General features: G+C 39.2%; 2 protein-coding genes across 3 annotated transcripts in view; both read right to left on the bottom strand.

Annotated features, from left to right (window-relative positions):
* Window positions 1-3,293: 3,293 nt before the first annotated feature.
* Window positions 3,294-144,889, bottom strand: KIAA1549 (KIAA1549 ortholog). The gene is made up of 21 exons (XM_070947183.1): window positions 144,634-144,889; window positions 71,076-73,727; window positions 69,269-69,357; window positions 64,143-64,320; window positions 62,549-62,679; window positions 62,168-62,351; window positions 59,174-59,233; window positions 54,238-54,383; window positions 50,486-50,663; window positions 42,104-42,285; window positions 25,423-25,625; window positions 23,196-23,320; window positions 21,923-21,937; window positions 18,711-18,916; window positions 16,331-16,554; window positions 14,736-14,880; window positions 12,020-12,313; window positions 11,178-11,230; window positions 10,275-10,423; window positions 7,419-7,573; window positions 3,294-3,548 (listed from the first exon to the last, which is right to left on the bottom strand). The coding sequence occupies exons 1-21, from the start codon at window positions 144,887-144,889 to the stop codon at window positions 3,294-3,296; spliced, it is 5,880 nt and encodes a 1,959-aa protein (XP_070803284.1).
* Window positions 144,890-187,755: 42,866 nt separating this feature from the next.
* The window catches only part of HIPK2 (homeodomain interacting protein kinase 2), a 165,745-nt gene continuing 109,707 nt past the window's right edge, over window positions 187,756-243,793 (bottom strand). The window contains exons 3-15 of one of the 2 annotated variants that reach the window (XM_070947724.1): window positions 233,665-233,788; window positions 228,301-228,420; window positions 227,092-227,178; window positions 225,256-225,440; window positions 223,133-223,295; window positions 219,568-219,790; window positions 210,748-210,869; window positions 205,806-205,948; window positions 204,729-204,908; window positions 199,700-199,981; window positions 191,910-192,157; window positions 190,515-190,675; window positions 187,756-188,774 (exon numbers count right to left, since the gene is read on the bottom strand). In XM_070947724.1, coding sequence (XP_070803825.1) covers window positions 188,319-188,774; window positions 190,515-190,675; window positions 191,910-192,157; window positions 199,700-199,981; window positions 204,729-204,908; window positions 205,806-205,948; window positions 210,748-210,869; window positions 219,568-219,790; window positions 223,133-223,295; window positions 225,256-225,440; window positions 227,092-227,178; window positions 228,301-228,420; window positions 233,665-233,788 — 2,494 coding nt within the window. In that variant the 3' untranslated portion in view covers window positions 187,756-188,318. The remainder of the gene's footprint in view (window positions 188,775-190,514; window positions 190,676-191,909; window positions 192,158-199,699; window positions 199,982-204,728; window positions 204,909-205,805; window positions 205,949-210,747; window positions 210,870-219,567; window positions 219,791-223,132; window positions 223,296-225,255; window positions 225,441-227,091; window positions 227,179-228,300; window positions 228,421-233,664; window positions 233,789-243,793) is intronic. The other variant, XM_070947725.1, reaches the window with a different exon arrangement.

Raw genomic sequence — 243,793 nt, 5'->3', positions numbered from 1 at the left:
AGTATCTATAATCCCATTGAGGTTTATGGGAAGATGATCCTGACTAACTTAAATCCTGCTGGTAACAATGCTGATTCTACAGTGTTTGGAGAACATTCTTGGATGTGGGACAAACTGCATAACAGAAATGCAATTTCAAGGATCAGGTAGGCAAAATGTAACACCGTAAAACCATCCATTAGCATCCACAAGAATACAAATGCACTGATGTCACACTCCTACTCAGATGACACTTTATGCCACTGCTTTAGCTTTAATTTACTCTAAGAACAGAAGTAAAATACACTCCAACAAATAAAATAATTTAGTTAGAACTTTCACTCATATTACGTGGGTTATAATTAAAGCAATGTCCATGTGACAGTAAATTACATCTCACAACAAACAGTAAAATCAAAATCCTGTAAGAACTAGTGCCTGGATGGCCTGTACCACTCTATCAGTAGCAGCACATACAAACGCAGAGGCTGCTTCTAATGATGAAACTAAGCTTTTGTTATTCTAAAATAGAATTTTATCATTTTAATTTTGTTAGTTTCACTTCCGTTAAAATCCAAACAGAGTGTGGCTTATGGTGAACTACTGCTGGTGAAATGATACCACTCAGGCTGGCTTTCTGTTCATCTCAAACCATTAAGCCTCTTCCTATGTTATCCTTGTACAAAAAGCAGGTAGAATTCAGAGGTGGGTTTCAGCAGGTTCTGACCAGTTCTGGAGAACCAGTGGCGGAAATTTTGAGTAGTTTGGAGAACCAGTAGTAAAAATTCTGGCTGGACCCGCCCCCATCTATTCTCTGCCTCCCAAATCCCAACTAATCATGAGGAAATGGGGATTTTGCAGTAACTTTCCCCTGGATTGGGGAGGGAATGGAGATTTTACAGTATCCTTCCCCTGGAGTGGGAATGGAGATTTACAGTATCCTTCCCCTGCCACGCCCACCAAGCCACACCCACAGAACTGGTAGTAAAAATTTTTGAAACCCACCACTGGTAGCATTTCTACATTTATGACCTTTGGCAAATGAACAAATAGCTTAGCCATCCAAACTTTAGCCTCAATCTCAGATCCTAGAGGAACTTTCGCAAGTGATCTCAAGAGTACCTTCAAGCGCTATTACAAGGGACGCATTCAGTTGTGCACTGAATGTTTTCAAAGGGAATACCTAAAAACACGGGGTGCTGAAAATATTATGCTTTTTTAAAAAATGTAAAAAAAAATGCACAAATTCATAGGACCATATGTGCAGTACCAGGTATCCTACAGGTAAACCGCAAATGCCTTTTCAGCAGTTTTAGATTTGTTAGCATGCATTTTCTTTCTCAGCAAGAATGCCATTCCTTCTGTCTAATCTGGTAGAGTACACTCTAGGCATTCATTATAAAATTCAAGCGAGGATGCAACTGGAAAGTGAGTTTTACATTAACATCTGGTACCTAATTTGCTCACAATGACAAACCATTTTAAACTGCTATACCAGGAGTGTCAAACTCAAGGCCTGTGGGCCACATCCGGCCTGCGGGGTGCTTAGATCTGGCCTGCTGGGCCGCCCTGGAAGCAGCGAAGGATTGGCCTGCGGTGCATCTGCCAGCGAAAATGGAGCTCAGGAGGCTGTGATGTCCTCCTGCAACCCTCTGCCAGTGAAAATGGACCTTGGGTGGGCCATGAGCGGCCCTCCCGAGCTCTGTTTTCGCTGGCAGAGGGTTGCAGGAGGACATCACAGCCTCCTGAGCTCCATTTGCACTGGCAGAGCCCTTGGGCCACCACAAGCGCCCTCAACACAAGTGAAGTTGAGCTGGCCATACCCACCTTGCTACACCCACCCAGCCCCAAAAGGTCAAACACAACCCTGATGCAGCCCTTAATGAAACTTGAGTTTGACAACTCTGTGCTATAGCCTTCCTGAAAGTGAAGCCTCTATTTAAGCAAACATCTTTGGATGTGTGGGTCTATACCGATCTATTTGCAATCATTTTTCAAGAAAAGGAAATTTACTTCGTGGGAAGTAAATATAAGAAAACATTTCAGGATGAAATGTTCAAATATTTTGATCCAGGAAAGTACATAACTCCAGTGACCCTCTTTAAAATGACTACTAAGTCATACTCAGTTTTTTAGGCAGCATCAAGAAGCATTAAATCATTGATCATGTATGATTACAACCTTTCAGATTAGAAGCATCCACTTTCAAAGGAAGGGAAAAGACAAAAAAAAAACAACAAAAAAAAAAAACAAACAAACCTGGAGCTACCCACATGTCTGCTCAATATTATCTATGATAGATTTCCCACATGGATTTTGGGATCCCAAGGGAAAATAATTCATGTAGAGTAATGCCATCATCATGCACATTTAATGTTCTCTGCGTCACTTGTGAAATGGCCCTGGGTGTGTCTCTCCACTTATTGATCCATCTGCTACTTGTCCATCCATAACTTATTAGTGCCAAGTACAGTTTCTAAAAAGAGGATGAAATGGTTTCCCCAGCCTGAATAAATGATTATATCCTTCGTTTGTGTCTTCATACTGCTCTCTCTCTCTCTCTCTCTCTCTCTCTCTCTCTCTCTCTCTCTCTCTCTCTCTCTCTCTCTCTCTCTTTTACATTTGCAAACACCAGGATCAAGGGACACTTTGAAGCTTCAGCACCAGAAGAACAACAAGAAAAGTTCAACGATTGGCTCCGTTTGGAAGCAATATTAAGCAATGATTATTCTCTTGGTTTAGCAAGTTTCCCAAGTCCTTTCTTCAAGAAGTCTCGCTATGGTCTAATTAAAGTAATTGTTTGCACAGGAACAACACCACTTGCATTGTATGTGGAAAGAAACATGTCAGAAGTATATAACCCCCCCACACCCCACCAACAGCCAGAGATTTCCACTCAGGAACTACCACTAATCTGAGGTGCCTTTTTTTCCTTAATCAAGGGCTGGCATGTTCAAATGACTGTTGTTTGAGAGGGTAGTACTGCCTTCTTTGCAGCATATGAATTTCCAGATCAGAATTACGAAAGAACACTCCTAGTCAAAGTACAATTATAATGCCAAAATGCTTAAAAGTAGAAAGTTTAAAAGATGGTTGTCATTTGCTGAGTCTTCCCAACTTTTATCGTTCACAGGAATCTCTCTTGCCACTGCTGCAGCTGCTTGCCGAAGAGTTCTTTTCTCTTGCTTCATAAATCCCTGGTATTGTACATGTTTACTCCTCTGACAGAAGAACAGCAGGCTCTTGCTGATTTTCCTGCAAGTCGAGCTTCCACAGGAAGCAGATAATTGGCTAATTTGCAAGGACAGAACAAATCAGCTGTGGAAGTTCTGTACAATGGTCTGTTTCTGAGAGAGCCGGAGAAGCTCCTCTCGGATTGCTTTGATGAGGGAGGCAGATGAATGTCCTGTCTGGAGGTCCTCAGTGGAGCTGGTGTTGTAGCAAAGCCCTGGACCCTGCTGGTTGCTGGCTGGCAGATGAACAGGTGGAGCTGAAGGCTGTCGAGCCAAATTCCGCGGCATCTGGAAAACTGGTGAGGAGCAATATTCGTGATGTCCAGGTGTATGTGTCTAGAGAAAGGCACAGAACATTATTCCAGGTTCATCTTAAAGACAAAAATGCACAGAAGGAGAAAAACAGAAAAAGACGCAGTGACAGAGAAAGCAGAAAGTCTCCCTTTGATTTGAAATACAAAATTGGAAGAATGAACATTTTTTTAAGAGGAATATTTGATCTTGCTGGCCTCTTTCTAGAATTCCTCAAATGTTAGAAGATTATTGCCAAAAGCTTAGCTCTATTGCCATGAAAACAATGTCACACGGCATACATTTTTATGGGTTAGAATAAACTTTATGAAAGGAGTAAAAGGTTACAGGTAATCCTCATTTAGTGATTGCCTCATTCAGTGATTATTTGCAGTGATAAAATAGTAACTTTGTGACCACTCCTTGAAATTAAAGATCTATTAAGGTCTGTAAACCGAAGGAAAACTGAAGTAAGATCATAAATTAAAAATCATGATTTAATTTAACATCTACTTCAGCTTAACAATGGAGTTGCTGGTCCCGACTAAATCAGAATTACCTGTATTCTGAACTGACAGTTAGATACACTTATTTTACATACATATAAAGCTCAACTGGAAATGTTACAGATTGTATTTTTTTTAAAAAAAAGTCCAGTTTTCTGATTTTGTTGCTTTACATTTCTTCCTTTTATACTTATGTAAGTATATACTCTACTCATCAGCTTAAGAAAAGAGTTCATGAATCTGATGAAATGGATTTTAAAGTCTGCAAAAGTTATGCCACAATAGCTTAAAGACAATAGTCTTTAAGTGTCATAGTGCACAGTGGCTTCAAAAGTTAATCGTAGTGATGAAACAAGCACCACTTACTTTTATTAGCATCTAATCATATTTTGTATTCATGTGCATTTATGATTAAAAGAAAATACATACTTATTCAAACTAAAGGTATTTCATAACCTTGTGGACTATAGCAACTTTGTTCAACCTGATGTCTTTTAGATGTGTTCGGCTTTAATTCCCCTAATCCTCAGCTCATGGAAGTTGATCTAACACAGGGCTGTCAAACTCCCGGCCCGTGGGGCAAATGCGTCATGCACTGGCCACGCCCACGTCCAGTTTAGCAAAGGGGGGGGGAAAGTCCCAATACATCACATGACGATGTGAGTTTGACACCCCTGATCTAACATATCAGGAAGACAATTGGTTAAGAAGCCTCTTCTATAGGCACATTACAGTTTTCAGAATCAGTACCAACAAAACAATGCTGCATGTGCTTTCAAAAAGGAGACTTACCCCCTTGGAATCTATAAATCCATTAAAATGGTGAGACTTGAGCTGAATAAGTAAAGAAGGAAGGAAGGAAGGAAGGAAGGAAGGAAGGAAGGAAGGAAGGACTTGCAAAGAAACACTGAGGCCACAATTTTAACAATGGCAAATGGCATGCAGAAGAGACAGACTTGGCTAAGTGCTGCGATAGAGGAAAACAAGCACCCAAGAGTTTACTCCAGTGGGAATCTGCAGGTGAGAGGGAGGAATTCAACTCTATCTTTCAGAGCACTGTATAAATATATCAAGACTGGCCAGAGGCAGAAGCAGTGGTGGAAGCCAGGCAGTTCTTGATGCTTTTGTAGTGTTGTAGGCTAGAGCTACAGGGGCTGCGTTAATTTCTTAATTTGCTTGGCCTCCCTTAGGTGAAATGGAGAGTGAAACCCCTGTCACCAATACTGTAATAAAATTGAACAAACCATTAAGTCAGTTTCTGTGCGTAGAAAGGGGGGAATAATTCTATTTTGTTCACTGACTTAAGTTGCCAAGTACTTTGGCCCTGCTTCAGATCTGGCTCTACCAGTGTAGTAGGGATAAAACTGAAAACGTTACCTTACATTACTGAAAGAAAGAAGCTGCTGAGAGAACCACAGAAGAAAACATAACTTGCCAGGTTTAGAAAGGAAAGTAACAAGAGAAGGCCAAATGGATTTTGCTGATTAATCCAAAGATTCTGCACCAGCTAATTTCTTTCATTCTACACAAACTGAAAGAACAACTGACTTGGACTCTGCTTCTACACTGTCAATGAACCAAGTTTTGGTCTTTCTACTACATAAGACCTCTTATTTCCTCACTGTTTGTCAAGGCACATGCCTCACCAGCCTGGGCACCATTATTTACGAATTAATTTGGAAGATTTTTATTTTACAGTTATAGGACATAGCAGCCTAGAGCATGAAGTAAAGTGATGGGTCCAGAAAATTCAGGACCAATTTTACTAGTCTTACTTGTAGTCAGTTTTCTGCCCACACAAATTATGTTAAACAAAGCTGTATGTTTTTGCATGTAGCAGGCCTTGAAAATCCCCTTCCTACCCCTTCTTTGTATGACAGTATCATACAAGGTTGCACTGGATCAGTTAAATTCATATTACATAATACAAAATCGGCTAGAAGTTTACTTCAAAGCAGCAAAACTGGGAGCAACTGTTCTTCCTTACATTATATATGATTGACTGTCAGCAATATTGAGAATTTAAACTCTTCCTTTTGAAAATCTGGTCTAGGTTTTGTATTTTTATTTGAGTCTTGCTATTTCTTTGATTTCTTAGGAAATCAAAAAGTAAATTTTAACTCACAGATTGAACAGAAGGTACAAAAATACCACTATTGCTGACAGTAATATATTTCAGGATTACCTTCTTTTAGTGAGGGAAGAATAGACAATGAGATGTATAAAATCACTAACTTACTATGACAAATTCTGAAAAGAATTTATGAGAGAGAGAGAAACAATAGTTCTGCCTTTTATAAAGGACAGTGGCGTGACTGAAATTTCACTGCTCACAGTGTGTTTAATCCTAATATTATCCCTGAGTCAAGTAATTTTTGACAGTGCTTCAAATATATACTGCTCAAAAAAATAAAGGGAGCACAAGCAGAAGACATCCGAGATCTGAATGAATGAAATAGCCTTATTAAATACTTTGTTCTTTACATACAGTAGTTTATACACTGCTCAAACAACTAAAGGGAACACAAAACTACTGTATGTAATGAACAAAGTATTTAATAAGGCTATTTCATTCATTCAGATCTCGGATGTCTTCTGCTTGTGTTCCCTTTATTTTTTTGAGCAGTGTATATAAAACCTATTTGATTAGAGAAGACACCAGCTAAACAGAAAGGAGTACAAATACTAGCCACAATGCCTCCATCATAACACCTTTGATATGTTTGGAAACTATAGTCTGGGGTGGAGGTATAGTCTTTGACGCAGGGAAGAGCAAGCATGTAAGGAACATGAATGAAAGATACCCCTACCATATAGGGAGGGATAAAGAGGAACTCATGATAATTCAAACATGCATGTCAATAAGAAAGCCATGCTCTAAAAACAGGATTTTGCACCGATGGAATTAGCTTGCAAAAATAAAACATCACAGAAGAACACAACCAGACACGGCTTTTATTTTGTAATAGTAAAAACCTTTTCAGTCTCATCTGAAGTCTTTCCAAGGATAGAAAGTCACAATACTCTGTCACACCAACCAAGTGATTTTGATCTTTTTTCAGATGGGCATGAGGTTTGACAGAGCCAGTGGCTTCAGAAAGACATGTTCAGAGGAGCCATCTTCACTGAGAGCATAAGGAGAAATGGGGAACCTGAGGCTCCTTAGATGATGCAGTGCTGCTGGTGCTGATCAGGGCAAATAATAGGTTGCCTAACCTGGCATAAAGGAAGAGAGCTAAGACTGAGTAAGAGAAGGACAAAAAAAGCAGAGGTTTAAGGGCTGAAGTATGAAAAAGACAAAAGCAGCAGCTAAAAAAAAAAAAAAAACCAGAGAAGCAACTAAAAAAATTGAATTAAGGAAACACAAGACTGCTTCAGAAACTATTCAAACACGAAGCACAGTACTCACTGCTTCTCTCCTAGCAAATTCATCCTCTCCACGGTATGGGGGCCACCCTTGTTCCCCTGGCTGGCCATGCCCTGCTCTGCCTGAGGGGATCTCCATTGGTTGACCTCCGATCCTGCTAGCAATTCCCACCTGAGTGAGGTGCTGTATCTGAGAACCTTAAAAGCAAATATTGTTTTGTTTTCATCTTACCATGCAGCATCAGAAGAGTGAGGGGCAAACAATCTGAGAAACAGGGATTGGGGAGATAAGACATAACCAAAGAAATGGGGCTCACGGGGGGGGAGGGGGGATGATTCAATTAACTTTTTGGAAAGATTGACAAATTAGGATAAATAAAAAAAAACATCTGCTTACATGCAAATTTTTAAATGTGGGTTTTCCCCCCTCAAATGGAGGGTATTTTCTGTGTGATTTTTTTTTTAAAGGAACATGCTGAAGGCAAACGTGGTAGAGCAGAGAAGAGGGGAAGAGAAAGGGTCAGAAAAGCAACACTTCTGACCTATCAATATTTAATCATCATCAATGTGCAGTTTAGGAGAATTTACTTCATGCTAGCAATTTGCCTTCAATACAAGAAAATATTTGCTTAATTTAGGATACTCAGCTGCACAGTCAAAGCAGAATCCACTTTTTTGGAGAAGGGTTTTCATATCTATATTCTTATGTGAATGGAAGGTGAGGCTGAGATTCAATCAACCTTTACTCTTTAAACCCCACACAAATGAGGAAATAATGCCACTTAATATTTTGAGCAGCGCTGTTACAGTTTTAAATCTCTGCAAGAACTCACTTTTTAAAACTACCCCAAAAGCTCACCCCCCAAAAATCCCCCCCAAAACTAAAATGTTTGGCTTTACTTATTTTGAAGGAGCTCTGAGGGATGAAACTGGGCTGTCTGTGTGTGGCCAACCCTGTTAGAAGTGATTATTAAAACTCTTTTGGCTGCTTTTACTGATTGTCTCCTGGAATAAGGAATACTGACCTGAACGAAACTGAAGTCCTGAGTTGTTTCTAGTGCTAATTTTATACAAACGATACCCAGTGATATTAGTTAAGATAATGCACAGACATTTTGTCCTGTTTACCTTTTAAAACATACTCAGATCATAACTTGGGATGATTTTGTATATTCTTTTGTTTATTCTAAAGCAGTGTTTCTCAATTTTAGAAACTTTAAGGTGTATGGACTCAGATTACAGAAATTCCCCAGCCAACATGCTCAGGTTGAGAAACACGGCAAGTAGTCTTCAATTTATGACCACAATTGAGCCCAAAATTTACGTTGCTATGCGAGACATTTGCTAAGTGAGTTTTGCCCCATTTTACGACCTTTCTTGCCACAGTTGTTAAGCGAATCATTGCAGTTGTTAAGTTAGTAACATGGTTGCTAAGTGAATCTGGCTTCCCCATTGACTTTGCTTGTCTGAAAGTCACAAAAGGTGATCACGTGACCTCGGGATACAGCAACCGTCATAAATATGAACCAGTTGCCATGCATCCCAATTTTGATCAGGTAACCATGGGATGCTGCAATGGTCGTAAGTGTGAAAAACTGTGATTTTTTTAGTCACTTTTTTCAGTGATGTTGTATCTTTGGATGGTCACTAAACAAACTGTTGTAAGTCGAGGACTACCTGTATTTTGAAAGGGAAAAAAACAACCACCAAACAAGGGCTTACAGCCATGCACGCTGCTTTTCATATATATGATGCCATACATAACATTGTTTTTATATGTGCGTATAAAATATGCCCTCATCTGGAAAGGCAAATCTAACACTTTTCACTTGGTCTGGTTTCTGATAGATAAGAGAGAAGTCACCACTCTTCATCTGTTAGAAATAGCAGTTGAAGTAGTTAATTCCTGAGGCAACCTTTTCATCTCCTCATGTCATAAATCAAAACACATGCTGGAAGGCTGCACAAACTAACTCTATCTCTAAGTGCATGATAGGCATATTTCCTGGTGCTTCTGTGGCAAGGAAATATCATGGTTCTTATAAAATTCTACCATACTCTTTGCGTCCCCACCACCCAGCTAATGGTTGAATTCTTTTGTACCTTTTACAGATATCTTCATACTAAAAAGCCTCTTGGGGCAATATGGATGAAGGATATCTCGAACATTTGGAATTATGAAAGTTCTTGAATCTTTTATTGCTTTCTCTTCAACCTCATTGTTGTATGGAAACAAACTATAGGTCTATACACACGTTGGAACTGCACTACTGAGTTGGATTATGAAAAAGTACTCGGTTTTCTCAAATATGGGGCATGCAGAGGGTTTGGGAGGCCTGCAGAGTGCTCCTGGGGGCTGGGAAGGGCAAAAACACCCCCCTTTTTTGCAAAAAACGGGCCCATTTTTGGCCTCCCAAACCCCCTACGTGTCACGTTTTTGCCCTCCCCAGCCCCCAGGAGCACTTTGCAGGCCTCCCAAACCCTGTGCACGCCCTGTTTTTGCGAAAAACAGGCCTGTGTTTTGTGAAAACGGGACGCGCGGGGCAGGGTTTCTGGAGGCCAAAAATGGCTGTATTCGGTGTATAAGACACACCAACATTTCCACCCTCTTTTTTTTTGGGCGTCTTATATCAGAAAAGTATGGTAAATCCACCCCCCAAATATGGATGAGTTTCACACAGAGGCTTAGAGGAATTGTTTTGCTGGGGGTGCAACATTTGTGTATTTAGCCATCCAGATTCTCCCCAGTCCAGGACCACAAGTTACTAAGCTAAGATGAAGGGGACTAATCATGTCTCTTCTTTATAGTCTAAATTTAGGGTCTAACTTAGCCATCGAGTTGTGGCTAATTTGTAGCAGATAAGACTCCTTGTAATAATGATTTCTTAGAAATCGTTACCTGCAGTGCTTCCAACTGGTCGTGGCCGTGCCACTGATGGCATTTCTTCTGGGTAGATGCCTCGAGTGGAATATTGGACATCTGATGGCTGCGAGTCTGGGTGTATTAATTCAACAGGTGGAAGAAACCCCGATCCAAGGTTTTGCCTGCTAGTAAAAAAATAATGAAACACATTCCTTCATCCATCCATTCACTCATAAAGAAGACTTTTATAGTGCTTCAGTCTTACTGACTCTAAGTAGTTATCTATCCATGCATTTACAAGATGCATTTGTGTACATATGTCTCAGTTCACTGGCTGTCATCATTGGAAAGGTAAGGAAATGCATCAAAACACATATTAACTAGCAGAATGAGAAAGGATCAAATTATGTAGGTGGAGTTCTCTGAGAAAGGACCAAATTATGTAGGTGGAGTTCTCTGGCTTGTAACATTTACCAAGCTTGCAATTTGGTTCAAAATAAGGAAGAGGTATTCTTAGAAAACATAGGGATGTGGTGGCTCAGTGGCTAAGACACTGAGCTTGTCGATCAAAAGGTCGGCAGTTCAGTGGTTCGAATCCCTAGTGCCACAACCGGGTGAGCTCCCATTACTTGTCCCAGCTTCTGCCAACCTAGCAGTTCGAAAGCACATAAAAAATGCAAGTAGAAAAATAGGGACCACCTTTGGTGGGGAGGTAACAGCGTTCCGTGCGCCTTTGGCATTTAGTCATGCTGGCCACATGACTACGGAGACGTCTTCGGACAGCGCTGGCTCTTCGGCTTTGAAACTGAGATGAGTACCACCCGCTAGAGTCGGGAATGACTAGCACATACGTGCGAGGGGAACCTTTACCTTTACTTTATTCTTAGAAAAAGAAATAATTCTTCTGCAAATACACCGATCAAATAACTAGCAAAGTACCTCTGCAACAGGCCTGGAGCTGAGGGTGGAGTCATCCCAAAATCCATGTATCTCTGAAAAAAGACCATATGTCAGGGAAAAAAAGCCATGACAATATCTTCTAAAATAATCAGGGTATTGTGAAATAGAACTCAAAAGGAAAAGTTAAGAGTAAAATATTTCCAAATATTGAATACTTTAAGTTAAGAAAACGTTTATCAAATCAAAATACTGGTCGGCATATTATAGAAGCAAATCAAGGAACCTATTACAGCAAAGGTGGGGAACTATGGCCCCTTTATGATGTGTGGACTCCCAGAATTCCATGCTGGCTCAAATCATAATGGGGCCATAGTTCCTCATCCTGTAGTCATATTCAGAAAATGGCAATCTTAGCAAAAGAAAAGAAAGAAAGAAAATGTTATATAAATAAAATACAAGAAAACAATAATGGGTTAAAAAAAGAAAAGAAAGGATTTTGATAAGCATATTTTCAAAAATTTATATACTAATTAAATACTAATTAAAGCATAAATGCAGATGCCCTTGAATTCAATTCCTGATGTCCATGAGGACCTAATCATTCAATTTTCTGTTAATACTAAATAAGTAATGTTGCATCTTTTTTAACTTTCTAGTCTAACTTATAGCCTAACGATTTCCTGGATGTCTTCCATCCAGTTACTAATGAGACCCTATTTTATTTAACTTCCAAGCTCTGACACAATTGGACAGATGCTGAGAAGCAGAAAATGTAGGATACCTTTAAGAAGAAGAAGAAGGAAAAAAAATTCTTGAGGAGAGAAGGAACTATTCTTTCTCACAAGGAAGCTCTTGAGATGAGCATCAATGAGACTACTAACTGTGTGAGCCTGGCTGTAGGGTGACCCCCACTGACTGCTGGGGGTATCTCTTGGAGCCCGGACAGGAGTGCTTGTTGACTGTCCTCCTGACCCTCCAGGATGGGTGATGGATGCTTGAGTACTAGGAGCCACCAGAGCAAAGGCATCATCCAGGAGAGAATGCATTGTCTGCCGGGCCTCTTCAATAGATGGCTGAGGAGGGACATATTGGAGAGCATGGGAAGGCAGGCCTGAGTATTTTCCCAATTCAGTTGAAGAAGGTGTCTGGGGATCTGCAGGAAGGTCAGGATCAGACTGGGAAAAAGAAGATGGGGGAGCAAGAACAAACACATTATCTAAGTATTATATGGGTGTGATATAATTTGTCGTAACAACATCTATGTGTTACATTGTGCAAACTTTATTGCGCATATTCTGAGTATCATTAGCAGTATCTCCTTCTCCAGAGATGAGAGCTGATGACAGTGTACCCAAGAAACAGTGTACCCAAGATACCAATTGAAGAGTGTATGCTTGCCGTAACTACTCAACTACTCACAGATAATATTTTTACATTTTGCGCATTACACAAAGTATTATTAATAAGATTTGCAGATGACTGAAATGCATCAATAGCAATAGCACTTAGATTTATATACCACTTTACAGTGCTTTACAGCCCTCTCTAAGCAGTTTACAGAGTCAGCATATTGCCCGTAACAATGTGGGTCCTCATTTCACCGACCTCAGAAAGATGGAAGGCTGAGTCAACCTTGATCTTGATGAGATTTGAACTGCCAAATTGCAGGCAGCCGGCAGTCAGCAGAAGTAGCCTGTAGTACTGTACTCTAACCACTGCGCCATCATGGCTCTTCTCATACTATGTGAATACCACATAATATGAAAACCAAAGAAAGAATACGTGTTTTTTTCCGGTGAGACCAGTCTATCAGGGCAACCTGGTCTACCCAAATATGGGACGGAGCATACTGCTTCTGCTTTCGCCTTTCAGTCCCAATCCAGGAGCCTTCGCAGGCAGTCGCTTTCACGACAAACTACAGTATTTTTTGTTTTGAATTTATTTCTTTGTCGGTAAATATAAATTCAACACAAAGAATACTTCTAGTACAAGCAGGTTGAAGCTTTCTTCGCTGAGCAATGAGCCAACCATTTCTCCTAAGCTTCGCATGCAATTTATGGGGAAATAATGGTGATATAGCAGTTCTGGATTGCAAATATATATGGCCAGAACTGTTTTGGGATTGTGAATTTTTTAAAATATATGAGGAAGGTGAAGGAAGACTACAGCAAAGTGTTTTAAAAAGTTCCCTGTGACATTCTGATTAGCAAGCTCATTGCATATGGGCTGAATAACATGAGAAGGAAGTAGATACAGAAATGGTTTAAAAATCTTATTCAAGGAACACTCAGCTATGATTCCTTACCAAGTGAAGGGAAGTATCCAATGAAGTGTACATGGTAGTCATTTTTAGTAACAGTTCAAGTAACAAGGAAGAAGGAATAGTTATCAAATTTGCAGATGATTCAAAAATACCCTAGTTTACCAAAACAAAATTCAAAGCAACCTTCATAGATTAGAGAAATTGCTAAGAATAATGGAGCAAATACAAAGTTATATGCTAAGGAATCAGAATAAAAAATAAATTCCGAGTGCAGTATATCTGATCCAGAAACTCTAGTTTATTTTTATTTATTTTATTTATTTGTTGAGTACGTATTAGATAATATATATAAGTATAAGCATGAATTGAATACATAAAATGAATACAATTAAAGGGAACATTAGGACAGGGACGGTAGGCACGCTGGTGCTCTTATGCACGCCCCTTACAGACCTCTTAGGAATGGGGTGAGGTCAACAGTAACCAGTTTTAAGATTAAAATTTGGGGGGGGGGTTGGGATGAAAGAACATTTAAAAAGTCAATTGTAAACCAAGCATGAATCAGTGGAGTAGCAAATAACTTTTTTTAGGCTGAATCACAGTAGAATTTAAAATTTAAGGCTATATTTGTTCACTTTGTTCTGCAATGATTACACCTCACTTTGAATACTGTAGGAGGAAAGCCGTGTTGGTCAGTGGTAGGTAAAAATGGGAAGGATTCAGAAAAATTGGACTAGTTAAGAGAAGGGCAACAAGTAAGATTAGGGACTGATAAATTCTATTAAGGGAGATTAACGGCACTGGGAACTCTTAGCCTTGTGAAAAGATGAATGGGGAAGATATGACAGCACTCTTCAAATAGTTTGTCACCGAGAAGGCAGCCCAGACTTTATCACATGAGAGAATGGGACAGGTCAGGAATAATCGATTTAAGCTACAGATTCCAAAATGAAGAATTGAAAGCTGTTACCCAGGACTTCCCCTTCACTGGAAATAGCAGCCAGGCAGATGTTTTAATTAGAATTCTTGCACTGACCAAAGAGTTGGACATTGTGGCTTAGGCTTCCAAGTCTAAGTGGTACCACAGTGCATGAATCCCGTTTTTTTGAGGCCCTAGTTATGCCTTCCCTTCTAAGACAGAAAATAGATTTGAGACACGTCTATAAATCAGAGGTCTTCAAATATCTGTGAAAAAACCAATTTTACATTAACAATCTTCACCATACAGTCATGCAACATTTACAATCTTCACCATACAGTCATGCAACATTTACATGCAAGTTGAATGTTACGATATATTATCACGTATAGCTTTCCTAAAGATCTAAACATACAATGTAGGCTGAGTTGTTGACACCCGGAGGCCTTTTATACGTCCCATCACTGTCCGTTGTGATTAGCCTGTCCTTGTCTGCATCCATTGGGCTTCCATTCATCTGATGCCTCCGACGCTGCTTTGGGGATCGTTTTGCCCGTGAACTAAAGAACAAATAGTTTCTTTAAATGCCTTAAGATTTGCCAGCATTGTCTAAATTGTGTTCTTATTACCATGAAACATTACCTCAAAGTGTTTGTAGCATGTGAAACATCTTTTATCTAAGCCTCTAAAAATTTTAAGGCAATCTATCTAAGGACGGTTTGGCTTGGAATTTTTATTCCTATCACTACTTCCCGTTTTATAGGCTATTTTTTATTGCTTTTGTTTTTGCAACTGCAGCAAAAGTTTTGGCAGATGAGTGGACATGAATAATATAATGGAATAAACATAAAATAAATAGCTAGCTTAATTGTGATATGCTCTCATTTATCCAAATTCTCAAGGGAATCATCTTCATCATCTGAAATTTGAATAAATAAATCAGAACATTCATTTCGTTTTCCATTTGATAGACCTAGTTTAGATATTATTGTAAAATGAACCAAGTTTCTAAATATTGGCATGAATGCAGAACTGTTGGTGGCATCTTGGCAGGTGTTAACATTTTATCTACTTATTTTGTACGGGCCACTGATTTGAGAAAACATTAATAGAGTATTCATTTTAATCAGTTGATCCTGCCTCCTCACCAAGAGAGACTCCAAAGTAAGTATAGAATAAGAATAAACAAACAGCAAGCATAGTTAAGATATGTGGTATATATTCAAAACTAACTCATTAAAATACACAGAAAACTAGGCCAAGGAAACAAATCACAATAGACGGCCCTATCAAACAGAATAGCATTGATTTGTTTCCAAAAAACAAGAAGGTTCAGTAATCGATGTTATACCTTTAAGAGGGCCATGTTGGTAGTAAATGCCAGGTTTTATTCACCAGAAAGGAAGGCACCTGAAATAGATCTACCATTTGTACATCTTAATATTAACCAGGCAGAAGCCATGCTCAAGAAAACTGAAGACCCTGGCAGATCTGGGAGGCAAATTTCAAGAAAAGGAGCACACAGCTCCCTTTTTTTTTTTTTTAATTTGATTTATATGCCGCCCTTCTCCGGAGACTCAGGGCGGCTTACAATGTGTTAAGCAATAGCCTTCATACTTTTGTATATTTATACAAAGTCAGCTTATTGCCCCCACAAACTGGGTCCTCATTTAACCTACCTTAGAAAGGATGGAAGGCTGAGTCAACCTTGAGCCTGGTAAGATTCGAACCTGCAGAAATTGCAGGCAGCTGTGTTAATAACAGGGTGCATTAAACCACTGTACTACCAAGGCTCCTTTTATTGTCCAGTATATTCTGTTGCCTTGATTTCTTTTCTCCTTGTGTCTTCCCAAGTGAGAAATTTATAGATGAAGCATGACACAAAATATTTTAACATTCTTCGTATTTTAGGAATCTGACATAAAATATTTTAACATATTTTCTTAATCTTCTCAGGAATATACACATTTTCTAAATCAATGGGAATGAATTCCACTCTCTCCATCTTACCTCTTCCTGGGTTCTATGAAAACAGTTGGCATGTTGCCACTCGGGTCCAAGATTTTATCTATCTGCATCTGTGCCTTGCGGTACATCTGCTGCTGTTCTTTGGTATCGATGATAACCACGTCATCCACAATTGGGAATTCATAATGTCCTTTGCGCTTGGCACGTAGCCGGATCTTGTTACGGTGATGCTCAATCTCAGATTTATGCCTCAGAGCTGTTTGTATCTTTCAAGAAAATAAAATAGGGAGATGCATTAAACCTCTTCTGGAACATGGTGCTTTTCTTCTTGACATGATCAAAACGGATCAGACAGGAGAAGGAAAATATGAGAAGAAAACGTTGAATGCTTGCCAGTATATAACTTCAGGTGGAAAAAAAGAAATCATGCCCTGTATGATTCATACAGCAAGGACAATCAGAAGAGAGAGCACAGCATATTAATAACAAGAGCATGACAAACAGCATGCAAATTGCATCTCCTGAAACCTGTCGGAGAGGCATAGCAGCAAAGAAATCAGAGAGAATCCGGGCTATGGTAAAAGCTTATGTAAAAAAAGACTGTGCTTGTATAAAGCTAAGAATTATCCGTCTGATAAGAATGGTGCTTGGGATTATGTGTTTCTGTTCTGGATGTCTCTTCCGATTACAGGTAATTTTCCTGTACCGCTGTCTGAGGAGCCACTACAGCAAAACCTCACTGAGACAAGATAAAAGCGAAGTAGTTAATCGTATAGAGAAAACAACATTTATTTCTGTTGTTTCTTACTTTCATCCGCATTACTAAAATATTGATCTTGCTTCACAGAATCTGCTATTACAGGAATTGAAATCTACTTTCTCTCCCTCATTTAACAATTTTCTAATGCATTTGAATTAGGGGGCCATTTGAAGAAGAAATCATAATGATCTCCCTCAGTGAGAGGTAGAGCATGTGGTTATGTATTTATGGACTTGTAGATTTAACAAGTAAGTGTGACTATATGGTTTTTTTTTCAGTGTAGCAAAAACATACAGATATGGGAACTTGGATGTATCCCTAGGGCACAATATCCTAGAAAAATGGAGGCAATCTTATATAAGAAACTACAGCATCAAACTTTCGGCACATGGGAAATCTAAAAAGGGAAAAAACCCCACTATTTTTCAGCTTCATCCACAAGGCCAGGATTCATGCCTGGTTATTCTTTCAAAGAAGCCACTGATGTTGAGAACAGGAGACATTGTCCAAGTTATTTTTACATGTCTATGGAGATTCTCAGTCATCCAGGTCATGGTTGTCCCAAAGGTGCTTTTTCAAGAGGCAACCAGACTTTCTTTGTTTTTCCTTGAAGACATTTCGATTCTCATCTAAGAAGCTTCTTCAGCTCTGACAGAATGGTGGAGAATGGAAGGATTTATATTCCTTGCAATTCTCTACAATTCAGTCAGAACTGAAGAAGCTTCTTGGATGAGAATCAAAATGTCTTCAAGGAAAAACAAAGGAAGTCCAGTTGCCTCTTGAAAAAGCACCTTTGCGACAAATTATTTTTACCTTTACATTTTGGGCCCCTCCTCATTTCTTGAAGGAGCCACAGTCATACCTGGCATGAGGTTAACCTCATCAAGGTGAGGGTAACTTTACTTTACAGAGCAAAATTTTAAAAAGCCACAAGAGACACCGAAATAGATAGGCTTGACACAGGGTTGCCTAGGAGCACAGTACTAAATATACATCATGTAAAGGTATAGGTAAAGGTTCCCCTGGCACATATGTGCTAGTTGTTCCCGATTCTAGGGGGCGGTGCTCATCTCCGTTTCAAAGCCGAAGAGTCAGCACTGTCCGAAGATATCTCCGTGGTCATGTGGCCGGCATGACTCAATGCTAAAGGCGCACGGAACGCTGTTACCTTCCCACCAAAGTGGTCCCTATTTTTCTACTTGCATTTTTTACGTGCTTTCGAACTGCTAGGTTGGCAGAAGCTGGGACAAGTAATGGGAGCTCACTCTTACGTGGCACTAGGGATTCGAACTGCTGACCTTTCGATCGACAAGCTCAGCATCTTAGCCACTGAGCCACCACATCCCTACATCATGACTTTCAACCAAAGAATCCTGAGGTAAAAGTGGCAGAGGACTCACTGAAGGTCATTCTCTTCCTGTCAAGGGATGCAAGGCAGAGTAGATACAAAAAGAGAGTCCTCTCAGTTAGGGCCTCATTTATGAAATGTGTTCTCCAGAGAGCAGACCTGATGCCCACCTAATTTTTTTTTTTTTTATAATTCTAAACAAAGTATCTCCTTTCTTCCAAGTATTTCTATGATTTTGTGTTGGCTTCATTTTAAACAGACTCTTCTTGTGAGATGTATGCTATGAAAGGGGAGGCTATGAAAGAGGAGAGTACCTCCTTATTAATTTTGTTGGTTTCGGCAACTCGGTCAGAAAGGGGTTGGTTTTGTGCTGCAGGCACTGTGATAGGCTGCATAGCAATCAGTTGGATCTTGCTAGGGACTCTTCTACTGATTTCAGAGGATCGTGACATTCGGTCTACATGCTCAAAGATAGAGGCTGAAGATGGCTGCTCCGTTCCATTAGTGATCTGAGGAGGGCCTGGGTTATAAATAAAAAGAGAAAAAGAGAAAAATATATTGGTTTAATAAACATTATCTCAAATCCCAGGGCACGTGACATTTACAAAACATTCTGGGCCAAAAAGCAACAATCATAATTTGAATAGTACCATTGAAATTAGAAAAAAATAATGTAATGCTAGACAACCCGTGCCCCATTAGGTCACTGTTTCGTAGATATTTCCTTACCCAAACAGAAAAACAGTTTGGCCAGAAAACCTTTCGGTTGACAAGCTCAGCATCTTAGCCACCGCGTCCCTATAAAATTACTTCTAATAAAATTACTATAAAATTACTTCTACCCTAATAACCATGATACTATTTTTTTTGGAGAGGTCTTTGATGCTCTCTGAGCTTGCTTGTTTTCTTGCAGATATTTCTTTACCCTAACTAGTAACAACATCAGTGCTAGTAAGGAGTGCTGTTTGCTGTCAGTTTATATATTATTGTAAGTGAGATGTGCAATTAATATTGCAATGCATTGAATAACACTTCCCACAGGTATCTCTCTCTCTCTCCCTCCCTCCCCCCTCTCTTATATTATATAACAAAACAAATGCCAGAGGTGCTAGTTAATTTACAACATAAATATCAAGTTAATGTATCTGTACAAGTTTGATTAACTGTATTCAAAATGCCTCTCCAAGCCAAAATTTTATTGCTTTTCTAGAATTATAAGTGTTTGCCAGTAAAAGCCATGTGACTTTTCTAGTAATGCTTGGCCATGCTGAGAAGATGTCAAAAGAAGATTAAAAAGTATGAGAGAGCAAACCGACTATCTCAGCAAAATACTTGACCATGGCTTTACTATGAAAAGGAACATTCTACACAAGGCCTCTTTGAAATGGTCACAAAGCCAGAAACTTAACTTTTGCTTTTAACAAACTGCAGGAGCATGACATCTTAAGTTACATTTAATTAAAATAAACCTACTTGTTATTACTTTATGAAGCTGAATTATTTAAAAAAAAACAGAATTCAAACTAGCCACAGTTGAGGGTTCAACTCAGAGGTGGGTTTCAGCAGGTTCTGACCAGTTCTGGAGAACCGGTAGCAGAAATTTTGAGTAGTTCAGTGAACTGGTAGTAAAAATTCTGACTGGCCCTGCCCCCATCTATTCTCTGCCTCCCAAGTCCCAGCTGATCGGGAGGAAATGGGGATTTTGCAGTAACCTTCTCCTGGAGTGGGTGGGAATGGAGATTTTACAGTATCCTTCCCCTACCACGCCCACCACGCCACACCCACCAAGCCATGCCACGCCCAACAAGCCACACCCACAGAACCGGTGGTAAAAAATTTTGAAATCCACCACTGGTTCAACTGAATATAGAACCAAATATTTCCAATTTTTACTTTGCAGTTAAATCATGAAGGGGAGAAAAAAACCCTTTAAGTTATGGTTTAGCTTTACATCTGAAAGAAGGTTTTATGTACAACTCTTAAATGACTGGCTGAAGTAAAGCAATAAAGATTATTGTCAAGAGAGGAATATGATTTTAACAGTAATAAGAACATTGTAATTACAACGTGATGTACAAAGATTTAGGATTAAGTTTTTGTTTTCCATGATAATGGAAAGCTAGATCCTCTACAAACCTCAGTTTTACAAATAAAAACCTCTATTCAGACAACTATTATTCATAAATCTGTAGCCTCACAGAAGTCACCCAAAACTCTTCTAAGAATCTTTTAAAGTCCGCTGCATATAAAATGCGGGAGGAGAAAGCTTATGCACAGCCACCTGTTCGAGGTCAGACCATATGTGTGCACAAATAAAATCACAGCAAATACTTTTCTTTAGGAATATATTTTAAAATGTTGAGGACATGGATGGGCACTTTTTGGAAGGAGATTAAGCAAACAGATCAGAGCCTACAGTTGAGATCTTTTATATGTCTAGGTACGGCCTCAGTTAAGTGGGGCCACCTGTTCCCTCTTTCTGACTTTCCGCTTATCTTCTTTCAGACATGTTTTCTTTGATAATCTCTCTCTCTCTCTGTGTCTCTCCCCCTCTCTCCCTTTCCCTCTTGGGAAGCTGCCTCAGTTGTTGGTCTAAGGCCTACAGATAGCTTAATCCTCCTAAGGATTAAAAGAAATGACCTCTCCAGATACCTTGCATTTCTAAATTCCTCCTCCATTAGCAAAGCATCATGCAATAATATGCTGCAAAGATAAGTATCATATTTTTTGGAGGATAAGATGCACTCCCCCCCCCAACAGAGGCTGAAAATTTGGGTGCGTCTTATACGCTGAATGTAGCCCCGCCCACCCGCCGGCCCCCACCCTTCGGCCTCTGCACATCCTCTTCCTGCCTGCAGAGATTGCCACTGACAATGGCTTGTGTTTTTGGGCTCCGCGCATCACATTTTCAGCCTCCAAACGCTCCCTTTGAGAGCCCTACAAGGCTGTGCATTCAAAGTTTTTTTTCGGCCCTAATGAGGTGCTAGCGATCTTCTGAGCTTCGCCTGCTTTTCTCATTGCTGTTCCCTCCAACGATCAGCTGTGCTTTAGAAGCTGTTTTTAAGCCCCAACCAGGTGGGTGCGAGCTCAAAACCAGCGAACTAATGTGCTGAAGCTGACCAGGCTAAGGACACTAGCCAGATGAATACCTGATAGGCAGATTCCCAACCCCCCCATTTTCCTCCCCAAAAACTAAGGTGCGTCTTACACTCCAGTGCTTCTTATACTCCGAAAAATACGGTATATGGGTCAAGCATAGGTTTTACATGCACAAAATCCGAAATTCAATGTCAGTTAAGTAGCTAAGCATATGAAAGATCTGAACATAATCACGGAAAATTGTTAAGGATAGACAATTGTTTGCTGATGAGACAATAGACATATTTATTTAGAGTAAAGTTGTTTCATGTCAATATTCACAGTAAAGACACCTAAATGAAAATCTATTACATTTACTTCTATAAAGAACCTCTCATTCTATGTTTAAATCTGCTAGGTCCAGGTTCATATTCTTTTTTAAACTTACCCACTTTGTTTAATCCTGATAGCATCCAAAGGAAAAAAAAAAACAAAGGATATCATTACAATTCACCAAATCATGATAGGAAAGTCATATGTTACTGAGAAGTATTCTAAGATAGCAGTTAACACAAGGAAATTGTTTCTACAGTTTGACCAAGGACATACCATAACCCTTCTGAGATCATTTGGATGTACAGGCAGTCTTCAACTTACATCCATAATTGGGACCAGAATTTCCATTATTAAATAAGGCAGTTGTTAAGTGAGTTATGCCCAATTTTATGATCTTTTTACCAGGGTTAATTGAATCACGTAGTTTTTAGGTTAATCATGTGCCCATCAAGCAAATTTGGCTTTCTCCATCAACTTGCTTGTTGAAAGCCAGTTGGGAAAGTTGCAAATGGTGATCATATGACCCCATGACACTGCCGTCACCATAAGGGAATGTTGATTGTTAAGCGCTCAACTTTTGATCATGCAACCATAGGGATGTTGCGAAAGTTGTAATTATAAGTCCCAACTGTAAGTCATTTTTTTCAGTGTTGTTGTAACCCCCACAACTTTAACCTTAGACTGTCTACTGTTGACCTCACCCCATTCCTAACAGGTCTGTAAGGGGCGTGCATACGTGCCTACCATCCCTCTCCCACTGTCCCCATTTATTTGTATCCGTTTCATGTATTCATAAACACGTTCATACTTATATCTGTTATCTTATACATGCTTGACAAATTAAATAAATAAAAATAAATAAGTTAATAAGTGCCTTATATTCTAATGTGGTCTTGAAGGTCTACTGCATAACATTCTGGACAGAATAATATACACTTGTATAGTTACCATTACAATATTCTCATTTATTTGCATAAATAAATACAGGGCTTCTTAGTAGTCATTTGTTAACAAAATTAGCCAAGGAATAAAAAGGATTCAATTTTTCCAGAAAACTAGTATCTTTGATCTATTTGGTTCAGGTAGAACTATGGTTAAAATGAACTTGTATAGCATAGCTAGAACAGAAAAAAAAATTGGACAAAGTCAAATACATAAGCATCTTTTGAACACTTTGAGTGTTTACAATCAATGCAAACAACAAAACAAAACAAACAAAACAAAACAAAGAACAATCCAGGGATCTATCAATGTATTTTGCAAATGATGGTCAGGAGAAATATCAATCTGTTTCAGTATTTGTAGTATTTTATGATTTATGAATAGGTATTTATATTCCTGTAAATTATTTCAATGTTATATAAAAGTATAATCATGTAACTTACCAGGCTTGCTAACTCGATGAGATTTCACGTCATTGGCAGCTGTTTGAGATCTTGCATTCTCATCTCCTGTGTCTCGGCCACTCGAGTGCTCACTCACTGTGGAATCAGCATCAGAAGGGGAAACTCTGTATATACCAAAACAATATTATTATTATTATTATTATTATTATTATTATTATTATTATTATTATTATTATTATTATTATTAAATGGTACGTTTCATATTTATACTATATAATAAACAATAGAGTAGGATATAAATAAGGTTACTAAAGAGTGTGGATTTAATTAATGTTTCCTTTCACCCACAGTAATGCATTATTATACACTTTCAAATAAAGTCCATGAAAGAGAGGGACTTTAGAAAGAGAGAGAGATTTGGGCCTGTAGATTTTCTGGACAAGTCTCTGCAGTATTCTTGGAGAATTTGGGGAATGAATTGCTATTGGTTTTCCAAGGGCTGAGAGAGAATGACTGGCCCAAGGTTGCCCTGTTGAAGTCAGGCCTAAAACAGGGTTAGAATTACAGTTTTTTCCAGTTTCTAGCCTGATGGCTTACCCACTACACCAAATTAGCTTTCTCTTGAGTTAATTAAAGAGATATGTACAACTAATGTATTTCTTTCTCCTTTAAATAAGTCTCTTTTCTTCTACCTTCCACTGCATCCATTAACATGCATGATTCACTATACCAGTGGTGGGATTCAAATTTTTTAACTACTGGTTCTGTGGGCATGGCTTGGTGGGCGTGGCATGGCTTGGTGGGCATGGTATGGCATGGCATGGCTGGCGTGGCAGGGGAAGGATACTGTAAAATCTCCATTCCCTCCCCACTCCAGGGGAAGGATACTGCAAAATCCCCATTTCCTCCCGATCAGCTGGGACTGGGAGGCAGAGAATAGATGGCGGCGGGGCCAGTCAGAGGTAGTTCTCCAAACTACTCAAAATTTCCACCACTGGTTCTCCAGAACTGGTCAGAACCCGCTGAATTTCACCTCTGCACTATACGGATGGCAGTAGATTCCGGACAAACTAAGCATTGCACAAATCAGTTGAAAGGGAGATTCTGCAAAGCACAATGGTATGAATGAAGCAGTCCTCCTTAAAGTATTAAAGTACCTGTGTCTTTTAGAAGTCTTGACACAGCTGCTTTGGAAGCTTCCTTAGTCATGTGCACACATGCATGGATATGTATTTTGCTGGAACTCCCCAAGAACAAGGTTTAATGCTTTTTACAAAACCATTAAGGGCTTTGTCTGTCTCAATACACTTTCAAATGCCCCTTTCAAATGCTTTGAATGGCTTTGCAAAAAGTATCGCTCCATGTATGAGGATGAGATAGATTCATGGGATAAATAACTAATTGTCAATTACAGATGTAACAAGTAGAATATATCCATGCAAATGATATCTTCAGAAACCCGCAAACATCCAGTAAAGGCTTTGATTTTTGATAAACATTTTAATGTAGGTTGTGATATAATATGACTTTCACTGTTTGAATTTACAGTACATTTCTGTTCTTACCTTTTAAAAATTGATGTAATATTTGTTCTCCTTTCTTTTTTAACCAGTATGAATAATTGCATTTTGGGGTAATGATTGCTTTCAAGGTTCTTATTTTCATTTTTTAAGCTTCCATTTGAGGATATGTGTATAAAATAATTTACATAATGGATCCTCCATTTTCAGTGAAGGACAAACACCAAATGCAGGGTACTAAGCTTTCAAGCTCAAAGAACCAATTGCTAAAAGGATCTCCATATACAATACAGAGAAGTCAGCAGAACTAGTCATTAAGTAGTGGAATGAAGAACTGTGTACCCTTCCCTTTAATTATGTGAGAGTGTCTGTAGCAACCATGGCTATTTTGGATAATGATGGAATCTTTCTACATATTAGGAGCGAATCACATTGGAGAAGGTTGTTAAACCATCTGGAAATTTCAGAAAGTTTAGGTACATTATTACATCACATCAGAACTTGATGCCCCAAAGTCATGTCATTGGTGCATTCAACACGTGTAGCCTGGAAAAAAAAATCCACAAAATTTGGAACCCAGCAGATGAGCCTAGGAAACAAATCCTTGTGGGCTTATATATATAAAAAACCTTCTTGAGCAAAAAAACCTATTCAAACTGAGGAAAAAGCTTCAAAGAATAAAATAAATCCTTCACAGTTAATTAAGTTTAAAATGTGCTGAGCAATTTCTCATCCTCTGAACTGACCTCCCTCTATGTCGGACATTCTTGGAAGGCTTTGAAGATAACTTGGTCTTGGGGCTTGGCAGGTCACCATTTTCAGAAGGTGTGGTATCTTTAATTGGTCCTGGCAGAGGAGTTGGTTCATGGATGATCAGGATGTCATCCTTGTTATGCTGGCCTAAATGCTGCTTTGCAAAATCAAAGCCTTTTACGCTAGGAGCTTGTAGCTAAAAGTGGAAGGGGAAAAAAAAGGAAAGAAAAAAAAAATGAAGATTATTAAGACAAAAAAATTAGCACTCCTGAACTGACACTGTAAGTATGCAAGTTAAAATGAATCAAAAGGCCTGCAGAGTAATAGAACAATAAGTAAAATGAACAGAAATGTGGGCATTCCTGGGAAAGTGAAAGAATGATCTGAATAAGGAGAGTCTGAGACAGCCCAGTGATATGCTGAGTTTGAATTTAGGTCACAGAAAATTAAAAATTCACTATGACTGCTGCTCAATCGACAGCTTTTTGAGGATATTTAATTGTCCAGAAATATCCCTGGAAGCAAAGTCATTATAAAATGACATAAACTCGAGCGATCTGCCTGGTATGATCAAAGCTTTCCCCAGCTTGATACTTCCAGAGTTATGGTACTTTTCCTGGAAACTGTAGTTTAGAGCTTCTGCAGAGCATCAATTTTAGGAAAGTCTCATTTAAAGACATCTCATGGGGGGAAAAAGACTGAAATGAATGATCTTTACAGATCAAATTGTACTGAAAAGATGAAACAGGCTCAGTTTCAGTAAGATTCCCACTAAATGTGAATATTGTGCTCCTGAATGTAGATTTTCTTGTAGTAAATGACCAGGGTGAGCCCAAAAGAGGGGTCTAGCTCATCATCAGTCTCAAGTCCCTTTGAACCCACAAGAGATCTAAGTCTAGGCTGTCCAGCCCACCTTGAATTCCGCTGACTCTCATCTACCTCCAATTTGCTTTGACTGTTAGTAGTTCAGATTCTTGTAGAGAATGTTAACAAGCAATATGTAGTCTTTTGAATTTCATTGCTTCCTGATTTATTATGCCTAACACCTCTGCTATGGTTATTTCTTGCTTCTGTAGCCCTTTGTTTGTTTATACCATTTTTTCCTATATTAACAAAATCCACTTTTGTTCGAAGACAAATTAAGATCCCCAAAACATAGCAATGTAAATAAACACATAGAATGCTCAGTTTAAAGGTTCTATTTGTTTTTTTTTAAAAAAACCACACAATATTTATTTCTCAGCTAAGCACCAAAATGGCTCTTACTGAGTAAAGTATATCACCATAATCATCTTGTCACACAACCTCTCCCAACCTGACACTGGGGCTGCAATTTCCAGAATGCCTTTTGTGCATACTAGTAAATTACAATGTACCTGGAAGATGCTACCTTGAAGAAGATTATTAAAACTGGTCAAGTTGCAGAGCATTCTACTGACAAGTTTAAACCAGCAGATGGAGATAAAAAGCTTTGAAGGAAAAGGTACTTTCTACTTGCTGGTATATTACAAAACATTATGATTTTAGGATAATAGCATAGACAATAATACAATCCTGTGAAATATCTACATCTGTTGACAGTGGTGGTGTTTCTGGCTTTCCAATTAGGCAGCCTACTATATTTGAAAATCTATAAAAATTGCTAGTGTGCTATAGTTAAAATGCTGAACTTGAAACAGGGAGTCCCAGTTAAGCAATCCCTTTAGCAATAGCACTTAGAATTATATACCGCTTCACAGTGCTTTACAGCCCTCTCTAAGCAGTTTATAGAATCAGCCTATTGCCCCCAACAATTTGGGTCCTCATTTTACCCACCTCGGAAGGATGGGAGGCTGAGTCAACCTCGAGCCTGGTGGGATTTGAACTGCCAAATTGCAAGCAACTGGCAGTCAGCAGAAGTAGCCTGCAGTACTGCATTCTAACCACTGTGACTTTGCACCACTCCCCCACACATCATTCTCTCTGATAGAGGTTGTTGTAGGGAGACCCCATATATATTGCCTTGAGCTCTCAGAGAATAGATAAGATCTAAATGCAATACTAGACAATACATGCATGTACTATTATTACTATCCTGTTTCCACGAAAATAAGACATCCCCTGATAATAAGCCCAATCGGGCTTTTGAGCGCATGCACTAAAATAAGCCCTCCCCAAAAACATTTAAACGCAGAGCTGGAAATCAGGCAAGACGGCAAGAGGAGCCCCATCTTGCTCCATGTGCCCCCCAAAAATAAGACCTCCCTGAAAACAAGGCCAAGCGCTTATTTTGGGGTTCAAGAAAATATAAGACAGGGTCTTATTTTTGGGGGAACACGGTATTAATAATAAACAATGAACACATACTATGTTAAACTCTCCCATCAAAATGCTATCCAATCCAGGGACTTCAGCACTTCCCATGAGTGACCAAAAAGTTTGAGGTTGATGGGAGTTGTAGTCCAAAATATCTACATGGCAGTAAGTCAGAGAAGGCCATTGTAAAGCAAAACTATTCGCTTATCTCTCTTGTTTCCATTTTTCCTTTTTGATTCATATTGTGCATGATATTGGCGAGAAAGAAGGGATATCTCCCCCTGCTCATTTTTATTGGCTGCACTCAAAGGAAGATAGACAGTTGACTCCTCAAATTGTAACAATCTGTGGCCCTTCAAGCTTTGCCAAAATCAGTCATCTCAATCCATAAACACTTTGATCTTACTATGTATAATAAAAAAAGAATCCTTTTATATAGTCAGCTGAGTCCAGAGCAGCTGTTCATAGATATAGTTCTAAAACAAAGGACATGATCTCCTAAACAGCATTACTAAGATCTACAGGTAGACTTAGACATATGACAGATACATTTAGATAGGTTAAGGAAGTATTATGTATAAATATCCCAGCTCCAAGCCATTAAGGGCTTTGTAAATTAAATTGTAACTCAAAGTGCTGAAATGGCTCAAACAGAAACTGCAGTTCAATGAGATTACGGTACTGTATCTCAGTGACTGAAGATTACTGAGATGCCTTTTGTAGCAGCCTTCAGCAATGACATATCTTTCTTTCCCTAATCCCGTAACTGAGGCTACAGAGTCTGATAGAGGATTAACAATTCAGAATCATGTCTGATGAAAGAAATGCATTCACCTGTAAGTAATATAATACATGCAGAGAAATGGGCCTTCTGAAAGAGATGTGATAAAGGGCATGAGAGTCACGACTGGACATTGAATTAGATCTGCAGGTGTGGGGAAGGCAGAGAGGTGAGAGCCAATCAGTAGCACATAAGTCTCTTAACCGTTCCAAATAAATGCATAAATATACTTTCAGGTATTCGTGATTTCACAATTTTTACTGTATAATTTCTCTTTATGAGTGACCTTGAATGAGTCTTTCTTAAATCTTTGCACAATCTTGCTCAGGCTGACAGCCATAATTGAACTCAGAGCAGCCAAAAATGGCAGAGTCAGAACCAAAATGATATTAAAGAAACTTTTAATGAAATACCAGTATTATGATTAAAGCTGTCCGACTTTAGGGGACAGTGCTCATCTCTGTTTCTTAGCTGAGGGAGCCAGTGTTGTCCAAAGAGACTTCCATGGTCATATGGTCAGCATGGCCATACCCCAAGGTAACACTGTTACCTTCTCACTGAAGTGGTACCTATTTATCTACTCGCATATGCATGTTTTCAAACTGCTAGGTTTGCAGGAGCTGGGGAAAGCAATGGCATCAACCTGGGCTATCAGCTTTCCAGCTGATAACTCAGCATCTTTAACCACTGAGCCATCACACCCCTTTTACTATTATGATTATTTTCCACTTATTTACTAATAGTAATCTTCTCTCACATTAGGACGTGTAATTCACAGGCAATGTTTGGAAGGGGGTCTGAAGGTAGCCATCTTGATGCTTTCCTACTTTACATTAACCAACCCAGCCTCTGCTTAGTTTTCAGAAATTTGTTATCTCCAAAGGAATTTAGAATTCAGATGGCTATCAAAAGCCTTCAAAAACATTTGACTACCTCCATTTAAAATTAAATACAGAAGCTGGGTTAGGATGTAATTTTGCTTTTAGATAATCCTTGCCACACATGATCACAGATTACCAAAGAAGTTTCAGTTTACTTTATTGATTAGCCCTTGGGCCATATCAAAGTGCAGAGTTCCAGACACAAATTATTATTAAAATCTGATAAAAAGAATTTAAAATGGAATTAGAATAAAATATGATTTAAAATGAAATTGGAATATTTATTTATTTATTTATTGTATTTATATGCCGCCCTTCTCCCATAGGACTCGGGGCGGCTCACAAGATAAAACAACACGACAATAAAATGATATCAAAATAATCCAATTTAAAATCCCCAAGCAATTAAAACTCCCGGCAGATCAGGGAATTTGCTGAAAAAGCCATGTCTTCAGGTCACCGCGGAAAGTACAGAGGTTGGGGGCTGTCCGGAGCCCAGTGGGTAACTCATTCCAGAGGGTCTGTGTGACCACAGAGAATGCCCTCATCCTGGGCGCCACCAGCCAACATTGTCTGGCCGATGGCACCTGGAGGAGGGCAATCCTATGTGAGCGCACTGGGCGGTGGGAGGCCAGTAGGAGATGGTCCTGCAAGTACCCTGGGCCCATGACATGGGAATAAAATATGATTTAAAATGAAATTCGAATAAAATACAATAATTTAATATATAGATAAATAAAATATGATGAAATTACCATGTTTCGCCAAAAATAAGACCGGGTCTTATATTAATTTTTGCTCCAAAAGACACATTAGAGCTTATTTTCTGGTTAGGTCTTATTGTTGGGGAAATGCGGTACTAAATGCATCCATCTGGCTGACAATCTTAACTGGGGCTTATTTTGGGGATAGGCCTTATATTACAAGCATCCTGAAAAATCATGCTAAGACTTATTTTCCGGTTGGGTCCTATTTTCGTGGAAACAGGGTATATTTCGGTATCACCCCTACAATCTACCCCAATCAGTCCCACATATGCCGATCTCAACCGAACACCACTGTGTTAAATGTTATTTTCAGATTCTGGCCGCACATAAGGTAACTTGTTTTGATATGGGGAATCCCCAAGGGAAAACTAGTTTCATAATTTCTTGACAATACATAGTAATTTGGCATGGATTATATATATAATTATTATATATAATTATATAGAATTACCTATAAAAGCGTACCTTGATGTTTGTGTGTATGTTTTATCTACACACCATATATACACACAGTTACATAGAAAATGCCATTTACTCTATTTTGATACATATACTGATAAGAACACTGCCAGAGCAGGTTGCTTAATGAGAGAGCTTTTGTACGTTTGATCACAGGAATAGTAATATTTCAGCTCTGGCAGCTAATCTCTGAGCAGCTCTAGAGACCCAGTAAAATTGTCTTAGTGAATTTATGACCTGGCAAAAATGCTAGTATACACAGTTAAAGAAGACCGGTGTGCATGTTTGTGGGTGACAGAGAGATGTCAGGCAGGAATATTTTTTAAAAAGAGGAGGGAGGCTTTTAAGATGGAGCGGAGATGCTTTAACTCTTGATGTCCCTGGCCTAAATCTTCTCCTCTTTTTTTAAATGTAAATTTTAATTTGTTTTAAATTATGGGGTATTTTAAATTCAGCCAAATTTTTTAATTCATTTTTAATTTATTTTAAATTTTTGTATTTATGTGTTTTATCTTGTGGCTGTTCACTGCCCTGAGTCCTTTGGGAGAAGGGCGGTATAGAAATTTAATAAAATAAATAAATAAAATAAATCACATCCTCAGAAAATGAAAGCTTCCAAAGCAAAGTACTGGTTGTGAAATGATCAATGGAGAGTCACTAAATGATTCTTTATCCTAGTTTGAATATTGAACTCTATAATAATTGTGTTTACAGAGGAAGTATAGTGAATATTGATCTAGCTCCAAAAACAACTTGACATTCAGTACCCTTATTCCCTAGTCAACCCACCCAGTCAGAGTATCTTGCTGACGGGAGTCCCAAAGAAATTGTGACTTGAAACATAGCTGGCTAGAAAGAAGTGGTTGACTAGTGAGTTTCTTATCTAAATGTGATGTTAATAGCCATCCAGGAAACCTGGCTAACTGAAGAGGATGAATTAGTATAACTTCCGGGGTTTCAGGGATGGACTTCCCCCACCCAAAAAAAACCAAGAATAAGGGGTGACCCTCTGGTGGACTATGATTCTATATTAAGCAAGAATTGCAATGGCATAGGGGGGAAACTATATAATGAAGAGAAGTTCTCATACTTTCTAGTTGTAAAATTTGGATATCAGGAATTTGAATTAATATTGGTAAAGGTATGCATTCCTCCAAACACATCCCTGTATTATAACTCTGACTATTGGACATTAGAAGTAATACTAGATGATATATCCATATTGTATCCTCAAGCCATAATTATAATGCTTGGAGATTTTAATGCTAAATTAGTCTATCTTTGTATGAGTTTGCTCAAAAGAAAGGATTCCCAAAGGAATTTCTTGATAATCATCCTCCGTGGTTTTCTAGAGACAACAAAAGTAACACTGCTAGTCTGCTCCTAGTCTCTTTAATTTTCAAAGGTAATCTTCAAATCTTAGGAGTAAGGATAATATCTATATATACCCTTACACATACTACTCAGCTCACTCAAGTAGCCTGCTAGATCTCTTCTGTGTATCAAGAGATAAAGTTGACCTCTTTTCAGAGGTTTCCGTACATTTAGGTGATGCCTGCTGTTATTCTTCAAGGAAACAAAGAAAGAATGAAAAAACAAGATAATTACATGCATTCCTTAGTGACCTGAAAGGGTCTCTTTGCTAGGAAATGCAATGAGAATCTTTGAGCCAGATTCAGAAATCCTATGTAAGTTTAGTCAGAAGAAAACACAATGATTAGCCTGACTAGGTGGCTCAGTGGCTAAGACACTGAGCTTGTCGATCAGAAAGGTAGGCAGTCCGGCGGTTTGAATCCCTAGTACAGGTCTCCTGCTTGAGCAGTGGGTTGGACTAGATGACATCCAAGGTCCCTTCCAACTCTGTTACTGTTACTGGTCCCCCTCACCGTCCTTTTGCTCTAGAAAAGAATGAAGCTTTGGTTTATGTGATGTGTACACAACTTAAAACCTGAGATCATACTCACAAATCAATGATTATTTTATATAAAAGTTAGGATATGGTTTGAGCCTAACAGTTGTCCAGGCAATATAAGTGTACTGTAACTTTAATCTGTAAATGTATTATGTGACTTTAATGCTGAGTCATGCTGTAATTAGGTAATGACTGGTTGTGAGAGTATTTAAGCAAGGTACTGTAACGTATTCAGTTTGATGATGAAGCTGCTATGATAAGCTACCATTGAGAGGAGTTATCTGTAATCATCATTTGATGGATCTGCAACCATCGTGGTTTGTGAACCAGAGTGAGTTTGTTATTCTAACCAACTACTGTTTGTTGAGTAAGAAGATATCTGTAACTACTGGAGTGATTTACTGGCAAAGACTTGGAATTTGTTTAAAGACTATGAGACTGTTTTTCTACTATAAAGTAAGCTTTTGATAAACCAGTTTGCATATCTCTTATTCATTGCTCTCAGCAACGTTTCTCTGTGCAATCTACTCTGCTGGTTGGTAACACAACAACAATATCCTTAACATTGGTTATGGGCCCAGAGCCAACCAGAACTAACTAGGATTGTTAAGAGTTAAACTGAGAGTTAATGTGAATAGAACAAACTGTGTTTGTGATAAACAATCCAAGTGAAGATGGCACTAGAACAAGCAGCAAATTTTTCCATGATAACCCGGCTGGATGGAACAAACTATGTATCCTGGTCTGCAAAATGTAGTCTACTTCTGCGTAGAGAAGGACTGTGGGACATAGTTAATAATCCACCGGATGTAACATCATGGAATCCTGCTGATGAGGAAGATGAGAAGAAAACAGCCAAGTTTAACAGAGACGATGACCGAGCTCTTTGCATTATTGGACTAACACTGGGTGACCAGCAACTTGTCCATATTTGTGGAGAAGAGTCTGCTGCTAGGTGTTGGACCAAGTTGAAGAGACTATGTGTTCGTGACTCTGTGGATGCTCATATTTATCTCACACGGAGATTATTTAAACAACATCTTCTTAAAGGTGGAGATATGATGGCTCATTTGGAATCCATGACCAGAATTTTCCAGGAGCTGCATGAAAAGGAACTTGTTTTCTCAGAACTACAACAAGTTTATATAATTCTTTCTTCCTTGAACAATAGTTATGACGACTATGTTTCTTCGTTAGAGGTTTTGTCCAGAGATGAACTGACATTGGCTGGCATAACCGGTAGATTATTGGAAGAATCCAAAAGAAGACAAGAAAGGGATCAGTTGAGAGTGCAACAACCAAAAGAAGAAAAAATGTATTCAACTGCCTATTTTGTAAAACGTTGTTTTGCTTGTGGGGCTAAAGGGCATATAGCTAAGTATTGTAAGAATAAGAAAATGTCTGTTAGGTACAATACTAGACCCAAGAAGGGTTGTAATTTAGCGATATCCAGTTCAACTACTGATGTTAACCAGGATTGTTGGGTTGTTGACGGTGGTGCTTCTCAATCAATTTCTAGAAATAGAAATTTTTTTTTGTTAAAATGGAGAAAAGTAACCAACATGTTAAACTAGCAAATGGCTGGAAGGTTAAGGTAGCTGGAGAGGGTGTTGCTCGTTGGTCATTTAATAATGAACCATTGCCTATGTTATATATTCCTGGGTTAAAATTCAATTTATTATCTGTTAAATCATTACTGAATTTTGGGTTTACAGTAACATTTAAAAATGATAAGTGTTTTATCGAGAAAGATGGCAAAATTGTTACTGCAAGGTTAGAAAATGATTTATTCGTTTTAAAGGATAACCCAGTATTGATGGCTAAATCTAAGTCTGTTTATAAGAATGTTAAACCACATGATGAATGTATTCATCTGTTACACCAGAGACTTGGGCATTTAAATTTCAGGACGTTAAAGAAAACAGTTCAGTTATCTGAAGGGCTAAAACTACAAGCATGTAGTAAATATCTAAACTGCAATGCCTGTAGTCAGCAAAAGAGTAGGGTTACACCAGCAAACTGTGTTAATGGTTTTAAAACCAAAAATCCATTAGAGGTAGTTTTTGTAGACCTAATTGGACCCAAGAAACCTAGCATAGGAGGTGCCTGCTATATTCTGAGCATAGTAGACCATTATTCAAGATACGGATTCTGTTATCTTATGAAAACAAAAAGTGAAACATTCCAGCATATTAACAACTGGCTACGTTTTGTGGAAAGGAAACAGAAATTTAAGGTTAAATGCTTAGTGACTGATAATGGTACAGAATTTACCAACCAAAGGTTAGAAAAGTTTTTGCAGGATGCAGGGATCCAGCATAAACGGTCTGCGTCGTACAGACCACAGCTTAATTCCTATATCGAAAGAAGAGGTCAAACATTACAAGCCATGACTAGAACAATGTTGGCAGATTCTGTTTTGCCTAAAAATTTATGGGGTGAGGCTGTTATGTGTGCTAACCATGTGTTAAACAACATGGTTCATTCCTCTACAGGAGAAATACCATTCACCTTATGGCATGGGAGGAAACCAAATCTGTTACTTTCACACATTTGGAACCCCAGCTTGGGTATCCATCTAGTTTAAGGAGAAAGGATCAACAGAGAGCCAGAAAAATGTTTTTCGTTGGCTATGAATCGAATCATAGATCTTTTAGATTTTGGGCACAGGGAACTACTAGTGTGTATTGTAGTGCAAGTGCTAAATTTCTAGAGCACGAAGGATGGGATAAACTAGAGCGTGCAGATTATAGACATGATAATAATACTGTTAGTGTAAAGCATCATATTCCTGATGATATTCCTGGAGATTTAGATGATGTAAAATCCTCTATCAAGGAAGAAGAACAGGAGGTAGGTTTAGAGGAGGTAGTTTTAGGGGAGGAGTCAGATGAATCATCTGCAGTAAGTTCTGTATTACCTAGGAGATCTACTAGGGAAAGGCATCCACCTGATCGATATAAAGCAACCGTAGTTTGCCAGGTTAACATTGAACCTTCAAGTTATGAAGATATCAGGCTTTATCCTGAAAAGGAGCAGAATGCTTGGAAGGAGGCAATGAGTAAGGAAATTAATTCTTTAACTAAGTTAGGTGTTTACGAAACTGTGAAATTGCCACCTGGTGAAAAATTAATAGGTTGTAGATGGGTTTACAAAATTAAGAAAAGCATAGATGGGACAGTAACCCATAAAGCTCGCCTTGTAGCTCAAGGTTTTTCTCAGACCAAAAATGATTTCGATGAGGTTTTTGCTCCTAGTTTATGTGCTAGTACTTTAAGAACAATGCTAGTGTGGGCGGCTAAGCATAAATATAGTATTAACCATATAGACATAGAGACAGCATACTTGCATGCTCCATTGAGACACACCATCTATATGAGGAAGCCTTTAGGAGTTGAAACACAAAACCACACTGATTGTTGGAAGTTAAATAAAAGCCTTTATGGTTTGAGACAATCAGGGTTTGAGTGGAACCAATGTATAGTGAAAGAGCTAAATAAGATCGGTTTTCATGAAGGTGTAGCGGATAAGTGTCTCTTTAAAAGAGAAAATAATGGGTTAGTATCATTTTTGTTATTGTTTACAGATGATATAGCCATAATAACAAAAACTGACAATGAAGCCATAGATATTGTTAAACAGTTACAAACCAAATTTAAGATCAGAAATTTGGGAAATATTAGGCATTATTTAGGTTTAGATATCAATCAAACAGCTAGAGGTTATAAAATATCTCAATCTAGTAAAATAAGCCAAATGTTGAAACGTTATGGCATGGAGCTATGTAAGCCAGCTAAAACGCCTATGGCACAGGATTTTCAACAAGGAGAAATCCAAAGCCCTAAATTTAGTAAGGAGATCTACCAGTCTCTTATAGGTAGTCTATCTTATATAAGCAATTGGTCGAGACCTGATATTTCATTTGGAGTAAACCAATTAGCGAGATATAATGCAGAGCCAACTGATAGGCATTGGCAGGCTGCAAAGCGTATATTAAGGTATCTGAAAATGACGATGCATTATGCATTGTATCTAAAACCTAACAATGGTTTAGTATTGAGCGCATATGCTGATGCCGGTTTTGCTACTGATGTGACCACCAGAAAGTCCACATTGGGTATAGCTATCATATTAGACAATTGTTTGATTGGCTGGAAATCAATTCGTCAAAAACATATTAGTCTTTCGACTATGGAGGCGGAGTTCTCATGTTTGTCACTAGTTTGTACTGATTTAATTTATTACAAACAACTAATGATGGATATTGGTTTAAAGATGGATTATCCAATTGTAATACATGAGGACAACCAAGCTGCTATAAAAATGGCAACAAATTTAGCAGTTAAAACTAGATCTAAGTATACTGACATTAGGTATCTAAATGTTTGTCAGTGTATCCAAAGCAACATGATTAAGTTGGAATATTGTATGTCGGAAAACAATATTGCCGATAATTTTACCAAAGCCCAAGGTGCTATAAAACATAAAACATGTTGCAAAAGCTATGGATTAAGAATCTAAACTGTATATATTGACCTGTCCAAAGGGGAGCATGTTAGGATATGGTTTGAGCCTAACAGTTGTCCAGGCAATATAAGTGTATTGTAACTTTAATCTGTATCATCAGTTTGATGATGAAGCTGCTATGATAAGCTACCATTGAGAGGAGTTATCTGTAATCATCGTTTGATGGATCTGCAACCATCGTGGTTTGTGAACCAGAGTGAGTTTGTTATTCTAACCAACTACTGTTTGTTGAGTAAGAAGATATCTGTAATTACTGGACTGATTTACTGGCAAAGACTTGGAATTTGTTTAAAGACTATGAGACTGTTTTTCTACTATAAAGTAAGCTTTTGATAAACCAGTTTGCGTATCTCTTATTCATTGCTCTCAGCAACGTTTCTCTGTGCAATCTACTCTGCTGGTTGGTAACACAACAACAATATCCTTAACATAAGTAATAGTTACCAGTTCCAGATTTCTCTAATTATGTGCTTATTTTTAATTTGTTAATATTGTTAACAAATAGTTAATATTGTTAACCAAGTTAAACAAGTAGTTGGCACTGTTACCATTAAATGACAATTTAAAAGTATTTTTTCATATTGCTTAATTTATTGCCCCAATTGTGAGACTAATCAAGTTTAAGTTTAAGTTTAATGCAATTTATATGCCACCCTATCTCCAATGGACTCAGGGCGGCTTACAACAGTAAAATACACAATGACATTAATGCAATATAAAATTAAAAGTCCGAATTAAAACAGTTTAAAATCAGTTTAAAAACTATTAAGAAAACCCCCCCTCATCAGTCCAGGCTACAAAATAACCAGGTCTTCAAATCACGGCGAAACGAGCGAAGGTCAGGGGCCATCCGGAGCTCCAAAGGAAGTTGGTTCCAAAGGGTGGGTGTACCCACAGAGAAAGCTCTCCCCCTGGGGGTCGCCAGCCGAAATTGTCTGGCCAACGGCACCCTGAGGAGGCCCTGTCTGTGGGAACGCACCAGGCGATTGGGGATTGTTGCTGGCTGCAGGGGGTCCGACAAATATCCCGGACCTAAGCCATGAAGGGCTTTATAGGTGATAACCAGCACCTTGAACCTTACCCGAAGGGCAACCGGTAGCCAATGCAGGCCACGCAGGAGGGGTGTAACATGGGAGTGTCAGGACACTCCCATCACAACCTGCATGGCCGCATTCTGCACCAGTTGAAGCCTTTGAGTGGTTTTCATGGGCAGCCCTAGGTAGAGAGCATTGCAGTAGTCGAGTCAATCAATTGATAAAATTAAAAGAAACTGTTAGAGGAAGAAGGTCACAGTCCTAATCAACTTGAAGGTGGGACCTGGGGGAATAGATAGTTTAGCCTTGATATGTGTGACAACTGATTTCCAATGAAAGCTCATGAATTGAAAAAGAACCTTTGAAGTTAGGATTTTACGTAAGCTTGGATGTGTACACGCACAGCCAGACTTCAACAGTCAACTATATTGACCCCTTAATTTAATTTAATTTAATTTAATTTAATTTAATTTCGAATTTATATACCGCCCTTCTCCCTGAGGACTCAGGGCGGTGTACAGCCAAGATAAAAAAAACATAGAATACAAATATTAAAACATTTAAAAATATATATAAAATTTGGCCCAAAAAATTAAAATCGCAGACTAATTAAAAGGATTTAAAAATTTTAAAAATTTCTTCTTAAGCCAACCCGGCTTGCTGAAAAAGATAGGTTTTCAGGGAATAAATTCAATTTGCAAGCTAAACATGGAGAAAATAAAACTGTGGTTATTTACAGATGTTACTGCTGAATTGTTCTCTCTTTCCAAGGAAACAAAATTCTTATTCGGTATGACGATGGAGATCACATCCAGTCAAAGCTCAGTCGGGGAAAAAACAAGATGACTCACAGCAGAGTGGATTATTAACATTTTATGTATCTTTTATGCAACTATTCAACTAAAAGGGTTCAGAGAGATTGGTCTGTGTTGAAATCACTGAAACAATAAGGACTATGGCATTACTTCCATCTCAGAAACTCAGTCCCATGTTTTATGTCTTTCCTCCCTCCAAATAGATTCCAAATAATTCTGACTCATTTTCCCCACCTTGAACTATTTTTAACTTATTCCTTCCAACTGTATCCTGAAAACAATTCAACTTTGCAAAGCAGTGTTTAGCAACACTTAGGCACAGAGTATGTGGAATACCCTGTTGCTTTAACATAAAAATAAGAAAATAAAAAGGTTGATATATTCTGAGACTGTTCACTTTTGAGATTCCAGTTTCTTTTTTGACTGATGGGTCTTTCTGGAGGAGAATATTCTTCAACCCAGAAGATTGTGCCCACTGCTAAATCCTGCAATGATGCCTTGCTCATTTCAACATCTCTTGAGCTAAATCTAGAATATATTCCAGATTGGGTGTCGATGTCACCTCTGAGATTTCCAAATGTATCCAACAACTGAAAAGGATAAAGCACTGGGGAGAGCTGATTCTGGCTAACTACTAAAGGAGTTACTACATTCAGATGGTTAGTACCAGTAAAAGGTAAAGATAAGGGTCCCCTCGCACATATGTACTAGTCGTTCCCAACTCTAGGGGGTGGTGCTAATCTCCGTTACAAAGGCGAAGAGCCAGCGCTGTCCAAAGACGTCTCCGTGGTCATGTGGCCGGCATGACTAAATGCCGAAGGCGCACAGAACGTTGTAACCTTCCACTATTTTTCCCTATTTTTCTACTTGCATTTTTTACATGCTTTCGAACTGGTAGATTGGCAGAAACTGGGACAAGTAACAGGAGCTCACCCCTTACGCGGCACTAGGGATTCGAATTGCTGAACTGCTGACCTTTCAATCGACAAGCTCAGTGTCTTAGCCCTTGAGCCACCACGTCCCTGCTAATACCAGTATTTACTAGTATTTATTTATACACATAAATTATTCTCTTCCACTTCGCTAGGATTGAATTCTATCAATCACTGTGCCCATTTATAAAAAAAAAGTCAAATGTATCTGTCCAATTATCATTCAAGCAGATGATTTCAAGAATAATTAATAAATTTCTATGCCAGGCATCTCTTTTAAAACTTAGACAACTGGTTAGTAAAGAACAATGGCCTGTCCAAAGAGCAGTTCAATTTTGGAAAGCCTCTAAAAGGTATAAACAACCAAAACATCATGTGTAAAGTTCTTTATAATTCCATTTCATTCTTTAATAGAAACCACTTTATCTAAGTGTCTTACTTCAGGGGTTTTAATCTCCAACCCCCACAAGATTCAGTTTAAAGTCCCTATATCAATTTTGTCACGCTTCAAGCTAAATACGTTTTTCCAACCTTGAGAGGGCTGAAATCCACCTGCCATTGATTTATGCTATACTGATGGGTACCATGAGTGGGATGACTTTTCACAAGCTCATGAAATGAAATTAAATGCATAATGCATTCAAAGTACTCTAGAGCCATGGTGGCGCAATGGTTAGAATGCAGTACTGCAGGTTAACTCACTGCTCATTCCAGGAGTTCGATTCTCACCGGCTCAAGGTTGACTGAGCCTTCTGTCCTTATGAGGTCGGTAAAATGAGGACCCAGATTGTTGGGGGCAATATGCTGATTCTATAAGATGTTTAGAAAAGCTGTAAAGCACTATGAAGCAGTATATAAGTCTAAGTGCTATTGCTATTGCTTTCAAAGAACTTAATGTATGTTAAAGACGACTTATGGGCACTTCTCAAAGCAGTTTGGATAGTATTTCACTTTAATAAACATAAAATAGCTACTTTTAAGTAAAATAAAGGTAGCATTTAAGCCTTATTCTTAGACTGATTTCTATTTTTAGCACAAGCATTGTAAAGCAGAGACAACACAAGTCAATGGTGTAAAAGTCACCAAAGGTGAAAGTTATTGTTGATTTTTCTTCTTCTCTTCTGTTACAATAATGAAAATAAAAGCTACCCAGCTTTCTAACAAAATCACAATCACTTTCAACCTCGCTCATCTTTCCCATGATTAATGAAACATGGTGAAAATATGAAATATGAAATGGAGAAAAACACTTTTACAACAAACCAATTCCTGTAAACAGGAGGGCAGTAATATTCCCAGACCTATCAAATTGTGCAAAATGGAACAGCTCTCAGATCTTAGCTTCCTCACTATAAGTCATAATCTGTATAAAAAGAAGGCAATTCTGAAAGGCTGCAGAATCCATATTACTAGAGGTAATAATAATGCTCTTATGATGCAGGTGAGGGTTGGTCTGAAAATATGAACTAGATCTGCACCAGGCCACTTTTGCATCTATATTTAACCTTTTGGGGAAGATGGAGGAGAACAGTGAGCAAGGCTTTACGCAAAGTGGGCGAGGCCATGTCACTTATGAGTGAGATCAAAATCATCCATGTTTTGGAGAAAAAAACATTGCCTTTGATTTATCTGTATTGTTCCTATTTTAGGATTTACAATACAGTGATTGACCATCTCAATTTCGTGACTCTAGGTAGTTCAGAATACAAAACATAAAAAGAAGAAATAATAAAACATTACATAACAATGGGGATATTTGGAGGACAACTTCTCAAAATAGACTCAATCAATAAATAGGCAGGAGTTGGTTCTTTCGTTTTTCAGCAATTGTGAAAATTTTGTGATATAGTTAGTGTTCTATATAGTGTTTGCTCTTTTTTTACTTTCTTACAAATATTAATATTCAATTTATACTGTAAATGTATGCTGTTAAATAATACACAGACCTCATAAAAAGTATGAACATTCTCTCTATATGTCAAATGTTAATTAATGACAACTAATTTTGTTAAGATGCAATAGGTTTCCTTATTCATAAAGAACTTTCTTGAGATAATTTTTAAAAGGTATTGTCTATTACATAACAGCCTTGCAAACTCTAGACCTGGGATCATAAATGTTTAGCTTCACTAGCTTGCAAAATAAGCATTTTATGTCCTTCTATTTATGAACAGATAATGGCAGCCATTTTATAAGAATATTCTTAATAGTTGTTAGCAAGTCACAAAACACCTAGGCATTTTAGAACAATCCCACTTCTCCAATTCTTACCTTCTGACGCTGCTGTATGTTGCTCATGGTATCTGGTTGAAACTCAAGTTTGTCTGTGCGGCAAAGCTTCCAGTATAAAATTATGATTATCAATAGCACCACAGCTACAGGGACTGCAACGCCAACAATAATCCATAGATTATTCTGTGATTCAGGAGGAGGTTCTTTGACTTGATCTACAGCTATCAAGGGGAATGGGAAAAGGTTAGCATTTATGTACTGAATTCTAGAAGTGTTTAATCATAGCACTAAAGCATTAACATCTAAAATATATTTATCAGGAATGAACATTTAGTACTTTAGTCTCATGAAATCACACTGCCAACCTTTTCCAAATGATGTTCTCCTGATGTATGAGAGAACTGCCAGTGAGATAAAGATCCTGAGGTCAAAAGCAAGGTCAGAAGCTATCCAGAGTTTATGGCTATCCACTGCAATCTCATTTCATCTATTCTCACATTCAGTAAATTGGTAACAATTATATAAGAAGCTAAATGTCTATGGAGATTCTCAGTCATCAAGTCATACCGTATTTTCTGGCGTATAAGATGACTTTTTAACACATGAAAATCTTCTCAAAAGTTGGGGGTCGTCTTATATGCCGGGTGTCGTTCTCCTGTAACCAGGCATACCAGCCCGAAACGCTCTGACGAGCCAAGCTCTGACCATCCCAGCTGAGTTGCCTGCTAATCAGGCAACTCAGCTTGGATCGCCAGAGCCATGTAAAAGGAAAAAAGTTTTCCCCCTCCAGCTTGCTTACCTTAGCTGCTAGTCGCAACGCTTGCCTTGCTTCACTTGCCTGAATCCACTCCATCAGCAAGCCACTCCCTGCCTGCAATCAAGCAGGCAGGGAGTTGTGGACTTCAACTCCCAGAATTCCTCAGCCAGCAATGAGGAATTCTGGGATTTGAAGTCTACAAGTCTTAAAGTTGCCAAGGTTGGAGACCCCTGCTCTATTGGGTAAGTTTTTCCCCCCTTTGGGAGCTTTAAAAAAATAGTTAATTGGGTTTTTTTTTAGTTGTTCTTTTTTAGACCTAGCCATTTAAAGTTTAGGAAGTTTTAAATTTAGCTTTCATATAAAAATAAAAATAAAATAAAATAATATTTGTGCAGCTTTCTGAGATTTAGTGTGTTTCTGTAGTGTTTCACTCTAACTACACAAACACACAAAATCTCACAAAACTGTATGTGGAATTTTGTGTGTGTAAAGTGTGAAAGTTTTTTGGGGAGCTTTTTGTGGCTGTGTGAGGTTCCTGCTTGTTGCAGGGGCCATTTTGGATCCAGCACAGCTGCTTTTACATTGTGGGTGAGCCAGTAGATGTTTTTTAATTTTTATTTGGTGTGCATTGGAAGAGGGGTAGTCTTATACGGCGAGTATAGCCCAAACCCTATATTTTAACAGGAAAAGTTGGGGGTCGTCTTATACGCCCAGTCGTCTTATACGTCGGAAAATACGATAGTTGTCCCAAAGGTGCTTTCTCAAGAGGCAACTGGACTTTCTGTTTCTTTCTTTGAAGACATTTCACTTCTCATCCAAGAAACTGAAGAACAAAAACCAGAAAGTCCAGTTGTCTCTTGAAAAAGCACCTTTGGACAACCATGACCTAGATGATTGAGAATCTCCATAGACAATTATATAAGAAAGTGAATGCACAGATGGTTATATACAGTATGACAGCCAAACTGGGGCAAAATAACTGAGCTTGTCTCTTTATTATCTGAACATCTGTTATAATATAATATCTGTTATCATGGAAGTGATATCCTACCTACCGCTAGGATGGAACAGTGGAAGAGAGCATATTTTAGTTTATGCTTATTAGCTTCCCATTACAACTGGAAACACTAAACAGAATATAGAACTAGATAGGTTCTTGGTCAGATCCAACAAAGCTTTTCTTATATTTGTGGTTTCTTACACTGCCTTTGTCTTCTCAAACTTGGCTTTCTTGCAGATATCCAGACTTCAATCAGTTCTCAGCAAGGTCAGTTTGGAGAAACTTGCCATAACAACACAAGAAAATGCCTGGCATTCAGCATTTTATACTTGGGTTTTGACAGTATGCCATATTTATAGGTGAGCAGTTTTCTGAAACAGATCCTGTCCAAATGAATTGGGGTTACAATTCCCAGAATTCCTAGCCCTCAGCTGGTTGGAATGTACTGGGACTTTAAAATCCCAAAGGTGCTTTTTTAAGAGGCAACTGGACTTTCTTGTTTTTCTTTGAAGACGTAAACTTGGATGAGAAGCTTGGACGAGAAGTGAAACGTCTTCAAAAACCAGAAAGTCCAGTTGCCTCTTGAAAAAGCACCTTTGGGACAACCGTGACCTGCATGACTGAGAATCTCCATAGACATTGGGACTTAAAGTTCACAGACATCTGGAAGATTGTACAAAAATGTATGATCAACTAATATGTAATCAATTGGATATAAAGGATTGAGGGAAGGAATTTCTATCTGAAATTTTTATAATTATTGGCAGCCTCTACAACAGGATTTAAATTTGACTATAAATTGCAAACTGTACCTCAGAAAACAATCTCAATGGTTTGATTTCTCATCTGATTAAAAAATTTGTTCAAAGTGAAATTCATAAATATCGAATAGTCAAATTACATAATTTGTTTTTAAAACCCTGTTATATAAATATTAATGTATTGTAAGGCTGACAGCAAACTGTAGAATTCTGAACAAGATAAGCATTGCAATATCTTTATAAAAATTGCAGATATTTGCTATTTTTGTTAACTGCTCATACAAATAGAAGATTTATAAAAGCTACATATCATACCAACTTCAATAGTTTATATAAGAACATATGCTGATAAATTGCAATCTTGCAGAAAATCTATTAATGTCCCTAAAGAAAAAGTAAGCTAGCTATAAATACTTCATATAGTATGTGCTGATATAATAAATGCTGGCATTCAGTGCTAAAAGCATAACATTCGTTCTCCCCTTCCATATCTGGAAAAGTTGAAGTGCTACAGTGCTTTCTTAAATATCTACATACTGTATAAGCCACCAAACAGAATTATGAGAATTACCATCTTGGTAATAACCTGGGGTGAAATGCTCCCGGTTCGGACCGGCTCGGGCGAGTAGGTAGCGATGGCGGCGGGCAGTTCGGAGAACCGGTAGCAAAGATCCCAGCCCCCGCCCCCCATGCCCAGCTGAACCGCGCGAATATCAGAGGCTTTTTTTCTTTTAAATGGCTCTGACGATCCAAGCTCTGACGATCCCAGCTGAGTTGCCTGATTGGCAGAGGGGTTAAAAAACCCTCTGATGATCAGACAACTCAGCTGGGATCGTCAGAGCCTTTTGAAAGCATTTTTTACATGGTTTTACATGTAAAAAATGGTTTTAAAAGTAAAAAAAAAAAATTGGCCACGCCCACCCAGTGACATTACCTCCCCCACCAAGCCACGCCCACAGAACCGGTAGTAACAAATTTTAGATTTCACCACTGGCTAATAACAGAAATATTCTGTGTCTGGGAATCAGTCAAAGTAACTGCAATGGCTGCAGGACAAAAAGAGTCTTTTTTTTTTATTGAAAAGTTTTATAAGAAATACAAACAATTTTCTCCCCCCCCACCCTTTCCCCCTCCCCACATAATAGAAAGTGTACATTTTCTTATACATAATAAATCCTACTTATACGTTTCCCTTAAAGAAAGCATTAAAATAAGACATTTTAATTACATTCGGAGTTGCTCTCCTTCTCTTTCTTCCCTCATTCCACAACAAACCTTCTTCTTCTCCTCCTTTCTTTCCCTTCCCTTCCTCCTCTTCTCTCCTGCTTTCTCCTTCCTCCTCTCCTTCCTCCTCTTACTTCCTTTTCCTTTCCCCCACTTCTCTCTTCTTTTCCCCCTTCTCACCTTCACTCCTACTCCTGTCCCCTTCCCTTCCTCCTCTCCTTTCTTCCATTCCTCTCCCTCCCTCTCCTCTTCCTAGCCTCTCCTCCTCTCTCCTTTCTAACTTCTTTGCTGTGAAATATTCTCCTCCTTTAGTATCTGAGCAACTCCTGTATTCTAATCGTAGATACTTTCTTCTGTTAAAACATTTCTCTATTCATCACTTTTTCCCCCACCCCAACCCTTATCCCACCCTCCCCACCCACCCCTGACTTCCCAGAGCAAAAACAGGGTATAGCATCTAACAAACATATGCTAAAATAAACTAACTAATTATAAAATTCAAAACTCCCACACGTTCTTTAACTCCCCTTGCTCCAATTCATCAACCTCCCTTTTATAAATCCTCAAGACCAATTAAGTTAAATTCATTCTTCCTAATTATAAAAAAAACTTTTTCTTGATGTATAATCCAATACTTTAGCAATATTACAAACAGTAAAAATCATAAGTAAATTTCATTTCCATACCCTCAAACATCATTCTTTTTTTGAACATTACTCCCTAATAAAATTCTGAATTTAACATTAATCCTCTTTCCTTCAAAAAATTGGGCATCTTGAAATCTTACACATTTTATCTCATATATCTGTTAAAATAATATAATCTTATGTTAAACATTTTAAAAATCTCTTAATACCATTAAAACACTTATTTACCAAATATAAATTTCAAAATCTACAGGAGGATATCTTTCAAGTTTTCAATTAATCATTTTAATACCTCTAACTTTTTAGAAAGCAGCCCTTTTACTATCCAAAACTAATTATCATTTTGTAATAGAATTCTGAATTTAACATTAATCCTCTTTGCTTCAAAAAGTTGGGCATCTTGAAAGCTTACACATTTTATCTCATATATCTTTTAAAATAATATAATCTTATGTTAAACATTTTAAAAATCTCTTAATACCATTAAAACACATATTTGCCAAATGCAGATGTCAAAATCTATAGGAAGATATCTTTCAAATTTTCAATTCCTAAAGTAGCCTTTAATACCAATGTAATTAAACTTTTCAATTTCTTACTAGAATCTTCCTTCCCCAAAGAGAAAAAAAAAGCAAGTACTTAATCTTCTATTCTTCTCTTCTTTCTATATTTTTTCCAATCCTTTTTTTTATTAATTCTTTCAACATTCCCCCCAATTTTATTTTGGAAAATTTTAAAATGTTGATTTGAGGTTGATGTTTCTGGAAATACTCGCTCTCTTCTTGAAATCACTTTTTCTAATTTGAAATCTCCATTTCGACTCTTCTTGCTTGTATAATCCTTCAGTCCATTCCTTTGTCCATATAGCCAAAATTTGTTGCCATAAAGTTTGTCAGTTTGCGATAAAGAGTCTATTTGTTGCTTTTCTATCAATTGAATGGAAGCGTCTACCCAGTCCTTTGTTTCAGCTGTGCCAGCCTGCCTTTCAGTCCTAACAGCCTCTTGATCTTCCAAGGGCAAACTCCTCTGAAAAATTTCCTGCTGCACATCCAACAACTCCTTATAATTTTCCAAGCTGTTTTTTGAAAAAGCTCTTTCAATTGTATCCAAAAGAGCAGAATTAAAAGATTCTAGAAGTTCTTGAAAAGCTTTAACAGTCACAGCTTGAGAATTTGCTGATTCACCAGCCCTGATGTCAGCCATGTTTCAGCCACTTTGTATTTATCCAGCTATTAGGTCGATAATTCCAACTATTTTCCACACAGTATAAGAGCAAAATTTTAGTTAAAGTCAATACCAAATTCTTTTCCTCAGTACCAAATTCTTTTCCTAGGCGCTTCCACTTTAAAACTTTCTCTTAAGGTATAATCCAGTAGCTGTATCAATGTTGCAAATGTTAACAAGCGTAACAAGCACTTTCCCTAGTAGCTTTCTCCTCCCGCCCTCAGGAGCCATTTTCTGCATTTTAAAATGGAGTTAAAGTGTTACTTGCAATTTTTTTTCTTTTTTCTCCTGGTTTGCTCTGTCTGCAATCAAGGTAAAGATGTTAAAAGTCCCCTCATTTATTTTCAGCAGATTTTGGTCGCGGCTTCTAGCTCCGCTTTAGCGGAGTCGTCCTTGGTCCAGAGCAGCTTGACAGGCTTCAATAGGGAGCCCACACCCTTCGCGCCCCAGGATTTCTCCTAGGGCACTTGGGGGGCTCTACCTCCACCTGTCGGCTCTTCTCTCTCCCCTTTGCCTGGGGAGAGGGTTCCAAGCCTCCAGACAGCTGTTTTTCAGCTGTTCTGGGGCTTTTACAGAACCGAGGATCAGGCGCTCGTAAAAGAGCGTCTTTGAGGCTCGCGGAGCCAACCAGAAGAGGACAAAAAGAGTCTTGAGGTTCTTTGTAAAGTCTAAGCTATCTGAACTGGGTTTCCTCAATTTTTTTTTAATGCATAGATTTATTCTATCTTTCCAAGTAAGTCTGCATGAAAACTCATAAAAATGTTTGTACATATCTTCTCACGATATATACATGCTGAGAAAGTACTTTCCCTAATATATGCCTTTTTGGGATATAATTTTTCTCAATTTTTTTTTGATCCATTAAGAAAAATTATATCCCAAAAAGGCATATATTAGGGAAAGTACTTGCTCAGCATGTATATATTGTGAGAAGATATGTACAAACATTTTTATGAGTTTTCATGCAGACTTACTTGGAAAGATAGAATAAATCTATGCATAAAAAATGTGATGCACACCACCGAGTTAGCCATATTTATTGAAATCTCAATGTAAACAATAGTCATTGGCCAAACTAGGCAAGGTGCCAAAGGGCCTACAGTCAGATTTCCTTTATATGTTGTTCTTGTTGTGTGACATGGCACCTATAATTTCTAAAGAGCATCATTGAAGGAAAGCTGGTTTAGGGAGGTAAGATTTATGTCTGTTGGGAAGCTAGTCATGACTATGGAGGAGTTACTGTTGATCAATCTGACAATCATTACAGAGCTACTGTAACAATCAAATCAAAGGGAAGGAGAAACCATATCTCCTACTATGAACTTCTGGAAGAAAGGATGGTATCCACCTAAAATAATAAAAGAAAAGTAAATCTTCTCCTAAAGCAGGCATGGGAGCCTAGATTCAGTTCAGGGGAAATCCAAGCCAATTCATGCAGCTGGTGGAGTGATATTAGGAAATGCTGCTTAATGAAGTAACAGCACAGTGGTGGGATTCAATTTTTTTTTTACTACTGGTTCTGTGGATGTAGCTTGGTGGGCGTGCCATGGCTTGGTGGGTGTGGCTTGGTGGGCATGGCAGGGGAAGGTTACTGTAAAATCCCCATTTTCTTCCGAACAGCTGCGACTCGGGAGGCAGAGAATAGATGGGGCGGGACCAGCCAGAGGTGGTATTTGCCGGTTCTCTGAACTACTCAAAATTTCATCTGCCGGTTCTCCAGAACTGGTCAGAACCTGCTGAAACCCACCTCTGTAACAGCTCCAATAATGTTCTCTCCTAACTCCCACCCTGGACATTATTAGTTTTTCCTTGCTGGAAGAGTAGCAGACACAGAGAACAGCTTGTTTGGCACATGCATTTCTTCCAGTGAGGAAGATCCTTGCTGGAGAAGCCAGCAGAAGCAACCATCCTAGATCAGAAGAGATTGCAGGGGAGCTTCTTACAATCGTATTGGTTTTGTCCAAGCCTTCCCTTTCTCCCTCAAGACTGCAGGAAATATGTGGGTATTTTCCCAAAGGAGGCTTCTTGATGAAAAGAAAACAGGTCCTAAATAAATAAGTAAGGAGTGTTTACCTTGAGGAGTTATCTAACCAAACATTGCAAATCAGTGTTTCTTAACCAGCATGGTGGCTGGGGAATCCTGGGAGTTGATGTCCATGTATCTTAAAATTGTCAAGGTTGAGAAACACTGATTTCAATGATATTAAACACTTCAAAGTTTGGAAATCTGGTTCAGTCTACACATCCCTAATGTTTAAAGTCATTTTTAATTTGAACATAGCTCAGTTTCTCAGTGTTGCATATGCCTCCTCTCTTATTTGTACTACTGTAGTCACAACTTCAGAGGGAAATCAGAATGAAAATAATCTAATACAGAGAACAAAAGCACCGTAAAGCCTTAAAAACCAACCTATCTATTATGGCAAAATACAGTTCACGGGGACATAATACTTAATGTTAATGATGTAATCCTCAACCTGCTATAAACCATTTGAAGATGGTGTGTGTGCGTGCGTGTTGCTGCAAGAAATTTAGGTTGCTGTGTCTCCAGAAAGCATTGACTAAACAGTTACCATAGTGAGCAATTAACCACGTAGGGAGCTGTTATGTAACACCTCTTTGCGTTGTGAGGAGAATATTACACTTCCAGAGAGTCCAGGGAAACAGAGGTGTTAAAATTCTCCACATCATAGAAGCTGAAACATTGGCACACACGCAAGCAGTTCCCCACAAAACTGTATGCACATAGACTGTTTTCTTGAACATACTGCAAGGATTACTTATTATTCTATTTGTTTGGAGACTTACGCTGGGCCACTGGACCCTGAATGCGATAACCCAGGATGATGGCAGCCTTCTGGATATCCACCCTATTAATCAAATCTGATGCCTTCACAGCACTGAGCCTTTCCCCATCTTGATCTTCCACAAAATAGACCAGCATAATTGGGCTGTCGGCTTCCTTTAAGCGTGACAAATTCACCATCTGAAAAGGCACAAGAATTTCAATTAAAAATCATGCTAGAAATGTGAAGGACTCCATTTTCATTATGTTTTACCATCTCATACTTTGGGGTGACTTGGGTCATGGACTTGGATCACTGACACCCCATTCTTTGGGGTGAGATAGGCCATTGTCTATTTGATTGATAGCCATTGGCTGTGTTTGAGTGTCACATACTTTAGCAAAAAGGTTCGCGCGCACGCACACACACACACACACACACACACACACACACACACACACACAAAACACTTTTTGGAGTGGTAGGATTTTGGAATTTTAGAATATATTGTGATTGTTTAAAAAAAAAAAAGAATTCGAAGGAGGGATTTATCCATTTATAAAATCACAGAGAATACTGGTTGTCCTTGACTTACAACAGTTCTTTTAATGAAAGTTTGAAGTAACCACGGCATTGAAAAAAGTGAGTTATGATTGTTTTCCCACCCTTATGACTGTTGCAATATCCCCATGGTTACATGATTAAAATTCATTAATATTTATAACGGTTGCAGTGTCTTGGTGTCACATGATCACCTTTTGTGACTTTCTAACAAACAAAATCAAAGGGGAAGCCAGGTTCACTTAACAACCGGGTGTTCTGCCCCAGCTATGGATCCCAAAGAACACAGCACACACAAAGTTTGTACAAAACTTAATTTACTAAAATAACTCAAGTCTTTTTCAAAACAAAGGCTGTTAATAAACTTTAAACAAAAAAACAAAGATAAAGTAATCACAATCTTACTAAGGTTGGCAGAAAGCCCAGAAGTCATTTGCAGAGAATCCAGATGTGAAGTAGAGTGAACTAAAGTTGTTCCCTACAAATTGCTTCAGTCGGTGTTCTTCCTTAAATAGGCTAAGGGAGTGGCCAATTAGCTCCAAGCCTTACTCTCGAGGAGACCTCCTCCTGAGGAGCCATTCCTGCCTTTTGGCCGCTCTGTGCACCCGTGCATCGAGAAGAGGCTCGTCCTCTTCATTTAAGGGAGTTTCTGGAGGCTGAAACCCTGCCTCTGGCACCACATCTTCTCCAGCCTCCTCATTGTCTGGCTCGAGTGCCAGCTGCACAGGCTGCTGGCACAACACCACACCAGCCTCCTCGCTGTCAGAATCAGCTACAATCCGCACAGGCCGCTGACGGGCCACAACACCGGGTTAGTAACTTAACAATTGCAGTTATTCACTTAACCATGGCAAGAAAAGTCCTAAAATGGGGCAAAGCACACTTAACAAATGAACAGAAATTTTGGTCTCAATTATGGTCGTAAATTGAGGACTACCTGTATTACCATTTTACTAGATGTATGTACACCTCCTCTAGCATGCACTCCCAATCATTGCTTACATTTTTTTCTTTTTGATAGAAAGGTGAATGTGCTTCCAAAGAGAGCACAGGTTTACAATCATTTTTATTTTTTTGTTTAGGATCCCAAAACAGTCTAGGTTGGAAATAAAGAAGATAAAGACTGATGTCTAATTTTGCAGGGTCCCAGGTTTCCATTTTTTTTAAATTAAAAAAAAAAAATCAGGTGAGGCAATAAGCCCAAAGGGCACTAAAAATGATATCCACAAGCATCCATGAGTCACTTTGACTTAGCATCATGTAAATAAAATCTTGGACTTCTGCCCTGCCTTCCTCCTCTCCAGCATGGCTGAGCAGAACACCTGAGCACACTTACGTCCATTTTTATTTTGCGCCTTAGCTTTACAGTTTATTTGATTTATAGCCCATTGTTTGTTTTGTCCAACAGACCAACTTCAATTAATATTAAATATGGTTTGTTTGAAACAAGCTGATATGAAACCACTGTTTTAAAGCTGGAGTTCCTAATCTATATCTTAAGACACCAAATGACCACACATAATTTTGTTGATGCCCGATTGATTCCATGTGAAATTTTATTTCGTAGCTTACGCAAAGACTTTTAAATTGTGTTAGTATTAAAACAAGAAATAAATATTTAATACTCTTTTTTTAAAAAAAGCAAAAGCTAGTATGCTTCAGAGCAAAGCTCCAGGCTTCATCATCTTTATTTTCAAGAATATCTTTTATAGGCATATTTATACAATACAATACTTATTCAAAACCAACAGTGGGAGGCTATACCTCAGTGCTTTTTATAGAAAGCACTCACTTGCTAAGGGAAACAATATGTAATGGTAAAAAGCTGGCAGTGGTAGTAGTATGCTTTAAATTTTCTAACTCCCCTCTCCATCTGCTAGCAAAACTATAAGGACATTGCTTCAATAATCTACTTTCTGATTTAAACGAATTATTGTCTTTTGTACTCAAATATGGTCAATATTCAAATGAGGACTCTCCGATTTATTGAATCAAAAATAAATGGTAGATTCTAGTTGTGATTTATTACATTTCTTGGCTTTGATGCAATTATGAACCATAATTACTTTAGGATTGAAAATGGTTGCTTCCAGTCTCCTTCACACTGTCATAGGAGAAGGAGAGGGAAGAAGTGAGCAGGGTCATTCACAGAAAATTAAATATTATCTTTGTGTTTAAACCAGGCCAATGACAGACAATTACCCAGGTAATACATAAAACACAAGATAATGCCAGAAGAATAGATGCAAAATTTGTTAAAATTCAGAAAGGAAGAGTATTCATCTGTTTTTCAACCAAGTTTGCCTAAGACGCTCAGGGTAAATTACTAACAAATCTAATGTAAAATCCACAGTCAATAGAACATAAAATCTAACATCACAACTCAGAAATGGAAATTAAACCATGAAGATGAAATAAATTGAGAACGGCTTTAAAAAAAACACACACCAATGCAGAAATATTTGCCAAGTTTCATCAATGTGGAAATATTTGCAAATTAGTTATGAATACTTAATAGCAAGTCTGAATACCCACATTAAAGTCAAATATGAAAGATGACTTGTGGTCCAAGGCTGAAGTCTAAAAACCATCTGCTCACAGTTTTGCACATATCGAGAAACCCAGGGGAAAAATTGGAAACACTTCCATTCTCCAAACCTTTTGTTCCCTCCCCTCTCTTTTCTTCATTCTCCCTCTTCCATGGCTAAGGGGGAAAATAAGAAAAACTACATTTTTCTACAGTATCTTGCTAACGGTTATAGTTTTTCTGATTGTCGACTTCCTGTTCATGGAAACATTCACATTATTCTATTTTCTAATGCAACTGTAGGTGACAATGTGCTAAGGAGAAAAATAATCCTGACATCATCTTACTATCTTTGGAGAATGAGAGGAGTTGAGAATAACAGCTGAGAAAGCCAAAGAATAACAAGCAAAAAAATTAATTTACTGAACACTAACAAAAGAACAACATGAAACAAACCCCTAATTAATTCAAATTCAAATTCTGCTTACGCATGTCACAGTTAATACTGTTTAAACCCCAGCAAACGAAAAAGCAGCATCAATAAAATGAAATTCAAAGCATTTGGGGCATGAGAAAGATTTTTTTAAAAAAAGAGTTGATGGCGATGGTGATGATGATTTACTCCAAAAATTACTGTTATTGATGTTTTTCCCAACTTAAGTTCACTTCCATTTTCTTTGAAATACCTGCACAATGTTCTTCCCAGCGAAAGTTGCTCTTCTCCATCTTCGCCCTCGGCCCGTAGCCTCATTCAACAAATGGGCTAGCTTTCGTTCCATCTCAGCCTGAAAAACTTCCTCTTCAACTTTCTGGTTGACAACTCCCAGAACAACTAAGTTGAAATAAGCATTCAAATAGGAAAAAAAAAAAGGATGCTTTTAAAAGATGCTTGGAATGTTCACCTTGACATCATAGGTAAACTAGACATTACTGTTTATGGCCTGCCAGCGGCCAGCAGAGCTGGCAGCAAATTCGGACAGTGAGGAGGTTGGGGAGGAACGTGGGCCAGTCCTGGAGTCTGGGGAAGGCTCTGATGAGGGCTCTGCGTCGGACGCAGAGAGGGGGCCAGGGCCAGATGCCAGTTATCAGCTGCCTTCAGCGTCAGACATCAGTGAGGCAGGCGGACAGTTGGAGCCTGTTCCCAGTGTGCGCATGCGCAGAGTTGCTGATGAAAGGAAGAGCTAAAGAACAAGGGTCGATTTGGGAGTAAGGCCACAGGTGGACAATGAATGGACCCTCCCAGAGGGAATAAAAGAGGAGCTAAAGGGGAGTGGAATTTGCAGGAGACAATTAGTTCGCCTAATTGGTTTGTGACTCTCTGAGACTCTGCCAAGTTTTGAAGATATCGGCCTGGCAGCTCTCCAAGCCAGATAAGGTCTGTGACTGTAAATTCTCCCTTGACAGACTTTGCTGAAGGTGAATGAGAGGAATTCACTGTTTGTTTAATAAAAGGGGCTTTGTCAGGACCAGGATTCTGCTTTGTGTTTTTTGGGGAAGCCTAGGTCAGAACAATTTCTTGTCATTAGAATAATATTCAAAATGGTAAAGAGACGATTTATTATTTGGGAAACGGCAACTATATCTTCGCTAACTATTACATCAGGAAGTACTTCATGAAGAATCTGGTTCTAAAAAAGTTTCGTGCATAGATTTGAGTACAGTATAATAATTTAAAGGATGGGAAATAGTGCCATCAGGTGCTTATGTACACCATCTCTAGAAGGCCACTGAGATCCTCATAGTAAATAATTTTTAACACAGCTGAAATTTTATAAGACTGTTAACTTTCATAAGAGGCATGGATTCTCACCTGAAGTCTCATGAAATTTCAAATTGTATAGTGAATACATGGGAATAACTGAAATTATGTGAAATGTGACCATCACATAACATTCTGGTCATTTTAAAAGTATTATATTTTCTGGCACTTATGTCTTTTTGCACAATAATCACTAGATCAGGGGTGTCAAACTTGCATCGTCACGGCGGCGTCATGTGACATATTGCAACTTTCCCCCCCTTTGCTAAACTGGGTGTGGGCGTGGCCAGCACTTGTCACATCCAGCCCACGGGCTGTGAGTTTGACAGACCTGCCCTAGATGATGGCTAGTATCTGAAAGGTTTGCCAACTCCCATTACTGTATATAGAACTTTGACCTGAATAAAGGGTATAAAAAATTAGGAAAAAGAGCTAGCCAAACTATTTTTGTGTGTGCATATGTTCACGCCTTCAAGTCAGTCTTCATTCCTAGCAACTTTGGATTAATCCTTGCAGTTTTCTTGGCAGGAATTTTGGAAGTGTTGGCCATTACTTACTTCATAGGGTTCAGGGGTGACTGACTCAAGGAGATCCAGCTGACTTAGTTTTCAAGGCAGGACTACAATTTATCCAGTTTGTAGTCTAGTAACTTAACTACTGTACCAAACTGACTCTCATAAAAACCACTAGAGCAAGGTTATCAAACTGGCAGCCCATGGGCCAATTGCATCATCCGCAGGCCACACCCATCCTGGCTCCGGAAAGGCAAAAAAGTCATAATATGTCATGTGACATCATGTGACGCAATTTGGCACCCGTGCATTAGAGTATAATAAATTGTACTTTTACTTATCACTTCTTTTTCCTAAAATTCACTTTGCATACCTACTAGGTATTTTCTCTATTGATCCTTACTAATCCTTAGCTTTGGCTCTAAGAATTACATCATGGAATTAACCTTTGAAATAGATGGTTTTCTGTTGGCCATGCAGATGTTTAAATTTACCTGCCTCTCCATTTTTGGGATAGTAGGGACATTTGCAGTGTTTGCCTTCCAAGTTTTTTTTAAATCATCAAACTATTTAATGCAAAACAGGCCCATTAAAGAATGAACACAAATACTACTGTCAAATGTAGTTCAACCCTACTAATAGTTCCTTGCATATTTGTTCATATCAGGAACTCTCACAGTAAATGAATGATTCATTATTCAGAACTTATGTATTTACTACTGATAGGATTAAGTGAATGGTCTTCAAAATTTAATATTGAAAGAAAAAATTTAAAATTGAATCTGTGTGTAGTGGAAACTTACTGAGTAGAAAATGAAGCCTGCCCAAGAATCTACAATGGATGTGAGCAAGAAATGGTAGCATAAAAGGAGGATGTAAGATAGACATGTAGGCAAAAATTAGCTGGGTCTTTAGAGTGGGAAATGAAAGAATACAAACTGTAAAAACAGCTGCAAGAGGAAATGGCTAGCCAGGGAAAATTAACTGAATTGTAAAACAGGAAAGGCAAAGCTAAAACTGAAAAACAGGAAAAATCTATTGTTCTAAGAATCCATAAAATAACTCAGAACTGAAAACAGACAACTGAGCATGCCTAATGAACTGATTAATATTATTTGACACACCTTGCATATATTATCTGCTAATTTTGATGTACATGTGATGTATGATTTAGTATGTTTAAGGAAGGTAGCAGGAAATATGTAGGAGGCGGTCGGGAAGAGTGTAGCCTCATAGTACCTCAGCCAATGGGGAATGAGGAAGGATGTGGCAGCTGGGATAGGGTTGTATAAAGAAGGGAATATTTTGGGTTGGAACTTTGGAGAGAACATTTTGAAAAGTTTTTCTCCTCGTTTGTTGCAATAAATGAAACAAAAGGCCTTCGCTGGGTTTTGGCTGGTTATTGGCAAGGTGAGCTTGCCTCTGGTCATGAAGGAAAGTACCCAGGATCACATAACACTGCTAAATCTCTCATTGTGTTTATCTCTTTATCTGTCTGTACCCTCAGGTTTTATACATACATATTATACATTATACATACATATAGTTTTTGAATCAAGGTACCTAAAATCCGCTAACTTAAAAAATGTATAAAAATTCAGGGAGCCATTACTCCTGTGGAATTGAAATTTTCACAATGTTCAGACCAGTTTTATTTGCAAAATTGTGGCAATTGCAGTATCTCCGTGGTCATGTGATCATGATTTCTGATAAAGTCAATGGGGAAGCCAGCAGGAAGCCAGCAGGAAGCCAGAAGTCACTTCCACACCTGCTGCTTTTTTGACTGCCTGTGGTCATTCTATTTATCTGCTTCGGTAAATAAATATTGACTTATTATTGAATTTGCCATTACAAATATTTTTTTGAATTTATGATTTTTTGAATTTATATACTCTTCTTAAATGATCACAGGGCTATCCAGGATTTGGATAAAAATACGTTGTCAGCCTAAAATTTAATGTTCATTCTAATCATATCACACTGCACTGCCTTTCTATCAAAACATGTTATGCTATATCTAGTATAATTCAAAGTTACACAAATGTAGGTCTGCTATGTGCTGAAAAATAATATTTTACACCCACATATTTCACTAGACATTTTTTACATGCGAAGGGATGTTCTTCACCAAAAAAAAAAAAAAAAAGCAAAAATGATTCTTGTTATTTAGAGTATGGAGTTATGCATTTCAAAGAATAAGGAGCAGCTTGCTCTACTCAGTTTCTCCCTCTGTCATGATGTGGCATTACTCATCCTGTATCTTGACATTATGATGATCGATTTCATCAACCCCTCACAGTGGCAGGCTGTCAAAGCTTCATTCACATACAGAAAGAAATGTCTATTTTAGAAAATTTATCTTCTGAAAATTCAGGCGTTTGTAAAGAAACAGTGAAGAACAGTGAAGAACAAAGATCCAAAAAAAATAAGCTGCTTTTATAACAAAGAAGCTCTAGTAACGAAGATCACCAACTGCAGAATCTGGAATCAAGTCATATTTATATCCGACCCAGAGTTTAAATATTATGTCTCTTCCTTCCACTCCTATGTTATTATGGATTTCTTCCATTCCCTTTTTGACCTAGGATGTGGAAGGCAACTGCACAATATTTTGATTATAGGCCTTTTGATCAAAATCTTCTTGCCTGCAGCATTGGCAACTTCCGCTCTCTTGTCCATATGGAGTAAAGTGCAGACATACACACTGTATACACTGTGACTTCACATAATTACACATTACAGAGACAAATGATCATCTGTAACTAAACTAAAATATCTGGCAGTGGTCCTACAGCAAGTACTATATACTATGCCTCACAGACAGTTATATCTTCCATTTCTGGATGTTTAATCATTATCGGGCCTGAAAAAAGTAGAAATTATAATAATCTGTACTGAGAAATAATTCAATTGAGAAGGTTCAGGATAAATTTTCTCTTCTAGGGAATTAAAGCACACTTCTTGTGCCATAAATTTTCAGTGTTTCTTCACTCTGTCACTTTGCTCTATGAAAGGGGTTTCATAATTAGGCAATCTTTGGACCGGACTCAGAAAGTATCATAGGCTAAAAGGCTATCAATACAACAGCCATTGTGCTATTCCTGACTAACATTATTCGCTTGGCCAATGGTCAGTAAAAGAGGAAGAATTAGTAAGGGGAAAGGTGGCTAATGGAGACCATTATTGAAATCTTAGTTGATCACCTTTGCATTAACTTCAAGGAGAGCAAAGGAGACTTTGGCCACTGCTATTCATATCTGCATTTGAAAAATACAAGGAAATATTAATTATATATTCTCTATTACTCTGATAATATCATGTGGAGAGATTATTCAGTTACACGATACATACCTGTTCTTACCCAGGAAGATTTCATCAAGTGTGATGTATTCAGTTGGGGGTAATAAACAGCTGGAAAATTTTAAAAAAATGAGAGAAGGGGTAAAGAAATATAAAAAGACCCAGAGAGACAACAAACCAGAATCAAGAGAGCATTTTATAATTCATAGTAAAACAGTGAAATAACTTGGCCACCATCCTAGGGAAAAATCAATTGACCAAGATAATAATTACCACCAGTTTTATGTTCTGACCATTAAACTAAATTAATTAAAATCCCACAGAGCTATTATATGCTTTCATATTAGGAAATACCAGAGAGGGGAAAAAATTGTACTGTATAAAATTAACAAGTTGCACATAAGGGCTAGGCTTCCTGTCTAGACAAACACAGTGGCTGCCTAAATGTATTATTTTCCGGAATCTGGTATGTGTATATATAAAGTGGCATTAAGCATTAATAGCATCTGATTCAATGTGTAAAATTCTATGATGAAATAATGTATTCTTTATTCCCTTTTTTTGACCTAAAATTAATCTTACTACTTTATTCCCCCCCCCCGCAAATGGAATAAAAAACTGGCAATGTAATATAATGATAAAGGTACTGTTGGGACAGAAGGCTAAAATGAAAGATTAATGCTATGTACATCACAGTTCCTAAGCAGAGCTGTGCATCCAGCCGTCTGTCCTTATTGGGATGAAGACTGCACTTAGGTTTAGAGGGCATGCTGAGAATTGGGGCCAAGAATTAGACAGGGCCAGGAATTAAACTAAATTCAATTTTATTTATATGCAATTAAAAGTAATTAAATATAGTTTGGTGATGTTTTTGCATGGCTAACAATCAGTTTACAACTAAAATAAAGCAGAAGACCAAGATAATAAACTCTAGCCAGATAATCTCACAGGCATGTTATACATAAAGAGATACAAAACCAGTACTCTAAAGGTGATATCAAAATATATATTAGCTTAAAGTAGATAATGTGGTAAGGCTTCCATCTTGGAATTCTCTGAAGAACAGGATGAATCAGCTACACTCAGAGGTGGGCTGCTGCCGGTTCAGACCAGTTCGCCTGAACTGGTTGTTCCGATTCTGTGAGGTTTGGACAACCGGCAAATTGGACCACTGGCTGGCCTCGCCCCCACCCATTTTTGGGCCATTTTCAGGCCATTTTCTGGGCCATTTTTTGGCTGTGTTTCCAGCCAAAATCGGCCCAGAAAAAAGCCTGGAAAACGGCCCAAAATAGCCCGGAAAATGACCTGAAAATGGCCCAAAAAAGCTTGCTGAGAGAGATAGAGAAGCCGGGTAAGCCAGACCCAGATGTGTCCCAGGACCCCTCCTCCCAGAAGCAGCAACCACACACTCTTCCCCTCTCTGCTAGCCCCCTTCTTCACACGGGATCACCCAGCAACGGAGACAGAGAGGGAGAAGGGGGCGGCATTTCTGTGTGCTCCCATTTCTGTGTGGCACTCTCACCTCAATGCTAGCAGCCGCCGCTGCCCACTTCTCCATCTCCGTCTCCACTGCTGGGTGATCCAGTGTGAAGAAGGGGGCTAGTAGAGAGGGGAGAGTGTGAGGTTGCTACTTCTGATATGAGGGGACCTGGGAAGTGTCTGGGTCCAGCTTACCCAGCTTTTCTTCCTCTCGCAGCCAGCTTTCCCAGTCTAGCTTGATTCTCTCCCCCCCCTCTCTCTCTCTCATACACACACACACACACACACACACACACACACACACAGGTTGGATCTTTCCCTCCCCAACCCTGCCTGTCCCATACAGGTATCACCCACACAAGTGATGTAGAGTTGGCCACACCCACTCAGTCACATGACTCCCACCCAGTCAGTCATTAGGGCAGAGAACCGGTTCTTAAAAAATTTGAGCCCACCACTGGCTACGCTCCCTCAGTCCCTATAAAACGAGCAACAGTGAAATACATGACTCAAAGTGTCCTTGCTTAGCACTCTTACTACAAGGCAAGGAATTGCAAACTAGGCCTTTTGTGGACTCTTCCAAATAGAACTGCAGAGGGAAGAACACTGACCTTTGCCAAAGGCAAATGTGGCAATTTTAAAATTATAACATTAGACAGATAGCTAAGATAGGCTTATAGAAACCTAATTTTAGAACTTCATGATTTAAGATGCCAGGAGTAAAAAATGTTCAACGTAGCAAATAATATGCCAGATATTTTTATTTGTTCAATTTATTTCATTTAGGCAATATCCTTGGTGCCAGTTTTGAATCACACTTGCCAGTGCACAATCTGGGTGTCCTACTAGACTCTTGACTCTTGGTTGTGGATCAGGTGGCAGTTGTGACTAGGAGGGCCTTTGCACAGCTTTGGGATGTGCCCCAGTTGTGTCTGTTCCTGGATCAAGAGGCTCTGCTCAGTCACTCATATGCTCATCATGTACAGACTGGACCATTGTAATGTGTTCTACGTGAGCTATCTTTGAAGAGCCACTTTGATCTGTAATTAAGGTGCCAGGTTAGAAATCGGGAGATTGTGAGTTCTAGTTCCATCTTAGCCATGAAAGCCAGTTGGGTGATCTTGGGCCAGTTACTCTCTCTCAACCGGCAGGCCTGGGGCCGTTGATCTTGCTGTTGCAATCTTGCGAGATCCGGCCATGAATGGTGTGCATGGGCTTTTAATGTTTTTAAAATGTTTTTTATAATGTTTTTTTAATAATTTTCCTATGTTCTTTGTTGTATTATTTTTTTGCTGTAAGCCGCCCAGAGTCCCTTGGGAGTTGGGCGGCACAGACATTCGATAAATTAAATTAAATTAATTAAATTATACTCACTCTTTCTGTGCTTGGGGATTTTAATAAAATTTAGTTTTAATTAATCTCTATTTTAATGCTGATTTGTATAATTTTTAAATGACTGTTTGTATGGTTTTTTTCTTCATTATTGTATACTGCCCAGAGCACTTCTTATGAGATGATATAAATTTAATGAATAGATAAAATAAAAATAACTTCAAGTTTACTCACGTTCTGCAATATGCTGCACTGGAAAGCCCAGGTAAAAACTGAACTCCACCACAGACAGGTTTCTTAGCAGTTCACTAACTTCAGACCCATTCAGGAATCCACGCTTCTCTCGAACGGCAAATACAATTTGCACAGGGCCTTGCCGAAACACTGCTTTAGGCTGATCCAGAGTTATATTTAGTATCTGAAAAGACCATGTTAGAAGGAACTTTTGAAAGCATTTCAGCATGTAGCCAGCATAATCATCAGCATCAACATCTCTACGGTTAGTATCACCGTAAAATTCAGCATTGGGGAAAGCAGAGGAGAGAGTACACGAGAGAAGGGAGAGAGTACACGAGAGAAGTACACAGTCTCCATTTCAGGAGATGCTTGTCTCACCTGCACAGTGAAGTTGGAAATATCCTGATGATGCTTTCTCACCTCCTCAAAGGCAAACCTCAGTCCTTTTTCAATGCGCTGGCTGAAGTTACAGAACCCAATGTCAATACTTCGAGGTACAAATTGAAGGACTAGAAGTAGAAAATTAAATGTTTGTGTTACTAGATTTAAGTTTAGTACTGTATTTTTCAGAACATAAGACACACCTTTTTCCACCCTAAAAGAGGCTGAAAATTTGCATCTTATACTCTGAATGTAGCTTTTTTGAAGCTTTTTTTCAGCCCTAATGAGGCGCTAACGAGGCACTAGCGAGCGATCTTCCCAGCTTTGCCTGCTCCCTTGACTCCCTGCTGTGCTTTAACAAGGCACTAGCGACAGGCGCTAGCGGATGAAGCGATCTCCATGTTTTGCTCCAACTCTCAGCTGTTCTTTAGAAGCTTTTTTTTCAGCCCTAACTAGGCACTAGTCGAGTGAAGCGATTTCCTCCTGTGCTTTGCCTGCTTTTCTCATTGCTGCTTCCTCTCAGCTATGCCTTAGAAGCTGTTTATTATCCTCAAGCAGGGGATACAAAACCGGCAAGCTAATGTGCTGAAGCTGACCAGACTAAGGACACTAGCCAGATGAATACCTGGTAGGCAGATTTTTTTTCCCTATTTTCCTCCCCAAAAACTAAGCTGCATCTTATACTCCAGTGCATCTTATACTCTGAAAAGTACGGTAATTCTGGCTAGAGATGACAAGACTTGAATGGGAAATCTATTGTAAGGTTGGAAGGTAGGAACAGTCTTTAGCCCCAATGACCTATTTCATACATCATGGTTACATCATGATTTAATGGGAAAAAACCCACAAATGGTTGGATCTGCATAACATTCTAAATAATACACGATTTATAATCTGCAATGGCTGAGTTCGTACAACATGCTAGCCAAAATCCAAAATCCAACATACCACATTCTGGTTTAGTATATTATGGAAATCCAAGCAATATCAATACTTTATTTGGTATTCCAATTCTATAATTCACCCCTCAAGTAAAATCTAGCAACACAGTTTTTATTTATCTAATTTATGTCATCTAGTCATGTACATAAGATAATGAATACTAATAGCCAATCTAATGCAAGCTATTGTAGACTCATCCTCATTTCTCTCTAGCATCTTGCTATATCTATACTAATCCTATACTAATGCTTATACCTCTGCACCTCCTTCCACTGATTCTTTTAGTCATGCTTGTATTATCCATTATGGACAAAAGAATGCCCTGGGCTAATGAAGCCTTTGGGACCTCCCAATGTTGTTAAAAAGATCATCACCAGGTGAATGAAAATTGCAGGAGCTGAATTAATATATAGGAGCTCACCTTGGAGGAAATAACTTCTATTCTCCATTTTTCATTTATACACCGATTTTTCTACCAATAGCAGGAGATCTAAATAATATTATTTTTGAACAGATGCACACATCTTAGATTTGAAATGTATTAATCCTAAATTGTGCTTCAAATGTCTTCCCTTCAACAAATCTTAGATCACCAAAAGTCCATGATTCTTTATCAGCACAGAAATAGTACAAAGGTGATGGGGCTTACCAGTTTGCACTCGGAACTGGAGAGCAGGAGCAGGAAGAGATGGTTGCAGTGATAAAATGAGAGGTGTTTCACCATAAAGAAGGCTGCTGTTCACCAATACATTGATGACAGCAATTGCCGTGTAAACAAAAGGCCCCGAGGTCACCAGAAAAGAGAATTTGGGAGAAAGCGTATACACCTATATTAAAAATAAGAGAGTTTTAAATCCCTAAAAGTAGCACTATTTTCTCATCTTTTTATAGAAAGATTTCTGTGCACTACTTGTGGTAATGAATGTCTTCAGCCACTATTAGCGTATGATGAGAACATGACAGAAGAGAAGTAAACACACAATCCACATAATTTTATACAAAACTTCTATAGGGGTATGGCAGTGGTCTCATAACTGGATGTCCAATTCAGTTTCCAGGCGATCGCCTCTGGCACTGCTTTGGGCAGGTCTTCTAGAGAACACATGTCATGGGCAATCTTGCACAATATGTTTAAAAGTTTGCATATCAGCACCACAATCTTTCCATCCCCACTGAAACAGAGGCACTTCTTCCCACTATCTCACCAAATTTTGTTCAATATCAACCAGACAGAGAGAGACAGGTTAAAACCAGGTGGTTTGAGAGAGGGATCACTAATGGTCAGGCCACAAGAAGGTGCCTTGGACCATTCCTCTCTCCAGACATTCTTGGGATTAAACTGGGTAGATGTTAAGCGAATAGCTTTTTTCCATGGTGGCCTACAAGATTTCAATCTTTTGATGGGCTGCGCATTGTCCCGGTGAATAGGGAGGGCCTTGTTGTACAGCATCTTTGAACATATCGGGATGAGAGCTTGTTGTCTTCTAATATGGGGCAGTATGATATTGCTAAGTACTGATAACCAGTGCACAGGACTGGGATGCAATGTGCCAGAGATGATATGCATTGTCTGGAGGAGTTGGACATCAACCATTTGAGTGTAGGCACTGTTAAGCCACATGCTGGCATAATATTTAGCTGTGGAATAAACCAAAGACAAGGCTGTTGTTTGTAGGGTGTCAGCATCAGCACCCCAGAATGTTCTAGCCAGTCTGTTCAGTATATTGCTGTTGCTTTTCAATTTTCAACACCTGTTTTTTCCAGGTGTTGTCAGGTTAGTAATCTGCATTTAAACATAAAGGGAAGGTTGCTATACAGCAATTCAGGTTCAAAGGGGAAAAGATAACTTTAGAATGCAGGGGAATGCTCATGTCAAAGATGGATAGCAACTACTTAATGAAGTGTGATTTTTTTTTCTGGACTCATATGGCTTAAAGTTGCTACTCATATAACAAGCATTCCCATGCACACTTTGTACATGTTTTCACTAATGCCTAAATGCAACTTTCGCATTGTAGACTCTTGTGTTTTGACACTGTGGCACACTTTTCTCATAATCATGAAATCCCATTAAGTCAGGTGATTGAACTCTGGTAACAGCTACAATAAATGTTTTAAAAGAAGGCACATGCCTTAACCGTTTGATATGTAAACAGTTTGGCTTAATTTGCAAAGCTTTTTGTTGCATCATTTCTTTCTTTGAAATGAAATCTAGAATGTTCAACTTCTTCTAAACTTACATAAATAAGTCCTGTATCTGTGAATTAATTATTTTACAACAGGACCATAGATTTATATGACCATTATGATTCCATAATTATCCATCTTAAATTACTCCCTCTCCCCATTCCTTTTGCAGCCTAACCTAGTCCCCAAGACTCTGTCATATCCCTATAGTAACAACAATAATAAAATAATATTTCTACATATTATCAATTGAACACAAATATAGGTATTCCTAAATAATGCAATAGGAATGCACTTCTAAAACTATAGAGTGATTGATGACTTTTTTTTAAATGTAACCTCACATTTTCTTAATCACAGTAAAGACTTGCTGAGTCTAAGAGATTTGCATTACTTTTCTCTGCCAGGCACTGTTGTAATAAAAGGTTACAACTTTGCATATTTTATGCTTCTTATGTTAAGGCTGAATCATTAATGTTAAATTTGAGCCACACATGTTTGTGTCTTTTAAAGCATGAATTGGTGTTGCATTAAAAAATATGATTCTCTTGCACAACCGCAAATAAAAGAAAACATCTTGTAAGCCATCACACAAAATGTAAAGGACCATGGAAAAGCAAAACCATGGAATCCACACAAACATTTGCCATTGAATTGTACTTTACATAAACCAATTCGTCTAGAAAATTTAACAGCAAGCCAACTTTGTTTGCAAGAGTTTCACACTAGGGAATGCATTTCCAAGCCATCTGACAACAAGTCATTAGTGGAGGTTATTAAGCTGCACAGCAGTTAATTTCAAAACATAGCTATCTTGGCAAAATTCCATTGCAAGACATAAATCTCTTTCTTGAGGGAGGTGAGAGCAGTTGAGATTTACCTTGTTGTAATTAGGAATGGAAACTATTCTCGGCCCAAGAGAGAAAGCAGGCAATGATACCATTCAATCATAATGCAAACATGAGTTAAGTGCACAGAAATATGACTTCTTGCTTTAAGATAAATGATTTCTAGAGGACAGACCAAGCATGGAAGGTTATGTGTATTATTGGTTAAAAAAATGCAGCAGACCTGTGAATTGATTGGAGCTCAAATGTTATTCATCAGAAGCTTGCAGTGTAAATCAAGGGGAAACTGGGTATACAGGTATGCATAAGAAACAATAAAACAAGGATTTCAAAAATATTTGTTCAATTCTGTTTACAAATTTGAGTGATGGAATGTGTTCAAGGGGAGATCAAGGGCAGATAATCTTATAGGACTGGCAGGACATACATTGAGTATTTTCAGAAAATTAGTGCTATGGAAGACTTACATCGGTGCCTATGGACTCCGCACTACCTATTCTTGTTGCAGCTTACATTAATTTATCTATATTTTTAATATTGTACATAAATGTTAGATACATGTCTACTTATAATTGGGCAGTACAGGACTCCTGAATTTGATTTGATTCTTGGGGGAAAAAAGGATAGGGTTGCTTTAAAGAGTTGGTATTCCAGCAATATCATCAACAATATTGAGCATCCATAAAGGCAGATAAGTAGGAAGGCAAATGACCCTCAACCAAACTATAATACCAATTCTCAGCTTTCATTAAAGAAAAAGGGCAAATTTTAGAGACAGTGACTTGCAGAGAGGCTTATATAATGGAACATAAATTTTCAAATACCCTATAACCAGGAGTTTGAATTTTGCTCAGAAATAGAATGATGTAAATTAAAGTGTTGGGGACATTTTTTTTTTCTTTCCTATAACTAATCCCAGTTTAACATTTAGACCATAGATGTTTGTGCCAGAGGAAGTTTCCAAGAAACATTTTCAAAAAGAGTGTTTGTTACACTAGAGCTTGGTAATGTTCACACTTCAAACTTTATTTAAGAAATGTGTGCATCCAATGAACTAACCTTAGCTATGTAAACACAATTCTAAACATTTCTGAAATCTGGAACTCCACTCAAGGTTAAATCCAGGAGTTTAAGAAATTCCACCCAACATAATTTGAATTTCTATTCTCTAGTCTGCTTCTCATGAGAAGCAGACTAGAGAATAGATCTTTAGATGCTCATCAGAAGCATCTAAATTAAGCTTCATTTGCTTTGCTCTGATCCTAGCCATTACAGATATCAGAAACCTGCTAAAACAGGTTTTTAGATTTTAATGTTCAGCTGAGGTTTGAATCACAAATGAAAAGGCATTGTGTAGAATCCAGACTTACCCATTAGGATACAAAAAGGGGAAAATATATCCATATTCAATACCTCTACTGAGAATAGCATTTGTACAGATGTATTTTAATCTATTGGAAATAAGATTGTTAATACAGCTAAGAACTGGTGATCAGATTTCAATATATGTATCTTTTAATTGCAAGATACCTCAGAATTCTTTGTTGTTTTCAACCAGAGTGTTTTTTCATACTTTCAAATGCCTCTCGTCTACTTTATTTTTCTATCTTATAAGATAAAGTTGTCATTCTTATGAAGAGAGCACTGATGTAACGAAGAGTGCATTCTTAAGATTGATCTCTGTTTTCCTGTTTTTCTTCTTTTTAATATCAGATGGCAAATGGTCTTTATGAAGCATCTTTTGTTGCTGCTATAAAAATAACTTCCTGTATCTGTGCTCTCTAATCCTCGTGGTTTTCTACTATTCTGCATTACCATGAGACTTAATTCTAAGCAACAAAACACACAACAGTGAATAAACTACATCCAGAAATCATTTTTTTTCAGCTACCAAGATATGTGTGTGTGTGTGCGTGTGCGCGTGCTTTTGAGTCAGTGCCTTCTAGCAACTACCTAGATAGGTTCCTACCGTTTTCTTGGCAAGATTTCAGAAGTGGTTTGCCATTGCCTACTTCCTAGGATTGAAAGAAACTGAATGGCCTAAGGTCACCCAACTGGTGTCGTGCCTAAGGAAGGGCTAGGATTCATGGACTCCCAGTTTGTAGCCTGGTATCTTAACCTCTACACAAAACTGGATCAACCATTTTTTCAGACACCAAGATTTGCAGGAGGTATAACAAATGACACAATGGTGTAATCAAAGCAGGTAAAGCCAAAGTATTTCAGTTCATTAGAGAAAAGGGAACTTTGGAAGGCAGCTAATCAATTATTTTAGAGGGGGGGGGAAACAGGAACATGAAACATGAAAATGGATGTTTTTGCCCCTGAATTTCAGCGGTACAATCTGAGGGTATTATGATAGCTTGAAATGAGTTGTGCAATGTCTACGGTCTATGGGTTGCAACTGTATATTCCTGCAAATTATAATCACATCCCATTTTTGATTGCTACCCTGGGAGGAAAAAATCTAGCAATGGTTTGTTTTGTAAAGTAGAACTTCACTAATTTTATTGATTATTTTAATAATATTCACAGAAGCAGATTCAAGAGCTTGCTCTGAGGCTTCTAGGATCAGCAAAGAATAGGCCACACCCATCATAAGCGAAGATGCACACACTTAGGATTCAGTTGTCGGTTACCAGTTAATATCCAAGCTACCATCACCTCCATCAGTTATTTCTATGAAAATGTCTTTTACTCATATAACGATCTTCACAGAGTAAACTGTCTTAACACTTACCTCTAGTTCTACCATTCTCCTAAATTCATTTTTCAGGAGTTCTTTGATGGAGTCACTGATATTTTGTACTACAGATTTCCGTGCTAGCACTGAAAAGACAAATCAATAAATAAGTATTAGATGCTAATCAGAAGTATATATAGATTTGGATGCACCAGTTCAGATAGCGGGATAACTAGAGAACTGGGAGGAATTAATTTTCTCTATGAAAATAATAATAGCATTACTGTTAAGAAATGCAAACCCTAGAGCTATGCCTCATTTTAGAGTCAGAAACCAAGCAGAGATATACAACCACAAAGTGCCAGTACTAACCATCCAAAAAGACTCACATCTGAGACAGGACAAAGACCAATTTTTTAAGTTCTGCTGCTGCTGCTACTACTGACTATATCATTCACTTCTATTGTGCATTCCTTCCTATTCATTGCTTCTTCTCTGATCGGAATGGGACAACTCGCCTGGCTGGTTCGCTACAGCACAACTTGCTGCACGATAACTCACCATGGGACAATTCAATGCAGAATAATAAATCAAGAGAGGGGCAGGTGAATTGCAGCAGGCCTTGTCTTGCTTAGGCTTGAACCTTGAACCTAAAGCACGACAAAGCCCACTGCAATTCACTTGCCTGTCTTGAATTATCCCGTGTTGAATTGTCTCACAGTGAATTGTTGTGGGGTGAGTTGGCTGTGGCAAGTCAGCCACAGTGAGTCAGCCAGAGCGAGACAACTGGGGCAAATCAGCCGGGGTGAGTCAGCCAGAGCTAGTTGTCCTCCCTGATGACAGGCCTATAGATGTATTGTAAGGAAGCACTACCTACAAAAAGTTTGTTCAGGCAGCCACATAACTTAGTATTAAAATATTGCTGCTGAAATGAAAAATTGGGAAAGCAAAGATATCCCTGTTTCTGACACATACTGAACTTAGAATTGGTCTCCCCCACACAGCACTGGATTTCTAACATATTTAAACATGCAAACTTCGGCTGAGTCCTCAACACTCATACAAATAAATAGGGCTAGAGAATATTCCTCTAGCATCCAGTTAAACAAGACTGCAAATTTAGGATTAACAATTACCTTACTTCTATGAAGCACTTCATAATGCATCCTGATAGCTAAGCCTGTCCCTTTTTTTGACTGAATTCTATATACTTTCAACACTTTTAAATGAAACAAAGGATAATAATATGCATTTCAGCAACCTTATTAATTTAGAACCATCCCATTGTATTGAAACTGCAGTGTCGAAAATGTTAGCATAGAATTCTGGAAATTGCAGTTCCAACATGCCAGAGGATGGCAGTTTAGGGAAGGTTGACTTTTTGGAAATTAAATGGAAGAAAGTTTATCATTTGGAAGTGAATCAAACTGGAATCGAATCATCCAAACTGGAACTGGTTTGAAATGGGTAGAAGTTTACACAACCCCAGAACAAGTTTGTTTCATCCAGAACTCCAAATCTAGGACAAATCAAGACACTTCCAATGTACTCCCAGAAACTGCTGAAGCGCTTTAGGAATGGGCGGGTCTAAAAGAGGTTCAGCATAGTCTCAATGAATATTTTAAGAGTTCACCAGAATGTTCTATTCCCCAATCAATCTCTATCAGGTACAATATTTTAAGTAATAGAAATACTATCATAGATTATACAAAAAAATAATAAATTATTACAGCAGCAAAGTTAGAGCATTGTTCAAGAGATTTGCAGTTGATCGTATCAGTTCATTTTCCTTTACTATAATATCATAGAAGTGGAGTATAAATATATATTTAATAAGAAATATATATATAACAAAAAATCTTACCAGTTGTTACCAAATATTTATCGGGGACTGTAATGTCACAAACATAAGGCTGTTTAGTTGTGGTAGTTGGAATGGTTGCCACTGTAACCTGTGTAGGAGTCCAGATAGAGGTTGAAGAGGATGTAGATGAACTTGATGTGCTGCTGGTAACTGAAGAAAGTCCTATTTTGCTACTGGAAGTGGTGGCAGTAAAAGCTGTCCTACTAATATGCTCAGTCATGCTAGTTTTTGTTAGAACATCAGATTCAACTGAAGTATTCACAGATAAAGATGTCTCTACAACCATTGGTCCAGTAGGTGAAATTACATTGCTGTTCATATTTGTGGACAACGGTGTATAAGGAGTGGTTTTTATAAAATCTGTGGTAGAAGGTACTTCATGGAAGGAAGAAAATGGACTGAAATTAGCAGTAGCACCACTATCTTCAACGATAGCTGTAGTTAACAAAAAAGGTGAAAAAGTTAAGACAGGGGTTGACTGCAATGATGTGAACCACAAGCTCACATGAGTATTATCCCCATAGATGTTGCTGGTGAAAACAGGCTGTGAAGTTGACACAGGTAGCTGCTGTGTTGACATGGTATCAATAGTGAAATAAGACTCAAAGTGAGAGGTAGCTTCTGTGAAAGCTGAGGTAAAATAAAATTCAGATTCTACCATCAAGATTGATGTTGGTTCTAGTAAGACTGAGGAGTTCATATAGAAATGGGATGATGGCATCACTTCAGAACTGTGTGTAACTGGAAAAGAAGATGAGCTTGAATTAAAAAATGAACTTTGCCACAAAGAGACTTGAGAAGCCGCCATGCTAGTGATGTTAATAGCTGGGTGCTCAATTGAACTCCATCCAGCTGAATTGTCAAAAAGCACAGATGATGGAAGGAGTGTGGGCAAAATATGAGGTAAAGGTGTTGATAAATCACTTGGCATTGTTAGAAAAGATGTATCTGTAGCAGATGATAAATGGGACAGGTCAGTTGGCTCAGAGGAAAAGAGTCTGAATGAAAGGCTGGATACTATGTCTGATGTACTGATAGCTGAATCTTCTATGGCAAAATACTCTAGTGCAGTGCCAAATAAATGTGTGGTTTCTGAAGGCATAAATTCAGATGTTTCTAGCACAATTGAATTTCTCATTGTCATGGAAGTCATACTCACATTCTCCATGAAGACAGATTCTGGAGAAATTGTAGCCACTTTAGAAAATGATTTTTCCATAACACCTGTACTAGATTCTACTGTAACTAATTCGGACACAGAATAGGAGAAATTAACCAGGCTGTTTTCCAGTGATATAATTTCAGAAGACTGGCTATAGAGATGGGAAGGGGAAATGGATGTAAATATACTTTTAAGGCTAATTTCCATAGAATTTGACTCAGAGAGTTCAGAAAATCTTGAAGAAAGTGAAACAACAGGTCTTGATGGAAAACTAGTATCAAAGATTTCAGGAGGCGGTTCAGGCACGTCGAAGAGATCACTGATTTCTGATGTCAATGAGGCAATACTCTTTACATCAGAGACCATGAATGAAAGTGTCTCACCGTACTCACCTGAACCCACCTCATTTTCTGTGGGTCGCATTGAAAAATATGATCCTGGAGAAACTGAGTTAAAGTCACAGTACAAACATGATGTATATGGTTCAGTGAAAGGCACTGGACTTTTGGAATCACTGAGTTTGTTTTCTGAGTAGCTGGGAAAAATTAATGCGGAATTTCTGGAGGATTTCTGGGACAGTTCAGGTGTAAAAAACATCTCATTAAAAGGAGTATTGAAAGCAGGTGCCTCTGTGTTGGAAATGGTATGAGGATAAACAAAAGGAAAGTGGGTTGAAAACATAGTTGCCTCTGTTAATGAAATAGGAATGCTTAGGACAGATGAATATTTTGGACCCAGTGTTCCAGTTAAACTGCTATTAATACTATAGGGAGCTTCAGGATATGTGTAAGTTCTTTGTGTATTGTGATATGTAGGTGAGTGTTCTACAGTAGTATCAAAAAGCAAAGAAGTTGAAGAGAAAAGATAAGATGGCAAACTCTCCCCTTCTTTTCCAATACTTGCATCTGCCGTTTCTAATGCAACAGAATGTAAGTCAGTCTGAGATATGAGCAAGTTTCTGTATGGAGTCAGATTAATACTCGTCCCATCAAAAGACTTCAAGTGTGGGAGAGAAATATGGGAGATAAAGGCAGCCCTTTGTGATGTTGTCTGCAATGTTCCCACATAACCAAGTGGCAAAGAGGAGACAGCTAGTGAAGGTGCTAACAATAAAGTCTGTAGTGTTTCTTTAGTTGGCTTTACTGGGTAGGAACCCAAATGATCGTCTTCCACAAAAGACTTCAGTGAAGGAGTCTGTTGTGCATTTGAAATTAAACTAATAAAACTATCGTCACTTAAGATGGCTTCATTGCTTGTTACTGAAAAATCCAGTGCTGGTCCATTTTGTTGAACTGAGGCTCTGCTCCCCCCTTCTTGGTCCAATGAGGTCATTTCAAAAGGAGTGGTTAGTGGCGATGACAACTCTGGGAACTCTGCGTTTGCCCTGGAATCTCTGGTGCTTTCAGTTAAGGCTGTGTGTGTCTTGTTACCTACAGTGCTTTGACTCAGCAAAAGAGAAGAAAAGTTCTGCTGCTCCAAGTAGATGTCATCTGAAAAGAAAAAAGAAAAGTGTTAATAATTAGGCTAGATAAAGTTGGTATTGTCATTCTAAGGTGTCAAAATGCTACAGTGATTCACTAACCCAAGAGCTGTTATGCAATAACATATATATGCAATAATCCTCAGAATATGCTGCTTCCAAGGCTATTGTGTTAATGAAATCTTTTTGCCAAAGATTAAGGCAGCTCTTGACTCTTCAGAGTCCCATATAATGTATTACACTGAGAGGCCCACAGTCAGTTGACAATTAGCATTGGTCAGGTCTTCTTATCAGCATTGCTCTTCCACATAAGTTGAAGATGTAATTATAAAATATGAGTTTTACTACCTCAGGAAGTATGCTTATACTCCATTCCACATATTTCTCCACTCAGTTTCTGCTTTCCTAAGGAAAAAAATATTCTTAAAAAAGGGAGAGGATAGCAGAAGATGAAAGCCTAAGCAACACACTGCTTCTATCTGAATTTTGCAAGTACATTTAAATATGTTTTTATAACCTACCTAATACTATGAAACTATTTTAGGAAAAATTCCAAACTCATAAATGACATAGTCTCATTTGCATAGTCTACATTCAACACATTCTTTTTCCTTTCTAGCTTCAAGTTATTTATTGGCATTAATGAGTGAAGAAAATGTAGAAATGCAGATATTCCAAATGGTGTGGACTTTTTTCCTTCAGCTAGTGAGATTTCAGGACTAGATATTTGGCAAACACAAAGTATTTCCCAGATCCTGAGAAATTGGAAGACTATTAATCATTTTCTGCTTGTCTGATAGTTTCCAATTTGGTCTTTCTCTAAACCTGCTAAATTTGGCAAAGGGCTGAAACTAACAATTCAGCTGGTCAACTTATCTTCTATGGTGGAATTAGTCCCCCCCCCACCATTATTCTTTCTCCCACTACACACACTGACAGTGGAGGATAACAAGTCAATAATACCTCCCTGAAAAGCAGTTCTACTAGTATTGATTTTTGTCCTGGGGAAAAAAAAGTCTAGGTGGAAGAATTGGATTTGTTCAAAGGCAACATTTCATTTGGAGTGAAGAAGACTGGCAAACCAGAAATGCATTGCATCCCTCAGCAAATAAATCTATATGGAAAAGTTTCCCTAGGAATAGCCATTTGTTACTTAAGGACAAAATCAGAATGGGAAAACAATAACATATATGCCAATTTACACTGAACCTCTCTTCTGTTAAGACCTCTGGTGGGAATGGAAAGAACATATTGTCGTGTCTATGAGAAGAGTTAAATATTAGGTCTATTCTTAATAAAATCTATAGATGTTTTGTCTGATTTTTTAAAGTCCAACTGTGATTGGTTCTGTTATTTAAAAATTCAGAAATTGCTCATTTTATAATTAAAATAATTAGGATGGAAAAACAGTATTCATTTCCTAAAGCAAATTATTTGTTAAAATTATATTCTATTTTTCATACAGGAGTTCAAGGCGACATACATTGCATTGCCTCTGCCTACTTTTCCCTCATAACAAACCTGTAAAGTAGGTTGAGCTGAGAGAGCATTCCTAATACAAAGTCATCTACAGCAGAGGTCTCCAACCTTGGCAATTTTAAGACGTGTGGACTTCAACTCCCAGAATTCCTCAGCCAGCTTTGGTGGCTGAGGAATTCTGGGAGTTGAAGTCCACACGTCTTAAAATTGCCAAGGTTGGAGACTCCTGATCTACAGAACTTCTATGGCTGAAGGTAAATAGGATCTGGGTCTCTCAGGTGCCAGTCAGAGGTGGGTTTCAGCAGGTTCTGACCAGTTCTGGAGAACCAGTAGCGGAAATTTTAAGTAGTTCGGAGAACCGGTAAATACCACCTCTCAGTGGCCCTGCCCTCATCTATTCTTTGCCTCCTGAGTCCCAGCTGATCGGAAGGAAATGGGGATTTTGCTGTTCCTTCCCCTGGATTGGGGTGGGAATGGAGATTTTACAATATCCTTCCCCTGGAGTAGGGTGGGAATGGAGATTTTACAGTATTCTTCCCCTGCCACACCGACCAAGCCATGCCATGTCACATCCACAGGACCGGTAGTAAAAATTTTTGAAACCCACCACTGGTGCCAGTCCAACACCTTAGCCACTTATGATGGAGCTGTGGTGGCGCAGTGGTTATAATGCAGTACTGAAGGCTACTTCTACTGACTGCCGGCTGCTAGCGGGTCAGCAGTTCAATTCTCACCACCTCAAGGCCTTCCATCCTTCCGAGGTTGGTAAAATGAGGATACAATATTACACTAAAAATAGTGTTGATATTCCTAGCAATGTTTCTTGTCTGGACTACCTAAAGAACTAACACAACTATAACGCACTGGCTCTTTATTGTAGGTTTTCACCTCTTTGCCTAAAATCCTACAATGGACATCAAAAGATTTGGGTTTTCAGTAAATTTAGACTATGTCTAAGGTCTGGAATGGCAAAACACAAAGGAGAACTATGAGTTACGGGAACAGAATGTTACAGGCTAATAAATAAAAGAGAATGACTCCTACAAATTCAATTCAGTTTCTGATGACTGCATGGAACACTTCCATGTTCTCTTCTGGGAAATAACATAGAATTGGATTGCTGCTGCCTTCTTTTCAACTTTGCAAACTACCTACAGTCTGAAATTACAGAACAGTTAAGGGAAGTAGTGGTATGGTGTAACCTAGTAGACTTGGAAATACGGTCTTATTTTATCCTAAGTTATTCATACTCCTGGTTCAACACAAGAGATTTTTGTAAGAATATTGCTACCATCTACACTGTCACATTCATGAGTTTCAGCAGATCCTATTTGTGCATTTTCAAAATTAATAGCCAAACTGCTTGGAAACCTAAATAGACATGAAGCTAGATTATAACTATATAGATGTACAATATAAAGCAGACACTTGAGGAGGGATATTAGAGATGCATTTCAGAAAAGTGCACATGCAATTGATTACCTTTTTTTCCCTATTTTTTAGCACTTTCTTGAAGCAAATGATCCCCAAACATTTTAATTCACACCAATTATATCTAGTGCATATACCTTTTTTGCCATCTACCAATTTTTGTACCAAATTGCTCATTAAACAAGAAAAGTAGAATCTGTGATTAAAATTATGGAATGTGCTGAGATGGATAGACTCACCAAGGAAATTTAAGGAAAGGAAGAATCTGAATATTATTTGGTCTGGCAAAGGTGGTATCAATGGTTAGAGGAAAAAAATAAAAAGAAAGAAAGAAAAAACAAATAAAAGGAAGATCTCAAAAGAGTAAAATAAATTTCTATATCAAATGAAATTTAATAAAGAAATACCAGATATCATTAAAATAATATCATTATATAAGGTGACAGAAAGAATATATACTGAAGAATATAGGTTATTGATATTGTAATAATTCAGACATTACATTTAGATGTCATTAAGATGATGCTTGTTGTATATTGTTTTACTTGTATTTATAAATGTATTTTTTGGTTTCTTAAATTAATAAAAGTTTACAAATTAAAAAAAAAGAATCTGTGATTTCTAAAAAATCAATAATTGGTACACAGAAGCCAGTTAAATCTGGATCATGATGAATGAAACATTTATTTATTATTTATTAAACAAAATTGTATGTTGACACCCAACTCAAGCACAGGTGACTTCAGGCAGTTTACAACAGTAAAATCCACAACAAAAAAACCATAAACCCTAAAATCCCCACCTCATCCCATGACAGCATAAGTGATTTAACTTCCATGATGTACCCAACCTGAACTGGATCTTCTTGTCTTCTCTTATTTTTAGTCACCCCTTCAGCTTCTTTCATTCTTGTTTAATAATATGCTCAAAAGTATAAAAGGAAACACAAGGTTATTTTTCATATTATTTCATAGAAAAGAAAATTGCCGGAGAATAGCACAAGCTTCTCAACCAGCCTGAACCTGCCATAATACATTAAAGCGAGTTTGATCACAGCTGTCAGCATTTTCCACTTGAAACAAGATAACCCACACTGATTCTTCATCTCGTGTTTCCATACTTTGGACTAGTTGCATCCTTTGAATAAACAGCTTAAACTTTTAGTTCATAGTAAGAGCTTATTGTATACACATTCTAAGAATGAACTAGATTTCAAAAGCAAGTATTTCTCTTTGCTTTATGGAATAATCAGCCCAAAGGTAATAGGGTTTGTATTTATTTTAATGTGACAAATGAGGGGAAAAAAATCCCGGTGTATATTTGCTTGCCTTGTTCAACAATAATTCATTATTTTTCCCATGGATGTGTGTGTGTGTGTGTGTGTGTGTGTGTGTGTGTGTGTGTGTGTGTGTGTGTGTGTGTGTGTTTACAACAGTAGAGACTGTAAAATGGCTGCTTGCCAATCATAGATTAAAGTTTGAGGAAAAAAGAGACCCTTGCCCTAATGTGCATTTGTGAGTGGGAAAGGAAACAATAGAGAAAATAGTCAAGAATTGATTAGTCCACCTCAATTTTGTGCAAAGAATGCTAACTGGACCTTGGATAAGAAAGAGATGCCTTTTAAAAGCTACTCTCTGTTCAATACAGTCTTGTTCTAACAGATGGCTAGTAGGCATGCGAAATATAATAGCCTCTTATTTCACCCAGTGATGAGAACAGGAACAGGCAAGGTATCATGTGAACGTTTTTGACTATGTCCACTGTTTGATGCTTTCGCAGCCGGTCCCTTTTACTGGTTACAGCCTGTCCTTGATCCTGCATTCCTTGTATCATCTCCAATATGACCTTGGGTTTAGGATTTCCAGCAGCACCACTTCAATTATTTACCTGACATGTAATAGATCTTTCGTTATATTGGAAAAGTATTCTTCATCAACAAATATAGAGACATGCCTTCCTACATTTGGAAGGAACTGTGTTTATTCATGTCTTGTTCCTATCAAAAGCTAACCTAATTCATGTACCTGAATCACAGAATGTGTAGAAAAGGTTTAACTCCAAAACGACAGCAGTCCTCTCAACAGTTCAGACTATATCGATTATTCTGAATTTTTTATTTCGACAAGCAGCAGCTTGCTAAGCTACCAAGCAATGTCTTTTCCTCACCTGCTGCCTGATCCTTCTAATACAGGAGTGTCAAACTCAAGGCCAGGGTGCCGGATCCAGCCCATGGGGTACTTAGATCTGGCCTGCGGGGCCACCCTGGATCCACAGCAAAGGACCAGCCCATGGTGCTTCTGCCAGCGAAAATGTGTCAGAACATGTGCGGCCCTCCCGAGCTGGAAGAAGGTCGCAGGAAAGAGCCGAAAACAGAGCTCGGGAGCCCATTTTCACTGGCAGAGCGCTAGGGCCACCACAGGCACCCATGACACGAATGATGTCACGCTGGCCATACCCACCCCGGCTCCTGGAGGTCAAACACAACCCTGATGTGGCCCTCAATGAAACTGAGTTTGACACCCCGTTCTAATATAAAGATTTACCATCTATGTCTCCAAAGTCACACATGAGACCTTGAGAATGATCCTCAGAGTTCCCTCTGAAAGTATTCACCAAATTATAATCTTTAATGAGATAGAAATTCATTATTAAATACATAGGAAATGGCCACGTTAACTAGAATTAACTTAGAATTAAACTACTTAATTCTAGAATTAACTAGAATTCAATAAACTACTAATGTTCAATGTAAATAAAATAGAGTCAGGGTTCCGACCGAAGCCCTAATTAAATCATGAGCCTCGAGCCAAGCTTCAAAAGAAATCCAGTTATTTATTAGGAGCTTCATGTCTGTACATTCCAAGTGAAACCAACTCTGACCCCACGTAATTTATGTTCCAGCTCTGACACTGTTTCCCCACCCCCAAGGTGTGTTATCAGTCACATTCTCCAACGAAGCAATTTTGTGGGTTGTAGAGATCACTCCCCTCCAGCCACTGTGGGTAACTGCAGAGACAGCCTTGACAGAAATATGGCTGGAATGTGCTTTTGTTTTGACTGACATGCTGCTTCACCGCAGCTGCAGAGTTCGTTTTCCCATCCCCCTTGCCTATGGTAACTCGAGAGCAGGCCAGGGATGCTTTGCGAGTTGACAAATAGTATATAAATTTAATTTTTATCCTGGCTATGACCATTTCTTTATTGAACAACAACTATCTTTTGGAGACTGATTCCTAGTGGATATCCCTCAGCCCAGAAAAATTGGAGATGCCAGAGATTGAGTTGGAAATTTTTCCATATGAATGTGAGCAATACCATTGAACATGTGAATTTCACCACCAAATAGATGCCTCTATTTCCACATGCAAACCATATGTATTCTAACTAATAAAAATTCTCCAAAATTTCCTCTTATATTAATATCAACATAAAGGAAATTACTTTATAAAATAAATGGCTAACCCTGTCTTGGACCAAACCTGTTTCAGACAAATTATCTGGAAGTTGGTGGATACCATACTGACGTATTTCCAGAGATGGATACTTCTGATTCCCAACTGTCTTCTCAGATTTAAATGGGTAGATGGGATGCTGAGGTTAATTCTGTTTATTTCAATCACAGGCTGTTGTCCACAGAGGTTCAATGAAGCAAAACTACATTCTCCCCTTGATTCCAAAATTAAGCTATGATTTTTAAGCTCACTGCTGGATATCTTAGCAAATCATATCTTTCTAGACTTGATATCCTCTTGCATTACAGACAGAAAATAGTCATGAATATACAATCTCTGTAAACAAAAGCAAAAAACAGAAACAAGAAAAACTCCTAACAAATAGTTCAGAAATTCTGCGTTGTGCCATATGTATGGACATGCACATATGTGTACATTTGTATATGCACACACATTTCAACAATGGAAGCTAATTTGCATCTTCTCCTCTGGTAGGTCCAAATTCTTACTCTGTTGTGGTTAAGTTTACTCTCCCCATAAATCATAAATCCTTTAAGGATTTGGAGGATTGTGTCAGGATCAGCTTTCTTTGATGACATGAAGACCTCACAAACCCCACTGGTAGTGCTCAAGTCTTGAACACAGGCTGCCAACTGACAAAGTCAACATCTTTAACTGCTGAGCTATCACACCCCCATTTTATTTATATTCTGCCTTTATTATGTTGATGAGTAATTCAAAGGGGTGAACATACATACTTCTTCTATTTTTCCTGCAACAAGAGCCCAGCTGGGCTGAGTAACAGTGACTGACCCAAAGTCACCCAGCCAGCTTTAATGCCTAAGGTGGGACTGGAATTCATGATCTCCCACTGTCTAGCCACTAGACCAAACTGGTTTTCTCCAAAGCTTTTAAGAAATGCCTTGCCATTGCCTCCTATTATTATCACCTTGATATTTTCACTGCAAGCCACATGAACCCTGTAAGATAAAGCACTATCGTGACCCTTCGGTGCATGTTTGCATCCTTTCAGTTCTGAAACTCCATTCCCATCCCATCCCCTGTGTTCAGCATCTGAGCTAACTGACAACTAACTCAGCTGTGCTCTAGCTGAAAATGTCTATGGAGATTCTCAGTCATCCAGATCATGGTTGTCCCAAAGGTGCTTTTTCAAGAGGCAATTGGACTTTCTGGTTTTTCCTTGAAGATCTTTCGCTTCTCATTCAAGAAGCTTCTTCAGCTCTGACTGGATGGTGAGGAATGGAAGGATTATACCCCTTGCAGAGAGCTGGTCATTTGCATTCTTTTAGTGAGTCATTAAGGAAGTTTATTTGTTTTGTCAGGGTCACCTGAGTAGTGCAAATGGGTTTGGAGCCTTCTTGGAACTGTTGAAAGGACTGCGTTGTAGACTGGAGATAGATGATGTCATATCTCTCCCTCTTTCTTGAGAGAGGGCTGTTCAATTTTCACAAAGATGGCCTCTTTGACCTCTCTTTCAAACCAGCAGTCCTCTCTGTCCAAAATGTGGACTTTGCTGTCTTAAAAAGATTGGCCTTTGTCTTTTAAATCAGATGAACTGCTAAATCTAGTCCTGCATAGGGTTTATTCTCCTATGTTCTGCCATGCGTTTATGAATGACCTTTTTTTGTTTCCTCAATGTACAGATCTGCACATGGCTCACTGCATTGTACTGCATATACCATGTTGCTCAGTTTGTATCTGGATGTTTTATCCTTGGGGTGGGCAAGCTTCTGCCTTAGTGTATTCTTGGGTTTGAAGTGTGCATGTATGTTGTGTTGGCTGAAAATGGCGAAGTGTGCATGTTGTGATGGCTGAAAATGCTGAAAATTAGCTGAAAATGCTGAAAAAATGTTATTTTCCTATTTATAACAATAAAATTCTGCAAAATGTATGGATTGTATGCAGAAGTGGGTTCCATTTACCTTCGCTACCGGTTCGGAATTGTGAGCGTGCGCATGCGCACGCTCGCTTTGCTCACGCATGGCAGTTCTGTGCATGCGTAAGAATGTCTGTGATGATGTCCAGGCGGGTGGGCGGAGCCTCCCGCCGCCACCTCTACCGGTTCGTCCGAATCGAGGTGAACCTGTAGAAACCCACCACTGATTGTACGTTTTCCCATTTGTCAAGAAGCCTCATTCTACCTCCAAGCTCTTGACCTTCGACAGATGTAACAAAAGAAGAAAGGAGAACAAAGACTTGACCGCTTCATAACACTCCCATAACAGCAATCACTCAGAATTTTTGTTTCAAATAGCCACAAGAAGTGTCCATGATTCCACTTTAAATGCAGCTGAGATTGTTCTGACCCTTTTTTTGGTTCTTCACCTATCTTAACTGTTCCTGCATGTCCAATAATCACAACGAAGGAAATTAAAATGAAGTGATGATTCTATTTCTCCTTCTCTTCAGTAGTGCACCAACTGGCTGCAAAATGTTGGGTTACTACTGGATTTTTGCTTTATTTTGCTTCCCCCTTCCTCCCTTCAAATTATTGTCTTATGGATGGGTTGAATACTAGCAATTTTTCTTTCTCTTTTGTGTGAAGAGGGTGTGGGGGGGTGTGAAGAGGAGCTCCTGTTGCTTCCGAAATGTCTCCCTCTCTTCCCCTGCTCAGAAGGCAACTTTTAACCGTTTATTTATAGTGCCTATCAAGTCACCACAGAGGAATATGCAACAATATCACAACTACTGGGAAAACCACTCACTGCAAAATTACAAGCATGTTCTCTTTTCATCATCACAGTTGGCTTTGAAAAGTAACCCTCTATAAAAACTACTTACATTTAGGGTTTTGTGCAAACAAGAGAAATACGAATATATTCTGGAAATATAGTAGGTAGCAATGGATGATGATGATTTTACATGGGGGTGGCAGGGCTGATATGATTTTTGTTGCTTTCTTTGTTGCAGGAGATCTACTAAATCAGGGGTCCCCAACCTGTGGGCTGCAGCTCACTACCGGGCCCTGGCCTATTCGCAATTGGGCCATGTGAGTGGCATGCTGGTGTGCACACATGCACACAGCCCCACTCACATGAGCCGCAGACACCAATGCTCACAACCCCACTCGTGTGAGCGGTGCCCCAAGGGCTTCTCTCTTGTGTGAGTGGAGCTGTGCGTGTGCCCCGGCCCATTGCTCGTGCGGGTTGGTTCCCCTCTCTCCCCCCAGTTGGGCTGCCGAGCCACCTACTCCCAATCTCCAAAAGTGAGCAGAATCTGAGCGGGATGACTGCACCCTGCTCAGCTTCGCTGACACACTGAGGCTGCCTGCGGAGGACACCCCCACCTGCTTTTGGAGTGCCGGGCAGCCTCAGTGAGTCTGAAGGAGCAGAAGACCGTGAGCCCAAAGGCTTCTCGTCTCCATACCAAAAGCTTTTGCAAATGTCCGAAAGGCTTAGGGGGAGCAATTTCATGATGCTTTAGGCCTTCTGTTCCTTTGCAAAAAGCCTGAAAGAGCCGAGCCTGTGCCGCAAAGTCTTTTCTTCTCTTGCATGAGTGAAACTGTTTGTGTGTATGTCACGCAGCCTGGTTCCTCCCTCCCTCTCCAGCCGGGCCCCCAAGTCACAAAGGTTGGGACTAAATAACCTAGTGGCCAACTGGAGAGAGAGAGAGCAGTAAGAATCCCTATTTTTTTTTCTGCATTCCAAGGCCTGAAATGGTAAAGAGCAGGGGTCAGCAACCTGTGGCTCTGGAGCCACATGTGGCTCTTTCACCCCTTTGCTGCGGCTCCCTGTCACTCAAAATATGCATCACAACTGCCAATGTACATTACCCACCGGCACACGATTTATTGAGTTTTTCAACCCCTGGTAGGCCAACCAGGGATAAATCCAAGAAAAGAAAAGTTTCAGAAGAAAACAGAACATTTAATTCAATGACATATGCTAGTTTTGTGGCCGCTCAAAAAATAGTCAGGCACGGAAAGGGTTTTGTGGCTCCTGGTGTTTTCTTTTCTGTGGGAAATGGGTCCAAATGGCTCTTTGAGCGTTCAAGGTTGCAGACCCCTGGTAAAGAGTGACTGGAGAATCTGGAGTGACTGGAGAACAGACTCAGCCATGTTTAAGTGTTATAGTCCATTCCCTCCATACTACAGAAGAGGCAATCTTAACTTCTTAAAAGCAAGAAGGATGCCTAACAAAATCCTCACTGATGTGAAATATTCAAAAAGGAGCTTTGGCAGCTCAGCTCTTTTTTGAACATTGTAGTAGACAATTCAGCCATGCTTCAAAGTAAAGCACTCCAGTGTGCTGGTTTAAACTGCTTATGAGCCATTAAAAGTTTGGAATTTTTTTTGTATAATATGATCTTTAATAAAACTATTGGAAAGATGTTTGGGACTGTTTATCTATTTAATATTAGTGCTTCACTAATCTGATTCTCCCATGGTGGTCCGATAAACACCTCTATTTAAAAAAAAGATGATTAATGGTAGAACGCTGGATAACTTGGCAATCCTACTACAATATATCACAGTCTATTAATTTTAGAGTTTATACACTTTCAAATCACATGGCTACAGCTAATGAACGTTCTGCACTAAAAGGTTTTCATCAACATGCAAAAAGCATCTTAGAAACGGTGTTCATCCATTAATTGACAAAATAAGATTGGTGTTGGTACAGAAAGAAGATTTGGTAGAATTACTCAAGGTTTCTGATCAAGTTATACAGTCTATTTTTATTGCAAGTCTAATTGCTGGTATTATAAAGCAAAACAAAATTCAGTAAGAGGATAAAGAAGAAAAGAATGTAAAAATCCCTCTTTATACATTAGAGAAAAGTTTGTGCAATAAATCACATATATACAGGTATATACATATATACATCCCTCTACCACTCTGCTGCCAACCTTGGCAAATGTAGGCATGCCTTATGGATTGGATTGGAAAGAAATCCACTCAAACACAAAAACTAACTAGACTGATCTGTCAAGTTTCAGTCATAAGACGAGTCACACAGCAAGATCAGCAGAAAGGAAGAAGCCAACGTTCAAAATCAATATGCAATCAGAAGTTCTACAGAAAATCACAAATATCTTTTTTTTAAAGAAGAGTTTGAAACCATCTTTCACTCCGTTCTAAAATATTCAACAGAGAACCAGAGATGATGAGTGAGGTTAAGAATAGCCCTTGGAGGGTGGGTTAATCACACATAAAATCACAGGCTCTCAGTTTAATTCCTAACAGAACTGACCCAATTCAAGATCCTTCAGGTTGAACCATAGCACAGATCACTCAGCTAACATTCCTGGATACCTTAATGCACCTCTGGGATGGAGATGCTACTGTAATAACAGACTTGTGTGCCTTTGCAGTTATTTCAAATCACTTCAATTTTAACTATGGGAATAGTAAGTAAAGGAAAAATAGCAATAGCAATAACACTTAAACTTATATACCGCTTCATCCTGCTTAACAGCCCTCTCTAAGTGGTTTAGAGTCAGCAATATTGCCCCCCAAAATCTAGGTCCTCATTTTACTGACTTTGGAAGGATGGAAGGCTGAGTCAACCTTGAGCCAGTGAGGATTGAACTCCAGACTGTGAGCAGAGTTAGTCTGCAATACTGCATTCTAACATTGCACCACCATGGCTCACATATTGAGATGGGTGGCTACAGAAATCAAATATATATATGTACGGTTGCCAAACATGACTACATTTATATGAACTACACATGTCTCAAGAAAGCTGTTGAAGTTCTGGTCACTACTCTTACCAAAGATCCAATAGCAAACACTAAAGAGAGGCTCTATTGACTGATAGGAACAATCACAGAATTTATTCCTGACAAAGATTTGTCCTTCCTTTCCAGTCACATTGTAAAGAGCTTTTGATTTCATAAATCTCATAAATTATAGGCAGTCTTTGACTTACAACACTTCATTTAGTGATGGTTCAAAGTTACAACGGCACAGAAAAAAGGACTTATGACCGTTTTTCACACTTATGACCATAGCAGCATCCCCATGGTCACATGATCAAAATTCAGACGCTTGGCAACTGGTTCATTTTTATGATGGTTGCAGTGTCCCAGGGTCACGTAATCCTCTTTTGCGATCTTCTAATGAGCAAAGTCAATGGGGAGGCTGGGTTCACTTAAGAACCATGTTATGTCAGGGTTCCGACCAATGCCCTAATAAAATCAGGAGCCTCAAGTCACTTTGCAAGAAAAATCCAGTTGTTTATTAGGAGCGAACCAAGCAAAGCCAGCTCTGACTTCACCCAATTTGTGCCTTGCCTCTGACCCTGTCGTCTCCTCCCCCCAAGGTGTATCACCAGTCATGTTCCCTAACGAAGCAATTTCGTGGGTCATAGAAGTCATTCCCTCCAGCCGTTGCAGGTCTCTGTGGAGATGGCCTTGACTTCAGCAGTCTAGGATATGTTTTGTTTTGACTGAGGTGCAAATTCCACATGTAGCTGCAAGGCGTGATTTCCCATCCCCCTGCCTATGGCAATTTGGGAGGTCAGGAAAGCTTCGCAAGTTGGCATGTTACTAATTTAACAACTGGCGTGATTCACTTAACAACTGTGGCAAGAAAGGTCATAAAATGGGGCCAAATTCACTTAACAAATGTCTCACCTAGCAACAGAAATGTTGGGCTCAATTATGGTTGTAAGTAAGGACTACCTGAACTGCTGTTTTTCTGGATTTAAATAGCTATTTTCTTTATATTGTTTGCTTATCATTTATTACAAAAATGTATTTTAAATTAATTCAATGCAGAAAATACCTGGATTTTTTTCTATCAGTTCTCAACCAACATGATGAAAGGGAATTTGCTTTAGAAATTATTTCAAAACAGAAAAGAATTTTTCAGAATTTCTCATTTTTTTTCAATGTGGTGACCAAGTAACATCTCAACGTTCTTTCAGAATGATAACTTTTGCCCTAGGATGGAAATCTTTTTTTAAAAAAAGATACAGAAACTCAAAATTGATCATTTGATGTGCTGGTATAAATGTAATTTTTGCATATATTCTACTAATCTGAAATTATTATTATTATTATTTATTTAATTTTTATACTGCCCTTCTCCCGAAGGACTCAGGGCAGTGAACAGTCACTTATAACATACATATAATGTGAAATAAAAACAATTTAAAATAATTAAACCAATTTGGCTCATCAGTTAAGATCATCAGCATAGATAAATGTTTCCTCTTCCAATTCTTTGCATCTTAATTTTATTATAGGCAGTATCCTAAGCTTGTGAGGAGAACTTCCTTTATCGGACTAATGAAATTATAGGCAAATCTTCTCCCCAACTTTAGCTATTTCTTAGCAACATTATTCATTTTTTTAAGACTCAATAACACTGTTTATTATAATTTGCACCAATATATAAACATGTTTTATAAAGCAGTGGGGGGGACACATTGTAAATGAAATATAAACTCTACTGCTATAAGAAAATTTGATTTCATTTAACTTTAAAAAAATGTCCAAGGCAATTACAAAAAACTTAAGTAACAGTTTGAAAATGTACCGGTACTTTAAATTCATAAGGCTTTAAAAGGTTTAGTTTAAGGAAGTAATACAAAAACCAGGAACAAATTATTTGTCTCCCTTCAAGTCAACAAATAATTTGCAAGCAATTCTCACTTAAGCTTCTGCCTGAAAAGTTATTGTAAAACATAAAAAGATTCCTAAAATAAAAGAAAAAATCAAAGGAGTCAAGACACAGTGAGGTGAACTGTAGTCGAGAAATCTTTAGGAAAAAATAATCCTGTTAAAACATCAAAGGTGTCACAAAGGTTCATTTAAAAAGTAAAGATACCCTCAAGCTGAGTTTAATTCTGGTTATTTTGGAAGCATTATGGAAGTTCTTTGTCTTCTGCCAGGATTTTTTTCTTTTAATTTCCCCATAAGCCAGCAGCTCTGAAATAAATTCCAAATTGACACAAATATAAAATGAAGGGTAAGTGTATTCTTTTTTTTTTCCTCTCTACTTTTTATAACATCTAAGGAAATGTGGAATTATTATTTTTTAAAAAATTTGTGAAACGTTTCCTTTAGCAAATCAAATTCCCATCTGTTGTTTAATATATTAATATCCCCATGCCTTGTGTGATATCTTGAAATGCAAGATAGTTCAGCTATCTCCTATGATTGTCCCCTGCTTTATGGATGTGATTATATGCAAAGTTGAGCAAATATGGTGGAATTTTATATATAGAATCTTCAGCATTTGTGGTTTTTAAGTGATCAAATTTAATAAGAACTGGGTAATCTGGTAAAGAGAAGATAAAGGAAGATATGAACTGATTGCTGACTGCTTGCCAAGCAAATATTTTATTGTTCCAGAAGATAGAAATAAAGCTGATAAGGAGAAAATTTCAAGGAAACAGATTTTGGCTAAATGTCATGAGATATATCAACAATAAATACTTTTGGCAAATTGGAAGATGCTGGACTTTTAAAAAAAAAAAGCAGATAGAGTCAGCAATGCTTGAATCACATTTTCCAGATCTCAGATTAAGCAGAAATTGATCTACATGACCTCAACATTTCCTTCCAATATTTTTTGCTGTACTGATAGCAAAATGCAGTAGTTAATTACATCAGGTATTTGTCTATGAAGATTCTCAGTCATCCAGGTCATGGTTGTACCAAAGGTGCTTTTTCAAGAGGCAACTGGACTTTCTGGGTTTTTTTTGAAGACGTTTCGCTACTCATCCAAGAAGCTTCACAACAACAATTCTGGGCTCAGATGTGGTTGTAAATTGGGGATTACTTGTAGATTTTTGAAGTCCATTGTAACTTAATAGTTATTAAGAAATAGTTTGTAAGTCAAGAACTATATGTGAATGTAATGATCACTTTGGCATTCACAAACTTCAAATACTTGACTTGTCTAAACTCTCCATGCTATCATATATTTTTACTGGCATTAAAGAATTTTTTTAAATCAACTTTTTATACAGGCAACCAGATACTGTTTGCACAGATATCAGAACTTTTAAAAATACACCAATCTCTTTTACATGAAATATGTAAAGATAATGATCCAATGGCTATTTCAATTAAATAATATTGCTTCTGGACAACCACATTCTTCCATTCTGCCAAGCCACTTGAAAACTTATGGATAAGAATATTTTTAGGTGATGGTTCCCTGACTAAAATAAAGTCAAATAGCCACTTTCAAAACAAGTAGCAGGGGTGATTTATCCCTGCTTTGCAGAAAGACACAGCTTCTCCCTTTTATGTAAAAAGTGTATGAAGAAAAGAAATAAAGAAACAAAACATTTCCATCCCAATTGGAACATTTGAAAACAGAGAGCTCAATATTGTTGTTGTTACTTTATAATCGCCTTATAAATAAATCTTACTAATCAGAACTCTTGGGAATTATCTACTTGCTCTTAGGGATTACCTACTTCTAATTGAAGCTGCTATTACAGGCCTAACATACCTGTTTAGTTCACTAGTATCTTTCCAAGTTATTCATAATTTACTAAGACTCAGATGGCATAACAATGATGGTCATTAAAATTTAGCTATATTGTCATGTGAACTTTTCAAAATTTGCCGTTTTGCCATTCGGTCAGATTTGTAAGTAAACTTGATGAGGAATTTTTACAATGTAAAGATAATATATAGAAGTCTCTGAAAAGAGCATCTGCCATTTAATTCCACAGAAATGCATTTTGCCTGGTCTGAGTAACCATTTTCAATTAATCACCATTTTACCTAAAATACTTGAGTTCATAAAAACATGTTTTATTTAGAGCAGGGGTGTCAAACTCGTGGCCTGAGGGCCAGATGCATCACACACTGGCCATGCCCACTCCCATTTTAGCGAAGGGGGAAAAAGTTGTGATACATCACATGATGACAATGTGTCATTGCGAGTTTGATTCCCCTGATTTAGAGAAAAAGAGGATCACAGATAAATCAGTTGACAATTTTGGAGAAGATGTATCCTCATGACAGGAAAAGATAACTTGTTAAGTGCCTATCCTCCCCAAGAGTAAAGGGCTCATAGATCAATAAATCAGAATATTATTAGTAGAGATTTCCAAAATGTTTCAAGTTTGAAGTAGATTGTTACTGGAAAGGTCCAGATTCTGTCTTAGTTATTCAAGAATTATGCCAAGTTCCAAACAGTTCTGTAAATAGAATAGAACAACAGAGTTGGAGGGGACCTTCGAGGTCTTCTAGTCCAACCCCCTGCTTAGGCAGGAAACCCCACACCACTTCAGACAAATGGTTATGCAACATCTTCTTAAAAACTTCCAGTGTTGGAGCACTCACAACTTCTGCAGGCAAGATGTTCCACTGATTAATTGTTATGTCAGGAAATTTCTCCTTAATTCCAAATTGATTGTGTCAACTAAAGTTCTAAAATGATTGTGTAAGAGTTCAAATCAGGGCTATTTCACTTCTGGAGCATTTTGTACTAGATTTCCATTAAGGGGTCCTTCGTGCTCTCTGAGCTTGCTTGTTTTCATTACCCTAACTAGGTAACATCATCAGTGATAGATTTCCATTAAAATTGAAACAGTTGTTTCCTGAAACATTTTGAACATCACTAATTATTAGTACTATACATGTAGTCCCTAAGCAGAACTAATGTAGGATTTTCTATAGCTTTGGTTCACAAAGAATGCATAGACTCCTCACAGAAGGTCAGGAGACATCATCTGGTATAAAATGACAGTGCCTGATTGCTGAATAATGTGTTGTTCAAATCCATATATTACTCATTCTTTCCTTTTGCTGCCAATTGATTTCTAAGCCTATTGCAAATGTTTGCTCTTGACTTTAAAAAGTGCTAAATGACATAAAACCCAATTATTGCTGGAACATCTCAATTGTTATGTACCCATAGTTAAGGCAAAATGGAGATGTAACACATGTAATGCCAACAGCAGGCCCCCAAGATCGGTCATTGATATGGGTTTTTCCAGACATGTGTTCAACAGCTCCGATATTGTGATTGCTAAGAACATAGTCCCATGGCTTTCTATTGTAAAATCATCTTTGTATCATTTCAGTTTTGTAAATTGCTTTATTCTTGTTGTTGTTTTTACACAAAGAGTGGTACATAATTTCTGGCCCTCCCTGGAATTCCCTGAATTATCACAGAGGCAAGCTTCTTTGACAAAGTTCTTTAAGGAAAGATAGGTTTTAAAAAACCCTTCAGATTTCCTTTTATTCTGTAAACAATTCCCTCAATGGCAGCTCTTCCCAAATATGCTTATCCTCTACCTAGTGGTTTCTCAAAGGACATTAAGGACATTTGAATAACTCGGCTTTCTAATATACCTTATAGATTTAGAGATTATCACAAAGAAGTGATGACATCATCTAGGAACAATTTCTATTTGTCATATCCGCTAATCATTTTTTATTTTTATCCTAGAAGGTTGCCATCAGCAACAGAGGAAAAAACAGTGACTTCTTAATGTTTCCAAGCAAAGATCTCTGGTGGAAGGCAGATTCTTTTTAAATTAAAACCAACTCTTAAATAGATCTACACTCTATATACCATAATATCATCATCATCATCATCATCATCATCATCATCAAATAATTATTATAGTCATAAAATTAGGAATGAATTATACATTAGAATGCTGTCTTTTGGGAAACATAAATTATATGGCTGAATAAGAGAAAAGACCCAGCCCAAACATTCTACAGCAGGCAACACGAATTTTATATACTGTATTTTTTTTTAAAAAAAATAGAAGATTGTGATAGGTTTTATTTCCCATCTTTAAATCATCTTTGGAGCAAGTCTTGGCTGTGGTTGTAACTCTTCAGAGACCACTGACAGTATCACTATCTCTTGGAATATGATGTCACTTTCTAGCAAATGAAGGAGACAGAGAAAAACTCATTTTCTCTTCCCACTCAAGTAATTTCATGATTCCAAAATAATGCTTCATTATTAGAAAAGTCTGTATAGTGAAAGCTTTACAGATGGTTCATTTTACAGCTATATTCATCACAAAAACAGCCTCGACAGCCTGGTGCACTGCGTGCTCCATTACACACAGAACTCAACAGATTTCATCTTGCAAAACTTGTAGTCATAACAATTAAGATTAAAGGACAGAATCGTTTTCCATAGTAGATATTTTCTTCTTTAAAATAATAGTCAGGAAATATATATATTTTTATTCAATATGTTATATACAATATACCATGGTGTGTGCATGTGTATATATGTGTGTTAAAAAATATTTAGAAATACTAGACCGCATTCCTCAGCCATGCACCCTCCAATTATTCAATGTATCAAGAAATCACCAAACTTTGTTAAAACAATTCAGCTAAAGTCAGTCAGACTACAGAGAGAAAATGAAAGCATCCTTTTATGAAAGCACTTTTAACGTTGTTTCATTGTTTCCCTTCCCTTTTTTATGGCTTAAAGCAACTGGTAGGTTTGTTGATTTATATGCTACAATGATCCTGGGCAGTTGGTTGTTTCCAAAATGTTTTTGATGTAATGTTACTCTTTTCATAGTTTGTTTTGGCTGTGCATAGTAATCTGAGTAGCCCCTTTTTGATAAAAGTTGCGATAGTATCCATTTTGTTGGACAATGTTGTATAGGTGGTCTGTTTCCTTTTTTTTTTTTTTTTTTTGTTGGTGTCCTGGGTTGCTTCAGTGCATTTCTATTTGTCTGAATAATGTTGTTTCTCTTGTGGAAGGTTGGTTGTTACTTTGGCAATGGAGCACTTGGTTAGTAGCATAAAGTACAAGGTACAAAGCACTAAGTACAAAGTAGCACTAAGCCACTTTGCAAGGATTTTTTTTAAAAGAAGACTGAAGCAAGCATTGTGTTCAGAGCAGTTTCTTTAAATCTTCAGAATCAGTTTATTCCACTAAAGAATTACGTTAATAGTAACAAAAGAAAAGCAACAGACCTTGTAAAGTAAGATTAACATACTCTTGACCAATCTGGGTACAAGGAAACTCTTCCCTGTCAGCTCAAGAAAGCATTATTTTTAAATATTTCACTGGAATGTACTTCTGTCTGTCAATATTATTTAACTTGTGAACTTGGATTGAACTATTCTCTAATACATAGCTGAAAAATAGAAAATCAAGCATATAATAGAATTTATCACAGCATTCTCAGAAACTGTGATGGCTGAAGTAAAGGTATATTAATAACATTTCGTTCATGTATCTACTTAAACCAGGATTTAGTGCAATCTTTCCTAACCTGGTACTTTCAGATATATTCTATTGAAACTTCTATCATCCCAGCCATAATCAGCATGGATGGTTATGGAATATACCATCCTATATATCCCTGTATACTGGAAGGCACTAAGTTTGGTAAGAGTTCGTGTGCGCAGAAATAAATTTTGGAGAACCTTATATAAGGTTTATACTCATATAAACTTCATAATTTCTACAGGGAAGATGGAAAATTTAATTTTCAATTAACCATGGCTTCCTGTGCCATCTGGTGCAACAAACTGAGATTAAAGACAACAATGACTTACTTCAAACAAGTAACTTCAAGCTATGTTTTCTGCATCTTGAACAACCCAGTTCAGCAAACAGCAGTTAAGTAGAAATAATAGCTACTAAGTCTACTTCCTAGCCACATGGGAGAAGGAAAGAGAATGAAGAACATGCAGACTTAATGAATGCCACCATTCCTTCCAAATGCTAAATTATTCTTTTTGTGTGTGTATTGGATTGTAATTCCTAGAAAGTAATTTCATCAACAAACAGAACAATGCTGGTATGGAGAAAATGCCCATAGTTATCATGATAAAACCTGTTAGTACAGATCAAGCTGTAATGAAGAAGGTACATCTGTGTTGTTTCTGAAAAAAAATGGACAAGAGTAGAAAGTGGGTGCTATTTTCCCTAGTGTCTAAGTAAATACAAATATCAGGATGCCAGAAAGGTAAGTCTTGCCACACTATTTAAACCTCAATCATACAAGAATAAAAAGGCACATTTGTTTTGTTTCTGAAAGAAAGTGGAGAGTGGATATCATTTTCCTTGGTGTCTAAGTAAATAAAAATGTCAAGGTGTCAAGAAAATGATATACTGTAGGTTCTGACATATTATTTAAACTGTAATCATAAAAAGAATAAAGATAAAAAAGCAAAGTAGAAGATAAACAATTAGTAATAAAATATAACTAAAAATGTTCTGGGAAAAAAAATCAATTCTGGTAAATGCATTCTCCCCTTCCCTTCTCTTTATTTCCAGTTGCTAATGACTCTCAAATATAGGTACTTTAAACATTGGAGGTTATCAGTAGTAGCTATTTAAATCATTTCATCTATTTTTTTGATTCGTTTCTTAACTCTCTTTCAAAATTTGCCTTGTTGTGTAACGTGTTGTATATAAGACAGCCATTCTTGCCTGGATGTAATTAGGCTTTTATTATCTATGTACATATTGTCAGATTTGCCCTATAGTATGTCCCTTCAAATTCTTTTTTCCTTGTGCTTCTTTATGCTGTAAATATCTAAGAAGTCTATTGGTTAAGCCAGAGAGAGACAAATATTTTAAGCTATTCTTTGCTCATTCCCCTCCTTGTTCTAGAGCAGAGTGTCAAACTCGCAGCCTGCAGGCCAGATGCATCGCACACTGGCCATGCCCACCCCAGTTTAGTGAGGGGGGGGAATAGCAATATGTCACGTGATGACGTGATGCCACAAGTTTGACACCCCTGCTTTAGAGCCTCATTGCTCTACCAACATCAGATATTTATCCAACAATAAGGAAATTATTTTCTCCTCAGTAGCAGCACGCATGTTATATGACCTTCCCGGTTGCTAGATTTGATTCCTTCATTTCCAGCATTTAATTACAGCATTAACTTAAACAAGCATTCATTGTTCAATAATAAAATACTAGCATTTTAAAATGTAAATCTGATACTTGGATCCTTACTGCTTCTATTACTGGGATTTTATTAATGGATTTCATTTTGATCAACTGTTTTATTCTAGGCTTATGTAGAAAAAAACAGGAAATCATCATCATCTTCATAACCAGAAAAATGAGTAAGGTTATGCTGTTGAGCAGGATGTACCTTGCAATTATCTGCACATCTGACCTCTATGTTATAGTTCATCCAGCATCAAGAGGATAATAATTAAATTTATCCCTTCTGTATTTATCCATACATAATATCTATTATTGTTTTGAGGTTATTTATTATAACTATTTTGTTTTTTGGTGCCTTTGAGTCAGTGTTGATTCCTATCAACTCCCTTAAATTTGCTTGACAATACTTCATTAGTCATTTGCCATTCCCTCCGTCCTAGGCATAAGGGAGTGTAACTGGCTCAAGATCTGGCTTTGTGCCTAAAGTGTCAGAATTGGACCAATTTTCAACATGTTTTCAAAACTGCAAGATGTAATGGTTAAAGTAGCCTATAATTTAATATAAGATCTACTGATTCCTATAAAACAGAAACACAGCACAAATAAAGCAATTTCTTTATATCCAGAGTGCAAGCCTGGAATTGCATAAGCTTTCATAAAATACAAACTGCTACCACAATAATAAGGGATAATTTACTAATGCTAAATTACATACTTTTTAGTGTATACTTATAGAAAGTATTCATTATTAAAACATTCTGAAGTATTTTTTAATATCAAGTATTCTTCAGTTGCACCAAACATATATAACAAATGTGTTTAAATGGGGACAGTATATTAATGATTACAAACTCACTAGACTGTTACAAATTATTTTACATTCCTACTTGTATATATTTCTTAAAATCAAGAGCCATGTGAGAGTGGGTGAGTTTTCATTCAAAGCTTAATAAGTCTTTCAGAGTCTTTTAAAATATAATCCCCACCATGCTCTAATATACAGTTGTAAGAGTCTTAAACTTCAATTATTTGGGAGAAACATTCACCCTGGAGTGGAACTGCAGATAAGGATATTACATCAAGAGGGTTTATCTTCCAATGTCTGCCGTTTATAAAATAAAATTAGAAGCAGACCACTGAACCAGCCTAAAGTTACCATTAGAATCATGCAATATACAGATCTCCCTTTCTCTTTTATTCTGTTTTATGCCCAATTTGTACAATTAAATATTCTTAGAAACAAACTGAACAGAATAATAGGAGGAGGAACAAGTGAATAAATTAAGAAAAGCAAGCCAATTCAACTCTCTACTTACAACTACTCCTTTTGTCTCTTACATGAAAATAGTTATGCAGCTCCTTTAGCCCCTTATTAACAATATAGTAAGTTAGAAGAAGCTGCCCTTTTAATGTCCCACAAAGCCCTTGGCAGGCCATTAATGCAAGGTATTGCAAAAAAAAAATAAGACCATTGTGCAGCTGGCAACACATTTACATTGTAGCCAGGGCAGAAAGATAATTTCGAACAAATTATCTGTACTTTAATCCTTTACAGATGAACCAAAAGGAGCCTCACTCAAAGATAACATGGAAAACTTAAAAGGCAGATTTTAAAATTTGAATAATACTAAATAAACTCTGAAAAACAGTGGTCTACAAATTTAGTAATACACAATTGTTATTCATAAGAAACAAATATTAACCAATTATGTGGGATATTCTATTTTTATTTTTTGGGAGGAGGCATTTTATCAAAACAATAAAGACTGCATCCATTTTAAAAATCTTGCTAAATTTTATATTTTAATCTTCCCTAAATGTGCCCATTAAACAAATCCAATCCATCTGGAGTAAGGTTGGAGAAAACTGTTCTAGTTTTTCAGAATGGTTTTTACTTATAGAATACTAGGTTGTTTTTTTTAAATAGCTCAACAAGCCCTGTCTATCCTGCTGACTACAACCCCCAAATAAATTAAATTTATTGCAGTTGTCAAGTACCGGGATTTAAGGACTCAGCACTTTCAAAAAAGCCAGTTGCATAAATTAGTCATTACTAGTCATTATTTTCAATGCTACTTATGTACTTTTTCAGGATATGAATCCATACTACTGAATGGTGCATGTCAACAAATGTTTCACAATACTGTTTAGTATTGTATGAAAACTATTTCGCTTGACTTAAAAATTATGACATATATACAATTGAACAGGTGGCTTGGATTTTTATGGTAATGGTTTTGTGATAAGTGTAACAGCTTTTGTACAATGGCTTTGTTTCGCTTCACAACTGCATTGTTTAAAGACAGAAATTATGGTCCCAATTACTGTAGTAACCTGAGAACTAATTGTACAGGCCTTTCTCTTTCCTCCTGTTTGAACACAATCCAGGAACTGTGGAAATACTTATTTTCTTTACTCCTCACTGATATTTTAAGTTGTCTTCCTTGAGAGATTCTGTTTCTTCCATTTACAGAGAGTTGTGCACTTTAATATTTTAGGATTTTTAATATTGATATTTCTTTAAGGCAGACGCAAAGAATCCAAACTTGCAAAAACTGGACTTTCCAAAGAGCTGAAAATATTATTTAAAGAAATCTGTTAAGTCAGAAGGATTTTTTTACTATCAGTTCTGAAAGCAGATGTATAATGCATATGAAAGGTGTATCTTTACATTCTACTAATTTAAAGGCTTTACTTAGTAATTGTATCCATGCAACCACTTACACCATTAGAGCGACACTTCCTTTCACCAAATTTGGAACATGACATCTGTAAATAATACCCAAGTGTAGACCAGGAATTAAAAATGTAATTCCCTAGGATAGTACTGCATCTCATTTATGACAGTTTCCAGTATCCAATAATTGAAAAATTATTCAGAACAGAGTTACACATTTTAATGCAGAATACAATTATTTCCTGGCAGAACACTCAGTAGATCAAAGTTCCCTATGAAGCATAAACAATGCACATATTCATTTGAAGACAAAATAAATGCCTGCAAAGTTTGATTTAAGATCAAACTGAAAGCCAAAGAGAATTTAGCACAACTCAGTGAATGGTCCTTTCATTCAAGATCAAGCAGAGCAGCTGGCATTACCTGTAACTATTCTTTGCTCATAGATAATACCTACCAGGATGCACTGGAAGACTAGAGGCATTGTCTTTCTTTAACCCCACTTGGTGGCATTCCTTACATGATATACAGAGCAGGTTTGTGTTACTCATCCATCTATTGACTACCTCAGAGAGCATGATGCATGAAGCATTTTAAAAACTGAAGCTACAGTTCTTTGAGGATGGGATCAGATGCAAGACCAACTCAAGGTTGACTCAGCCTTCCATCCTTCCGAGGTCGGTAAAATGAGGGCCCAGATTGTTGGGGAAAATATGCTGACTTTGTAAACCGCTTAGAGAGGGCTGTAAAGCACTGTAGAGCGGTGTATAAGTCTACGTGCTATTGATATTCAGACAATCCAGTTAGTTAAAAATAGCCATGGTGGTGCAGTGGTTAGAGTACACTACTGCAGCCTACTTTGGCTGCCTGCAATTTGGCAGTTCAAATCTCACCAGGCTCAAGGTTGACTCAGCCTTCCATCCTTCCAAGGTGGGTAAAATGAGGATCCAGATTGTTGGGGGCTATATGCTGACTCTGTAAACTGCTTAGAGAGGGCTGTAAAGCACTGTAAAGCGGTATACAAGTCTAAGTGCTATTGCTAAGTGCTATTTTGTCCTGGATAAGGTACTACATAGTTCTTTATATTAGTAAGTTCACTAGACTGGTGTCAGCAACGTTTTCAAGGCATGGTGAATGACAAACTGAAAGACAAGAAGTATGCTTCCTCTGTACAGATACTGATACAGGCAATCCTTGAAATACAAAAATTCACTTAGTGACCATTCAGTTACAAGGGCACTGAAAAAAAGCGACGTATGATCATTTTTCACACTTATGACTGATGCAGCATCCCCATGGTCTCACAATTAGCATTCGGATACTTGACAACTGACTCACATTTATGATGGTTGCAGCGTCCAAGGATCATGTCATCAACTTTTGCAACCTTCTGACAAGCAAAGTCAATGGGGGAAACAAGATTCACTTCACAACCACGTTACTAATTTAACAACTGCAATGAATCACTTAACAAATGTGAAGTTACAAAACTCACTTAACAAATTTCTCACTTAGCAATATAAATTTTAGGCTCAATTGTGATTGTAAATTAAGTGGAATCTGTGGTGACAAACTGAACGAGACATTACCCATATGCCAAATTTCCCAGTTGGCCCTGCAGACAGCTACAACTACACTAGCATCAAATGTATGGTATGGAAGTGGAGGGTACAGCCAGACTCCCATGAAGACTATTAAACTGGGAAAGGCAGTCATAAAATGTGCTAAAATAAGATCTAAAGAAACTCTTTTTCAAAGTAATAAAGGTATAATAAAACTTTGAAAAGCTGCCAAATTAGACACTGAGACAGCAGAAGAAAGAAGAGAAGAAAACAGAACCCTCAAATAAACTCAGTTTGATCCATCCTAATAAGACAAGCCAAAGTCCCATGAATCCAACTGGTTTACACAAATGAATTCTGCATGCAGGAAATCGCAGAATGCATGTCAGTGTCAATGTAGGAATTAATACCGCCTGTAACATAAAAGGGAAAATCCCCTGATCAGGAATACTATTACTGAGGACAGATAAAAAAGAAGTATGAACTCAGAAGAATTCAGTATGATGTTTGTAATTCAGAGAACTACCCACTCAACTTATGTAGTTATTAGTTAAAATGAATTTGTGAATATTAATGCAACATGAGAATGACATTAAACAAGCCATTTAATATTGTCCATACTGTCCCAAATCGTTTGCTACAAATACAACCAATGGGGAATAAATTCTTAAAGTGTTATATCTCAAATACAGCAGCGGAAAATAATGTTGTTTTAAATTTATAATTCACAATTGTAGAACAAGATCATTTCCATGGTTTTCTTATGAAGTGCTTCATTACAAAAAACTTTCAAATAAAAATGATATTAAAGTCTTTCTTTTTTTAAAGGACACTAAAAGATAGGAAGTCATATTATAATAAATCCATAAGAACAACCAACTCATAAAATTCTCAAAGTTAACCACAAAAATACAATATGGATTATGATGATCATTGAAATAATGTAGATTATCTCTGAATGATAATAATTTTAAAATGATTTTTTTCCCATTGGCAAATCACCAAAGATATATTGAGGTTAAAATCCATTTAGCACTATCCATACACTGAATATTTATCACACTGAAGCATTGTACCATACAATTCCAGGCCTACACACTTGTTGCTTCAGCATTACCAGCCATGAGGCCCTCAGTGTATTAGCATGATTGAAAGAAAACATGCTATTATGGGTTGTTAACCAAATTATGGTTAAATTAAACCATGGCTTAGTGTAGTGTATAGTATGAATTCAGATTTCTCTGAAAAGTCTCTGCTGGAAATAGTTCATCTCAAAAGCAAAGATCTAAGAGCTATAATTAATAGTATTTAGTATTAATAGAGGGTTAAAGTTACAATTCAAGAATTCAGGTGGTTCAACCCTTTCTTTTCTCTACTGCTTTTTCGAGGGAGAGTTTTGGCTTCTTTTATGAAGGCAAGGCAATTTGCCTCTGCTCACTGTTTGAATAACTGCTATTTCTTTATCAGTTGGAACATACGAGAACAAGATTACACAGTTGGCTGACTTACTTGCAAAGGATTCTTGGATCATTGCTCTGGGTTCCCTTCATCCTGACTAAATCAAGCCGGGTCATTTTTATTCACATCTCTACAGCTGCACCACAGGAATCTGCTAAAACTATCTTGGTAGAAGGACCAAAGTGAGACTTAAACTCAAAGGTAAAGTTGAACTTCCCAGACACTGTTCACATACTTTTCTCAGCAAACATATGTGAGTGGCTTCCTCTTGCCTTCTTTGTTTGTCTTTTCACTTTCCAATCTTGTTTATTTGGGATCTTGGGAATCTCCTGACAAGTCTGCTCTTGAAGAATTAACCAGACCTGACTCACTGAGACTTTTTCAATAACATCCAATAACATCATGTTAACAAACCATTGTCTGACTTACAAATGACCTCAGAAAAATGAATTGGGGATGTCTGGCTTATATAAGACCAGACATGATCTAACTGTAGGCTTATCTTTGCATTCTTATTCCACAAGACAAAAGGTTCTTCACTGAACATTTCTGAGGACCATGTCTTTATCATGTTGTCTTCATCTCACCCACAGCCTACTGCTGAGATCACCTAAAGTTGTACCAGTTGGGAAATGATTTCCTTCATCTCACCCCCCCCCCAAATAATCTCTCTTTAAAACGCTTTAATAAACTTGTTTAGTTTAAACAAGTCTCCAAAAGATATAATTGTTGGCAAATGACTGAAGTGAGAAGAATAGAAGCAAATCCAAAGAGCAGATTAAAAGAACTGTCAATATTCAGGAAATTCATATAATTTTAATGTCAAGAACAATTTACTTTATGGGTGTGTGGAAACTAACTTCAGTCTTATGGTGACTGCATGAGGAGTCTGTCAGGTTTCGAGGTCGTCTCAAATAAATTGCATTTCAAACAAAGTCTTTGATGAAAAACTCCCATTTATTAAGCACGATATTCTAACTCTGACTCCATCGTAGCCAACACTGACTTCCTGACCCAAAACCCTCCCTTTCCTTTCCCCACTCCTCTGCACTCATTGGCCATCTTCCAAGTCACTCTACCCCTAATCTACTGCTCCAGCTCAAAGGAATTTCCCCCCTCCCATCCCATCTCCTAGGGGATATTATCTCCAGGGAAAATAAGTAGGTGAAAAGTCAAACATCCCTTTCCAGACGCCTCCGCTTCTCCTTCTTATGTCAGCACTAGAGTGTTGACAGGGGGGCAGAAGTCGACCCCGAGGCCCCTTATATGTGGGGTGCCACAAGGATCGGTCCTCTCGCCCCTTCTATTCAACATTTATGTGAAGCCGCTGGGTGAGATCATCCGTGGTTTTGGGGTGAAGTACCATCAGTACGCTGATGACACCCAGCTGTACATCTCCACCCCAGACCACCCCAATGATGCCCTCGAGGTGATGTCCCGGTGCCTGGAGGCCGTACGGATCTGGATGGGGAGGAACAAACTTAGACTCAACCCATCCAAGACCGAGTGGCTGTGGTTTCCGTCGTCCCGATATAGTCAGTTGGCACCATCTCTGACTATTGGGGGCGAGTCGTTGGCCCCCACAGATGGGGTTCGCAACTTGGGCATCCTCCTGGACTCACGGCTGTCTTTTGAAGAGCATATGACGGCCGTAGCCAGGAGGACTTTTTATCAGGTTTGCCTGATTCGCCAGTTGCATCCCTTTCTGGATTGTCACCTCACGCCTGGATTATTGTAATGCTCTCTACATGGGGCTCCCCTTGAGAAGCACCCGAAGGCTCCAACTGGTCCAGAATGCGGCCGCGCGGGTGGTAATGGGAGCAATGTGGTGCTCTCATGTAACCCCCCTCCTGCGCGAGCTGCACTGGCTTCCAGTGGTCTTCCGGGTGCGCTTCAAGGTTTTGGTTACTATCTTTAGAGCGCTCCATGGCTCAGGACCAGGGTACTTACGAGACCGCCTCCTGCCACCAATAGCCTCTCACCGACCAGTTCGCTCCCATAGAGAGGGACTCCTCAGGGTGCCGTCGGCCAAACAATGTCGACTGACGGCCCCCAGGGGGAGAGCCTTTTCTGTGGGGGCACCTACCATCTGGAACGGGCTTCCCCCGGAGTTACGAAACATCCAAGACTTACGCATATTCCGCCGTGCCCTGAAAACATTTCTATTCCAACAAGCTGGTCTGGCCTAAATCTCCCTTTTTAATTGGCTTTTAAACTGGCTTTTAAATTGGGTTTTAAACCTCTTTAGATAAATTTGGATGTTTTTAATCTTTGAGCCTAAATTACTTAATCTGTTTCTTAATAGTTTTTAACTTCTATATGTATTTGTATTTATTATGGCTGTTCACCGCCCTGAGTCCTTCGGGAGTAGGGCGGTATACAAATATGAAAAAATAAATAAATAAATAAAATAAATAAATAAATGCAGCTTGAAGTGCTGACATTGCCAACCATTTTCTCCATGTGTCTATGTCCCCTTCCTTGAAGGCTTTCTTAAACCATTTATGGAATAGCATTGATTGCCAGCTATACTGTTTATCGCCATTCCTTGCCTGCTTTCCCTTCTTCCTTCCACAGCCTTGAATGGGTGAGGGAGTTGCAAAGTAGCAGGTGCTTCTTTGAAGGCAGTGTGAAGAAAACCTTTCTTAACTTCTCTAAATGCTTCAGCCAAGCTACTGCATACAATATTCCTGGGGATTACTCTGGCAATATTTTACTCCCAGTTTGACAAGTTTATATCACAGAAGAAACCCAAAAAATCTGTCCTTCCTTTCTGGTGGGAAAAGCACAATTTAATTACTTGGCAAAGAGTTGAGAAACTCTTTTGTCTAAATTCTATGCAAGACATTGTTGGATTAAAAGGTAAAGGTAAAGGTTCCCCTCGCACATATGTGCTAGTCATTCCCGACTCTAGAGGGCGGTACTCATCAAAGCCAAAGAGCCAGCGCTGTCCGAAGACGTCTTTGTGGTCATGTGGCCGGCATGACTAAACACCAAAGGCGCCCGGAACGGTGTTATCTTCCCACCAAAGGTGGTCCCTATTTTTCTACTTGCATTTTTTATGTGCTTTCGAACTGCTAGTTTGGCAGAAGCTGGGACAAGTAAGGGGAGCTCACCCCATTATGCGACACTAGGGATTCGAACCACCGAACTGTCGACCTTTTGATTGACAAGCTCAGTGTCTTAGCCACTGAGCCACACGTCCCTATTATTGGATTACTTGAGGTATTATTATTATTATTGCTATTATGGGAAATAGAGAGCATTGGCTTAACAAGATCCAATACAGAGCCATTTTTGTGTCTCCTGACAAATATTAATTCCTTGCAACAGGTATATTATAGCTATCTTTCTAACATGTCTTTCTTTTCATCAGTTTTCCTTGGAAAGTTACATTAATAGCTTCTTCGATATTTAACTTTAACTACTTTGATATATTTAATTTATTTGATATATCATAATATCATTTAAAATTAAATACAGGTTTCTCTCAGTGTCATACCAAATTGTTTAATTATATTTATTTCCCTTGTTACTCTCTTCCAAAACAATTCCTTATTTCTATCAAAATTATGCTGCATTTTCTCTCCCACTTTCATTCTTAACTGTTCTACAGATCTTCAATTTACATTCTTTGCAACTATCTTTTTCTCAGGACAATATTATACATAACTTTATATTTTTTCAGCGCTACTCTATAATATAATTCTTTTTACTTTATTCCAAGCAGCTCTAAAATTTTTAATAACAATCATATAATTGATATCTATTTAATTGCCATCTGTATGTACAGTATGAATAGATATGTTCAGTCATATATTTTGAAATACACAGATAAGCAGATACTCACCAAATTTTTAGCCTCCTTATTTATTTGGAATCTCCAAAAAGGCCCAATCACTTTTTCCTGTACTCATCTCATCTCTACGGATTTATTCATGTCCTCTAGCAGAATATTCCGCCTGCCTAGATTTCATTTAGAATGCTCCACGTTTTTTCCACAAAACTGGCAATTATGCTATCTCTTCCGGGAGGCATAATACAATGTATTTTGAAGTTCCCAGGCTAAATAATCCTGGAGTATGCTGACAGTTCTCAAAAATGAAGGCTTTCTTTCTCAAAAAATCAATACAACCTACCAATCTAAACAAAACTTCAAATAAAATTGCAGCAGTAAAATAAATTATACTCAAATTCAAAAGAGGACCAAAAAAATGCTACCAAAGGTTTCATGCTGTTATGAAGCTGTTCCAGCAGATCCTGTGTAATATCAGTCCCAGGACATACAAAGACAAAAATCACCCAAGCCTGATCAAACATAGGCACCACCTGAGCAGCTGGAACAGATGGAACAGCTGTCAGATGAGGATAATATCAGGCCTTCCAACTCCTGCACCCAGTGAATAGAGGAAAACAGAGCAGAGACGTCTAAGAGGCTCCTTGCCTAGCAAGGGAGTAAATCTTTTGATTAGAAACAGCTGTCTGCAGACTGATTTAAGAGGCAGTCCTATTCACTTATTGGAAGCAACAATCTCATCTAAGGGTCTTGTGTGATGATTCTGCTCTGAAATTCTGATATTTGAACTAGCTGACAAACCTGGCTTGGATCTTGGAACTCTGGACTGAATTTGGACTATTATTCTGTGTACTCCTGTTTTTTAAAAAAAAAACAATTCAAGCAAGCTTATTTCAGAGACCACCAGCAACAGTTCCACCACTGGAAGACATGAAGAATCAGGGTGGGAACAAATCTTTCTAGAGAAAATCTATGTGATTGCTGAGAGTCAACATAATCTTGATGGCACATAGCCAATCAATTTATTGTCATAGTCAGTATTAAAAACATTATTTTGTCACATTCTCAGTGAAGGAAGAAATGGAAGCAAACTATACATTTATGCAAATTCTGAATAGCTGCTTCTTTCTACATAAAAAATGTAACTATTCTGGAACAATCTCCTGACCACAAGGGAAGGCACAAGGTGAAAACAGTGCATGGTTTTTTTTAATCCATAGCTTGAGGGCAAAAGAACACATCAAAGCCCATTTTATAAAACAAATGTTAGTTCTGTGGTATAAACATCTGGTGAATTATACCACAAAAGTAGCTGAAATGGGAACCTATATTTAGAAGAAATAGAAGGTCTGAAAAAAGCCCAAGAATAGAAATACCTTCAGTAAATTCATAATTTAATTTTATTTATATAAAAAGTTAATTATGAACATTAGCAAGTGAGCCTGAATGAATTATTTTGTGAAGATTTATACTGTAACAAATTAAAATTACAAAATAATGAAATTAAGAACAAATGAGTAAAATAAGACACTAAATAAAATTACAACTATAAGGGTTAAGATGTTGAATTAGGACTAGAAGCTAACCTCTAGTTGTAGAAAGTCACTGAGTGAACTCTTGTCAGACTTACCAGCCTAACATGCTTCACTGTGGTGATATTCTGGAGATAAAATGAAGGGTGCTTGGCAAATAAGCTGCCTTGAACTCTTGAAGGAAAGGTATAATATAAACCAAACAAACAGTGATGATAACAGTAATGGCTTAAAAATATAATTGTTTTAGAGGTGAATGGATCATTTTATTAACATTCCAGAGGACTATACAAAGGGTTACATGTAGTTCTTGACTTATGACTATTGGTTCATCAACCGTTCAAAATTACAATGGTGCTGAACATAGACACTTATGATCTGTACACATGGTCACATCAACAAAATTTGGATGCTTGGTATTCCACCCGCCAACTGCAGGAATATTGCAGCTGCCCCCACTTGCTATCTTTCCCCACTACCACCACCACCTTCCTGGGCCCTTTGAGCCTACCTCATCCCAACCAGAATGATCCCACACTCTATGCCCTCCTCCCCCCTTATCACACCTTGCTGTCAAGCACTGGGAAAATCAGGAGATTCAGGCAGTTCAAATGACTATAAAGACATTGCAAGCTTAAGCTCTCTACAAGAATCTGAGCTATTTATTTATTTATTTATTTATTTATTTATTTATTTATTTATTTATATGCCGCCCTTCTCCGGAGACTCGGGGCGGCTTACAAGGCGTTAAGCAACAGCCTTCATACTTTTGTATATTTTATACAAAGTCATCTTATTGCCCCCACAATCTGGGTCCTCATTTTACCTACCTTAGAAAGGATGGAAGGCTGAGTCAACCTTGAGCCTGGTAAGATTTGAACTTGCAGTAATTGCAGGCAGCTGATGTTAATAACAGTGCTTTAGTCTGCTTTAGTCTGCTGCGTTACCAGGGCTCCTATTAAAGGTCAAAACCAGGGTGGGTTCTACTTATCTTTACTACCTGTTCGCAACAGGGCCACGTGCGCCGAAGCGTTCTGATGACGTCGGGGTCGGTGAGCGGAGCCTTCTGCCGGTTTTACTACCAGTTCTATAGAACCGGTGCAAAGCAGGGGCAACCCACCACTGGTCAAAACAAATTGGCAGTAGATAGGAATCAAAGGAATTCAAGGTGGGCTGACTTAGATCTCTTGTGGGGATACAGGGATTTATGACTGATGACACATTCGACCCCACCCTCGGGCTCAGCCTGGTCATCTCCTACACTTGCTTCACTTACTTTTTCTGAAGATCGCCTTTCCCAAGGTGAACCAGCAGACTGTCGCAGGGACTGATTCACACCATTTTGGAGTAGCTGCAATTATGATTTGAGAATTTTGACCACTGTCAAAATGGCGCCTTCTTCCAGCAAGGCACAAGGTCTCTATATAGCAAAGTAGCATAGTGGATTGGCTGTTTTTCAGTCCAAGGGTACGGGAACCAGCAAGGTGGGAAGCTGTACAAAAGTGTCTGAAAGGGGGGAAAGCCCAGGACCACATGTAAGTTGGGATGTCCCCCACCTCCTGAGGTACCACATACTCTGCTTAATAACCGCAATGGGAAGGGAATTGGTTATTATGGTTCGTTGCACAGTCAATATATATATATATATATATATATACCAATATTTTCTCTCTCTCTCTCTCTCTCTCGACTTAGACAAATGATTCCTATCTCAACAAGGGAGCACTACTACCAATCAGTATAGACAATAAAGAGACAGAAGAAATCAAAGAGAATAATTGTTATAAGGCAACTCCATTGGTTAACAATTGGTCCTAGGCTGCCCTATTCTGATATAGGTATCAACCCCCTCCCCCCCCAATAATCGGGCGGCAGCAATGGCGCTGGGGGGACAATGGGTGATTGGCAGTCGGGGGCCTTGCAGCCCTCCTGGCAATCTTTGCGGCTGCTTCTTACTCATGGGAGTGTTGGAGAGCATGTGATCGCGGTTGTCCTGTGGTGGAAAAGGCCCGGATCAAACGGTGCCTGGGGGAATGGGCCGGGACCAAGGGCTGGGGGTGGACGTCCAGGGGGCCATTGGCGGTGGTGAATCACCAAGGGAGGGACAGAGGAGGAGGAAAGGCAGCTGTGAAATGGCTGAGGCAGATGGCTGGGAGTGAAGAGGGCATGACCAATGGTTGGTACTTAAACATCCCATTCCAAAGAGGGAAGGGAACCACAGACTGCGAGGAAAACTGCACCCCCATTCCCTACTCTGCCATGTCCCCAAGGTCCTCCTCCAGGGAGGATGAAGGCTTATCCATTGACTGTTGCCCCCACCAGCCAGCCCTACCTCTCTAGCAGGCATCCAAGTTGTTCCTTCATCTTTCTCTTAAAAGCCGCTGCTGTTAAGAGATTTCAAATTTCAATCTTGTTCCAAAGTGGCCAATGGCTGCTCACTGATTGGGCCTATTAGTCAATTGGGAACAGGGGCCACAGGGAGTAGGAAAGAGGGCAAGGTTATACCCCTCCCATCTTCCCCTGTACTATGCAACCTAAGGGTTTCTGCAAAGTGTGGTTTGAAGGCATTTATTTATATTTCCACCTTTATTATTTTTGCAAATAATTCAAGATGATGAACATATCCAACATACCTTCCTCTTCCTATTTTCCTCACAACCACAACCCTGGGAGATAAGTTGGGTTGAGAAAGAGTGACTGCCCCAAGTCATAGAGCTGGCTTTCATGGCTAAGGTGGGACTTGAACTCACTGTATGCTTTCTAACCTGGTGCCTTAACCAATAGACCAAAGTGGTTCTCATGCATGGTGGCACTGCAGCAGTCCCACGTTCTCAAATTTCATTCCCACAAGAATCATGGGTCCATGCATTCTGTAAGTAAGTCCATTTGAGTTAATTTGATTCAATAATTGTTGCCATATATTTTCCAGTTTCACCCAACTGAAGGTTAGAAACAAATAAATACAAAACAAATAAATTACTGAAGCTTTAGTAATATATTGATTGTTATTTACCAGGCAGCCAGCCACAGGTCTGGGACTAACAATCATTTGTGGATGAGTGTTGTGACCCATCAGCAGCCTGTGCAGTTAGCTGATTCCGACAGCGAGGAGGCTGGTGTGGTGCTGCGCCAGCAGCCTGTGCAGTTGGCACTCGAGTTGGACAATGAGGAGGCTGGAGAAGATGTGGTGCCAAAGGCAGGGATTCAGCCAGGGCCTTCAAAACCTCCAGAAGCTCCCATAAGTGAAGAGGAAGAAGAGGAGGAGCCTCTTCTCGATGCACAAGTGCGCAGAGCTGTGAAAAGACAGGAGTAGCTCCTCAGGAGGAGGTCTCCTCTAGGGTAAGGCTTGGGGCTAATTGGCCACTCCCCTAGCCTATTTAAGGAAGGATGACGACTGAGGCAATTTGCAGGAAACAGCTACGTTCAAATTCCTTCGCATCTTGATTCCAGAAAACGTTTGATTTGGCTCTTTTTTCTCTCTTATCAGTTTTCCTGCAAATTGCTTCTGGGCATTCTGCCAACCACAATAAGATTATGGTCATCTGAAATACTGTGCCTAAGAACTGAGTTATTATTCTTTGAATTCTTGTTCAGAAAAGCCTGATTTATTGTACTTGTGTTCGAACAACTACTAAGAAAGCTCATTAGTAGTCTTTAATTAGTAAATTAAGGTTTGTATGGACTTTGTGTGTGCTGCATTCTTTGGGGTCCGTAGCTGGGGCAGAACAATAAGTAACTGCCCAGTTCTGCTGCTGAAGTTACCCTACAAAAGACCCAAGCAGGTAGGCTGGTGAAAGTATCATGCAAGCTAATTGTATTTTGCCATTAAAAATTATTGTAGATAAATTTGTTCAAACCAAATAAACAAAAACAAAGAAATCAAAACCACATTTTCTGGAAGTTAAATTGAAAAGGTGCAAAAAGGTATTGGCTGGAGAATTCAGTTGAGTTATTTCAATATTCATTCCAAAGAGAAGGAGAAGAAGACACCTTCAAAGCAGGAATATAGTATTTGTGCACAATCCAAAGTACTGATAATGATCTATAAATTTCTAGCTAATTAAAACTGGGTCAAGCCTGGAACCACCTTGCCAGAACTGAATTTACCATTCAGTGGGAACCTTTCAGGAAGACATAGAAAGTTACAGTTTTCTATAAGACACTGTGCTATCAGAAATTATACAAGATAGCTAATGATAACACAATTCTCTCCATCAGTTGCTAGGTTATCAAGATAATTCCTTAGAAAAGTTAAAGAAAGAAGTCCCAACTCAAGATAGAATAGTATCTAAAATTATGGAATGTGCTGAGATGGATAGACTCACCAAGGAAATTCAAGGAAAGGAAGAATCTGAATATTATCTGGTCTGGCAAAGGTGGTATCAGTGGTTAGAGGGGAAAAAAAAGAAAGAAAAATCAAATAAAAGGAAGATCTCAAAAGAGTAAAATAAATTTCTATATCAAATGAAATTTAATAAAGAAATACTAGATATCAATAAAATAATATCATTATATAAGGTGAGAGAAAGAATATATACTGAAGAATATAGGTTATTGATATTGTAATAATTCAGACATTACATTTAGATGTCATTAAGATGATGCTTGTTGTATATTGTTTTACTTGTATTTATAAATGTATTTTGTGGTTTCTTAAATTAATAAAAGTTTACAAATTAAAAAAAAAGAAAAGTTAAAGAGTCTTACTTATCACATATTCTGTTTCTCTATTCCTATCTCCTTAGTAACATGAATTTTTATAAAGATAAATATGCACATATTTTTATATGAGGAGGAAAGCACTTTTATTCTCAATATATACATTTTAGATATTTCAGGAATGGCAGTATCTGACTGATCTAATCTTAGTTCAGATGCCAAAAAGGCTACAAAAAGATGCTACGGAGTTACATATGCATATAAAGACTTTTTACGACATATTTATAAACACATGGAAAAGAGAAAACAAGCAAAACAGAGAGAAAGAGATTAAAGCAGATGCCAAGAGACCTCTGTTGATCTGAAGAGTTCCAATAAGAAACTAGACCATAGTTACTGGAAAAAAAATGAATGTATCAATAATGAATAAATAAAACCCCAGGGAAATTATAACTTGAGGATGTGCAAAACTGCAATTCTTGTATGAAACAAAATACCCTTTTTTGTTTCAGCTCCAAAACTGAACTTGGCTGCTCTGAGGGATATTTTTTGAATTGGGTTGACCATTGCATTAAGCATAGAACAACTCTGAAATGTGTGGACTTCAACTTTCAGAATTCTTAGCGATGGTCATACTGGGAGTTGAAGTCCACAGTTCACAAAAGTTGCCTAGATTGGAAAACACTGAACTAAAATCAAAGGTCTCTTCTACTTCAAAATCTTCCAACAGATTTTTTCTAAATATGAAATCACTGGAGAAGAACCTAATGCTGGGAAAGATTGAGAGCAAAAGAAGAACGGGACAACAGAGAATGAGGTGGCTGGATGGAGTCACTGAAGCAGTGGGCGTGAGCTTGAATGGACTCCGGGGGATGGTAGAGGACAGGAAGGCCTGGAGGAACATTATCCATGGGGTCGCGATGGGTCGGACATGACTTCGTGACTAACAACAACAAATATGAAATAGAATTTACTACAGCACACTCACTTACTCTGGCCAGTAGGAGGCATCGCATGACCAGTTTCTTATTGGAACTCTTCAGATGTGAGTACCACATTAAACTCTCAGAGAACTTAATGGATGGCAGACTGAATATACCATTCTGACAGCATTTTCATTAGACTCTTAAGCACAACATATATATGAACTGAAAACCAATATAGCTCTATTCATCATGATGGGATTATTTATTCATCCATTCATTCGGTTTCTATCCCACCAATTCTCAGCAGAGAATTCATATGAGAGAGAAACATTAAATCATCCACAGTATAAGTCTTAGAATACAGGAAACAATTTAAAATATGGTAATTCAAGATGAAAAATCAGAAAGCAACAAGGTAAAAATAAAAGATGGGTAAAACTCCCTAGCTAGTTAGAATTGGAAATGGTTCAATTTTTAGCTTTCTCTGAATGCTATCAGTCTGATCTTTATTTATTTTTTAAATAAAATTTCATAAATCATTTATAAAAACAGCAACATTTTACTCCTTGGCAGGATTACCAATCATATAACATGATGGTTCAGTCAGCCTCCAACAGCAGCAGAGAAAAATTTGCCTTTCCTCATAAAACCTCCATAAAATCAAAAGCCATATGCTCAAAATTTCATTTCACATAAGAGGAAACTGATTTAACTCTTTTAAAGTAGTATCACAAAAACAGTTTTAAAAACAAACAAATATAATTTACTCCTATGCTTAACATTAAAAACAATATTTAATCTAAATAGATTATTTATTTAGAAGTAACACCAAGTCAAATTGATTTGATTTTTTTAACATGCAAATCCAGTTTCTCAAGAAACTATTTTTAAAATGAGCAAGAAGCAAGATTTGAGCATTTAAAATTCTGCCTTTGTTTTCCCAGCTACTTAATCAAGCACTAAAGTTTCCCTTTTGATTATTGTATGGATCAATGCTGATCTTCTTTTAGCAATGAACTTTGAACTTCAAAGAACATTCCAATAATCCCTTTCATCTCATCCCTCACTTTTATCACTTGCTTTCCCTTTCCTTTCTCATTTCCCTTTTCATTTCCCTGTCCACTTCCAGGCACATATTTTTTCTAGTCCCTCACCCACTCAAATCACATGAGAAAAGTACTGTTCTTGATCTAAACTCATAGTAAGATAGCTACTTTTGTATTGCAGAAAAAGCCCTTCTAACCATATCAATAGAAACCTCCTTTAGATTTTTCATACATTGTGAAAAGATTATTATTCACACACATCAACCCAATCCTTAATGATATTCAATTTTGTGGGAAGACCTTCAGACAAATTCATTTAGAGTGATGTCTAAAAATGACTTTTATTTCTGATAACTTTTAATGCAGTTTGGCTGATTGAGTCTGACCAGATGGAGGCAATAAGGATTTGTTTATAGATGAGATGGGACGTGGGAAGAAGAGACAACCTGTATTTTAAGAGAAAATGATAAGTTATTAAAATTTTATACATTTGTGATGAGGGGAAACCATTTTTATATTTCTTTTCTTTACTGTGTTCTTAATCTGTTCTTTTTTCCTATTTTTCTTTCTATTTTTTTCTTTTCTTTTTAATTTCTTTTACTTTGTAATAATTTTATCTTTTAATTTGTAATTCTTAATAAAATTATTGTAAAAAAAATAGATTAATAGTCTAAAAACCTCTAAATGGGGAGGAACAGGCTCAAACTCAACCCTTCCAAGACAGAGTGGCTCCCGGCATCCCGATATAGTCAGCTGACTCCATCACTGACTATTGGGGGCGAGTCTTTGGCCCCCACTGAAAGGGCTCGCAATCTGGGAGTCCTCCTGGATATGCAGCTGTCCTTGGAGGAACATCTGACGGCTGTAACCAGGGGGACCTTTTGTCAGGTTCGCCTGATTTGCCAGTTGCGGCCCTTTCTTGATCGGGATTCCTTGTGCACAGTCACTCACGCCCTCGTCACCTCTCGCCTTGACTACTGCAACGCTCTCTACATGGGGCTCCCCTTGAAGAGCACCCGGAGGCTCCAACTGGTCCAGAATGCAGCAGCGCGGGTAGTGATGGGAGCAACATGGCGCTCCCATGTAACACCGCTCCTGCGCGAGCTGCACTGGCTCCCGGTGGTCTTCCGGGTGCGCTTCAAGGTGTTGGTCATCACCTTTAAAGCGCTCCATGGCATAGGGCCTAGATATCTGCGAGACCGCCTGCTGCTACCGACGACCTCCCATCGACCCGTGCGCTCCCACAGAGAGGGCCTCCTCAGGCTGCCATCAGCCAAACAATGTAGACTGGTGACCCCCAGGGGGAGGGCCTTCTCTGTGGGGGCTCCTACCCTCTGGAATCAGTTGCCCCCTGAGATAAGGAGAATCCATGACCTCAGTGCCTTCCGTCGTGCCCTTAAAACCCATCTTTTCCAGCAAGTCGGGCTGGCTTAAGAAGAAATTTTTTAAATTCTTTTAATGGGTTTGTGATTTCTTAATTTCTGGGCCAAATTTATACATATTTTTAACTGTTTTTAATATTTGTATTCTATGTTCTTATTTTGGCTGTACACCGCCCTGAGTCATCAGGGAGAAGGGTGGTATATAAATTGGAAATTAAATTAAATTAAATTAAATTAAATTAAATTAAATTAAATAATTAAATTAAATTAAATTAAATTAAATTAAATTAAATTAAATTAAATTAAATTAAATTAATTAAATTAAATTAAATTAAATTAAATTAAATTAAATTAAATTATTAATTCAGCTAGAAATGTTTAGAAATCTTTATCTCCGTGATGGCGAATTTATGGCATACGTGCCACAGGTGGCATGTACAGTCCTCTCTGCGGACACGCAAACTGTTGCCCCAGCTCAGCTCCACCGCGCATGTGCACGCACCTCCCGCCAGCCAGCTGATTTTTGGGTCTCTGCCACGCATGCATGGGGGTCAGGTCGGGTTGCGCAAGCATGCACACGGGGGAAGTGGGGGAGTTGCACGTGGGGAGTGGGGAACATGGAGGGTCGCATGCGCATGGGCGGGGGAGCACAGGGAGTCACGTGTGTGTGGTGGGAGGGATCATGCGTGCATGCGTGGGGGCGGGGCACATGGGGGGGTCACGCACATATTGCATTATGGGTGTGGGCTTTTGGCATGCGATGACAAAAAGGTTAGCCATCACTGCTCTATCTGATCAAATATTTGGCCGCTGGGATTGTAAATGTGACCTGTAGCCAGAGGTGACTGTTGGGATGCAAACTCTGGTCCTGATCTGTCCCCGTACCCACACACACACCCACACAGCCAGTCGAGGGTTAAGGAAACACTTTGGAACGCACCCAGGTCTTATCTCCGACTTGGCAGCGATAGACACACCGTCTGCCAAGGGTCTTTATTTTCACAAACAGACAGATAAGATACGAACGTTCAAGAAAGTCCAAACAGAAATAATATTCCTCCCAGCAGTTCCGGACGAGGCTTTAGTGACTCCAAGGTTTTGCTTTGTTCGTCACAAGGATCCTTTGACCACTACCCTCTATTATATAGTCTCTGGGGTGTGGTCCAGTGACTCAGTTCTAATCCCTAGCACGCCTCCCAAGCTGCTGCAAACGTTTATCACGCCTTCGGAGGCGTGCGTCCAGGAATGATGTTTCATTATCACTTTGACTCGAATCAGCTGTTTCCTCTCCCTCAGCCGGCACTTGAAACAATGCCAGAGGGGAGGGGCCTGGAGAGGGAGGCCTGGCTGACTCCTCTTCCTCATGCTCGGAGCTTTCTTCCTCCGATGGGACAGGCTCAGAGGGCGGGGCCACAACACTGTCCCCCACCGCAGGGCCCTTCCCCCGGGTCTGACGGTCGGGATGGGGTCGGGACGGGAACTGTTCGTGGAAAGCCCGCACCAGGTCAGGGGCCTGAACGGCAGATGCGTCCACCCAGGTGAAATCCTCGGGCCCGTACCCCTTCCAGGCAATGAGGTATTGGAAGCGCCCCTTCAGCCAACGGGAGTCCCGGATACTGTCCACCTCGTACGTCGAGGCATCGTCCTCGTCGGCTGCGGCTGGGGGGGCAGGCGTCGGCAGGCGGCGGAGATGGCTCGCGGGGGCCTCAGGGACCAGGAGGGACCGATGAAAAACAGGGTGGAGCCGCATGGAGCGGGGTAGAGTCAACCGGTAGGCCACCGGATTGATGACCGCCTCGATAGGGAAGGGACCGATAAAGCGTTGGGCCAGTTTCCTCACCGGCCGGTCCGTGGGGAGGTGTTTCGTGGACAACCACACCCGATCTCCTACTTCCAGCGGTGGCGTCGCCCGGCGGGCGCGATCGGCGAACCGTTTATAATCCTCTTTCGCCCGGATCAGCTGCCGCCGCACCAGTTGCTGCACTGCCTGCAGCTCCGAGAGGAAGTCCCGGGTCTCGGGAACAGGGGAGTCCATGATGGTCAACGGGAAAAGCCGTGGATGGTATCCGACGTTGGCATGGAACGGGGTCATCTGGGTGGAGGTGTGTTGGGAGTTATTAAAAGCGAACTCCGCCAGGGGAAGGTACTCGGCCCAGTTGTCCTGCTGCTGGTTGACAAAACAGCGGAGGTACTGCTCCAGTATGCCGATGACCTTCTCCGTGCCCCCGTCAGTCTCCGGATGGTGCGACGATGACAGGCACACCTGCACCTCCAGCGCGGCCATCAGGCTTTTCCAGAAGCGAGCCGTGAACTGGGCCCCGCGGTCCGAAACCACCCGGTCCGGCAGGCCGTGGAGGCGGAAGATATGTTGCAGGAACAGGTGAGCCGTGGTGCGGGCCGAGGGCAGGCCGCGGCACGGGATGAAATGTGCCATCTTCGTGAGCGCATCCACCACCACGAGGACGGTCGTGTACGTAGCGGACAGGGGCAGGTCTGTCAGGAAGTCCATGGAGATGGCTCCCCAAGGTCTCTCCGGTGTCGGTAGCGGCTGGAGGAGTCCGGGAGGGGGGCCGGACGCGGCTTTGGCCTGTCGGCACGTCACACAGGACGTCACGTAGGCGTGCACGTCGTGCCGTACCCGAGGCCACCAAAAAGTCCGCGTCACCAGGTTCAAAGTCTTAAAGAAGCCGAAGTGCCCCGCCGCGGGGTTGTCATGACACTGGTTCATGACGAGGGCTCGGAGTGGACTCGTGGGCACGTACAGCCGACCCCGATGTCTGAGCAAGCCCTCCTCCACGGTCCATGGGGACGCGGGGCCGACGTCCGCTCTCCGCTGCTGCGACCAGTCGTCCCGTCGCTGCGCTTCCAGCACCCGAGCCCGCAGGTCCACCGGTTCCTGGACCGCGGCCAAGGAGTCCGCTGGCAGCACCGTCCGGGGGGGAAGGGAGTCCTTGGGGCAAAAGTATTCCGGCTTACGGGATAGCGCGTCCGCCCTCTGGTTGAGGTTGCTCGGAATGTAGGTGACGTGGAAGTTGAACCGGGCGAAAAACAACGACCACCGGATCTGCCGCTGGTTCAACTTCCGTGCCGTGGTGAGGTGCTCCAGGTTCCGATGGTCCGTCCGCACCTCCACCTGGTGTCGGGCCCCCTCGAGGTGATGTCGCCAAGCCTCGAACGCGGCCTTGATGGCCAGCAACTCCTTTTCCCAGATGGTGTAGTTGCGCTCGGAAGGGTTGAGTTTCCGGGAGTAGTATGCGCAGGGAAAAAGAGTGCCGCCATCCACCGGAGCCTGTAGCAGCACCGCCCCAATCGCCACGTTGGACGCGTCCGTCTCCACCACGAACGGACGGTGTGGATTGGGGTGCCTCAGGACTGGCTCCGTGAGGAAGGCCTGCTTGAGGACCTCGAAGGCCTGCTGCTGCGGGGGCCCCCACTGGAACGGGACCTTCTTCCGAAGGAGCTAGGTCAACGGCAAGGTCAGGGTGGCGAAGCCCGGGATGAAGGTCCGATAGTAGTTGGCGAATCCCAACAGACGCTGGACGTCCTTCACCCGACGTGGGGGTTCCCAACTGCGCAAGGCCTCCACCTTGTGCGGGTCCATCGCGATGCCCTCGGGGGTGATGATGTGCCCGAGGAACTCTATGGAAGTCTGGAAGAAGTAGCATTTCTCCAACTTCGCATAGAGCTGGTGCTCCCGCAGGCGCTGCAGGACCTGGCGGACATGCTGGAGGTGACTTTCCGGGGTCCGGGAATAGATCAAAATGTCATCCAAGTAGATCACCACGAACCGATCCAGCATGTCCCGGAACACATCGTTCATCAAGTGCTGGAAGACCGCGGGGGCGTTGGTCAACCCGAACGGCATGACGGTATACTCGAAGTGTCCGTACCGCGTGCCGAACGCCGTCTTCCACTCGTCCCCCTCTCTCACGCGCACCAGGTTGTAAGCCCCTCGGAGATCGAGCTTAGTGAAGATCGAGGACTCCCGCAACCTCTCCATCAGCTCCGGGATCAGCGGCAGGGGGTAGCGATTTCGCACTGTGATGGCGTTCAAGCGCCGGTAGTCGCAACACAGGCGCAAGTCCCCCGTCTTCTTTTTAACGAAGAGGACCGGGGCCGAGAGCGGGGAGGTCGAAGGCCGGATGAACCCACAGGCCAGGTTCTTTTCCAGAAAGTCCCGTAAGGCGGCCAGCTCGGGCTCCGACATGGAGTACAGGCGTCCCGAGGGCAGGGGCGCGTTGGGCATTAGGTCCACCGCACAGTCGTAGGGTCGGTGCGGGGGCAAGCGGTCCGCCTCCTTCTCGCTGAACACGTCGGCGAAGGGCGTCAGCTCCGGAGGCAAGGAGACGTTTGGGGCAGAGACGTCCTGGCCGGCGCAGGTGTGGCGAAGGTGGTCGACACACTGCAGGCTCGGGAACGAGATGGCGTTTCTCGACCACGCCACCTGAGGGTCGTGCGCCCGAAGCCAGGCCATCCCCAGGACCAAGGGAAAGTGCAGATCCGCCGTTACGTAAAACTGGATCGCCTCCTCGTGGTTTCCAATGGCGAGGCGCAAGGGCTGGGTAGCGGTTTTGATGGGTCCCGCCACGAGTTCCCGCCCATCTATAGTTTCAACCCTCAACGGAGGGTCCACTGGAACCAAGGGGACTTTGTAATGGGCCACAAAGGCCTGGTCCATAAAGTTCGTGGTGGCCCCCGAGTCCACCAGCGCGTGCGCCTGGAGCCCCTCCGACCGGTTAGCCAACACCCGGGTGTTCAAAATCAGGTGCCGAGGGGGCTCACAGTCCACAGCCGCCGACTCCGGCGGGGCATGGTCACGTGCCTGACCCAGAGTTTCCCCTAGGCCAGGCCTGGCCCGTTTCCCGGCAGGTCACGCCGAGACTCCGGAACAGGCTTGAGCGGTCCACTCCGCTTCCGGGGACACGAGGCGGCAAAATGTCCCGCCTCGCCGCAATAGAGGCACAACCCCCCTTGACGTCTCCGCATCCGCTCCTGGGCCGTCAGTTGAGGTCTGGCTGCTCTGAGCTCCATAGGCTCCTCAGCCGTCGCCACAAAACGCTGTGCGGTCCGGAGCGCTGTCGGTGCGAAACGCGGGGGTGCCGACGCTGTCGATGGTTCCGGAAGAGCCCGACGGGGCCGTCGCCGTTGCAAGCGGGCATCGATGCGCAGGCATTGGGTCACCAGCGCGTCGAGGGTCGGTGGCGCCTCCACACGAACCAGCTCGTCCTGCATCTCGTCAGAAAGGCCGTCCTGGAAAGCGTCCATCAGCGCCACCTCATTCCAAGCCGAATCCTGGCCTAGCAGTCGGAACTCTGCAATATAATCCTGCAGAGGGCGCTTGCCTTGGCGGAGGTCCTTGATGCGCCTCGCTGCCGTCTGCACCCGGAGGGGGTCCTCAAACATGGTGCGCAGGTGTTGTAAAAAGCCCTGAAAGTCCAGGAGCAAGGGGCTATCTTGCAACAACAGGGGCGTGGCCCATCGGGCGGCAGTGCCCGAGAGGGAGCTGATAACAAATGCCACCCGAGCCCGGTCATCCGGAAAATCCTCCGGCCTCATTGCCATAAACAGTTGGCATTGTCCCAAGAAGGCCGGAAACATCTCCTGCTGCCCAGAAAACCTATCTGGCACATTCACTGGGCATCTCGGACGGGGAGGGGGAGGAGGTGGAGCTGCAGGAGCATTTCCCAAAGCAAGTTGGGCAGTTAGCTGTGCTACTTGCTGTTGCAGAAGCTGATTGGCCTCCAGCATCTGCTGTATCTGCTGCTGCAGCTGTTGGTCCATCGTGGGTTAACGATGGAGTATGAGGTGACGAACAAGATGATCTGTCCCCGTACCCACACACACACCCACACAGCCAGTCGAGGGTTAAGGAAACACTTTGGAACGCACCCAGGTCTTATCTCCGACTTGGCAGCGATAGACACACCGTCTGCCAAGGGTCTTTATTTTCACAAACAGACAGATAAGATACGAACGTTCAAGAAAGTCCAAACAGAAATAATATTCCTCCCAGCAGTTCCGGACGAGGCTTTAGTGACTCCAAGGTTTTGCTTTGTTCGTCACAAGGATCCTTTGACCACTACCCTCTATTATATAGTCTCTGGGGTGTGGTCCAGTGACTCAGTTCTAATCCCTAGCACGCCTCCCAAGCTGCTGCAAACGTTTATCACGCCTTCGGAGGCGTGCGTCCAGGAATGATGTTTCATTATCACTTTGACTCGAATCAGCTGTTTCCTCTCCCTCAGCCGGCACTTGAAACAATGCCAGAGGGGAGGGGCCTGGAGAGGGAGGCCTGGCTGACTCCTCTTCCTCATGCTCGGAGCTTTCTTCCTCCGATGGGACAGGCTCAGAGGGCGGGGCCACAACAGGTCCTTAGACATGGGTGTATGATACCGCAACACAAATGTGAAGGGACTGACATTACATCATATCATCATGATACACATTTCATAATTTTGCCATCATTGGAATGAATGTCTATGCATGTAAGCCCAGGTTCATATTTGGCAATGCTTGTGTTAAACAGTTGCCCCATTATAGACAAGTAGTTTTTCTACTTTTAAAAACGAGGGTTGTATCAAAATAATCTTTATTTAATATTTGGGTGAGTGGAAAGAGACAAGCCTCTTCTTTTTTTAAAAAAAGAGAAACATAGACATGCTCGTGAGGTTATCATAGACAGAAAGTTCACTTTGTAAAATTAATTTTACTATGTGATATTAAGAAAAATTAAGAAAAGAATAGACACGTAAAAGGAAGTCTGTTGAAATAATGTAGCTTTATTCTTTTGGGCTCCATTGCGGTCATAGGTTGAAGACTATCTGTAATCACATTAATTTAATTAATATAATTATTAGCCCTGTAATTTAAACCTTTCAGTTATAAAAAACCTTTCTGTTAATATCTGGCAATCTCTTAAGTGCTAAAACTGAGGAATGAGCAGTGATTTTCACTTTGCTTCTCTTGAATTTCTAATATTCACCCTCTATACTTGGGAGGACCCTTTATCTGAAAGGCAATTTTAAAATGTGTTGAACAAGTATTACAACAACAATAATATTTAATCCATATGGTATAGATCCAAATGCAACACTGACATATTGTTAAGTATCTAATTCAGTATATAAAGCAAATATCTATTACAGCCATCCAGTAAACTAACAAAACTCAGAGGGAAGGGACCCACAGTTTTATGTACCCTGAGTTCAGACAGAATTTCCCAGCTCTAATCAATTGTGTCAAATTATTTTTGCTGAGAAATACTCTCTATCTAATAATTTCCTGAAGCTGTCAATGACCTTTGGGATTAAGAATTTTTCCTTTGTCACTGAATTCTTTGCTTTATTTTTGGTATTAAGCCAAACTTCTCAGTTAAATCTAGGTTGTGAAGTTTTGGGATCAAAAAGTTACCTTTGAACAGCCACTCTCCAAATAAAAAAATAAAAAAAAAGAGGCAAAAACAGAACAAAAAACAATAACAACAGAACGGGATAAAGAGAAAGAAAAAGAGCCAACCTCCCTCATTATGTGCAAGGATCAGCTCAAGATTATCATCATTCCAAAGCCTTATATTCAATATAAAGTATATTAATTTTATAACAAACTTGAAGCAAGACTGATCATTGTGATGGGCTGCAGGAGCTCCCCAAGGATTAGAACAAGAATTCTCAGCCTAGCAATGCTTAAGTATTGAAGCAAAAATTCATAGCCAATTAACTCTGGGAATCAATTGTCTTACAACAAAAAGACCTAGATATTCTGTGCCATAAGACTCAAATATTCTGAATTGCCTGGAAAATAGAAGGCATATAGAAGATACTGCATGTTTGTACAGGAAACTACTAGAGTCATCTACATTATCTAAGTGGTGTTAGCATGCTAGATCAAATTAGGAAAAATTGGGTCCACTCTTTTAATTCACTCTTTAGCACAATATTTATGTCTCTCTCAAATCCCAGAAGGATGGTGCGTTGGCTCAGCAGTTAAGACATTGGGCTTGTTGGCTGCAAAGCCAGCAGCCCAAGTTCAAGACCCAAGTGCCATGTGATGGGGTGAGCTCCTGTCCTCGCTCCAGCTCCTGCTACCCTAGCATGCAAATGTGAGTAGATAAACAGGTGCCACTTTGGTAGGAAGATAACCAGAGGTGGTATTCAGCAGGTTCTGACCAGTTCTGGAGAACCAGTAGTAGAAATTTTGAGTAGTTCGGAGAACCGGTAAATATTACCTCTGACTGGCCCCGCCCCCATCTATTCTTTGACTCCCGAGTCCCAGCTGATCGGGAGGGAATGGGGATTTTGCAGTAACCTTCCCCTGGAGTGGGGAGGGAATGGAGATTTTACAGTATCCTTCCTCTGCCACGCCCACCAAGCCATGCCCATAGAACCAGTAGTAAAAAATTTTGAATTCCACCACTGAAGGTAACAGTATTCTATGACACATGACTATGGAAATGTCTTTGAACAGTACTGGCTAAATGGTCTTGAAATGGAAATCAGCACTATCCCCTATAGTCAGCAAGGACTAGCGGAGTAAAAATCAGCAGAAACTCCTTACCTTTTACCAAACATCCCTGAGTCTCAGGCATTAGTAAAAAGGAGTTTCCAAACTTAACTGCCAGAAACATTTTTCAGTTTTCCTTTGGAAGGAAAGGCAATGTTAGCCTAAAGGGCCAGAAAGAGAAGAATTCCTCTTTTCTTATGATTTCTCCCTGTCCCGCTCAATCTCTTTTACTTTCCCAAATGGTGCTCAAGCCTACACTGGAGGAGTACCAAGCAAAGTGTTACAATTACAGAAAAGTTTTGTTTTATTTATTTATTTGTTTGTCAAACATGTACAAGATAACAGGAATAAGTATAAACATGGATACAGGAAATGGGCACGAATAAATGGGGACAGTAGGACAGGGATGGAAGGCAAGCTGGTGCACTTATGCACGCCCTCTTACAAACCATTCCATTCCATTAGGAATGGAATGAGGTCAACAGTAGACTGTTTAAGGTTAAAGTTATGGGGGTTTGAGTTATGGGGACAGAGTCAGGTAGTGCATTCCAGACATTGATCACTCCGTTGCTGAAGTCGTATTTTCTACAATTGAGTTTGGAGCAGTTTACCTTGAGTTTGTATCTATTGTGTGCTCATATATTATTGCGGTTGAAGCTGAAGTAGTCACTGACAGGTAGGACATTGTAGCAGATAATTTTGTGTGCTAATTTTATAATAATTTTATATAATAAGTATAATAAATATAATAATGATAATAGGAAGAAGGAGGAGGAGGAAGAAGAGGAGGGAGAGGAGATCTTGTGGGACTTTCGAATACAAACAGATCGTCATTTGGAACACAACACACCAGATATCACAGTTGTCAAAAACCAAAACGTACAATTCATTGACATCGCGGTATCAGGAGATGCCAGAGTCAAAGAAAAAGAACTGGAAAAAAATCATGAAATATCGTGACCTGGCCATCAAAACTACACGGCTATGGGTGAAATATGTAACCGTGATACCCATTGTCATCGGGGCACTTGGTACCATGTCCAAGAATTTTATAAGATACATCAACAAATTGCAGCTTCCTGCAATAACACCAGCGGAACTGCAAAAAACTGCTCTATTTGGAACATCGTACATCTTAAGAAGGTACTTGGTTGATACCTAGGATGCTGGCAGCAACCCATATCAACCATTAGCACCAGTCAATGGTATTTGTGATGCATTTTTGAATGTTCAGTTGACTGAGTTTCATGTTTAATAAATAAAGTTAATAATAATAATAATTTTTTGTAAAAAGAGGCCAAATCCACAAGAACACACAAAGTAGGAAGAGAGAAAAGGACTCACTCCTTGCTTTTAACATCCATGCAGATGTCATTCATCACGATCTATGTTTAGATGCAAATAGTTAGCAGCAACAAAGTGTTTGTACATCTCTTCTTTTTGTTCTATTGCAAGCCACATTTATAATTTTAAGGGAAGGGTGTGTTGTTACAGCCTGCCCCTCCCTCTGAAAGTTGACTAGATAATTGATGGTTTCTTTTGTTCTCAGAACATGCCAGAGCTTTGGCATAAATTCTTATTTGCAAGAATTTTCTTGATTGCAAGAATTCCAAGGCAGAAAGAATGAGAAGAATTAATTAGAGGAGTGAGTGAAGATGCAGACAGCCCACAGTGAAACAAAAGGGTGCCAAACAAAATTTCCTATGAAGTGCTGATACTTCTTAATGCTGTCACTGTAACTATGAAGATTTAATTTGACAGTAAGGAAAATATTAACCAGACCATGTCTGCCTAATAAAAATTCCACCCATGTCTAATGGGAAAAAAAACTGTCCACCTCAGCGAAAAGACCAAAAAAAACCCCTTGCTAAATATAGGGATACAAATCTAAACAACTCATTTAGCTGAAGATCAACAAAAGCCACTGAGAATCCATGAGGCCGGTTAATTTTGATGGCCATAATTCCCTTGTAATAGGTTGCCAAAGTAATGAATGGGAATTTTCTTTAATACATTAAATGACTGTCTGGGGTTTTTGATTTGGACGGTTAAAAATATAATATATAACTTAAACTTCACTAAGTAATCCATAGAGAGTGTTGGGATTATTTTCACCATCAAGAAAAAATAGGATGGCAAAATAGATCGCTTTGAACTAATTCAGCCTGAACCGAGAATAATTTTCCAGTTATTTTTGTTTCAAGACCAGCATTTATTTATTTATTAAAAAGCCAGTGTCAGCCATCCAATGTTTTTTTAATCCAATGATTTATTTGGCACATATTTAAAGCATTTGGGGAGGTTAGAAAGAATTTGCAATTCTGTATTGAGAAATAAATGATGAAATTAAACCATGAGCATGGGAATAAACAAAAAAAAAAGGTATTAACTCTATAATAAACAATAGATGCTCCATAGTAATTCAAATCCAGTTCTGAATTTGAAAGTGGTTTCAACTGCGGTTCAATTTGACAAACACAATAACAACTTTCTCATTTCAGATACCAATTGCTGGAATATTCTGAATATTCAGAAAACATTAGGCAGAGATATAGTGGGAGAATGTATTTAGGTAATAGTGCCAGAAGTAAATTCTTTGCTTAGCGATGGTAATGGGGACTGGAATTTCCATTGCTAATCATTGCAGGGCATTAAGCAAGAACCTCATTTGACCATGTCTTTTAGCTTCCTCCCAATTTCTCCGTTAACTTTGCTTGTGGCAAGCTGGCAAGGAAGGTTGCAAATAGTGGTCACATGACCACTGGATGCTGTGAGTGTTGGAAATGTGAACTGTATGCCACACACCTCAATTGCAATCACATGACTATGGGGGGGTGCTATGCCAACTGAAACTTCAAGACCAGTCATAAGTCCTCCTTGTTCAGCAGCACTGTAGGTTTGAACAGTCACTGAACAAGTGATCGTTAACTAGGGATCACCTGTAATAAAAACTGGCAGTTTAATCATCTTACCACCCCTTGAAATGAATATTCAGAGACTACATTTACAATGAATTATGCAAAGCAGTACAAAAAAAAATGATCATCTGTTGTGGAGAGCTGCATATATTGGATTGGAGGAAGACAATATACTTAAGGGATTTGCTCTGTTTATTTCCTGTCAAACAAACACCTGCAATCAGGCAAGGTCAGAAGGAAAGAGTGGCCGATTACAGCAACACTATAGAGGTATCAAAAGGTCCTCCTGCCTCAAAGAGAGAAGCTCTAAGTTCCTACATTGCAAAGATGACAAAAGACTTCATCAAGGGATATGTTCTTGAAACACCGCTTGTACGACTTCTACTTCCAGAATCAGATGGCCCGAAGCCTGACAAATAGTCAAGAAATTCCAATTATTCATCCTGCAATTATCATAAATCTGGAGATTTAAATATGCGCTCACCCAAGCAGTGTAAGCTCTGCTGAAGTAAATAGGGGTTCCTTCTATGTTAACTTTTTTACATATATGTAACGTACATATAAATAACTGAAACAGCATTTGATGATCTACAATTTGATGAGTGTGACATTAATTGCCTGCAATAATTAACACTATTAAAGCTCTACAAACTCTACATACTTCTGAAACCTGGATCACTTCAGTGTGCTAAGTATATATTTCTGATGACTCTGTTCTGTACCACAGGAAAAACTTGTGTCATCAGTAACAACTATATTTGGAAAATAGCTCAAAGCAAGATACTGCCATATACCAATAAAATTTCCAGCCTACAAAGTTATGTGAGATTCTTATGGAAGTGAACATCAAAAGAGATGACAAGCTATACAGCTAGACTACCCTCTGGTGAAAAACAACTACTTTTGTCAGTCCTAGCCTTTTCAACTTAGCAGGAGTTGTTGAATTGAAAAAGGCAAGGTAGACCTGAATTATTTTGGCTATGTTACATATTTCTATTTACAGGGGACCAGTACTGTAATGTGGTAGAGCATCTTAGTTCTCAAGGCAATCAGTTGTACTGTAGGATTGGAGAATATGTGACCTTTGAGGTGTGGAACCACACTATAGAGGGTTTTTTTTTTTTTTTTTTTGTAATCAATCATGATTGGAAGTGCTGGAAATTCTGGGTCAGTAGCACCTAACAAGCTGCAAATTCCACACATTTAACACAGCTTTGTTAGCAAGAGTAATATAGTCTCAGCTAGGTGAATTTGGGTGAGTCTTTCAGCCCAACCCACCTTACAGGGCTAGCAATAGAAATAGCAATAATACTTAGACCTATATTCCTCTCCATAGTGTTTTATAGTAGGGGTCACCAACCCCCAGTGTACGGCCCGGTGCTGAGCCACAGCCCATTCAGAACTGGAATGCGGAAGTGATGGGTACATTTGTGAAAACAGCACGTACGCAAAACCATCCCTCCCCATACCGCTGCCGCCACTGCTGGTCCATCGGTCCGGAAAGGTTGAGAACATTGTTTTACAGCACTCTCTGAACAGTTTACAGAGTCAGCATGTTGCCCCCCACAATCTGGGTCCTCATTTTACCAACCTTGGAAGGATGGAAGGCTGAGTCAATCTTGAGCCCATTAGGATCGAGCTCCAGACTGCGAGCAGAGTTAGTCTGCAATACTGCATTCCAACCACTCGAGTTATTTGTAAAAATATAAAGGGGGAAAATAAATAAATAAGAAATCTGAGCACATCGTATTGTTTTGCATGACCAAATTGATTGTTTTTCTTAATACTTCCAAAGGGAATCAAAGTTGTATCGTAATTTTTTTCATTCTGTTATATGCTCCTATAGCAGAAAATATTCTCTACCTCCAACACCTAATCAGGACCAGGAATGTCCACTAGTAAATATAATCCTGTCTGATCAATTCTGAAGAACTCAAAACCTTGCACTCTTTTGTGCCACTTCCTGTTCTTAATTAAGTGATTACTCAAAAGTGGCTTTGGTTGTTTTTTTTCCTCTTGGCAACATGGCTATGATTTCTTTTTTGATGCAAAAGACAGTTCCTTCTGAATTTCTAAAAAAAAAATTGAATACAAATTTCATAGAATTTTTTAAAAAATAATGTGAATTTTGATTTTATTGAATAAGGCAAAAGATCAAACTTTTAAAATATGTCAAAATATCGACATCACAACCTTATCTGACATAAGAAGCTGAATGATTCACTACAAAACACAAGTGAAAAGCTAGATTTTCAAAATAAAGGCTTCCTACCATTGTACTTTATATGAACAGAATCTGGAATTTGGACAGATGCTGAACTCTAGAATATGGTTTATATTGTGTGTAATTCAATCCTTTCCCATGGCCCACTGCAGCCACTAAATTAAGAAGAAATCTCATACCAGGGTACACTATATACAAAGTGTAACAGATAAAGATGGCCATCCTGACAGCTGAGAAGTTCCGTGCACATATGATACCAGAACCTTGTTACATACCGTTTATTTTAGATACAGTCCACTGTAATAGAAGACTTAAGAAATCTTTGATGGATAGTTTGCTTTTACTCAAAACACTTCACAGCTGGCCTCAACTCTCTACGAAACTCATCTGCTCCAAGACAAAAAGCATTCTCTGCATAGTCAGGCTGTGCCTGCGAATGATGTCCACAAATTTAGAAAAGCCCATGATTTCAGAAAGCTACTTTTGGCCATCCTAAGTTGGGAGGGGGAAAGGTTAGGACACCACAAAATTCTACAGATTTGTAAATTTCTACAGAACTTAAATTACAGGACTCACAACGCAATCCTTACTTAGAATGGAGATCTGAGATGTTTCATGAAAGCCAGTATAGCAATTAAATAGTTCAGCTTGGACAGCAGAGACCCAAGTTCAGTTCCCTGCTTGACCACAAAGCTGACTGGACAACTTAGAGCCAGACATCTGCCTTTGACACTGTCCACTTCAAAGATCTTTTCTTTGGGGAGAAAACTAAAGGAAACCTGTTTGTATAGTGCCTGGAACTCCCAGAAGAAAGGGAAGGACATATGTGGACTAAATACCTTAATAAATAAACTGTCTATAAATAAATAATAGGGTTTAGTATCCAGGTGTTTTGGTAGAACAATATTCTCAAAAATAAATAGGTACAATGAATACTTGGCATGTTCAACCAACCATGTATCTGTGCATATATTTTTTGTCTATAGGAGAGAACTCTGTTACTTTAACAACCTATGTATGTAGTAATTTTACAATATTTATAGTCTGTCCCAATCATTCAGGCAGGGAAGCAGAGGTGGGTTTCAGCGGGTTCTGACCAGTTCTGGAGAACCGATAGTGGAAATTTTGAGTAGTTCAGAGAACCGGTAGTAAAAATTCTGACTGGCCCCACCCCCATCTATTCTCTACCTCCCAAGTCCCAGCTGATCAGGAGAAAATAGAGATTTTGCAGTAACCTTCCCCTGGATTGGGGAAGGAATGGAGATCTTACAGTATCATTCCCCTGGAGTGGGGTAGGACTGGAGATTTTACAATATCCTTCCCCTGCCACACCCACCAAGCCATGCCCACCAAGCCACGCTCACAGAGCCATAGTAAAAAAATTTGAAACCCACCACTGCAGGGAAGATGTTGCAGACCCTATCAGTCAAAGAATTTTAGCTGCTGGGGTCTAGGAAGAGAGCCTTTTCTGCCACTGCCACTGTGTTGTGGATCATCTTGATCTCAGACCTGTGGAAGGTCCCCAATCTCTTGGCCTTCTGCAAAGAGGTCAAGACTGGACTGTGTAGCCTTGCATGGGGAACACGGGGACCCACACAACCATGGGGTTGGCTGGCCCTGTGAGAACCCCACCACACCTGTATTAACAACTGCTCATCCCCCATCTTGGAATTATTCTCTTTTGAAATTTTTATAATGTTGTTTTATAATTTTTCTATTTTCTTAAATTGTTCTGATTTCAGTGTTTAATTTTATTGATCAAACTGTCCACCATCAAGAGCCCCTCTCCGAGGGAGATGAGTGGTTGAAAAGTGCTAAATATAAATAAATAAATTCTAGGTAGAGGACAAGAAAGTCCCAAAAATTATCCAATATCAACAAAAATAATAGTAACAAAACTGGTACTACCAAAGCACATTTCCGTTATTTACAAGTTCTTAAAGAAGGAAACATATGCACAGGAAGTCTAAAATTCAAGTCTCATGTTTCTAGATTTGATTTTAAGTGGTATGAAATCACTGGCAAATGGACTTCCTGTTTGCTGTTTGTCCCCGCTGGACGCTCCTCTGGGATCGTCGAACCCACTGCCTGTAAGAGCCGCCTTTTTCAGCGGAATGGCGGCTCGAAAAAACTCCGTTTCCATTAGGAAACGGAGATAGAGCCGGCTGGGGTGGGTAGAGTCCTCTGCCTAATCCCAAAAGTTTTTTATTTACTTTTGGGAGGGAGCGGAAGAGACTCCCCGTATCCCCAGCCGACGCTCCGGGCTCTGGGAAATCTCTGCTACACGCAGAGCTAGGGGGCAAAAGCAAGCCTGTAAATCTGTCAAATAAATTAATTAAAGAAGATATGAGCTGGACCTTTGATCCTGAAGCGCAAGTATTCCTTTTATTCTATTTTGCCTAAGAAGTGAAGTGAAGGGAAAAAAGTTTTTTTTTAAAATGGCGATTGCTGCTGCGGCTTGAAGAGAGGCTGAAAGGGAAACTCCTTCCATTTTCAATTACAAAGTAGCAGAATGAATACTTTTGGCTGTAACTGAAGGCAAAATCTCACTCTCATTTCTGTTTTTTTTTTCTTTTTTCTTTTTTCTCTTTGAGGATTTGATATTGATCTTGGTTGGAAAAAAGTTTTTTTTTCTCTCTCTTTTCCAGTAAATTTTGTCTGCGTGGAAAAATGGCACTGAGACTTATAAAACTAGACAAACAGGCAGTGGGGGGGGATTCCCCCATTAATAAATTACATCAACAAGTTTTAATTCTCCAGTCACAGAAACCTGACTTTAATATAATAGAATTTCTTCTTGAGGAGATTGTAAGAAGGGATGAGATTGTGAATCAGCAACTTGAAAAATTTAAGTTGGAAATCAAAGAAATTGGTGAACTGGTGAAATCTAAGTTTGGCTTTTTGGATCGAAAGATTTTAAAAGTAGCTAATGGCTTAGCAGACTTTATGACTCAGTTGGAAGCAAATACTAACTCTAAAATGAAAGAAACTGAGGAGAATTTGGATGACAAGATCCAAAAAATTAAAAAGGATTTGGCAAACATTCAGGATAATAGTTCAGAAGACAAACTTAAAATGGAGGCTGATCAAAAGACTGTTATTGAAGAAAATGTACAACAGAGGATTGAAAGAGAAGTTTTAATGATCCAATACAATTTTACAGAATATGCAATTAGACTGAGAGGTTTGCAGGAAGATGACAGAGATGATTTAAGGAAGATATCTTCTGAAATTCTGGCTGGGATTTTAAAGGTTCAACCTGATGAAGTGTTTTGCAGGATTGACAGAATTTATAGAATAAACTCCTGGTTGGCAAAACAAAGGCAATTGCCTAGAGATGTGGTGATTTATTTTACAGACAAAGAAATTAGAAATAATATTGTCCAGAATTCTTATGACTCTGCTTTGCAATTTTGTGGAAGAAAGATTTGGATTTTTAAGGAACTCCCGCCCAAGATGTTAATGGAGAGGAAGAAATTTGGTTTTCTAGTGAATGAGTTAAAAAAAAGGAATATTCTATTTAGGTGGGACGTCCCAGTTGGTTTAATATTGAGACACCAAGGAGTAAGATACCAACTGGATACAGTCGAAAAAGCGGAAGAATTTTATCAAAAAATTTTAAAAATAAATTTAACATCTTTGGGCATAACACAGGACAAGCAAAAGGAGTTGGAAATAAAGGGAAAACATCAAATTACAGAGGCTGTGGTAGATAAACTGTCTTTGGACTCCTTGGATACCCCAGCTGGACTGTCTATAAATTTGAGAGCAGTGTCATCTGATTTTAATGTGATGAACTATCAACTTACAGACAAGTGCGTAAATCAACCAGTTGATATACAAGTGAAGGAAAAGACATATGAGATAATAAAACAAAACCAACAAGATCAATTTACAAAGCAGAATGACAACCGATCAGCTGATACACAACTTGTAGGAAGGAAATCTGGATGGAAATGCAACCCGCAAAAGAAAAAGAAAAGAAACAGATCTCGTAGAAATAGTAGTTTCTAAACCAAGCAACAGTGAAGCCAGGGATTTTAAAAAAAAAATAAATGAATATGTGAAAAGATATTGGAGGCGAATTATTGTTTAATACTATCTTGAGGAAAGTGGCAGATCTCTGCAATGCCGTGATTTTGGGATGTGGAAAGAGCCTTACATTGTTGGATTTGAACTTGAACTATCTATTTTGGATTTCTCTTACCGATAAATATATTATAACTATTTTGAGTTACAAGGCAAGAGAGTCATGCTGGGGCATGCAGAAGATCTGGCTGTTACCCACAAAGATGATGGGGATTTATAATCCTGATGAAAACCACAATTACAACTATATGGAATATAATTATAATGTCACTCGGGTGGTTGTTTTTATTTTTATATATACATGAGGATATTCATTATTGATGGGGGCAGAAGATGACTGAAGATTTTGAATAAACTGTTGCACCAGGATGCTATGTTACCCTATTATGGATGATGGATTTAACAATCTAGTGGAAAGACATCAAAGAAGATACTAAATGAATTATAAATTTAAAGTTATTGTCTTTTTTTATAAAATGGAATGTATATATAGACATATGTATATTTTAGCAGAGTGGGCAGTGGATTATATTTAGAATTGTAGTGCATGGTAATCTTGCAGGAAACTGGGTTGAAATAGGCTAGTTTAGTGATTGATTAGTTTAAGAAAAAGGATTTTTAAGTCATATATTTTGGGGAGTGGAAGAATCGGATAGAACTGAACAAATGTTAAATTTGGAGAAGGCTGCTTTGAAATGTTAAATTAATATATATAAAAGTAAAGGTTATGTTGTTGTAATAATAATAATATTTTATAAGTTTGGGGGAGGAGAAAAAGGGTAGATTGTGAAAAGCGGAGAAAAGCGGAGTTATAAGAATACTTTGCTAAGGGTCAGTACTTTGAGGAGTGAGTAAGGGCATGGTAAAATATTATGTAATTAATTATGAATTAGCTTATTGTTGTGAAGAAGAAGTCACGGGGGGGATGGGTGGTGAGGGGGGGTTAGGGAAGAAGGGAGGAAAAGGGGGAAAAACTTGTATTTGAAAAACTTTTTCAATAAAAAAAAAAAAAAAAAAAAAAGAAATCACTGGCAAATGAGTTCACATTAGGACTCTACAGGGCTTAAAATCTTCTAGATTGATAGTTAAAAGGGGGTTTTCAGTCATGCATGGACACATTCTGCAATACTGCAACACTTTTCCTGAGATTATATGACCTAAGAAAAGTTGCAATTACTTTAAAAAGTTGCATCTGTCTGCAAAACAGGAACCATGCACATTCTATTTCATATCTCAAAAGAAAAAAGACATGATAGTAGCATACACGTCACATATATATCAGCCAATTACTGTATCTTGCCCATAAGGTTTCAAATATGTGGCAATTGTTCCTTAGGTAAAGTAAAGGTTCCCCTCGCACATATGTGCTAGTCATTCCCGACTCTAGGAGGCAATGCTCATCTCCGTTTCAAAGCCGAAGAGCCAGCGCTGTCCGAAGATGTCTCCGTGGTCATGTGGCCAGCATGACTAAATGCCAAAAGCGTGCGGAATGCTGTTACCTTCCCACCAAAAGGGTCCCTATTTTTCTACTTGCATTTTTTATGTGCTTTCGAACTGCTAGGTTGGCAGAAGCTGGGACAAGTAACAGGAGCTCACCCCATTACACGGCACTAGGGATATGAACTGCTGAACTGCCAACCTTTTGATCAACAAGCTCAGCGCCTTAGCCACTGAGCCACCGCGTCCCTTTTCCTTAGTCTTCCTGCCACCTCTTTTCCCAATCTCACATTTGGGGGGGGGGCACATTTAATCTGTAAAATCCCTTATAGTGGGTATCTTTGATTCAGAAAGATAGATCGCTCCACATCAAGAGGACTCAGCCATGATCAAGATGAAAATACATTTGAATGTGTGCATGTTTCAAACAAAAAAGTGAGGACTAATCACATGCTTTAGAGTCCAATGTGAAGCAAGCTATTCTTTCTGAAATAAATTAGCCATTTATTATACTGAAATTAAATCCTTCCAACAAGAGCCTATTTCTTGCTGCAGCAAAGCAAGCCATTCACTGTGACAAATGTAAATCTATCTTTGACAACCTAACTTTATCGTCACTATGCAAACAAGGCAGAAACAAAAGAATGCCATGTGTTCAAGAGATAGATTTGATGGCAGTGGTCCCTTTGTCACAGAAAGAGAGATTTTTAACTAGTTCGGTGCTATCAAATCCCCAACAAGATGAACATCCGTGAACTGAAAGCCCAGGCTAAAATAAAAACTTCCCATGAGCACCTTTATTAGTCTACAGCCAACTGTCAATGATAAATCTTGCTTTGTAGTCTCCAACAGGGATGCTTTGTGTGTGCATGGCTGTCAAGAAAAGAATTGTGGGTGCTCCCTTTTTTGACTCTAAGACAATGATTGAAAGAAGGAGGGAAAGGATATCTGCTTTTGTTGATTAGTCTTTTGTCTCCCTTTGCAAATCAAAGTGATCCTTATATGGAATGTTTTGTTAAGATCAGCAAGTCAAAGGATGCTGACACCACGTTCTTCAGAAGAATGGATACTTCAGAACACGCATAGGGATGGAACACATTTTTGATGATACACTACTTTAAACTTCTGTGATTTTGCTGTTGCATTTAATGCCAAGCAAGGTCCAGCCTACAGCTCAGCTCCATGCTGTGTTAATGAGCTTCTCTGTAGGAAATTCTCCAGACAAATCAATTGCTCAAATGTAATGGGGTTATACTCTGCAAAGAGTGTATGAAGAATACCTTATTGCAATCTTTCTAATTCTTCATGTAAATACATTCACCACTGTCCTCGTTTTCCTTCCATTTGAATGGGATATAAAGGTCAGTTTCATAAAGCAAAACTGCTTATTTGTATTCACAAAGGATGTCTACATGTGATTCTGTTTGATAAAGTACCCCAAATGAAAAAATCAGAGACAAAAATACTTTTGAAGAAGGGGTAAATGGGAAAAAAAAATCATAGCTAGATACATGCTGCAATCTAGAACTGTGGAGATCCAGATTCGAGACTCCCTTCAGCTGCAGAGTTCTCTGGGACACTTTGAGCCCATCAGTGATTTGATTTACAATTTCGCTTGAATTAGTTTTTTACAGGTTGTGCATGGATGCAGGCATGGTGGTTTCTAAATTACAGATTATGCATAGTAAAAGATGTAAAGATAATCAGCTGTGACTTAGTAAACAACCAAGGTTAACAAAATGATAGCTTAGCACAATGCATAAAACCTATCACTATCTACAGTATATATAAAAGTATACTGCTCAAAAAAATAAAGGGAACACAAGCAGAAGACATCCAAGATCTGAATGAATGAAATAGCCTTATTAAATACTTTGTTCGTTACATACAGTAGTTTATACACTGCTCAAACAACTAAAGGGAACACAAAACTACTGTATGTAACGAACAAAGTATTTAATAAGGCTATTTCATTCATTAAGATCTCAGATGTCTTCTGCTTGTGTTCCCTTTATTTTTTTGAGCAGTGTATATTGTCTTGAGATCCTGGAAGAAAGATGGAATATAAATGAAGCCAAGAGATAGGTAGTCAGCTATGAGAAATCATAGAAATCATACACAGAAGAATACTGTGTTTCCCCAAAAATAAGACCCTGTGTGATATTTTTTTGAATCCTGAAATAAGTGCTTGGCCTTATTGCCATGCACTCAAAAGCCCAATTGGGCTTATTATCGGGGGATGCCTTATTTTGGGAGGATAGAGTTTACAAAACAGTTTTTTTTTTAAATGATATGCTTCCTGGCTCAACTATTAGGTAAACAGATTAGCAGCAGTGTGTCATGAGGAGACAGTGAATACCTAATAATTAATTGGCAATATTATTGCATTTTATATCACTTAGGGTATTTTAGACATCTCAAGGACCAAATTAAGTTAGCCATCTTAAGTAATGTACACCTTGATTATCACGGGGTGATCTTTTGTAGTAGCAAAACTGCTATAACAGATCAAAACTGAGAGCTACATTGTGTTGCTCATTATAAATAAGAGGATAAAACTATCTTTGAAACAATAGATAACTCAATGTCCCAAATGATAGCTTTATTATAGCACAATATATGCTTAATTAAAAATAAGGTCCAAATGTGTAGTACTTTTGAGGGCTTTTTAAAATGGGAATGATATAGAAATGTTTATATTTAACTCATTAAATATAATGATTTTTATTTCCTCAGAATTGAATGCAGCATCTGTTAATTTCGTATCAATCCATCGCTAGATTTTAACAGAAAAATTTAGCTACACAGTACGCAAGGTTTTAGAACAAACTTTGCAACCATTTTTTTAATAATGTGATTCCCCTAAATTATTGTAATTTGGTTTAACTACAGTATATAAGTAGGCAACCTATTGTACTGAAAGAATCATAAATCCTACTTAAAATGAATCAGTCAGTCAGTCAGTCAGTCATTCAGTCAGTCATTCAGTCATTCCAATCACCGAACAGCCCTGTAACTGCCTAAAACCATTGGAGTGACGTTTATAAATCCAATACATACAGTATATACATGCATACATACCATACATAGATAGATGCATTTCTATGGTATAAAATTTTCCAGCCACTTGTGAGAAAACATTTCACATAGCCTAGAGATTAGAGTTCTTACAATATCTCTATAGAATGAATATGAAAGTCACCTTGAATGTGTCCAAAACTACAGGGGCATAGACATTCCAAAAGTGGATTCATTCTATATCTTTCATCAATGGCCAAAGAAAAGTATTACAGCAAGTCAAAGGGGTCCTTCTAACTACTTTGCAAGGATCATGGAGATTAGGGATCCCATTTAAATCAGTTTAGTACTCCACAGTCATTATTCACTGTTTAGAAAGTTACCTGGCTTGCTTATAGTGGAGAGAAGTGAGGAGACAGCTAGAGTAATGCTAATGTCAGGGTTCCAAGTAACACCCCAACGAAAGAAAACTGAGGCTTGAGTTTCCTCAAAGTTACATTTTATTAGAGATATCATATTGGCACATCTGGGAAAACCCAAATCTGAAAGCTTCCAGGTTTTCCCCATCCAAAGAAAAGTTCAAATCCCTGCCCACAAGTCCATCACATGGTCCAATCAAGCACTGTACCCACTGGAGATGCCTCCCAGGTCCAGCCTTCCAGGTGCAGGGCAACTTGGCCTTGACTTCTTGAGAAAAGAATGTTATTTTGACTATACTTCACCCATGCTCACGCAATCCCCCCTCCCAGTTTCCCACAGTAGTAAACGTGTATTAGGTCTGAAGGCCTAATACAAAAGATGACTTCCAGGTCTGACAGCTTATTTATGTAATAATGATCATTTTCCTGCAAAATGAAATCTATCCCCCAGTGATAAAGAAGTCAGCAGGCCTGTCAAATTGGTGGCCCGTGGGCCAGATGCGTCACATGTAAGCCATGCCCACCCTGGCTTCACAAAGGCACAAAACATCACGATACGTGACGCGACAGTTTAACACCCGTGGGCTAGAGGATCAATTTATTATGGTCCAAGCAAAAGTAGGATTGTATCAGGAGATTTCATTACCTTAAAACTTTATTGTTGTGAAATGTTCCCTTTTCTTTTTATTTATTCATTCATTCATTCATTCATTCATTCATTCATTCATTCATTTGATTTATATGCCGCCCTTCTCCAGAGACTCAGGGCGGCTTACAATGCGTTAAGCAATAGCCTTCATACTTTTGTATATACCTGCTTAGTAGGGCTTTCGGCCCCCCCAAGCGGTGTTCTTTTTTATACAAAGTCAGCTTATTGCCCCCACAATCCGGGTCATCATTTTACCTACCTCGAAAGGATGGAAGGCTGAGTCAACCTTGAGCTTGGTGAGATTTGAACTTGCAGTAATTGCAGGCAACTGGCAACTAAGTGCTACTTTAAAAGCACTTAGTCCACTGCGCCACCAAGGCTCTTGGCACCAAGGATTATGGTTCATCATAATCTGTTTTATTGTATAATAAAAGTTTTCAAACTAAGTTCAGGGTTTTTTTTAATCAAGGACAGTGGTGGATTGCTCCTGGTTCTGTCTGGTTCTTTAGAACTGGTAGTAAAAGCGGTGGGAGGTTCCACGCACCCACCCGGATAATTGACGATTTGCACATGCGCAGATCTGCGCATGCGCGCACTCCCATTGCAAACCGGTAGTAAAGGTAAGTAGAACTCATCTCTGATCAAGGACCAGATTGAATGTTTAAAAACCGTGGATAAAAATTAATAACAAGTATCAAGGTTTATTTAAGAAATTTAAATTTAATTCCTTTAAATTATTCTAGTTTAAAATAATTCCTTGTAGTCATATAAATAGTAACTCCTACACATGTAATTCTTTAAAAACTGCATATATAACTAATAAAAGCATTGATTTGGTTCACCTATAAATAGGAGCCTTTGATTTAATCATTCACATTAAGTCTTGGGGTAATTTTTAAGCACCCATATTCTGTTTCATTTCTTTCTTGGATCAAACCACTGCTTCCTATTATTATTATTATTGTTTATTTTACTAATTCACTCTTTGTCTTTCATGAAATCTCAGGGTAGTTTACAAAAGAGCAATAAAACAGATCTAAATAAAACCATCATAGTAAAACCAACCATGCTTGAAAACAAATTACAAAATTAAAATTCATTTATTTAAAAAAAATCAGAAAACCTAAATTACAGGTAATTTTAAATTATTCTCCTACAAAACCCTGGGGGAAGACAAACTCCATATTTCCAGTTCAAATGTTAATAGAAAATTATGACTTTATAAAATAGTAAAATGATTGGTAGTGCAATATGTACATATTTTAATGTTCAAAGCATATAACCACATGCTTATTCAAAATTATATTATTATGCAAATAACAAACATAGGCACCCAGTGCAGGGAAATTTACTGTCAATGTCAGGGGAGGCATGCTGTTACGTTCAATTAATTACATGCCAACCTTTGCTTTAGAAATGTCGTAACTTCTAATTAGTTAGTTTTCGAATAAATGATCTTGCTAGTCTAAAACGAGGCAAAGAATCTGCTCTTCTAAGCACACAATTCCACCATGAAAGTTGTGCATAGCTTTGCTTCAATAGATTTTGGACCAAATACATTGTAATATTTATACAGCAGGGCTGAAATGCTCCCGGTTCGGGCTAGATCGCCTGATCCGGTAGCGATGGAGGCGGGTGTTTCGGAGAACCGATAGCAAAAATCACTGCCCCCACCCCATGCCCAGCTGAGCCACGCGATCATCAGAGGCTTTTTTTCTTTTAAATGGCTCTGACGATCCCAGCTGAGTTGCCTGATCGGCAGAGGGTTTTTAAAAAACCCTCTGCAGATCAGGCAACTCGGCTTGGATCGTCAGAGCCTTTTGAAAGCATTTTTTTACAACCTCTTTGCAGAAGAGGTTGTAGAAAAAATGGTTTTAAAAGTAAAAAAAAAAAAAAAGGCCACGCCCACCCAGTCACATTACTCCCCCCACCCCACCACCAAGCCACATCCACAGAACCGGTAGTAACAAATTTTAGATTTCACCACTGTTATACAGGTAGTCCTTAATTTACTCTCACAATCAGGACCAGAATTACCTTGATAAGCAAGGTGGTTGTTGAGTGAACCTGGCCTGATTTTGTGACCTTTTTTGGTCATGGTTGTTAAGTGAATCACTGCAGTTAAACGAATCAAAGCCAATCCAGCTTCCCTCACTGACTTTGTGTGCCAAAGCCAGATGAGAAGATGGTAAATGGCTATCCCATGACCCCACTGCAACCATCATAAATATACTTCAGTTGCCAAGGACCTGAATTATGATTATGTGATTGTGGGGATGCTGCAAAGGATTTAAGGGTGAGGACTGGTTGTAAGTCACTTTTTTCAGTGCCATTGTAACAGTGGATGATCACTAAATGAATGGTTAGAAGTCGAGGACTACCTATATTAAATAATTCCTATGTACCAGTTTAAAAAATAGATTTTTTTTAAAAAAAATAAATTTTTATTAAATAAACATTAAAACAATGGACACAGTGCAACCATCCTGGCTTTGTCATTTCCATACATATTTCAACATAACTACAGATACAATTCCCACTCATCGTACATTGTTACTTTGATATTATAAACATATCCCTTATCCTCATTTGAATATTTGTCTAACTATTGTCTAGTTTCAGTAGATATATTAGTGACATACAATGTTCCTGCAGCATAGGATATTTACTATATAACATTGTTTATCTAGTTCAGAGGTCAGCAACCCTCGGCTCTGGAGCCACATGTGGCTCTTTCATCCCTCTGCTGCGGCTCCTTGTCGTCGGTCAGCTCTACAATTGATAGGGCTTTTGGTTAGGACAGGTAGAGGAAAAAGTACGCCATGCTAGGAGGAGACTCTCTGATGGGGGGAACCAGACTTCTGGTCGCCTCAAGAATTTATTATTTATTTATTTATTTATTTATTTATTTATTTATTTATTTATTTATTTATTTATTTATTTATTTATTATTTATTTATTTACACAAATTTATATGCCGCTCTTCTCCCAAAGGACTCAGGGCGGCGAACACAAGCTAGAAACATACAATGATAAAAGAAGAGTCTAATTAAAACCAATTAAAATCAAAATAATAAATAATAAAACCCCAGAATCGGAACTCAGCCTATTTGTTGACATAGCCAAGTCCTTAGGCCCCGACGGAAGGAGCGGAGATCAGGCGCCCTCTGGAGCTCGGTGGGTAACTCATTCCAGAGGGTAGGAGCGCCCACAGAGAACCCCCTACCCCTGGACGTCGCCAGCCGACATTGTCTGGACGGTACCCTGAAGAGGGCAGCCCTATGTGAGCGGACAGGACGGTGGGAGGCAGGCAGGGGATGGTCCTGCAAGTACCCTGGACCTAAGCCATGTAGGGCTTTATAGGTGAGTACCAGCACCTTGAAGTGGATCCAGAGGACCACTGGTAACCAGTGCAGCTCGCGCAGGAGAGGTGCTACATGGGAGTAACAGGGAGCTCCCGTAACAACTCGCGCAGCCGCATTCTGGACCAGCTGGAGCCTCCATGTGCACCTCAAGAGAAGCCCCATGTAGAGAGAGTTGCAGTAATCCAAACGAGAAGTAACCAGGGCATGAGTGACCGTGTGAAGGGCATCTCGGTCCAGGAAAGGGCGCAACTGGTGCACCAGGCGAACCTGTGCAAAAGCCCCCCTGGTCACGGCCATCAAATGATCTTCCAGAGACAGCCAGGAATCCAGGAGGACACCCAAGTTGCAAGCCCTTTCAACGGGAGCAAGAACCTCCCCCCCCCATCAAAAGAGATGGGACCTCTAGAACACGAGGTGCCGGCATCCACAGCCACTCAGTCTTGGAGGTGTTGAGTCTGAGCCTGTTTCTACCCTTCCAGGCCTGCACCGCCTCCAGGCATCGGGACATCACGGAAAGGGCATCCCCAGGGTGGTCCGGGGTGGAGTTGTATAACTGAGTATCATCAGCATATTGATGATACCTCACCCCGAAATTAAAGGATTGAATGGGGGGCTTCCGGTTAGGACCTTTGTGGCTCTTTGAGTGTTTAAGGTTGCCGACTAGTTACTTCCCAGTACTTCTCACATCTTTGAGTGAAGTAGGATCATAAGTTGGTCACAATCAATTATCCATTGGAGTGGCATGTAAGTCGAAGGAAGGAAGGAAGGAAGGAAGGAAGGAAGGAAGGAAGGAAGGAAGGAAGGAAGGAAGGAAGGAAGGAAGGAAGGAAGGAAGGAAATATTGCTACCACCAATGGCTTCATTTTAAGGCTATTATAATTATTACAATATCAATTTGTTTTGAAAAACTTGAAGGATTGATAAGATAACCCATCTAATATCTAACCTACTACTTTTGCTAAATAGGTTAAAACAGAATATAACTTTAGCCTTAGTGCAAATTAGATAGCAGAATAAATATCTTGTTTTAAAACTGACAATATCCTTATACAATGGAACAATTCATGCAGAACACTTTGAACGATATGCAAAAGAAATATATGATTATAATACTATAACAAGAACACAGAACAGAAGAGCTTTTTAAAAATAATATTAATAACAACAACACTGTAATAACTCAACAAGTGCCATGTTTATACTTACAAAGCCAAGAGGAAAAAAAAATCCACCTGCATATATTATAAAAAAAATCTATTTGCTGAAAAAAGTAAAACTGTGACGTCTGGAAAAAATTATCAGTAGCATAGTTCAAAATGTAGATAAGGATTTTTCAGTCATTTTAAGATAAGCCTTTTCAGTCAACTTAAAAATCTGTTTTTGAAACCTACTTCTCTGGGCAAATCAAGTGATTTTTCAAAATCAGGGTATTCAAGTTCTCCTAAACAGAATCACGTTTCCCGTAATAGATGACTATAAAGATATCAATACCTCCTTAATGGAAAAGAGATTCAGATCTGCTTAGAAAAGGAGGCAAGGAATAGAGTGCATTTGAGAATGGGTGTCAAACTAATTCCCAGAGTGCAACCAGACACATTTTCCATAAATGACCTGGTTCAACTTTCCACTGCAGCTCCACCTGTCTTGACTGCAGACAAGAAAATGTGTAACAACATAGAAGACAGTTTACATCGGAGAAGGAAAAAATGTCAGTGCAGAACAGTTAATCCTGACATAACGAGGAGAAAGAAAAGAACTAGGATAAATGTGCTGGCAAAATTTAATCATTCTTGCTGAACTTGTCTAGTAGATCTCAGTAAAGACTGCACCGGTTGAATAATGACTGCAACACCTGAAGCGTGGTAAAACCTGAACGAGGTAAATTGCCTGGCAGACCTGAAGAATGCCAGCCATTCTTTTTGCAAAGAAGAGATCTTAGAAGTCTTGTCAGTTTGTCAAACAGTAGGATATATGTCAGTCTTCTCCAACATGTCAGATAAAGTAGATCTGTAGATTCCAAATTTTAGTTAGTGTGTTCAGCCTCAATATACCATTTCCAAGGGACGATAGTATATACCAATGATAAATGGGCATAATAATTAAAACAAGGTGCTTTTAAAAGATGTCCATACTCTCCAAACTGCAGAATCTCTTGACACATCTTTCACTCAGTATATTCTATTCAGCTAGAAATGGGATAGCAAGAATGTCTCTGAATCTAATCTAAAAATGTACAAATGTCCACAAGGAATAATCCTTGTTCATGCAAACACATTATATCAAGAAGTTTACTTGTTTTTGACTTAACATGTTGAGCGAACCATATTATTGTGATATCATGCTATATGTTATGTCTAATTGCATTAATTGCAGCAGTTAACAATGGTTATTCAATCAATTATATCAATTTCATATCTAAACCATAGCTCCATACATGTTGAACCACTTGATCTCTTTCCCAACCTGATTCCTTCCCTAGGAATCAAATCCACCCTGATGTTACTTTTTTTAAAATCCACCTCGATTTCCAGAGTAAGAAATTGCCCTTTCTCAGCGTTCCAACTTGATTTTTTTCAATCCTGAAGGTACTATAAATCCTAAGAATCCAACTCTGATTTCCCCAGCTGTCTTCCAATGTTGTTTCTTAGTATTTAGAACAGCAACATAATGTTACTGATACTGTGATTAAGCATAACATTCAAACAAGTCATCAACCGTAACTGAGAAGGCTTAGGTATTGTGATAATTCAATTTTCAATAAAAGTCTGATAAGTTTTTTTCTATCATTTGCTGAAAAAGAACTTTCCAAATGGAGATATCAGGATGGGAGTTCCAAATTGTAGCTAGGTCAGTTCTAGAGAAAGCCAACATCTTACCAACATCACTTTTATCAGTACTGGCATGCCATGTACCTGGAAGTAATTGAACTGCAAGATAAATCAGACTTCCCCATCTTAGTACCCTCTCTTAGTACCCCTCCAGGTGTGCTGAACTTCAGTTCACATGAAAGTTTATAATAAGGTTTTCCTTTGGTAATTTCCTTTTTATGAGACAGGCAGGCAGGCAGGCAGTCAAGGAGGAAAGAAGGAAGGAATCTTTTTAGAAATGGAAACTGTTTAGATAATGTGTTTGCCACCTTTATGATTTATTTAATTCATTTAGACCACTTATATAATTCAATTACCCAGCTGGATTTCAAAGTCTACTATAAGTAGAAAGCAAAATAAAATAGCCTTGCAGTTTAACGCTAACAAACTAGAGTGAGTGATTTCAAAACCAGATCCATTTGAACACACAAATGTGAACAAGATTTAACTGTACAGTTATATATGGCTCTCATTTCCAGCCCTTGTGATTCTACAATGAGCTGCAAATAAATGCACCCAGAATCATAGAAGCCAATACGAAGACCTTTCCAAACACCTAAGCACTTATTTTGAAAAATGCTTCACCATTCCCCAAAACAATGCAAATTCCATATACATTGTTAATGTAGGTATATTAGTTTTTAGAGGCATATCCATTTTCCAAATACAATTCAATTACAAGCAACAAGCCACTCCTTATCCATTCCAACAGACAGGGCCTCCTACCCTTTCCACACACAGAAGGATGGCGGTTATTTATTTATTTCACCGGCAAATGAAAGAATATATTGCCTTTGTAAAAACAATTTTAGAAAGTATTTCTCCAATTTAACCATACAAGCCTAGCAAAAGGCAAACAGATTTCCTTTCCACGATACATAAAAAAATGAGAGGCATAAGCTTAATTGTTCTACATCCTCACAGTTGCACATCCGTATAGTATTGCAGAAACACTTTTATTTGGTGGAGAAACCATCATTTATAACTGTCCTGGAAATGAAGGCAGGATGAGAAAGACGGGAATGATTCTAAAAAGCCTTTGGCTACAATGTCTGCTGGGAAGGTAAAAACAACAGGACTTTTCCTAAGACATAAAAAGGAACCCTAATTGCAGGCTCAACAAAAGAAGCTGAAAAGAGAAGCCAGGAAGCCGAAACCCGGGACTCGAGGACAACCTTTTCTATCCCCTTACCTGCTATTGGGGAAGTCAGAGTTGCCGGCACCGACAGCAAGATGGGCAGCAATACCGGGAACCCTGTCCAAAGCACCAGGTGTCGGGCAGTGCACCAAGGCGGACCTGGGCAATAGAGGAGCAGCGTGACCAAGGCAACCATAAAGCATCTCAACCCATCCATGGCAAAGCCAAACATCAAGTCATCATCTCGGTCACCTCCAGCATCCCTCAGATGAAATCGCCGAGTGGGCTGTCCACTTTCTCTTCTGGGCATCCAACACCAGCGGTCAGGCAATCAGTCATCGAAGGCATGGGGAAAGGGGGGGGGTTTCCCCACATCTACTACCCTCCGTTTCCTTGGCTGTCAAATTGCAGGCGAAAGCGGCCAAGCTGGCGAGTGACCCAGGGGAGAAGAAGAGGTGGAGACCTCTTGGGGTGAGCAGGCAGGGTCCGAAATAAGTGAAGGGAGAACCTGCACTATTGAAAAGAAGATGAAGGGGGGGAAAGCGATAAAGTGAAAGGAGCTTCTCCTATGTTTAAAAGGGCGGGGTGTGGATTAGTGTATCCCGTTCCCGTTGGGAGGAAGGAGACCGGCGCGAAAGGATGGATGAAGCCAGACCAGGCAGACAGAAAGAAGCCGGAGGGATTCAGGCTTTGGTCGGCGGGCGGGAGGAGAGAGAAAGGGAGCCCCCCGCACTGGGATGGGGAAGGGAGCTGCAACAAGCCAGTTGGAGACCCGGCGCGGCGGAAGGCAAGCAGCGGCCAGGGCGCGGGAGACGAGGCCCCTTCCTCGGTACAGCAAACGCCAGGAGAGGAGCGGGAAAAGCGGGAGAGGCAGAGGCCGGAGAAAAGTCAGCTGGCGGATCTAAGGCTTCTTGCTTTCCCAGAGTCCAGAGAGAGAGAGAGAGAGAGAAAGGGACCGGCTCCTTGCGGTTGCTTCTTGGCCTTTCCCGACTCTTCACGTGGGATGGAGGAGCGGCGGCGGCGGCGGCGGCGCTCCTGCAGCTAACGGGAAGCCTCCCTCATTTTGTCTTCTCTGCGCCCTCCTTCTCTTCCAAGAGCCCACCCTCTAGCTTCCCAGTGACGCTTCTTCGGCGGTGAGGAGTGGTTGGGGGGGGGCGGGCGGAGGAGAAAGCGGAGACAAGGAGGCGTGGGCGGGGAGGGGAGGGGAGGGGGGCGAGGCGAGGCGAGGCTTGGGAAAGCACCTGCGCGCGCGCTGGTGGCCGGATGGGCGCGCGCGCCTGGCGCTGGTGTGGAGGGAGAGAGACAGAGAGAGAGAGAGAGGGAGGGAGCGCAGACTGGGCAGTGGCTAAGGAAGGCGGGAGAGAGCAAGAGGGCGAGGGAAGGGGAGCGGGGGCGCGCGCACGCCGGACGCACAAACTCCTCGGCCGGGCAATTCACGGCGAGCGCGCGCCGGGGCGGAGCGCGGGACAGTTTTTCATTAACAAAAAAAGAGAGGGGAGGGGGAAAGCAATGGTGGGGGGGCGCGGGGGGGAGGGGGAAAAGCCGGGGAAGGGAGGCGAGATCGCGGTGGCGTCACAAAAGCCGAACTCCGCCCCTCCTCCCTTTGCTCCTCGCTTTTCCTCTTCCCGTTGCAATTCCGTCCGCTAAGCCCGGACGGCGAAAAGGGAAAGCGGGTTTAGCAGCGGCCAGAAGCCGGCCACGGTCTCAAGCGAGGGGGAGTAAAGGGGCGCCTGCGTGGGAGGCGGAATAGAAAGAGAAGGACGCCTCCTGCCCGCCGGTGGAAGTTAGTTGGGGTGGGGAAGGCTTCGCTTCTCCCTTCCCCCCCCCCCGCCGAGATCTTATCCGAAGTCCTCCCTCTTCTGCGCCCTCGATTTGCAAAGGAACAAAAGACGGAGCGCAACTAGGGACAGGCGGTACCACCCTAACGGACGCCTTTACAGCGTTTCCTCGCTCAATGTCTATGGAGATTCTGTCCCTCAGAATCCTGGTAATCCCAAAAGTTTTGTTTTTGTTTAAAGACAACCGAACTTTTATTTGTTTTCCTTGAAGAAGTTTCGCTTCTCATCCAAGAAGCTTCCTCAGTCCCAGATGCAGAACTGAAGAAGCTTCTTGGATGAGAAGCGAAACGTCTTCAAGGGAAAAAAACAAAGAAAATCCCTTTGAAAAAGCATCTTTGGGACCTTGCTCACTTAACGTTTTGAAAAATCCCAATCCCAATGCCTGTCTTAGACTTAAACTTAGAATAAATTTATTGTCGCTTTGAACGTACATTAAAATGAAATTTCGCTCTCCAAAGCTCTCCACCTCCACTATATACTATATAAACATGACAAAGTAAATAAATACAATATTATGCATATACCCACATCAGCGATGGATTGCTACCGGTTCTCCCTGGTTCTTGTGAACCGGTAGTGGAAATTTTGAGTAGTTCGGAGAACCGGTAAATACTACCTCTGCCTGACCCCGCTCCCAATCTATTTGCTGCCTCCTGAGCTTCCAGCTGATCGGCTAGAACAGTGTTTCTCAACCTTGGTAGCTTGAAGATGGGTGGACTTCAACTCCCAGAATCCCCCAGCCAGCAACGCTGGCTGGGGGATTCTGGGAGTTGAAGTCCACCCATCTTCAAGCTTCCAAGGTTGAGAAACACTGGGGTAGAAGGAAAAAATCAGGGCTCACTTGACAAAAGAAGAGGAAAAAAAAAAAACAAGACACCATAGCTTTAAACTGAGAAGCCAAGAAGCCCTCCCAACTGATCGGCTAGAACCGATCCGCTCTTTGCAAACTGCTCGTAGATTGGTAGATGGTAGATTGGCAATTGAGGCCAAGCTGCCTGAAAGCGGTTTCCGATGCTCTCGGTGGTGGCAGAGCGGCAAAAAACTGTTTAAACTCTTGCCACAGAGCTTCAAAGGGCCGCCCTACAGCTGATCAGCGGTAAAAGGCAGTGTGGTGGTAGACCAGTGCACTCCAAAAACAAATGGGTAGACTGGTGCCTCCAAAAACAAATGGGTAGACCGGTACGGCTCTGCAAGCAGTTAAAAGCCTGGTAGACCAGTACCTCTGCTAAATCCTAAAGAATTGTCACATGACCATCAAGCCATGCCAATAAAATAAGCCACGCCCACAGAACCGGTAGTAAAAAAAATTAGAACCCGCCCCCTGACCCACATATATGACATGGAGAAACCACTCAATCTAGTTTGGATGTATACATGTACATGGCAAGAAAAACAAATCTTGCGACGGATGGCATAGGGAACAAAGCTGTTACAGAATCTGGTAGTCCTGCTAGAAATATTTTGAAACCACCTCCCAGAGGGGAGCAACAGAAACGGACCATGAAATGGGTGTGTGGTGTCTCTAACAATGCTTTGAGCTTTAAGCACGTCTGGCATGAAAATGTAAATAAGAATACCTTTCGGTACTACACTATAGGCATGTAAAAGTTGTTAATTTAACAAGCATCCATTCCCAGCTGGACCCTTGAATAAATTACAATATGTTTTTAAAATGATGTTCTCAGCCCACGCAGAAAACAACTTATTGGCAGGATTCATACAGCAGGCTAGAGACAACAGTTGGGTGAGTTAATCACATTGCAAAAGAATATTTACTTTTCACTTGGTGTTAAACCAAGTCTTTGCTAATCACAAGGAAACCACCTGTTGCCTGACAACATGATGGACCTTGGCTGGAGAGAATTGCAATTTAACAGCCCTTGGGTCTGTTCCAGTGGTGAAATCCAAATGTTTTTACTACCGGTTCTGTGGGCGTGGTTTGGTGGGCATGGTGTGGCTTGGTGGGCATGGCAGGGGAAGGATACTGCAATCATCCCCACCCCACTCTGGGGCCAGCCAAAGGTAGTATTTGCCAGTCTGTGCTGGTCAGTATCTGAACTACTCAAAATTTCCGCTACCGGTTCTCCAGAACCTGCTGGATTTCACCCCTGGTCTGTTCCTCCAGTAATCTTCAACATCCAACCAGCCAATGCTGCCTGATTTGTGGTTGGTCGGATCCAGGTCACCAATCAGATTAAGCCATAATATACAAGTGCCATGTTATGTTAGCTTAACAATTGTCACAAAAATATGGTAAAATCAGGTCGATCACACGAGTGCTTCAATGTATGACTGTCATGACATAGGATGGAGGTCTACCTGGACTGGTGTAAAGGTAAAGGTTCCCTTCACGCATATGTGCTAGTTGTTCCCAACTCTAGGGGGCGGTGCTCATCTCCATTTCAAAGCTGAAGAGCCAGCACTGTCCAAAGACGTCTCTGGCATGACTAAATATCAAAGGCACACAGAACGCTGCTATCTTCCCACCAAAGGTGGTCCCTATTCTTCTACTTGCATTTTTTATGACCTTTCGAACTGCTAGGCTGGCAGAAGCTGGGACAAGTAACGGGAGTTCACCCTGTTATGCGGCACTAGGGATTCGAACCACTGAACTGCCAACCTTTTGATTGACAAGCTCAGCGTCTTAGCCACTGAGCCACTGCTTGCCTTGCTGCACTGGTATATTAATACTGAATTTCTTGGGAGAAAATTGACAAGCATTTGTAAAGGAATCCATCCATGTAGCTTGTTTAAAAAGCCTCATGTGCTCCAACTATTTTCAGAATATGGTATTTACTTCTCTATTTTTATACTTCTTAAATCTAGCCAGTATTTATTTTTGCAGTTTTCTTTTCTGAATTGTTAGTCTTTATTCCACTTCCCATTTCACTCAGTTAATTTGTCCACAGAGCTACCCCTTGGACATTTTATGCACTATAGCCCTTTCTGTATTTTTGGTGGCTCCGATATATAAGGTAGTATATAATATGAAAGCATATAAGATACTTTCAATAAAATATGTGGACTTCTCATGTTGCTTTTTTTCCCCCAGTAAGTAATTTAGGTTAAAAAAAATTATCTACTTCAGAAATGTTCTACTATTTGATAAGTCCACCATTTGCATTACAATAATCAAAGGCAACAATTTGAGAGCAACAGGTGCAGGGATGAAATGCTCCCAGTTCAGACAGTGATGGAAGTGGGTGGTTCGGAGAACTGGTAGCAAAAATCCCTGCCCCCCCCCATGCCCAGCTGAGCCGCACAATCATCAGAGGCTTTTTCTTTTAATTTTTAAAAGCATTTTTTCTACAACCTCTTTGGCCAAAAAAATGCTTTTAAAAGTAAAAAAAAAAAGCCTCTGATGATCATGCGGCTCAGCTGGGATCGTCAAAGGGATCATCAGCTGATGATCCCAGCTGAGTTGCCTGATCGGCAGAGGTTTTTTTCCTTTTAAAAGCCTCTGGCGATCCAAGCTGAGTTGCCTGATCGGCAGAGGCTTTTAAAAGAAAAAAAGCCTCTGCCGATCAGGCAACTCAGCTGGGATCATCAGAGCCTTTTGAAAGCATTTTTTAATAACCTCTTCACCAAACAGGATGTAGAAAAAATGGTTTTAAAAGTAAAAAAAAAAAATGGCCACACCCACCCAGTCACATTACACCCCCCTCACCAAGCCACGCCCACAGAACCGGTAGTAACAAATTTTAGATTTCACCACTTAACAGGTGGTAACATTTTTAGCAAGCTTTGGCTGACCTTCAAAATGCTATGGAGTGTCAAATCTACCCAATAACTAGGATGGAAGACCATTGGGAAAATTCTGAGTGGTGGACTAGTGTGGACATCCTGAAAAATATCCTGGGAAAAAGAAGTGGTAAACAATTCTCTTATCTCAAGCAACAGTATGAATTTGGTTGTGTAATCATCAGGAGTCAAGCTCAACTTGGAAGCCTTTATCTTGCAGCTTGAGTGGCATAGCTAATGGTTATCGTCTAGCTCTTTTCCCCCCCTTTCTCTATGATTATAATAAGGCTACAAAAAGGAATAGGCAGCAGTGGCCATATTTACAATCACAAACATGTTGTGAGATATCCTTAATAAGCACTGTTTAAAAAATATCTCAGAAGATTTGTCTAGCTACTTAAGCAACAATGCATTGAAGACATTTGGAGTCCCATGAATTAAGCCGTATCATCTAGTGACATACAGGAAATGTGCCTTTTCTGTTGTGAGACCTTCCTTCTGGAATAGCATCCCCCTAGAGATATGAATGTCTTTCATTCTGATGAAATTCAGGAAGGTATTCTTCCAGGTAAGTTGAGGGTAGAGTTACTGTTGAATAAGTTTTTGCTTATATGTTTATCTTTAAGGCACTTATTTCTCTCTCTCTCTCTCTCTTTGGTACTGTTTCCCCTCCCAAACCAGATCAATGGATCATTGAACACATCAAACCAGAGTTCTCACCAAGCTCAAATTATCCTACTTTGGACACCTCATGTGAAGATCTAGAGAAGGTTCTAATGCTTAGAAAGATGAAAGAAAAGAGAAGAACCAGTAGCAAGGTGGATGGACTCAGTTACAGTAGTGATGGACGCACTGTTGAGAAACCTGAAAAACAGGTTAGGATAGATCATTGTGGAGAAAATTGATTTATGTGGTTGCTAGGAGCTGGAAATGACTCAATGGCACACAATCAATCAATCACCCTTTTTAAACTGTAAGCTGGGTAGGGCATCAGGAGTTGGGCAGCCTCCAAAACTGCAAAATAAATAAATGAGTTTAAATGTCAGCTGAAGTATGCAGAAAAATAGCCATGCTTTTGCAAAAGTACATCTTCCATCACATAACTATAGAATTCTCTATCTCACAGCAGGAATTTTGTCAAGGGGGCGAAGTGACAAGGTAGAATGTGTTTATAATCTGCTACAATATACCTGTCTGTTTTTCTTTCATATGTGCTTTGTAATTAAATTGACAGGAACACAATACAGCAATGTTAAGAATGTAACGGATATTTTTGGCAGTGCCTCTTTTTCACAAATTTGTTGGGAAAAGAAATCTGTACTTTAAAATAGCACCCTGGGAAGCTGCTTTATACAAAATCAGACAAAGTGGTCCATCATTCTTATTCAGGTTGATGGGCAGCAGTTCTCAAGGGCATGCTATGGCTGTATCAAATCCTACTCAGGAAAGTCAAATAAAGGTGGGTACAATAAGCTCCAAATTAGTCAAGGAATCAGGACCTTGGACAGAGTACCAGAAGAAGATTGGTTGTAGAGTTTCCTTTATGGATGGAGAGCTGTTGCTTCAGCAAAATGCATAGCTTTTCTCAACCTTTTCAAAACTAGCCAGGAGCTAGTGGTGCCATTTCAAGAAGAAGAAAAGAATTGAAATAGATTTTTATTTAGTTAACACATTATATACCAATATCAAATATCTTCAGCAGTTTACAATACGTGGAAGAATGTAAAGGGTGACATTTTCCTTTCTTCTGTATTAGGGACCAATTTTTATACCTTTGGTGTGAACTGAAACTTAATGTCAAATTATTCAGAGTAGTAAAACCAAAATCAATTGCAGAGAACTCCAAGAGGATTTCTCAGAATTAATAAAATGGATAACAATTCCAGAAAACAGGAATTGAAAAAGGGCGACATTTATTTTAGAATTTATTAGAGAAGAGTTTGAAAATAGAACTTACCCATGTCATAAGGTATCTTCTATCCATATACAGGTATATGGGTTGCCATAGATGCATTATGAAATTTGTTACCATAAAATGTTCTGATGGCCACTAACATGGATAGCTTTAAAGGTGGATTTGACACATTTGCATCTACCAAAAATATGGCTTCTAAACAAAGACTACAAAGTACTTCCTGAACTGGAAGAAAATCTTTCTGAATACCTTTTGCTGTAAAAGAAATATGGGAGGAATTGTACACTTGTCCTGCCTCTGGGCCATTTTGAAAATAATTGGTCTTTTTTTTTTTTTTTTTAAGTATGGAAGAATTACTATGTCTGTTTTCTTTTATCCTTTACAACAGGGGTCCCCAACCTTGGCAACTTTAAGACTTGTGGACTTCAACTCCCAAAATTCCTTAGCCAGCTTTGCTGGCTGAGGAATTCTGGGAGTTGAAGTCCACAAATCTTAAAGATGCCAAGGTTGGAGACCCCTGCTTTAGACTACTCCCCAGCACAAATCATGCAATGTAGCTTTTTAATAAAGGAACATTATCAATTGTACAATAGGATAAGCTTTTGTAGATTAGAGACTACTTCATAATATATAAGCTTCTTCTCTACAAAAACTTCTGCCATTAGAAATCTGTTCATCTTTGAAGTGCTGCAAGAGCCTTTGTCAAACTGTCCCAGCTGTTCATTGGAAACGGCCTCTTTCTTGGGTGCATTATTTATTTCAGAACCCACAATTATCAGGATGCAAACACTTCTCATCTCCGGTCTTGCCTGGTTTCATGAGTAACTAGCAGCAAAAATATTCTGAACTAAGATGGAGAGTTTGAAGTTTACTCAATTTCCCTTTCATGTTCAAATTTCTGTTTATATTTTATAGCAGCTATGCAATATCTGAATTGCATAGCTGCTATAAAATATAAACAGAAATTTGAACATCGAAGTTTTACTTCTGCCTGTTTTGTATCCTGCTTGTAGAGAATGGTACAAATTCCCCTTTGGGGATATATAGAAGCCATGGCCACAGAACCAGTAGTAAAAAAATTTGAATTCCACCACTGCCTCCAAGGTTCATTCCAACTCTTCTTATTCTATTATTCTGTAACTTAAAATGCTAAAGGCTGTGAGCTAGCAAAGCTGAAGGGGCAGGAAAATCCTTTGACACACTGGAGAACAAATCTGAAATTCTCTGTCCCCTCTGTTTGCAGCCTTCCCTGACAGAAAAGAAAAGATTCATGATTACATGACTGCAGGGCCCTTAGCAACTGGTCATAAATGCAAACAGGTTGCCAAGCACTCGACATGTGATCATGTGAAGGTGGGGATCATACAACAAGGATTACCGTTGCTAAGGGAATTATATCTGATTCTGATTCCATATCTAAGTGTTCTGTCCCAAAGCAAATTGCATTAATCCAGATTCATTTTTTTTATATATTTAGTAATAGTATAGCTGGGATGGCTATGTGTGTACTGAAAGAAAACATCCAGAATTATTGGACCAAGCTTGGGATGCAATACTGCAGTACACCCATGGAAAAATAGTTATTGATTCTGGCCTAGGGACAGACAAGATACAGAAAAGATAAGGAAAAAATCTACAGTTGGCATTTACCCCCGACGAGGATAGCCAGAATGTTCAAGAACAAATCGGAGAAGTGTTGGAAGTGCCATCAGACCCCAGGATCTTATTACCATATGTGGTGGACATGCGTAGAAGCAAGGAGATTTTGGACTAAGATACACACATGGTTGGAAAAAATGACAGAGACATATTGACTTTAAACCAGAGATATTTTTATTAGGGATCTTACCAGAAACATTTAACAAAGAATTGCAATATTTAATTGTGAATATTTTAACAGCGGCTAGAATTGTATTTGCAAAAAACTGGAAAGGAGAGAAGATAATTTACTGATGAAGAAATTATTAAGAAAATGTTGGATTGTGCCGAAATGAGTAGATTGACATTTGAAATAAGAGAACAGGAAGATAAACAATATTATTTGATATGGGAGCTATTTTACCAATGGATACATAATAAAGCATGGAGATGAAATATTATATATGAAATGAAATTTGGATAAAATGTTTAAGCACTTGTTTTTTGTTAGAGGAAAGAACATCTGTCATATGATGAGATTTTGAAAATTTTGAGAGCACAAGATGATTTTAACCGATTGAAATACTGTCTGTAATTGTTTGGAAGGTTGATGATTTAATGTTGTTTTTGTTTAAAAAATAAAAAACTTTTTACAAGAAAAAAAGATAAGGAAAAAATGTTATGGGATTGTAAAGATATGTTCCCCATATAACCAGATTTAATTGTTGACAACTACTAACAGTGGTTGGTGAAAATGATGGAACCTGTGAAAATGGCTAAATTAACATCTCTGATTAGAATAAAAAAACATTTATGGCTGATTAGAAGCCCCCTGTAGACTTTTTGTATAAAATGGGGAAAAAATGATTTGTGGTTTTGATGATTAGAAGTAGAAGAAGTAGAAGTAGAGTGAGCATATTTTTGTAATCACAGAGCAAAAGATAATTACTTATATTTGCTGAAAAAGAAACCAAAAACTTCTTTTTTGGCACTCTTCTTCTTTCTTATTCCTTTCTTGCTTGCTTGCTTTTACTTTTTATTAATTTGTGTTACTTTTATGTTCTTTACAAAACTCTCAAAGTTTTTTTTAAAGGAAATTAGAAGACACCCACTACAGGTAGTCCTTGATTTACAACCACAATTAAGTCCAAAATTTATGTTGCTAAGCAAGACTTTTGTTAAATGAGCTTTGTCCCATTTTACGACCTTTCTTGCCAAAGTTGTAAAGTGAATCTCTGCAGTTGTTAAGTTAGTAACATGTTTGCTAAGTGAATCTGTCTTCCCCACTGACTTTGCTTTTCAGAGGGCCACAAAAGGTGATCACATGACCCTGGGACACTGCACTCGTCATAAGTATGAGTCAGTTGTCAAACGACTGAATTTTGATCACATGACCACAGGTGTAATTGTGAAAAATGATCATAAGTCACTTTTTTCAGTGCCGTTGTAACACTGAATGGTCACTAAATGAACTGTTGTAGGTCGAGGACTACCTGTACTGAAATACTGAGGAGCTGGAAATGAGAAATATCATTAGAGAAGAAGAAAAGCAAATACCAATTGGTGTTTTACCTTCCCATTATTAAATCAAGGTAGTTAGTAAAAGTGAAGGCATTTCCCACATGAAAAGTCTAACAGAATATAAATTGGAAAGCAAGTATGGCAGTAATCCTAAACATGTTTACCCTAGAAGGTGACTCCCTGTGAATTAAAATTAAGGATGTGATTAAAAAATGAGAAGCGAAAGACTCCTTCCACCCACCCACCCTCCCTTCCATTGCTCAACTAATAAAAAGCAAGGAAGTAATTATATTCTTAATCTCAAAGATGCATTCTCAACACATTAATACTTAAGAAAGCACCAGGTGCAACTTTCTGCTGATTCATTCGGATTTTTATTATTTTTAAGGCCACGCGAAGTACTGCTGAAAAGAGCAGCTGTAATTTCTGAACAAAAACACCCTTCTTTTCCAGAAGCATTGCACTCAATACAAAACTAAGGTCATGCGAAAGGCAAGGGCAGGACTCTCCCTTCCAGGGAATGCTTTTTCTGAACAAATACCTTTTTTTTTTTTTTTGATGCAGATCCTACCTTAAAATCCCAGTTTGATTTGCAAGTTGTCAGATTCAGAAAGAGAAAAAAGGAACGCTTAAAGGGAAGCAATCTCAATACTTAAATCTGCTTTTTTTTTAACTTTTCATATACGTTAGGGAAATTGCAATCTGATTACCAACCGCTACATGATTTTAGCTCTAGCATTAAAAAAAAGAGTGGGGGGGGAGGGCAGAAGATAATCCCTCACATCCTGGTCCTATGACAGAGTAGAGTTACGTACAGTTTTTTCTAAAGCTTTACACATATTAAAACAATTACATGTACTGTGAGTTTAAGAGCCTTTGTCTGTATACGTATCTTGCATGTTGGACTATTGACATTTGCCACTGAAATAATGAAAAGAACGTGAGCACAGTATTTTTCAATTTGCTGTGTATTTTGAAAGTATTCTGAGCACGTATTTACAAACATCACAGCAGTAATGCCTACTTCTGAAAACAAAGTAAATACTGAGGTATAAATGAAGCCCGGACAAGAATAACTTCAGCTTCTATAAATAGAAGCCAGAACCAGAAATCAAAAATTTGGGCCTTTTTAAATTGGAATTAAAAATAATTGTAATTAAAACATTCTCTTATTTAAAAAAAAAGGATGAATTATTTTATGTAAGAGAGGGACAAGTATCTGAGTCATCTGGATGTAATTCAGTGTGCAGATTTACATTATATTTGTATTGATTCAGAAAAGTTCTTCAGAAATTGAGAAAAAAGATTACCTCAAAAAAAGCAAACAAGCAATTGCAGGGCAATTATTCATCAGGACTGAGCAACTTGCAACCTCATGGCTACACACAGTTCCCTTTTGCATCTTCCAATCCCTCCCAGTCCTAATTCTTGAAAACTGATGACTGAATTTCCATTCGGGGAAGGAGAAGAACATCCCCCCCCCAAAAAAAAACCTGTTTCTTCCCTTATGTGTGATGTTTCCCATTCCTTTTGCAGCTGTGTGCTCCCCACAGAAGTGTAAAGTGCAGGTTTTGGCCGTTATACGACACTGTGACTCTTGTATGTATGAGATAGAAAGAACCTCATGCAGTAAAGGCAAAGGTTCCCCTCGCACATATGTGCTAGTCATTCCCGACTCTAGGGGGCAGTGCTCATCTCCGTTTCAAAGTCAAAGAGCCAGCGCTGTCCGAAAATGCCTCTCTGGTCATGTGGCCGGCATGACTAAACACCAAAGGGGCACGGAACGCTGTTATCTTTTTTTTTTTTTTTTAATTTGATTTATATGCCGCCCTTCTCTGGAGACTCAGGGCGGCTTACAATGGGTTAAGCAATAGCCTTCATACTTTTGTATATTTATACAAAGTCAGCTTATTGCCCCCACAACTGGGTCCTCATTTAACCTACCTTAGAAAGGATGGAAGGCTGAGTCAACCTTGAGCCTGGTAAGATTCGAACCTGCAGTAATTGCAGGCAGCTGTGTTAATAACAGGGTGCTTTAAACCACTGTACTACCAAGGCTCCTTGGTAGTCAATCTTCCCACCAGAGGTGGTCCCAATTTTTCTACTTGCATTTTTTATGTGTTTTCGAACTGCTAGGTTGGCAGAAGCTGGGACAAGTAACGGGAGCTCACCCCCTTATGTGGCACTAGGGATTCAAACAGTTGAACTGCCGACCTTTCAATTGACAAGCTCATTGTCTTAGCCACTGAGCCACCGTGTCCCCTCATGCAGTAGGCCATTCCAATTGCCTAATCCAGGGGTGGGCAAATGTGGCTCTTTTACAACCTGTGGACTTGCTGTCTCAGGAATTCTGGGAGTTGAAGTCCACAGGTTGTAAAAGAGCCACATTTGCCCACCCCTGTGGGGAATTGTGGCCCCTTTATGATTTGTGGACTTCAACTCCCAGCATGCCTGCTTCAGGAATTCTGGGAGTTGGTCCATAAGTCATAAAAGGGCCATAGATCCCCACCCCTGGTCTAAACCATCTTTAACAAATAGCCATCCAGCCATGTTCAAAACTTTCCAGGGTTTGGGAAAATATCACTCATCTAGTCAGACAGTTCAACTGCTTAACAGCTCTTAATTTTCAGGAAATTCTTCCTAATATTCAATCCAATATTTACAACAATTCGTTTAGTGACTGTTCAAATTACAACGGCACCGAAAAAAGTGACTTATAAACGTTTTTCACACGACCGTTGCAGCATCCCTATGGTCATGTGATCAAAATTAGGCCGCTTGCCAATTGTTTCCTACTTATGATGGTTGCAATGTCCATCATGATCCCCTTTTGCGACCTTCTGACAAGCAAAGTCAATGGGGAAGCCCGATTCACTCAACAACCATGTTACTAACTTAAAGGCTGCAATGCTTCACTTAACAATTGAGGCAAGAAAGGTTGTAAAATGGGACAAAACTCACTTAACAAATGTCTCACTTAGCGACAGAAATGTGGGGTTCAATTGTGGTCATAAGTCAAGGACTACCTGTAGTCTTTGTCCTGCTAACAGTTTCAACAAATAACACATCTGCTTCCTTTGGAATTGATAGCCTACCATTCTTTAAAGCTTTGCTATCAACCTGTTAACTTTCCTTTAAATTTCCTGCAACTTCTTGTCTTTCGAAGTAAATGGCTCAGAACCGAACAGCCAACTGAACAAGCCAACAATCCTAAATACAGTTCTAATTCAGGCAGAATATGGTGGAACCGTTAGCTCCCATTACGGATGTGCTGTAGGAAGAAATATCCTTCTGGGTTCTGCTCCAAGTGGGGAAAAAGACACTGGAAACATGGAGACTGCTTGGAAAGATGGTTTAATGGAGGACAGGATCACATGGCTTGAGTTCCTGAACAGAAAAGGGCAGATACAGCGAGTTTTCGGGTTTTATGCTCTCTCTGGCTTTAAATTTCCTGGGGCCCAGAAAGAGTACCCTGATTGGTTGTCAGACTCCCAGGGGGTGGGGGTCTTAGCTAGCCTTGCTGGCTGATGTAATCTTCCCAGGTGCCATGTGGTGAGTTTCGTCCTAGATGGGCCCCATTGTCTTGCAGATGAGGTCCATTGACAAAGATTGAGTTTCTGCCTCTGGCCCATTAACAAAAGGGTGGGGGCAGGAAGGTGGGGGCTGCTCTGTCTTTAAAAACATGCTTCTCCATTTCTCATACAGGGAAACATAATATTCTGCCTTTTTAATATTTCCCCAAATATTTCACTCTTCCAGGAAAGGGGTGGGTGCTAAACTCCTACAGTGCAAAATTTACTAGTTTGGGAATAAAATGTTTGGAAAATTTTGAAACACTTTGTTCCTCCTCTGGATCATGCCAGAGACCCATTCCCTTCCAGTCACACCAAACCCATTGTTAGACCACATCATGTCATGGGTCCTTTCCAGAACTAATTCTGGAATTATTCTGGACCATATTATTTCAGGGACAGTTTTCAAAAATAATGCCACCTAACGCCCCTGTTCCAGTACACTGGCGTTTGCACCTTGAGCAATTCATTTTGGATGAATTACCTGGAATGTTCCATTCCCAAATGTGAGCTATTACTATTTACTACTTCTGCCTGTGACCCACATGCAGTCCAAGATTACACTGGCTTTTCTAGTTGCTGATTCTCACAGCTTGCTAATGTTCAGCAACAGTGGGCCATTGTTCTCCTAGAATCCTTTCCACATGCCTAGCTGCTACAAAGTCAATCCTGTACCTATGCAAATGACTTTTTTTTTCTATGTAAATCAGGGCATTTTCTATGTAAATGCAGCTGAAGAGAGCAGGTGAGAACGAAAAGACAAAACAAAAAAGCACAGCACTTTCAATAGCTTGGTAAAAAATATGTCCAGTTTAATTAGCTTAACAGTTAAACTCCATTTCACTGTAAGTTGTGTCTGTGAGCAATAACAAAATACTGTCTGTGACTCTAAATATATTTTAGAGGCAGCTGCAAATTATGGATTAGAGAAATATGCAGAAAGTGAAAGGGAACTATTTCTCAAATTAGCCTGCAAATTTCATTTTATGGCATCCTATTTTTATCTCCTCAGAAGCTAAATCTGGGCGTCCAGCAGCCTAAACAGTGACGAAGAATCTGTAACCAACATGACCAACACAAGCACCTCAATACTGGTACGCACACATGCACACATATATTGGACAGATGGTCTTTTAGCTAATGAAGCTTATTCATAGCAAGGTTAAAGAGTTGAGGGGCTGCTGCTTTGAATTCCAATGTTGCCAGCTATTTCAGCCTCATCAAATGTCATCTGCAGAAGATCCCCAAGACTATATAAACAGAATGACATATTTTTTGGAGCAGGCGAGAACTTGTGTTTACCTTCGCTTTAAAGAGTTTGTGGGTTTTATATTTGTTGTTGATTACTCTAAATTACTTTAAGAATGTGGGTATCTTGGGCTTCCGGTGGCACTGCAGACGCTGACAGACGCTCCTTTTGGACCGTCAGCCCCGCAATTTCATTAAAACCGCCAAGACAGCGCAAATCAGCTGTCTGGCGGCTTGGAAACCTTCCCCTCAGGAGAAGAGAGGAAGGCGAGCAGCCGGACTAAGGTAGAGCTCCCCAAAAGCCCTAGGAGTAATTCTGGGGCTTGGAGGGTGAGAGCTCCCTGGTAGTTCGACTGAGCTCCGAATCCGAGGCTTTTCTGCTTCAAGCAGAACAAGACGCCACGACCATCCCTGCAATCAACATTCAGATTCAAAATAAGCTTGAAGCAGGCAGAACAAAAACAGGAGTCCTAGTAACTGCAAGTACTGAACTTTAACTCTGTGTCTATACTTCTTCCTTCTAAGACTTTTAAAACAAAAGCAAAAATGGCGCCTGAACTGTAACAGGGCGTGAAAGTGAAAGTTATAGTGAAAGTGATAGTTAACATCGTTAGCGCTTCTAAGGCTTCTAAGGCTGTTTAAGATTACTGGATTCTACATCAAAGAAAGAAAGATTTAAAGTGGAAATACTACAGTTTGGACTTTAAATAAACTATAATACTTACAAAAGATTTAAAAATATTTGGAATTATTGATTTGGTTGCTGTAGGAAGTATAAATTGAAAGCTAAAAATGGCTTCTAAGCAAATAAAATCTGGCTTTAAAAGTGCTGGAGGATCGCCAGCACAATCATCAAAATTACAATCTTTATCTACTTCAAACCCACAAATATTGACTTTGGCAGTTCTACAGGAATCTCTGCAGGACGCTTTGAAGCAACAAACTTCTTTTTTAGAGGGGAAAATTAAGGGAGTGTCTGAAGAAATGACTAAAAGAAGTTATACAAATTTAGAATAAAGAAATAAGAGAAGACATAGTAATGGCATTTCAGGGTCTGGCAAAACACATTGAATTGTTGGATGAAAGAGTAGAAGAAATTAATCAGTCCAATTTGAATTTGGAAAATAAAATGGATGAAGTTCAGACTAAGGTGGATAGGGCAGACGATGAAGTGGTGATGTTACAATATAGAGCGTTGGAATTTGCCCTGAGAGTAAGAGGTTTGAGAGAACACAGTCGAGAGAACTTGAGAGAGATCTTTGCAGAGGCTTTTGCAAAGATAACTGGGGAGCAACAAGCAGATCTCTCATTGCAAATTGACAAAATATATTGTGTTAATTCCTGGTTTGCCAGACAGAATCAATTGCCAAGAGACATTGTGATTTACTTTAGAACGAGGAGTAAAGTAAATCACACAACCATCTGTTCACACAACTATCTGTTCTAGCAGAATATTTTTCTCCCCTGATTTCATCTGTGATTCTTCTGTTATCATCATTCACTGGAATTTAATGATTCCTATTTTCATGGCATCCATAGCATTCCATATGATACCAGTTCATACTTTCTGACATAGCTTTTAATAATTAGGAATTAAATGTATACCTCCACTTTCCTGGGAGTAGCCATCAACTCTCCTCCAGAAGATCAATCCACCTTCATTCTGACCTATTACATTATCTCTCTTTTTCTTAATACCAGACACAACATATTTATCTTCCCTCCCTCCCTCCGTCCCTCCCTTCCTTCCTTCCTTCCCGCCTTCCGGCCTGCCTGCCTGCCTTCCTCCCTCCCTCCCTTCCTTCCCGCCTTCCTGCCTGCCTTCCTTCCTCCATCCCTCTCTCCCTGCCTGCCTGCCTCCCTGCCTTCCCACCTGCCTTCCTTCCCTCCCTCCTTCCTTCCTGCTTGCCTGCCTGCCTGCCTGCCTGCCAGCCTTCTTCCTCCCTCCCTCCCTCTCTGCCTTCCCACCTTCCTTCCTTCCTTCCTTCTTTTTCTCTTATTAACTCATACTGTTCACCAAATGAGACCATAGATGTTACTTTCATGACTTTTGTCAAAGAAGGCTTTCAGTAAGTTTTTTAGTAGTATGAAGATATTATAGACTAGATTTACCAGTTTTAGTCATACTTGTTTTTTTAATTTTATTATTTATTACTATTCATATTTCGATGACGCCCACTCTCCGAGGACTCTGGGCAGCTTACACCAAAGACAGTATACTAAATAGCATATTGCCCCCAACAATCTGGGTCCTCATTTTACCCACCTCGGAAGGATGGAAGGCTGAGTCAACCTTGAGCCGGTGAGATTTGATCCGCTGATCTGCTGAACTAGCAGTCAGCTGAAGTACCTGCAGTACTGCACTCTAACCACTGTGCCACCTCGGCTCATTGTTTTCTAATAGAAAGGCATCTTTTGCCTTTCTATTCGAAAGTTTTGCCAGATTTGGGCCAATATGCCAGAAGCATAATCAAAGCTCACTTTTATTCCAAAGAAACTCCTGTATGTCTATGCAAGATAGGACCTCTACTCTACGCAAGCCAGCATTCTGTTGGGTACATCCGACCAAGTAGGAAGCGTATTGACGCACACACAAAATATGTATCAGATATAGCAGCTACTATATAGTTCCATGGTGTACTAGTACAACATGTCCAGCTGTAGAAAGTAGCAGCAGCAGGTAGCTGACCTGGAAAAGAACTGAATCTGCCTGAATCCTAAGGAAAATACATATGGTACTCTGTTCTCTAGGCAAACTAAATGATGTGGTATAAATATTGAATGAACATTCTGTTAGTATACTGGAGATTCAAAGCCAGTATTCCAATGATATAGTAACAGTGTGGATGTCCATACCTAGAAATGAAATTATGTAAAGTAGCTCTTAATTTAAGCTCCAGAAAAAGCTCCAGCATCACAAGATAGATTGACCTCTTAAACGGTCTCCCAACAAAAGAGGCAAAATTCTGTCACTTCTGTTAATGGATTTTAATGCTCACGTGAAGGCATCGAATTCTCTTCCCTGTAAGCCACCAAGACCTTTTATGGCTCTAGTCCAAGAGTAAATGCCACAGAGAGAGAGAAACTCTTTGCTGCCAAGAATGGAGAAATTATGGGAGCAGAAGCGAAAATTCAAAAGACAAAAGGGGGAGAAGATACGTCTGCGGCTGGCGTGGTTTTTGTGATTGAGGGTTTATTGCTTTCACCTTGGGCATCGTTGGCCATTTGTTTGTTTTGCTTTAATCCTTGCATGCCACCCACGGTCACTGCTGTGACATGGGCGGCCATTTAATGACTTAAATAAAACAAATGTAAATAAAACTTACAAAATGATTGTATTGCTTGACCCATATATTTATTTCTTCATTCGTGCACAGAGTGGTTGCTTGGCAACAGCAGAGGCACCATCATATATATTCCACCAGCTTATTTCGAGCAACTGTGGGCTGGACCTCTCAGGAGAAAGGGATCCATCTTTCCAAATATCAGCCTTGCCTTTGACACCTCCTTCTCTATTGATCAGAGAGATTTCAGAGAAGGAAGGGATTTAATTATAATGAAAGGTAGAAATGATTAAATTAGCCTATCTTTTCCTCCAGTTCTTGGGGTTGTTTTTTTTTTTAGATTAAGAGGCTTCCTTCCCCCCCCCCCCCCAGTTATGTGGCAGCTACCTTGTATGTGGACCTAGGCAGGGGTGGGATTCAGCTGGTTTGGACCAGGTCGGGTGAATTCGAACCGGTTGTTGCAAGGACTGGCTGACCCCCACCCACCCCACTCCGCTCCTCCCAGTAGTCTCCACGCAGCCCGTTTTGGATGCCAGGTAAGTGCAGGGCCCAAGCGGAGGCTCTGGGAGGGCGAAAAACAGGCCTACCAGAAATTCCGGAAGTCCAGAAATGGGCCCATTTCCAACCTCCGTAAGGCCTCCAGAGCCCGGGGGAGGCCGTTATCGCCCTCCTGGAGCCGCGAGGAAAGCGTCCACAGTCTGGGAGGGCAAAAACACCCCCCCATGGTGCAGGAAGCCGAGTACACCACACCCACCATGGCCACACCCACCCAGCAACCAGGCAGAAACCCGGCTGCTAAAATTTCTGAATCCCACCCGTGGACCTAGGTATCCAAAATATCTCTTGTAGTAACTCTGTGGAATCTCTACAGACTTTTAGCTGTACAATTTGGGATGAACACCCTTTGAATGATGTGGGAGTAGGAATGGATTTCCAGGAAAAAAATGCAGACTACAGGACTAGGAGCAGCACTCGGGTGACCCTGAGGACACAGATAAACCTCCAAGTGCTTCAAAAACCTTCTAAAACGGGTGTCAAACTTGCGGCACCTTTGGGACAAAGTAGCTCTTGTTACCAATTTACTTTTGGGTTGAGACTGAACTGCTGGTGCCTTTCTCCCTTGGAGGGAAGCAGGCAGAAACTGGAATGGGAGAGGGATTTCCATCAATACATTGTTTTTTTAAGCCAGAAATGTTCCCAGAGCAGCATATAAAAATATTAAAAATCAATTAAACCCTTCAGAGATATTAAAAATAGAACAGACAGTGAGGGAGCAGCTAAAGAGCTATTACAACCATTTAATTTTACCAGCCAATTTAAATCTAGAATAAAGGAAGGAAGGATGGAAGGAATTTGAACAAACTTGTCAGTTTTTGGAACCACTGGGAAAAAAAGGCCCTACTTTCTTTTCTTTCTTTTTTTAAAATAATTTTATTGAATATACAATTTAAAAACATTAGACTTTGTGCCACTTGTCTGGTACATACTTTTCTAACACTTTTTCTTTCGTGTATATTACAATATAACATCATGCATATTCCATATATACTTTTTGTACATTCAATCACACTTCAGTTATATACATATTCCCTTCGTATCTATTCAAATCCAATTTAATCCTATCTAATATTTCTTATATTATTTTATTTATTTTTCTCCCCTTTTCTTCACTCTGTTTCTAATTCTCTATCCCTACATTCCTCCTTTTCTCTAGCCATTTATAAAATGTATTCCAGGTTACATAGAATTCCGATTCATCTTTATCTTTGAGCTCCATTGTTAACCTGTCCATTTTTGCACAGGTCAATATTTTGTTGATTATTTCTACCTCCTGTGGGTTCTCTCTGCATTTCCAATTTTGTGCGAATATCAACCTCACTGCCCTTAATATGTGTACCATAAGATATATTTCTTCTTTTTTGTAATTATTCCTTACTATACCCAGAAGGAAGAGTTCTAGTGTCATATCTATTGTCTGGTTTAACATCTCTTCCAGCCACTGTTTTATTTGGAGCCAAAAGTCCTTGGCTTTTGGGCACCCCCACACATATGATAATATGTGCCTAGTGTTGAAAATCAATACAAGATGTTTTACAGGTGGCATTTCCCACCCACAAGACTGGCCAAGATGTGCAAAAATTGCTCACCAAAATGTTGGAAAAAAGGCCCTACTTTCACATGGCGCACTAAATCTCATCCGTTAAAGATCTTTTTAAATACTAATTTTGTTAAAGATTACAATTACAACTGTAAAATTTAACTATTAAAAACTAACTAAAAACTAATACAACCTAGAAAAAAAACAATGAAAAAGGTGCAGGAAAGAATGAAAAAAGAGAAAGTAGAAAAATAGAAAAGAAAGTAGTAAGAATGAAATTGAGTGTTGTTTTACTTTAATTGTAATCTTTAATTTCCTCTTGTACCCCCTAGGATCCAATTTTTAAACTCGTATTATGGCTTTTAAAAAAAGAATTAAAAACAATAGCATTTCCCCACAGGAAGGTTTCCTTATAATTAATTCCACAATCTTACTTCAAATTTATTCTGTTTGTAAACTTTCTAAAATCAAAGCTTTAATCACCCGTTTGCTGTTTATTCCTCTGAAAAAATGTTTCGATTTGCATTTGAAACTTTCACTAAGGATTGAAGGAAACTCACCCACTGCTATTAAACTTGTTGATCGAAAGGTTCCTAATAGAATACCATCTATTTGTTCATATCTAGAGGTAGATATAACTATAGATATGAATATTTGTATTTGTTGCATTGAAAAAATGGATACAATAAGAAACTAATTGGTCTGATCTACCAAAATACTGAGATCAAGAGCATTCTACTATAATGTAGATTAGATAGCATTTTCTTCTTGTTGTTGTTAGTTGCGAAGTTGTGTCTGACCCATCGCAACCCCATGGACAATGTTCCTCCAGGCCTTCCTGTCCTCTACCATCCTCTGGAGTCCATTTAAGCTCACACCTACTGCTTCAGTGACTCCATCCAGCCACCTCATTCTCTGTCGTCCCCTTCTTCTTTTGCCCTCAATCTTTCCCAGCATTAGGCTCTTCTCCAGTGAATCCTTCCTTCTCATTAGGTGGCCAAAATATTTGAGTTTCATCTTCAGGCTCTGGCCTCCTAAAGAGCAGTCAGGGTTGATCTCCTCTAGGGCTGACCGGTTTGATCGCCTTGCAGTCCAAGGGACTCGCAGGAGTCTTCTCCAGCACTATCGTTCAAAGGCCTCAATTCTTTGGCCTTTCTTATGATCCAACTTTCACAGCCATACATTGCAACTGGGAAAACCATAGCCTTGACTATACGTTAGATAGCATAACTGTATTTTTAAGCTCATGCATCCCCTTCCTCCACAATTTCTTTCTCTTTCTACCAGACTTGTCTTTCTATGTATCAGTGCTCAACATTGCTTATTTAAAATTAGCAGAGTAAATAAACTTTACTCAGAGACCCAAAAGGAGATTATAAATGAGAAGACCTTGCCTTCTTCCTTCACTTTCCAAGTCTAAAAATTGGGCTACATAGCACAGTGTCCCCATTGATCTCTCAAAGATGGAGAGTTCATGTAGAAGAACCCAACCCATCATATATAATAAGTGAACTTACATTAAGTAGAGAAGAAAAATCAACGGCCTATTCATACAATACTTAGTTCACTCAACTTGCTAAACAGTAAACTATATGGATGGTAGATTTTCACATGTTAAACTGTACAAAAGTAAAATTGTGATGGAAAAAATATAAATAAAACTGCAAACTCTTCTTCCTTCCCCCACCCTCCAGGCCCTTTTGCTCATTTCTTTCTGTTGTCCCTGCCCTCCTCCCACACTTGCACAGGTAAACTGGACCAGTTCCAGTCTATTGCATAACCAAATTTGGACATGTTTCCATAGCCAAGATAATCTTTTAATCCTATTACAAGGAGAATGAAAAAGTCCTCACTTAAAAGTTCACCTAGGAAGTAGGAAGTGAGAAATTTTCCTTTTCCATTCCATATTTTCAATGCAGATTTTCCATCCTAATCAAGTGTGTGAACACTTGATTCTCTCAACATTCCAACTTCTTTAACTATGGAATTTTTGGAACCGTTGCTTTACAAGTGAAAAATACATTTACTTTTGTTTAAACACTAACCTCACTTGCTCAAACTGTGTCCATGAAGCAGCTCTTTTAAACTCCTCAGCCCTAAAGTGTACAGAAATCTGTCTTCTATGGTTTAGGGCCGTGATGGTGAACTTATGGCACGCGTGCCACAGGTGGCACGTATAGACATATTGGTGGGCACGCAAGCTCAGCTCCCGCGCTTCTGGACCGGACCGGACCAGAAGTTGGCAAACAGGCTGTTTCTGGCCTCTGGAGGGCCTCCGGGGTGGAGAGGGGGAGGCTGTTTTCGTGCTCCCCAGACTCCTGGAAAGGCTCTGGAGCCTAGTAAGAGAGAAAAATAGGCCTACCAGGCCATTGCGTGCCAGGAGCGGGTGGGGTGGGGGTCGTATGCACATGCGTGGGGGCAGAGCGCATAGAATTATGCGTGTGGGCACACACACGCGCAATCCCCCACCCCACCCCCGCTCCTGGCACACAATGGCAAAAAGGTTAGCCATCACTGGTTTAGGGAAAGCTGGCACCTGATAATCATTACATAAAGTCTGGTAATTTCTCTTTGGTGTTGTGCTCCTTCCTTTGGCAAAAATACTGCAACAACCCCATATTATCAGGCTATGTGAATAGAAGCACACTCTTAATTGTATTGTGTACCAATATACCCATGGAGTTGTCAGGAAACATTCCCACACAGAAGGAGGGCAGCTTAGGATTTGAGTGGGGAAAGGAACAAAGTAGGACAAAGAAGATCAAGAAAGGGCTTTTTCTGGAAGTGTCGCATTATGAAGAGTTTTAAGTTATGCTTAAGGTGTTATCCTCTAAGATGGACACACTAAGCACAATAAATAATAGGTTTGTGCGCCGCCTGCCATCCCTTCCTTTCTTCCAGTAGAGATTTAGGAGCAATACATTTGGTTTAAATAGCCAGAATTATAGCATGGTATATAATTTTGCCTTATTAAAAATAGGATGTAGAGGAAATTATTTCTTGTTAAAGTTTCTTTCCCTTCAAAAGCATTTTTAAAAGGTTGTTGTGCATGTGTTCTTCTCATTTGATTAGTCTTAGAAAAGAATCCATTATTTTTAGAAAGCAGGAATTGAACATTTATACAACATTTAATAGGATGAGATGGAGAAGGGCAAAATTTGCATCCAATTATTACTCCAAGAGAAGAAGCTAGAATGAATGTCAATGCGCAGGAATTTAAAAATAGATTTAAACCCATCAATGGGCCATTCACTGCTCAAAGAGCAGGTGCTTAGTGCCCTCTGCTGGGGTGCTGAAAAACAGTACAAAACACTGAAAGAAATATAGTTAAAGGTAAAGGTAAAGGTTCCCTTTGCACATATGTGCTAATCATTCCTGACTCTAGGGGGTGGTGTTCATCTCCATTTCAAAGCCGAAGAGCCAGCACTGTCCGAAGACGTCTCCATGGTCATGTGGCCAGTATGACTAAACGCCAAAGGTGCACAGAACGCTGTTTCCTTCCCACCAAAGGTGGTCCCTATTTTTCTACTTGCATTTTTTATGTGCTTTCGAACTGCTAGGTTGGTAGAAGCTGGGACAAGTAACGGGAGCTCACCCCGTTACGCGGCACTAGGGATTTGAACCATTGAACTGCCGACCTTTCGATCAACAAGTTCAGCGTCTTAGCCACTGAGCCACTGCAATTTACAAGGGTAAATTTACAATTTACAAGGGTAAATGCAAAAAATGATGGGCAGAAATAGACTGGCACTAGAGGAGGGGCAATACTGCCTGTCCCAAGATAATCCATTTGTATTTAAAACAGCATTGCACTTTCAAAAAGGAAATTGTGGTCTACTACCTTTGTTTTCATTCCATGGACTAAAAGCCTTTTAACACAAATGTCACATACTTATGTGGCTTTTTCTTCTTATTTATTTATTTATTTATTTATTTATTTATTTATTTATTTATTTATTTATTTATTTATTTATTTTTATTTAGCCATCATTTCCTAGGTTGACCAACTCTGGAACAATTCTGGGTGGCTTCATAATTAAAAATAGATAGAAATCAATATAACATCAGAAAAGAATAGCAGTTACTCTCCAACTAGATGCACAAATTGCAGTGGTTGCAGATTTGCTTCCAGGTTAAGGTGTTTGTTATTGCCTTTCAAGCCCTTTATGATCCAGGATAGTCAAGGAACCATCTTGTTCCAATGGGACTGGCCCACCCTACCTGTTCTGGCAGAAGGGGCCTTCTGCTTAGCCCAAGGAATTCCAGCTATCAGGGTCCAGCAGAAGAGGTTTTTTTTCCCTACTGTGAACTGTATGGAACATCCTGACATCATAGGTGTTCTGCCCCAGCTGTACAAACCTTAGTTTACTAAATTAAACCAGTCTTTTTCAAACAAAGGCTGTTAATTAACTTTCTTAACAGCCTACAAGAATCCAAAGAATAAATAATCGTAATTTTACTATGGTTGGCAGAAAGCCCAGAAGCAATTTGCAGAAAACTGATAAGAGAACTAAGATCAAGACGCGAAGGAGAGTGAACGAAGTTGTTCCCTGCAAATTGCCTCAGTCGTCGTCCTTCCTTAAATAAGCTAAGGGAGTGGCCAATTAGCCCAAGCCTTACTCTCGAGGAGACCTCCTCCTGAGGAGCCACTCCTGCCTTTTGGCAGCTCTCCGAGCCCATGCATTGAGAAGAGGCTCCTCCTCTTCTTCCTCTTCATTTATGGGAGCTTCTGGAGGTTCTGAAGGCCCTGGCTGAATCCCCGCCTCTAGCACCACATCTTCTCCAGCCTCCTCATTGTTTGACTCGAGTGCCAGCTGCATAAACTGCTGGCACAGCATCACACCAGCCTCGTCGCTGTTGGAATCAGCTAGCTGCACAGGCCGCTGACGGGCCACAACACTAGGTGAGATCTGCCCCACCCTTCTGGCCTCTGAAGGGCCTTAAAACCCAGCTCGGCTAGTTGATGTGGGGCCCTGATGGAGGTACACTGGGCTGGAGGTGGTTGGCCCAGTGATAGAGGAAATGCCACTGCTTCTTTATGCGAGCCCTGGGTTTTTTTTTTTTTAGCTTGTATTTAACTTCTGAAATTTTAAATTGCTTTTATTTTATGTATTTATATTATTTATTAAATATTATACTTCTAATTGCTTTACGTTTACTGCATTGTAAACCGCCCAGCTGTTTGGACAGTAAGATGGGCAGTATATAAATTCAATAATAAAATTTTTAAAAAAGTCACCTCATACTCCAATTTAAAATGACCAACCCTAGGGAAGGGCCAGACTTGGAACGTTCGTTTAAAGGTGAGTTGGACAGTGAATGCTGTTCCAGATAGCAGATGCAGCAACAGAAGAGGTGCTCATCCTGGATCGTGGTAAATCAGTGCCCCCCCCCAACCTTTTGGGTGGCAGGGACCGGTTCCATGAAGGATGGGTTTTTTGTGGACTAGGGGGTGGGGGTAGTTTCACACATTGCCTGGACCCCATGCATACATGGATGGGATTTCACTCGCTTCCATGGGCCAGTTCCTGGTGGGCCACAGACCATGCCGATCCGCTGCCCAGGGGTTGGGGACCCCTGTGCTAAATGACACTGCTTCATTGACAGAGCCTGATACAAACCAATATTCTTGGATTGTACACTCTGGCAGGCCCCGCCACAGACACAATGACTCTCAAATACTAGGCCTTATTTCATGTAGGATTCTAAAAGTCATAACCAGCACCTTAAAGTGCATCTGGTAACCATTAGATATGTTTCCATTAGTGGTATTCATACGTAAACAAGATTTAATTAAAAAGATGCTAGGCTCTAAGGCCACTCTAAGGCAAGGCCATGTTCAAGAAAGGGAGCGGCTCCGGTAACTTTTGTTTGCAAGAAGCCTGCAGCCGCTGCATCTTTCAGCAAAGAGAGGCTTTGCTGCAGGCATCTCACAAAAAGGGAAAAGGGAAAATAGAAATTAAAATAGTTTTCCTATTGGGTTCTGTGGGCGTGGCTTGGTGGTAGTGAAGTCTTGTGACTGAATGGGCGTGGCTGTGAGTGACATGAATTAGCCATGCCCACTCAGTCACAGGACACCCCCCCCCACCAAGCCACACCCACAGAACCGGTAGGGAAAATTTTTAGATTTCACCCGACTCTAACTAATGAAAATCCAGTCTAAATTGTAAATATGATTTAAAAGACCAATTAGTGCTTTTGTATCCTTAAAAGAGATTTTATCTATGTCACCCTTATTGTAATGTTCCATTTGAATCATATTAAATTATTAGTAGAAGCGGGGAAAAATGGTGAGTCACTTTATTGGGGAAACTGGCAGCATATAAATTTAATAAATAAAGTGAAAAGGAGTCATGTATTATTATGAAATTTACTGTCCGGTTTTGGTTTTGGAGTAGGATGAATTGTGCATCTCATATTCTAATTCATACCCTCTCTCGGCCCAACTCACCACAAAGAGTTGTTATGGGAAAAATAGGAGGAGGAAGAAGTATTAGCTATGTTTGCTACCTTGAGTTATTTATAAAAATAAAAAATAGACAGACTTTCCCTACATGATGTCCTCTAAACATATTAGGACTACAACGTCCAGCATAGAAGTTGTAGGTGCAAAGGACTTGTAGACTAACACATCTGGAGAACACCAAATTGGGGAAGGTTTCTTTATAGCAAGACTGACATCAAGTCTGGCTCAAGGCTTTAAAAGCAAAATCTTTCTACAGCTGGCTAGCAATTGCAATGTTTATTGGTTCTTTAATTCACTACGCTGTCAAATTACACGTAGTTTTTAAGAGAGCAAAGAATGCAATTCAATACATTTTTATTATTGATTTAAAATAAAGTAGAAACAGAGCAAATCAAAATGCACAAGAAGTAATCATAGTACTTACCGGTTCACAAACTGCTTCCATAACAAATCTGGGTTACCTAGAAGAATATAATCTAATATGTGTACACTCCTTTTGTCATTAAGGAAGTTTACCTACAATAGTAGGCACATCTGATATTTGGGTGGGGTCAAGACCTGGTGTGGTTAATCTGGGTCTCTGGAATGAGCTACCTGTTGATATTGTTTTCATTGTTAAAATAAAACTTAAAACCTATCTTTTGAAACAAGCATTCATTTGCTATATTTATTTATTTATTTATTTATTTATTTATTTATTTATTTATTTATTTTTTATTTATTTATTTATTTAAATTTCTATACCGCCCTTCTCCTTTCGGACTCAGGGCGGTGAACAGCCAAGATAAAAACATCTATACAAAACATCACAGTTAAAAGATAAAGTTAAAATAATTTATAAATTTGGCCCATAATTTAAAACTTGTCAATTAAAATCAATATTAAAATTTTAAAACTAACCCTAAAATCAAGACAGACCGGCTAACTGGAAAAAATGAGTTTTTAGGGCCCGACGAAAAATCCGAAGGTCGGAGATCACTCGTATCTCTGGGGGTAGATTGTTCCATAGGGTAGGTGCCACCACAGAGAAGGCTCTCCTCCTGGGGGTCGTCAGCCGGCATTGTCTGGCCGACGGCACCCTGAGGAGGCCCTCTCTGTGGGAGCGAACCGGCCAGTGGGAGGCTATTGGTGGCAGAAGGCGGTCCCGTAAGTACCCTGGCCCTAAGCCATGGAGCGCTTTAAAGGTGATCACCAACACCTTGAAGCGCACCCGGAAGTCCACCAGAAGCCAATGCAGCTCGCGTAGGAGAGGAGTCACATGGGAGCGCCCCGTCGCTCCCATAATCCCCCGCGCAGCCGCATTCTGCACCAGTTGGAGCCTCCGGGTGTACCCCAAGGGGAGCCCCATGTAGAGAGCGTTACAATAGTCCAGACGAGAAGTGACGAGTGCTTGAGTGACCGTGCGTAGGGAGTCCCGGTCCAGAAAGGGGTGCAACTGCCGTATCAGGTGAACCTGACAAAAAGCCCCCCTGGCCACGGCTGTCATATGCCCTTCTAAAGACAGCCGCGCATCCAGGAGGACACCCAAGTTGCGGGCCCTCTCCGTGGGGGCCAATGATTCGCCCCCAATAACCAGCGATGGCGTCAGCTGGCTATACCGGGACGCCGGCAGCCACAGCCACTCGGTCTTGGAAGGGTTGAGTCGAAGCCTGTTTCTCCCCATCCAGACCCGCACGGCCTCCAGGCACTGGGACATCACTTCCAAGGCATCATTGGGATGGTCTGGGGTGGAAATGTACAGCTGAGTATCATCAGCGTACTGATGGAACTCCACCCCAAAACCACGGATGATCTCACCCAGCGGCTTCACATAAATGTTGAACAGGAGGGGCGAGAGGACCGACCCTTGTGGCACCCCACAAGCAAGGCGCCTTGGGGTCGACCTCTGCCCCCCTGTCAACACGGATTGCGACCGGTCGGAGAGATAGGAGGAGAACCACCGCAAAACGGTGCCCCCCACTCCCAGTCCCTCCAGCCGGCGCAACATGATACCATGGTCGATGGTATCAAAAGCCGCTGAGAGGTCTAATAGGACCAGGATAGAGGAAGAACCCCTATCCCGGGCCCTCCAGAGATCATCCACCAACGCGACCAATGCCGTTTCCGTGCTGTACCCAGGTCTGAAGCCGGACTGGAGCGGATCCAGATAGACAGCTTCATCCAGGTACTGGGGAAGCTGTCGCGCCACCACACTCTCAACAACCTTCGCAATAAAGCGAAGGTTGGAGACTGGACGATAGTTAGCCAAAACAGCCGGATCCAGGGATGGCTTCTTGAGGAGAGGCCTCACCACCGCCTCTTTCAAGGCGGCCGGCAGGACACCCTCGCTCAAAGAAGCGTTAATAATCCCCTGGAGCCAGCCTCGTGTAACCTCCCGGGAAGCCAGCACCAACCAGGAGGGACACGGGTCCAATAAACATGTGGTTGTGTTCAGCCGCCCCAAGATCCTGTCCACGTCCTCGGGAGCCACAGGATCAAACTCCTCCCAGATAACACTCTCAAGGCCTGCCTCAGTCATCTCGTCTGAACTAACCCAGTCGGCGGCCAAGTCTTCCCGAATCTGAGTTATTTTATCATCCAGATACTGTACAAAATCCTCAGCTCGGCCCTGCAAGGGGTCCTCCCGCGCTCCCAGATGGAGGAGGGAGCGGGTCACCCTAAACAGGGCGGCTGGGCGGTTATCTGATGACGCGATAAGAGCGGCAAAATAGCTAGATTTCGCCGCTTTTATCGCCACTAGGTAGGTCTTAATATGAGACCTTACCAGTGTCAAGTCAGACTCGGAACGACTGGCCCTCCAACCGCTCTCTAGGCGTCTTTTCCGGCGCTTCATCACCCTCAGCTCCTCGGAAAACCAAGGAGCTAAGTGAGTTCGGTGCCGGGTCAGAGGCCGCAAAGGCACGACCCGGTCCAAAGCCCCGGCAGCCACCCTATCCCAGGCGGCCACCAGGTCATCAGCCGAGTCATGAGCTAGAGTCTCAGGAAATGGCCCAAGCTATAAAGCTGTCTTCCTTTTAATGCACATAAGGAGTCACTAGAATTAACTACAACATTTCCCGGTAAGTGTACAGATCTGAAAAATAAATTCACAAGAATCTAAAATAGTTAATTTAGTGAGTAAAGGTTAGGAAGCAAGAATCAAAGTCCTAGCAGAAAAAAAAAATATTCCAACTCTTTTGCTCTTTTTTTTAATTCTCCCTTTGGGGGAGGGGCAGGTCCATCTTTTATTTTTGCAATGATCAGATTTGCTATCACATTTTTTTAATTGACTGTCATGATTATTAAAAGGCATTGTGCGAAAACCTGGACTGACCCAGAATGATGGGTTATGGAATATCTGTATATCCATCTAGTGATTGCCATGAAAAATTGTCATTCGAATGTAAGAGCAGTAAATCAGAAAGAGCATACATTAATGAAAGGGGAAAAAGTATGCAGCAGAGAAGTAGAATTGTAATGGATGTGAATGAAGGTTGATTTGCTAGATATGAATTGATGAATACATGCAGAAAGATGAAAATGAAGGTTTAATTACGAAAACGTGCCAAAATGAATGTCAGAAAGAAGCAATTAGTGTCATCTAGATATGGGTATAAAAGTAGGAATCCATAGATTGGGTGATAATTGCATGCTACGCTTCAGCGAATGGTTGAAATGGAAGAAAAAGATGGGTTTGGTGTAAAAGAATACAATATTCTGAATGAATGCAAAAAGGAGAAGAATATTCTATTGACGTGTTTTTCCTAAAGTACAAAAAAAGTGATTGGATAAAACAGGGATGAGATAATGTTGGAATGAGTAGAGATAAATATGGGAATAATAGCAATAAGTTTGTTCTATAAGTTTATGTTATAAATGTAAAAATGGTTGAAAAGAAGAACTGTTGTGAGAATGTCATAAAAGAGCTGCAGGTGTAGACAGTGTAGACAGTAGAAAATGTTAAATGTGGAAGTTGTTTGCATATGCAATAGCTATGTGGATTTTTCAGTGTATATATGAAAAAAGCATCTGTGCCTTATATTTGTAAGAATGCTATTATGTTTCCCTACAAAAAATTGTGGTAAGCTATATTGTTCCCTATATAAAGGAAAGGGGAACCTTTACCTTTACGCCGTTCCAACACTGAGCTACAGAATATCTTGGCCTTAAAGCATAGCTGTTGTGTCCATATACTTTACTCTGTTACAGACAAATAAACCACCACATTTGACTTAGTATAATGTACAGTATGAACCAAGTCTGCATCAATAAATATTGAAGTTTAAGAAGAAACTAGATATTTTAAAAAGAATAATTCCCTCAGGGCTTCATCCAGACTAGAAAGAAGAACAAGAGAAATAAAATATTAAAATTTAGAATACCAATTAATGGGTGGGTAAGATATTCAGTAAAATAGTAAATTATATTTTTAGATTCTACACATGAATTACAAGTGATGGCCTTTACAGATGTTGCCTTTCATTTTTTTTAAAGTTCAAAAAACACATCAGATCCAATTCCTCACAGAGTTAAAGCAAACCAAACCAATAGTTTATATCACATCCATGCCAGTTAAAAGACAAGCAAGCAATAGAGTGACTTAAAACAGTTTAATGTAATTCCAAGACAAAGTGTGATTACATTTCTACACATATACAATATGCATATGTGAGTTTACAAATTCTGATTAATAACTCGTTTCACCTCAGAGACCGAAAAAATGATCAAAAAGAAACTGTGAATAACAAGCTATAACATAGTTCATCACAACGGGACCCCCTTCTCCACCCTACAGTTAGTAATATTACAATTAAAATAACTATATTTTCTATAATGCTTTTTCTGTTAAAATCATTTCATAAATTTACAATGCTATTATTAGTTTTCAAGTCTAATATAAATTCACTCCATTTTTCTACAACGAAAATGATTATTAATTAGAAGCACACAATGTCATGATGAGAAACACAAGGGTTTTTTTTAGTAGCAAGAACTTGATTGGTTAAGAATTAGGTTTTTTGTAAAACATTCTAAAGCCAAGTAAAATATCCATTCTTATAACATACCTATAATATGAGACTAAGGAATAGGTTACATATAATTCTACGACACGTCAGATTCTTCTGTTTTTTTTTCCTCAAAGACATTACCAGAAAGGGGAAAATAGTAACAAAAGGGAGAAAAAAGAGAAGAAAAAGAAATAGGAAAAAAGGACAATTCACAGAAAATTAAAAGAAAAAAATGCAATACACAAGAAAATACTGTTGCACACAATAATTTTCACTAAGTTTTAACATAGATTGACACTCAATACAGAACCATACAATTAGAAATCAGGGCTTTTCTGGAATTTTGAAGATGAGATGGTATTGTACGTAAGAAAAGAAATCTTCAACATATCAAACAGGTAGAAGGTGGGAGATGTATATTTTTTGTGTATGTAAATCATTTCAAAATTTATGCCCTCTCTCTTCTTGTGTAGAATGTTTGCTTGGAGCTACTTGGCTTCTGGGCAACAAATAAGTATTAATAAAACCCCTCTCAATTATATTAGAAGAACCCAAATATCTACAAATAACTTCCCTACTTTGCTTTCCTAGAACTAGAATAATATGGACTTCAACTGACAACGAGATCTCCTTTTTTTCCTCCCATTATAATAAAGCTATTGTCTTATTTGCTTTTGGGGAGTGTGGGAGAGCTTTTGGTACAGGATTTGGAGTCTGCATATTTTTGTCTGTATATAATGTTGGGATAAGAAATGCCATATTAAAAAAAACCCTAAACTGACGGAGTAAGTGAGTGGTAGCTAAGAGAGTTAGTAAATGGGCCCAAGAACCATAGAGGCCAAATGCTTCCATTGTCTTAAGGCCAATATTCATAAATGGCCACCCATTCTAAAATGGTGGCACAGACGTATGCCAAGATTTGCTTTGGTAAATTGAGCTAGAATATAGATGCCATGGCTTTAAATGAATTTATTGACATGGGGCTGAGGTCTGCCATTGGAAATACTGATTTTTGGTCAGGCCTAAAAACAATGGATTTCTTTCCTTCCACCATGACTTGTTAAGAATACAAGGAACTTTGCTACGATTGTTAACTTCACAACTCAGCTTAACTGTTCAGACAAAATCATTTGCAAGCTAGTTCCTGCATATTTACTTCTGTAAAAACCTCCTGACCTGCAGAAGACGTACATTTATATTCATTCCTCTGCCATAAGCAGAACTGAAGGAGAAAAGAAGAAGAAGAAAAAAAGCAACAGACTGTATACATCCAAATATATAATTCACTACAAAACAGCATTTTATAGAGTGTCATTGGACAACAGGCAACTAAATGTATAAAGATCTGGTCCAATTCTTCATATTAAGTTTAAGATTACAAAGGGAAACTAGAGTGACAAGTACAATTTGATTTATTTAGGAAAGATCAATGGGTAGTGTCAAAATTAAGCACTGCCTATTACTGCTTCTCAAAGCAGCCCAAGGGCTTGTCTCAGGAATCCATAGTTCATATTTGAGAATTTCATCACAGTACATTTTCTTTGCTGTGAACAGGTACATGACTGGGATATTTAAGTGACTATTCTACACTGAAAAATTTCCATGTATAATAGACTACTGCTGGAATGTAAATGATGCTCTGCTTCCAAACATAATGCATCTGTGATCCAAGATTGCCATTTTCACAAGATCATTCTAAGTGAACAATTTTGCTTCACATGATTATAAAACTCATAAACACAAAACAAGCCCAGAGTCGCTAAGCAGTAAAATGCGTCTCTTGCTTTGCATATCCGTTCTTCACAATATACATGTATTTTTGTCCAAATTTAGAAATTTGAGAGTTTAACCATGCACAGGTTTATCTAGAAGTAAATCCCACGCTGTTTATGGGGTTTACTACTTTCTAAATGTACTTTGGATTACATGTGAAATGTCTGGGAATTACTATGCTTCCTGATTCATCCCCAAAAGTTTATTTTACTTTTAATTCAAAAATAAAAAGGTAATCTTGTAGACTACACTTTTAACATTGATGGAGTGATTTTTTAAAAAATTAAACTTTGGAATTATTTTACTTGATCTGACTTTCCGCTACTATGTTATATCTCAGAACAGAATGTACATATTAAAGACACATTGTTACTTCTGTTTCTAAAAGGAAAAATTAAAAAAAAGGAAAGGACAACAGTGTTAAGATTCTGAAGATATTATTAAAAACAGAACATTTAGTTAGAAAGTACCAGTTTAAATGTAAACTATAAAATACTATGACTATAAAATGTAGCCAGAAATACAGATTGTTATTTACTGGTAGTTCATATTGGTTTAAAAGGCGATTTGTTAAATATCTTCAAAAGCCGAAGCTCTTTACAGTAGCTATGAACACAATATACTTATATGTGCATTTTAATGTCACAATTAATTAAAATACATAAAACACCAACTTGATCCTAGATTTTGCCATTTTACTTTTAAAGGTTACTCAGAATGATCAAGGCAGGCATTTATCGTCTCCTGCCCATACAGTTAAGTATTTTTTTAAATCCAAATTTCAGGCTGGCTACATATTTTCAGAAAAAAGGCTAAAACCAAGATAAATGCCCACATTTGAGGTAATTATTGCCACTAGGTCACAGTTTTCGTAAGTTAAGTAAATTAATCCTTCTTTATACATAAAACAAATGTCCTGTCGAGATTTTGGAATCCCTGTTTAAACTACCTCAGAGACCAGAAATCTGGACAGAGAGATTTGCTGTTGGTGGAGACACAGAGCATAGATATTCCAGAACCATAGCAAACAAGAGAACATTAAAAAATATACAACAACTAGCGAATGAGTCAGAATTAAAACAGGTGTGGCAAATGAATATTATCTTCTGACAGAAATTCCAGACCAAGTTATCTCAAATATAGCCATAATTTACTGATGTAAAAAAGACAGGTCCCTATTGTTAATGGTAGAATCTCAGCACCTCAATTACTCCTTTGCTTTACTTTGATGGTGAGATAAGCATTTTGATTTTGTTCTGCAACATTACCCTATTTCTTTCAGGGAAGAGCAAGAAGGAGATTCCCTTAGCTCACGTACACACACACACACACACACACACACACACACGTACAAACACACAAGCAGACATAAACTGTCAAGCAGCTTTTCCAACAAGTTAGGATTACGGATCACAATATTTATCAGTGCAGTAAAAGTATCATATTTGGGGGGAAATGTATTGCCTTTCTTGATTTCACTATAATAAGCAAAAGATTAATGTACAGCTTTTTTCTTTAATATGCACATGTAAAGTCTAATATAGCAGCAATGCTAAGAGTGGAAGGACATGACTAACCCGTACATAACAAAAGAAGGTTCGCTCTTATTTGCTGTAGTTAGAAAAGAATCAGAGACTCCTGACAATTTCTACTCATTGCCTACTTAACATACTTGCTACATATGTGTTTCCTTCTGCTGTAAGGGGTTTCTTTTTCTTTTTTACATTCACTGGTTACCATCCTTTCACTTGTCCAGCTTGAATATTCTTGTGAACATCACAGACACCTGACAATTTGGATGTGAATAATCTCAACGTATGCCGAATTATTATAGCCAAGTGTTGAGAACAAATAAATTCTTACAATGACTTAAAAGAAAAAACACAACACGAATCTAGCTACTCAAAGCAGAGACCCAGTGGAATAGTCAGAAGGCTGGTTTTCATCATTCATTCATTCATTCATTCATTCATTCATTCATGACTACAGCAGACCTACATCAGTTCCTTGAATCACAACTTCTCAGATGACTATGATGCACAGCTGTTTAAGAATTTGTACAATCAAGATCCCAACACACCTAGGGAACACAGATTAGGAACTGCACAAGTGGCTCAAGACAATTTGTTTCTGCCTGAGCAGAAATCAAATAAAACCAAGAGGCCTCGGAGACACAACAACCTAATAATATCTTGTTTCCAGAAAAGGTGGAGACTTGCATAATGGTAGGTGTATACAACCCTGACACAGAAGAATGGAGCAAAATAGACTCAATGTTACAATGTCCCTTAAATTGGCATGAATAGAAAATGACCTCTCCTCAGGGAACTGTTTTACTGAAGGACACAGGATATAATCCTCAGTATTTTACTCATATCATACCTCACATTTTTGGAGCTGGTGGCAAAGCTTTTCTTATTGATTTTCTGCCTTTAGCTTTGCCTTCCATATTGTGTCCAACTTGGACCCTGATTAGTACTAAAACATGGAAGTGGCATTTTATGGAAACAAAAGGAATTTGCACAAATGTATTCTAGATGGGCAGTTTAATAAATTTGTACTGCTGTCACAGTTAATAAAATGTTATTCATAATACAACAAGCAAGAGTTTTTTTTCCCCCTTTCCTTCAAACCATGACTAAAATTTAGAAAAGCAGCAAGTAGAATGACTGAATTCTACAAAGTAATATATAGGATGAAAACCAAAATGAGGCATAAGGAAAAAAATATATCCTCTTATATTATGCCATTGGCCTCCAAATTTTGAATGAATTCTTTAGCAAGTGGAAACACAATTTAGTTTTTGTAACACTGGTCTTGTTTGAAATTTCATTTGACTGAAGAGAGGCATGAGTTTTTAATTTCCCTTCACGTTACTAAATCATTTCACCTTTCAAGCCAGATTTTGAGGTATGGTTATGTTCGACTGTGAAAGAAAAATAATGGGCAAAAGTAATAATCTTTTATTAAACTAGTATCTGGGACAAATATTAAAAATAAATAAATATTGGGTTTGGAATGTTTTAAATGTGGTGCAGTACCAGATTTATGAAACTGAACCTATTTCTTATGAATTGATAATATATTTTTTTATAAAATCGAGGTGACTAGGAGGTCTATCCCTCACTACTTCTTATGCAAATGGCTCATGCATTACATACTGTACCAGCACTCAGATTTAATATTAATAGTATCAGAAAACACAACACGCACACACACACACACACAGACACACACACACCCTTTAGAATTTAAGAGAAGATACTCTTGTATCCGGTTATCTCAATCCCATTTGACAATGTTGAAAGATTGCCGCACGGTTTTTTCGAACTTGGCAATTTTAAGTTGTGTGGACTTCAACTCCCAGGGGATTGAAGTCTACACATCTTAAAGTTGCCAAGTTCACTGTTCTAGTGTTTCTCTATGCTAACATTTTAAAGGCTGCTATAATCCATTTCTTCTCTGAGATGCTGCAACAATTTTGCAATGCGGTTCTGGCATATTTACTGAATAGAAAGTCACCTTCAATTCAATTATCAATCTCTGACATCAAGGTTTATTAAATTACAACTTTAGATTTCTTTGTGGCTATCCAGATAACTTGATGTTATCACTTATTTCTTATTTCACTATTTAATTAGCTTCATTCATTGATTCAGGAAAAGAAAAAGTCAAAAGGTGATATAGTCCCTTTGAAAATTGTAATCGGTGCAATCAGACACAGATCACACAAGCTTGTGTTTGACCTATACAATGCCAGTCACATGCTATGCCAGGCTTCCTCGAATCTGTGCCTTCTATCTGATAACAATTCCCATGAATTAGAATCTGGACTATTGAGTATATCAACACTGGACTAGGTAGGTTTGCAGTTGGCATTGTGGTCTCATATTAAGTAAATATAAGCTTTAATTCCTGTCTACCTTAAAACATTGTAGTGCTTTATTAAATTTATATTTTCCTAGATTGAAAAAAATGGAATTTCATCTTCTTCCTCTATTTAAAAAATGGGTTCTCCTTTCACACTCTGGAATCTTCAATTGTTTTAGAACTGCAATCCACATAAGAAACTGTATCATTTTTATCCTAATGAAGGAGAAATCTTTATACTGCAGTCCCAATTCAATAGGAAGGCACCAGGGTTGCAGAAGACTAAAATAAAGTTATCCCTGTGTGTTTATTTTATTATCTTTTTATTTCACTTGTCCCTCATAACTAATCCACCCTCAAATTGTGCAAGAATTTTCTTTTTCTAGCCCTATTCACATGCTGCCTCTCTCTGTGTGTATTTTGCCATGTTCTTTTATAAGAATAATTATATACTGGTGAAAAAAAAGTAGAACTTCTTTGCACGCATTTAAAAAACAACTAAAATATTTAAATGAAACTTTGCCAGTCATTAAAACCACCTCTTCAAAGCTTTCCTGCCAGAAGTTAAACAGCTAATCATTTATTTATCAAGATAAATGTTATGCTCAAATGTTGCAGACTAGAAGATATTCTCATAAGTAATGAGAGTTTACAAATAAAGAAAAGGAAGACTTTTAATTTAACAAGTAAAATCATATTATGGAACCAGAAGAGATTTCCTTCCTAAGTAATTTGCAAGTTTGTAATGTATTATTATTTTATTTATTAAATTTGTTTTCCACCCATCTCGCTGCAAGGTGGCTCTTACAATAATTCTGAACATAAAACAGTTTGAGGAGGAGGAAATGGAAATAATTTTGAGCCCTGCTACAAGAGAGAATGAACCATAGCTTAGACTGAATCTCTGGGTCCTTCAAATTTGAGTAGCCAACATTAGTTACTAGGATTTTTTTAAGATGGCTTCCTGAATTTCATTTCTTTTTGTTGATAGAAATCCCCAACTATTGCACTTCCAAAGTGGGAAACCTAACTACAAGTATTTGTATCTTGAGTTCATTATAAGATAGTGACAAAATATAACTCTGTAATATTTCTGTATCAAAGGAATTCATCCAAAAGTGTTTGGGTTCACTCACCAAATCATGGTTTGTAGGAGCACCAATTGATTGGGTTTTTACAATGTGCAACTACTTCGTACACAAACCATTCTCTACAAACCCAGTAAACAGGACTGCAGAATATGCTAAATTGTATTGGGATTTTGTTTGATTTTGACTTAGGGAATTGTGTGTACTCATCCATCAAGTCATACAGTGCAAGATTTGTTTTAGGTTTCCATGATCTTCTTAAATCTATTTTAAACCAGCAATTGTTTAGCTTGTGCCTTAAAAGGCAGACTTCTGGAAAAGTAAAAATATAATAAGAAAGTATCCAGAAACTGCAGAGGTATGCTATTGTATAAAAACTACAATATGGCATGTAACCACGTTTTCCTGCTATGTAAATAAGCCTAAGCAAATGTGGGCTTATTTTCACTCTAATCTTCTTTTACACACAAGAGACTAGAAATGTTTTTGTTCTACAATATTGTTAAAAATAATCACAGTTCCCTACAATATCCAATTTTAAGGAAGTATACTTTGGACATAAAGGAGAACTGTGATGCATTTAATCCCTAGATAGTATCTTTAAACTATGCTAATAAGAAACAAATTAGATTCCAACTATGGATTCAGATTCATGGAACTGTATTTACTTAAAACAGATACGGAGAACTTTTTAAACTCTTTCTTGCTGAGAGATAGGAGGAACTGGAGGCAGATAGATAAATATATAAGCCCAGGACTCACCATAGCTTTTTCACATATTAATATCTTGTTCCTTCCAAGTTTCTCAGGGTATCCTTTTGTCTCCCTTTCCTTCCTTCCAAAACCTACATTAAGGGGTAAACATGCTGATGCTAATAACACAGGAAAAAAAGCCTTCCTTACTTAACAACGAATACCTTATTAAGAGAACATTAACAACAAGAGTACACAGAAATGCAAGTGCAATTAAAGCAAAAAATTAAAATATAATTATAACATATTAAAATTAGTAATACAACAACAAGGACTGAATGGTAGGATCTTTCCTCTCAAAGATATAAGCAGTTGGTGCTTGAACCTGGACAGAAAGAGAGGAATATACACTATTCTATTAAGACCCAGTTGCTGGTGAGGAATTTCTTCATTGGGGAAGCAGAAGAAGATAGTCTCTTCAAAAAGGCAGATGCCTTTAGACTACTATACTTAGGAGCAGAGAGGTACTAAAAATTAAAAATAAAATGAGGTTCAGTTTCTAAATGGCTGAAAAGAAGCCAGTTTTGCTTCCAATGATTTACTTCAGAAAAATAAGAGTGTCCACCTTAATATTTGGGGTAGGAGCCCTTCCTTCCTGCTGGTGAAGCAACTGTGCCCACTTCCAGGTATGACAACTGTGCTTGTCTTTCTTCTCAACTCCCCTCATGAGCAAGCTTTTTATCTTTACCACCTCTAAGATCCCTCCCTCATCTCTCAACTAACTGACTTGCCTTAACCCAACATCTTATCCTATTGCCTAAGCACTTCTTTTCTGAAGCCAGAAAAATTGGGACACTTCTTAGCAGAGGTATCCACAGAACTTTTTTTAAAAAAAAGATGGCATCCCCATAATCAAAGCTCAGTCTTTACATGCATCACCACAAACGGTTAAAAAACAAAAAGGGGGGCTTTGAGCATATTGTTACAGCCACCATACCGATTTCTTGACATTTCTCCCTTCGCCATCTCCAAACAGGTGTCTCTGCTACTTGGGGGCTACCAGATACAGGTTGCAAAAAGTCATGATGATCACTCGAGGACAGCAAAGAGATAAAAGATAACTCCATTACTTTTTTTCCCATATAATCTTCAAATTTTTGCAGCCCCAGATCTGGTAACCTTGGCTTAGAAGCCATGCTGACTGCCTATAAAGGCAGACAGCCTTTTTCACAACCAACTTCAAACCACTAATACAAGTGAAACATCACCAGGGGGGACAGGACAGTGGGACAATAAAGACTTACACAACAGAAAAATCTAGTGATGTCACCATAAAATATCTACTCATTCTTTCATTATTATTATTTTATTATACAAACACTTCTCTTTGGAATCCTTCTGAAAAAGAATATACCAAAGGGGGGAAGGGAAAATACAAATAATTTATTGTGGAAGATACAGAGTCCAATGAGCTATTGTTAACATTATGATGATTATTACTTTTAAGAAAAAGAAAAGCACAGTAAGAACAAAATGGGACAAAGCAAAGAAAGCACCTGATTAAAAATATCGTTCCCCATCCACTTCTAGATGTCTTGGAGAATTCCAAATTAGCACAGCCAATAGGATATTATGGGATTCATGTACATCTGGTTAGGGAACATCAGTTGGGGAAAGCTGATCAAAACCATTCAGAGTTATGGTGGCATCTCCAAGCTAGCTCCTAAATGCAGAACATGTTGCTTAGACATGATCAGACTGTACCCTAAGGAACTAGAGTCAGACCTGCTACAAGCGTAGTAGAGTCCATTCCAAGTCTACAACATGAAGCTCCAGTGCAACTGCTTCTCAAGAACAGAAGAAAGCCAAACCAAACCAGCTTTTGGCACAAGTCTGAGCCTGATGTTCTAGAACAGTGTTTCTCAACCTTGGGAACTTTAAGATGTGTGGACTTCAATTCCCAGAATTCTCCAGCCAGCCATGCATGGCTGGCTGGAGAATTCTGGGAGTTGAAGTCCACACATCTTAAAGCTCCCAAGGTTGAGAAACACTGTTCTAGAAAGAATACCTCTTATTCTCAGATTTCTGAAACCATTCAAGTGAAAATATATAAAGTTCGTTCCAAGTCATTGCCCTTCACCCACTCCCCCCTTACACCCCCAGTTTAGACATAACAATTGAACATGAGGTACTACGTATTACTAATCCAAAGCAGGCCTGGGCACCTCCCCCACCCCTTTTTCTCTTCATACTTTAATAAATATATGAACCTGCAAAATGTTATGGAGAATTGTGTATCCTGGAAGGAAATTCAACTAATAACACAACTGATAAAATGGAACTCCTTGGAAAGCTGCTTTAGGGATTAAGACCTCATCCAGACATCTCAAATCCACCCCCCCCAAAAAACCCCTCCCTTTCTTATGTCCACTGATGGTTCTATTCCAGCAAACTCCCAGCAGCCTTCCTTTGGCCCTTGCAACTTACCCAAGAGAGACATTAAATTTTTGTTTTTGAAAGTCTAGGGGAAAAAAAAGGAAAGCAATCAAACATAAGGAAGAAGAGGAGGAGGAGGAGGAGGAGGAGAAAAAAGGAGCTGAGTTTACATTTGAACCAGCCTCAGTCCATTTCTAGGCGTACCAGTGGAAGTAAACCCTTCAAACTGCAACTGTCGTTTGGTAAGGCACTACAAGGGAATGATGTAAAACTAAGACTGTGACAGTGTAAAATGGCTGTGCTGAGGACCACACCACAAGAAAAGGCAGCATCAGCGCGCACATGCGCACACACTCACACACGCAGACACAGATATACCTGGACAATCACATTTGTTACATGCCTATGTTATATCACTTTTTTTTTTTTTGTGCAATAACATTGAGGAATAGTCTATTGGTATCACTGGAGCTTAACACAAAGTAGAAAACGGCTGTATGGATGTATAGTGCTACATTCTACCAAGGGCCAGCTAGAACTTCTACTCCTACACTAACAACCCAATCCTAAACATTTGGAATTGTGGTGCCTGCTCCCAGTACTGCTGTTATGTTCCAACAGCAACAGCACACACTGTTGTGCTTTGTGAAGTGGTGACCAAAGTAGCTATCAGCCAGAGCAGGCAAATGTTAGGACTGGACTGCAAATGATTAAGGGTTATCCAGAGAAATAAAGGAGGGGGGAAAGTATTTTCAAGTAAGGAAGTTGAGATTCTATCATACATTATTAAAGACTTTTTCCTTTTAAGAAAAGGGATTTATCCAGGATGCTCAGAATAAGAACAAATATTCAGCACGACCTTTGATTTCATCAGATAGTGTTTTCTGCTCAGTGTTTTTCTATCCTCCCAACTTTCTAGTGCTTCTAGACTTATTGAGAGAGCTGGAATAATCCAAAACAGCTCTCAGCTTTTGCTCATTCCATTACCAACAGAAAACACATCACGCTTTTCGTTGTGTGTTTTTTTATTTTGGGTTACAGCAACCAGTGCAAAGACAAAGTCATAATAACCCTTTTGAAATTCTGGATAAATCCCTAATTTGTATGCTTCTTTGTTTAATTAAAAAAAATATACCCAAACACCTATGAAACTTTGTATTAGAAGTTTTGAACAACAAATTCCTAAACGGAGTCTCCTGTAATCAGATGAAAATAATCTGTAAAAGTCTCTTGGTGAAGTTATCCAAAACAGGACCAGACAATCGTGGTCCTTCTGCTTCTCCCACTATGTGGTTTGGTGCAGATTTTTTTTTTTTTGTATTTTTATTTTTCATTCTTTTTAGCTTTTTTTCTTTCTTTTCTTTCTTTTTTTTAAATAAAAGTGTAGGACGTGTCTCGTCTTCTTTTGTCTGCTTTCTTCCTTAAAGTCTCCTTTGTTCAAGTTTTGTCGGAGTCTCCCATTTGCATTGTTCATTTGCCTGTGACATTCTTCAGTATAAAAGCAGCCGTGTTCCTCTCAATGTGTGCTGAAATGTCTTTTTTTGTTTGTTTGTTTTCCTCATTCCAGTGTTTAGATGTATGGGTACTGGTTGATCTTTGTAGGACTTAAGGGATATCCAGTGTAGACGGAGGCTGGAGATGCACTGATATAGGTTTGATGGGCAAACTGAGCTTGATACTGACTTGGGTGGATTGTGGGTGATGGAAGGACACGGGGGCCCATGCTAACCGGAACCTGGTGGACGATGCTGGCTGGATAAGTAGTGTGCTGTACGGTATGTCGAGCTGAGCCTTGGGAAGCCACTAAGTGAGCCACAGTGCCTGTGGAACCCAGAGCCGCAGGTGCTGTGTATGTGTATAGATGAGGTTGAGTTGGCAGATGGGCGGCGGCAGCTGCAGCCAAGTGAGGATGGACTGTGCCGTGGCTAGGACTGTTGTGTGGGAAGGAATACGGTGCCTGAGCAATTGTTGGAGTGATGTAAGCCTGTTGCCGTCGATGGCTCCCGGTTGCGATGTGTTGCTGTGCCTGCACAAAAGAAAGGAGCAATTGATGGTAAGAGTTAGGAGTCCCTCTTTGTCCTCTGGAACTTTCAGCCCCCAGGGTTACAAGCAGTGATGGGTTCTAAGCAGTTTTACCACTGGTTCGCATCGTGCATGTGCTTTGCGTGTGATCGCCGTGCGCCTGCTTGCTTTGCTCACACGCGTGCCAAACCTGCGCTTTGCACAAGCGCATTGAGTAAAAAAACAGCTGAGGCATGGCAATCCACTCTGCCACGCCTTACAGCTGAGCTAAAAACAAAGGAAAAAAGGTAGGTATAGCGCGGGAGTGGGCGGGAGGGCCCAGCTGACGTTCGGAGTGAACGTCATATTAAGATTTCCGCTACTGGCTCTCCCAAACCAGAGAGAACCGGTAGCAACCCACCACTGGTTACAAGTGTTTATTACGGGAAGAACCGAGCAACATGGATTGTCTTGCATTTCTGGCTGAGAATCTGTCATCTTCCCATACTCTGCTGTATATGCTAAGCATGGGTGGAAAGATGTGGAGTAAAAGGCAAACATTATGGCCAAGACGATGATATTTTCGGGGGGAGGGGGGCAGGGGTGGCAAACGTAGCCAATGTACAAAAATCAAATATTCTAAATATTCTAAAATAATGTATCAGTAACAATTGTAATAACTATATGGAATGCCAAAATTAAAAAAAAAAAAACTTCCTTGGAGAAATGTGTCTCCAATACAATTTTAACATGAGCATTTTTTTTTAAGAATCTTCACATTCCCAAATCTGACAGATTTTCAAAAATGAGAAATTAGCTTAACAAAATAAAGAAACTGAGAGTAATGGAAACAGTTGTACACAGCCTTCTTTTCTATCTTTCTAGTAGAGTAGTCAGCGAACATATATTTCCCTATGTTTCTTATGGCTTAATTCCATGGACCTGAATGCAAGAAGACAGAGACCGTCAGATAAAAGATGCTTAAAAGAGTAATTTTTCTCTGCAGATTCCCCTCTCTCTGTCAGCTTCTTTCCATGTTAGATTCTAGTTAGGAAAAGTTATTTTTAAAAAGCAGTGGAAGGAGAAAACTCGCTGGATTAAGGATACCAGTTTGTCTACCAAGTTTGTACAAATGCCACAATATTCCATTAACAATATGAGAAAACCCATATGTTGAGTTTTTGTTGTTGTATAATTGATACAGTGCAATCGCTGAACAAGTAAAGAGGTCCTTGAGCCAGGAAATTTAAATTTTATAATTCAGTGCAGAGAAAAGGGGAAAGAAGAGAAACAGAATAAAGGATGGAAAAATACACCTTTATTCCAGTTTTCTGTAATTAGTTTCTGTTACTGTAGTTTAAGCTACAACAATGTGATTTTCTTTTAAATTCACCAACTCTAAAATGCATGTACATAGTCACTCACATTCACATTCTGCCTAACTGTTCTGGCATAATCCAAGCCAAGAATACAGAAGTTATGGTTTACAAACCACAAGCATGGGATCCAACCAGAAGCAAATCACTATTTGACTTAGCATGTTCAATAACTGAGTTATTGAGATCCACAGCTCATTTCTCTGGAATGAAGTTTCCTTTCTATTCCATCCACGTTTCTCCTTTCTAACCTTCGACCCATGGTTGAGGTCAGATTAACATCGCTAATTTTGAGTAAACTGATCTCTATGGAATTAAGTTGCTTTGCCTGGATTGTAATGTCCAGAGATTATTACAAGGCTTTGTGAGCTCATTTATCCCGGTCTTACCTGGCTGAGATTAAGAGGCTGCTGCTGCTGGAAGTGTGGTCCTGGCCGCTGCTGCCTGTAGGCGATGGCTCCAGATGAGCTCCCTGAAGAGTGACCACTGGTGGAGGTCACAATGCTAGAGGACTTTGACTTACAGGAAGATGAGTGGTGACTGGTAGTGACTATAGGGGAGGGAAAAAAGATAAATTCATTATTGCATTCAGGTCTATAAACTTCAGCAGCTTTCAGACTTAAAACTGGCACCCAAACGAATGCAAAAGCTCCTTCTTGGTCAGGTTACATCTTGCTTTATTCATATGAATAAAGCTACATGTGTCTCTGAAGAGTCTCAGGGATGAGCCAAAAGTGGCTAACACCTTTTGTGTGTTTTCTTGAATGTAACAGAAGGACAAAATGCATCCTTGAATGCAAGGGAAGAAATTATATTAAGTCCATTGAGGATTTTTTGTTTTGTGCCTTTGAGTCAGTGTGGAGGGAGGGAGGGAGGGAGAGACAGCGAGAGACAGAGAGAAAAGAGAGAGAGAGAGACTGGCCCAATATCATTCAGTTGGTTTTGTGCCTAGGGTGGATAAAGAAATCATGGTCTCCTCTTTCTAGTCTCATGCCTTAATCATTACACCAAACTGGCTCTCCTTTATTTAGCTTAATTTAACTAAAATTATATTTTATAAAAATAGTTTTTGTTCTGGCCTCTCCTGAATCTCTATCCTAGCCTACTCTATTTGGAGGAATGCAACATTCAGCCTGTTCTTCAGACATCAAGTGTGGTCCTTAGCATGGAGAAAAGGAGCAAGGTGTCATCATCACTTCTGCTAAATTCCAAGGAAGTGGTTTTTCTCTCCAAAACTGTTTGCATCTGGAGCTCTTCCATGTTGGCTTTGAAAAAACATCTCTCTCTCTCTCTCTCTCTCTCTCTCTCTCTCTCTCTCTCTCTCTCTCTCTCTCTCCCTCCCTCCCTCCCTCCCTCCCTCCCTCCCCTTTCTAGAGTCTACTTTTCACAGTTAGTGGGCTACTTATGGTTGAGCAGAGCATGAAACTAGAGAATCCTAAATACCAATGAGGTGGGGGATATGGGGGCTGTACATGTATACCATGACCCATGTTCCCACCGGAATTATTTATCCCCAAAAACTGACAATACATCACTAGAGATGGCCAAATCATATAGAGCAGTGTTTCTCAACCTTGGTAGCTTGAAGATGGGTGGACTTCAACTCCCAGAATCCCCCAGCCAGCAGTCCTGATTTTGCCACCACTCTACGACTGCATCTTTTGGCTGGCAACAAGACCGTTATCTCTTCGTTAATTCTCTCTTCCCTCCAAACATGGCAAGCTCACCACTTTCCACCTTTAATTTAAGGGTTTTTATTCCTTGAAGATATGCAGCCAACTTACCTGGTACCAAGCTATCACATTCTACTAAGACTTCGCTGGCCTGGGTTTTCAGCGGTGGTACAATGATCGTCCGAGGATTGCCATTACAGTGTGACTCTGGTGCACCCTTTGTGTCATAATTGTTTCCATTATTGTTTCCTCCACGATGTTGCACTGCGTATGGACTGTTGTTGCCAGAGGAATCAGAATATGGGGAATCGTGCACAGTGACACAGCTTATGACATTTTTTCTTTGCTTAGACAGGGGGCTGTAAAATAAAAGAAAACTTTTATGTAACACAGTCCTATCTGGCGATAAGTAAAAGCACAGTCAAGTTCTCTTTTTTTCCCAGAGTTTTTATTAGTTTATCAAAGTATAAAATACAAAGAAAAAAATAATAATTGAACACTTAGAAAAGAGGGAGGGAAAAGAAAAGAGATATAGTGGAAAGGGAGAAAAGGTGGGGAAAAGGTACCAACTTCTGACTCTCTTTAGCACAGTAGAAGATAACAACAACATTACAACCACAACTTTTTGCTTTTACACAACAGCCTATCTACTCCGGCGGAGTTTGCAAGTGGGCTCGGCAGGGCCGCTTAATGGGGAGACCACTTGGTTTGCTTCAGTGCGGGGTGGGAATGCAGAAGGCAGAGGAAATCCATGCCTCTCGGTGTTCAGCCCTCAAAGACTCCTTTGAGGCGACTTTTTCTGCTTTTGAAACATTACGTTTAGCAACAATTAAAAAAAAACTTTTGTAATATCATTTCTCTTTCCCCCCTCCCTCTTTCTCTCTTTCCCTCCTCCTCTCTCCCTCTGTTTCTCTCTCCCATCCACTCCAAGGGGAGGAGGAACCCCCGAACTGGTGCTGGGTGGTGGGAATGACGTCTGAAGGCCGACGAGCCCAGGAGCAGTGTGCCCACACTCAGCTGGCTGGCGGGGCAGTGGGCATCCCAACACAGGCAGCTCTGCACGAAAAGAAACTGCTTTTTTTTTTTTGCCCAGCCGAGCCAACACAGGGTCGCATTGTGGCTCCGCGTCGTAATAGGCTTCAGGAGGAAGACGGGACCCTGTCTCCCCCATTGTGAAGCGCACGAGTGAAAAAGTTTACTCAATCAATTCCAACTTCGTGAGATCTTTTCCTTTTGCGAGAAGTTGGAATTGATTGAGTGAAACGCGATGGAGAAACGCGATTGGAGCTGAGATGGGGTGACTGCGCACATGCCCACAGAGAGGGCTCTGTATGCCACGTCTGGCACGCATGCCATAGGTTCGCCATCATAGGTATAGGGTCTCCTGCTTGAGCAGAGATTGGATTAGAAGCCTTCCAAGATCCCTTCCAACTCTGCTATTCTGTTATTTCTGTCTCAAGATTCACATTCACTTTCTCTTATATTCTCTCAAAACTGCCATTTGCTAACAACTTTTGAAGGCGCTCCAAGGGCCACACCAGAAGTCTTGGAGGTCCCAATTTGTGCAATCTCTCCTTGATGCCAGGTCTAGCATGAATTCATCATTAACATGAACACTGAGATGCTATTCATGTGGATCTGTTGGTAATTAAATGAAAGGAGTTCAAAATAGTTAATACCAACAAATCTCATGCTATGCTACTAGTCTATTGAATAGAATGCATCAGTACTATGTAGAACTCCCACTGCTTTGCTGTCTGATACCTTTCAGGCTTTTCCTCATCCTCCTTATTTTGATTTAGTTTTGAGGGTGGTCAGCTGTGCAAAAATTTGCTCAAATGGCTCCACTCCCAAACGGACTCTGGGCTTGCCTACAGGAAATCCGAGCAATGTTTTCCTGGTTGCATTAGGTTGCTATGGCAATACTAATTTTTATAGAATGCTGACAATAATTGTGGATAAGGAACTCAGCAACTAAATATGTTGCTGGACACTCTTGTTTTCCTTTTTAAAGCTTTTTCTTAATGTCTTCAGTTACAAGTATATGAGTAGAATGAATATGTATATCAGGGCTGGTTCGCTAGTGCACGCAACACTTCTGCGCATGCGCGGAAGGGTCCGGGCAGGTGGGCGGAGCCTCCCGCTGCTGCTGCTACTGGTTCACATGGCTTGGGGCAAACCGGTAGCAACCCACCACTGATGTATATGTATATGTAGGTATTTTAAAGGTATTTTAAAGAATGATAGTCCAAAGAATGGGGTACTCTTTGCTGAATAGTTTTTATCCCTATTATTTTAAAGTTTAGTTATATACAACAAACAAATTACTTGTGGTTCAGTCAACAAACAATGTTTTTAAGCTAGAGCTTGACACAGGGGGCAACCTAGCTTCACCCAAGCTAAACCACAAAGAACACTGCAATGGTTGGAGTTTAAAACATACTACTTCAAAATTTAAAAAGTCAAAGCTAAATAAAATATTTTTTTAAAATGAACCATGACAAAAATGCTGCTATTTGTTTAGCAATAATGGCTTCTCCAAAAACTTTCAGGAATTCTGTTTTCTGGGAAAGCATGGAACGTATCTCTCTTCTTTATTTTTGTTTAGGTCCTCCATATTTGTTTTCACTGTTCTGCCAGTCTGTATTTTTCCCCCATTGTCTTCTGACCTTCTTGTTTGAATTTTATTTATTAGCCACTCAGAGGAGCTCAGAGAAGCTGAGCTATATAATTATATATGACTTTAGGATTTAGAAACAGGTAATGACTGGCACTGAGATTATATGGTTTTCAGAACTCTGTAAACTTTGCATTCTAATATATTTCTCTAAGGAAACATTAAAATGGAAACTCTCACTTTACACAAATATTTTACTGATTTTGCTGCACCCCAAAACTTTATATTTTCCCCTCCTTTTACTAAAAGATTCGTGTCAGCTTCTTCTGCTATTAGCTAATGCAGGGAATGAACCTTTGAAACAGTACTTCAAGGTTGACTCAGCCTTCCATCCTTTCGAGGTAGGTAAATTGAGGACCCGGATTGTGGGGGCAATAGGCTAACTTTGTATAGAACAACACCACTTAGGGGGGCCCGAAAGCCCTAATAAGCAGGTATATACATAAAAGTATGCAGGCTATTGCTATAATGCATTGTAAGCCGCCCTGAGTCTACGGAGAAGGGCGGCATATAAATTGGACTAATAAATAAATAAATAAATAAATAAATACTTTAAAGCAATGTTTCTGAATCTCAGCAACTACAGCCTCACAGCCAGCATGTGACTCTCTGGCCTCCATCTACAGTCTCTGGAGCACTACCAGACTGAGCTGGCATAATCTGTTTTTCCATTGCTGTTTTTGCAGAAGTAGCAATGGATTGTTAAACCTCTGAAAAGCAAGAGTGTACTGATTTCCACCCTTATAATCTCTTCAACTGCCACCTTTGAAAAATTATAAAACACGGTATCATCACATCACTTAGATCTATGTGGTCCTTGGAAACCAAAATATTTTAAAAATAAAAAGATGGCTTCCAGACCTAAAAAAAAAGGGGGGGGATTTGTCTGCTTACCCCTGCATTAGGGACAAGGTGCAACCTTCAAAAGCTCTTCATTTTTATGTACTATTCAACTGAGACAAAAATGGGGAACTACTAGTATTTCTTGAGACAGATGGATTCACTGGGCAAAGTGATTAGACAGAATAGGTTGGGTGTATCACAGAAAGAAAGAATGCACTGTTTTTCTCCCAGTTTATATGGACAGTTGGTTATTTTCTTTCTTAAATGTGGAACATTGGAAAACTGATTTTCAGGAATGTTCAAACTGGATTGCTATGGCGGTTTATCTGGATAATCTGCAGACAATCTGCAGACCCGGTGGCCTAGAGATGGAGCTCTTGCCTCACAGTCAGGAGGTTGTGAGTTCGAACCTAGGTAGAGGCAGATGTAGGGTCTCCTGCTTGGGCAGGGGATTGGACTCGATGACCTGCAAGGTCCCTTCCAACCCTGTTAATCTGTTTTTGAAATAAATAAAGTAGCATAAAGACTAAGATGGTGGTCTGGGACCCATGAGATTCGCAACTCCTCTTCACCATAGTAATCTCTGGAGCGTGTGCCAATCACTACCGTTCAGTTCAATTTATTTCATAAGTTGTTTGGAGAAGCTAAATGAAAGGGAAATCCAGGATTCATGTCACCTTATGCTCCCAGAGGAAAAGCATAGATATTACATGAGATGATGATAATATTATTAATGGGTATTGTTTTTACAGTTTCAAATCTCTCAAGTGTTCAGCATACTTGTCAACCATTCCCAGCCCCATAAGTTTCCTAACATAGTCCCACACTGTTTCTTCCACTGGGAATTAATAACTTTTCCCCAATAGGCAAACAATATTTATGTATTTATTTATTTACTTATTCAATTTATATGGTTACCCACCACAAACATATGAGTCTTTTTAGCTAATGATTACAAACAAGGTAAAAAGCATTATAACAAACCAATAAATAACATAGATAGCAGCTGAAATAAAAGATCAGCCAAGACAACAATGAACACAAACATGATAGGGGCTCAGCCCAGTGGTCAAATCCAATTTTTTTTACTATCAGTTCTGTGGGTGTGGCTTGGTGGGCATGCTGTGGCTTGGTGGGCATGCTGTGGCTTGGTGGGCATGGCAGGGGAAGGATACTGCAAAATCTCCATTCCCACCCCACTCCAGGGGAAGAATACTGCAAAATCCCTATTCCCTCCTCACTTCTGGGGGAAGGATATTGCAAAATCTCCATTCCCACCCCACTCTGGGACCAGCCAGAGGTGGTATTTGCTGGTTCTCCGAACTACTCAAAATTTCTTCTACCGGTTCTCCAGAACCTGTCAGAACCTGCTGGATTTCACCCCTGGCTCAGCCACAAATCCAGAGCTCCATCTCAGTAATATAACCATGTCTTCAAGGCCTTACAAAAAGCCCAGCAGGATTGCGGCAAATCTGATCTCTGGGAGAATCAACTTCCAAATATTGAGTTTACTGCTACAGCCTGTATGAGACTCCATTTCCAGAGAACCTTACAGTATAAATCGAATAAGAGTAAAAACCAAAATCAATTAATATAATTGTATTCACTGATTCTGACACACCAGCATTTTAAGGTAGCGTAGTCTCATTCATTCTTAAAGGCCTTTCTGAACAGTCATGTTTTCACACTATGATGCTACTAAGGAGAAACGATAATAATTTATGGAGCAAATGATGGCATAATTATATCATTATTACACAATGTCCCACTTTATGTCCCTGTATCAGACATTGATGGCCTCTGTGTTATAACCAGTGGTGGGTTGCTCTAAGTTCGGTCCGGTTCTATAGAACCAGTAGTAAAACCGGTGGGAGGCTCCGCCCACCCACCACGATGTCATCATGGGTGATCTGCACATGCGCAGAAGCTTCCGCTGCGAACCGGTAGTAAAGGTAAGTAGAACCCACCCCTGGTTATAACATATCATACATATCAGCATTTTGATATTGTTATGATTTGTTTTGAATGCCTCTGGACACAATAGGAGAAACCTAATCTTGATAAAGAATTTGTATTTATAAAACGCATACCTGGAATCTGATCACTAATTTATTGATCAACAAGTGAACTCTGAATTATACCCATTTAAAATAAAAATATTCTTCAGTTGTACAATACACTCAACACTTTTCTCCAGTAGGCGGCACACTTTTACTATGTTAGACTAGAACATAAGGTTGTCTTTATTACATGAAGACTTTCCCTACTGTTTTTCAAATCATGAGAACTGATTATCTATAAAACGTTTATTGATTAAAATGTATAAGTAAAATGATGGATTAAAGCACAGTTAACTTGTTCCTATGCCTACTTATTCAGAAACAAATTCTCAGCTCCATCAACTTAATTTAACTATCTATGCATTGATTCCTTTGTACTCTTTAATTTCCATTAGACATAAATAACATCAGTAGTGGGATTCAGCCAGTTCGCACCACTTCGGGAGAACCGGTTGTTAACTTTCTGAGCAGTTTGGTGAACTGGTTGTTGGAAGAAATCATTAGGGCAGAGAACCGGTTGTTAAATTATTTGAATCCCACCACTGAATAACATGGTATATAAACATGAATCAGATAGCACTGTTTATGAAGAAAAAGTGGCTTTTCTAATATGAGTCTAAGATTTCACCTGTACTCATATTATGATTGGCAGTTTCTCTGGAGTTTTATTCTAACCTGTTTATATGAATGCAGGACCTACTAAATTTATTTCCTAAGAAATGTTGAATTAGGAATGCTGCCATAAATAATGGATAAATTTTATATAAGAATGCTTATTGCTACAGCTCTATTTTTAATATCCTGATTATTTTAATATATAGATGGATTGCCCTATATTGAAGTCAAAAGCTTATTGTAATATTTTACTTCTATTTTTCTATTGCATATTATTTTCTGCCTTGGGTGCTTGCATTCCAGAAATATTTAATAGCTTAAAGCTATTAAAACTAACTACAAATGTATATGTCTATGTTTTATATCAATTATGAAATATTTTTTTACATGTTACCTGATAATTATTTAAACCTTAGTTTTGAATTTGTCTGGGCTTAGAAAAATTAAACAGCATTAAGGACAAGAGTCGGTAACACTGTTTAGTTTTTCTAAGAGTGGGGATTCTATGGGGATTACGGTTTTAAACTAGATTGGGAAATTGCAAAAAAAAAATAATAATAATAATCCTGAAAGAAGGCATGGAAAAACTGCATGGTTATATCCATGTAATTACCAGAAACCAAGTATGACTTCTTCCTTTTTTTAATTAGAAGTGTTAATCTGGCACAATTGTGGCCATATCCAAATAATCATCATTATGAAATCTGAAATTTATCTTTTAAATTTAAAAACTATTTTTTTTCTTAACTATGGCATGTTTGTCTTTATCACAAATCGGATTAAGGACCTGGTTTAGATTTTAAAAAGATTGGGGTTAATTTTCCAAAAATTCAGAAATTGTCCAGGAAATTTAACAATACCGAATTACCTCCTACAAAGTGTGATCTGTATACCGAATCTCTAATAATCAGGGAATAATTTTCCAATTGGAAAAGTCTACTGGGCTGCCTCTCTGCATGAAATACGATAACTTATCTAGCACATGTAGACTGGGCTGATCAACCTAGGAGAAACAAGATTGTATATAGTTCCCGAATCTCTTTTTTTTATAGCCCAGAAATCATTTCATTTTTTTAATATTATATGGTTTACATCTTTTAAAAACTGTGCGTCAAAGTGAATAGATAATGGAAAATATGTATATTGAGGGGAAAAGGCCTTGCTAAAAGTGTGAGATCCGTAAGACATTTTTAAGTCACGTTCCTAACAAACTGAGGACCCAGATTTTGGGGGGCAATATGCTGATTCTGTAGCAATAGCAATAGCACTTAGACTTATATACCGCTTTACAGCTATAAGGTTTAGTTGTAAATCTTATAGCTGTAAACCTAAGAGGTTTACAGAGTCGGCATATTGCCCCCAACAATCTGGGTCCTCATTTTATCCACCTTGGAAGGATGGAAGGCTTAGTCAACCTTGAGCCTGCTGAGATTTGAACTGCCAAATTGCAGACAGCCAGCAGAAGTAGCCTGCACTCTAACCACTGTGCCACCGTGGCTCATTCTGTAAACTGCTTAGAGAGGGCTGTAAAGCACTGGGAAGCGGTATGTATGTCTAAATGCTATTGCTAACTAGAAGAGAAGCTGTGTTAACTAATATCAATGGATTGGCATGACAAAGATAAGCTGGCGGTGCAGTGATAAATAACTCTAAAATGGTGCATACCTACATATTTCTGCTGACCAACATATATGACGTCAGTTTACCTTGTAGGTGCATGCTTCTGTTCCTCTTCCTCATCGGTGTCACTGCTGATTGTGATAACACTGACTGTGGGGCTGGGGGTGTCCGGGATGACTATTGTTTGTCTCTGTCGTTCCCTTGTAGTACTAGAAGGTCCATCTCCCCACCCACATGTGACAGAGGTGCTGCAGGCTGGGCTGTTGTGCACCACCGCACAACGAGGAGGGGTGTTCTCCTTTACTCGCTTAGACCGCTGTGGAGAGCTGATCGTTTGAGAAGAAGATACCTCAAAGTTGGACATATTCCTGAAAATAATGACAGGAAGAAAAAAGAAGAAATATTAAATGCACGCAAAAAACAAAAAGGAACACCATTTTTTTTCCCAAAATAACCTCTTGTGGATCTCAGTCCACTTCATAGAAAAATATTACACACATGTTGCTGTTGTAGAGAATGGGGAGAGGAAGGAAGGATTAGAATACAAGTCCTCAACTTACAACCACAATTAAGCCCAATGTTGCTAAACGAAACATTTGTTAAGTGAGTTTTATCCCATTTTATGACCTTTTTTGCCATGGCTAGCTAGCTAGCTAGCTAGCTAGCTAGCTAGCTAGCTATTTATTTATTTATTTATTTATTTATTTATTTATTTATTTATTTATTTATTTATTTATTTATTTATTTATTTATTTATTTATTTATTTATTTATTTATTTATTTATTTATTTATTTATTTATTTAATTTATATACCGCCCTACTCCCGAGGGACGCAGGGCAGTGAACAGCCAAAAGATAAAATACACATAGTACAAACGTTAAAAAAACATTTAAAAATACATTAAATACTTTGGCCCAAAAACAAATTTAAAACACCCCAATTTATAAAACAAAATTAAAAGCAATTAAAAGGGAGGTTAGGCCAGACCAGCCTGCTGGAATAAGAATGTTTTGACGGCACGGCGGAAAGTACGCAAATCCGGGATCCTCCGTATCTCTGGGGGGAGCTCGTTCCAGATGGCAGGTGCCCCCACAGAGAAGGCTCTCTCCCTGGGGGCCGCCAGTCGACATTGTTTGACCGACGGCACCCTGAGAAGACCCTCTCTATGGGAGCGTACTGGTCGGTGAAAGGCTATTGGTGGCAGAAGGCGGTCTCTTAGGTACCCCGGTCCTAAGCCATGGAGCGCTCTAAAGGTGGTAACCAAAACCTTGAAGCGCACCCGGAAGACCACCGGGAGCCAGTGCAGCTTGTGCAGGAGGGGAGCCACATGGGAGCGCCACGTCGCCCCCATAATCACCCGCGCAGCCGCATTCTGGACCAGCTGTTAAGTGAATCATTGCAGTTGTTGTTAGTAACATTGTTGTTAAGTGAATCTGGCTTCCCCATTGACTTTGCTTGTCAGAAGGTCACAAAAGGGGATCACACGACCCCAGAGCACTGCAACCGTCATAAGTATGAGTCAGTTGCCAAGCGTCTGAATTTTGATCACGTGACCACGGGAATGCTGCAATGGCCACAAATGTGAAAAACCAGTCGTAAGTCACTTTTTTCAGTGCTGCTGTAACTTTGAATGGACACTAAGTGAACCGTTGTAAGTCAAGGACTACCTGTGAACAGATGGGAGAGACACAGAATGACCGAAATAGTGGCTACTATTTCATTGTGCTCTACTGGAGCTTCCTTATCTTTCTGATTTTGTTCTTGTGCGTGCGAGTTGGCTTTGTGCTGCACAACCTCTGTCCAGCAGGACACATCTACCCTTTTAAATTCAACAATAATACTTAACCACAAAGCCTTTCAATACAAACCGGTGCTTATAGAAAAATAGTACTGTTTGGGCTGAAAAAAAAAATAGTGCAGTGTGGAAGATAAAAGGACAAATATTTCTGAAATGGTGAGAATGGGCTGTTCATTTCCTCAATTCTTTACGTGTTTGTTTCAATATTGTGCCTTTCTTCCAAGGAGCTCAGGCTAACATTTGAATTAAGGTGAACGGTTTTGATTTAGTGTATTGAGGCTTATAAACTACAATTTATGATTTCTTCCTGCAATAGGAAAACCTAGCCAACTGTGACTCACTAAACAAACTATTCCATAAAACATTGTGTGAGCCAGTCACTCAATGTTACCAAGGCTGAGCCCCAAATACCTGCTACTGACAGTTACTAAATACTGACAACTGTGAGATGGCATGAAAGCTCATAATATCCTTGACACTGTCTGGATTTAGACATTCAAAACATGGTTTTACTGACTAAGCCAAAATTGGTTGGATTCATGCAAGGCACTACATCAAAGCTGGTAGTTTATAATTTAGTAAATCAGGATAATGTCATTCCAGAGCAAAATAGAAAAAAAGGTGCATTATCCCTCTACTGACCCCTTTCAGGAAATTAAAAGGCATCTTCCAAACCCCTGCATCCATCAAAGAAAAATGTTGGCTGCAAAAGGTTTTTTTTAAAAAAAGCAGTGTGCAAAGTCACTGATTCCTTAACTAAAACATGTATTTTCCTAGCCCAGAAAAAAAAGAGCATGCCTTCATACGGGTTCAGTGAGGGAACTCACACCAAAATCAAAAGCCTTTCCTCTTGCAGATCTGAATCCTACATATTTCTAATTCTTCCATTTATGGCGCTGCTTTGTTTAGGAAGCAGAAGCATTTGGAACACTTAAAATGCAGCTCTGCATGGACCGCAAACTTACATTTGAAAGCCGGACAGAATTTGGGAAGGCACTAAATTCCTCTTGGACCTACTACTTAACTCTCCAAAAGGCCAGCCTACTTTTACAATTGCTTTTTTGTTGTGATTGCTCTTATGATGATGTTCCAGTGTGATCTGCTACAATAATCAAAAGCAAGCTAAGTTTTACTTCTGGCAAAAGTATTCTCCAGCCAGCCTTTGTCCTGAGTGCTCGGATTGGCGTGAGAGCAAACAAAGAGCAAGCTGGAACGTTATCAAAGAGAGGGGAATTATGGACATATACCCGGGCAATGAGTCCTTTGCATAACAAATGACTGAACAATAGCATTCATGGTGCCTGCTGAATACCAATGATAGATACAGAGCATTCTTTTCTGTGGGAGAAGTGCATCACTCATTTGTATACTGTATTATCATGCGAAGCAGATTTCAAGCTACCGAAGGCACATTCTGCAACAGGGCCTCTTCCTATCTCCCACCTCCCTGAGTAAACAACATGTGGGTGGGGAGATGGGGGAAGTTTAGCAGGCCAGGATGTGCTAGGAGAATCTGTTCCCTGTTTTAATGGTTGAAGAGGCTTTTGCAGTCCCTATCCATCCTTTCACATGGGGAAAGAAAGCTGGAAAGCAAGGTTATTTATAAACAGATGGGTTTACAAATTCATTATAGGTTCTCTGGCCTCAACCAGAGCAAACAACTAAGGATGTGCCCCCATTTTATCAAGTGTGGATCTATTTCAATGTTTTCTCCTATTATTGAGAGGATTGTAGGATTCGTTAAAAGAAATGCTTTGACAGACACATTGATTAGATTCCACTCTCAAGAGGCACAGTCTGCGAATGTTTTGAGTGTTTGCCCTGACAAAATGCTGCTACACCCAGTTGGAAAGAATGCTATAATATCTACGGAGGGGTTCATATGTGATCCGATACTAAGCTCATAGGCTGATGTCACCTATATTACAGGCTCAGAATGTTACTTGTAAAGGAAATCAAGCCAGAAAAACAATTTATGGCCAACTGAATGAAGACCTCGACTAAAACATCCAGCCTACAATCAGCAACATCCCTGACCAGAATGATGGTAGATATCAGTAATAGGCAAAGCACACACCACCCAGCCTTTGCCTCTAAGGGTTTGCCCACCCCTTGAAAGTCCCCTTTGCTTAGCACCATTTCCCTGGCTAATGTGCAGGTGCACATGGGGAGGCTGTGGAGGCAGGAGGCATCCCGTCTTCTCCCCAAGAACTCCATCCTGGTTGATGGGGAGGTAAATAATGGACCACTGGTATGACTACTCTTAGAAACTTCCTATATTAATTTTTTTTTCCCCAATCATCTAGGGTAGGGGTGTCAAACTGGCAGCCTGCAGGCCTGATGCGACATGCGCAGGCCACGTTCATCCCAGCTCCGCGAATAGAGAAAATGTCGTGACAGTAATGTGACACAGCGAGTTTGACACCCATGATCTAAGGCAAACTCATATCAGCTAGTGAGTTATTCAATCCTGACTTGTGGGCTTGTTTCCTCTATTCACACTTTACCGCGTGCATCTCAAAATGTAACAAGATTACTTCACTCGTATTAGACCCATTCAGGTATTGTTACTGCTCATCAGTTGAATTGAGGCTCACCCCACTGCCAGTGCCAATCAAATGCCATTGGGTTCATGGACATTAGATATTCAGTGTGAGTGCCTGCAAGGAAAAAGCCTATACCGTTTGCACAGGCAAGCTTTTTCTCTTGTACATTGTCAACCGGCAATGAGGGGAGATAATTGCGAGCATTTGTGTGCTATGCATTCTAAGAATAATGCTATGCCTGACCTGAGCAAATATGAGTTGTGCGTATTTAAAAATGTGCATGCGGGAATTCAACAATGCCATATCTACCCTGGCAACATCTCTCATGAAAGGAATGTGTAATATGTCTTCTATTGAACCATTTGAAATCTAAAACTCTCTATTCCAAATACAAAATGGACTGTTCTGAATGTTTGGGAGGTGTTTTGAGCTCAAATAAGAGTATTCCCCACTTGAAACAGAGTTATTTTGAGTTCAAAACACTTGCCAAGTGTTTGAAACAGCCCATTTCAAAATCAAAACAGCTGCTCCACAGTCAAAACAGGATATTTCGAATTCACTCAACATTTTTTGCATGTTCTGGTTATCTAAAGATTTTTTTTTTTCGTTTTCCAAAATCCTTTGTGTCTGCTCAGTGAAAAGAAAATGAACGAAAGTGACTGGGCTCCATACTGGACCTCTCCTCTCTTTTTAATCAGCAGACTATATGAAGAACAGACAAAAGCTTGCTTGTCTCTCTCCCACATGGATCACCCTCCCGCCCTCCTACCTTGCTGATGATTGGTGCTGTTTGCTCTTCCTTGAGGAGGTGGTGCTGGTTGGTTGTTGCCTCATGACATGAGCTACGCCCACATTTAAAGGCTGGGCTGCTGGAAGGGTGACATGACTTGTTAAAAGTGCAGGTTGTTGTATGATGGGATTGTAATGGCTACCGTGAGCATGTGTGTTTCTGCAAGAAGAGAAAGGAAATTTGCATATTTCAAAAATAATTCAGAAATCAATGGCAATACCATGTATCTGACAAGCATTTTAGAAATAACTTTCACTTCTTTCCATCTTCCCATTCCCATGAACTCCTCCTGCATTTGAAATAATATTTTAGTGCAGCTGCAATAATTTTTCCCAATGTCCCATCCAGACCTTTAAAGGTGTTTTCAAGGGAGTTCTTTCTTAACATTCTCCCAATGCTAGTACAGTAGCAGGATATCCACTATATTGATTTCATCTTGACTATTGTCTTGTCATCCCTAACATCATTGATCTCTTTCTGATATCAGGACACTGTTATCAAGATATTCCATACTGATGCCTTATCATTTTAGGTAGAGGTAGTTAGCGTGCCTAGGCCAAGTTCTATATTGTATTTAAGAGCTCTTGTACCTCTAATTTAAATGTTTTTTGTAGGCTCAAAACATTAAGGCAACTGGTTTTTATTATAAACTATCACAATAATCCATTTCTTGTAAGGCTAAAAAGGTTCATTGCTGCTTACTGAACCATTTGGTATCAGTTGTTTCTGAAAGAATGAAGAATGATATGTCCCCAGAGGCTAGTGTGAAAACAATCTTAACTTCAGGTCATTAGAACAGAAAGAAAGACACACACACACACACAAACAAACACACACACACACACACAGAGGATCAAGGATGTATATATGGTGATAGGTCTGAGGGTAAGAAAAAGAAGAGTGACATTTGATAATCTACTACATATGGAGAAATCTGAACAACATATCCAATAATACAGGACAAATCATGGACCATGATGATGAGGAGATAAACTCTGAACAATGCGTAGCTCTTGCAAACAGCATCTCATGGAACTAGGTTTATTTTCTGTTTACCTCCAGTCTGCCAGTGGTTGAGTCCCTGCCATGGTCTCTGGGATTACAGTAGCATGCTGGACTGAGGTGTGAGTAGCTACCCCGGTCAATTGCTGCCAAGCTGGAGGAAGCAAGATTTGCTGAGTGCCGCTAGGCCAGGCTTGCTGTGGATCAGAACAGAAAATTACAATCCATTACTATTACAATCTCACTATTACAATCCATTGTGTTCTGTGCTAACAAATCTTTATTGATGATCAGTTTTTAAAGAACCCTTTGCAATACTGAATAAAGAGTTGCCTTGGGGGAGAGATGGGTGGCAAATAATTTTAATTAGAGGAGGATAATGTAGGAATAAAGTCACATGCAGATGTTGACCTATGATAGGAATACTATAACTGGGCTGCAAAAATCAGCCATCCATTAGCTGGCAGCAACAACTTTCAGAAAGTGCTGAGCCTGGCTGCCCTCAGTGATCACTGCAAACAACCCATATATAGTATTCCCAATTATTATCCAAAATTCGCAATGAGTCGGACATGACTTTGCAACTAACAACAACAACAAAGTCAGGAATAGGGATAAACCATGAAAAGATATCCTTGAGATTAAAATAATCTAACTTTAGATCATTCTTATCTCAAACGAAGCATGAAGGCAACATCACTAGCATTAAGCAATAATCTTAATAACCTCTGTTCAATGGGTCTTATTCTAAAGTAGATATATATAGAAAGCACTGAATGGTACACAATGTTTATTTACAAATAAATTCACTGAATTTAGTACGCCTGCCTCCAAATTAAGTTAAGATTAGGTTGCATCCATTCTTCAAAGTACATTTCTGTAGGTATTCATGCGTGTAATGTTTATTCAAAGTAAACTCTACTAAGTTCAAGGTTAATTTTGCTCTATAATGGAGTTTACCTCCAAGTCTACACTGAGATACAATTTCATCTTTATGCCTTCTATCCAAGGAACAAATATACAATCCAATATCACTGGTGTTTTTTTAATGAAAAAGTAGTATGGTGCCAGGTATTAAGAAAGAATTAACATTCTTGGCCAACTAGAAATGTAAAATATTAGACCCCAAGCAAACCAGTGAGAAGTCCCTGAGCTTTCTCCTTTCTTGGTAAATTCTAAATTAACACTTGGCAGTGTTACAGTATTTGAGCCTTCATTCTGAGGGCTGAACAGCTTCACTGCTGTGTAAGCATCGTTCTGTAGATGTTGTCACCTAAGAGAGGTGTAAGTACAGATGGCATCATTTAAGACAGTTGCAAGTGTCATCTTGCTCAAATGACTCACTGTTGGAAGTAGGTAAGATTTTATACACAGGTCATATTAGGATTCCTCCTACATGCCATGGCAGGGCAATTTAATCTCTTCAGAGTACAGATTGAAAAACCCGGACTCAAAAGAAAGTAACTCAAGACCTAGATTTTAGATGAACAAAGATAATTGGGAGAATTCAAGTCACAGGATAATAAGGACATAAATGGTGGCCGTTGTGCAAACCAGAGCTGTTTTGACAGGAATCCAGAGCCATAGGCTAAATTCATGCAACACACTAAGCTAAAACCTGATGGGCTAGTCGGCTTTATTAATTAAAGGTCTTTTTTTGGTAGATTCAATCATATCAGATTCTTGGAAACTGCCTGGATTCCCCTGTAATTCTCTTGGTAAGGTTTTTCAAAAGTGGTTTGCCATTGCTTCTTTCCTAGGGCAGAGAGAAAGTGACTGGCCCTAGGTCACCCAGAAAGATTTGTGCCTAATGTGGGAGTAGAATTCACAATCTCTGGGTTTCTAGCCTGATGCCTTAATCACTACATCAACCTGGCTCTCAGTTAAGGGCTTGCTTGACCAGGCCCTTAATGGCTCAGAGTGCTTCCCAGAAATACAAATAAAAGAAAAGTATATTTTAAGACAAATCTCAAAACACTATTCAAACAATAAAATAACATTATAAAATTTTAAAAAAATGATGAAAAACAATTTAAAATAGAACAATTAAAAGATCTGGGTAAACAAGTATGTTTAAAGGTTCTTCCTAAACCAGGGGTCCCCAAACTTGGCAGCTTTAAGACTTGTGGACTTCAACTCCCAGAATTCAACTCTGATGGCTATGCTGGCTGGAGAATTCTGGGAGTTGAAGTCCACAAATCTTAAAGCTGCCAAGTTTGAAGACCTCTGTCCTAAACTAACAAGAAAGTTGTACTTGTTACAACTTCAGTAAGCCTGTTTGTTCTAGACATGGCCACAGGAAAAGCAGAATTAACAGTCAAAAATCTATCTACAGCAGGACAATTGAAAACTGCCCCTCTGATGATCTAAAAGTGAAGGACAAGGTGTACAGCAGTAACCAATTAACAGGTTTTTGGCCAGTTTTCTGCAAATTCAGACAACTGACTTGACTCAATACAACATGGTTCAATTAACGAGTTTAATGTCTTGCGCAAAGACTGCATGAAGATTCCTAGAAAATGTCAGATCCTTTCTCTTCTCTTTCTGCATGCTTATATAGTTAAGTCCCGTTACTTTCAGCCTTATCATATGAACTGCTATGAATGTACGCATTAGGCACAGCCTCAAAGTTACTAAGACTATATCTTCAGCCCAGCTGACACCTCCATTTTCCAGCTTCCTTTTTCCTTCCTTGTTCTTCCTTTATGAACTTAGCATTTCAAGTTTCCCAATTCTTCTTTTTTTTTAAAAAAAAACTTGACCTATGAGAGCTTCACTCCCTCTTCCCTCAGACAACACAGACTCATCCCCAACCGCCTGCGCCTGTCTTCAACAGGGAAGGGACCCAGGGCAGAAAACATTCTGCAGCCAAGAAGCCTCCACACACATTTGCACTACCCAGGTGACCCTCAGGACACAGATAAACCTCCAGGTGGCCTCAACGACTCTCTAAAGAGAATGCAAATGACCATGCATCGCATTGCGTTTTGCACTGAATGCAAAATGTCTGCAAGGAATATAAATCCTTCCATTCCCCACCATCCAGTCAGAGCTGAAGAAACTTCTTGGATGAGAAGAGAAACGTCTTCAAAGAAAAAACAAGAAAGCCCAGTTGCCTCCTGAAAAAGCATCTTTGGGACAATTATGTCCTGGATGACCGAGAATCTCCATAGACCTGTTTTGCCACAATAAAAAGAGAATTTGGCAGATACCTGGGGAGGGTTCTTGAAGCTCAACACAGTCCTAAGACTACAGGTGATGATTATGGCAGGCTTCAAGAAGGGCTGGGCTTAGTTTGATTGGCTTTGTAAGAAATCAAAGCCCCCACTCCTTTTTTTAATGCTTTTACAATTACTCCAATTTAAGTTATGAATCTAACTGACAGAAAAGGATAGTATTAGGACTGGTTAGCATTTTGGGAATGTTTGGGAAAAGTGTTTGAGAGAACACCAGAGTCTGAATGTTCTGACCTCATTTAATTCTTAGAGTGCAGCCCCTAATATATCACCCAAAGCCCAAACGTGACCTCTGACCCCTAAAGACGTTGCACACGCCTGATTCAGATGCTATAATTACTACCTGAACAATCTCCCCTGCTGCTTTATCTGATTAAGTGTTAGTGATTAAGCCTTTGCATCAGCTCAGTATTTTTAGTCTGTCTGCTGTAATTGCCAACTGTAATGCAGCCAACTCAAAAGCCTGTCAAATGTTTTGGGTGTAATTTGTGTGATTACCCATGCGCAGAGCCAGGCAATTAATCTAATTTTACAAGGTACTTCTGTCCAAATATTTTACATATTGATGTTTATGAAACTTATTTTCTTTCCCCTTTTTTTGTTGTTGTTGTGAAAGATCTTCCCCTTGTCATGGAATATTTCAGTTTGATTTATAAATGTGACAGTTCTCCTTCACATGTACTTCTTGGAGAAGGATGGCAAGTTTTCACGGAGATGGACTCCATGCATGTCAGTCAAGTATCCTTTAACAATGACCCTTCATGAGGACAGAAGATCATATTAAGTTGAATGAAAAGAAACAACACATGTTTTAAGTTCGACTTCCAAGATACGGGAGCCTGGAAGCACAAAAAGAAAAGCAATTAACTGATGCTGGGAGGCGATCCAGGCAAGGCAGTGATCTGCAGTATTTGAGAATTCTCTGATATCTAAGAACACTGGATCATCCTGACATAAACACCACATTCACTTTTGTGCATTGGTGCAAAATAATTTTATTTGAAATAAAAGGCAGATAAATGAGATAACCAGCATCCCTAAAGATCTGCTTATTATGGTATTTTGGGTGTAGCCGAACTTTCTAAGAAATTTTGAGAACTGCTTATCAGATGGATAAGAAGTCTAATGCCTATTTTCAAAAGAATCAATTGATGCAGATTGCCTCGTGTTCATTAAGGAGAGAAAATTCCTCCTTTACACTGAAAAAGCATGAGAAAAAAACAACCCAGAAATTTTCTGCCCTAATTTGTAGAACATTTCTCACTTGAAAGTAGTGTGATTGCCATAATTCTTGTATTGTTATTTTAAACTTCTTGATAAAACTTACTAATCAAATTCTGAGAGAATTGTTCTACGAAATAACAGTTTCTAGTCTAGGCTGCAACCAGAAATAGAGTCAGCTCAATGGATCATCTAGCCCAATTTTGTTCTTGCTAGTTTGATAAAGCCATGTGTAATTGGAACATTCTTACCTGATGGAAGACAAGTATGGAAATCAAATGTATTTGCAAGAGCTGTTGTCATGCATGGCTGGGGGCAAATGGCTTAAGAAAAAATAGAGATGGGGGGAGAGTTTGTCTAATATCTTAAAATCCCAGGAAGCTCCTCCCTCCACAAATAAAAAGAGGAAAAGGTCAAATAACATCATGCACATTCTCAAAATCCCCAATAACTTCCACATGTGAACCTCTCTTCTTTATTGACAACTCTGTATAGTTCCTTAAAAGTTGTTGCTTGATCCAAAATTATTAATTATTTACCTGTGCTAAAAGCCCTGGTTGGAGCTGAAGGGGCTGAGCCCCAGCAGCCTGAGTAACTATGGGAACTGCATTCTCCATCCGGACAGAATAGCCAGCATGCTTTGAAGGGGAAGTTTGCAATCCTGAGCCAAGAAAATAACGAAAAGAAAAAGCAGTGTTAGACAATATGTATGTTTTTAAGATCAATCACCATCAATAAAAAGCACAGCCCTGAAAAAAATTCATTCAATTTGGTTCCATGATGCCAGGTAAACCTGTGCACGCTTCAAATGATTTAAAAGAGGTGTTTCATGTGAATGCAATACCTGAAATTTCTGTAAGGTTGAAAAAGACACAATTACTTTAATAAATTGACAGATTAAAGCAAATGCAGCTCATTAAAGCAGCCACATTTTGTCTCAAGCTTGAACAGAAGACTAAACTATCTACTTTTAGGAAGGGATGTAGTCATAGTTCTAGGCTTTCCAATATACCCCTTCTGAATAAATTTCAAAACTTGTATAATCCTAGTAACAAGATCCTTCTTAAAATTATTCTGCAGTTGTTGGTATTATATTTTTGCTTTATTATATATACTTCCTCTCTCATTTGTTAATTTATTGAGTATGTTAATATTTTCATAACAGCTTGGAGGCAAACAAGTTAATCTTTTATCAGGAGTAGAAATTTTACAAGTTTACTGTGCAAATTTTCCATCAGCCAACTGCTCTCTTTCACTTGGCAAAATGTCCATTCTCTCAACACCAACATATCATTTGAATAAGGTTTTTCATTTGTTCTTCCACAAATCAAGAATAGCATATATTATGGTATTTTTAGTATCCGCCTAAGACATTTATTTTCCAGTAGAAATTTTTGGAGTGAGGTTACTTGTGTGTGTGTTTTTTTTTTTTTTAAATGTCTGTGTTGTATTGGGAAGGGGCTTTTTAAACCATTTTTATTGTATCCTCCCTATGGTCCTTATTAACACTTCTAGTTTGTCTGTTTGCTTTAACTGTTTTCAATGTCTTTAGTAATCTTCCATGACAGATCTGGTTATTGGGCAGATGAGAAATAACCATCATTGTTATTGTCAAAAAGTGTGCCAAATCCCTTCAACATTGTGTTCAGATGCCTCAAATTTCTCTCAAGAGGTGACAGTATCTGATTGACCTCATTTAGGCTCAGAAGCTTTAGCATAGCAGAAATATTTGGATGGAAAACTACAAGGAATTCCCAGACTGTAAAGTAGATGGGAAATTGGGGAGTTGGGTGGGGGAGCAGTGGCAAAGCTCTTTAATTCTGTTGCCAAGAAAACTGTTTGGACCTGTCCATAAAGTCATCAGGAGCAGAACTAGACTTGAAAGAGACTTTTACTTTTCTATTACCTTCAAGAATTTCTCTTGAATTCTTCTTTTCATCCTACTGTTATTAGAGACTTGATGTACAATTCCAACTATGTCCTACCTAATGCTGAATGAAGCTAGATTTTTTTCTGTACGATTTCAGCATCTCTCAAACTTAATTGTATAGATCTGTAGCTTGCATCTAATCAGAACTCCTTAACAGAGGCTCCTGTCCAAATGTCATAGTCAACTGAAATGTGGTTTGATCATTTTTAGGAAAAAATGAATCTTACACATGGCCATAAAAGTGGGAATGTATCAAAAGCCTGCATCCAATTTTCAAACTCAACCTGCAAAGTACTTTGATCCTTCAGAGAAATAAGATGCTATAATGGGAGTTTTCAGATAAATTCTTGGTACTGATTAATGGACAGTCAATTAGAAAAGACCCATGGAACATTACTTTTGTACATGATTACTTCTGCAAAACTATATGTAAAATTATATGTGCAGAAATGGAAATATTCTGAAATAACCCACACCGGAAGAATGGTTGATGAAGACAGAAATGGCAAAATTAACCTGTTAAATAGAGAAAGTTCAACAACTACATTTATTAGTGACTGGAAACCCCTTATTAACTTTTTATTGACTAACAAAAACTTGTGATTTATGGGTTTGAAGATTAGAAAGGGTAGCTTATGGAAAGAAGGAAATTATGATGCAACCTTAGAGAGAGAGGGCAAAGTAAATATATATATACCGTACTTTTTGGAGTATAAAACGCACTCCCCCCCCTTTAAAAGTGGGTGAAAATTGTGGTGTGTCTTATACACCGAATGTTGCCAAAGCCCTGGCCACCTACCGGCCTCCACCCTTCGGCTGTTTTCGGACTCTGCACGTCACATTTTCGGCTGGTTCCAGGCAGTGGGGACTGGCAGCGGCGAATGGGCAGCAGTGAATGGGCCGCAGCTAATGGGTGGTGGCAAACGGCCCAAACCAAATGGGCCATGGTAAATGGGCCGCAGCAGTGCTGAATGGGCCACAGTGAATAGGCCAGATGAACTGGACTTTGCTGGGAGGCAAAGTCAATTTTTTTTTCTTGTTTTCCTTCCCCAAAAAGGTAGGTGCTTCTTATAGTCTGGAGCATCTTATATTCCGAAAAATACGGTATCAATAACCACTGTCAAGAAGATTGGAAGTTGCTTCTTTATTATCTTTTTCTTTTCTTTCTTTTTCTTTTCTACTTCTTGTTCCCCTTTTTCACTCTTTACTATTCTTTTTATTATCTTTATTTTCTCTTAACAGTTTCTATTTCATTAAAATTATTTTTAAAGAGATAAATTCTTGATGCTCTTTTTGTGATTCTGAAAATTTTCAGCTGACAATTAAAGAGTTATCCATTCATGTAATCTGTTAGTTAAGTGCGCACTCTTTTGCTTCCGATATTTTATTGTTTCATGCTGTACTCTGAAGTTTTCAACTATGTTTTAAGTTTTATCTTTAAGATGTGAGAATGGTTTTATTGTAAAACTGATTTAATGCATATTTTAAAATTTTGTTTTACCCTGATTTGAAATTGTTTCGTAAATGAGAAATTGTTTCATAAATGAGAAATAAATCTGATTTCTCTGAATCATGAAAAGTGAAATCAAATACAAGGGCTGAATTTTAATTTGTGAATGTCCTCCATTGTTTGGGTATAAGAAAGAAAAATATATAGAACAATTATATTATTATAAAATAATACTGAGAGTCCCAGGGTCCATTAGATTTCCTAAACAAATACTAGGAATGTAATTTAAGCTTAAGTTTTTGTTTTTTTTTTAATTTGATTTATATGCCGCCCTTCTCCTGAGACTCAGGGCGGCTTACAGTGCGTTAAGCAAAAGTTCCTAAGATATGTATGCTACACAACAATATGTAAAGACAAATCCTAGAAGAATCTCTTCTTAAAGCAGACTGCACTAATCTTTCATTCTTCATGTATACAGGACTACAAATAATTAGTATCTAACTACCGGTCATGCTTGTATGGATAGAATTTGTAGCCCACCACAGAGGGCTCCCTATATGTTTGGTGAATCATACACCTTGGAGATCTTCTAGTCTAACGCTTTGCTCAAGGCAGGAGTTCTTAGACCATCAGGCAGGAATTCTTAGACCATGAGGTTCAACTTATGGATTTTCTAGCTTCCAATTTTGGCACAGCCAAGTCTTCAACCACTGAGATTAAACAGGTAAGAATTAACGTGGAATCAGTCTACACATTGTGCTTATCTATAATACATTCTTTTAGATTTTGGAATTATATGATGTGTGAAATTAGTCAACTGTAGTGTATTCAATAAATTAGAGTAAGACCATGATTGGGCACCAAATGTCAACAACATTGTTGTATGCCAGTTTCAACATTTATCAATTGTTTTGCCGATGGCCTTGGGAGTTTACAAGGAAAACTGGGGTCAAGCCAAACATTCTCAACATACCCTTCTCAAAGGCATTAATAGAAACTCTACTGGGGCTTTAAAAGAGGAACAGGATTCATATTCCAATTGAAATAGAGTGCTTTAGGAAAGGAAAGTTCAACTCTCCCTTTTTAAGCCCCAGTTCCAAAGGACTTCAAATGAAAAAAGCCCCTGAGTCTTTTCTATTTTTGGTATCTAAATTGGATTTAGTTTTAAAAGATGCATTAAATATGGTCTGTAATTTTTTTCTGAAAAGAACCGTAACACTGTATTTTTCCTTTGTGTAATTTGTTTGGAACAGTTGTTACCTTCCCTGAGCCATTAAGAAGGAGAAGGTTAGATACCCAGACAAATTAAGGAAATAGTTACACGGTCATTTTCCAATTGTTCCCAATGGAGATTGACTCTATGCAACTGCTGAACATGAGACAATTGTCTCCGCAGGAAGAGCCACTGGCTGCTAAAGTCCAGGGCAGAAATTAAGACTTCAGGTGTCTGTCATCCTTTCAGTTGTCCTACCAGCTGTGCATCTCTCTGAGCTGAAAAAATCACCAAGGATAAAAAATTTGCCCCCAAATAGTCAAATGCCTTTTGTAGCTTTTGTAAATAAGACTCGGGGGACTTTTGAGGATTTCACTCTGGAGTTCTTTTATGTTATTTCAAAGCCACATAAAAAGGATAAAATGTCTGCTGCACAGTGGTGCACTAAGACATCAATATCTACAAATAACTTAAATATCTTTGGATAAAAAATGAGAGAGGGAACCAGGCTTCCTGGCCACTGCTAAGTTAGATATATAAAGGAAACTGGAGCTCAAAAATAGAGAAATGGGCTCTTATTTCCTTATTCTCCTAACCCCAAATATCTCCAAAAATTGCCCAGAAAATTGGTAAATGTCAGGTAATATGATAACCAAGCTGTGATTATTGATACTGTATATGTCAGTGATGGCTAACCTTTTCTGGACCAAGTGGCCGGAACGCGCCTGAACCCCCAAAATGCAATGCATGCGCAGCCCACACACCCCACCTCCAAAGACCAGCTGGTCAAAGGGAGGCGCGAGCGCATGCGCAGCGGAGCTGAACTGGGGCGACGGCTTGTGTGCCTACAGAGAGGGCACTGTGTGCCACCTCTGGCACATGTGCCATAGGTTCACCATCACGGGTATATGTCATCAGTCAGTGCATTCATACACTGACAAATTGAGAAATTTTCCATCTGAGCCCACCTTGCCAACTCAGCTTTCCTAATGTATTGTGCAATCCTATACATGTCAATGAAAAAACATGTATTTTGTATTGTAGAAGAAATTGTGTTTTTTTCAGATTAGCTGAACTAAAGTTTCCTATGGATAGAAATAACATACCCACTAGAAGTTCTAGTTCAGCGACGTCTGAAAGGCTATAGACTCCAGAGTATAGATTTAAACCTTGGTGGCTTAATCTTGAAACTGTTGGCTATTGACTTAGCTGTAGCAGTGTAGCATGCTTTATTTGATTTTGCACTAACCTATAGTATGCTTTATTTGATTTTGATTCAGTGTGCTGTATGAACTCAGCTTATTGTATTTATATTGTAACATGGAAAAAAACAGTCATTGCATTCCTTTGTTGTTTTGCCAGAACAAGTGGTTCTCAGCAGGAACAATAAATAAGATCTTAGCAACTATAGAATATTCCTTATAGTTATGCCATTCCTCCCCCATCTAATAGTATTTAGGATGGAAATTTGCCCGAATTAGTTTCATTATCACCCAGCAAGGATGATCATGTTATTTCTGTAGTTGTTTGTCACGGATTCAATAATCTTGAGGGTCTGTGTGGGTCATATCTTTGACCTATTTTCATGTATGCTTTCTTACATTCAAATGTATCAGCATCATACATTCAGTACCATTTTTCTGAAGACATTTCAAAAACATAAGAGCACTCAGGATACATTTCAGAATCTATAGGGTACACTTAAAGAGACATGATGCCTGTTGGCAGCTGAGGGAGCACAAATGTTTTCTATTGTGCCTACCATAATCCCATCTAAGTGTAGGAAGAACAGGGAAGCTGGAATTTTATGTCCAAGAACACCACTGGGCCTTCACATAGGCATTCCCAGAAAGTCAAAATGGTGTGTATGGTCAGCACAGTGATTTTTTTGGAAGGATGTCTACATGTCCAGGAAGAGGCCAGTGCTAACTAGGGAAGGTAGAGAACGTATTTGAGGATTAGAATGGTGCTAGAGATTAATTTCACTGTTTTGCCTCCTAATGAATAGGAGTCTAATGACTACCTCACAACATGTTGTCAAAAATCCAGTCAGCACCAAAAGGTTCTCTACCACCTTATAGAAAGGGGTAGGGGAGATCAAGATTTACTTCTGTGATGGAAGAATTTTTATCAGTTACTATCTGATCATTTCAATTGGAAATGCTGGAGACTGAATTTGGAATCTATCTTTCTAAAGTGTTGCTCTTTGCCTACTGGCCCAGCAAGATATCTTTTATGAGATCCAGGATTCATTTATAGAACTATGCCCTGTCAAACCTGACACTTTACTGAAGAATAGAATAGAATAGAATAGAATAGAATAGAATAGAATAGAATAGAATAGAATAGAGTAGAGTAGAGTAGAGTAGAGTAGAGCAGAGCAGAGCAGAGCAGAGCAGAGCAGAGCAGAGCAGAGCAGAGCAGAGCAGAGCAGAGCAGAGCAGAACAGAATTCTTTATTGGCCAAGTGTGATTGGACACACAAGGAATTTGTGTGTCCAAAAAAAAAGCATGCAAATTTCTCTGGGCTAGGGACTGTCCAATCTCTGAACATCACATTGAGGGCTTCCTTGCAAAAGACATACAAAGTAGATATGGGGAAATTCTGAATTAAATTATTTAAATATTAATACTAGATATTTATGCAAAAAAACTCTACACCTTTCTATGTAATACATGTGCTTTTGTACATACCGGCAAACAGGAGGAGGCAGTAATTCACAGTAGCACTATGTATTTGAGTAGCTGTCACAAAGAAGACGGGGGTCAACTTATTTTCCAAAGCACCGGAAGGCAAGACAAGAAACAGTGGATGGAAGCTAATTAAGGACAGAAGCAACCTGGAATTAAGGAGAAACTTCCTAACAGTGAGGACAATTAACTAGGGGAACATCTTGCTTTCAGAAGTTGTAGGTGCTTCATCACTGGAGGTTTTAAAGAGAAGATTGGACAGCCCCCTGTCTGAAATGATATAGGGTCCCTTGCTTGAGCAGACTAGAAGACCTCCAAGGCCCCTTATATTCTATTCTGATTAACACTGTAGGAAATTATTGCTGGTGCTCAATGTAATCTAAGGCAGGGTCATCAACTGGTGGTCCATGGACCACTGGTGATCCGTGAGAAAATTTTGGTGATCTGCAGAAAAATTATTTGCATTTTTTATATTGCACTAAAACAGGGGTCCTCAAACTACGGCCCTTGGGCCGGATATGTGCAATGAATGTTTTGCTGCTGCGGAGACTCCCCCTTCGGGGTCTTTTTGTGCAGGTCAGAGGGGGGCAGAAATTCTGACTCGGGGTCTGCTATGGCCTCCTGATGCGGGGCTTTGGGTGAAGGCTGGAGGGAAGCGCCGCTGGTGGCAAAGAGCTGGAGGGCCTCGTTCCAGTGGGACTGGATCATGGCCTGGAACTGACTGACCATTTCAGCTCACTGAGCCTCCAGGCGCCGGTACCTGGCCTTGCACTTCCACAGGTCTTCCCTCTGCTTGGAAAGCCTATGCTCGTAGTCCTCAGTGAGGTGCTTCTGCTGAGTCTCCTTCTCGGCCAGATCCAATTTGAACTGAACCAGCTGTTTTGCCAACTCTTTCTCATGGTGGCTGCTTAGCTCCAACAACTGCTTCCTGTTGGGCCCCTAAGGAGCCCAGGCGGGCAGGGGAGGAGTGGCTGGGGAGGGGAGAGGTGAGGAAAGGCGTCCCTTGATGTGAGTGACATCACGTTGGCCACGCCCACTCAGTCACATGATCACCTACCCACGCCCACCCAGCTGGTCATTAGGCAGATCATATTAGTAGTATGAATTTAGTGGTCCCTGAGGTCTGAAAGGTTGGTGACCCCTGATCTAAGGTAATTTGGAGGGAAGAGCGGATTCCCTAGTCGAGTAAAATTTTAGAGTCCTACCAGACAGATGCCCCATCCTTGCTTTAGTAATTTAGAATTTAGAATAACAGAGTCGGAAGGGACCTTGGAAGTCTTCTAGTCCAACCCCTGCCCAGGTAGGAAACCCTTCACCACTTCATACAAATGGTAATCTTCTTAAAAATTTCCAACTTCTGCAGACAAGTTGTTCCACTTATTAATTGTTCTCACTGTCAGGAAATTTCTCCTTAGTTCTAAATTGCTTCTCTCCTTGATTAGTTTCCACCCATTGCTTCTTGTTCTACCCTCAGGTGCTCTGAAGAATAATTTGACTCCCTCTTCTTTGTGGCAACCCCTGAGATATTGAAACACTGCTAGCATGTCTCCCCTAGTCTTTCTCTTCATCAAACTAGACATACCCAGTTCCTGCAACCTTTCTTCATATGTTTTAGCCTCCAGTCCCCTGATCATCTTTGTTGCTCTTCTCTGCACTCTTTCTAGAGTCTCAACAACTTTTTTACATCGTGGCGACCAAAACTGAATGCAATATTCCAAGTGTGGCCTTACCAAGGCATTATAAAGTGGTATTAACACTTCACGTGATCTTGATTCTATCCCTCTGTTTATGCAGCCCAGAACTGTGTTGGCTTTTGTGGCAGCTGCTGCACACTGCTGGCTCATATTTACATGGTTGTCCACTAGGACTCCAAGATTCCTCTCGCAGTTACTACTATTGAGCAAGGTACCACATATACGATACCTTTGCGTTTTGTTTTTCTTCCCTAAATGTAGAACCTTGCTTTTTCACTGTTGAATTTCATTTTGTTAGATAGCGCCCAATGTTCAAGTCTGTCAAGATCCTTCTGTAATAACAACACATTTAACAACCGAAAGGAATCAGAAGCATTCTTACCTTGAAAACCTGGAGGACATACAATGAGGGCTTGCTGGAAAGGGTCAGGACGAGCACATATTTGCGCTGTGCCTGTCTGCAGAGGGACGCTCCTCTGAGCCACCGCGGCCATGGATGCTGCCGAGGGCTGGTAGAGTGCAGATTGGTAGTTTAGTATGGAGACATCAGGGTTGGCTAAGGAAATAGTGGCACTGGTAGTGGAAGTGGGAGCCAGAGTGGTGGCCTAAAGGAATTATGGGATTTAAAATAAAATAAAAACAAAATATGAAGGCGATGGTAATGTTGGGGGAAGTTAGTTTTCGAAAGAAAAGATAAATAAGGCACATAAATAAAACCTTAAAAGGTAGAAAAGGCTTAAAAAAACAAAGCAAGAAGGAAGCTAGAGATGAATAAGGATAATAAAGAGTTTAACTTGACTCATCATGCATCCCATTTCCTTTGCTTACGATTACAGGTAGTCCTTGACTTACAGCAGTTCACTGAGTGGCCGATCAAAGTTACAACAGCACTGGAAAAAGTGACATATGAACGTTTTTCACACTTACGACCATCTTTATGGTCACGTGATCAAAATTCAGACGCTTGGCCACTGGATCACATTTAAGACAGGTGCAATGTCCCAGGGATCACATGATCACCTTTTGCAATGTTCTAATGAGCAAAATCAATGGGGAAGCCAGATTAACCATGTTTTAACCACTGCACCGATTCTGACTTGCCACGACTGTGGCAAGAAAGGTCATAAAACGGGGCAAAACTCACTTAACAAATGCCTTACCTAGCAACAGAAATGTTGGGCTCAATTGAGGTCGTAAGTCGAAGACTACCTGTACCAACAGATTATAATCACAAGCCCAGACCTCAAGGCTACAACCCACAAAGATAGTCAAGTTGTCCATATAGAAAGATGCAAGACTTTGCATCTGAAAAATGAATAAATATTTCTAGATCATTAAATCTTAGTAATACACTGCATGCGTGTTACTTGATCTGTTCTTGGTGACATGGCTCCCTTTGTTGAGTTACATGCTCCACAAGCAGGTTGATTTGGTTTCTCAACTGTTGTACAGTTGTAGTTTAGGGATGTATAGAACACAAAGGAATGTTATGTGTAGATTATATTGCTTGAGGACCGGAGATTTCAATAGAAACGCAACTTATACCTTTGATGGGCCCAGCATTTTCTCTAGTTCTAATCCTAAATATGTGGCTTCAGATATCGGGTGTTTAGTATTTCAAGATTTTTTTAAAAAATTCAAGACATCTTGCTCTACGGCAAGGGTGTTAAACTGGATTTCTTCAAGGGCCGGATCAGCATTGTAGTTCTCCTCCATGGGCCGGCTGGGGGGAGGGGAAGCAACAGATGTTTTGACCAACAGCGTGCTGCAGGAAGCCACCCACATGCCCCATTTTGGCTGCCAGAGGGACCACGGGCCAATCCCTTGCTATTTCCAGGCTGGCCTTGCGGGCCAGATTTAAGCACTCCGTGGGCCGGATTGAGCCCACGGGCCTTGAGTTTGACACCTCTGCTCTATTTATTTTTTATTTTATTGGTTCGATTTATATGCCGCCCTTCTCCGGAGACTCAGGGCGGCTTACAATGCGTTAAGCAATAGCCTTCATACTTTTGTATATACCTGCTTAGTAGGGCTTTCGGCCCCCCCAAGCGGTGTTCTTTTTTATACAAAGTCAGCTTATTGCCCCCACAATCCGCATCCTCATTTTACCTACCTCGAAAGGATGGAAGGCTGAGTCAACCTTGAGCCTGGTGAGATTTGAACTTGCAGTAATTGCAGGCAGCTGGTGCTATTTAAAAGCACTTTAGTCTGCTGCGCCACCAAGGCTCTTGGGCCTTGGTGTTTTGTTTTGTTTTTTTTTGGTTTTTTTTTAGAAGTGGAAGAATTCTAAGCATCTGGAGAACTGCAGCAGTTTTAAGAATGGTTTGATGAATTACTTTCCATCCCTTCCATCCGAGGAGGTGTGATGGAAAAGGTTATCTATTAAAACATTCCCACAGGAATATTGACAATGAAACTGTTTTATGTTAGCTTCATTTTGAAATCCCAGTGTTTTTTTTTTTTTCTGGTACAGTAGCTTGATTGCTCTCACTTTCTCTTCCACACAGGGAAAGCTAGTAATTGACTGGAGGTACCTCAGTTCACAGTTTCTAATCACATGTGAACTAGCAACTTTTTCTGGTTCTTGTCCTTAAAAGTCATAGACAAAAGCCATTATTTGTACTTATTCATGATTGTGGTTCTACCTGAAGCTTTTATTTGTTTTCTTCTTGATTGCTCAGTCCTGCATTCATTTTACTATAAATTAAATTCCTTAAATGTCCTTTAGTAATTTAAGAATGTGTCACAGTACACAGAATCCGTTGTTCCTCCTGCTTTGTTTCAGAAAATACAATTCATTAAGGATTATTTGATTTTGATTATACCTTTCACCAATTAGAATGAAGTAGAAATGTCTCCATCACGTATTTTGATCTTTTTTCCCTGTTTCCCTACTTGTTATTTCACAAATGCTATTCGATTTTGTTAGTTGTTAACTTTTGCGGTGCAAAAAATTGTGAGTATTAATGAGACTTTATTAATAATGTTAAGAGGAATCCCAATACTACTGTCATGAATTTTTAAAAAAATCAAAACAAAAAAACCCAAAAGAATCCAGATTCCTTTCCTTTAAAAAAATAATTTAAAAAAAATTTCCTTTTGTATTCAATTAAGCAACAAACTGCAGTGATTCCTAGAGGACTAATGACCATACAAAAGACATAATTAAATACATCTGATATAAGTACATAAGTTGCAGCATTTCATTATGATGCTGTCTGGCACTTTTAGCCATCCTCCCGTTGGCTAATCTGTTCTTCTTCACATATATCCATGGTGATGTGTTAGAAGAAGAAGCCAGCAGAACAGTGATGATTTTTGAGATTTTGAAAAATGTTTCCAATAGGGTCACAACCATGAAGGCAAAATAAGAGCAACTTTGCAAAATTTCCACCTCAAGGACCAAATCCCATGTTGTCCTTTTCTTCTTTCCCTCTCTTTTTCTGCTTGCATGTCAGTATTGTGTATTGTGTATGTGTATGTGATAGAAACCCCAAAAAGAAAAGGAACAGTAAGTCTTGCTAACTGGGACTTCTAGTCACAAATGTCAGTGGCTAATAAAATTATCAGTGAGAAAACATTTTTTTTTTTGAAGGAAGATGGGTTGTCACAATAAGTTAGAAGGCACTGGTGTTAGATTGAGAAGGACCAAAGTCAAATTCTTGGTGATCCACAGTTCCTGAGCAATCTTGGGCCATCCTCAGTCTGTATCTCTACCTCTACTTGAGTTATGAGATTATAAATTAAAAGAAAAATAAATATACTGAATCCAGAGTTTCTGAATGATCTTGGGCAATTAGCAGTCTATATCTCTAACCTCTACTTAAGTGATGAGATTATACATTAAAAGAAAAATAAACATACTGGAAGATTTCTTCCCTTAAAAGAAAGAAGTTCCAAACCTCTGAAAGCCCACCAAGTTAGACCATCATAATGATTATTCTTACCTGGTTATGAACTGTATTGAGCTGGTTATTGAAGGTCATGGTTAAATTGGTTGATGTGCTTGGGGCTACATGGGTGATGAATGGTGTTTTGCTCTGATTCACAGTGTCATACATGTTTACTCGCCGCTTGCAAATCTCCATGTTTTGAAAACAGGACTTAACACTATTTGTGAAGAAGGAGAACCAAAGATTAGCAGTAATCTAACTGATGGGAGAAATCACATCTGCCTTCATAAGAGATACGAGCTCAGCTACTCTGTTTTATTCAATAAACTAGGCTTAAAACAAGCCATGATTTAATGCAAATTGTAAGTTCAGCTATTGAGTGCCAAAAGAAAACTCTATTCATTATACATAGAACTATATCACAAACATAAAAAATATTTGTAGTCAATATTTTCCCCAGGGACAGCTGGAATTGTAGTTTCTGTCTGGAATGATAAGCAGCCGTACTAAAACATTACCATACCCACCATTGTACAGTTCCTGGGATTCTTTTAGGGCAGCTATGGAAAATAAGTTGATGTAATAGATACAGCTGCTGTTAAGAATATAACCCAAGGCTTCAAGAGATAAATTCTTTAATATTCTGATCAACAATTATGCAAATACCATGAGTTGTTAGAATCACTGTTTCTTCTACCATGCATTCTCTGATTATTGCTCCATTTTGAGTTTTACTATAGCTCTAAAGTCACCTGGCCCTGAAACAAACTTTAAGAAGTCAAAATGTCCTAAAAATGCTAGAACTTATTTTTCCTTTTGTGTCATTCCAATGAACAGTGCCAAACAGAACCTTTGCAAAAGCCCATTAAGTCCCTGTAGTAAGGAGATACTACATAAATTCTTTATATTTTTTGCAGTGTCACTTTTCACAATCAAATATTGATATAATCCCTACTTATTCTGTCAAATCAGAATATTATACTTTATTTGTAGAAAATTTTTTCAGGGTTACATTTAAAACAAAAATAATCTAAAAATTATTAAGAAAAATGGAATGGAGTCAACAGACCTATTGTAAGGAAAAACAACCATTAGTTTAGAAGACATTTTTAGAGGCAACTAGTACAACTTTCTATTCTGAGATGGAATCCCAAAGAGTTTGATAATTCTTCACAGATTCTCATTGATTCATTTCCTAGCATCAAGCTGCATTTTACTTGAAAATATCCACAAACCCTGTCCACTAATGAAAATGGCAATCATACATCTACTATGTTCCTGCTATCCTTGGGTTATGATCTAAAAATTGAGGGTTTGGGGTTGGGTGAGGTTTTTTTTTGCATGGAGGTAGTTAGTGATGTGGAGTGAGGCTACAATGGTGTAGCATCATAGCAGAAGGCGAGATGTATTAAATTCTGTCAAGGAAAAGTTACTTACTTTATGTCTACCATGTTCAACAGTTGCCCTGTGTTACAGGTAATACACCTGTGAGCCTTATAAAAATGCTTCCATTTTATTAAATGCATGCATAGTTGTTTAGGAAGTAAAATACTGCATACTTGATATATAATGAAATAGGAGATATGTAAATTTGTATATAGATCAAGGGATAGACTACTTATTAACTTGTTTTAGATGCAAATGTCAGAAACCAGAGACGTTGAGCAATGTCCATTGTTTTACTTTTAAAACTAATAAAATATTTAAAATTTTAAAAAAAATGCTTCCATGATTTCCCTGCAAAATTTTCTCTTATATCCCCAAGCCTACCTCTAGAAAATAAGGGGAACAAAATACTTTTGCCTTCCTGCTATTGCAGCTGAGTCACCCACCCAGTTTTCCTAGCAGTTACTGGCTAAATATGAGATACCTGAAGCATCTCAGGAAGAGATGAATAAATCGCTGGAGCAAAGAACCAGAAATGCCATCCTTGAAATGCCATTCCAGAGCTAGAAAATTAACTCAAAATAAACCATTTCTAAGAGAAGAGCTGCCCGTTAAAGATCATGAAAATATTCTCGTAATGTGAACATCTCTACATTCTGCTTGGCTGCCACATATATGAAAAACCTGTTACGATCCCAAGAGGCACATCTAGCAGTTTATTAATTAACCTTCCCCTGCATCCCATTCTTCACTCCCCAAAAAATCACCAAATCAGAGAGAAAGCAACTTACTGGGTGCTATGGGGAAAATCAAGCAGGTGTGTCATGGTGACAAATGGGTGATTGAGTGTTTCAATTGGCGTTATCCTCTTATCCGCATCTATCGTCAACATTTTCTTTAACAGATCTATGAACTCCCTCCGGTCTGCCTTTTCCACCAACATATCACTTCCTTCCAAATCTGTTGTCATATTTACCTGGAAGGGAAATTCAGATCAGTAGCAGATACAGTTTTCTAGAAATAACATAATAGAATAACAAAATCCGTAGCATATAAGGAGAACCACTACAAGATGTGGTATAGATGGTATCTAGCCCCTGCGAGATTGGCGAGGATGTATGCAAATCTTAATCCAACGTGTTGGAAATGTAAACAAGCACAGGGAACCTTCTTTCATGTCTGGTGGCTTTGCCCAAAAATTAAGAAATATTGGATAAAAATAAAAATTTGGATATCAGAAATAATTGCGGAGGATATTGAATTAGAACCAGAAATTTTTTTGCTAGGAATGCTTAAACAAAACATTAGAAAGGAAAAAAAGTACCTAATATTACATATAATTACGGCAGCTAGGTTAGCCCTAGCACAAGTCTGGAAAACAGATCAATTGCCAACGGAGCAGCAAATAATTCAAAAAATTTACACATGGGCAGAAATGGATAGACTAATGTTGAAATTGAAAGATAAGGAAGACTCACAGTATTTTAAGATATGGGACAGTTGGTATGAGTGGATAAACCAATGGAAAAGAAGGTAAAGTCAAAATTTAGTAAGAAATTAAAAGTAATAATTATACACCATCATTAAGGAAAAAAAGGAAAATAAGTTTTTGTATATATGTGTACTTATATACATTATATATACTTTGTTTGTTGTTTGTTGATACTGTTGATTGTATTTTAAGGTTGTGAATGTTTTATACAACTTTATTTTTTTTTTAATCTAATAAAGTTTGTTTTTTAAAACCAAAAAAAGAAAAAAAGAAAGTCTGAACTAATCAAATCTGCAGGTTCTTCTTCAGCCTCCATACAGGTAGAGTCTTTGGGGAGGGATACTGTAGTCTTCAACTGGACATGTAAATTCCATTTGAGCATAGTTATTCTAAATCAGGGGTCTCCAACCTTGGCAACTTTAAGACTTGTGGATTTCAACTCATTGAAGCAAATCTGGCTGAGGAACTCTGGGAGTTGAAGTCCACAAGTCTTAAAGTTGCCAAAGTTGGAGACCCCTGTTCTAAATGCATGTAAACAATGTTACTTTCCCCTATGTAGGTTTGATGTGCACTAGGTTCTAAAAAGGTTATAATTTTCAATCATAATAATGGTTTCCATATCAACTTCTCTATTGAATAAACTGGAGGACCAGTACCTGCTGTACAATATAATGAGACCTATTTTAAGATGCACGTATTACAGAGAGACCTGACAACTATACTGCTGGACTTCTCCCATTCTGGATAAAGAAACATAAACACTGCACCTTAAGCACAAAAACTACAGCTTAAAAAGGGGGAGGGTTGCCAATATATAAAATATAATGTGTGTGTAGATGGTTTATCTAGTTAAGTAACCCTTTTTAAAAATCTCAATCTCAGTTCTAGAATAAATCCCGCATTTGTGTGTGGGTGTGTATTGTAGTGGGAATAGGAGCTTAAAATTTGCGATCTACTGATCTTCTCTATAAGGAAAATCTCATTAGAGGCTCCTTTGTTGGCAATGATACAGGTTGAAAAGCAAATTAAGCATAGGTTTAATTTACCTACAATTCTGTTGAACCTATGGAAGAATTCATTGTTTTTATTTATTTATGTTGTTATTGACAAGTTGATATCCCAGCAGTATTCTTACCTGTGCCATGTCATCCAAACAGTTGAAAATATACTTTCTTGCTTCTTTTGACTTGATACCCGTCTCTGCCTCATGGTCATCTGGTGTCTGCCCAGAATCAATCAAAAAGATAATAAAAACCAGTATTTCACTATACACCAATCTATTACTAACTCAAATGAATGATACATAATTTACCACTGCTTTTAAGCATAGTTCCAACACAATATTATCCAATATATGTATATTGTCTATCACACATAGAGTTGCAAGAAAATGAAAATAAATCTTTGCATTACATCAAATCATTACAATATTTTTCATCAGATGTAGAAAGCAAGTTCAGCAACACGTGGTCTTATTGTACGGGAATAGACTCTTGATTTAGATATGGCACCTTCTGAACTCATGTTATCCTCCACATACAGGTTGGGGTTGGGATAAGGGAAGGAAATAAACACTGCTCCTGTAAGGATTTTTGGTTTTGATTGTGTCTGCTGCCATGACATGAATCTCTGAAGGAGTGAATGCAACCCCTCAGGCATCGTAAAGATTTCTCATCAGGTCAAAAGTACCTGATATTATCCTCCGATATTGCAGTGAAATGAGACTGCATTGGCTATATTAATGGGGGGAAGTAATGTTGAAGATACCACATTCAGTAAAATACGATTACAGTTTCTCTTCATGAGATTATTTTAGAAATTACAGAATTTGAGCCAGGATGTATTGAGTAATAAAATAATCTCCAATAAAAGCTTTCTATCTTCCAAACCAATAATAGTAAGACAGTCAAGAAAAATCTGTACCTGATATAATTCATCAAACTCTTTTTATGAGCTTGCTTCTGATTCTTAAATTATCAAAGTATGAAGCTCCTGTCTTATTGTACAAGACACAGTTTATCTAACTTTATCTAGTACATGCTGCTGCAAGTAGGCAGTTATAATAAATGTACCCAAAGGTGCTTTTTCAAAAGGCAATTGGACTTTGTTTTTCCTTGAAGATATTTCGCTTCTCATCCAAGAAGCGTCTTCAGTTCAGTAATTACATTATAATAAATATAATGAAATAAACAAACCCTTCAAGCCAGACCAAAATTGAATTTCTCATTGCAGCCATTGTGCATCAGTGCAACATTATAATTTTACCAAACGTATCAGTAATATTTCAATATTATGAAACGCAGGGCCTAAGGGTGCTTAAGAAAAGACCAAAACATCAGTTTACCTTTAGCCTCCACAGTGGATATGGTGAATCAGTGTCCCTATTGAAAAATCTTGTGGTCTTTGTTCCTGCACTTAACAAATATTCAGCTGGCAAGCCTTGTGTCTGTGAAATATATCGGATCTGTAAGAAGAAGATGAGACCGGGATTATTTCACTGAAATCTTTGTCAGAATTTCTACAGTGAGGTAAACTACAATTTCTTAGTGAGGTAAACGTATTTGTGTGCATATTTAACAATGAAAGAAAATATAGAAATAAAACGAAGGGACAGAGAGTACTACTCAAATCAAGGATTTGAAAGGGAGTGCAAAGGCCCACAGATTTCAACCATTAATAATGTTGACTATGTATTAAAAGTCTAAATTACTAGGGTGCTATAAAGTTATCTTTCTTTTCGCTATTAAAATCCCACCACACTGCTGTATTAGCCTTTAAAGCTTATGGTGTATATAATTTTGTTCATAGCCCATAAAGATAAAGAAAAGGCAATAAACCTATACAAAGAAAACATGTATGCTCCAAGGTTGTGCTTTATTGGCAACAGAACATTTACAGCTCTGGCTTTTATCCTCAAATATTAACTTTAAGAGGACTGGTATGAACTAAATGCATTGAAAGTGAGGTTACATTACCTCACCACCACCCCATTCTCTGCCATTTGCTTTTGAGTATTGAGAAAAAAAACCAATATTGGACATCAATGAGCTCTGAGCATGTTTAATAATTGATAGACCCAGATGGGGGAGAAGGAAATCCTAACTGTGTCGAAAGAACAAGGACCCAGTGAGTCCAGGTGATTAGAACAATGTGAGCAGGAAGGAATCTGTATCAAAATGAATATCAACATCTAGAAATGTGACAATAGATTTAATGTAGATCCTAAGTCTCAGTTTTTACACCTGCAATTTAAAAAGGATCAGGCAGTAAACAATAGAAACATACAGTATCTGGGTTTGAGAGTCAAGGAAATAAAGTAAACAGTATTAAGTGTGGCAAACAATACTACCTAGAGAGACACTTGCCCACGTTTACATGCTGGAACTTATTTCGTTAAATGGGACATCTTAATTTAATATAAAACACATACTCTCTTCAAAATGCTGTCTTGTGTATGTGTGTGCGTGCGTGAGAGAGAGAGAGGTGGGGGGGAGGGAGGGAAGGAGAGGGAGGGAGAAAGTAAATTTTAAAATTGTAAGTATGTTTTACAACTACAACACAAACTTCTGCTACTTCTGGAAATAAATAATATGGCAGTGGCATTAAACCAGAAATGGGGAAGGATGAGGTATACAATACCTTAGTGCAGAGCATTAAGTGATAGATAAAAGGAATAACAGGCTGGATTCAGGACTGAGGACATTCAGCTGTTTGACCTCCTAAAGGATTTAAATGCAATTGAACATATCTGATGCTCAGACATTAGTTTTCCTTACCTCCCCGTGTATATGCTAATTATGTGTATTCTTGCAGAATCATTTAAACCCTGTAGGCTCTAGGAAAACCAATGCTAAATCCTTGCTGGCCAGTGGCATAGCAGAAATTGATTTTGTGCAGAAACCAAGAATTAAATGTAGTTTCCAGCAATTGTCATTTGCAAATATTGATTTTAATCCAGGAATTTCTGCTCAAGGCCACCAATGACCTGTTTCAATCACAGGATTTTCCAGGGGTCCAGAGGACATATTTCAAGTGGAACCTTTAAGGAACAGTTCCCACTATTTCTTTGATCTACTTTGCTTTCCACAAAATACCAAAACAAACTAAGCAAAAACAACTAAGAGAAAAGCACAGAATGGCTGCACAATGATTTTGATTGGTACTACCATCTAACCCAGAGGTGTCAAACTGGTGGCCCACAGGACAGATGTGTCATGTGTAGCCCATGACTCCCCAGCTCCGTGACCGGGGGGGGAGTCGTGATGTGTCATGTGATGGCAATGTGATGCGTTGAGTCTGACACCCATGATCTAACCCTTCACTAGGAACATCCTTAACAAGATCATATTTAGACTTCTACAATAGACCCACTTGTTAATATTAGCAAGGGAATTTTGTAGCCAACCACTATCTGATCCACATCAGGCTGAGTAAAGGAAAGAATACTTCCGTTGCAGCTTCAGTATCCTGTCAACCTCTCTACCAAAAAGGTGAGTTTTGCCCATCTGTAGTGGCCTTCTGTCCCAAGACCCTTTCTAGAATAATGCTCGGACAATAGCAAAATGTTACACCTATCTAGTTTTTTCTTGTTTTTAGTTTTTAAATATGAAATTGGTTTATAACCTGAAAGGAGCAAAGGATCAGGCAGCAAAAGTATCAAAGAAAATTATGGTATCTCAAAGATTAGCAAATTTATTACTTCAGAGTGTATTAAAGATAGCTATCCATTAGGGATACTTGAATTGGATTGGTTGAACTTAAACGATCCCTTATGATTACAGTTTATTTCATTAGATACATGGAGAATTCAACCAGAGTTACAAGAAATTTCTAGATCTACTGTTTGGGGCCTGTAAATAGACATTTGGAAATGAATTGCAGAAACTATAGCAATTCCCTTATTTGCATTTCACATATGTAGTGAAAGCTTATATCATAAAAATTGTAGCCCTTTAAATTAATATAAGAGTTCCTGCTATTTAATAATACAGGTTTTATTTTCATGCAATTATTGGAGGTTTTTTAAGAGTGTATGTTTCAGTATATTTTAATTTCTAATACTAATTCAATGTTTGGATTATTATTCTCTGTGTCAATATGTCTCACAAGCGTAAATAACGATCTTCCTGAATAAAACTAAGGAGGGTGTTGCATCCATCTTCCACGCCACATTTGGCAACTGTTTCATAACAATAAATTAGGAAATTGTGGAAACTCAAAACTGATGGACAGACCTTTGGCATACATTATAGCTGTAAATTCACTGCATGACCTTTGGATAAGAATTAGAACTTCCATGGTTGAGTAAATAAGAAATAAGCTTTGTTCATGCAAATGTACCTAATTGAAACATTCTTCCCTCCAGTTTACTTTCCACATTTGTATGTCTTGGCAATGCAAAATTAGTTTGTCCCAAATAATCATGCAATAGTCATCTCAGTCCACCGATCTTTTTGAAGAAGGGAAGGGAGCATGAATTCCCTTACCATTTCCTACAATCTTATTAAATGGATAGTTGTGGTATAATCAAGTTGATGCGACTAGAGTCAGGAAAGGAGAATATCCAGTAGCCTCCCACCGACCAGTCCGCTCCCACAGAGAGGGTCTCCTCAGGGTGCCATCGGTCAAGTTGTGTCGGCTGGCGACACCCAGGGGGAGGGCCTTCTCTGTGGGAGCCCCAGCCCTGTGGAATGAACTGCCCCCGGAAATACATAAGATCTCTGACCTCCGGGTGTTTCGCTGTGCACTGAAGACCCTGTTGTTCCGCCAGGCCGGGCTATCAACATAATAATTTTAAATTGGGGTATTTTAAATTTCTGGGGTTTTAAATTGAGCCAAATCTATTTAATCATTTTAAATTTTAATTGTTGTTTTGTCTTGTGTTTTTAAATAGGCTGTACACCGCCCTGAGTCCTTCGGGAGAAGGGCGGTATAGAAATAAAATTATTATTATTATTATTATTATTATTATTATTATTATTATTATTATTATTATTATTATTATTATTATTATTATTATTATTTCCTATCCTTTTCTGCCTCTTGCTCTTCCCCAAGAGGTGAGGGACAGATAGCTGTACAGCCACAGAGATGGAATGCCTAGACAGGGGTTGTTTTACAGGGCCTCTCTAGGTCTTAATCACAGCCAAATAAAGGGTAAAGTAGGTCTCCAGTCATCACTTTAGATAACTCATCTGATCAGGAGAAGTGCTCTTTGGAATAACTGACAAACAGTAGTGCTGCTGGAAAAAAAGGGAGATTATAGTCCAGATATATATGGAACAAAGATATATGTAGAGTGCCAACATGGAGCAAGCTAATCTTTGGTAGAGACACATGATCTTCTGTGGTAGATCTTGCAAGCATTGAATATATTGCTTTTTTTGTTGTTGTATTGTACAAGAAGTATTTTTGTTGATACTTGCTTTACTGGGGAAGGGATTCCTACTCTACCCACTGACCAGACTCCCATTTAGACAGTGTTCTCTTTTTGGAAAATGAAAGCCTTGATTGACAGTATGTTTATGCAAAGCACTACTAAAGAAACACTATTCCCAAGCATTATACAGAATAAGTAGGACCACTATATCTGGGCTGCAAAAAAATCCAGACAATCACCAGATGACAGCCAAGAGATATGGAAAACTCTTAACACTCAATTTTGACAGCTGAGATGTAGAAGTCCCAGAATAACAAAACATGCCACAGCAATAAAAATGTAACACCGTTTCACGCTAACAGGGCAGGGCAAACATGATTAACTGGAAATGGGAAGGTTAAAATTTGGAGATAGATAATGTAAAACAATGTAGCCTTCCCTAAATTGGGTGCTTTCTAGATGTCTGGACTGTTAACATCTTTTGTTAACAGCAATACTAAGAAAATCCTGGGAGCTTAATCCACAGAATTAGAAGATGCCAGGCTTGGAGAAGAATAGGTGTAAGAGTGTCATTACACTAGCCTTTGTTTTGTGCCTGAGCTCTGTTCAAGCATTCAATTGAATGTACACAGCTAAAGCTAGATAGAGATTAGATATATGCCTTGGCCCATTTTGGCAGCAATCTCTACACATCTAACTGGCGTTTTGTAGGAACACTGTATTTATCTTTACTTGAGTGTTAATATAGCTTTCTGCATGATCTGGTGCTTCTTTTATTAGAGTCCAGAATTAAACGGAAAGCAATTCACCTTTTCAGGTCAATGCAAATACACATTAGGCCTTCAACTAAGCATGTGGAATCAGAAAGAGTAGGTCTTTGAAGCTCTCCATGAATTCAGCTAAATGCCTAAGTTCAGCTCTTCTCAGAAATTACTTTTGCACTTTGACTTCTAATTCATAGATTTTTTATAACTTCTACAGGCTGCCAAAGTACAACTCCCAGCAACACCCACTATCCTGTCCATTGCTGGAGGTTGCCAGAAATTGTAATTCACCAACACCTGGAAGGCCACAAGTTCCCTATCCCAACTGAGGTCTTTTGCTGTAAAAATACCAAGGAGGTGTTTGAACTCGGAGAATGTGCTTGTTGAGTTGGTATTCTGAAAATATATCATATAATATTAAATGCAAATGTAACACCATTGGAAAGAAATGGATAATCAAGAGAACTTCCCATTAAATTCATGAAGTTTGTCACCCTTGCAGAAGAAGAGTTCTCAGATTTGTTCAAATAATAATCACAATAGCAACAAAACCAACAATACCAACCTGATCGTATTCTGAAGCTCCTGGATATAATGGCCAACCCAAAAAAAGCTCTGCAATGACACATCCCAAAGACCACATGTCAATTGCTTCGCAGAAGGGTAAACCAAGGATGATTTCAGGGGCTCTGTGGAGGAACAACATCGGAGGAAAACATTAACCATTGCAAAATAATAATATGACTATGTAAGAAATCACAAGGAATAAAACTTCTAACACAATCAGATGTATGTTCAGAAAAAAAAGAGGATTTATTCATGAGTACATATTTAAACTTTCTTTTATGTAAATTATTACAGGTTTTCCCTTTTATGTGCTTCACCGGCCTGAGTTCAACTGGTAGAGCTTTCCCTATCACAGCTTTCTATGTTGGGAAAAACGCATCTTCTGCAAATATTTGTTGGCTACGCCACTAATAAAAATCAGAATTTTTTTTCTTTTTATGACCCTTTATTCCTTTTATTCGGGGTGGAGTTGGGGCAACTAAATGGAGCTGAGTGTTTACTGACCAGATGCCCTTCCTGATGTCATGAAGATATTTTCTCTTTGTGCCCAGGTAGAGAAACATCCACCACTGCCTAGGATTGAACTCTCAGCCTCCTGAGTATGAGGTGAACATCTTAACCTCTAGGCTAACGTACTGCTCATAAAAATCAGAATATTTATCCATAAAAATGTTAACTCCAATAATCATTTATCCATGCAATAGGTACCTCTGTTGCAAGAACCAAAGATTTTGTAACCTAATTCCCAGACTGTGAAACTACAGGATCTCCTCTTTAAATCAGTACAGGACCAGCTACTGTATAAAATGGACTGTCCAATGAAATAGTAACACCAACTCTGGGAATAACCTATAGACATATGGTGCTTCTATGCCAAGGGTGTCAAACTCTATTTCATTGAGGGCCGCAACAGGGTTCTGTTGGACCTGGGGGGGCAGAATGGATGTGGCCAGGGTGGGCGTGGCCATCTCGATGTCACTCGTGTGGGGGGCACCTGTGGAGGCCCAAGTGCTCTGCCAAAGAAAACAGGCTCCTGAGCTCCATTTTTGGCTGTGACGGCCTCCTGCAATCCTCTGCCAGCGAAAATGGAGCTCGGGAGGGCTGCATGTGGCCCTCTCAAGCTCCCTTTTCGCTGGTAGAGGCACCACGGGCCAGTCTGATGGGCTGTTTCCAGGGCAACCTGATGGGCCAGATCTAAGCACTCTCCGGGCTGGATCTGGCCCCCGGGCCTTGAGTTTGACACCTCTGGTCTATGCCTTCAATAGGCCGATGGTGTATATCACTTTTCTCTGAGTTGCACATCAAACTGAACATTTCACCAATGTACTATTCTGTACACATAAAAAATACAATACAATACATACACTGCATTCCAAGGAACTACCAAGGTACCATGTATGAAAATTTGTGCAATCCAGAGACATCCACATGCATATTTTTCTATTAGTTGCCATTCAATACGATGAAAAAGAAATTCCTTTCAGGATTTCTTTTTAAAAAGAAGAGAGTTTTGTAAAATTCTTGTGGGTAAAATGAGATTTTTCTCACGCTTAGTTTCAAGGTGACCAAAAGATGTAATGTGTTACCATCTCCTCTCCAACTGTTTACAGACCCTTAGGCATCTAGCATTTTTACGAAATTTCAAGGAAAAACCTGATGAGAAAACATTTCAGAGTGGAAGCTTCAGAGTACTAGAAGGATGTGCAAAATGAAGCAGCCACATTAGCACTAAAGTATTTTATAAAGTATTTTAGTATCAGGAATGACTAGCACATATGTGCCAGGGGAACCTTTATCTTTATTTTTACTATTCTGCTATCATCCCCAACAAACTCAAAAACACTCACCCATAGAAGTTTGAAACAATTTTTTTTAATAGTGAAATAAATTATAAACCAAGCTTTAATGTGAACAGGGCTCTCAACAATTTTTGGAAAAACAGTCTTTTTGGTGACAATTGATTAAATATTAATTTCAAAGGACAGTATAGGAAACCTAATAAAAAGTGAATTCCTTACTGACTGTCTAAGGATTAAATGGGTTTGGAAATGAATTTTAGCTGCCAAGAGAGAACTCCAGTGTTAGTAGTAAGAGGAATAAAAGAGAATACTGTCTCTCTTCCAACAGTGGGTTGGCAAGGGCCAGACATCAAGATATAGAGAATGTTGTCTCTAGCTATGAGGGTAAGGAAAAAGGGAAAGAAGAATGCAATGGGGTATGTGCTGCTACAGACTGTATAATAAAGGATGTGTATTCATTGACCATAGTCCCCCACCTACAAATCTGGTGCTGGGTCTATGTAAATTGCAAAGGCACCTTTGTTCTACTCTGCCTTTGTTCCAAAACAATTTTCAACTTGTTGTTTTAGAAGGCCTGATGTATATACAACTAAAATGGAAACCCTTTGGGAATTGTCTACTTATTCAACCGAAATTTATTTCTATTATTAGACGAGATGAGATTGCTTAAAAACTGAGAAGCAGATCAACTAAATAGCTTTTATAATTCAAAAACATGAAATAATTTATTAAACTATCAATGCTTTTATACAATACGAGGGAGGGAGGGAGGGAGGAAGGAAGGGAGGGAGGGAGGGAGGGAGGAAGCCTCACTGTATATACGTTAGGGTCTAAATCATTACATTTTATTTTCAAAAGAAGGCTAATACTGCTGTTATTTAGATTTCTAAGTAATATGCCAAGAAAGGTTTCCATTTGTCCCTTATCCACATAAAGAGTAAAATATTCTGGCAAAATTCTGGTATACCTCTTAATCATCAAGAGGCTGGAAGCAGAGCTAAATATTTTGCCTTTCATTTGTCTATACAATTCTCTTCCCAGTCACCTGTAGTGCCCCTAACTTCCCATACTTCCATTAAATCCCAGAGGAAGACATCAGGAGAAATTCTACCCAAAAGGGGTTTTAAAGCAGGAAGCAGAGGCTGAGGAATGGGGAGAACAATGACAGCCACATCCCCCCACCTCATAACCATAAAGGAAGCAGAGTGTTAGGAGAAAAAAAGAGTTTCTAAAGAAATCTGAAAACAATCTAAGGAGGAAAAAAAAACTAAGTTGCTTTTCTGCAAGTGAAATATTTTGGACAACTAACAAGACAGAATTCAACAGAGTAGTTTCCTTAACTGCAACAGAGAAGCAATAGCAGGTTTTGCTCATTAATGCTCTCATGGGTGTTACATTATATGCTGTTTAGTTGAAGCATTATGTAAAATATTAAGGACGTTTTCATAGCAAACCCTAAATTTTTCCATTTCGAAATATAAAACCAACATTTCTACAACATAGAAACAATTTATATCCCTATAAATAGGTATTTTTGGTGACATATTTGAAAAAGCTCTGAGCAATATATGTGTCACATGTATTAGTTTGAAACCAAACCGACCAAGCGATTATATACATACCCAAACCCGTACTTGTTCTTAACCTAACATTAATCCACTTAGAGTTGTGGATTCATACAGACAGGTGGGGCTTTGATCATACATCCTGTCTGCCATCTTGCCTTTTCTAGCTTGTCCTCCAGATGCCTCAAACAATAAGCTCACCAGTTGTAGCTTAACATCTATTATTATTATGAAAATGAAATATTTGTTATATTAATTGTATACCAATCATGCAAATTGCCTATGAAATTCTGGCTCAAGACAAGCTATAAGATATCCTAAGGCTAACACAGCATGGTATTTCATTTTTATCTCCATTTGAAAGCTGTATTTGCAATACCATTCTCAGCCCTTTAGCTCATCTTTTTTTAACCCATTTTTCCAGAAGTCTAGTTTTGTAAATCACTCCACATTGAACCTCAAGAGTAAAACATTTGATAAATAATTATTAGGTCTTGCAAGTAGTGAAAAACGTTACTAGCTGCTGAAAAAGTAACTTGGGTAGTCTGGAAAAAATATTCAGGCACTCTAGAGACTTGTGTTGCATTCTCATTTATAACTTGCAATTTGGCAAAGAGGAGCTTGGAGAGACCTTAGGAAAAGTTTCAATTTGCACGAAACCAGGCTAACTCCTTTAGCAGTACAGTGTTTAATTTTGGAAGCCTCCACTGAATTGCTGCAAACTTTTGTGTTACTCCATACAGCATATCCAAATATACAGATATGTTTCCACAAACACATGTACCAGATATACAGACAGAGAAATCTTATTATAAGAGCAAAGTCCAGAAGGGAAACACCTGTTCAGCAATTAGAGGAAATACACATTCACACAGAGAGAAAACACAAAAGACGGAAACCTTGAGCAGGAGGATTTAGGACAAATGTTCTAAAAAAAACCTACAAAAGTATCAATAGGGGCTGTTATTGTTGTTGTTGTTGTTGTTGTTGTTGTTGTTATTATTATTATCCCTATTTACCTTGCTTACTGAAAGCAAGATTGAAATTTTAGAGTAAATGATTGATGGCAATTGTAAATCTTAGAGGGATGGTACACATAGCGAAATATTGAAAACACAAAAAAGAAATATGGAATTCATCTATCTATCATCTATCTACCTATCTATCTATCTATCTATCTATCTATCTATCTATCTATCTATCTATCTATCTATCCACATATACTGTATCATCTACCTACCTACCCACTAGCTGTTTTTTAAGAACAAGGGACATAATTGTTTGCAGTCATTGTTCAGCAGCTGTTCTTCATTTCTTAGCCTGATGGAGAAACCATTCAAATTGTCATAAATTTAGTAAAGTACTTAACCAGACTTCCATTGCAGGGAGGAACTAAGCAACCTTCTGTGATCCATTCTGCTAGATAGATTGATAGATTTGAATCTGAACCAACAATCAGCCTATGATCTTAGGCCAGTCTCTTGCTCTCTTATTATTGAACCTACCCTACAAGTTTGCTGTAAGGAAAAAAGAAAAGGGGGTGGGTGGATGGGGGCTATATCCATCACTCTGAGTTCCTTGGAGGAAAACCAGTGTGAAAATGAACAATGCATCATGACACAGAAGGACATAAATTGTTTTAATTGTTTTAACAGACAAGAATAAAACTGTTGACTGACGTGAACATTAAACACATGAACACGCAACCCTCTAATAAGCTTTTTAGATAAAAGGATATGCAGGTGAGTCCTGGTTGCAGTTTCCAGCATCCTAAGGATTCAGAGAACTCATTCTTAGCCACTTAGCTAGCCTTCAAGGAGAGAAATGCTGAAACTGGTCAACCTTCCTTTGTCATTTTCAAGCTGTCTTAAAACTGGACTGGCATACACACCATTCCTTGGTATCAGAAGCAGTAAGGTAAAGGTTCCCCCGCAAATGCGTGCTAGTCATATGGCTCTAGGGGGGCGGTGCTCATTTCCATTTCAAAGCCGAAGAGCCAGTGCTGTCCAAAGACGTCTCTGTGGTCATGTGGTCGGCATGTCTAAACGCCGAAGGCGCATGGAGTGCTGTTACCTTCCCACCAAAGTGGTCCCTATATTTTCTACTTGACTTTTTTATGTGCTTTCGAACTGCTAGATTGGCAGAAGCTTGGACAAGTAACAGAAGCTCAGTCCGTTACACGGCGCTAGGGATTTGAACCGCTAAACTGCCAACCTTTCGATCAACAAGCTCAGTGTCTTAGTCACTGAGCCACCGCGTCCCTATGTACTCAGTACTCAGAAGCAATACTGAGGTTCTAAAACTTCTAATGTGAATTTATTGCAAATCAGTAAATTTATTGTTTTTCTGAGGACTGGGGTAAAACAGTAAATACTGCCCTCAAGTGATATGCATATAGAAAACTGCATGAGTCAGGCAATGAGCTAATATTCTTCCACTTAAACTAGCATGATGTGGTGTGACTTAAGCCATGGGAATAGGATAGAAGGATAAAGTATTGACAAAAGAGGCAATTCAAATATTTTTCTCTCTTTCTCTCTGAATTGCAGGGGAGGATGGAGAGAAATAGCAGCATACAAACAAAAGAAATTCTTATGCAAAATCTTGAAAAAGGGGCTTGATTATATATTAATGATTGCATTTTCTATTCTTTCTAAGGAGGGGAAAAATGACAATTGTGAGGTTTTACTCATGCCTGTGAAAGGAAACTGAATTTTAAACTGAATTGCGTGATGTATACAAATGCAAGCTGACTGTGTTAGCTTCACATCCAATATTTAACAATGCCACCCTTTTTTTTTCCTGTATGTTTCCAATGATTGTCCAAAAAACAATTAGCACTTCCAAGGAATCAATCAAGTTTTCATGTATCTAGGGCAGCCTTGACTAACTGATGCCCTCCAAATTCAGAAATTCATCTTCCATAATCAGTGTAGCCAAAATGGACATGCAACTCATTTACAGTTTGGGAAAACCTGATCTAGTGTCTGAGCAAACTTAAAGAGATAATCTATGAATTAGAATAAATGCCCTAATTATCATTCTCAACACTAATGAATACCTTGATTTTTGTCATTCAGAAATTTAATGCTGGGATTTTTATTTTTATTTTTGGTCTGACTGTACTGACATCATACAAATTAATGTTAATTAATTTAGAAACACAATATATGTTAGTGAAAAACAGAATTGTTTAAATTTTACTTAGCTTAAAAATAAATTGAAGAAACTTATTTCCAAACATTCACAATCACTTTCCATATACATTTCCCCACAACTTTACATGGTACACTTATTTTCGTTTATGGGTTTAAGGAAGAATACAGCTGATGACTCAAGAATGGAAAGCTGGTTAATAAGTTCTAGTGGAAGTAGGTAGTTCTGGTGAAATCATTTCTCATTTTTCTGACAAGCTCCACTATGTCTTAATAGCTGAGGAACTAATATTTTATTGGTGTGTTTTCTGATTGATTTCCCCTTGCACTGAGGAAAAATAGAAACAGCTGTTGAAGCAGTCAAGATTACCAGGTCCAAAGAAGGGAAAAATTAAACTAAAAATTATGTGGCTGGTTAACACATTTTCATCTCTGGTATTGTAAAAGATTTGCCCATCCATACCTTTTTTGATTGTTTGTTTCAAAAAGTGGTGTTTAAGGAAAGAAAAAAAAGTACAACTGACAGGGTACAATAAATTTTAGAAGCAATCAATATGATCTCTATAGTTACTGGGCCTTTACAGATCCCAGGACCACTGGGAGAATCAGGAGAAGAGGTAATGATGAGGCAAATACACAGCAAAGTGTATAGGTAAAGAGCAGAACAAATGATTCTCTCAATGCTATTGTTGGAAAGTACCAAAGGTGAGGAGCAACTAATTTAAGTAAAGCAATCTTGAATATGCACCTTTACATATGCACAATAGAGAAAAATGAGAAAAGCAGATCCTTTTCACAATTTTAAATACAAATTTTTGAAGCCAACTGAGGAGTGGTAAAATTCTGATTTGATTTGTTGCCATTTATTAATGTGTTAAGAAAGCTTCATAAATACTGTGTTTTCCCAATAATAAGACCCGGTCTTTTTTTTTTTTTTGAACCCCGAAATAAGAGCTTGGCCTTATTTTCGAGGAGGTCTTATTATTTTGGGGTGCGTGGAGCAAGATGGGGCTCCTCTTGCATCTTACCTGATTTTCAGCTCTGCATTTAAATATTTTCAGGGAGGGCTTATTTTCAGGGGGGGAGGATTATTTTAGCGCATGAGCTCAAAAGCCCATTTGGGCTTATTATCAGGGGATGTCTTATTTTCGGAGAAACAGGGTAGCTTAGGCATTCCGGATAGAGATAGTCAAGTCGCAACCTTCTAATGGGACATGATGAAGGATTCCAAATTTACTGTATGTCTGGTATGGAAAAAGTGAGCAGATTATTGTCTTTCTCTCAAGGAGAGACAGAAAGTGATACAGAAACAAATGGCACATTCTTGGGTATCAATAGCTTTCACTCTCATTTACACTCTTCTCCTATACAAGAAAGTTAGCACTGCATGGTTTCACCCTACACTTCTCAGTTGCACGTTTTCAAAATAATAAGGCCAATAGAAATTTGAAACAGCTTTATTTCTGCTGCAGGACACAACTGAAGAACACTGGCATGATTCCATGGTTTGCAAATTGACATTGATAAGACTTTGATAATAAGAAAGGCGGTACAATAATTCACAACCTCCTTGTTCCTATCAGCTACCACCAACCAATAATTACTTATCTCTGCAACAGAAATGCTACAATAAAACACCATCATAGTTGTGAAAACATATTCTACCTTCCCTCTTGGCAATTCAGAAACTTGAAATACTTGGCTTGCTATCCAGAAAATGTCTGGTCATGTGGGGTAGGTTTTTTTTTATATATAACCTTGACTAAAAGTCTACCTGATATCTCATAATAGTGCTGATTTTCCAGCCGCTGGAAGATTTCTTTCATTATGACCAGGATCTACTCCTGCCATTGTCTCAGAAAGGCTGAAGAAGCCAGCATTATCTCCCTATGATGACTACTATTCCTTTTTTTATAACAGTAATTGTCACCATTTTTCTTTTGGGAGAGAAGATTTCTAATAATGGCCCAATTCAAAGTCTGCCCAAGATATAAATACCTAGACTTTCATTCTGTGGAGACTCAATTCTATGTCCACTAATGCCTTCCAAGAATCTTGTTATACATTCAGGTAGTCAGCTCCTGTCTGGTAAAATTGCTCCTTTCTTATTAATCAAAACTTCTGTACTGGAATAAACTTAATAAAATCATATTCATTCCCTGCCTTTGGGCATGGCAAAGGAACAGAGATTAAGATGCACAGGATTTTCAAAGAGGTCAAATTTCTTAAACCCCATCTGCAGAATCACAAGACATGTTGCACGCAAGAAGAAATCCATAACAGTTGAAAAATACAGATGTGTCTACAGAAAATGCAAAGCTTTGGATTCTAATACGTTGAGCTGTATAGTGAGCACACAAGAAAGATTTTCCATGACATATGCCTTTGGTGGCAAGACTTACATTTTGAACCCTCATACAGTAGTTTTCACTACTTAATCTACAGTATGCCTACATTTCTAGAAAATGAATTATTTCCTTTTTAAAAAAATATATTTTTTTATTGAAGCTTTTAAAAAAATAAGATAAAAACTAACACAAACTACTTTAAATAAGGAAGAAAAAAGAAAAAGAAAGAAATCAAAGGAAAAGGTAGATGAAGAGAAAATCTTGAAGAAAAAATAGAAAAAAGGTACGAAGTCATTTCCAATATTTTTCACAGCAGCTATAAGTGCAATTATATCTTAAACTCTCTCTCTAAAGTTATATCATAACACTCTTCTTTCCGTAATATATCCTGTCTAAATCATAAATCACAATCCCCCCCATTTTTACACAAAAAGTCCATAAGAAGTTTCCAGTCACTGATAGATGTAAATAGTGTTTTAGAAATAGATTATTTGCAATACTTTATGCACCAGTCACTTAATCTCACTGAGTGTCACTTCTCCAGGCACAACTGAGAATGTTGTATGTGTTACATTTCTTGCTTGCAATTTAGAATTAACTTCTTCAGGACAGAAACTAATAGCCTATCCTGCATTCTGCCCTTCTCAACATAGAACTAATGAGGTAGAATTATGATGGTATAAAATGTCTATTGAGAAAGCCCAGGATGAAAATAGGTACAAATTTAAAATCTAACATGGCTCATCTTGTACCAGGGCTGAGCCTATGATCTGAACTGAAGTTGTGTTGCAGAAGCAAAATCAGAGTTAAAAGCATGGAGACAAAACCCAGGAAAAGAGTTGACAAAAGCTCAGAAATCACGATAATAATGTGTAATGCTGCTCCATTGATACCAATTTCTGTTCTTAAAATGTTATCATTTCTCTCCATTTGGCCTTACACCATTTTAGAACATGTCATCATCACCATCTCCAAACAGAGGACATGTCGTCACTTGTTCCTTGAATATAATTTAAGTGTTCCATTCCAAATAAGGAACTGAGTTTGTTCTTTTGTTGTTGTTGTTTTAATCGTGACAGTTGGCCCAAGCAAACCACTGACAGCAAGAAATGGCTCATACAAGGAAGAAGATGGCTGTGCAATAGAAAACTCTAGAACACAGTCAGATATCAAACTAGATGGAGAAAGATATAATTCCCAAGACATTTGTGGTTATTTTTTATTTATTTTTTATTTATACTGTTATTTATTTGTTTCTAT

Source organism: Pituophis catenifer, unplaced genomic scaffold, assembly GCF_029215685.1.
Source record: "Pituophis catenifer annectens isolate HBS135680 unplaced genomic scaffold, rPitCat1.0.hap2 SCAF_7, whole genome shotgun sequence".
Lineage (NCBI taxonomy): Eukaryota > Metazoa > Chordata > Lepidosauria > Squamata > Colubridae > Pituophis > Pituophis catenifer.
The sequence above is the reverse complement of the archived record's forward strand: the minus strand, read 5'-3'. Positions and strand labels throughout refer to the sequence as shown.

Excerpts from the sequence above, each read along its gene's own strand:
- KIAA1549 (XM_070947183.1), bottom strand. The coding sequence starts at position 144,889 with ATGCCCAGAAGAGAAAGTGGACAGCCCACTCGGCGATTTCATCTGAGG. Across the intron at positions 59,234-62,167 it reads AGTGCAGCATATTGCAGAAC|CTGTTTATTACCCCCAACTG; the intron begins GTGAGTAAACTT and ends AAAATTTTCCAG. Across the intron at positions 14,881-16,330 it reads TTCATAGAACCCAGGAAGAG|TTCACGGGCAAAACGATCCC; the intron begins GTAAGATGGAGA and ends TTTGTTCTTTAG.